Raw genomic sequence first — 288,358 nt, forward strand, 5'->3', positions numbered from 1 at the left:
CTCGGGAATAAGACCTAGAACATGAAAAGCATCCTCTTTTTGCACAAAGTATGAATCATGGTTGCAAATATCACTCATGATTTTGTTGAACAAATTTCGTTGCATTCTAAAACGCCGTCTAAAAATATGATCAGGGAATATGCTATTGGGAATAAAATAATCTTCCAATAGATTTTTACCTCGTTTTTCCCTTTTTCTATCGAGGTTTGCAACACGTCTTGGTTTGGCTATCTAACCCACGGCTTCCATGACATGGCGGGAATGTGAGGCCTTCTGCCTTCTATGGTGATCATCCTCATCCTCCTCCATGAAGAAAGCCTCATCTCCACCTCCACTTCCACCTTCCTCGAGATTGGCCAATTCTGCCTGTTGTGCCAACAACCTTTGTTGTTGCTCCTGCAACTGTTTATACACCCTTCTTGAAGAAGACATTGTAATAAAAACTCAAGATTTGAAAACGATGAACAAGGATTCTGAGCTAAAAAGAAGGATTGAGCTTGGTGTGAGGATGGATGTAGGGATGTAAGGTTTATATGGACAAAAAAAGAAGGGATAAGGTTCTGGACAATGCCACGTGGCACTACGTGATTGGTTGAAAATCTTATCGAAATCTTGGCTAAATTATTGTAAAACGGAAGTGACACGTGGCGTGTCGGGATTGGTCGAAAATATTATCGAAAATCTATCCACAAAATAATACGTTCAGATAATGACACGTGACATGACATGATTGGTTGAAAATCTTATCGAAATCTTGGCAAAATTATTGTAAAACGGAAGTGACACGTGGCGTGTCGGGATTGGTTGAAAATCTTAGCGGAAATCTATTCACAAAATAGTACGTTCAGATAATGACATGTGGCGTGACGAGATTGGTTAAAAATCCTATCCGAAATTAAAACTATTTTATTTTTTTATTCTTTTAGACAAAATTTAAAAATATTTTAAATGGGCTGGGTGCCAACACATTTTGTAGGGATGGAGATTGTTTGTGCCAGCGCATTTTTTCACTAGGTGCCAGCGCATTTTTTTAGGGGTGGAGATGTCTTGGCCTATTACTGTTCATTGGAGTATGTTACTGTTCATTTGAGTGGATAAATGCGCTGGGTGCTGGCGCAAAGTCCTTAGGGGTGGAATTGCTCTAAGGTATCCATAGACAATCACCGAAGTTCGGAGGGTCAGCACCCCAGGTATCCATGGATGTTCATCAAAGTTCGGGGGGTCAGTTGACCATATGCCCCTCAATGCATCTGCCACTGCTTCAGCCATATGTGTCCAATTAGTATAAGAAAGCCTTATTAGAAGAGGAAGACTAATTCTTATAGTTAAATGATTCAGTTGAGCGTGTGAACTAAGGTATGATAGATAACACAAGTTGTTTTCTATGAGGATTCTAATAGGGAATCCTTATTATGTTATGAGAAGGTGATATATAGATATGTGTGTATGTGTGTGTATCGTGGCCTCTGCTCTCACAGATTAATGCTCTCTTTGGAATTAAGTCATATTCTTGGTTTGAGCTCGAGACAATATGATAGAGAGCAGAAGAGTTGCAGTGCACTGGGCTTTGGTTTACAGCGTTCATGGCATCTTCAGGTGGAGGTTCTTCAGGTTAGTGTATTGCAACATTCTTATATGTCAAGGTTTTGTGTTTTGCTTGATTGTGATTCTAGCAGCTTAGTTAAGTTTGTGGATTTATGTTTAACACATTATTGCTAACCCATTGTGAGGCTTAACCCACTCACCACCTATTTAGTGTAGATAATATCTTTTGTTAAAAAAAAAAAATCACTATGCTTAATATATATAAACAACAATGTTATAAAATATAAATAAATTATTGTAAAAAATAAATATATAACAAAAAAAAGTACGTATTGCTTCCAAATAAGATTCACACTTTTCCTTCCCTTGATTTTCTTTTGTTCCACTTAAGGGTTAAGACTTGTCACATTTTCCACTTGGATCCAGCTGTCTGCAACACCCTTTGGTACCTTTTGAAATAAGCTTCTTCTTTTTACTTGATAGCCAAGAAATAGTCTTTAAATTTATGCAGATTGCATAAACTACTTTTTATTTCCTTTGGTTTTGTATTTACATATGCTTAGAGAGAGGTTGTAAATATTAGTTACCTGACATTAGCTGCAGCCACCATTCGGGTAACTTGGTGAGAAAATGGGAGTTTTCTTTACCCGCAAGCAATGTGGGCTGAATCTGGCAATCCACACAGAGAGTCAATAATATTGTTTTGAATGCAAAGATGATTTTATCTGGAAATAACAAGTGGTTTCCTTCATGCTCAAGTAATGATCATTTTGCTAAACGTACGTCTACATCAAAATTAAGGAATCAATATCTCCATACTCCACTCTAGTATCTAAAAATGTCGAGAGTGGAAATTTCTTTTATCACACTCTCTTATGGAAGCATTATTTTAAATATAATCAACTACTAGGTTATTTGTGTCGGAGATGATACCATGTTAATCTGAAGAAATATAGAAACCGTAGGAAGTGGAGTTATGAGAGAGAGAGAATCACAGAGAATGAGAGAGAGAAGTAAGAAGGTAAAAGAGATTTTTGTATTGTTTACTTAATGATGAATTAATTACAAAAGTATGTATTTATAGTGAACTAATCACTCAAATAGACTTCCTAACACACTAACTAATCTAACAAATCACCTAATCTAGTTAAAAATGGTAAGATCTCATCCATATACAACATTATACTTGAACAACTTGCTCCCTTTGTAATTTACTTTAAAAGTAAAACCATAGAACACAAATACAAGGGTCTATCATTACAAAAATTCAAAACCTTCATTTGTCTTGTCTAACAATCATTTTGGTTTAGTTTTCAGTTTTTATTTATTTATTGAAAACTATGAACTGAAATCTAATTTGATAACCAGTTTCAATTTTCAAATTAAAAACCAAAATCGAGGTTTTAAAATTTGACTTTCAGTAGTTTTCACCTAAAAATAGATACCAAATAAATTTTCTGTTTTTAATTTTTTAAATGAAAACTCAAAATTAAAATATGACCAAACGGGCCCTACACTACATACTCATTATCACCATAATTTTCAGTCAAACAAGGCACCACATGTTGTTCATTGATTATTGTAAGCAATTTATTATATTGAAGTTAAAGTAATTAAAAAGAAAAACAATTTGGTTCTCATGATCCCAAAGGAAAAGAAAAAAAAAATTTAGAGCACGGTTACACGAAGTGCTTTGAGACTCAATACTAATATTTTTACTTAAAAGATGAGTGATATTTTTACCCAAAATATGATTGTGAAATTTGATTTAAGTCTCACAACAAATCAATCACAATAATTAAGTATTGATTTCGTCATCTAAATGAGTCAAACTAAGACCTGTTAGTTACAAATAGAAAAAATTTGATTTAAGTCTCACAACAAATCAATCACAATAATTAAGTATTGATTTCGTCATCTAAGTGAGTCAAACTAAGACCTATTAGTTACAAATAGAAAAAAATCAAACTCTAAAAGTACAAATATCCTTGGAAGTAAGAGGTCTTATATTCGAATTTCGTGGATAGTAAATTCAATACCAAATTAGGTTGCACATGGTGTGGCTTAGCCGAACTTCCCCTTCCCTTAGTGTAAAAATATCGATGTACTAAAAAATGTACAAATATCCTTTGCATATTGGCTAGCTCTTCCGTCAAGTTAACCTTGACGTAGCATTCAATTGGCTTATTTTAACGTAAGTTTGATGACAAGTGAATTAACAGATTTAATAGGAACAACAAAACAAATAAGAACTTTTTGTCTTTTCTAAAATACGCCTTAATCTACTAGATTTACAGTGAGTTGAAATTTGACCTGTAAAAGGTTTAAGAGTTTTGGCAATTTGGCATACGGGGGGCCGAATTTTGTTTTTAAGACAAATCAAAACAACTGCTGACCTAATGTCAATTAATCGTAACAACAAGGCCATTCCATCACTTAGCAAAAATTAACTAGTTGGTATCGTGATGTTTAATTTCTAAAGAGTTCATTTTTCCAAATTCTAAAGTAAAGAACACATTGTACATGCCCTAAACTATATAGGCACATATATATAAAGGTCATTTAGCCGGAGGTCAATAAAATCATTACTAATTAGCCATATATTAATGGTTAGTTTTTTTTTTGTACATAATCAATGAAATATTTATAATAATTATACATAGGTCAACGAAGCATGTCACATGAGTTTAGGCTAGTTAGAAAATAACTATTACACCCTTCTCTCTTCACTTTATCTCTATCCTTATCTCCCGTCTCTCGTCCTTGTCTACTCTTTTCTCTCCCGATTTTCTATCATGTCACTCTCACTCTCTTTCCCCTTCTCTTCACTCTCTCATGTTTATCTTTCCTCACTACCTCTCTTTCTCTCCTTCGTCAAACCCAACTACTCGGTCAAAGACACCGAAGTTTATCTACATCTCATCTCTGCCTTCATTTTTTCTTCTTGAACTGTGAAGCATAGGAGCCGTGTGAGTGGTAGAAAAAAGAGAACATGAAACGGACACTACAACGTAAAGTCTGAATCCAAATGTAAAAAATAAAATTAGAAAATAGACATTGTATTGCAATGTTTGAATCCGTATAGACCTATTCCAAAATACAGAAATTATAAAAAAGGGGCTGTCAATTGAAGTGGCTATAGTTGTAGTGGTAGATTTTGTAACCATTGTTTATTTTAAACGCATTTAAATATTATAATACATAATTATTAATTAACTATTTATTATTAACATAAATATTATTGTTATATGGTTAATATTATAACTTTTCATTGATTTTATACAAATCACCCTATATATAAATCCATACCCCGATTATTAATGTTTGGCAAGTGATTCTTTATTATAGTGATGAAAAAATATTAAATTCTTACATGACGACGTGAATTCAAATCCCGTCTATAATTAATAACATCTAATATAACAAAAATTTGTCTTTTGATCCAAAAAACAAAGAAAAGAAAAAAAGACTATTAATGTTTGAACTGTACAAACACGAAGGCAGGAGCCGACAACACAGGAAAAACAGACCACTCTCAAATCTCAAGACTGTTCGGTTTCTTTCCTTCCCATGTCTCTCTCTCGTCTCTGCCATATTTATTGCTTGACCCCTCCAATAATACACAGGATAAATAAAACATTTTCATATGAAATTAACATCAAACAAAAAAAGGAGCAAACAAACTTTAATAATGTATGCTTCTTATTTATTGCTACCCTCAATGTGTCATTTTACATTTGCGTTCTTATCCACCAAACCCTTCCAAATTGTTTTCTCAAAAGAAACTAAATTTATTCGATTTTATATAATCGTGCGTCTATCTCTGATAATTCATTCTGCACATGATGTATAAATATTAAGGTTTTAGCTATCATTTTCATTTGTCAGTTAGGCTGTGTTCGCTTGAGAGATTTGTAAATCTTAGGAGGCTTAGGTCACGTAAGGAATAAATTATAAAGTGTTAGAAAGAGAATTAGAAATGTATCACATGAGCAAGATAGAAGTATTCTAGAGGGATTTGTAAATGGTTACAAAGGCAAATTTGAGAAGAATTTGTAAATGACTTATTCGAAATAATCATTTAAGAATCCCTTTTTACATACCATTACAATAATATTATGCAGTGCATTTTTATTCCCTCGTATCTAATGTTTTGTAGTCATGTATACGGTTTCTCACTTGTCCTAAAGTCCCCTCCTCATCCAAATATATGCTCATCGCATAATATATAATGAAAGAGACAAAAACATAATTGTATAAAACCGATAATTTTCTCCACAGTTTTGCCTATCTTGTAACTTAAATTCTGTACGCTTATACTATTCATTTGTCACCCATCTCAAGTATTTATGTAGAGGTATAAACGTTTGCCGCATACGACGAGTAGAAATAAATGTTTGTCGCAATGAACTACAGGAATTCCTACTTAAATGCATAAATGCTGGGAGGATCCAAGACTGCCATGTAGATTTTATCGCAGCACATTATATGAACATGTCACATGACTCTCATGTATTTTCTGTCCAAATTCAAAAACCTTATACCGTGCAAGTGACTTTTTATTACAGTGGTAGAAAAGTGTTGAGTTATTATATGAGGGTGTAAGTTCAAACCTTATTAGTGACTAATCTAACCTCTAATTTAACAAAATTTATCTTTTGACAAAAAATACTTATACCGAAGAATTATCAGATAGACCGGCCAAAGGCCCATCCAATAATATCGATATTGTCCCCAACTCCATCAGGTGTGGTCTTTGATCACATAATACCTCAATAATAGTTGGAGTAGAATTAGGATATTTAAATTCTTCGTTTTCTAAATATATGGTCGATTTGAAATATTTCAACATCTACTTCTTTTTATAAAAAAAAAAAGAAAAAAGAAAAAAAAGAGTCTAACTACCATGTTACATATTACTTAGTGGCACAAGTTTTATGCAAATTTTAACATTTACAAAAACTCATTAAATTTCATATGCAAAATTAAACCGTTAATTTGTAATTTTCTAGACCATCACTATTGAAGAGCAATTTGGGGAAAAAAATGAAGTAAAAAAATAAAAAATAAAAAATAAAAGAGAATGAAAAACACAGCGCAGGCCTGCATCATGAGCATGGTTCCAGTAAAAAAAAAAGAATGAGGATTTTATCCTGATACTCTTTATGAGGATTTGAAAAATTCTTCAATTACGTTTGTTTATTGTATATCGGGAAGTTAATTTTTGTCAAGTACTATTTATATTTAATTTAAAATTAAAAAATTATAATAATTTATGACCGTACGATATATAATAAACAAATATGATTAAAAAAATTTCGAAATTCTCACAAAGAAGATTAAGAGATGATTCTCGTTTCAAAAAAAAAAAAAAAAAAAAGAAGTATATAATAAACGAATATGATTAAAAAAAATTCGAAATTCTCACAAAATAGATCAAGAGATAATCCTCGTTTCAAAAAAAAAAAAAAATGAAGAAGTAGAAGACTAGTACTAAAGTAACATGGAGGGTTTGCAGAAACTTGACTTTGAATATTTTCAGTTGACCACATTTATTAGATTTAGACTGAATAGACTTTGCACAGTTTTTACCAATTTTGACTTCCTTCTGACTGTCCTCAACTTGCTCAAAACCGAAATCGAACAACACACACATATCAAATGATTCATTTGCATTTTACGGTGGGACTATATACAAAAAATATAAATCTATTATTGGTTATTTTGAAAATAGAAATCATAACTAGTGAAAATGACTTAAGATTAGATAAGTTATTCGGATTGATAAATTTCGACGTAAATTGTGATTTCTTGTGTGAATATGCAGTGAATGGTGTATTTTGGAGTTTGTTGAATTACATTTTTTATCTAGGATACCTTTATGAAAAAAAGGGCAAGTTTGTTAAGTCTCGTCCTTTTGTCATGATCTGAAATGGATTTCGGGTGTTTGAGATGTTTCGTGGATTAGAATAGATTTTTGTTATTTTGGGTATTTTGTACTTTCACATATTATCACATTTTATTGTTAAGAGTTTCGTGAAACTATGTTATCTTTTCATTATATATAAAAAAGAGTTTTTTCTCAATTTTTTTGAATTCTAAAAAGTTAATGAAGTGACGTTAGTGATCTCTTAACCTATATTTAGTAAAACATATCAAGAGAATTGTTATTAACATGGTAATATAGTATTATGAAGATTTTTAGAATGTTAATAACAAAAAGATAATATTGTGAAGATTATATAAAATATATCCAAGTGACCATTAGTGAACTCTTAACTTATATGTAGTAAAATATATCCAAGCGACGGTTTGTGATCTCTTAACCTATATTAGTGAAATAACAACTCATTTGTGCCTCTCGTTAGTTCAATTCATCAACTTCGTTCATTGACTTGTTAACTTTTAAGTGTGGCATACTAACCATCCATCATCCATATTATGAAGATTATGCAGATGTCAACAAATAGAATTGATCACAAAAAGTTCATGCGGTAAAATGAGCAAAACTAATATTATGATTTATGATCACATATTGATCTTTCAAATCCAGGCAATTATTCAAGAGAGAAAACTGAGCAAAACCCTCAGTTATTTTCTTCTTTCTTCTTCACCTAATTTCGTAAGTGTATATTTGAACGATGAATTTTCAAATTTCAAAGGATTTAGGTACGGTGATAAAGAAAGGGACATGATATCCACACATCCATTTAATTTTCGGCCATTGAATCGAATACAACAACAACAACAAAGCCTTTTCCCACTAAGTGGGGTCGGCTATATGAATCCTAGAACGCCATTGCGCTCGGTTTTGTGTCATGTCCTCCGTTAGATCCAAGTACTCTAAGTCTTTTCTTAGAGTCTCTTCCAAAGTTTTCCTAGGTCTTCCTCTACCCCTTCGGCCCTAAACCTCTGTCCCGTAGTCACATCTTCGAACCGGAGCGTCAGTCGGCCTTCTTTGCACATGTCCAAATCACCGGAGCCGATTTTCTCTCATCTTTCCTACAATTTCGGCTACTCCTACTTTACCTCGGATATCCTCATTCCCAATCTTATCCTTTCTCGTGTGCCCACACATCCCACGAAGCATCCTCATCTCCGCTACACCCATTTTGTGTACGTGTTGATGCTTCACCACCCAACATTCTGTGCCATACAACATCGTTGGCCTTATTGCCGTCCTATAAAATTTTCCCTTGAGCTTCAGTGGCCTACGACGGTCACACAACACGCCGGATGCACTCTTTCCATCCAGCTCGTATTCTATGGTTGAGATCTCCATCTAATTCTCCGTTCTCTTGCAAGATAGATCCTAGGTAGCGAAAACGGTCGCTTTTTGTGATCTTCGCTAGATTGCTCCGGTCATTAGTGTGGATAAGTATATAAATGGATAGAGATAGGAAAGCAAACACAAGATGTACGTGGTTCACCCAGATTGGCTATGTCCACGGAATAGAAGAGTTCTCATTAATTGTGAAGGGTTTACACAAGTACATAGGTTCAAGCTCTCCTTTAGTGAGTACAAGTGAATGATTTAGTACAAATGACATTAGGAAATATTGTGGGAGAATGATCTTGTAATCACGAAACTTCTAAGTATCGGAGTGTGGTGTCGTCTTGACTTGCCTTATCTGTCTTATAGGTAGATGTGGCATCTTCTCTGGAAGTACTCTTCCTCCATCAGGGGTGGTATCTTTAACTGGTGGAGATGCACAAGGTAATGTATCAATTTCACTTGAAGCTTACTTGTAGTTTCAGGCTTGGTCAAGCGCGATACAAACCATGTAGTAGGAGTCTCCCAAGTCGCCGAGCTAGGGGGTCTGCTGAAAGAGGTGACAGACAAGGTAAGCAATCAGAGCTCCGACTGATTGTTCACCTTCTCCCCATCTTGCAGCAGCATGAAGGATAAAGAGAAGAAAAATGAGAAGAGATGATATGAGATACTTTTGCTTTTGAAGAAGTAACTTTCCACAGGCTTATTCTTGAACTGAGCTGGAGGGTTTTCTGGTTTCCTCCAGAGTATAAGGCCGACTGAAGAATTTGAGGGTCAAAACAAGTCCATCAAATCTAGAGTACGTTCCACCCTGCTGATATGGGATACTTTTGCTTTTGACAGAGTAATGGATGTATCGGCACGTGTGCTGTTACGCTTGTCTCCACATGCTTCCTTGTATCCTTCGCACTTGCCCTATCTGTTCCTCAAGCAGATGCGGAATCTTCCCTGGAAACATAAGATGTTGAAGATGAGTACTCGAGAGCAATGCCAGGTAAGTAATCAGGTAAGGGGTTCCAGGCAGTCACTTCTTGGCTGGAAGCTTGATTCCAAGTGCTGACTGATTGCTCTCTTTCTCCTTGTCTTGCAGGTAAAAACAAGGCCAAAAGAAAAGACAGGGAAAAAGCATGATATGGGATACTCTTGCTTTTAACCCTGATGATATGAGATATTCTTGCTCTAGTATAGCTTGTTTGCAGAGGTATTATCGGGGGGAAAGAAAGCTGAATATTTCGAAAGGCTTCGTTGGGAGTGCCCTCTCAGATATGATGAAGGGTTGAGCATTTTTCCAGGTCTGCCTGTCCGTTGGGGATGGAGGTCGACATATATAGGAGTCTCCCTAACAACAAGTAGTAATGCTATTCCTTTACCCTGCTTGGTCATAGCACGGTAGTGGGAGCTGCCAATTTCACATGTTTTAACTCTGTCAGAGCACTTTGAAAAAGTGGTCTGTGGTATCTGGCTCTCGAGATTCGGAGAACGATGCCTCTTCGATTTTTGAGAAAGCAATCATGATGGGGGTCTGACTCTCGAGATTCGGAGAGCAGTGTCTCTTCGATTTTTGAGGAAGTAATCATGTTGGGAGTCTGGCTCTCAAGATTCGGAGGGCGGTGCCTCTTCGATTTTGGAGCAAGCAATCTTGTTGGGAGTGTTGTCTCGAATGTGAGTAAAGGTTGGACATGTTTGCTAGTCTACCTTGCCACGAAGCACAAAGGTTGACACACAGGGACTTTCCAATTATCCAGCAATGGTACTGTTCCTTTACCCTCTCTTCGATTTTGAGAAAGTAGTCATGTTGGGAGTCTGGCTCTCGAGATTCGGAGGACGGTGCCTCTTCGATTTTGGAGCAAGCAATCTTGTTAGGAGTGTTTTCTCGAATGTGAGTAAAGGTTGGGCATGTTTGCTAGTCTACCTTGCCACGAAGCATAGAGGTTGACACACAGGGACTTTCCAATTATCCGTACTGTTCCTTTACCCTTGTGGGTAATAATATGGTAGCTAGACCTTCAAAATTTATGTGTCTAAACTTTGTTAGTGCTGTTTCTTTGCTATTCTTTTACCTTTCTTGGTCAGAGCGATGTAGTGGGAGCTGCAAGCTTCACGTGCTCAACTTTGGCAGAGAACTTTGGCAAAGTTATCTATGGTACCCATGAGTTATTGTTGCGTGTGGGAAGTGGGTGATTGAACAGTAAGATTCATGTGCTTTCTACTTCACCAGAAGTCTTCGACAAAATGCCCATAATTTCTGCAAAGCTGAGTGTGCGTGTGACAGGTGCTGACAAGGCTAGAAAAGTAGGTGCCTCTTCGATTTCTGAGATCGGCCCTCGTGGTCTCTGAGCAGCCCAGCTTTTGAGAAAGCGAGCGCCTCTTCAATTGATTCGGAGAACGATGCCTCATCGATTTTTGAGAAAGCAATCATGCTGGGGGTCTGGCTCTCGAGATTCGGGGAGCAGTGTCTCTTCGATTTTTGAGAAAGTAATCATGTTGGGAGAGTGGCTCTCGAGATTCGGAGGGCGGTGCCTCTTCGATTTTGGAGCAAGCAATCTTGTTGGGAGTGTTTTCTCGAATGTGAGTAAAGGTTGGGCATGTTTGCTAGTCTACCTTGCTACGAAGCACAGAGGTTGACACACAGGGACTTTCCAATTATCCAACAGTGGTACTGTTCCTTTACCCTTGTGGGTAATAATATGGTAGCTAGACATTCAAAATTTATGGGTCTAAACTTTGTTAGTGCTGTTTCTTTGCTATTCTTTTACCCTTCTTGGTCAGAGCGGTGTAGTGGGAGCTGCAAGCTTCACGTGCTCAACTTTGGCAGAGAACTTTGGCAAAGTTATCTGTGGTACCCATGAGCTATTGTTGCGTGTGGGACTACTTCCCCAGAAGTCTTTGACAGAATGCCCATAATTTCCGCAAAGCTGAGTGTGCGTGTGACAGGTGCTGACAAGGCTGGAAAAGTAGGTGCCTCTTCGATTTCTGAGATCGGCCCTCGTGGTCTCTGGGGAGCCCAGCTTTTGAGAAAGCGAGCGCCTCTTCGATTTCTGAGATCGGCCTTCGTGGTCTTTGAGCAGCCCAACTTTTGAGAAAGCAAACGCCTCTTCGATTTCTGAGATCAACCCTCGTGATCTCTAAGCAGCCCAACTTTTGAGAAAGCAAACGCCTCTTCGATTTCTGAGCAGGCGCCTCTTCGATTTCTGAAGCTCCGTCGAGTGCAGATTTTTATAGGGGCTGGCATTAAGTTCCAAAGCACACTTGAATCTCCACCAGTAGAAGCTTCATTCTTGCACTTTTAAGATCTTGATTTGTCCGACCTCTTCTCTCTTCAACACCTTTGAAAATGTCTGGCCCCTCCGACCGTCGTTTTGACTTGAACCTTGTTGAAGAGGCAGCCCCGCCTTCTCCAGACAACATATGGCGCCCATCCTTCGTCTCCCCAACTGGTCCTCTTACCGTTGGGGATTCCGTGATGAAGAATGATATGACCGCTGCGGTGGTGGCCAGGAACCTTCTCACTCCCAAAGATAACAGACTACTTTCCAAACGGTCTGATGAGTTAGCTGTTAAGGATTCGCTGGCTCTCAGTGTTCAGTGTGCAGGTTCTGTGTCTAATATGGCCCAACGCCTATTTGCTCGAACTCGCCAAGTTGAATCATTGGCGGCTGAAGTGATGAGTCTCAAACAGGAGATTAGAGGGCTCAAGCATGAGAATAAACAGTTGCACCGGCTCGCACATGACTATGCTACAAACATGAAGAGGAAGCTTGACCAGATGAAGGAAACTGATGGTCAGGTTTTACTTGATCATCAGAGATTTGTGGGTTTGTTCCAAAGGCATTTATTGCCTTCGTCTTCTGGGGCTGTACCGCGTAATGAAGCTCCAAATGATCAACCTCTGATGCCTCCTCCTTCTAGGGTTCTGTCCAGTACTGAGGCTCCAAATGATCCCCCTCCGGTGCCTTCTCTTTCTGGGGCTCTACCGACTGCTGAGACTTCTCCTAAGCAACCTTTGTGAAGGCTCCCTCTTGTGTGTTTATTTTGACTCATGTATATGTACATATTTGTAGCTTATCGGGGATATCAATAAATAAGCTTTCCTTCATTTCAACGTATTGTGTTAAATACACCAAAGCCTTCTTCGCTAAGTTCTTTGAATTTTCTTTTGTTGAAGCTTGTATGTTGAAGCTTTCTGAGTGGAGCATGTAGGTTAGGGTAGTGTTCCCTTAATTTCCCGAGTGAGGAAAACTTCTCGGTTGGAGACTTGGAAAGTCCAAGTCACTGAGTGGGATCGGCTATATGAATCTTAGAACGCCATTGTGCTCGATCCTGTGTCATGTCCTTCGTTAGATCCAAGTACTCTAAGTCTTTTCTTAGAGTCTCTTCCAAAGTTTTCCTAGGTCTTCCTCTACCCCTTCGGCCCTGAACCTCTGTCCCATAGTCGCATCTTCTAATCGGAGCGTCAGTAGGCCTTCTTTGCACATGTCCAAACCACCGTAACCGATTTTCTCTCATCTTTCCTTCAATTTCAGCTACTCCTACTTTACCCCGGATATCCTCATTCCTAATCTTATCCTTTCTCGTGTGCCCACACATCCAACGAAGCATCCTCATCTCCGCTACACCCATTTTGTGTACGTGTTGATGTTTCACCGCCCAACATTCTGTGCCATACAGCATCGCCGGCCTTATTGTCGTCCTATAAAATTTTCCCTTGAGCTTCAGTGGCATACGGCGGTCACACAACACGCCGGATGCACTCTTCCACTTCATCCATCCAGCTTGTATTCTATGGTTGAGATCTCCATCTAATTCTCCGTTCTTTTGCAAGATAGATCCTAGGTAACGAAAACGGTCGCTCTTTGGTATTTCTTGATCTCCGATCCTCACCCCTAACTCGTTTTGGCCTCCATTTGCACTGAACTTGCACTCCATATATTCTGTCTTTGATCGGCTTAGGCGAAGACCTTTAGATTCCAACACTTCTCTCTAAAGGTTAAGCTTTGCATTTACCCCTTCCTGAGTTTCATCTATCAACACTATATCGTCTGCGAAAAGCATACACCAAGGAATATCATCTTGAATATGTCCTGTTAACTCATCCATTACCAACGCAAAAAGGTAAGGACTTAAGGATGAGCCTTGATGTAATCCTACAGTTATGGGAAAGCTTTCGGTTTGTCCTTCATGAGTTCTTACGGCAGTCTTTGCTCCTTCATACATATCCTTTATAGCTTGGATATATGCTACTCGTACTCCTTTCTTCTCTAAAATCCTCCAAAGAATGTCTCTTGGGACCCTATCATACGCTTTTTCCAAATCTATAAAGACCATGTGTAAATCCTTTTTCCCATCTCTATATCTTTCCATCAATCTTCGTAAGAGATAGATTGCCTCCATGGTTGAGCGCCCTGGCATGAACCCGAATTGGTTGTCCGAAACATGTGTCTCTTGCCTCAATCTATGCTCAATGACTCTCTCCCAGAGCTTCATTGTATGGCTCATTAGCTTAATACCCCTATAGTTCATGCAATTTTGTACGTCGCCCTTATTCTTGTAAATAGGCACCAAAGTGCTCGTTCGCCACTCATTTGGCATCTTCTTCGTTTTCAAAATCCTATTGAAAAGGTCAGTGAGCCATGTTATACCTGTCTCTCCCAAAAGTTTCCACACTTCGATTGGTATATCGTCTGGGCCTATTGCTTTTTTATGCTTCATCTTCTTCAAAGCTACAACCACTTCTTCCTTCCGGATTCGACGATAAAAAGAGTAGTTTCTACACTCTTCTGAGTTACTCAACTCCCCTAAAGAAGCACTCATTTCATGTCCTTCATTGAAAAGATTATGAAAATAACCTCTCCATCTGTCTTTAACCGCGTTCTCTGTAGCAAGAACCTTTCCATCCTCATCCTTGATGCACCTCACTTGGTTTAGGTCCCTTGTCTTCTTTTCCCTTGCTCTAGATAGTTTATAGATATCCAACTCTCCTTCTTTGGTATCTAGTCATTTATACATATCGTCGTAAGCCGCTAACTTAGCTTCTCTGACAGCTTTCTTCGCCTCTTGCTTCGCTTTTCTATACCTTTCACCATTTTCATCGGTCCTCTCCTTGTATAAGGCTTTACAACATTCCTTCTTAGCCTTCACCTTTGTTTGTACCTCCTCATTCCACCACCAAGATTCCTTTTGGTGTGGGGCAAAGCCCTTGGACTCTCCTAATACCTCTTTTGCTACTTTTCGGATACAACTAGCCATGGAATCCCACATTTGGCTAGCTTCCCCCTCTCTATCCCACACACATTGGGTGATTACCTTCTCTTTGAAAATGGCTTGTTTTTCTTCTCTTAGATTCCACCATCTAGTCCTTGGGCACTTCCAAGTCTTGTTCTTTTGTCTTACTCTTTTGATATGTACATCCATCACCAACAAGCGATGTTGATTAGCCACGCTCTCTCCTGGTATAACTTTGCAATCCTTACAAGTTATACGATCCCCTTTCCTCATTAGAAGAAAATCTATTTGTGTTTTTGACGACCCACTCTTGTAGGTGATCACATGTTCTTCTCTCTTCTTAAAGAAGGTGTTGGCTAAGAAGAGATCATATGCCATTGCAAAATCCAAGATAGCTTCCTCATCCTCGTTTCTCTCCCCAAAACCATGGCCACCATGAAAACCTCCATAGTTGCCTGTCTCCCTGCCCACGTGTCCATTTAAATCTCCTCCTATAAATAACTTCTCCGTCTGAGCAATTCCTTGCACCAAGTCTCCAAGATCTTCCCAAAATTTCTCCTTCGAACTCGTATCCAACCCTACTTGAGGTGCGTACGCACTAATCACATTGATAAGTTCTTGTCCTATTACAATCTTGATTGCCATGATTCTATCTCCTACCCTCTTGACATCTACAACATCTTGTACCAAGGTCTTGTCCACGATGATGCCAACACCGTTTCTCGTTCTATTTGTGCCCGAATACCAAAGTTTAAACCCTGAGTTTTCTAGATCCTTTGCCTTACTACCAACCCACTTAGTTTCTTGTAGGCACATAATATTTATCCTTCTCCTCACCATAACTTCCACTACTTCCATAGATTTTCCCGTTAAGGTTCCTATATTCCACGTTCCTAAACGCATTTTGCTCTCTTGAACTCTACCCTTCTGTCCTAGCTTCTTCACCCTCCCCCGTCTAATAGGATCAAAGTACTTCTTTTGTGTGTCCCGGGTAAAGTTGATAGGAGCATATGCTCCCAAACAACTTTGAGTGGAGTCGTTCGAAAAGAAGTTTCTATGGCCCCCTTGCTCATTTAACACTGCATCCGGGTGCCGATGGAGATACAGCGACCCTTGCTCACTTATCACTGTGCTCGGGCCACACAGCGCGCCACTTACGGGTGACGCCCTAGCTTTAGCGCGATTTTGTTCTGGATTCATTTTCATAAGGATTCGACGTGATCATGGAGTGCCGGCTGTCGACTACCTGACGCCCTCCCCCTCCTCCTTTATCCGGGCTTGGGACCGGCCATGTAAGACATAGGCGGAGTTGGCCATTGAATCGAATGAATTGAAAAAAATTAATGATAGAAATTAATAAAGGATGTGAGAGAAGTAAAAATGGATGTATGGATAGCACACTCCTAAAGAAACGGATATGGATCACAAAAAGTTTGATAAGGGTGGAACTCTGCATGCAAAGCAAGAAAACTGAGAACAAAAGCATTTGAAGTTCATTTATAATAGCTAATTTTCTTAGCAAGAATCAATGGTTTTATTTCTTCTTCTAAAAATTTCTTATAAATTAAGAAAATAATATAGAGGAAAATGCAAATCCAGTAGTCATATCATGGCAAGTCCGTACTCTGCAGACTGCATGTCATTGTCTTTGACATTAATGCCGTCCAAGTCCTCTCTGTCTAAAATAAATATATCACTCTGTCTTTCTGTGTGAGACTCCAACATAAATGCTTTCACAACCATCTTCCCTGCATTTGGCTTCTCTCTCTTTCCAGTTGAGGGTAAATTCAAACCTCAAAAGGAGAAATCCCACCATTAAATCTCATCCTGCTGCATAATTTCATTGTTTGGGGCCAAAGTCTCTCACTTTTAATGCGATGGACAGCTTGAAGCTAGCTGAGCTTGTACCTTTCCTTGCCTTACAGACAACCCACATCCATACTTCTGTATATTTATTATTATAACATCACTTTCCCCTTTCTCCAGATAGAGATCGACCTCCTCCAGCATTAACTCTCTCTCTCTCTCTCTCTCTCTCATCAAAGATCAAGTCTTTTGTGGGGGCTTTAAATTGGGATTTTCTCTTTCTTGGGATCTTTATTGTTGGGGTTTGGTGAGTGGAGCACTGGTGGCGGTGGTGGTTGGTGGTTGCTTCTCTCTCTCTGTGTTTGAGAATTAATAGGGTAGTGTGAGAGATATGGGGAGGACTCCATGTTGTGACAACAAGAAGGACCTGAAGAAGGGGCCATGGTCGCCGGAGGAAGATGAGCTTCTTCTGAACTACATCAGCAAGAACCATGGACATGGAAGCTGGCGTTCTCTCCCCAAGCTTGCAGGTTCATTTGGCTTTTTCTTCCTTTTCTTCTGTCTTGGATATTGGTGCACATATTGCCTTTTGAGCACAAAGTTTCTGGCTTTTTTCATTGAAACCCAAAAGCCAAAAGCTGGTTTTCTTTGATTTTGTTGTTTTTCTCAAGACAAGGAAAAGTGCTTTTGTTTCCGTGCGATACAAATGGTGTCAAGCTTTTCTTCCAATCTCTACCGAGCCAGATAGTTTTTTTGTTCAACTTTAAAGGGAATGTGAGTGACGGGTTTTAAGATTCTGCTCCCAACCAACCCTTTTCACCCTCTTGAGTTAATTAGTAGCATCCGTACATTTGCAAACAAATATTTTTTTTTTTATTACTATCCATCTTCTTCTCCACTTTTACTTGTGATATTTATTGTACTTTCTAACTTTATTTTCCTCTTCAACCTGTTTGTATTGTTCTTTCACTCAAATATAAACTTGCTTATAGTCTTAGAATCTGAACATTTTCTTCCCTTTTTTGATTTCCCAGACAATCCTTCTAAGAAGTGAGAGAAATGTCTATTAGTGGTTTTGGGTCATGCCATTGTTAACATTTTAATGGTTTTGCAGAAAATAGGTGTATTAGGGTGCTAATTTTTCTTGGATATTATGGTTTAAAACATCCTAGGAGGTGGGAAAATTCATGTTACCCAATCCAACATGGTCTTCTTTTCCCAATAGGTCTTCAACGCTGTGGGAAGAGCTGCCGGCTAAGGTGGACAAATTATCTCAAGCCGGACATTAAACGAGGCCCCTTCAGCAAGGACGAAGAGAAACTCATCATACAGCTTCATGGCATGCTCGGAAACAGGTAGTATATTGGAGCTTCTTAACCGTGAGACACCGTGTTGTGGGTTGAAACTGATTTACCTCACGGAAAATTGGTGCTTCTTACCGTGAGACACCGTATATTGGACCAACCCTGCTGTTGTGTTAACAGATGAATACGGTAGATTTATCATTTACCGATGATTGGCCCGGATTTGATAAATTGATGCACTGGTTTTATAATCTTATTTGATGAAAAACGCTGGAAAATTTGTAACGTAGCCTCTCGTAAACAAAACTATGTGCAATTTATCTGTTGTAGACACTTTTAACCTGTTTCTAACTCTCTTTTTATTGCGTCGAAAACATTTTTCAGGTGGGCTACCATAGCTTCTCAGTTGCCTGGAAGAACTGACAATGAGATCAAGAACTTATGGAACACGCACCTGAGGAAGGGCCTTGTCTCCATGGGGATCGACCCACAAACACACGAGCCTCTTTCCTCTAACTGCTTAAGTAACCATGCATCTGCTTCCGCGGCCACCCGTCACATGGCACAATGGGAGAGTGCTAGGCTTGAAGCTGAGGCTCGGCTTTCCAGGGATTCATCACTCTTCAGTCGTGTTCCAGAGAAATCTGAGTCTGACCATTTTCTGCGCTTGTGGAACTCCGAGGTTGGAAAATCATTCAGAAAGCTCAGTACCTCGGATAAATTTGCATGCCAAAGCCCCATTTCTCAGGCATCTTCATCGACCAAATGTGGATCGCTGTCAGCCGTGACAACAGAAGTTGGCAACTTAACTGGGTCATCAACCATGGCAGGCAATCAAAACGAAGATTTGATATACAGACCTTTCTTGATCAACACTGAAGATGTGGAATATAAACCCTTCCAGTTCAACACTGAAGAGGTGGGATACAAACCCTTCCAGTCCAACACCGAAGAGGTAGAATTCAAGATCTGCCAGTCCAACACTGAAGACGTGATGGCGGGGTCTGTCTCCTCGTGTTCAAATGATTTGGAGGACTCATCAGATACTGCATTACAGCTGCTGCTGGATTACCCAACTAATGATGACATGAGCTTCTTAGAAAACAATGCGAATGACTATGCAACAACTCCTGCGGAGCTGACACCCAATTCTTTCATTTGCCCCCTCTGAAGCAGGCGTCCGAGCTTCCTTTGTATTCGAATCTACTGCTCGAATTTTTGGTGGTGGTTTTCTATAAGCCGTCGATTTAGTTAGAGAGCTAAGATGAAGGGTTCTGCGCTTAATTTTTGGCTTACACTTAAAAGAGGCAGTGCTGTTACCACTTAGTAGGGTTTCAACAACAATCCTGGTTTGTTCAGGATTCCGTATATATAGTAGATAAAGATTCCACGATCGTTTCAGACATCGATTTACTAGTTAAATCTTGCTTAGTTTGTCTCTAATGACATATATTTAGATGCTAATATGTACTAAGTTACATGTTTTCGGTTATTCTTCTCCTTGGATGAAAATGTTATTCCATGGTATGTGATAGGATTTGATTCTGTAATCTGCAACATCAGACCATGGTCGCTCAATGAACTGAGCTTTCTTGGAAGGCAAGGTCCACATATGATGCTCTAAGAGCACACCTTCGGGCCCGGGAAAGAACGTACGCACACCCGGGTCTCGTGCGCGTAAGCTCGCACGTCACTTGCATGATATAGTATATGTGAGAGACAGTTCCATTTCTTGCAATTGATTCTCTCACTTATAAGCTCACATACCACTCACACGATACAAGAAATGTGAGATACTTGTTGCAAGAGACGGTGCAAGCAAGTTTTTCTCCTTAGACCGAGCTCTAACTTCTTATGATGCTTTTATTGCTTCTTGTCTATCAGTTTTTGTTTTGCATCTGGTACTGCTAGCATCTTAGCTAATGAAAGCTGCAGAATGCAGTGGTAGAAAAGAAGAGTTTCTAGACCATTTTTAGGAATCAAAGTAAATTTTTCGACACTACGCACGAAATTGTAAACCATCAGCATTGCCAAGAGCGAAATCAAAGATCTTATAAAACATGAACAAAAATACAAGGTAGGAATGAAAGATGACTAGTGTAGAATTATAGCATTACTAAACAAACTTCAATCCTCCAAAAGATATCTGAACCATATGAAGAAACAAATAACAAACTTGGATTCACAAGTCAAATAGACTTCCTATACACACATGGATGACAATGAACAGTTGCTGATTCTGTAGTCAGTTTTCACACAAATTAAAGAACACAATGAACAAACTGACCCGAACCCCCAAATACAAAAAGAGCAAACAAGAAAGATATACATATGAAAAAACCAGAAGTTACACAGATTGTTTTCAAACCAGGATTGAAAGCACTTCTTCAAAAACAACCGAGGAACTTCTTTGGAATGCTTCCAGTTGCACGGTACTTAGCCGCGGTCTCATCAGCCTTAAGAAGTTCTTCGCCTTTCTGGGCTAGAACCATTGCCCTCTTTTCATCTGCTTGTTTGTGAAGTAAGGCAACTTTGTTTTGCATTTTCTCTGCATATTGTGCCTTTTTCTTCTCCAATTGTTCCTGTTAGCCATAGGAGCCGTTAGTGTTGAACACAAACTAGAAACAGTGCTCCTTAAATCGGTTAACTTCATACTGTTTAATTTTAAGTTCAAGGTATGGATAGTTCCATAATTGCTGGTACTTCTCCATGAAATCAAAACAGAAGATCCACTAGAAAACTTTGTTTATGGATAGAGAGAATGTGCCTCTTGCTTACTAACTAGGTAGTGAAACAGAACTTATTTCTAATTGCATTACATTTTACAGGTTAAGAAAGTTTATCTTCAGCGAATTATTTACACACCCGATTTTCTCCCCTTGCACACCATGCACCCACTCTAATTTATGGCCTTTGGATTATATAAATCAAAGAGAATAAAGGGGCAAAAATAACACGGTGTGCAGAAGGTGAAAAGAGGTGCGTGGAAATCATTTCCAGTTAATCACAATAGTCAACCAGCCCATGTTCCAGCATTCTAATCAAGAAATTAAATTAAATTAAAACTAGGGCGTTGGATGGACCGTAACATCCAACATTCCATGGGTGTATCTAGAACAAAGCAAAAAAAACAAAAGAAGTTTTACCTCAATGCTTCTGAGTTTGGCTTCCACAGCTGCTTTCCTGCTGCTTTCCCATGCAGTAACATCAGAAAGTTTCTTTTGGGCCCTGTGTTTCACAGTTTTATAAGTCATTGGAAGAAGAGTATCACCCACAAAACAGCAACACCATCAAGCTTATCACAAAATGCAGCTCTTCTTTCAAAGAAATAGTCTCAATGTCTTGAAATATGTAAAATATCAACTTCAATTCATATTTTTTTTTTTTTACAAGGCGATCCTCTATTCTAAACTATCAAATATAGAGGCATAGGGATTTGAAGTTTCGCACTCTGGTGCAAAGGACAAACACCGTACCCTACCCTAACACCAATAATTTAATTCCTGTTAACCATGGATTTTTTTTTTCTCAAATTAAATTACTACAATTCAAACCATATTGTAAATCTAATCACCCCACTTGACTTCTAGGAATCCAAAATCATGGCACATATATTTTTGGTACAATAATTGAAAGGCAATTAGGTTGAGTGAGAAATTAAGGCTTACTTGTTCTCTGCCTTAGCCTTTTCACTTTCTTCCCATGCCCTGATAAAAGACATACTCTTTTCTTTCTCCAGTTGTGCAAGTGCTATATCTGAAATTCGAAAAAATATTGACATGCTACTTTTTCAGCTGTGAAAGTTACTAATTCAAGTGTTATAATATAAGTTGACGACATGATTGATAGTTCGGGGTAATACTATTAATAAATAGTACTTCAACACCACCACAAACAACCAAAAAGAATATAATTTCACAAAACCAAATTAAAATCAGCAACTCACCTCTGTCAATTGATCCTCCTGAAGCCTTTTTCTCCAGAGTTTCTGGAACCTCTGTTAAAAAAGTAAAAAAAAAAAACATTTCACCACAAACGCACTACAGGTTTTTAACTTTTTACTGTCCACTGAGACAAATAGAGAGAAACACAGAGACTTCACTTACTGTCAACTACGGTGAGAGCCTTGGTATCATCGCCACTCTTGACATCCACATCACTCGGCGGAACCACATCCGCCTTCTTCTCAACGGCAACATCGACAGGGGCCGAAGCCGGGGGCGGCTCCACCGGCAGAGACGGCTCGGCCTCCGCCTTCTTCAGCTGCTCTTCCATCGTTGCTCCCATTATTTCTTCAATAAAAATCTTTCACGGATAACAACTCGAGAGCTCACAATCGCAATCCCATCACGTCCTTCGGTATATATACGAGCGAGAGAGCTCAGCTGACGTGAGCGTTATCAGCCGTTGGTTTTATAGACACTTGGATCCGACGGTGATTGTGCGTTTGGTGTAAATGCAATGGTCCATGAAGAAATGTACATGAACTGATACGGAGATGCCACGTAGGTGCGGTTGAGATATGATTATGTCGGCAAAAGGAGTGGGAACGGAAGCGACACCGTTTCGGGTCGGGTTGTCCGTTTGAAAGATTTTTATGACCAAGTGCGGCTTTTCAGTGGTAGGAATGGTGTGGTGGGTCATCCCCACGCGCGTAGATAGCGCGGGAATCACCATTATTCTGTTTCTTTTTCCTTTTTCTCTTTACTTTTCTCTGCCCTTTTCCGATTATTTGAACCTATTATATTCATGGGTTTGATTCCCTTTAATTGATTTGATGGAATGGTGGGACTTTCTAATCCGACTCAATTTCCATAATTTCGTACACGTCCAAATTTGCTAAAATTCGTTTAGCTATGTATTGAGCCTGATTAGTAACTACAACGGTTCATCAAAACTCATCCTTTATTAGTTTTGAAAGGATTTTCCGACCCTAGCTAGAGTGATGCATCTTGAGCACTATTCTAACAATCTCCGTTTAACGCCACCTAGGTGTTAGACGGTTAGTCACCGTCTTGATTAATTTCTAGACGTTTGAAAATTAAGAAAGTGTGTTTAGACCTGCTAAAGTGTCCGCCCAGCCTGCCTAGACGCCCGCCTAAACCTGCATAGGTACCCGCCTAGGTCGAAACTCTTACTCAGATAAAAAATCGATATCTTTCACCAAACCATAAGTCTGGCCCTGCCTAGCCGCCTAGGCTCTAGGCTCCAGTCCGCCGCTTGACTAGCGCCTAGCATTTGTTTATTTATTTATATGAAAAAACGATATTGTTTACACTACGGGGAGGGGGTGGGCTTAGCCTCACAATAAGTTAGCAAATAATGTGGTTCAAATTCATATTTGGCGAGAATCGAACCTAAGACCTCTCATTTACAGGTGAAGATGAATACTACTATACTATAGTACGAAGTGGCACCTAGCGTACCTTGATCTTAAGTGTAATCAATAACCATCGACTTAACAATGTGTAATTGTCTTGGATCATACATCTCCTTATTAATAAGTTGTGTATCTTTAAGGAGACCAACACATGAACCCAAAAGCATTCAAAGTTCAAACCACTATAAGAGATGGCTTAGAATTTGGTGCGAGCACTCCTTTTATAGGCAATACGAGAAATACGAACTTACATCTCCAATCATCTTAGGAAGAAAAAAAAAACACTAGACCAAATACTTATCAGTATTGTATTAGCTGACCTATGTTTTTTTTTTAAGAAAAGTATGATATTCATTAAATCTAAGAATCGAATACACGTACATGTCAGAGGATAGAGTGGACAACAATGGGTCTTGATAAAAACTTTGTTGGGAATTTCAACCCGATTTAAGAGAAAAAAAAACGTTCTGCTCCTAACATTTTATAAGATTACTATCCTCGACAAGTAGATCATTGATTACATTCGAAGGTTCCTCAAACTACGAGACTTGTTGAATAAGATCACTGACCCATGTTAGATTTACTATAATCAAAGATTCATGCTAGATAATACTATTTTAACTGTACATCAAATAAGATCGAATTGTTAACCAACTGATTTATCTCTCCACACCTTTTTGAAAACTACACTATATGGAATAAAGTTCAGACGACTAATCAATTTTTTTGGGTACAACAAAATTGGTTTTAGGAGAACCTCTTTTGTGCGGAGGCTCACAAATGGCATCCGACATAAAGAGAGTAATCAAATACATAAATTACTACATGATCATTTAGTGGTTGGGAATGAATTCTAAACTCGTATTTCACACGGTACATCTTGAATTCAATTATTGACATTGGTGAATTGCACGATAATTGTTAGGAAAGATTGAAATGCTTTTGTGAGTCTTTTCAACCTCCGAAAAGATAGATTACTGTAATAAAACCACTAATTGGTCCTTTTTTTCAAAAAAAACAAAAAACAAAAAAAAAACATAGAGTTTGAACGATCTTATTCGTCAAGATAATCCATCTGAAGCTATACTTTTTTTATAAAAGAAAAAGAAAAATTAGTACAGTCGTCATTTCCACGCGCTCTGGAGGGAGGAGGTCGTAGAAAAACAAGCAATTGTGCAATTTCTCAGATGCAGAATGTTAATGTTTTGGCGTGGCTGGGTGGACACCATGTGGGGGTTAGGCCCGCTAATTTGGTTGGTCTCGCCTTCGCTTTCATGCCGTAAGCAGTAATGCAGTTGTGTGGAGTGTTCCGCTGTTCAACCGGCAGTCTGACAACCCAACTAAACAGCCAATTTGCCTTTATTTTCATGTTTTTTTTTATTTAGTTTGATAAATTTTGTGGGCTAAACAAAATTTTCCAGAATATATTAAGATTCAAAAAAAAAAAAAATTAAACCAACTGGTGACTTAACTATGACAGTTCGCTTTTTTAGGATCGGAAAGACTCATTGAGGCATTTCAGTCTCCCATTGGCCACCATCGTGCAATTCACTAGCGCTTGGAATTGAACCTAGGATGTGCCATATGGAATACAGGTCTGGAGTTCGTCAAATATATTAAGGAGTGAGGATCCGGAGATCCACACAACATGTCTCTTCACTGTAAATCGTACGGTCAGAAATCATTTTAATTTTTTTATTTAAAATTAAACATAAACAGTATCTGATCAAAACTAAACTCATGATATACAATGAACATACATAATGTAAGGATCCTTAAGATCCTCACAAAAAGGATCCAGATGATCCTCATTCTATATTAAGAACTTTTGATTGCTTTGTTTGTGTGGTATCTTTTGCTAATATCTCCACTAGTGTCTTATTCTCAATTTTTATATTATATTAATGGCAAAATCAACAATAGTATGATGGAGGACTTTAATAACATTGCCTTTATTTCAAGCTACGATAATGAAGGCTTTACACATCAATAATTCACCTTTTTATTTTTTTTAATTAAAATGATTAATCAGTCTTTACTAGTATTTACCAACTAATGTCCTAATCCAGCCTTCTTCCACTTTCCAACAATTATGTGTTTGGAATTACTTTTAAAATGACAAAAAAAAAATATTTTTGGTGAAAATATTTTTGAACCAATTCTTAGTAAAAATGTAAGTGAATCCTGAAAAAGCACTTGAAGTTCTTCCTTCAAGAAGAACATAATTGATAATTCTTGCACGAAGAATTTCAAGTGCTTTTGGGGTCTAAAAACATTTGATCTAAAATGTTTTCAGTCAAAAGTTGACTTCTGCCATGCACTTCCCCACTCAAATAATTTAGGATAAACAATAATAATAATAATAATAATAATAATAATAATAATAATAATAATAAATTTTCTTTTACTGAATCGAGAATGACTGATAATTGGATATTCGCAAAAGGCCCATAATTTAGTTGGGGCTTTTTAATCAAAATGATTATTGAAATTTGCATAACTCATTTATTTTGATCTTTGAGATTTGAAATTAATAGAATTGATCTCTGAGTTTGTCCATCATCAATCATTTTAATCATTACGTGAAAAATTATGTTAAATAAGAATCAAAATGACAAACATACCCTCAATTAATAAAAAATAGGTAGAATGATTTGATAAAATAACGGGCTCAATCAAGAAAAACCATACCAAATTTAAAGTGCAAGAATTTTTGTTTTGTTTTGTTATGTTTTTTTTTATAAACAAATACTACTCTTAACACATTTGTACAAAAAAACATAGTAAGTGTAGCTAATTTTTGAATCAATAGTACTAGAGGCCCCACCGTATTACAACAAAATTGAGGTGGCAACTGATGCAGTAATTTTTAATTATTTGGTAAATAAATAATATTTAAAGTGGGCCTACACCAAATATTAGTGTTTGTAATAAAGCGTTTTCTAATGTGTGGACCGAGCTTTGCTTAGTATGAGTGCGGACCGAATGTGCAAGAATAGGGACGATGCCTTCAAGTTAGGTTTAGTATACCTTCCCGATGTTGTATTGATGGGGGTAAAGAACAATGTTGCTGTGATATTAATGTATTTCTCTTATTTGGAAGTTTTGTCAAACTCAAGAGGAGTGTCTAGAAGTATACTCATTTGATCTTAATGTATTCTTTTTCCCACAATCAGGAGCATTTTTCCACTGAGTTTTTGCTACCTAACAAGGTTTTGATGAGACACCCATCTTGGATTGGTCATACTATTAGAGCATTTCCACCGGAGGTGGAATAACCCAGCACCTAGTAAAAAAACCAGGCTGGGGCTCTATCAATCCACTCCAGCCCACAAACTTGCCTGGCACACAGCCCGTGCCAGTCTCTAGACCAGCCCATTTTTTACTGACCTTGGGAACGGCCCATCTGACGCCAGCGTGACATCAGCCACCTTTTTTTTTTCACGCTAGGTTGCCAGATGCCAGATCTCACAAAATGTACGGAAAAGCCGCTTTTGCCCTCATCTTCGCCTTTCTCCTCCTCCTCACCTACTCAATCTTCATCGGCACCGTCGACATCCGATCCTACTTCCTCCCTTCATCGCCACCACTGGTTGTCCTGTCCCTCTGCGCCACCACTTCCCCGCCTCTCAAGGTCTACATGTACGATCTCCTGCACATCTTCAAAGTTAGAATTATGAATCGCCGGAGCACCGACTATACTTCTATCACCGCCCGAACTTGGCCTTCGTGGCCAAAGAACTTCGGGCTCAAGAGGCAGCATAGTATTGAGTACTGGATGATGGGTTTGCTTTTGTTCGACGGTAATGGCGGTGATGGGAAGGAGAAAATAAAAAAATTTATTTTATTTTTTATAAATTCATAAATTAAAAATAAATTTTTTATTTTTATTATTTTATAATAAAAATAATATTTTAATAAAATGGACTAGGCTATTTTTTTTAGGGGTGAAGATGTTTTAACCTATTACTGTTCACTGGGACTATTACTGTTCACTTGAGTGGATAAATGAGCTGGGTGCTGACGCAAAGTCTTTAGGGGGTAGAATTGCTCTTATGAGGTTGACTACTTTCATTCTGTATGACATTTGTTTTTGACTTTATACATACTTCTCAAGTTTCTCCTTAGTCTATAAGCTTTTCACCTACTTTAGGTTTTACTATAGCAAGATTTTGGGCGTTTTACGACTAGTGCATGCTTTTGTTAATTTGAGACTCGCACTAGCCCTTTGTGCCGACGACTTCATCAACTGATGTACTTCATTCGTTGAAAACCTGGTGTGAGATTATGTTTGAGTATTTACACACTCGAGGGGGCGTGTGTCCTATTAGATTAGAAATGTGATCGTCTAAATTCTAACATATCTTGGACATCCTTGTGGGATTTTACTATATCTCTTGGATTATATATTATTGAGTAATGCTAGGGAGACTAAATTTGGAAACTAAATGATGTGTCTTCAATAGGAATAAACACATTTATCAATGTTTAAGTAATAAACCAATTATCAACTTCCGTGTCCTTTAGTTTTCAAAACTTTCTTTCCAAATTTAGTCTTCATAGCATTATCCTATGTTATTCTATTAGAGTTGTAATCCTAATAGGGTAAGAAATTTACCTTCCCTACTACTATAAATATAAAATAATTATATTAAATTCATATAAATTATAAGAGGAATTTGAATGAAGGTACAAAAGAAGGAACATACTGTTCGAACCAACTTGACTAAATAAAGGTTAGCCATTAATTAGAATCTTGTTAGTTAGTTCCTAGGATTCTACAATATCTCTACTAATTAATAAAACACTAATTGTCAATCAAAACCCTATGAAATTATCAGCTTAACCTTCTAATTAAAACAGAACATGAATAAGAAATATGAGGCTAAAATATAATTTCACACAACCAAAATTTGTTTTTTTTTCTTCAAAGCATCACCTACATGTAATCTTAACATATCTCTAATTAAAAAAAAAAAAACCTTCCCACTCCCACATTCTCTTTCTCTCTCCTTCTATTTCAAAAAACAAAAATAAAAAAATTTCTCACACACTTTATGTGTACCCATATGCTAGTTATTCTTAAAAAAATAGGATTAATGTTTGAGTACAAAATGCAAAGATATAACTTTTAAGCTTTTATAGAAAATAGAAAAAAAAAACAGACTAGGCCCAATTACTTGAACCTAACCGGCCCAACAACAATTACGTAGGGGTCCGGGCGACCCCATCTCCGAGACCGGAGCTTCTGTCCACTACCCGCCACTTTCCAAACCATGGCATCGACGCCCTGCTCCGAAACGCCGTCGTCTCCTTCTCCTTCTTCCTCAGAGGTAGCATGTGGCACTAAGGTCTCAGACAAAGTGTTCGCACTCTACAACTCCCTCCCCAAGAAAGGCAAGCCTCAGGGCCGCGAAGTCACCGTCTTGGCCGCTTTCCTCCTCTCCTCCCCTTCTCAAGGTCCTCCCCTAACCCCCTCCATTTCTTTTCTCTTCGCGAATTCAATTTTCCTGCATTTTCCCGGAAACCAAACAATGCTTTAAGTAACGGTTTCCATTTGCTCAGAGCTTGAAGTCGTCGCATTGGGAACTGGGACCAAATGCATAGGGCGGTCACTGAGGAGTCCCCACGGCGACGTCGTCAACGATTCCCACGCCGAGATTATAGCTCGAAGATCTTTACTCAGGTTCTTATTTTCTTTTTTCCTCAAAATTTGTTTTTCCTTAATTTGATTTAATTTGTATATTTAATTAGTTTCTAGTTGCTAATTTGTAGAAATTGATTCATGTTACAAGCAATGCATCCAAATTATTTTGTAAGATGATAATAATACAGTGGGACATTGCGCTAATATGTTTTAGTTTGGATGCTTAGCTGAAAAGTTACCATTTTTCTGGGGGGAATTTGCATTTACCCTTGTTCTTAACTATATTTTGTTAACTATATATGTACCTCATATTTGTAATATATGGTGCTTATTCGGGTACGTGGGTTTCGTGGTGGTAGGTTCTTCTATGCACAGATTCAATGTCTTTCTCAAATTTGTAGTAAGAAGAGTGATGACGATGAAAGCACGCAGATTCAAAACTGTGATGCCAAAAACTTGATTTTTGAATTGGACCCGGGTGGTGATGGCGAAAGAAAATACACAATGAAGAAGGATTGGAATTTGCACTTGTACATATCGCAACTGCCATGTAATTTTCTGTTCATATTGTTCTTGATCTAATTAGATGTTAACTTATATCAGGAGAAACCTCAATTGTAGTTATACTGTTTATGGTTCTTGCAGGTGGGGTTGCTTCTCCGAGTTCACTGTTGTCTCCTCCAAAACATACTGCACCGAGAGAACGGGGTTCATCTTTGGACGAGCTTAATAATGTCATCGCAGGAGAGGCTCCACCAAAGACTAATGGTAGTGGAATTTTGAACCATTCTCTACTTTGTTTCCATTTTTTACCCCAATGTGGTGGGTTTAGTAAAGCGTATTTCTGTAGTGGTTTATGGTGGTTTCCTCTTGAGAAAAGAATCATTGCACTTGATACGAAACTTGAGTGATGTAGCATCTGTATGTTGCTTCCATTTTCAGGTGATGCTTCACAACTAATTGCCTTGGTACAAAGAAAGCCTGGTCGCGGTGATACAACATTATCAGTTAGTTGCTCTGACAAGGTAGCCCGCTGGAATGTTGTTGGAGTTCAAGGTTTGTCGTTTGATCTGTCGTGTACTCCAGATACGGTTTCATTCAGTCGATCCTGGATATTCATAGCTTGACTTCTTCATGATTACTGGAAGTACTTAAATGGTTTGGGCACTTCTAGTTATAATTAGTTGATGAGCACTTTCATATTCTTTTCCAGGATCTTTGCTTTCATTCTTTCTGCAACCTGTATACCTTTCTTCGGTCACTGTTGGGCAATCCCGAAACTATAAAATGGTTTCTGTGGTTGATCAATTGAAACAAGCGTTGCACGATCGTGTTCAACCATTATCAAATGAGCTGATGAGTCCTTTCCAAGTGAACCAGGTCAGTGAAATTTGTACTCTGTGATTTTGAAAGTGAGAAGGTTATCATAAACGTGTACACTAATGCTACTGGCAGCCATTAATATGGGCAGCTCCAACACCACAAAAGGAATTTCAGCATTCTGAGACAGCTTTGACCACTTTAACATGCGGGTAATTTAATCGGACATGTGCCAACAAAGTTATCATGTAATTATTTGGTTACTAATTTCTTAATGCTTTACGTTTTTGGTACATGATTCTTTAATGTTCTGATTCTCAGGTATTCGATATGCTGGAATAAATCTGGTCTGCATGAAGTCATTCTTGGAACCACCGGAAGAAAGCAAGGAACTGCTGCGAAAGGGGCACATTATCCATCAACTGAGTCATTATTATGCAAGTAGGGTGATAAGTGTGATGCAACCTATATATAGAGAAGGCAGTTATTACCATTTTCATATCACTCTTATTGTTTGACAGAAAGCGGCTGTTGGAAATTTTCTTGTCTCTAAGACATGAATGCCCTATCAAAATCCCAGTGAATGAGATGTCTTATCAAGAAATCAAGGTATGGTCAATACTCCAGATACTGATTTGCAGACTTCTTTATATAATATTTTGTTGATCTAGGTGATTATGTAGTTTTAGGAATATTCTTTACAAGTGATCAATAAATTCATGACATTAAACCATCAAAACCTGCTAAGTTGCAGAAGTTGTTTAAGAGGTCTTTGTGCTTTGGTTACTTAGAAGTTCAAACTACGTACTGAGACCATTGTTCGCGTGTAACTGAAAGATTAGTTGTTGCTTGTTGTGTAAAATGGAATGATCTACATAGTTTTAGATATCTGTAGAAGTCGTCTTCTGCTCAACATCTTTTAGTACAAAATTCATGAATTAGTTATATAACAACCGATGCTTATATATTGTGCAACAGCCAAACAATAGAGAGAAAAAGAAGTGGTTCATTTACTGGATATCATTTCTTTTTCCATCAGCTAATTTTACCCTGTTACTTTATGCAGGAAAGGGCACAGGAATACAATTTAACCTCAAAACTTCTAAAAACAAGACCTCCCTTTAGTAATTGGCCATTGAAACCCCCACATTTTGAGGCATTCGCTGCCATGATACAGTAAGGTCACTGCATATCAAGAAACAATAGTGGTCGGTGTTTGTGTATATTATGATCTTTGTGAGTATATATGGTAATCATGTGAAATTTGACACTAATTATTTAGGGGTTTCAGGAATCAGGACATCAGTGGTTAGAAAATGACAGTTTCTGCACTCCAACGGCATAATACCGATGGAGTGGTTTGTGTTTGGACCAACAAAGGAGTGAGGTCATTGTGTCACCCCTCGTTGCACCTTTCTGCGTATCTCTTCTTGAAATAGCAAACTCGCAGTTAATATTTTGGTTCTATTGCTTATTACTGTGAATTGTGTGAACGCTTCTGTCAGCAGCAGCTGTGCAGCCTTTTTCGCAAACAACTCTTTAGTGCCAAACTGGATGAGAGTTTGATCCTCTGATTTTTTATAACTGATCTTCTTGTTGACTAGAAAACTCCTGGAAGTGTTAGAATGGCTATTTGAACGGGCATGAATATTAGCAGAACTTAAGAGCTGGAAGTGTATGTTATGCCGAAGGCCCGAAGAGCTCTGATCTGTATTTTTTGCTGACATGTCAAAACTACACGCCCAAGGCCGGCAAAGCTGTGATTAAGGAACCGAAATATGAGTGCCTACTGCCTAAGGGGGGCCCAAAGAAGCTAGGAATTTTGTAGGCTACGTACTTGTTACTCTTTAGATTCACAAGTCATAAAACCCCTTTGACTTACTTTAAAGTTCCACACGGCAATTGTTGTGTTGGTGAGCCTAATTTGCATCCCCAGTCTGCACCTAGCGTGTACATTTTGCAGAAGCTAGAAAACAAATTTAGCAATTTTGATAACCATTTTGTTTTTAGCGTTATGTTTTTTATTATCCGTGATAAAGATAGAGGAAAGGAATATGAGGAAAAATATGAACAAGCGAAGGGTGAAGGGAGGGAGAAACGAAGGATGATGCATGAGACAAAAACTTGCATGTGAAATTAATTTAAATAGTTTTCAGTTTGTTGCTTTTGGTTTCAATTTTGTGTACCACTTCATATTCATTTATTTCTTGTCCATTCCGCCATCCTTCTTTTCTCAGTTCAGATCATCTTTGGATCTTTGTGTCTAGAGATGATGAACTAGAGAATCTGGATTGTTCAAGAGAGAGATCTCTGGATCTGTGTCTAGAGATGATGAACTAGAGAATCTGGATTATTCAAGAGAGAGATAAAGAGTCTCCAACCCTGGGCTAAAAGCCAAATTACCCCCCCCCAAACACTCTCCAACCTATGCTAAAATTTTAGGCTAAATGCCAAATGCTATTTCTGGGCCAAATACCGGAACTTTCCACCCGGGCTAAATGCGAAATGTTTATCGGAATTTAAATTTTTTTAGATTAAAATGTTCATAAAATTAATTTACAATAATCTACATATTTATTTATTTATTTTAAAAAAAAATTGATTTAAGAAAAAAATTTAGGCTAATTTCATTCTTTAATAATTCCGGGCTAAAATTTTAGGGTAGAAGGGTTGGAGCAGAAAAGATGTTTCTGGGCTAAAAGCTAAATTTTCCAGGCTAAAAAATTTGGCTTTTAGCCCAAGGGTTGGAGATGGTCTAACAATATAACTAAATTAGTAATAAAATCTAAATTACCTATTAATAAAATTTTCTTTGTCAACCAAGCATAGGTAAAAAGATAATTTGCCACTCAGTACTACGGTCTGGTGGTATTCTTCTTCACTTGGAAGTGAGAAGTCTTAGGTTTGAAACTCGTGGATGGCGAATTCGATACCAAGTTAAGCTGCCCATTGTGTGGCTTAACCGAACTCCTCCTTTCCTTAGTGTAAAAATATCGATGTGCTTAAAAAAAAAAAAAAAACAATTTGGGTTTCTATTACAAATAAAACCATGGGTAGTAATGTGATTTTACACAAACTAAAATTTGTTTTTTTTTTCCGAACTTCACCCACATGTTATCATAGCATATCTAATATAAAAAAACAAAAATGAAAAAACTCACATTCTCTCTCTCTTGCTTTCTCTCATTTCTCTCATTCCGTATTATATTTTTACTTCTTTTTAAAAAATTTATATGTACACAAAATATAGGATGAAGTGCCAATTTAGTCTCTAAACTATCATCTCAGTGAAAATTAGGTCTTTGAATTATTTTTTTTGGTAAAATAAGCCCCTAAATTCATTTAAAATTGCTAATTTCATCCCTACTAATTTATCCAATTTTTTGTCAACTTAAGTCATTTGACACACTTTAGTGTGTAATATCGTTATTTTCTTGCCTATAAGCCCTTAACATTTCATGTAGGTTACAGATCTAACGTCTAATTTACTCTCAAAAGTTAACTTCATACACTATTTTTTATGAAAAATTACCAATCTACTCTCCAATGTGTATCACATAGAAGTAACGTTACTTAAATTGACAAAAAATTGAATATAATAGCTTTGAATCTAATATTAGGGATGTAATTGGCAGATTTTTATAATTCAAGAACTAATTTTTCAAAAAATAATAATTTAGAGACCTAATTTTTACTTAGGTTATAATTCAGAGACTATATTAGCAATTTACATAATAATATATAAAATGGTATGAGTAACTCCACAATACATGTAATATGGCCAAAGGAGACAGGATTTTTCTGTGCGTTGGAGTGGGGGAGGGTTTGGGAGGGGGTGGGCTCAAAAATTAGGGTAAGGGTGGGCCTCAAATTAGGAGTGGTGGGCCATTAGTGTAGTGTGTGCCGTAGAAGATCCGGTGGTCTGTTATCATACACCAGAATTCCATCAACGCAAAGTAATATATCTTGAAGGTTGTAAGAGAGTGGATCCTTGTACTATTTTAGTGATATTTTTCTTCACTTGTACGTGAAATGTCTTATGTTCGAATCTCGTGGAGGGCAAATTCAATACCAAATTAGGTTGCTCATTGTGTGGCTTAGCCGAACTCTCCCCTCCCTTTAAGGTAAAATATATCGTTGTACTATAAAAAATATATATCATGAAGGTTACAAGTTTTAAGTTATTGCTGCCTCCCTCCTTCCCAGTGGCGGAGCTATAATTTTGGCTCAGGAGGGGCCAAAAGTCTCACTCTAAAAAGCTCTTCTGATCCAAGAAAAATAGGGATCTATTGTGTCCTAACTACTAACCATCATTATTCGAGTTTGGTATGATGTCATTCTTATTAACCTCTTCCTGAACTCAACCCCCATGCCCAGTAAGATCATGACTCAGATTCAAAATAAAAATCCCTTTAACCGAAAGAATGAAGAAAGGAGGAGGGAAATATAGAAAAAAAAGAAAAAAAAAAGAAAAAGTAATAGTATTAAAAGACTTTAAGGAATAAAAAAACAAAGAAAAAAAAAACAGCTCTCTTGCCAACTTCATGTCTCTCCCTCTTCTAATGATTACTTGAGTCCCTCAAAACTCACAATGAGGTTGGTTAACTGCATAAGAGTAACCAATCTCAAGTCAAACTTAATGAAGGGATAAGAAAAAGATTTGGAGCTCTAATACCCTTAAAAGTCTTGGAAAATTAGAGGGGTAGCTCTAGTTTTTTCTGTGGAAAAAAATTTGTTAGAGTAGACCCGAAACCATCATTGTTCCTTAATGGCTCCGCGCCTGCTCCCTTCCCACTAAATTAGTTTATATTGGTTATTTGGTTCGTGGTTTTCAATATCGTTCCATTTATTCTTTTCTAGGATTTAACAAAACGTCCTTTTACATCTTTAATCTCTTATTTTATGTACTTTGGCTTTACTATTTTCAGCCCTTCACACGTCAAATTTTCACTCTGTCCTGCCCATAACGGTGAACAACAAATGGGTATTGCCTCCCATTTTTTTATTTGTGAGTCTGTGAGTCTGTGAGTCTGTGAGTCTGTGACTGTGGAAAAGGCAGAAAGCAAGACACCGCACATTCCACGATAATGAATACATACATGGATATTGCCTCCCAGTTTTTATTTGTGAGTCTGTGACTGTGGGAAAGGCTGAGAGCAACCTCTTCCAGTCGTACTTTGGAATCTTAAAGTACAAACTACAAACCATGATGCACCAAATTAAGTGCCTAATTAAACGGATCACGTTTTTCCTTAATTAATCTTCATTTCACGCTGGAGAACTTGCGCAGTGATGGATAATTTGCATGGAAGCAACTGTTACTTGAATAAATAAATAATAGAGGAAGCAAAGCATGCATGCAAGCAATTCATCATATATACAGGAGAGTTAAAAACACATCCCTTCGGCCTTGATGCATGCATGCAACGTTGTTTCCCTACAATTTCCACTTTAACCGTCGCTATATTTCACCCCTTTTTCCAATTTTACTCATCATCCTTGTAAATGATCAAGGTTAACTTATGATGATATATAATCGATATCAATTACGTCAACAACTTTCTAAACTTTTTCTTCAGAGATTTTATTTTTTTATTTTTTTTTCATTTAAAAACCATATATATCCCCTTTTGAACTACAAGACAATTATTACTATAATATTTCTATTCTTTTCTGTCAAAGTAAACGATGCAATTAGTTAATTTTCTACTTAATTAATAAACTTAATTACTGTAACATGTTTGATTTAATTGAGTAGTTTGTCATCTGTAATTATTTGACCCCTTTTGTTTATTTAAGTATATACTTAATAAACTTTATTGCTGCAAATTGTCCCAGTAGGTCACTGTAGCAGCGTACCTTATCCATCCACTGGGTTAAATAAGGACTGTTGAAATTTAGAGAGACAGAGAGAGAGAGAGATATATATATATATATATAGGTAGGATAAAAATTCTTAGATGGTTTAGGTCAATAATGAAAATTTGGCCATAACGGCGGAGGGTGTTCCATTTTCCAAGATTGATAAAACACGCAACCCCTGACCAGCTTGGTCCATTGTTAGGCCGAAGACCTCATAAACTTTGGAGACTTTTCTTCAAAAATTGGGGAGTCTTTCATGCAATTACGGAGGTGGCGGCATAAAACATGAATTATGAAAGTTAGACACTGCACATTCCACGATAATGTAAACATACATGGTAAGTGCAAAATACATATATATAGTTTTCTTGCCAAACAAATGTTGTCAATTGTTAATATATAAATATATAGACACGAGTTTTCTTGCCAAACAATATATGAGTTGTTATGGTGGCAGAAAACCTATATGAGTTGTTATATGGGCTCTTGTTTGACAGGATGATCTAAATTGACAGTCTAACAACATAAATATTAAATATCTGATAAGATTGAGAAGAAGCTAGATAGCAAGGCCAAGGACTTGTAATTGAAGTTCTCATAGACTTGACTATATAGCATAGAAGTACAGGAGGCCTCCTCAAGGTGGCTTGGAGGATAGCTTGAAGCATAAACATGAAGAGGAACAATGGGAAGCATTTGTATGAGTTGTTGGATGGGACAGGATTGCATCGGCATTTTATAGGAACAAGTTGGAGGCCATTGCAGAAGAGAAGTGCAACAGCTTCTTTAATCTTCTTCCTGTTGTTGCTGCTTTTGTGTGTTGCTGCTTTGTTATCTGCTGGCTGGATTGATACTGTAAGTTCAATGAACTCATAATGCTAGATTATACATAAAGTTTGAATAAGGGAATTCTAGTTTGTCACATAGTGGGTATGTTTATTATCTTCTATATTTTGTTTCCTTAAATAAGACTATTTATAACAAAAATTTTAAACTAAAGAAAAACATATCGAAGGTATTTATCGACCACCTTACTTGAAGTGGATCCATATATTGCAGAGGTGGCCAGAAAATATAGTCTGGAAAATAATAACGCTACTATACATAAGGGCTCGGTCGTTAGACGACTATTGTAGTCTTATCTCTTCTCACTTAGCACGAGTGGAAAAAACTAAGATTTCCGAAGTTTGGTCATCGAAATACAATAATATTTTACTTCCTTATTGTTCAGAGCAATTACAAAGAATCAACTTCAAACTCCAGATGGAGTGTTTAATCTTTTTACTTTTCTAATATTTAATTTTATTTTTTGGTACCTTTGCATTTCACATAAAAGATTCTTTTGTATCAAAATTTTGCTTCATACTAACGTATAAAATATTTTCATCCTTTCTCTCTTTCTCAGAGAAAGTTTATATTTTCAGGTACTTATTCTAACGAATCAATCATACCCACAAAAGAAACCCCAAAAAGAACTGAATTCCCTCTGCAGTGTACCAAAGGAATTAATGTAACACAAACTTGTCCAAGAACCTACCCTACCACACACAACCCCACAAATCCTAACCGTCCATCAAACCTCACATGCCCGTCACACTTCCGATGGATCCATGAAGATCTAAGACCGTGGAAAGGGACGGGAATCACAAGGGACATGATAGAGCGGGCCCGAAAGACTGCACATTTTAGGCTTGTGATCGTGGACGGAAAGGCCTACATAGAGAAGTACAGACAATCCATACAAACTAGGGACATGTTCACGTTATGGGGCATTTTACAGCTTCTAAGGGTTTACCCTGGTAGATTGCCTGACTTGGAGCTCATGTTTGACTGCGATGATCGGCCTGTCGTCCGATCAAAGGACTTTCGGGGGCCTAATGTTGGCCCACCACCGGTGTTTCGATATTGTGCAGACGAGGAGAGCTTGGACATTGTGTTTCCAGATTGGTCCTTTTGGGGCTGGTAAAATTGCTTATGTCTTACTCTTACAAATATTTAGTGTTTTTGCATGTGAAATGCCCTTTGTTTTTTATTCTTTGTTTATTTGAAGGAACCATATGTTACACATGGAATCTTGCAAACTCTTCTTTTAATTTTGGCAGGGCTGAGATCAACATAAAACCATGGAGAAGTTTATTGCCAAGCATAAAAGAAGGCAATAAAAGAACAAAGTGGAAGGACAGGATCCCCTATGCTTACTGGAAAGGTAACCCTCATGTGGCTCCAACCAGAAAGGACCTTCTCAAATGCAATGTCTCAGAAAAAAATGACTGGAATACACGCCTATATATACAGGTAAATTTCTGTATATATACACAAATATAACTTCCTAATGTATTAGTTTGTGTACTTTCTTTTACCCAAATTAATCTCAGAAACTGTTTACTTTCGTACAGATTATAATAGATAACACTGCATATTTCTATTTGTTATTTTAATTTTCAGGATTGGGAGAAAGAATCTAAACAAGGGTACAAGCAATCCAACTTGGAAGACCAGTGCAAGCATAGGTAGTTTTCGATATCTTTTCATTTGAAATTCCATTTATTAACAACTTAAAACTTTCTTCCTTTTTGCTGTGTTGTACTGATATATAGAGCTTAATTTGGTTTGCACAGGTATAAAATTTATGTAGAAGGATGGGCGTGGTCTGTAAGTGAAAAATACATCATGGCATGCAATTCTATGACGCTGTATGTAAAGCCTCGGTACTACGATTTCTTTATGAGAAGCATGACGCCATTGCAGCATTATTGGCCTATTAGGGACAACAGCAAGTGCACTTCTCTTAAGTTCGCGGTGGAATGGGGCAATAATCACACAGACAAGGTTATATATCTATCTATGTCCTAGTAGAACTTCAAGCATACAATGAAATTATATGTATTTTTTGTGAAACAATAGGGCATGTTATGTTGCATACTGTGAATTTGAACTGTAGGTTCATGAAATTAACATTTTTGGTATCTTGTAAATATGGCAGGTGCAGGAAATTGGGGAGGCAGCTAGCAAATTCATACAAGAAGATCTAAAGATGGACTATGTGTACGATTACATGTTTCATGTGCTAAATGAATATGCAAAGCTCTTGCAATTCAAAGCGACTATACCTCCCAGTGCAGTGGAGCTATGCTCAGAAACAATGGCATGTGCTGCAAATGGTACATGGAAGAACTTCATGGTGGAGTCCATGGTGAAGTATCCTAGTGATGAACTGCCATGCACTCTGCCTCCTCCATACGATTCTCCGGCTCTTCGTAATTTTCTTGAGAGAAAGGCTAATTCAACTAGGCAAGTAGAAGTTTGGGAAGATGAATACTGGAAAAGTAGAAATAAAACGCAATAGAACCTTTTCCAATGTCTCCTGTTGTGCATTTTCTATGTGTTCCATAGGCTATGACTTGTAATTTTATGTCCTAGACTTAAATGAAGAGATTTGAACATAAGATTCCAAGTAACTTAGCTGATTAATATCCACTTAAAGTTTTATCCTTACACGATCATTTAGTTGACTGACAGTCTTCACTTTGTTGGAGAATGTTCTGAATTCAAATCTCATGGGCGACAGTTATATCAAACAAGGTTTTATCCTTGATTTTGGCTAAACAACACTCCCCTTAAAGTTGATAGGGAATTTTAAACACACCCTAACAATATTTTCTTCTAGTCTCAAATACGAAAAATCCCAAAGATAAGTTTACACCAAATACCTTGCCACTTAATACTACGATCTAGTGATATTCCTCTTCACTTGTAAGTGAGAGGTCTTAGGTTCGATTCTCTCTAAAGGCAAGGTTCTAAAAGACGCTAGACGCTAGTTGGGGAGTGGGTTGGGGCCTAGCGCCTAGGCAAGGCCTAGGCGAGCTCTTAGGTGGACTAAGTAAATTTAAGTAAATCTATTATATTTCGTTGAAATAAGTGTATGCTTATATTTAAAATATTTATAATTTCACCTTAGACTTCAAAATAGAATGACATATATTATGAAGTTTTGGAACTTAAAGAAAACATGGGTTGTGTGTTCATTTAAGTATGCAACAAGTCTCTTACAATTTATTGAAAAAAATAAAATGCAAAGTGAAAGTTATCTATTTTCTGTCTGAGTGATTCACGACCTAGGCGGGTTTGGACGGGCTAGGCGGGTGCCTAGATGATCTTGGCGGGCACCTCAGCAGGTCTAGGGGTTATTTCTTAATTTTCAAACACCTAGACATTAATCGAGGCGGTGGTAAGCCCATTGTGAGGTTTAACCCACTCCCCTCAACCCACTTAGTGTAGATAAAATCGCATGCTAAAAAAAAAATGTTTGCACCAAATATCTTAAGTGATATTATCCTTTGTTAAGAGAACATAATAAACTCTGACATACACCAATACAGCAAAGGAATGTATCAATCAAATTAAGTTTTAGATCTGAATAAACAGCTGATCTGAAAATAAAGTAATTAATTTAAAATAACTCACACGACTAGGAAAATTGAAAGACAGATCATATGACGAAGTGATGGACCAATGCTCTACAGGAATGTTTAGAGTGCCCGCCCTTTTATGATATCCAAGCTCATCTCACTAGGATCTGTTGCCTGCAACTCCACTTGAATGCCTTCCAACTCCCTCTTGAATCTGTCCTTGGAGCTTGCATAAAGCATCTTACTTCTCACCCTTGATGTATCGGGTGCCCTATATATGTACATCCACAAGAAGCCAATAAAATGGTCTATAGCTTTCATTAATCAATTCTAGAAGTTTTTCTTTACTTTTAAGGAATTTGATTATCAACAATGGGTGTTTGAAGACTACGGTTCTCTTATTAGATATCTATTGCATGTTATGCTTACGAAATGATATCAATTAGAGCCTTAATTCTACCAAGATTCTTCCTAACATCAGTTCAATTTTAACTTTTAGCCTAACAATCATAGTACACAAAATGTCTCGTATGATAAGAAAACATCTCTAATTACGTCATGTTACGCAAATATACACATAATGAACCATACATCACACAAGCAACTTAAGTAAAATCAATTTGTATACTTTTGTCTATTTTTTTTAAGAAAAAAAAATCAATTTTTATACTTACTAACCATGCAATGAAGAATATTTTGCTTTTCTGGCAGTTCTCATTGGTTGTAAAATCAAAATCATAGACGGCATAGCGGCACTCATCGGCAGGCATGGAGGCACTGAAATCATCGTAGCTTTCATCAGGACCTCCAAGCTTCTCTACAATCACCTGTTGTATCTTCTCCTCGATCTTGAACACAATAAATCGGAAATTTCTCTTCGCTTTTAGTTCTAAGAACTTGAGCTTACAATCATCATGCACAGCCATTCCAGAAGCAGCGTTTGCCTACCCATCAATGTCACCGAAAATTAAAATAGTCTAACACCATAATTGATTAGATTTTTGTAAGTCACAGTACAATTTGTTTGGAAATGTGCGGTCTTGGAACAATTTAGCAACATAACATGTCAGACTATATGATAATCATATAACAGTTTAACAACATAACATGTCTGACTATCTAGCTAGCGAGAAAGATGTGTATGTCCCAAACATTATGATCATTGGAAAACAAGATAGATCAAGAGATTTGGAAAATGTTGAATTATGCCTGAAATTTCCCACATTAATGGGTCCAAAGAAAATGAGAACAGTTCCATAGCATCACAATTCGGAGGTAGAAAAAGATTTGATATGTGATAATATTAAGAAAACAAATCATCACAGATCTTCTACTCTAGCCAATAACTTTTATGATTTAATCACGCATGCATTTCCATAATTATGTTACCTTCACAGAAAAAAAAAAAAAAAAAATTAGCTGGAGAGGAGCATGCTTACCATGTTGATCTTCTATAGGAGATGAACCTTGTGCAATGAGAAAAGAAAATGCAGATAAAAGAGAAAGGTGCGACAGATATGCAAAAATCTCTGATTTTGATTACTGCATGAGAAAGTGAGTTTGGAAGGAAAAGAAAGGCAGGGGAGAAGAGATTTTTGTGGGAGAAAATGGGGGTCGGTATTTTCTTGGGAGTTTATTTTTATCTTAATTAGTTAGGCTGATTACGTCAAATAAATTCATGTTGCCACGTTAAAGGGAGCATTTGGATGCCTTTTTGGCCAATAATTAAATGTGATTAAGATTTATAATCAAAGGGTTACATTGTTTGGGCGTTTTGACCATGTTTTCATCTCCCATATTAAGATTTCTGGAACCTTGGTCTTCCATGTACTTCGCAATTCAGTTATGTTTTTAGAGGTGGCCAATATGGGGATCCAACTAGGGTTTGAAGCTGCATGAGTCATGAGTTATTAACTTAAGGATAAACTACACAAAAATACCTTAACTATGAGTTGAATCACAATTTCATACATCATGTTTTAAAAGTTACAATGTCATACCTCATTTTACGAATTTATTGCAATGTCAAACCGTAGTCAGTTTTTCTCTCAATTTCTTTGTTAAATGCTGACGTGACTTGAGATGGAACCCACTCCCTAGCCCAATTGGATTAAAAATTTAATTAAATATAAAAAAAATTAAAAAAAAATCATTTAAATATTTTTATAAAATTGTGGAACATCATCAGCCTCACCCTTTTCCCCGACGACATCGGCCTCGCAGCCACTCCTTCGACTCCCCTTCCCTCGGTTGCTCTCCTACCTTCACCACCACCTACCTTCACCTCCTTCATACATATATTTCCCTTGTTCCCAGTGTTATTTCCGTCAAACAACATGTAACGACCCCTTCTCTCTTCATTTTCCCTAAATCCTCTCCACACTTGCAGCCCACAAAGTCTCAACGGAAAGTAGCTCCGTCCACCGTGGAAAACGGCTACTCGGCTGAAAAACTCGACCAGCTGCTCCTCTCCTCCGCCATCTGCAACAGCGAGGATGTGGGCCCCTTGTTCTGCAAGGCCTTCACTTCCTGGAAGCCCAAGTTGTGCTCCAGCATCTCTAACACTTCTCCCGATCCAAGTAGTCAGAAATCGAGGAGGTTTGCAAGGTCCATTACCAAGAATCCCCTCCCTCCGTTGCTCTTTAACTTCACTCCAATTAGTTGATCCAAAGCATTTATTATCACACATGTTTAATTTGACCTCCTAATTCCATCTTAATTAGACCTACTTAACTAATTTCTATGGGTTTAATTGTGTGGGTTCTAGTAATTTCTGTGGGTTAAAGTAATTGTCTTGGGTTATCAAAACAAAATTGAGGTTGAGATCGAAAACACACTAGCCGACTCTAATCATATTTATCCAGTCCCCATCATTATGTGTCCATTTTTTTTTGTTTAGGGTTAGTTTCCTCTGCAATTTTCCGTCGAAATGGGCCGGAGTGGAAAAGATTTTCTTGTCTACGACATGCTTTTCAAGATTGGGGGAGTATCGGATTTTTGGGGCTGGGTCTTGGCGTAGGCTTTGAGGGTTAAATCTCTGAAGAAGAGGGTCATCTCGTTGTTGACGACGACGTCGTAGAACCCGGATTAGGGTTTGGGTCCGGAACCGAACTGAGTTTTAGAGAGGTATCAGAAGAGGGAATGTTGGGGGAGAGCTTCTTGGAGTCGTTCTTCTTCCAAAAGAGAAAGGGCTTGATGCGGAGGTGGAAGGAAGGGGAGGAGAGCCACATAGGGAGGGGGAGTCGAAGGAGTGGCCGAGGTCGATGCCTTCGGGAGGATTGGGGAAGAAGGGTGAGGGTGATGGTGATGGGTTTGTAGGATGTGGGTCCTACATTTTTTATAAAAATAGTTAAATGATTTTATTTTAAATTTTGGGTAAATTACATTTTATCCGTTCAGGTTTGTGATCGATTTTAATTTCTTACAACATTTTTAAAACATTTCAATTTCATACATTTACTTATCATTGCCGAATCTGTACATGGCATGTAGGGTGTTTGTGATGGAGGCGAAATTGCCGGTTCTGGAGCACCAGGTGAGGGTGCGCACAATAAGGGGTGGAGTGGAGTGGAGGGGGGGTTGCAGGGGTTGTGGGGGTAGGGTGGGGGGGGGGTTGTGGGGGTAGGGTTGGGGGGGGGGGGTTGTGGGGGAGGTGGGGGAGGGGTGGGATGGGATGGGGTGGGTTTTTGGATGGGAAAGGAGGTGCACATATTTGGCAGCCATATCAATACTTAATGGTTTATTTAACAGATTTTCTAATGGATGTATGAAATTGAAATAAAATGATAAGTAAATATATGAAATTGAAATGTTTTAAAGATGTTGTAAGAAATTGAAATCGACCCTAAACTTGAGGGGGTAAAATGTAATTTACCCTTAAATTTTTTAATCTAATTGGACTAGGAAGTGGGCTCTAACATTGCAATAAATTCGTAAAATGATGTATGACATTGTAATTTTTAAAACATGAGGTATGAAATTGTGGTTCAACCCATAATAGTTTTGTGTAATTTACCTTAACTTTAATTTTAAGGCACTTGCATATGATAGCCATTTCACCTGGGGCTATGACTATGTGGATTGAGGTGAGACTTTTCATGTACCTAGAAAGAGTTGAGTATTTTAGTTTTTTTTTGTCAATTAGTTTTATGATGAGATCATATATTTTTGGAATCAGGCAGTTGCTTCATATGTAAAGTCTAATGGCAAGTGCGCGTCACCTAGCTAATACATGTTGTTTATATGTTTGGCTTGTGCATCATCACACGTGAGAAGGAGTGTAAAGATGTAGAATGTGATCTCACATTGAAAAGCATGCACTTAGGATAGAAATAAGAAGTTAGGCTAGGTATTTCCTTATTTATAATTGGCTTAAGGGCTTGTGTCAAAACCACTCAAGTTTCTTTAAGGGCTTGTCATAAAACCAAACAAGCTACTAATTGATCATAGAATTGAAGATGGAATGCAGGTATAACTTTTCATCCACTCATGTGTACATGTTATTAGATAGCCAATAAAAACCTCACATTCGAGCAATATATTTTGACAAAATCAACGATCTTGATTGACAATCTAATAATATAAAATATTTGGATGTAAAATTTACTGATGATATCATTTACAGACATGTATGATTACTTTTCTTAACATTATTGGGTTTTGAATATGATTATATGTCATGAACTCGAGATATAGATTCATTTGATTTTTAGCTACTGAAGTTAAAGAGGCACTATTTACATCTCGCGAATATACTAATAGGCCAACGATCAAGAACAATTCTCCCCAGTATGACATTACTACCTCATATAAAATTGTTCAGGTTCTTTGACGTTCTCCTTAAGCAAGGCAGCTACAAAGATAGGTGTTCAATAAAATACCTAAAAGAGATGGAGACGAGCAAGGGAAACAAGAAAAAGTGGTATGCATGCTTCATCTTGATTCTAGTAGGCAAAATTCTTGAATCCTGCACTACTATATATAGTATTTAGATTTATCTTATAGTTATATGATTCGTATGGAATTTATTTTGCTCTCTATGTAGATTGAAAGTTAATTACAACCTCACCCAAAGATCAAATAGAAGCCCACAAACTTAGCTTTAAAAATCTTCAGGTTTCAGCCCATCTTAAAATTATTCAAAGCTGTGCAATGTCTAGCAAAGCCCGTACGTATGAGTTTAAAGGAATCACATTAGAAAAATGATCAACTTTAGAACGTGAAGCTTTGTGGCATGCATGATTATCACTTTCATGAAATTAATATATATAATAAGAGATCCAACTTTTCTGAACACATTTAATTATTAAGATGCAGATGGCTAATTTTTTATTAGCAAATCCAGAAACCTCCCTATGGGTGTTAAGGCTAATCGAACTATTTTTGTGATAGTTAATGGTGTCATCTGAGTCATTCTTAGGAATATTTTTTTGTTCATTATTTTCAAGTGATGATGATGCTTCGTATTCTATTTATCACTGCTAGATCTGTGTAGTGAATAGACATAAATCTCAAAATTTAAACTTATCCAATAATGATAGATAGATTGGTGAGCACTATCACTACTTGAGGGTGAGATGCAAATTTATGCCGTCTCTTCCTTTGATAAAATGTACCTGCAAAACAATAACACGCAAGATTAATGCCAAAAACCTCACGTGCCCTCAATGAGTTAGAGGGGGTTTTGGCCGAAGAATCTACAATGCCAAAGTTAGAATTTTGAAAAAGAATGTATTTTGGAGTTTTTTTTTTTTTTTTTTTTTTTTTTGGAAGAGATGTATTTTGGAGTTTGTGGATAGCAAATAGCCTAGTATTTTAGTGTGATAAGATGTGTATTTATAGGAGGGTGACCATCCCTTTGGGTGGAGAGTGGCCGGCCATATATGGTGGTAATTGGAGAATAACTGCAAGATATTATGTGAAATATTATCTTGCAATTAACATGACAATTATTCTTAATTTAAGTAGAAACTTTTGAGAGTTACCTTTTGAATAAAATCAGTAAGGGATTGATGAGGAGTGATGAGAGGATTATAAAATAAATTTCATATTGATTACCCTTGATTCTTCCTTTATTGAACCGTTATTGTCCGTTGTATGCCCATGAGAATCCTGATATAACGCGAAGGTAATTTGATCTTTTTTACTCAAAAGCTTACGTGTCACCTTTATAATTTTTTGCTCCACATGGTGGTGACAAAAAGACATTCTAATACTTGCAAATACTGCTCTCGCATGATAATCAATATACAATTAGACATTGGTATTTGCAAATACTTGCAAATACTGCGCATAATATGTTCATTTGATTTTTTTTTTTTTTAACATTGGAATTTTCTAAACAAGTTATAAGGTTGCAGTGCTTTCCGATCACCATAAAAATGATTTTTGTGACCATTCTGCGGGCCCTCATTGATCGATTAATACCAAATATCTCTATGTACAAAAGGTTAAAAGTGTTGCCGCCTATTTTATTAAAGGAAGATGGACAGGCAAGAGGAATTATGTGTTATATTTTATGTTTTATGCATTTATTTATAGTAAATTAGATACGACTCTTTGCCATAGAAGTAATACAATTATAAGATATAGGATCTTCTAGTATCCTAAATACAATCTATTAGTAATTCACATAATCACATGTGCTATAATTAATTTAACAACACTTTCTCTTGAGTGTATAAATACTTAAGTAGATGGTGCATTAGATCTTCAGACAAATGTAAAAGCAGTTGAAGAAGTCGTCTTGTCTAGTCTGCACAAGTAGCAAACGTGAGTCTCTAATGAGTAATGCATGTAGGAGTAAGTCTCACCAAAAACTGGCTATGGTAAAACCTAATACGACAAACCCATAGTTTAAGGAAAAAAGATGAGTTCATGCAACATTTCGATACTTAACATCTTTAGGATGTAAGTAGTAGAACAAGCACATGAGGGTATGACCATTCTGAAGGGAAAATGAGTACATTAAAAGGTCAAGTGAGTATACTTTAGGATACTCCCCATGAGTTTGACAAAACTCCCCTTGAGAACTACAAGTATTGCAAATGAGATACTTACATATATCTATTCCTCGAACAAGCTTTTGGAAGGTTGACTTTGGTGATGACTTTGTGAAGATGTCGGCAAGGTTGTCTTGGGATCGAATTTGCCCGACTTCAATCTTCTAATACTTTGCTAATGTGAGAAGGGTGCAATATGATTGGTGTTGACTTGTTAAAGTATTATGTTTTGGTCTGGTCAATACATGTGCCGTTGTCTTAATTGTTATCTTTATAATTTAAATTTTTATTTTTTAATCAACCACTATAATATTAGACGCTCAAATTTCAGATCTCTATCAAACCTTATTTATAGTTTTCAGATCAGACGCTATCAACCACCAGTTCTTGTCTAATTCGCTTGTGTCAAAGATTTTTTAGCCCTATACTATGGAGACGAAGAGCTTCCTTTCTCGAGATGTGGAGGTGCGAGAAGGAAAGGAGAAAACCGGATTTCTCCTTTTTCCTCTGAAAAAGAACGCCGACTAGCTCGACACTATTGCCGATGCTACTGTGATAGGACTAGAGGATGAAACAGTGCAAAAAATATAGAGAAAAAGGGAAAAAGGAATAAACTAAAACATCTTGATTTCATTCATACCTTTCCCAAATGGTGAAATGGGGCTTATATACAACCATAGAGGGGGAAGTGCTCACAATTGGAACACATCTCCACTTACCCTACCGTTGGATAAAACCAACTCTTACAAGGAAAAGACAAAATACCATAAAGGAAGGGACCAACAGTTGTCCAATATCCTAATATTCTAACAATTCTGCCCCCTAAAAATGAGCTTGTCGTCAAGCTTTGAAGTTGGGAAATCGTTCGAGAATGGTGTCAGCATCCTCCCAAGTAGCATCATGTTTCGGTAAACCCATCCATTTGATCAGCCATCGCGTGACAGCATGGTTCCTCGCTTAAATATGCCTCACTGCAGAATTGTTTCTGGGGTCCAAGTCATAAGTCCCTTGTTGGACATAGGAGGAAGCACAGAGGAATCAACCACATTACAGCCCAACTTAGGCTTAAGGAGTGAAACATGGAAGGTGGGGTGTATGCGAGAGTCGAGAGGCAAGTCCAAGGTGTAGACAACCTTCCCAACACGAGCAAGAATCTTGTAAGGGCCGTAGAACCTGGGTGCCAATTTGGGGCAATTGTTATGATTGACTGAAGATTGGCGATAAGGTTGTAGGCAGAGGAAGACCCAATCTCCCACTGTGAACTCGCGCTCCAAGCGTTTTTTTGTTAGCATAGTGGCACATTCGATCTTGAGCGAGCTGCAGATTTTCCCGAAGGAGGCGGAGTAAGGCATCTCGGTCACGAAGGGTTGTATCCACTAGATGGACTAGGGAAGACCCGGGTAAGTACGAGGAGACTCGCAGAGGGGGATATCCATAGACTGGCTCAAAATGGGTCATTTGAGTGGCCGAATGAAAGGTGGTGTTGTACCACCATTCCGCCCACGGTAGCTAAACAACCCAAGAACTCGGTTTATCACCCACGAAGCTACGCAAGTAGTGTTCTAGGGTGCGGTTCAAAACCTCTGCTTGGCCATCCGACTGGGGGTGGTGAAAATGGGGTCATGGTCACTGATGATTGTTTTGGGCATGCCATGGAGGTGAAACACCTCACGGAGGAAAATATTAGCCATTTTTACTGCCGAATAAGTGTGTTTGATGGCGAGAAAGTGTGCATACTTGATAAGGTGATCGACGACCACTAAGATGGCATTGCGGGCCTGGGAATAGGGAAGTCCTTCAATAAAATCCATAGCGATGTTTGTCCAAATTTAAGAGGGAATAGGAAGTGGTTACAACAACCCCAATGGTTTAATGGACTCGTAATTGGTGCGCTGGCAGGTATCATAGCAAGAAACAAAGGATTTAACTGCCTTTTTTAAACTAGGCGAATTGAAATTACGACGAACTCGTTTGTAAGTACGGAGGAACATCGAGTGTCCTGCAGTGGGAGAAGAGTGGAATTCATGTAAGATGTGAGTACGCCAAGGAGAAGAAGCCACCACAAAAATGCCATCTCTGTAATAAAGAAGATCTCCTCGAAGAGAGAAATAGGATCTCGTCGGTCTGGAGTTCTGTAGTGCTTGGAGGATGGCAGAAGCCTTCGGGTTCTGTGTGTATTTGACTTGGATCTTTGAGATGCTATCGAAGATAGGTTGGGAAAGACCAATAAGGGCCAAGCACTCATGTTTCCAGGACAAGGCATCGGCAACTGAGTTCGTAGAACCCAAGTGATATTCAAGTGTATAGTTGTAGCCCAATAATTTAAAGAGCCATTTTTATTGAGTGGGCATTATGATCTACTGGTTGGGAAAGTACTTCAAGGTTTGGTGGTCTGTCATAATTTTGAATGGGTCCCCGAGCAAATAAGGGCCCCACTTTTGTACTACGAACACAATGGCCATCATCTCTCTATCATAGACTGATAAAGTTTTATGTTTCTCCGCTAAAGGCTTACTGAGGAAAACAATGAGGTGTTGGTTTTGGGAGAGGACAACCCTAATACCGGCGTCGGACACGTCACATTCGATGGTGAATGGCTGGGTGAAGTTAGGGAGGGCCAACACCGGGGTGGAGGACATGGCACGCTTGAGAGCTGAAAAAGCATGAGTTGTCGTATGAGACCACTGTAAATTATCTTTCTTCAATAGCTCGGTGAGTGGGTAGGCGAGTAAACCGAAGTGACGCACAAATTTGCGGTAGTAGCCTACAAGGCCTAAAAATCCCCTTAATCTCTTGAGGGTGCGAGGCTGAGGCCAATCCAAAATACACTACACCTTGTGAGAGTCGACTGCTACTCTCTCGGTCGAGGTGATGTGTCCCAGATAGGCTACTGTGGTTTGTCCAAAAGAGCATTTGGAAGCCTTAAGTTTCAAGTTGTGAGCATGCAGGACCTCAAACATCGAAACCAAATGTGTGAGGTGAGTTTGCAAGGTCGGACTAAAGATGAGAATATCGTCAATGTAAACCAGGACAAACTTCCAGAGAAAGGGCTTAAAGATAGAATTCATTAAGGCCTGAAAAGTGGAAGGGGCGTTGCAGAGCCCGAATGACATCACAAAAAATTCAAAGTGTCTGTCATGTGTTCGAAACGCTGTTTTAGGAATGTCGGGCTTATACATTCGGATTTGGTGAAAACCTGATCGGATGTCCAATTTGGAGAAGACTAACCTGATTGAGTCCGCGATAGTTCACACAAAGCCACCAAGATTTGTCAACCTTGTGGACCAATAAAGTAGGTGAAGAAATGGGGCTCGAGCTAGGGCGAATGATGTCGGCAGTGAGCATGTCTTCCACCTGACGTTCAATCTCTGTTTTCTGAGCATGGGCATAGCGATACAGACGAATATTCACTGAATGGGTGTCAGGCAATAAGGTGATGCGATGGTCAGTTGGCTGTGTGGGAGAGAGGCCCGTGGGAGGATCAAAAAGGTCTAAATACATATGCAGAATCGGTTCGATATGTAGTGGGGTAACAGGGGCGCCTTCAAGAGGGGAATGAGAGTGAATCAGGGAGGCTACCAAGGGACTTAAAATCACTTGTGAAGAAACGAAGAAGGGTGAAGTATTTGTGGCGCATAGGCCCACTTGTTTATAGATGGTGCCATTGATTTGGAATTCCATGATTTTGTTCTTGAAGTGCCAGCCAATATACCCTAAGGTTTCCAACCATTCAGCCCTCAGAACTAAGTCGCACCCCACAATGGGCAAGAGCCATATATCCAAAGAAAAAACATAATTCTGCAACTGTACCGAGACATTGTAGGCAAGCTCTTGTGTGTGACAAATATGGCCATTAGCAACTGCAATAGGTTCGATGTGGGAGGTGTCGATGCGAAGGCCGAGGTGGAGCGCTACGGAGGGGTTGAGAAAGTTGAAATCGGCCTCGGAGTCCATAAAAACCCGAATAGGCAATGTCCCAATGTGACCCACCAAGTGTATAGCCTGACCACGAGTGTGCTTGGGAGAAGCCAACTCGTTGAGAGTGATAGGGATGAGATCCTCCCACGGAACTTCATCAGGCGCCAGCAGAAGATAGTCAGGAGGTGTCTAAGTGGCGACCTCGAAGATTGCAGCGGCGTCTAAAAGCAACAGGTGAGGGTGGCACATGTATGGCCTGGGTAGTATTTATCTGGATAATAAAGGCATTAGCCGCGGGCACGGCGTTCCTGAACTTCCATATGGGAGATGCGCAGTGGTGGCCTGACCGTAGAAGGCGGAGCTGGTTTGGGAGATGAGGTGGATGAGACGACGATGAAGCAGGTTGTGTGGAGGAGGTTCGGGTGGGGAATGGGCAAAACAGACCCCTACAACATTGGTACTTATTGTCGTAAATACGAGCCAGTTCAATGGACGGGCCAAAGAGGAATGAGCCTGTGCTAAGACGTCATCCTGAAGTTCAAATTTCAGCCCATAAACCCCTAGGAGTTGAGAATCATACCAACCTTGGGCCCATTATGACAAACAGATGAAATAATTGATGTAGGCCTCTAGTGGGCCTTTCTGAGATACATGGGAAAATGACATGTTGAAGTCTAGTTGGTCGCCCAACCCAAACTGTTGGAGAAGAGATTTGGTAAAGGTGGTGCAAAGCCTAGACCCAATATGCAACTTGTACCATTTGAACCAAAAGGCAGAATCACCAGTAAAATGGAGGCCCGCGATGGTGACCTGGTTGACGGTGTCGACCATGTGGTAATCCATATACTTATTTGCGAGGGCAAGCCATCTGTACTGGCCATCGTCGAAGAATCGGAAGAGCTCAATCTTCATGTGTTTTGGGCTGTTGAAGGTAAGTGGTGGCCCTTGATGGAAGGGCGGCTATTAGGGAAGGTGAAATGAAGAGGATGGAAGGTGAGGACGGAGGGTGGTGGTAGAGGTTGAGTGGATAGAGGACGATTGTAGGTAACCAGTGATTAGGGTATAAGGGAGAGATGGTGAGCGGGAGTAATAGGTGCCCCATGTTGGAGGAGGAACAATGGAAATAGGTTGGAAAGGTGGGGGCAACAGAGTGGATGTGGAACCCAGGGGATGTGAAGGGAATTGATTGAGATTTGGGAATGAGTGGTGGATGGGGGTGGGTGTTGCTTGGAGGCACGGATCTCCTCCATTAAGTGGTTATAGACTAGGCTAATATTAGCTAAGGAAGCTTGAATGTCCGTCAGATTCGATTGGAATGATTCTTGGCCAGTGGCTAATAAAGACATCGAGTCGTGAAACCCATTAAGCTGCTTTTGCCCATAGACGTCGGCCACCACCATAGAGGCTTTGCTTTTGCCCATGGATGGTAGCAACCTGTTGCTGATACCAGATGATAGGACCAGAGGATGAAATAGTGCAGAAAATATAGAGAAAAGGGAAAAAGGAATAAACTAAAACATCTTAATTTCATTCATACCTTTCCCAAATGGTGAAAGGGGGCTTATATATAACCCTAGAGGGGGAAGTGCTCACAATTGGAACACATCTCCACTTACCCTACTGTTGGATAAAACCAACTCTTATAAGGAAAAGACAAAATACCATAAAGGAATGGACCAACAGCTATCCAATGTCCTAATATCCTAACATACTGCTCCTCTGTGTACGACGGCATTTGGGTTTCTTGTTTTTAGTTTAAAGTTTTGGTATTTGTTGATATTTTTGGGTTTTTGAGGTTGGTTTTGATGGTGGGTTGTGTTTGGTTTTTGCAGAATCTAACAACTGCGGAGGTGCGGCGGTTTCTAGGACTGTTGGAGCGGTGGCGTCGCAGCGGAAAATCTGGGTGGATGAGTTTTTGAATTCAGAGAATGAGAAATCTGATTATGGCTGAAGAGTAAATTATTGTCAAGTTTAAGTCTTTGATTTTATTCTTATTTTTTGTGGGATTAAATTTTCATAAGACTAATCAAAGTTTTAAGTCCTTGGTTATGGTAACTTGTTGAGTTGATGAAGAAAATTGTTGGGTTGCTAAATTGGGTGGGATTAATTTATCATTGTCTAATGAATTGTGAGGAAATTAATTCTTGGGCATTGATTTAAACAAATTGCATAATGGGAGTTTAGTGTTCCTGCATAACTATGTTTGAATTATAAAAGCAAAAGAACAAACTCGAGAGTCTGCTACACGTGGAGTAAGTTTCTTTATGTTTTGTTATACTGCCACATTGAACTCCAGATCAGGGTTCTTTATATTGCCACAGTGAATTCTAGGATCATGTTGTAGAGAAAGGTTCTGGTTGGAAGAGTTGTGACATATGGTATTGCTATCTTTCTTATTTGAAATGTGTAAATGATATTTCTATCATGGCGTACATGACTAGTTGACTACCTAAGTGTTATCTGGAGAAGGAGAATTAAAGATGGTTCCTTTGCTGGATGTTGAACAAGAGTTGGTATGTACTGTATCTGATGCTAAATGAAGTTTCAATGTTCCTTGACTCTTTGGTCCTTATAATTTCAGGTGCTGCTAGAGATTGCTTACCAGTTACTGTTAGAGCCAATCAAATGTCAAGTATATAATATATAACAATTTGCACAGTTTATTTCTATTGAAAAATTCAACAACAGATACAATATATCAAAATATAAACACATAATGAAATTGCATATAAAATCACAAATCACTGACTTGTTCTTTGAAGATAAAGGCTTGTAGAAGCAATCTCCTAAGATAGAAATTCGTCCCTACACCAATGCAACAGTTCAATAGACGTCTATCTTGCAGGATACAACTATCTAACCCAAGTTCTTGCACTCGAACTTGGATTCTTGGCGAATTGGTTGTGGTGTTTCTCTGTGAATTATGAAAAGGAAGCAATGGAATTGTTGTATTGGTTTCTGATTTGACAGCCATATATATAATGGCGTAATGGAGTAGTTAAAGCCGTTTATGTTTATCTTTAAGAACGGTTGTAACTGTTCACATGATCAGTTTTATCCTTTCGGAAAAAACTGAGTGCAAAAATAAAAAACGTAAAAATGATACTTGGGTTTTTCGTCCATCTGAGCCCCAAGGCCCAAGGTCCATCTTTGACATTTAATATATACACCCAAACCCTCCAAGTTTAGGCCCAAGGTCCATGGCTTTGGCCCAATTCTTTTTAAACTATAAGTGAGTGAACTCACTTATAAAGGTGACTTTCAAAAAGGTTTTGGGCGATGTGGGATTGGGAGTCCCCCACAAGTTCCAACAATAGCCCACATTTTCTATTCAAACTCTAGCAATACCCCATATTTGAATAGAAAATAAGATACTAACTAAATTAGTAACGTCTGTCTAGAGAACTTATATATGATACGCATCGGGATAGGTGTCTTTTGGACTTGAACCTTCTTTAGTGAGTACTTATTGGATTTACCTAATGAAATAGTGAATTTAATATCTTGAACTGATCATTCTTAGTAGTAAATCGAAACAATAAGTATCACATATATCACATCGTGACACACTTCAATTCATACGGTTGTATTCATTTTGGTCCTGAACATATCCTGATTTCATGAGACCTTTAGAGAATTGTAGCCATACCAATTCTCAAAGATGCGACCCTACATCAATCTTGCTGATACACAAAATCAGTGGGGACTTTGGTACAATAGAAAATGTTAAGTTTGTGACCTTCGCTAGATTGCTCCGGTCACTAGTATGGATAGGTATGTAAATGGACAGAAATAGGGAAGCAAACACAAGATGTACGTGGTTCACCCAGATTGGCTACGTCCATAGAGTAGAGGAGTTCTCATTAATTGTGAAGGGTTTACACAAGTATAAAGGTTCAAGCTCTCCTTTAGTGAGTTCTAGTGAATGATTTAGTACAAATGACATTAGGCAATATTGTGAGAGAATGATCTCCTTTTATAGAAGAGAGTCTTTAGCTTTGTTCTGACTTTGACACGTGTTGTGTTGTGATTGGCCTCTGATGTTGACACGTGTCGCGCTATGATTGGCCTATGATGTCGACATGTGTCGTGCTGTGATTGGCCTCCTGGTTGGAGGCAAACTCTTATGGATCCTTGATGGTATAACGTTGACCGGTGCTCAGTAATTTCGGGATTGGTCAAGTATGGTACAAATAATGTTCCCTTAAGTTCCTAAGTGAGGGAAGCTGCTCGGTTGGGGACTTATAAGATCCAAGCTGCTGAGTAATCGTGAAACTTTTAAGTACCGAACTGTGGTATCATTTTCACTTGCCTTATCTGTCTCATAGGTAGATGTGGCATCTTTTCTAGAAGTACTTTTCATCCATCCAGGGGTGGTATCTTTAACCGGTGGAGATGCACAAGGTAATGTATCAATTTCACTTGAAGCTTACTTGTAGTTTCGGGCTTGATCAAGCACGATACAAACCCTATAGTAGAAGTCCCCCAAGTCTCTGAGCGAGGAGATCTACTGAAAGAGGTGACATACAAGGTAAGCAATCAGAGTTCCAAGTAGTCAATCTTAGATTGAAAGTTTGATCTCATGTTCTGGCTGATATCTCATTCTCCTTATTCTGTAGACATCAATAAGGACAAAGAAAAGGACATGAAGAAGAGATAATATGAGATACTTTTGCTTTTGAAGAAGTAACTTTCCACAGGCTCATTCTTGAACTGGGCTGGAGGGTTTTCTGGTTTCCTCCAGAATATAAGGCCGACTCAAGAATTTGAGGGTCAAAACAAGTCCATCAAATCAAAAGTTTGTTCGACCTTGATGATATGGGATACTTTTGCTTTTGAAGAAGTAATAGGTGAATCAGCACGTGTTCTGTTGCGCTTGTCTCCACATGCTTCCTTGTATCCTTTTCACTTGCCCTATCTGTTCCTTAAGCAGATGTGGTATCTTCTCTGGAAGCATAAGATGTTGAAGATGAGTACTCGAGAGCAATGCTAGGTAAGTAATCAGGCAAGGGGTTCAAGGCAGTCAGTTCCTGACTGGACGCTTGTTTCCAAGTGTTGAATGATTGCTCTCTTTCTCATTATCTTGCAGGTAAGAGCAAGGGCAAAGGAAAAGACAGGGAAAAAGCATGATATAGGATACTCTTGCTTTTGACCTTGATGATATGAGATACTCTTGCTCTGGTGTGGCTAGTTTGCAGAGGTATTATTGGAAGGGGGAAGAAAGCTGAGTATTTCGAGAGGCTTTGTTGGGAGTGCCTTCTCAGATATGAGGAAGGGTTGAGCATTTTTGCAGGTCTGCATGTCCGTGGAGGATGAAGGTCGACATATATAGGAGTTTCCCCAACAACAAGTGGTAATGCTATTCCTTTACCTTTCTTGGTCATAGCAATGTAGTGGGAGCTGCAAGCTTCACTTGTTTTAACTTTGTTAGAGCACGTTGAAAAAGTGGTCTGTGGTATCCGGAGAGCTGATGTTGCGTGTGAAGATTGCAGACAAGCTTTATCCAAGGAAATCTAGCTCTCGAAGCTCGGAGAGTGGTGCCCTTTCGATTTTTGAACAAGCAATCCTATTTGGGATCTGGCTCTCGGGATTTGGAGAGCGGTGCCTCTTCGATTTTTTAGAAAGCAATCCTGTTGGGAGTTTGGCTTTCGAGATTCGGAGAGCGGTGCCTTTTCGATTTTTGAGTAAGCAATCATGTTGGGAGTGTTTTCTCGGATGTGAGTAAAGGTTGGGCATTTTTGCCAGTCTGCCTTGCCACGGAGCACGAAGGTTGACACACATAGGGACTTTCCAGTTATCAAGTAGTGATGCTGTTCCTTTACCCTTGTGGGCAATAATAGGGTAGCTGGACCTTCAAATTTTATGTGTCTAAACTTTATTAGAGATCTTTGGCAAAGTTATCTGTGGTATTCGATGAGCTGATGTTGCGTGTGGAGATTGTCGACATATTTTACTTAGGAAAATCCACTTCTTGAAATCCGGAGAGTGGTGCCTCTTCGATTTTTGAACAAACGGCCCTGTTGCCCTTTCTTTTATAGGGGCACCAATTGTGTGCAAGAAGTACGTTCAGAGTGTTATTGCTTGTAGGAATTTTCCCCTTATTTTTATACTTCAGAAATTTATTGGATTATAAGAGCAACTCCACCCTTGGAGCCCTCCCCCCAGGCAATCCACTATTCAATCCACCTTGTGAACAGTAACTGCCTTTTGCATCTCCACCCTTGCACTTGAATAGCCTTGGCAATAGGCAATAAAATATTATTATTATTTTTTTACAAAATAATACTAAATAAATTTATTTGTAATTTCGGATAAGATATTTTAAATCGTTCTCGTTGCGCCACGTGTCATTTACCCAAAATGACTATTATTGGTCATAGATTTCGATAAGATTTTTATCCAATGTCATCGTGCCACGTGTTGTTATCTTTTCAGAATCTTTGAGGATAGATTTCGATCAGATTTTAAATCGTTCTCGTTGCGCCACGTGTCCTTATCCGAAACTGGATTGAAACTTTGAGAGAAAGATAGGAATGTGATTGAAAGTAGTTGAGAAAATATGAAATTGTGGTATAAAGTAGATGATAATGAGAAGGTATTTATAGAAAAGTAGAAACATTTTTTTAAAAAAAATTTCAGATATTTTTTCGGATTTTTTACAATTTTAATTTTTTTATTCAAATAATTAATCTCTGTCGTTGGATTTAAAAAAAATTGAATTCCAACACTCCAAATTGTGCCACGTGTCACAACGATAACTTTTCTTAATTTTAAACTATTTTTTTATTTATAAAGCATATTAATATCGACCGTTGATCTCAGATCGAACGGTTGATATTAAATAAGATTTTTTATATTTTTTTACCGTTGATATCCAATGGTCCAAATTAAAGAGCCGTTGAGATCGAACGAACCGTGGGAAGCCACGTGGCTTCCCAACGGTAACTTTTTTGTCTGAAAAGTCGGTTGACTTTTCTGAAAAATGGTCGGGCGATGCGCCCCCACGAGCGAGTGGGGTGCACGCGCCTGACAAAAAAAAATAAAAAAAGGGTCAGACGCCAGGCTGACGCCAACGCTGGCGTCACACCCACTCGGGCTCTCGGACTGTCAACTCTTCACAGGCCCGGAGCTCGGGCCTCACCTCCGCTCGGGCTCCTTCAACGCTGGAGCAAGTTCACAGGGCCTGGGGTCCTTTCCTCTCCCCTGTCCCTCGAGCAATGTCCATGGGTGGACTTGCTCTAACAGTGAAATTCAGGCACAATCCTCGTCGTCCCATCACGACTTCAACACCAATCTTTGCACAATCACAAAGAATGCCACTATTAACAAGAATTCACCAATTTACTCATGATTCTGGCAACCAAACCAACCAAATTTGTAATTACAAACTTTCCCCATCATTCCATTTATAGTGAATAAAGTCATAACCTCAGCCTATGAGTTTATTCAAGCTCAAAATAAATAAATCAATGAAAATCATCATGATTCTCACCCATATACTTAGATTCCCAGCAATATTTATTGGCAGAATAATTATAAGAATTTCTAGCCATACACATTGGCAAAATAATTATCAAACATCAAGCTGCAATCCTCATTGGCTAAATAAATACCAAGTTATGAAACCACATCTACTATTGGCTAGATAATTACTAGCATAATAACTACAATCATTGGTAAAACCACTTACCATTATTAACTATACACAGCCGTTATCACGATTTTATTTTATGTTTTTCAAAATTTCTAGCCACACTCACTAGCGAAACCAACCTCAGAAAATTTTTGCCATATTCATCATTAGCAAAACAAATATCATAAATTCCAGCAGTAACCTTCATGGGCCAAATAAATATCAAAATTCCAAGCCAAACCATCAGAATTGGCAAATCAAATATCATAATTTCCGGCCAAAAGCATTGGAAATTCAAATCACAGTTACTCACCACTAGATATTAAACCAATCATAGCCTCGAGTTGTGCTTTCATTCTCGTTTGTAAAATCATCGTGACTTTCATAAATACTAAAATTTCCAACCATAATTATCATGGCCATAAGATTTTAAAATTTCTAGTCATAATCATCATTGGCAAAACAATGATTTGATCACCTTTTTATTTTATCCCCATAAGTAACTAGTAGACTAGAAAAGATTGTAATATACCAGGCCAATACACATCACACATATTTATCACTTTAATAATTCATTCTCACAGCTCACACATGGAGCTTCTCCCCGGAAACATTGGGTCCTTGTGCCCACTCATCCATTGCTCACATTCCACAGGTCATTTTACCCATTCCAACATTCCTCCACATTCCACGGCCTTTTCGCCCGAATCAACATCCACGGTATTTTCCACCTTATTCAACATTTCTCTATTGCACAAATATAATACAACTTTTCTATATACTTATCACAATTACACAATCATCTTAACATTCAAAATTTTCATATCGCATAACATAATATCAACCCAATTCAAGATTAATTCCAGATTTTAATCAAACACTCATCTTTGAAGCTATAACATGAAATATGATATTTTAAATTTTTTTTCTCCCATTCAATCATACGAACACAACCATTTCATAATCATCCATATCCATGATTTAAATGAAAGGCATTCTAACTACTATTTGAAGTAATAATGATGCATGTGAATTTCACACCACATTTTCTAAAGATTAAATGAAAAAAAAAAATTAACTGAACCACTTACTCAACGTACTATCAACATTCATCGACAGAAACTTTGCTTCGGAATAAATTAGCACAATACATGAGCTCAACACATCGATACCAACCAAGAGCAATGTCACATAAGCAACACAAGACTTTAAACCAACAAGATCAAACGCTTAAGTAGCGTCCCATCAAAGTTACACATTACGTTACCCAAAAACCGTTACTACACTAAGGTGAAGGTACGAGGACCTAATACCTAAGCTCTGATACCATAAAAGTTGTCACGCCCTAATCCCGACGTACATCCAGGATTGAGACATGACGTCATCAAATAACCATATATCTAACATACTCGTCTCCGAGATATGAACCAAGCACATGCCATGCCTCGAATTGCGTAGTAAATTTTGTACACTTTATGGCTGCATCTAACCTTCTCGTTAGACTGCCTACGTACCCTACACAGGGATCAAGCCATTCGTAGTTTATCTTTGCTACAACTCGACATATAACATAGTCCGTTCAAGCCAAAAGGCATAACATTCCTCAATCAAACATTTGGACTTGACAAGCATGAAATTATTCGATTCAAGCTACATAACAACCCACATGACAATCAAGGTTTCTATTTCATCCATCATATAAATCATTATCTTTCAACATAAAATCGCAATTCATATCATGTGATATATCAAAGAATCAGCAAAGCACAATAGTATCTTCTAGTCGTATTGATCACTGATCTAATTGTATTAATAACAATCATACTCAACATCACTCCACAATCACCTCAAGTAACCCATTCCATGAGTCAAGGAGACACGATATTAATATTTAATTACATTAATCAGTCAACCAGATCATATATCAGTGCACGAAGTTAAATGAAGGAATTCTACATAATTCCCTGCCTGTATTCTAAGTAATAACCTGATAATTCTAATTTATATTCACAAGGTCTATTATGGGTAATTCTCATTCATTCAAATCTAAGGTTCTAGACTAACCTTATGGCAATGAGCAAGAGCAAGGAATCCGGACTACTCAACATAATCCAACAGTCTTGGGTTCCGGACCACTCAACGAAACTAAAATACCATGTTGTTTCTCGTACTTTACACAAACCTGTCATATTCAGTGCCTGCATCAAGGGAATGGTGCACTAGCAATTCAGAACTCGGTTAAGCTACGAAGCTCGGGTGAGTGACAATAATACAAGTATGTGATATTCAATAAAAACAGACCATCGATCACAATTTATAAACATCAAGTATAGAGTCATGCTTTATGAAATCATAATCAAGTCGCTGAGAACTCCGAAGGAGTCACCCAGACATCCAACGACTTTTCCCATTCAAACCACCAAGATTCCCAAAAACCATCGTTCATATATACATTAAAACTAGGGCTAGAGGGAAGCAGTTCGGTCGAAGCCTACATAAGTAACCAAACAGGAAGTGCCCCCCACCCAAAGCGGATTAACCAAGCAGAGCCACCCTTGAGAAAGTAACCAAGTAGGTAGTGACCCCCCCCCCGGGCAACGCAGATTAACCAAGTAAGGTCACTTTCAAGAAATGGGGGAAAGAAAATGTCCACCCCCTATTGGTCCTTTCTCCCCCCCTAACCATTGGATTGGCCCCCCTTTTTTTACCCCTCATAGCCGGTTCCCTTAACCCAATTATATATTTGGGCCTTTTACCCTCAAGTGGAAATTAATTAATTTCCACAACCTAAAGTTTCACAACTCTGTAACTATACCTTTATAATTCGAACTCACAAACGGCTTTCGCATATGCGTTCGTGATTTTGAGATCTCTCCAAAAATATAAATTGTGACATCGAAAGGTCTACGAATTTTAGATAATTAATTTCCAAACTTCAACTTTGTAACTAGTTTATTTAAAATCTAAATTCAAATAAATCAATATAATTTCTCGTAAAAAAAATATAAAGTCTTAATAATACAAATATGTAGGTTATAACAGTGAAATTCAGGGACGAGATTTCACATATTTGCTTGAACCCGCCAAGTTGAATCATTGACGGCTTAAGTGATAAGTCTCAAACAGGAGATCAGAGGGCTCAAGCGCGAGAATAAATAGTTGCACAGGCTCACACATGACTATGCTACAAGCATGAAGAGGAAGCTTGACCGGCTGCAGGAATCTGATGGTCAGATTTTTCTTGATCATCAAAGGTTTGTGGGTTTGTTCGAAAGGCGTTTATTGCCTCCATCTTCTGGGGCTGTACCACGTACTGAAGCTCCAAATGATCAACCTCCGGTGCCTTCTCTTCCTGGGGTTCTGCCTAATACTGAGGCTCCAAATGATCACCCTTCGGTGCCTCCTTTTTCTGGGGCTCTGCCGAGTACTGAGACTTCTCATGAGCAACCTTTGTGAAGGCTCCCTCCTGTTTGTTTATTTTGATTCATGCATATGTACATATCTGTAACTTATTGGAGATATCAATAAATAAGCTTTGCTTCATTTCAACATATTGTGTTACATACACTAAGGCATACTTCACTAAGTTCTTTGAATTTTTTTGTTGAAGTTTGCATGTTGAAACTTCGTGGGTGGATCTTGTAGGTTGAAATAGTGCTCCCTTAATTTCCCGAGTGAGGAAAGCTTCTTGGTTGGGGACTTGAAAGATCTAAGTCACTGAGTAGTCGTGAAACTTCCGAGTACCGAGATGCAGTAACATATGGTAGGAGTTCCCCAAGTCTCCAGTCGAGGGAGTTGACGAAGGAGGTGTCTTGCTAGTAGCCAATTTTCCAAAGTAACAAAACTTCACCATTTTTCTTTCTAAGTGGTAGCCCACACTCCTTCTTCATATATATTTGGTATGAAAGTTGTTAGGCCAAAAGAAAGGGAGGCCTAGGCCCTTTTATTTATTTAATTTTTTTGAATTTTTGAAAATATATTTTTTTAATAGGTGAAGCTTTGATGTTGAAGCTTTTATAGTGAAGCTTTTGTAGGTGAAGCTTTATAGGTGAAGCTTTTGTGTTGAAGCTTTGGTGTTGAAGCTTTGGTGTTGAAGCTAGGTGAAGCTTTGGTGTTGAAACTTTGTAGGTGAAGCTTTTGTTGGCACCATAAATTGGTTTTGCTTCACATTGTCTTGATCAAGAGTGTGTGAAGCTTTTGAGAATTGTAGATGCCCTCCATTGATGAAGCTTTTGTTGGTACCATAAATTGGTTTTGCTTCACACTATCTTGATCAAGAGTGTGTGAAGCTTTTGGGAATTGTGGTTGAACTCCATTGATGAAGCTTTTGTTGGCACCATAAATTGGTTCTGCTTAACACTATCTTGATCAAGAGTGTGAAGCTTTTGAGAATTGTAGTTGCCCTCCATTGATGAAGCTTTTGTTGGCACCATAAATTGGTTTTGCTTCATACTATCTTGATCAAGAGTGTGTGAAGCTTTTGAGAATTGTGGTTGAACTCCATTGATGAAGCTTTTGTTGGCACCATAAATTGGTTTTGCTTCACACTATCTTGATCAAGAGTGTGTGAAGCTTTTGAAAATTATGGTTGAACTCCTTTGATGAAGCTAATGTGTTCACCTCCTCCCTTTTTTTTTCTTTTTTTTTTTGAGGGGGAGAAGGAGAGATGTGAGTTTGAAATTTGAATACTCCCTAGCTTGTGTGGAAGTTTGAAGACTTTCCATGTGGAGTTTTCTTATGATTTGAATTTTGAATTTTGAATTTCTTTGGCCATGTTGAACCATATAAGAATAATAAGTTTCCACTTTTTTTATTGTCTTCATTTGCTCATTTTGTAGTGATTTTTGGAGACAGAGTGCCCTCTAGTTGAGAGGGATTTTGGCATTGCTTTCCATCATCTTCAGGTTGGTGGTCTTCTCCACTAGATCACATGCTTTCATTCTTGTGGAATTGTTTGAGTGTTCATGTATTTGGTTGAGAACATAATGAACTGGTTGAGCTTTTCTTCATGCCCTAGGAACTTCCTTATGTTTCGATCTTTCATGTAGTGATAGAGTTTGTTTCTGTTTGTTGTAGATGTCAGAGTCTGGAAGTCCTAGTAATGAGGTTTCCCCTAGCTCTAGCTCTAGGTTTGAGCTTGGAATGTTGGAGTCTTCAGGGCCTTTGTTGAAGTCTTGTACAAAAGAAACGTTGGGTGATCTTCGCAATTGTCAAACCTTAGTCAATATTGGTTCTTCCTCCTTCATGTCAGTAGGTGAAGGGGTTGTTTGTGACGCCATACCCATATTTAGCTTTGAGTTCATAGCGGACCATTTAGAGAAAAACTTGTTAGATAGCAAAAAGCAGCTTGAGGCCCTAAAGCAGTCATGTAGTATCCCCCGTAGTGTAGGAATGCGCTTGGTGCATCATGTAGAATTGTCCTCTGAACCGCCCAAGGTTCATGTTATGTTCTATACCCAGATATTATTGACCTTAGGGGTGAAGTTGCCTTTGCACCCGTGGTTGCAACATATGCTATCTTTCATTGGATATGCGCCTGGGCATCTCTACCCTGGTTTTTGGGATTCCTTGATCGGGTTTTATATTATTTGGATGGAATGTGGGTTAGGTGAGCCTTCCTTTCATTAGTGGCGCTACTGCTATAAGATGCGCCCGGTGAAATCATGCATTGGGTATGCCGAGTGTGCATGTCGGAGTGAGAAAGAGCGTATTGTCTTTGGTAAGAAAAATGCGTACTGCACTTGGAAAAGTCGTTGGTGCTTTCTTTATAATGATTGGGAGTATGCTAAGGGTGTCACGCCTGAGCGACATGTTCCTACTCACTTCCAGACTGTAGGTTGTAATGTATCCATTGTTTGCATTATTTGTTATTTGTTGTGATTTTCTCTTGCTTCTAACATTTTTCTTCGTGCAGTGACGCGAAGGACCATCAAGCCGTCTTTCATTTCGCCCCCTCTTTCTTTTACAAAGTTGCATTCCTTACTTTGATTTTTCTTGTTCAGTGGAGAAAGTGGGCAAGAAAGGGGAGACTAGTGCCAAGAAAGGGAAAGTACCCATGTTAGTTCCCGTAGACGACATTTTGTTTCATAAGGGAGCTCGTAAGCACCGGGTGAGGCCAGCCCCTAGACCTAAGTCGCATGAGGAGGTCCTTAAGATTATTGCCTCAAAGAAGGCTGAAGCTGAGGCCATCGGGTGTGCTGCTGCTATAGTTGCAGGGGAGGAGAGACGACTGTTGCCTCCTCTTCCTACTATCCATCCCATCTTTCCTCCAACCATGGAGTCTACTGACCAATAAGGTGACCTTTGCTCTAGCCGTAAAAGGAATTAAAAGAAAGAGGTTGGCAGCATCCATTGGAAGGACTTAAAGGTTGCCATGCAACCAAGTAGTTTTAGGTATGTCAATAATTACTTGGCAGGACGTCGATCCACTGTTGATGAGCTTAGTGAGCCGTTAGATGAGAACGAATTAGATCGTGACCGAATGATGAGGCTATCTTCTTCTGTAAGTGTTACTTTGTCATTTCTTTACTTTCTCCCCTCTTTTTCCTGGCAGTGACGATCATCTTGTCATGTAGGTCATGACCGAGTACGACGACAGGCTACGAGAGGTCGAGAGGTCGAGCGGTACAAGGAAAAGTTTAAAGAGAATAAGCAGCTTGTGAATGACGCCGAAAAAACAAGCAAAGCTTTGGCTAAGGCCATCCGCCTCAAGGATCAAAACTTTGAGAGTTTGAAGAGGCGGAATGGTAAGAACATGAAGCTCAAGAAACAATTGGAAGCGATTGTGAAATCATTGGAGACAACTATACTCGAGGTTTCCAAGGTTAAATGGGAGTTGGATAGTGCCTTGGTTGAGGTTTCTAGGCTGAAGAGGAGTATCCCAACTGAGAGAGACGCTGCGGTGCAGGAGTTCTTAGGTTCCCAGGCCTTTCATGATGCCTTTAGACCTCACTGCATCTGGGTGGCTGACTTTGAGAAAAGGAAATAGATGGTCGTCCTTGATCGTTACGACAATGGAAGCATTATCCGAAAGTACCGTGATGAGATGGATGAGTATCGTAAAAAAGGTGAAACTTTCGTCCTCACAGTTAATCCTAGTAGCGAAGAAGAGTCTGATGATGAGGCTAGTGCTGATGAGCAAACTCAGCAGGGTAAGGATGATCTTGAAGATGCAGAAGATGGTGGTGGGACGCAGAGTGATATTGCTAGGGTTTCGACCTCAGATGAGGATGACTCATAGTGCCTTCATTTTCTGCATGTACTCTGGATGTACTAATTTGTTGTTTGTGTGGCATGTACCATGTACTCTAGATGTACTAGTTTGTTATCTGTATGGCATGTGCCATGTTGTAAGCCTGAGAGCTTTTTATTTATGGATGTTTATGACTTTGCGTCGTATAGTTTGATGTTAATTGCCAAGTGTTTGCACCATCATTGATGGATGTTTGGCTATGTTTGAATAGATCCCTTGTTTGGATATAAGCCATGACTTGGGTAAGATTGAACGAATATACTGTGGAGTTGTTCGTTTATTTGTATAGTCTTGTTGACATATACTTAGACTTTATTTCATGTTGGGAGCATTCATGTTGAAGCTTTGAACCCGAGTGTGTCATTGCTAGGAATGTAAGAGAATTAGAACCGAGTTGTCTGAATCACCTCTTTATCGAATTCATGCCAAATGATCTTCGTTACATAGGATGCCGAACGACTGAAGCTTAACACTTGTATAATGTGAGTCTACTTGTAATAGTACTTCAAGTAATCAGCGTTCCATGGATGACCAAAGGTCTTATCATCGGAGCTTTTGAGCTTGTAGGAGCCAGGGCGACTGATGCCAACAACTTCAAACGGTCCATCCCAGTTTGGACTGAGTGTTCCTTCACTCGGGACTATGTCGCAGAGTAATCTTTTATTCAATACCCAGTCCTTCACTTTGAAAGAACGAGGTTTGACCCTTGAGTCATAGTAGTTGGAGATGCGCTGCTTGTAGGTGACATTCCTTAAGTGAGCTTGGTTTCTGTGTTCCTCGACTAGATCTAAGTTGAGGGTAAATTGTTTGTCATTTTCACTTTGCACGTAGTTCTGAACTCGGAATGTTGCTTGCTCAAGCTCAACTAGGACAACTACCTCTGTACCAAAGGCAAGTGAGAATGTAGTTTCTCCTGTTGAAGTCTGATACGAAGTGCGGTATGACCAAAGAACTTGGGGTACAAATTCTGGCCAACAGCTTTTAGCCTTGTCCAAGCTAGTTTTTAAAGTGCACTTGATTATTTTGTTGATGGCTTCAACTTGTCCATTAGACTGGGGATGAGCTGGGGAGGTGAAACATAAGTTGATGTTGAACTTAGAGTAGAACATCCTGAACTTATTGTTGTCGAACTGTTGCCCGTTGTTAGTGACTATCGCATTGGGAATGCCGAATCTGCAAATGATGTTCTTCCATACAAAGTCTTCTATTTTTACCTCAGTAATGGTTGTCAAGGGTTCTACTTCGGCCCACATTGTGAAGTAGTCAACTGCAACGATTGCATAGTGGACCTTGCCCTTCCCTGCAGGCATTGGGCCGATTAAATCAAGTCCCCATTGGGCGAAGGGCTAAGGGTTAATCATAGGAATGAGCGGCTTGGGAGGGGATTGAGGAATAGTTGCGTAGCGTTGACACTTATCACATGAGCGGGATATTCTGATGGCATCTTGGTGAAGTGTTGGCCAGTAATATCCTTGGCGAAAAGCCTTGTGTGCGAGGGATCGAGATCCTGCATGATCTCCACAGACTCCTTCATGTATTTCCGAAGGACAATTTCTACCTCCGTAAACGTAAGGCATCTTAGGTATGGTTGGTTAAAACCTCGCTTGTAGAGTTGGTCATTAATGATCAAGTAACGGGTAGACTTGTATCGAATCTGCTTAGCTTGGACTTTATCATTTGGAAGGGTGCCATGAACAAGGAATTTATTAATCGGGGTAATCCAACTATCCCCCTGTTGTAAGTTGCACACTTCCGCGGCCATAGTGCTTGGTGCTGCCAACAATTTGACCTGAATTTTTCTCCCAATCTTGTCTTCCATTGCTGAGGTGAGGCGAGCCAAAGCGCCTACATGACTGTTTACCGCTCGAGGAACTTGGGTGATCTGGTAGTGGAAGTGCTTGAGCAACATTTGTGTTTGTGCAAGATATGCTGCCATGGAGCTATCTTTTGCGTCAAAGTTGTTGGTGACCTGGTTAACCACTAATTAGGAGTCACTGAAGATATCAATTCGTTTAACCCCGAAGTGTTTGTCTAAACGTAAGCTTGCTAGGAAGGCTTCATATTCGACCTCGTAGTTTGACGCCTTGAAGTTGAAACGAAAAACATACTCCATCGCCACTTTATCGGGGGTAGTAAGGACGAGTCCTGCTCCACAACCCTGTTGGTTGGATAAGCCATCAATAGATAGACTCCATGATGGGGCTGTTGGTTCTATTTTATAAGCTTCTGAGGGTAATGAAGCCACTGTTTTAGGCGTAGAAGCAATATCAACAGGATATGTGAAGTCGACGATGAAGTCTGCCACTGCTTGGCCCTTCTCAGTTGGCTTTGGTTAGTAGGAGATGTCAAACTCACCTAATGCTATCGCCCATTTGATCATTCGTCCCGAAGTGTCAAGACTTTGGAGTATCTGTCGAAGATGATGATTGGTAAGCAAGATGATGGAGTGTGCTTGGAAGTAAGGGCGAAGTTTTCGAGCAGACATGACCAATGCTAGAGCTAATTTCTCAATGTTGGAGTATCGTGTCTCAGCATCTTGTAAGGCCTTGCTAGCATAGTAGACAGGCCGTTCGACATTACCATCATTTCGAATGAGAACGGAACTTACTGCTGAAGTCGATACCAATAGATAGATAATGAGAGTGTCACCAACCTCAGGTTTGGATAGCAGAGGGGCTTTACTCATGTAGTCCTTAAGGTTCTTGAATGCCTCAGCACATTCATCAGTCTATGTAATGTACTTCTTACTTCCCTTAAATACTTTGAAGAAAGGAGCACATCTGTCCGTGGCCTTAGAGATGAACCTGGTTAAGGCTGCCACCTTGCCAGTAAGGCTCTCGATGTCTTTTGAAATTACCGGTTCCTTTATGTCGATGATTGCTTTGATCTTCTAGGGATTAGCTTTAATGCCTCGTTAGCTAAGAATTTGCCAGAGCTTATGCCGAAGGCACATTTGTTGGGGTTCAACCTCATTTGATACCTCTTCAAAATGGTGAAAGTTTTAGATAGGTTGGTGATGTGTTGGTCAACATGTTTGCTCTTGACTAGCATATCATCAATTTAAACTTTCATACTCTTCCCAATCTGTTCGGCGAACATTGAATTGACTAGTCTCTGATAAGTCACTCCTGCATTCTTTAGGCCGAATGGCATGACTTTATAGCAATATAGTCCCCTGTCAGTAATGAAGGCTGTGTGTTCTTGGTCCGGAGGGTTCATAAGGATTTGGTTGTATCCTCAGTAAGCATCCATGAAGCTAAGGAGTTCACACCCTGTCGTAGAGTCTATAAGTCTGTCAATGAGAGGAAGAGGAAAGCTATCCTTCGGGCATCCTTTGTTTAGGTCGGTGTAGTCGACACACATTATCCACAAGACCTTTTGGAGCAGGAGACTTTCTTTGGTCGGATTTTTCTTAACAAGGACCACATTTGCTACCCATGTTGGGTAATTGACTTCGCGGACGAAGCCTATGCCTTTGAGTTTTTCAACTTCTGCCTTTATTGCTTCGTATCGTTCAGCGTCATAAGATCTTCGCTTATGTCTCACCGGCTAGGTCTTGGGGTCAATACTCAAACGATAACAGATGATATTGGGAGAGATGTGTAGCATGTCCTCGTACGACCAGGCGAAGACCTCAGTGTTCTCTTGCAAAAAAAAAGATTAATGCTAACAGAATGGGTGGTGACAAGGTGGTGCCAATCTTCACCATGCGATCCTGATAATCTTTTAAGATAAAGACCTTCTCCAACTCTTCAGTGGGTTGTGCTGGGTGAAAGAGTCATCTTGAGGATCGTCGGGTTGATTGAGGTCACCGTGAAGATCCAAGTTGGCTTCGTCCGGGCTGGTCTTTATGACTTAGTCATGTATAGAAAAAGTTTCCTTGGGCACGGGCAGGTGCTGTTGCTTTACCGAAGTGTTGTAACATGACCGTGCACTAAGTTGATCTCCTTTGATGTAACCATTGCCATAAAGGGTTGGAAATTTTATCAACAACATATGTGTGGATACCATGGCCTTGAGATCTTTAATGCATGTGCGTCCAAGAATAACATTGTATGCCATTAAGCAATCAACCACCAGGAAGTTAGTGGTAATGGTAGCTGTGTAAAGGCTTGTGCCAATGGTGAAAGGTAAGTGTATGCTCCCTAAAGGTTGCACGATATCACCGGAGAGGCTTATAAGAGGAGAAACGAGTGATCGAGTAAGTGTTCAGCTACATTAAGTGCCCTGAAAGCTTCAGCAAACATGATATTGACCGAAGCCCCCGTGTTTACCAGGATTCGTCGTACTTCAAAGTTGGCTATGTGAGCTTCCACGATCAGTGGGTCGTATTAAGTAAGGCAGGGAGAGGCACCGCTGCCGTTTGGAAGGTTGAGGTCTTCTCATTTGGTTGGATCTGGCTTCCACTCCCTACTTGCTGATAAGGGGTGGCTGTAGGGGGTTTCCCTTGATATGTCATTGCTTCGGCGGAGGGATGGTTGTAAGCATGTGCCATCATCTCAAAGTAAGTCTTCCAAGTGTTGGCATTGATCATGTACTTGAAGAAATAGTCACGTAGGCCTGCCGTGAAGGCCTTGAGGGCGGTCTTGTCATCTGTCTCAGCACAGCGAGAATACTCATGGTTGAAGTGACTGGCATACTCTCCTAGTGACTCGTCGGGCTTCTGGCGAATAGTGTACAAGTCTTCTGCAGAATGCAAGCGATCAGTCTAGAAGATGTGTTGATTGACAAAAAGTTTCCTCAGTTCCTCAAATGAGTCTACTGTCTCAGGTGGAAGACAACAATACCAGTTTAGAGCTCTACCAGAGAGGGTGGAAAGGAAGAGAAGACATCACTCTTCGTCGGTGTGTATCTGATATGCCATAGTGGACTCAAAGAGGTTAAGGTGTTCGATTGGGTATTCCCTTCCAGTATAGAGTTGTAAACCAAGCTTTTGTTTTGTCTTCGCTTGAATGAGGGTGTCGAGGATCCTCCTTATGAGAGGGCCAGGCCTGGGTTGGTTCAAGTCAGGTATCTCGGCCTGACGTTCGACCTTCAACTTGTTTACTTCCTCAAGGAATTGCAGGACAAGGGGGTCCTGAGTGGAGTCATGTACCATTGGAATTTTCTTTCATAAGTCTCCATCGCCTTTTGGAAGTAGGAAAGTTTAAGCAAGAACGTGTGATTTTTCATTGGACTCGCCGTACTGACTTCTAGGGCGAGTTTGTCGGAATACCTCCTAGTCCCATGTACCTTCATGTTCCTCAGGGACCTTTCGTTCCTTCCCTAGATTGGCAGCTGGCCTGGATCATTGGAGGGGACCGAGCTTTTCAGAAACGCTTGGGTCATTGATCTTCGAGCTTATATGAAGGGGATTCTCTTGACGTTGCTTTAGGAAGTCTCGGCAGTCACGATAAACGGCTTTCGATTCTTCCAACCCTTCTGCAAGGAGATGTCCTCCTCCACTTCTCCTGTTTTGGGTCGAAGCAGCTGGGTTGAGAGAAGTCTTATGTTGATCAATGTTTTGATGATTAGCTCTCTCCTTATCAGCGATACCCATGTCGAAGAAAGGTGACCCTCCGTGTTGGAGGGCACCCAGATGATGGTTGATTTGCACAGGGGCAACAAGCTCCTGTGTTTGAGTACGCCTAGTTTTGTGGAGCATCTCGAAGAGATTCTCATATTGTTCCTAAAAGATCTCATTCTTTATTTCTATCTTGTATTTCTTAGCCTCTAGCTCATCGACTTTAGCTTGAAGAGCGAGCTTCTTTTGTTCATTCTTTCGTAGCCTCACACTAGGCGCGATGGGGTGTCATTCTATGTGTTGTGGCTTCCTTCACTCCCCATGTTGGAGAAGGATGCTTGGTCAAAAAAGAGTATACGAATGGTGGAAACCAGCTTGACAAAGCTTAAGAGAGTAGGAATAAGTGTTTTTCCTACAGACAGCGCCAAATGTTGATGCACAAAATCAGTGAGGACTTTGGTTCAACAGAAAATGTCAAGTTTGTGACCTTCGCTAGATTGCTCCGGTCACTAGTATGGATAGGTATGTAAATGAACAGAAATAGGGAAGCAAACATAAGATGTACGTGGTTCACCCAGATTGGCTACATCCACGGAGTAGAGGAGTTCTCATTAATTGTGAAAGGTTTACACAAGTACAAAGGTTCAAGCTCTCATTTAGTGAGTTCTAGTGAATGATTTAGTACAAATGACATTAGGCAATATTGTGAGAGAATGATCTCCTTTTATAGAAGAGAGTCCCTAGCTTTGTTCTGACTTTGACACGTGTCGTGATTGGCCTCTGATGTTGACACGTGTCGCGCTATAATTGGCCTTTGATGTCGACATGTGTTGCGCTGTGATTGGCCTCCTGGTTGGAGGGAAACTCTTATGGATCCTTGACGGTATAACGTAGACTGGTGCTCAGTAGTTTCGGGATTGGTCAAGTATGGTACAAACAAATCTCATATAGGTAATACTAATAAAGAATATCATGTTCTATTCATCTTAACCATAAGATATTAGCATTATTAAGAATAATGGTTAACCCTATTCGTCTTACAGGCAACACACTGTTTTTCATCATAGGAATGAGTAAGGATTGTGTGTTTCTTACTTTGAGTTTTCCTCAACTAGTTTGCCTATTGAACCTAGAACATGGGATATCCAATTAGTTAGGTTAGGTTTTTGTCAAGTTATAACTCATTGAGTTGGCTTTAAACCCATTCCCCTCGATGTAAATGCCACTTGATCCTTGGATAGGCCTTTTGTCAAATGATCATCAATTTCTCCTTAGATTTAATATAGTCAATGGATATAGTTCCATTCTTGAGTAACTATCTAATGGTTCTATGTCGTCATCTTATATGTCTCGACTTCCCATTATATTCAACATTTTTGGCTCGACCTTGTGCAGCCATGTTGTCACAATGTATACATATTGTAGTCACAGGCTTGGGCCATAATGGAATATCTTACAGAAAATGTTTAAGCCATTTAGCTTCATCATCAGTTGTATCTAAGGCTATAAACTCTGATTCCATTGTCAAACGTGCTATACACGTTTGCTTAGACGATTTCCATGACACAGCTGCTCCACCAAGTGTAAATACATATCCACTTGTGGATTTACTGTCTGTGCTCCCTGAAATCCGATTTGCATCACTATATCATTCTAATACTGGGGGATATTGAGTGTAATGTAAACCATTGTTCATTGTATGCTTTAAGTATCTTAATACCCTTATTAAAGCATTACAATGATCTCTTCCAGGATTACTTGAATACCTACTTAGTCGGCTTATTGAATAAGCAAGATCAGGTCTTGTACAATTCATAATGTACATCAAGCATCCTATAACTTGGGTATACTCTAATTGAGATACGCTATCTTCTTCGTTTTTAGTAAGTTTATGAATGGGATCAAATGGAGTTACTGCAAGTTTACAATCATAATGTCCAAACCTTTTTAGAACTTTTTCAACATAATGTGATTGAGTTAGGACATATCCATCTGAATTCCTTAGAATTCGAACTCCAAGAATCACATCAGCTATTCCCATATCTTTAATATCTAGAATTTAGCATTTTCTTTGTGGAGTTAATCACATCTTTGTTTGTTCCCATTATAAGCATGTCATCAACATATAGACATACAATAACATAAGCATTTTTTGTTTGCTTAACATAAATGCATTTATCACTTTCATTGATTACAAATCCATTCGTAATCATATTATGATCGAATTTTTCATGCCATTGCTTAGGAGCTTGTTTAAGTCCATATAATGACTTAATCAATTTGCAAACTTTCTTTTCTTGACCTTTGACAATGAAACTTTCAGGTTGTTCCATATATATTTCTTCATCTAATTCACCATTTAGAAATGCGGTCTTGACATCCATTTGATGTATATCGAGATTGTACGCAGAAGCTATAGCTATTAATAACCTTATAGATGTTATTCTAGCTACGGGTGAATAAGTGTCAAAATAGTCCAGGCCTTCTTTTTTATGATACCTTTTGGCAACTAGATGAGCTTTATACTTGTCTATGGTACCATCCGGTCTTAATTTCCTCTTAAAAATCCATTTGTGTCCTATTGGTTTATTTCCAGGAGGTAAATTAACCAATTCTCATGTATTATTTTGCATGATGGATTCCATTTCACTTTGAATAGCTTATTTCCAATAAGGTGCTTCAGATGATTCTAATGCAGCCTTATAAGTTTGAGGCTCTTCTTTGGTTACAAAAGTGAGGAAATTAAATCCATTGCAATTTTTGGTCTTTTACTCTTCCGTGGTTCCAAATCTTGGCTTTGAACTCTAGAAGTTGAAGCATGATTATTGTCATCATTTCTTGTAGTATCATCATATGCTCTTTTGTTCAAAACATATGACCTATCTTTATAAGGAAAAATTTCCTCAAAGAACTTAGCTTCGTCAGATTCAAATATAGTGTTTACATGAATGTCTGCAATTTCAGATTTGTGAACCAAAAATCTATATGCCGAACTATTATTGGCGTGACCAATAAATATACAATCCACAGTTTTTGGTCTAAGTTTTTGTCTCTTCGGAAGAGGCACTTGAACTTTTGTAAGACAACCCCACACTTTCAACGTTTTATATGTAGGTAACCTACCTTTCCAGATTTCATAAGGATATTGATTAGTCTTCTTATGTGGAATTTGGTTCAAAATCGTGTTGGCAGCAAGGAGTGCCTCACCCCATAAATTATGTGGTGCACCAGAACTGTTCATCATGGAATTAATCATATCCTTCAATGTACAATTTTTTCGTTCAGCCACTCCGTTTTGTTGAGGAGTATATGGTGATGTTGTTTGATGTATTATTCCATGTGTCAAACAAAATTCTGCAAAGTCATTAGATTCGTATTCACCACCTCTATCTGATCTTAAGACTTTTATTTTTTTGTCTAGTTGATTTTCGACTTCAGCTTTAAATGTCTTAAACATGTTTAAAGCTTCACCTTTACTATGAATCAAATATACATAATAGTACTTGCTGCAATCGTCAATGAAAGAAATATAGTAGTTCTTTCCTCCACAAGTTGGTGTGGATTTGAAATCACAAAGATCATTATGGATTAAACCCAGTATTTCGTTGGATTTTTCCACTGATTTATATAAGTGTCTTGCATATTTGGATTATGTGCATATCTCACATTTAGATACTTTGTTCAAGGAACATTTGGGCAATAGACCTAAGTTAACCATTCGTTGAAGAGAACGAAAATTAACATGTCCTAATCTTGCATGCCATAATGTAGAGGACTCAATCAAGTAAGTAGAAGAAACACTAGGCTTGTCATTATTATTAATAGCATCAGCAGAAAGTACATTCAGTTTGAAGAGCCCCTTAGCCAGGTAGCCCTTTCCCACATACACCCCACCCTTGGTGATTACAAACTTATCAGATTCAAAGACTATTTTGAAACCTTTGTTACTCAGAAGCGATCCAAAAATCAGATTATTGCGAATATCAGGAACATGCAGAACATTGGTGAGTGAAAGCTCTTTTCCAGAAGTGAGTTTGAGTGTCACTTTTCCCTTCCCTGCAATGGCAGATGCAATTGCGTTTCCCATGTACAGATTTTCTCCACCATCAACTGATTGGTAAGAAACAAATAAATTTCGATTAGCATAAACATGCCTTGTTGCTCCCGTATCAACCCACCAGTCACTGGAATTAGTCATTAAATTGACTTCAGATACAACGGCAACAAACCTGTCTTCTGCAATGTTTGCTTGATTAGAATTCTCAGTATTCTAATCATTCTTGTGGCAGCAATCCTTTGCCCTATGACTTGTCTTTCCACAAACCCAGCAAGCTCCTTTGATTTCTTAAAGGTTTTCCCTATCACAGCAGTCAATGCTTTCTTTGCAACGTCATTGCCTTTGTTTTTCTGATGGTGCCTTGCCTTGTGTGAGTCTCCTCCTTCCACAACATTGGCTTTTGCCTCCAGCGATAAGACATCATACTTCTCATTTTTGCGATTATTCTCTTCCATACGCAGTTTGAGAATCAATTGATCCATGCTCATGTCTTCGGTTAGATGCTTCAGATAAATCTTAAAGTCCTTCCAATTCGAAGGCAATTTCTCTATAAAAGAGCCAACCACAAAACCTTCTTTCAGACCAAGATTTTCCTCATCTAACTCATGAACAATCACTTGGAGTTCTTCAACTTGCTTGACAATAGACTTGGTGTCACTCATCTTGTAATTCAGAAATTTTCCAATCACAAACTTCTTGGAACTAGCCCCTTCAGACTTATACTTCTTGTCCAAAGACTCCCACAATTTTTTCGTTGTCTTATATGATGAATAAACATCATACATAGAGTCATCTAAAGCATTCAGAATGTAGTTCCTGCATAGAAATTCACTGTGAGTCCAGGCTTCTATAGCCTACCAAATTTCAGAAGGAATATCTCCATCTTCTGGTGCTTTAGGGGCCTCAGAAATAATGACATGACTCAAGTTCAAAGTTGTTAAATAGAACAACATCTTCTGTTGCCAACGTTTGAAATCAACTCCCTTGAATTTCTCAAGTTTCTTAATGTGTTGCTTGACGACACCAACATTTGATTGATCCTTGGAATCAAAATTTCTATCTTAGATTGTTAGAACCAATCAAATGTCAAGTATAAAATATATAACAATTTGCACAGTTTATTTCTAATGAAAAATTCAACAACAGATACAATATATCAAAATATAAATACTTAATGAAATTGCATATAAAATCACAAATCACTGACTTGTTCTTTGAAGATAGAGGCTTGCAGAAGCAATCTCCTAAGACAGAAATTCGTCCCTATACCAGTGCAACAGTTCAATGGACGTCTATCTTGCAGGATACAACTATCTAACCCAAATTCTTGCACTCGAACTTGGATTCTTGGCGAATTGGTTGCGGTGTTTCTCTGTGAAGTATGAAAAGGAAGCGATGGAATTGTTGTATTGGTTTCTAATCTGACGGCCATATATATAATGGCGTAATGGAGCTGTTAAAGCCGTTCATGTTTATCTTTAAGAACAGTTGTAACTGTTCACGTGATCAGTTTTATCCTTTCGGAAAAAACTGATTGCAAAAATCCTCCAAGGCGCATCTTTGACATTTAATATATACACCCAAACCCTCCAAGTCTAAGGCCCAAGGTCCATGGCTTTGGCCCAATTCTTTTCAAACTATAAGTGAGTGAACTCACTTATAAAGGTGACTTTCAAAAAGGTTTTGGGCGATGTGGGACTGGGAGTCCCCCACAAGTTCCAACAGTTACAACTATGCTAAATCAATTGAAGAGTGGGGTTCGCTCTGCAATACACACTAAAGGTTCACAGTCCTTCAATCGGTGCCGAGAACTGAAAATTTTGATTGCAAGTTTTGGTGAACCGTTGTCTTGACCTCTAAGAACATAGTGTGTTAAATGGCCACTACTTAATTACTTTAATGTTAGCCCCATGAAAAACTCTCCTCTCTCCTCTCTTGCTCTCTCTCACACACACATAGAGGAAGACATGCACATTGATCTTCATATGCTTTGATACTTATACACGAGGTCTCTTAGGTGCTTTTTGACAGGCACTGTGTACTCACTTGGGTTATGATTACTTGCCCTTTGTCTAATTGACATTGTGAATTTGAATTGTTTTGTATATGATGTCTTTAAGTGATGAGTTTTGATTTCTAAGCTTTATATTTCTCCTTGTTTGTCTCATAGGTGGTTGGTGGTTCTAATGCATGAGGTTTATAACTCAAATATCAACTACTACGTTTAGGCACCTGTAAATTTGAATTGTGATTGGCTTGCTGGAGATGTGTGTTTTCTTGAAGAAAGGATTGCAAAGAAGATGAGTATCAGTGGATGACCAAGGTTGGAACTAGGACTTGAGTTTGTTTTAGAGTGAAACAAAGTCTACATGTTTTGGTAACAACTGTAGCATATCAGTGATTTGGTATTCTTAATATAACTACTCATTTTGTTGTTAGCTTTTAGTGTAATATTTGAATATGTGAATTTTTATAAAGTAAATATGCAATGTTGTAAATAAATATCTTTATATATATTTATTTGTTTATTGATTAAATAAATTTTTTTTAATTTTTGGAATTTTTTTACGATGGCCAATAGTCGTGATCAATTTGTAATCCACAATGGCCATAACACGTGGTATAAGATCCCAATCTACCATGGGCACAATCCGTGGTTACTTTGTATTTGACAATGGGCATAGTCCATGGTAAAAACAAAGACTTTTTATTACATCTAGAATACTAACGGGCACGATGTCAGTGGTAGATTGTAATTTATCACGGGCATCCACTGCGGTAGATGAGCTTTATTTAGATGAGTAATTTCCAAATCCTAAGAAATTAAGAATTTAGGTCAAGTGAAGAATAAATACATTACAAAATTTTAGATATGAGAGATTAGAAATACATTACATGATCAGTACAAATATATGTACAAGAGATTTGCAAATGATACACTTTAAGTAAGAATTTGTACAATCCTCTCTCATGTTTTTGTAAGCATATATGATGCATTTCTAATCTGGCCCTCCTACAGTCCTACATTTTGTGATCTATTTCTTATTGACTAGGCGTCAATCCTTAAAAACTTAAAAATCCTTCGCCCAAACTTATACTGAAAGATTTAAGAATGGTGTTATTCATATTTGTCTTATATTGCACACGATATTGCAAAGTCTAATTATAAAAATTTTATTTCTTGCTTTTTTCCTTGCAAAAGATTTCAGAGGGTATGCGTTTTGTTCTTTCTTACAATGCTAAAAAAAATAAAAAATAAAAAAAGAAATAAACGAAATTCTTTTTTATGTAGGTGAACTAGCATTAGTTGTGACTCTGTGAGGTTACTTTCAAACATCAGAGCCACAAGCTCCAACATAAATACAAGATAAAAAATTTTGTATTTGTTATACAACAAAGTTTTGTTTTTTTTAATTCTTTGTTATACAACAAATATTTTATTTAACGGGTGAGTGATTTAGATAGCTATATATATATATATATATATATATATATATATATATATTTATATATATATATATTTTAACAAACGATGGCTACACTAAGACCATCTCCAACTCTTAAAATCTAAAATTTTTAACCCAAAAACAGTTTTTCTGCTCTAACCCTTCTGGGTTAAATTTATAGCCGAGATTATTAAAGAATGAATTTAGGATAATTTTTTTTTCTTAAGCAACTTTAAAAAAAAAATTATTTAGACTATACTAATTTAATTTTATGAACATTTTAACCCAAAAATATTTAAATTTCGATAAATATTGAAAAATCACTAAACTAACACTATGAAACTTGTGAACACTACGAAAGAATATGAAACACATAAAATATATATTTTTAATTACTTTAGCCGTTGTATTTAAATTTAGACCATTAGATATTTTTTTTACCGTTGGATTTGATCAAATTAGATCTTAATCATTGGATTCAATGAATTTATAATCATTGTTGGCATATGTTGGCATAAGCTTTTGGCATATGTTGGTGGGATTAGCACGTAGGTGCTCAGCAAAATGGCCCAATGAAGCTTTTGGACTTTTCATTTTATTCATCAAGGATTTACGCTTGTAATCCTTACTAGCTTCATGATGTGTCATAATATTGAACTCATTTTTCAAGTCAAACATGAGATCTCTAACTTACAAGTACTTACAAGTACAGAAGAATATCATTAGGTAATTTTTAAATAAATCACATCTTCAAATTTTCTCACATATGACCATGAGGTCTTGAAACCTTATCAATTTATGCCTTGTATTTTTTATTTTTTATTCATTTATTTATTTTTTAAAATTTACTATTATTAGGGGGAGGGAGAGAAGGAAAAGTTCGAAACTATTATAATAAATTAGGGAAGGGGTAGTTTCGGATCCAAAATGCCTGAGTAAAAACTCAATACTCTATCAACTAAGATATTAGAATGTAGAATTTATTATTAAATTGATGATGTGATGGTTGTAGCTAGGGGTGCGTTTGGTTTGGTTTTTGGCCGAAAATGAAACCAAACTGAAATTACGGTTCGGTTCGGTTCGATTTTCTTTTGATTTTTTTCAATTCGGTTTAACTTCGCTTTGGTTCAATTTTTTGAGTGGTTAAAGTGGAGCAAAATGGCTTGAGGCAGGCAAACAATACTGAGCATAAGAAATATGAGATGTTGTATGGCCAATAGTGTGGATATGCATCGTCAGCCCTAAAGTTAATCCAGGGGACATCCGAGTTCAGGTACATCACCTCCATGCCCTTGATCTTAAAGCCAAATATAATTAGAAACGCATGCAGATTTCCAAACACCATAGTAGCACTTTCTTACTAGCTCATCATGTACCGCACCTATTAAAGCTTTTACTTTATTAATTCCATGAGAAAAATATTCAGAAATAAAACCTGGTAAGAGTACTGAGAAAACATTGTAAACCAAAACAATAAAATAAATTAATGTTTGAAATATCCTAGATATGCTCTATATTTTCATGGATATCCACAATATTTCCGGAAAGCAGTTAATTTCCTTGATATTTTCAAGAAATATTCGGTGTTTGCAGACAATTTGCAAAAAGTTTGTAGGAAATATCTATAAGCCTATGCATTCTTTATTTTTTAATTTCTTTCTTTATGATATTAGTTTACTTCAATAAAACTTGTGCTGCTTTCATGATGAAAATTTCAATTAAGTTGTGTATAATTTATTCTTTCTAATGAAATGCTTTATTTTATTACTTGTCATTATAATTAGGGAATTTTTTCTTCTCACATATCACATACTTATTGCTTACACAATATCTAATCATAATTAATTCTTGATTCATATGTGTGTTGTGGCTTCATATGACATTCCCTAAAAAATAATTTTAAATTTCCTTGTTTTTGAGCAGATTTCGCTCATTTTCATCGAAGGTAATCGATATCAATATCGATACACGATATATCCATTGATATTTCCACAAATTTGCCTATCGATATATCCATAAATTTGTCTATCGATATTTCCACGGATACCGATATTTTAAACACTGATTAAGATTCACACACACGGGTGATATATTTTATTAGAAACAATATCAACAATGAACTATGTTGAGAAATTAAAACCATTGAAAAAATCTTTTAACATAAAATTGCATCGTTTTTGTAATTTCATCATCACCTAAAATGAATAGATCTGTGAGCATAGAAACCAAAATCAAAACTCAAAAAAGCATCTCTTTAGGGTAAGGGATTGTTGGGTTCAGTTTGTTTCGGTTTTCAAATCACCGAAATCGAATCGAACCAACCAATTTTTGGTTTGGTTCGGTTCGGTTTTTCAATTTCGGTTCAATTTTTTTTCTTTCGGTTCGGTGTTCAGTTCAATTTTTTTTTTTTTCGGTTTTTCGAACCCACCCTTAGTTGTAGCCCATGATTCTCAGTTATCTAGAAGCCACACTTACACTATTGCAACCAAATTATGTAAGTGATTGTAGTTTTGAAATATGAAGTGAGATCGCCGAAGCTCTGTAATGTTGTTTTCACATCAATTCTAAGAGTCATATGCTTGTTAAGTTACCAATTTAACAAAGAACCAGACAATCAAGAATATATAAGGATAAATTTATCAAATTCAAAATACAATGTCAGAGTTTATTTTGAAAATGGCCCGAAACCTAAGGTCTTAATTGTAATTAGGTGATAATATTTGTGCATTAGGCCATATGACCACTGTCATGGGTCCCCTGCGTCAGTAACCCAAGTGTATGTCATTGATTGATAATTACGCGAGTCCTTTCTGGTCTGAGGATATCCTTTTTGGTCTGAATCAATCTTTGCCTACCTTTAATTTATTTTCTTGAAAGATAGACAGATATTATATATTTTTAAATTCAACCGCTTATGATATTGAATTCAAGTATTCTTTCAAAACAAGTAAAAAATGTTTATTTTTAATTACGCCATCTAAAACTTAAATTTTATTTTATTTTATTTATTGTAATTTAAAAGATGTCATTTAGCTCTTTGAATGTCGAAGTTCGCTTCATTTTGCTTTTTGAAACTTGAAAGTCAACTCTATTAAACTCAAAATTCAATCCACATTGACTTAGATATGTTATTTTCTTATGTGGGTTTGATTAGGGTGCATGGGGCTAATCAATTTCTTTTTCTTTTTTTTTTTCGATTTCTTTTAAATTTAATATTATCTGATTGTTGAATGTTAACGCATAATGGAGGTTTAAATCAAATTTATTGCACATATGGCATAGTTTGATTGGGTCTTGAGTCTCACATGTTCTTCAGGAGGCAACCTATAAGTTTCAGGGAGATGAAAGAGTCCACAAGTCAAAGTGAAAAAAATTTTAAGTTTGAGAGAGTAAAATGATGACTTTTGAGTTACAATGAGTAAAGTGAAATAAAAATGAAATTCCAAGAACTGTAACTAAAAATAAGTCCAAAATTACTAAGAATACTCACACGAACGTCTGTTTTTAAGCGCAATGAGCGCCTAATTATTGTGAGTCATATTGAAGTCATTTAGAGTCAACAATCTATATTTGCAAACAACTTAGAAACACATGTTTTCTTTGCCTACACTTCATCGGACCAAGTCACGTTTTACCCTCTTTAAAATAATTGAAGATGAGATAAACAAATTCCTCTCTGGTTTTGAATTTCAATGCACTAAAATCATGCTAGTATGTGAAATAACCTGTAGCGGAGCTATGATTTTCAAATAATGAGGTCGTAATATTAACTAAAAAAATTTCATTGGACCATTTCATTGAGCACTTACCTGCTAATCCCCGCCAACATATGCCAAAAGCTTATACCAACATATACCAACAATTCCTATTATTTGCTAAGAAAAGAAAAACAAATATGATAGAAGAAAATAAAAAATTAGGAATATAAGATTGTAATTTAATTGATCTTAATTGTTTATGCGGTCAAATATATTACACAAACAAATATATATGGAATTTTTGCTAGAATCAAGGACTACCAATAACTCCATACTGGCTCTGTGACTGGAAATAACATAGGAAGGTGGTCAGCCAGTCAACCAACGTCAACCAACGTCAACCAACTCTCCTGCTTGGTAAATTTCTTGCAAATTAGACTTGACCGAGACTGATGTTATGTTCATGACCAAATTGACTAAAATTATGGCTCAAATGACGAAAAACTTAATTGTGATAATTTTGTGATATTTAAAATTTTTAATCAATTGGAATAGAGGATTCACTTAGTACTATGATCTAATGGTATTCGTCTTACTTGTAAGTAAAAGGTCTTAGGTTTGATTCTCGCCAAAGGTAAATTTAAAACATATTAATACTAACTTATTTTGAGGCTAAGTTTACTCTCTTCCCAGTATAGATAATATCATTTGTTAAAAAAAAATTCAATTAGAATAAAGGGAGGGTATCATCGAGTTGGCACTATAATTTTTAAACGCACCTCTATACTCAAGTTCAAATTCTCGTTATAATTTAGACTAAATTAAACATGTCCCTTTGAATTAAAAAAAAAATCATCCCCCTAAACAAACCTTTTGGCCTACTCAACCAACGAAACCGGATCCCCTCCTGAGCATGGGGTGGGGATCCTCCTGACCGGGTCATCTGGATCATTGAAATTTAATCTAACAACTACAAATAGGAGACCCTCTAAAAGTTATATTTTAATGGTCCAGATAATCAGGTCAGAAGAATCCCCATCCCATACTTAGGAGAGGATCCGGTTCCTCAACCAACGTGCTAGATAGCATCATTAAGAGAGAGAATTTTTTGTTAACTTCAAAATAAATAAACAACCAAAAAATGAGTTATAAACTTATAAGAGTTGAGTTGGTAACGTAAGTTACGCAACACCAAAATTCAATGAAAAATAAGGAGAAACTGTACCCAGTGAGTACACAGATTGTCCTTTAAACGCACAAGTGTGTTACGTAACTTACGTTACTCGTTGTCTAATATTTTTTTATTAATCCTCTAAAAGGGGATTAGTTAGTGATTTTGTTCCGGTAATTAATTGAGACTAGAAAGACTCATAGGTGCTTTTTAATATCTCCTGACCATCGTTCTGTAATTTATCAATGTCAGAATCAAACTCAGGACTTGCTATGTGAAAAAAAAACGGATCTGAATTCGTCCTCAATCACCAACTAAATCCGTGATGATTTGTTGTCTAATGTCTATTGGGTTTTCCAGTCTTTCGCACAAATGCGCCTCCGCTAAAATACAAACCAGGACACTCCTCCTCTCAGAGTCGTATAACAGAGTAGGACCCCCCACCCTCTCTCTCTCTCTAGCCAATCAAAGTCCATTTTAACTCGTATGCCACGACTCTCTTTCTCTTGGAACCGTCCCAGAAAACTCACTCACCCTTCATTTCCATTTCTCTCCAGTTTTGTGTCTTGTGTATAAGAGTTTCTTCTGGTCTATGTTCTTGGGTTCAATTCAATTAATCTCCCAAAAAGCTGAGAGCTTCTGAACTCAACCTGTCAAGCTCAAAAACTAAGGTGAGAACTTCTTTTTACTGTTGTTTTTATGTACTTTATTGGGTGCTTTTGTGTTGGATGATAGATTATGGTTGTTTCAGCTAATGGGGTTTTTGATCATTGAGGAAATATGTGAATTTTGGAGTTTGTAATTGAAGCTTGGTAAATATTTGAGATAATCCCTTCTGGGTTTTTATTATTTTTGGAATTTATAATCAGATAATTTTTGTGTGTGGATATATGACTATTTGTTCGTGATAAAGTTTTTATCTTTTTTTACCAATTACCATGATAATTGGTTCTTATCTCTTAGGTATCTGGGTCTCCAGTAATTTTTCATTTCCTCCAATTTTTTCCAAATCGGATGAAAAGTTTTGTATTTTCTCTGAGTATTTAGACTTTAGACAGAAGTTGACATGGTACTATTTCCTTCTGGATGGCAAATGATGGTTATTTGAGTTAATTGGTTTATGCTCATGGAAGAAACTAAAGAAATTTGGTGTCCGGAGGTGAAGTTTTGTCAAGAAGGGAGGTGGGTTTTGTACAATTTCCTAAAATTTTAAGAAAAATCAGATTAAAAGTTTGAATATTTTCCTGTTTGTTTCTTGAGAAAGTTTAGCTGAACAAAGGGACATGGTATTACCATTTTTCGTCCAACTTTAGCTGAAAAGAGGGACATGGTATATACCATTTATTTCTGGATACCTTACTTTTCAAATATTTACGTTTTAGTACTCTCAATGAGCAGAACACGAGATTACTGCTCCGGGGAAAGTTAAAGGGAGGGATTTTGGATGATTCTGTATGTTCTTGTCCTCCTTTTTTGTTAGTAAGAAACTGGGGAGTTTGGTTGTTTGATACTCTCTGGAATTTTGTAAAAGTGGAGGGCTTTTTGTTGTTTGTTTCTCCTTTTCTTTTGTTTTCAGAATGTCTTGGTGTTACAGATCACATACTTAATAGCTAAAGCACTGAATATTTTTTGCCAGAATCTGCCTTTTGTTGAATACAAAGATTTAAGATTCTCATCACCCTTTTGATTATTTTTTTTATTTCTTTTAAATTATCAATTTTAAGGGACATACAAGATAAATCGTATAACTCCATTTTCCCTTGAACAGATTTATGTTCTGTTTGGTTGCCGAAATATCTGCTGGGAAAAAGTGACTGTAAATTTGTAGAAGGATAGTATCAGATTCCAGAAGACAACATGTGATTAGTTGTAATTATACTATGCAAATTGGGATTATCATTCGTTATTTTTTGTGATGCTCATTCAAACACTTGGTTTTTTAATGATTTCACTGTTCTATATATACGGGTTTTTTGGGATTCTCTTCCTATTAGTTTCGGCATTTGATATATTATCTGCAAACTTTGAGTTACTTTTTTGGTTCATTCTCAGGTACTTCGTTCGGTGTTACCAATTCCTTTAAGCACCTAGTTATACATCTTTCAGCAGTATTGCTTCAATTGTCAAAGTCCGATGAACCTCAAGTTAGGGGTGGAGGTTGTGGCTGCCCATGACCTTATGCCCAAAGATGGGCAGGGCGCAGCCAGTGCATTTGTGGAGCTCCACTTTGATCATCAGAGATTCCAAACCACTACGAAAGAAAAAGATCTCAATCCTGTTTGGAATGAGAGCTTCTACTTCAACATTTCTGATCCAAACAACCTCTCTAACCTCAGTCTTGAAGCCTGTATTTACCACCATGGTAAAGGCAACTCCAAATCTTTCCTCGGAAAGGTTTGTCTTACTGGGACATCATTTGTTCCATATTCTGATGCTGTTGTTTTGCACTACCCTCTGGAGAAGCGAGGCCTTTTTTCACGCGTTAAAGGAGAGCTTGGTCTAAAAGTTTTTGTTACTGATGACCCGTCTATAAGATCCTCAAATCCACTTCCTGCACTGGATGCGTCTCTGGACAGAGATTCACACTCTGCACATGTTCAATCACAATCACAATCACAACAAGTTCCAAATGTTAACTCAAACATGTTGTCCAATGATAAAGCTGAGTCGAGACACACATTTCATCAACTTCCAAACCCCAACCTAGCACAGCAGCAGAATATTTCTTCAGCGTCAATGCAGCCATCAGTGAACTATGGGATGCAGGAAATGAGGTCTGAACCACAGTCTTCTAAAGTTGTTCGCAGTATGTACTCAGGTTCATCAGCTCAAGCGCCTGATTATTCCCTTAAAGAGACAAGCCCTTACCTTGGAGGGGGGCGAATTGTTGGAGGGCGAGTCATACCTGGAGACAGGCCATCTGGCACCTATGACCTTGTTGAAAAGATGCAATACCTGTTTGTACGAGTTGTGAAAGCCCGTGACCTTCCTCACAAGGATATAACAGGTAGCCTTGATCCATATGTTGAAGTAAGAGTTGGTAACTACAAAGGAACTACAAGGCATTTTGAGAAAAGACAGAACCCTGAATGGAACAAGGTATTTGCTTTTGCAAAGGACAATCAGCAATCATCTGTTTTGGACGTTGTAGTCAAAGACAAGAATCTTTTGAAAGATGATTTTGTTGGGTTAGTACGGTTTGATCTCCATGAAGTTCCTCATCGAGTTCCACCAGACAGCCCATTGGCTCCAGAATGGTATCGGCTCGCAGACAAGGATGGAAGGAAGGACAAAGGAGAACTGATGCTTGCAGTATGGTTTGGCACACAAGCTGATGAGGCATTTCCAGAGGCCTGGCATTCGGATGCAATTGGTCCTGACGATGGTTCTTCGGTTGCTTATGGACACATCCGTTCAAAAGTTTACCATTCACCTAGACTATGGTATGTTCGAGTAAATGTGATTGAGGCACAGGACTTGGTTCTACACGACAGGTCCCGCTTCCCAGATGCATATGCAAAAGTACAGATTGGTAATCAGGTTTTAAAGACAAAACCAGTTCAATCTCGAGCTATGAACCCAATGTGGAACGAGGACCTGATGTTTGTTGCTGCTGAACCCTTTGACGATCATCTGATCGTTTCAGTTGAAGATCGTGTAGGTCCAAGCAAAGATGAGACCTTAGGAAGGGTAGTTATACCATTGAACGCTGTTGAGAGGCGTGCAGATGATCGATTAATCCGTGGCCGGTGGTTTAACCTTGAAAAGCACATGTCAGATGCCATGGAGGGGGAGCAACGGAAGAAAGATAAAGATAAGTTTTCCAGTAGAATCCATCTCCGTGTTTGCCTTGATGGAGGGTACCATGTGCTTGATGAGTCAACTCACTACAGCAGCGACCTTCGACCCACAGCTAAGCAGCTATGGAAGTCACATATTGGTGTGTTGGAGCTCGGAATTCTAAATGCTGAAGGGTTGCACCCAATGAAAACAAGGGATGGGAAGGGTATGTCAGACACATATTGTGTAGCAAAGTATGGGCACAAATGGGTTCGTACTCGAACCATAAATAACAGCCTAAGCCCAAAATACAATGAGCAGTACACATGGGAGGTATATGATCCTGCCACAGTTCTTACTGTTGGGGTTTTTGATAACAGTCAGATTGGTAATATAAATGGCAGCAGTAGGGATTTGAAAATTGGCAAGGTCCGGATTCGAATCTCTACCCTTGAGACTGGCCGTGTCTACACACACAATTACCCATTACTAGTCCTTCATCCTTCAGGTGTCAAAAAGATGGGTGAATTGCATCTTGCAATTAGATTTACGTGCACTTCATTCGTTAACATGATGTTTAAATACTCTAAACCACTTTTGCCAAAGATGCATTATGCAAGGCCATTGACTATGATGCAGCAAGATATGTTACGTCACCAAGCTGTCAACATAGTTGCAGCTCGTCTTAGTCGGGCAGAACCACCTCTGAGGAAGGAAGTAGTTGAATACATGTCTGATGCAGACTCTCATCTTTGGAGCATGAGGCGAAGCAAGGCAAACTTTTTCAGACTGATGTCAGTTTTTTCAGGGTTGTTTGCTGTTGCAAAATGGTTCGGAGAAGTCTGCGCTTGGAAGAACCCCATCACTACCGTGCTAGTACATGTTCTTTTCGTGATGCTTGTGTGCTTCCCTGAATTGATTTTGCCAACTGTTTTCCTATACATGTTTCTGATAGGGATTTGGAACTGGAGGTACCGCCCAAGGTACCCTCCTCATATGAACACAAGGATCTCATATGCAGATGCTGTGCACCCTGACGAGCTTGATGAAGAATTTGACACATTCCCCACAACGCGGAGTTCAGATATAGTTCGAATGAGGTATGATCGCTTGAGGAGTGTTGCTGGAAGGATTCAAACTGTGGTGGGAGATGTTGCAACCCAAGGGGAGCGGCTTCAGGCACTTCTCAATTGGCGCGATCCTCGTGCCACTACTTTATATATTACCTTCTGTCTTGTGGCTTCTATTGTGTTGTACGTGACACCTTTCCAGGTTCTGGTTCTTCTTGGTGGCGTTTACCTCATGAGGCACCCGAGGTTCAGGGGTAAGATGCCATCAGCCCCGGTTAACTTCTTTAGAAGGCTGCCAGCAAGGACAGATAGTATGTTGTAAAAGGTCTACTCAGATGTGGTAAAGTTTGTCCTGCCAGTGTCTCTGATTTTTTATTTTCATGGCGGTACTTGTAAATTGTAACGCGTATCCGCTGGTGTTCTGTTTATTGTTTATTGCAATCATGGAAGTGCACAGATGTATGCAAACTGTTGTGATCCCGGTTAGTGCTCCTCCTATTGATGTACTGTTCTGCATTTTCAAGCATCTATAAATATGGTTGAATCATACCTCTTACTTTGTCAAAGCTATTCAAGTAGAAACTTGACTTGCAAAGATTGATGAACTGGTAAAGCAGCATCAGTGATTTCCAGTCATTTTTCTTTCCGACATAAGATTAATATGCAATCAATTTGAACTGTTGTTTTGCCGAGATATGTCATTATCTTGGTTGCATTGTTGTCCTGGAGCCGGAGGACGCTTTTTTCCCGTTATATTGCCACTGGGATTGCACATATGAGCTTCGATGCTCATTCAATCTTCCATCTTTTTCCCGTTATATTGCACCTGCATAAATCTGATCATGATCTTCTTCTTCAATCTTCCTTCTTTTGCTTTGGTAATATCGGTGTTTTAAAAACCTTGCCTACGCCTTCGCCTTTAAAAACATTGGGTAAAATATAGAGAAAATGAAATGCCTGAAACAACTGTTTTTTATATGTCAAATTGTGACATTGTTTGTAGTCTTCTCTGGAGAGAGGGTATACTGCTTCAAATACATGGTGTTTTGTAATACAAGAAGTGAGGTAAACGAATAAACGCGCAATCTGATTATCGACAAAGATCAAGTAATGAAAGTTGAAAAGTTTCCATTTGTTTTTTGGTGAATTGTCAATTTAGTCTTTGAATTATCACTTAAGTGAAAATTAGGTCCCTAAACTATAACGACCCATCCCTAATTTTACGAATTTCAGAACGTCGAGGGTAAATTAGTAATTTCACATCGGGAGATATTTTTATGTTTGTCTTTTTTTTGGGCTTGTTTGGTGTGCCAATGGGGCCCACCCTTGCTTTTTGGTCTCCCGACTCTCTCTCTTCCCTCTCCCCTTGACACTCTTCTCTTCCTTTCTCTCCCTCTCATCTCTTTGCATCTCTCTCTCCCAGCTCACACAACAACAACGACAACACCACCCCACCACAACTCACGCCGGCGAACCACCACCCTCACCACCATCTAAACCTCGTCGTTGTAAACCCAGGCCAAGGTCCTGAAAACTCGACAGTGGCAGAGGCCATTGCCCCCGACAAACCCACGACGAGTTCTTGTCATTCTCGATGAAGGTAAACCTCGAAAACTTAGTAGATCTCGTTTTGGTGAACGTTTAGGGTAGTTTGAGATGTGGTGGCTTTTGGATGCAGGAAAACCCTTAGGGAAAGTGTCCCCGATTTTTGGCAAGGGAACTCCTTTTGCAAGCATTTTTCGGCCAACTCCAACCATGATTTGGTCCTAAATTGGTACGAACCTCTTCCCCTCGTGTCAAGCTTCATTGTGGCTTTTGTTTCATCGAAAATGGTGGAGAAATGAGCTCGAATGGAGCTCTAGAAGTTGAGCCGAGAAACCGGCCAACCTCATGCCTCGTAAGGAAAGCGAGTACGCATGTATTCGCGGGTGCATGAGGTTGCGCATGGGGCTACTGTGCTCAGCGAGTGGCTTCCCGAGCCGCCGCCCCGTTACGGCGCATAGGGGAACCCGATGTTCCTTCTTAGGTTTTTCAAAGTGCCGAATCCGAATCCGCCATCCATTTTCCCAAATTCAATCATTTTAGTAGGGTTTTACTTATTATTCCCTTTTATGTGCTTAGGTGCATTTGTTAGTGGTGACCCCGTCCTCTCTAGTTTGCATGGCTCTTCGGCGATGAAGTATCTGTGAGTGGACCCTTTCTCAAATTGCATGTTTTTATATAAATGCTAGGCTTGCATTCATGAAAAGCATGATTTCATGATTTATTTATGATTTATCGAACTTATGTTTTATGAATATGGTTTACGAACTATTGCTTTTATGTCCTACAAAATATTACAGATTTGTGAATATAATTTATTATGGTTTATGAATTAATGCTTTGAGCTTTTGAGCTCCGGTGATTTGATACGAGAAATGTAATTTATGTTTTCCGTGCTTACTTAGTGGGTAATCATACAACACATACACACAACATGAGTTTGTATTTGTATATGGCTATAGGACACAGTTGAGGAGCAGTGAGATATTTATGACATACTCCCGGCTTCATTGGCGAAACTAGTGCCAAGCAACTTCACTAGCCACGGCTAGTGTCGGTGTGTTATGTATATATTTCTTCCTTGGCGTAACCCAGAGTTGTACAGCTTCACCTTTGGGTGATGGGATCTACCATATTTCTTCATTGGCGTAACCCAATGTCGAACAGCTTCACCCTTGGGTGATGGTTATGCCTTTGGGCTACTATGATACCCCTATTTAAGTATATTGTTTTATGATTTACGAGCTTTGTTATGGATTTGCCTTTGGGTGTTCACAATACCACTTTTAGATATGATTTTATTATCTACAAACATTTTCGTGGCATGTAGAGTTTCAAAAAAAACATATTACATAGTATTATATGTGTATTCAAAACAGGGGATTAGTATGTTCAAAAGAAAAAATGATTTTACTTAGTATTATTATTATAAACTTTGGTCCATATATGCTTTGTTTTGCATCCCTTTCAGGACTTAGAATCGAGACGTATGATCCAGCGTTGAGGCGTTCCCATATCGGTACCTTCAAGTCCTCTCGGTGTAGGACCCCCGCTTTCTTTGTAGTCTCATTGTTATGTATAGTTGTTTTGTAGTATTCTTGATTAGTGGTATGCTTTGTACATGTTCACACATCCGCATATTTCATTATATTTAAATTTACTTATTTTATTTACGTTCGTTCTTTCTTTATAACTTGCATGCATGTTAAAATGGCTTCATCACCTCGAGTGTCGGCCAACACATGCTCATCTTGGTGTTTGAGGGATATCGGGACCGAGGTGTGTCATAAAATATTTCTTCAAAAGAATCTGTCATTGAATCATAAAAATCTACCAATTACATCCCTAATATTATATTCGAAGCTACTATTATTTTTTGTCAATTTAAATCACGTTATTTGCATGTGATATACATTAGAGGATAGATTGGTATTTTTTCATATAAAAAAATAGTATATGGAGTTAACTTTAGAGGGTAAATTTGAAGTTAGATTCGCAACCTATATGAAATGTTTGGGCTTATAGGTGAGAAAAGAACAATATTACACTCTAAAGTGTGTCAAGTGATTTCAGTTGATGAAAATTAGATCAAATAGTTTTGAATATAATAGTAGGGATTTAAATTTTTAATGAATTTAGGGACTTATTTTACTCAAAAAATAATTCAGGAACTGAATTTTTACAAAGGTGATAGCACAGGGACTAAATCGGCACCATATGTGCGAGACAATGGTCTTGGTTGATTCAAAAATACCAAATCCATCAATTAAAGAAATTGCTAGAAAGAATATCCTTTCAGAGTTTGAAAGGGCCAATTGAACTTAGAACTACTATTGATGCAAAATGAGTCCATAAGATTTATGGAGAAGCTACTTGTAGGAGGAGATTTAAATGGACATGTGGGCAAGAAAACATGCAACGGTAAAAGTTTCTATGGTGGCTATGGTTCTGAGGAGAGAAACAAGAGGGAAGTCATTTTGGATTTGCAATGACATACGATCTCTTTCTAGCCAATACCTACTTTTAGAAGAAAGAGGAGCATGTGATAGCTCAAAAACCTTTTCGATACAATTTTGAAAACGAAGAAGATGTCAAATGAGTGTCAAAAAATAACTTGGGGCCTATATACAAGATTAAGGGAACATACAAAATTGCACAAACTATAGGGGTATCTAGTTAATAAGTCATACAATGAAGCCTTTGGAGAGAGCAATTAAGCATAGATTGAGACAAGAGACACGAGTCTCAAACAATCAATTGGGGTTCATACCAAGCCACTCATCTATGGAGGCAATCTATCTCTTATGAAGATAAATGAAAATATGTAGAGATGTGCAAAAGGATTTGCACATTCTCTTTATAGATTTGGAAAAAACATATGATAGGATCCTAAGAGAAATTCTTTGGAGGATTCTAGAGAACAAATGAGTAAGAGTAACATATATCCAAGCAATAAATGATAGTATGATGGAGCAAGGACTCCAGTAAAAACTCATAAAGGACAAACTGAAAGCTTTCCCATAAGCATATACCAAGGCTCAGCTTTAAGCCCTTACCTTGTTGCATTGGTAATTGATGAGTTAGCAGGACATATTCAAGAGGATATCCTTGGTGTATGCTTGTCGCATATGATATAGTGCTGATAGATGAAAAAGAGGAAGGAGTAAATGTGAAGCTTAACCTTTGCGGGAAGTGTTGAAAACTAAATGTCTTCATCTAAGTAGGTCAAAGGCAGAGTATATGGAGTGCAAATTCAGTGAGATGATGGGTCTAATGAGATAAGGGTGAGGATTGGAGATCATGAAGTACCAAAAAGTGAACGCTTTCATTTTCTTGGATTTATCTTACAAAAGATCTGAGAATTGAGAGGAGATATCAACCATAGAATACAAGTTGGACGGATGAAGTGGTAGAGTGCATAGGTTGTATTGTGCAATCGTCGTATGTCATTAAAACTTAAGGAAATTTTTTATAGGACAATAATAAGGTCATCAATGCTTTACGACAATAAGCTATAACCTATATCATTAACACATTGCCATGATGGATTCTAACTGCATCACAACCACATATCAATCAAAACCACAATCACCACGTGCTAACATAATCATTATCACCATATTTTAAAATGAGACTAAATTTGTAGACAAAATTTTGAAAACTAAACGACATGGAAGTTGATGATTGATTTATTACTTAAGCGTTGATAAATGTGTTCAGTCTTATTGGTGACACATCATTTAATTTACAAATTTTGTCTTCAAATTTAGTCTTCCAACGTTACTCTATCTTAAATGGATAATAGCAATTCAATATTCCAGTACCAACTTGATGGAAATGCTCGGAGGATTTGCTTACAAAGCGATTCCTTCCGGACTCTCAAGCCACGTATACCTCTCTCAAATGAATCAATACAGTAGATGGGTCCCATCATTAAAATTAATAAAAAGCTAAAAATAAAAAATTAGGCTTATTAGTCGAAATGCCTATTGAAACTACCATTGAGTCTCAGTTTATCCCATGAAACTAGTTGTGTCTCATTTTGCCCCTTGAAACAGATTTTTTCAATTATTTTGTCTCACTTTACCCACTTCCGTTAATGGACTGTTGAAAATGTCAATTTCAGAGAGGAAAGTGAGGCAAAATCAGTTTCAGAGGGTAAACTGAGACTTAATGGCAGTTTCAGGGGGCATTTCGACTAATAAGCGTAAGTTTGAATTTTTAGCCTCGATGAAACAAAAAGTTAAAAATGTCAGTTTTAAGGGGCAAAATGAGATAAAATCAGTTTCGAATGGTAAACTGAAACTCAATGGCAGTTTCATTAGGCATTTCGACTAATAAGCCTAAAACTTATATCCTTTCTCTCTCCGTCTTTTCATCAGTTTCAGAGGGTAAACTAAAACTCAATGACAGTTTCATTAGGCATTTCGACTAATAAGCCTAAAACTTATATCCTTTCTCTCTCCGTCTTTTCATCTGCAGATGGGTCCCACCGAACTCCATCCTCCGTCTTCCATCTTTACGGTTGCTCCCAAATCATCTCAGCTTTACTGCCAAACCCATCTAAAAACCCAGTTACCAAAAAAAAAAAAAAAAAAAAAACCATCTAAAAACCCCATTTAGTAGGGAAGAAATGTGGGTGCTTTGCCTATGGAGATTCAATATAGTCTTTGGGTATGATTTGATTTGCGTGCTTGATGGGAAATTAGAAAATGCAAGTTAAGGTAGAAATTGAAATTGAAGGATACAAATATTTCGAATTCAAATTGCTCAAATTCTTCTTCCTAAATTTTTGTCATCAATTTCCCATTTCCACTTGAAGTACACAAGTTTCAGATCTTGTTTTATTTTTTCTGTTTACATATTCAAAATGTGGATTTTCTCGAGTATTTTTCAATGGATATTTAGAACTTTGTAGCCATGCTAAGAGAGAGAGAACAACTGTAAATTCTGGAGAAAAAAGTACAGTGGCTTCTGGGTTTCATCGAAGAGGAGAGAGGTGGGGATGAGCCAGGCCGTTGGGGTTTGGACGACAGAAAGGAAATAGCAGAAGGTGAGGAAGAGAGTGTTTTAAAAGTGCGTTTGTTGCACCGAACTATTTCGAACTGGACTAATTTTAGGGATTAAACTGAACTGACTTAGAATAAACGTTTGGTGCATTGTTGGACTAAGAAACTGGATAATGAAAAAAAAAAAAACCCATGCTATATCAACCACCATCAAAATTTCAACCAAATTTGACCTTATCATGCCTGACTCCAACAATTTTCATCATAATATATTTATCCAACACTCCATATGGATGCCCATTTTGAGCTTTTCTACAATAGGAGCATTCCAGGTAATTTCTTAACAAATAAACACAACTATCAACATTCCAAATTCCAAATTCAAACAACATATGACACTTATATCTCAGTTTCAAATTTTGGACAAATAAAAATACACAAAACAATTATGCAAGCAACATCAATTGACTATACTTTCCTCGAAGCCTAAAAAACTTGACTCCACAAAAAATTATTCAAACTCAGTCATAATCACAATCACAATAATTTAACTCAAAATTCAGCCTCATTCGCACTTAGCAAGCCTCAGCCAAACTTAGCCCCAATTCTCTTGGACATTTCATCAAAAACCTCCTGGGCACTTTCCAAATCACCCTTTTGCACATACCCATTGATCAATTGAATTCACAATCAGCAAATGACTATATTTTCATTCATTTGGTAATGAATTTCTTTCTCATTGGTCATGAATTCCCAATCATACCATAACGAAATCAAATTCAAGTGGAGAAATTGAAAACTGTAAGCTAAAAAAGGAGAAGCTCTCACCATTTTTCGGCAACAGCGGTGATCTTGGCGAGCTCGTACTGGTTTAGAGACGATGGGGAATGAAAGTGAGGATTTAGCGGCGGTGGATTTGGAAGGGCTGAGATTGCTCCATGAATGCTCAAGAGTCGTGGGCTAAGATTGCGGTGGAGGATTGTGCAGCTAATATGCGGTGCTCGAAAGCCACAACCATGGCGATTTTGGTGAGAGAGAGAGAGAGAGAGCGTGTGTGTGTGTGAATTGAACAAAGAAGAAATGAAGGGAGTTGGTGGATTGTTTTTCAGTTTTTGTTTGAGGTCTGGATTTAGGCTTTTGGGTGGGATAGTGAAGGCCCAAGGGAGCAGGCAAAGGTGTGAAGGAGAAGGGAGAGGGCGAAAGGACGAAGAAGAAAGGAGACGACGAGGGATCAGCGACATGGGAGAGAACAGGACTAGCAATCCGCTCGAAATCAAGGGGCCTCGATAAGAACGTTTAGCAAAGCGTTCAGTCTGGGTGAGTCCCCATTAGTCTCATTAAAACTAGTCCAGTGTGGACAACAAACACCGGATTGGACAAACACTTAATCTAGTCTAGTCCAATAACTCCTAAGAAGGTCAAACAAACACGCCCTAAATGTCAAGATAATTCCCTTTTTTTTGGTAAAAAAAATAGAGTTTATTAGATGAGATGTTAGATTGGCCACCTATGATATTTGAATCCACGCCGTCATGTAAGAGCTCACCACATTTTTATCACTATGGTAAAGGGCCACTTGTGTCAAGATAATTCATTATTAAAACATAATTATTGTGATTAAAAACCATAATATTATCCCTTAATAATAAAAAATTTATCTTAATATTTTCCATCTAACTGTCTAGAACTCTGCTCACTCAACAGCCTTGATGGCTTGGGCCGATAGCCTTCAAATCGGGACTTGGGAAGACTTGCAAAAGAGACTTTAAGAAAAAATATGGAGTATTTGGAGCTAACAGAACATTTGGGGCAAAATCAAGCCCAGTGGCATTGTGGGATTCATACAGCTAATCTGACTCAGTGGAATAAGGCTTTGTTGTTGTTGTTAATGTCTTGTTGTAATGCAAACGTTTAATGTTAATGTCACGTTAATGATTATATTGTCATGCTGTCAAATTAAAAATTATTGGTTATTTGGACTACAGTCTAAATGCAAAGTGCACTGAATTGACAACTTTTTGAATACAACGATATGTTTTACACTAAGGGGAATGGGAGTTCGGAAGCTACACAATGAACAACCTAATTTGATATCTACTGAATTGACAGCTTAACAACATAACATATCATTCACACTATTGAAAAAACGACATAGCAAATATATGACAGAAAAAAACATTATTCATTTCACTAATTCAAGTAACTTTATCCACCAACAACTTGGAAATAGGAAAGAAGAAATAAGAGAGAATAACATAGTACAACATTTAGTACAGCTTCACACTCTTTAACACAGTAGCACTATGAGGCATGAGCTAGCCCAACAAAAGCATTGAACCTAGCTTTGACAGTAATTTTTATTGGAAAATGGAGGAAACCACTCACTTAGGCATCAGACCAGAATATATCCATAAAACCCCGCCTGGGGTCACTTTCTGACACCCCCAAGGCCTTCCAAACAGCTTTAGAGGCATCAACAATATTGTTAGGACACGGAGGCTGGTAATCGTGCTCGGCATCACATCCCATGGTGGAGTCACACTCGTCGACAACCATCGCTTTGACGCTCCTTCCATTACCATGGATGGTAATGTGGCCGAAACACCGTCTCCTTTTGTCGAACCACCCCGTTGACAATGCCACAATAGGGGTATTATCCGAGTGGTACTTATTGTCACATGCTGATGGACCGCCGCCATCACCACCCTTTTGAAAGCTGTTGATGGTCAAGGTTGCTTTCGTATGCTTAGACACCTGCGGCGAGCACTTGAAGATGGGGTAAAGCTGACCATTTTTGCAGCACTCGGAGTCATTCCCTTTGTTACATTGTCCTCGAGGAGGCTTTTTCCCCCTAAGCTTGCCACTAGGTTTGCATTTTTGAGCGTCTATGCTCAACCAGTTCGTAGCAAGAATAATCAAGATGAAGAGCAAAGCACCTGAATAAATCTTGTTTTTCATCTTCTTTCTTCTTCCTGCTTTGGTTTATGCTGTTTGAAGAACTCGGATCCTTTAGCTGGCTATATATATAGGACATGCATGCAGTACTGTTGTTTGTTTTTTCTTTCTTTTTTTTTCTTTGGATACCTTGAAGTGTTTGAAACAGCTGGGATTTTAATGTTAAATTATACATTGTTTGAACTCTTTGTAGAGTACAGTCTACTGTTTCTTAAACATACCGATCGGTATACAAATACAATTGATGAGATATATGAACTAAAAATAATCACAAACGTACAATATGAATATCTGCAGACAGTAGCTAGACTGTCAAAAGCTTTCTAAAGAATATCACCACATCTAAGTATTAAGTATCACTTTTGTATTTTGTGTTATTTCGTTCGGTATCCAAGCTGTGTGAGATGAGGGCTTGGCTGATTCCAGTACTTATTAGGATTCATCGATGTGAAATACTAAAAGATCCATCAATATAATAATAATAATAATAATAATAATAATAACAACAACAACAACTAGAAAGGAAAGGCTTGCGTATTGCAATATTAAACAGACAAATTGAAGATCGAGGCTTGCGTACTGCAATATCCTTAAACAGAAATTTCGTCCCTACTTAGTGCTTGTAGTTCTACAGACGTCTGCTTCATCAAAATTCAACGATCTAAGTCAGAATTCCAGCACCGGCAAACTTGACTTTTGGCAAATTTCTTTGTGGTTCTCTCAGTAAGAATGTTTGGGATTGTAGAAGAAGAATTTTTAATTTTTCTATGTTCTAAATGCCATACAGATGAATGTACATATAATATGTTTATTCCAATTCGCAACATATATGAGAATGTGATGCGTCTCTTTGGAGACATCTTCTCAGAGGGGTGCTTTGCTCTCTGGTATTCTTTCATCACTTCAGACTTCATTTGAAAATATGAGTCTGTTGATATAAAAAATACTTAATTAATTAAATCCGAAATTAATTAAAAATAATTAATTAAATAATTTAATTATTTGAGCCTGAGCCCTAAGGCCCATCTTTTTTTTTATCAATTAATTAGTACACTAAAAAACCCAACCCTAAGATTGAACCCAATTTTATTCTCCATGGTTCATCACTCCAACCACTTTCTATAAGGGATAAAGCCTTATAAAGTGAGTGAATCTTTTGGTAATGACCAATGTGGGACAATGAAATTTCTACTCAAAATTTACAATATCTCTTAGAGAGTGGATTTTGAGTTTTTTTTTTCTTGAACCAGCTCTGCGACAGTGCCAGAAATTTGTACACCTTAACAATTGGGCGTTTGTACAAGGAAGGGTGTGATATTCCAGGGAATGGTTACGTTCCCTCTGTTATGTTTAGGCTATGCTGCTCATCAATTAAACTTTGCATGCTTACTACGAAATGAAAGTGGTTAGGCTATTAAGACACCTATTGTCTTCTTCTTCTTCTTCTTCTTCTTCTTCTTCTTCAAAAAAAAAAAAAAAAAAAAAAAAAAAAAAAGACACCTATTGTCATTTCTTGCGCACACACATACTTAGATGGTTCATCAATAAGAAAATACTAAGAGATCAATCAATAAAAATTATTGGAAAGATTTTTAGCTTGAAATGCCTGTCCACATCCAAGGCAGCGGTAAAATTTGTTAGCTTATTATACGTTGAGGGCTCATTTCTCTCCACCTAGTTTATTTAAATGCAAGTGTGCACAATTCCTTTAGCCTATGCTGAAATCCTTATTTCAGTGGGTAAATGAGGCACCAAGATATCGATTCTGCTATATATGCTGATTATTTGAGGGCTTCTAAGCATATGATAACATCATAATTTAGACAAAAATACTTTAAATTTAAACTCATGACATAGTTGTGGGGTGATTTTTCTGATTGATCACTAATTTGAACTCTTGAAGTATTTTTCAATAAAACTCATAGTTGAGGGCGATTTTTCTAATTCACTAATTATTTTGTTTAGAGCAAGTCCACCCCTAAAGACTTTGCGCCAGCACCCAGCACATTTATCCACTCAAGTGAACAGTAATAGACCCCCAATGAACAATAATAAGCCAAGGCATTTCCACCCCTAAAACTAAATAGCCTAGTTAATTTTATTAAAATATTATTAATTTTTATTATAAAATAATAATTTGATTTATTAAAATATTATCAATTTTATTAAGGAACTCTTCTGGAACCTCCCTCAAAACCTCACCATTTCGCTCCGCACCCCTGGAACCTCCCTCTGCATCTCTCTCTCCCTCTCTTTCTCTCTTTACCCATTCGGATTTAAGGAACTCTTCTAGTCTTCCCCCACAGAAAAATGAAACACCGCAGCTTTCTATTGGAAGGTGGCCTTTTTCTATCCAAATTTTCAGAAAATTAATTTCTTGAGCTCAGTATTGGAAATTGTGATATGGGTTTTTCTTGGTTTGCCGTTGCTTTTTGGGTTTGTTTATATGTTGTTCTGTTTTGCTGTACCTCGGAATCAGAGGTTGACATTGGAAAAAACCCAACGAAATTGTTCTCCAGCTTGGCCCCAATCAGATCATCGAGGACGATTTCCGCGTGAAAGGCACGCGCTAGGCAAATATCCCGGCTCCTTGGTCAATCAATTTTGGACTGGCCTAGAGACCAGCTTGGGCTGAGTGCCAGGCAAGTTGCTGGGCCGGAGTGAATTGACAGGATGCCAGCCTGGTTTTTTGACTGGGTGCTGGGCTATTCCACCTCCGGTGGAACTGCTCTTATGATAAATCAGTATAAATTCATGACGGCCAATAGTTCCTTTCACATGTGCCATCTCCCCGTGAAAAGCCATATACGATTTTAAACTTCCATCTGAAGGTGACATTTTGCCATATATGTCTTCTTACTGTGCTTCGTTTTGTTTACAACTGAATCATATGGCAGTGGGAGTGCTGAACCTGCCGATGGCGAGAAGCCATGACAAACATATGAAAGTTGAAACAATAAAATCCATGTTTCCTTAGTTGGAATAAGCAAACAAGTAGTCAATTTTAGGGGACATGTACAATGCGATTCTGACATACGATTTTAACTTTTCAACAGCATAGTGGTTTTGATTGGTAGAATGTTAACCGCGACTAATTATATATATATATATATATATATAAGGGTGGACATAAAAACCGTCAAACCGTCAAACTGTATCGAACCGTATGAAAAAAAATTGAAAAGAACCGTGTTGATTGGAAAAGTCAACTTTGAGTCAAAAACCGATTCGGACCGTTTCAAACCGGTTCGATTCCGGTTTCAAATGAACGAAAACCGGCCGGAACCAAACTGAACCGTTTTATTAATAATAAATAAATAAATAAATAAATTATATATATACACATGTCATGATATAATAGGTTAAGTTGAAAAATTAGTTTCACCAAGTATCACCCTCCCTCATCCTCACTCACGGCCTCATCAGTCATCGCCCATTTCACACTTTTAGATTTCCATTCCTGTAGGCTTCTTCACTCTGCCGAGTCGCCGCCCACCTCACTCGCGGCTCTCTGCGACGACCCTCGTCATCCCTCCTCCGCGACAACTTCATCCTCCGTCCTCCCTCATTGTATTTTCTCTATCTTTTCTCATATTCTCTCTCTACACCCCTTCGTCAAGTCTCTGAAGCATGCTGCGGAGGACCTCTTGCTTCACTCACCTTCCCCACTTCAGTCCCCACCGCATCGCATCTGAATTATTAGGTTCGATCATTTTCTCACTTTCCCCAATCAATTGTGTGAATTTCTTGAAACTTTGTTTTCTGATTGGTGAATGGTGATTGATTGCGCTGTCAATTCAGGTGCTCCCATGGCTTCCACGCAGAGGGATATCTTAGCTTCTCGCGAAAGGATCTTCGAGAATGGTATGGCTCATTGAGCTTTTGTTTTTCAAGGTTTGGGTTTTTTATTGCTTCTTTTTTTTTTTTGAAGCTTTCATGACCCTGTGTAATATTGACATATGCTTCCTCAGAACTATAATTACTTTGATTTTGAAAAGAATTTATTTTATTTCCTTGGTTTGGGTTGTAAGAAGTGTTACCATCTGGGGAGTGGGAGGGCAGGAACATGATTTTCTTAAGAATGGTTTGGGACTTGGATTAGACATGGAACTAGAAAATAGAAAGGTTGCAGGGGTTGTGTATCAGCATTTTTGGTCAATCAACTAGAAGAAGGCCTTTAGGTTGCACTTTCAATTGGATGTGTGTAGATGTTTGATTATGATTTTTTATTGTTTCTTTTTTCTGTGCTTATCGAACGAACACTTGGGTTTCATAGGATTTATGTTTATGGTTTTGGACCTTGGTTTTTGTTTTTCTCTTGTGGTTGATATCTTGTATTTTATTTTTGGCCTAATCGGATAAATGGTCCCCGTAGTCATAAGGTATTCAGATGATAGTTTTTGTGGTAAAAAAATTCGGATTTAAACTCCTGTGGTCTAAATCTGTTAGGATTTATGCTCTTCTGTTAAATAATGCTGACGTGGCTGCCACATATATGTCATGTGGCAGACATCTGGCAGCCACGTGACATATATGTGGCAGCCACGTCAACATTATTTAACAGAAGGGCATAAATCCTAACAGACTTAGACCACAGGGGTTTAAATCCTAATAGACTTAGACCACAGTGGTTTAAATCCGAAATTTTTTACCACAGAGGCTATCATCCGAATACCTTATGACCACGGGGACCATTTATCCGATTAGGCCTTTATTTTTTACGAGTTCTATTTGGTAATAAGTTCTTGTTTCCTACCAAAAGAACAAAAGATTATGTATTTCTCATCTCCACATTGGAGATGGGCACCTCTCTCGACATTGTTCTTTCATAAGACATAGTCTTTGGTTTTGAGGATGTTTGGTATTTTCAGGCTTGCCCTTGAGATTATTATCTTTTGTTTGAATATAATGCTCTGTTCTTGGGGAGTAACAAGAAAGTTGTGGCTCTCTGGAGGTATATGATATTGGCTCTTACATGGAGTCATGGACTGTATGGTTGAACTGAAATAAGTAATGTTATTTTTTTCTATTATAATGCAAATTGAGGAAGCTGAGAACTAAAAGTACCCCCACAACAGAAATAATACAAAATGAAAAGTAGTATAACGTAATTGTCTAATTGGGGTCATTTTGATTGAATGGATGTCCTCCCTGTACAGTGGCATTGAGGCATATACATTACTTAGCCCATTCGCAAATAGACGATTGAGACCTAATTTATTGTTCTCATTTCATCATGGGAGGGCGTATCATGTATATCATGCTTAAACCTTCTGTCCTTTTAAATAAAGATTTTGTGTCCACTTTCAATTTGAAGCGTACAGATGTTTGATTAATTATCTTCTATTGTTTCCCATTTGAAGCTTTTTGTGAAATTTTGGAGCGGAGGGCATCTGCACACTCTTGTCTTCTACTGTTTGATTAATTATCTTCTACATTTCCAGGTTAGTTAAACTTAATTGTACTTGATTAATTATCTTGTCTCATATTTAGCATATTTAGTAGTGTGGAGATGTATTTGAATGCTTGATGATTTGGTGTTAAAAAAATTTAGTATTCGGAACCATAAACTGGCAAGAACCAAATTGGAACCGGTGTAGACCGAACTGTAAGGTTCTAGTAATCAATTTAAGCGGAACTGCAACGAACCAAACCGTTGATATTTTCAGATTCTGGTTCCGGTTAAGGGGTGGAACTGCACCGTGCCCACCCTATATATATATGCGCTATTGTTCGGGCAAAGATTTATCTGGAGAGCATCCTTGGCTCGTGCACACAGCTCTCCAAGGGATTGATACTTTGGATGTGTAGTCGAGCTCTTGCTTGTTGATGTGCTACAAGAAGAGAACAAAGTAAGTTCTGAAATGTGCCTTTGTGGGGCCTTAGGTGTAGGCCTTGAGGCTCGCAATCAAAACTAACTAAGTGCTAGGCGTGCCACTGCTATCTCAGTATAGCAGATGTAGAACAAGTGTGTTTTAAGTCGATTACTTGCGCCCTAAGTTATTTAAACTTCTTGTTATCAAAAGATTGTTGTGGATGAGTTAAGTCCACATTAAGTTCTTTTTCTTGCCTTGTAAATAAGGACTTTTAGTTCATAATCTTGTATGTTCAAATGAAGGGAGTCCAAAGCCCTTTATGCCATTCACTTGGTTCTTGATTGATTTTAATGAAAACATATCCATTAAACTAACTAGATCTAGATGCAAATGGAACTCTTAAAATAGGAAAACTGATGGAAATAACTTGAATACATGTTGGAGAATGCATTAAGCAATAGATCTACTAATTTAGAAAACAAACAAAGAGCTTCGGGCAAGATTTCATCTTGTCTGGCAAGGTTGGACCTCTTGCAGTCACTTCTTTTTGAATTAACAGGGGTTTATATGCTAAAAAGGGATGGATGGTAAACAAGCTTACACAAGGGAATCGATATTGCATTACTAAGGAAATATCAGAGCTTTTAAACTAGATAAGAGATAGCTTGTTGCTAAAAAAGGACTGAATTTGGGCTAATTTCAACTTTTGGATGCAATCTGGGTTGAGAGCAAAGTTTGTATGTTTGTTTGTTTAATTGGCTGAGTGTCATTGTTTTTGGGGCCTCTTCTTCCTTTTATAGGCAAAATAACCCGATTGTTGTAACTTTTGCTCTTGCCCGAAAGCACTTGGAGAGTAGTAAGTCATCAACATTTTACTTGGAATGCCACTAGAAAATATTCTTTGGTTAGTAGTAGGTTAGTTTCCATCACTTGTGACTTTACTGGTAAGCACATGGCATGCATCTTGGATGGGAAGGCTTCAATTTGTCTATGAGCTTGATGTTAGGCTTCGGGCAAGTACCCTTGTAATTTGGCACCCTTGGGCCTCTTTCTTCTAAGCCCAAAGTTAAAATATTAACCCAAATAGCTATAGTATTGATTAGGGTTAGAGAGTTCTATTTAATTGGAAACATAAATTGCTTTTGTTAGAGCAAGGAAGATGTGTGAACTGAGTTTCCTTGTATGAAGTATCGCAGATAAATTTGAAAAAGACCATTAGCAAACAAGGGTTGATATCTTGGTACAAATGCAAGATGGAAGAATTTTTAAAACTAGGTGTTGAAGTATAATTATTGGAAGATATTGGAGTGATGGGAAGATATGCATGGGACTCTATGGAGTGACTGATGGACCTAGTTATCATGAGTATGGTCCCCGTAATGGCTCCCTCAAATTAAGGAATAGTTAACTTGTTGATATGGTTTTTAGTTGATTGATGAAATCCCTTGATTTAAGGATGTTGATAGCTTTAGGATTTACCTAGTTGTTAGAGTTGTTTAGGGAAAGGTTGCTTGTAACCGATTCCTTTTCTCTTTTTCCTTATATATCATGTCGTGTACTTTCATTTATCCATCTATGAGATATACAATTCAAACAAACCTACAAAGTTAACATGGTATCAGAGCAGGTTTGTTACCTGCCTCCAGCCATTTTTCTTTCTGCTGCATCCTTCCTTCAACCTTAAGATATGGCTGAGGAAGATTCAATAAATATTGAGGGTGACAACTCATATACCTCTCCTTCAAATTTATTAGACATTGAGGTTAACACAAATCAGTGTTTGTGTTCAGCCTTGATGAATGAATACAACTACCTACCATGGTCTCGTGCAGTTTCACTTGCCCTAGGAGGAAAAGGAAAGCTTGGTTTTGTAAATGGAAGCATCGAAGCTCCTAAAATCACCTTATCAACTTATGAGGCTTGGCTATGCAAAGACTAGCTTGTCATGTCCTTACTTCTCAATACTATGGAGAAGTATGTTGCAGAAATATTCAGTTACTCGGAGTCCTCACGAGATTTGTGGAACTTAGTGAAGGACATGTATGGAAACCAAAACAACTATGCAAGAATGTTTCAACTAAAGAAAGACATTGCAAGTGTTCAACAAGAAGGGAAGTCCTTTGTGAAAAATCTTGGCAGCCTCCAAACTATGTGGAATGAACTAGATGTGTATCTTCCACACACCACATATGCAAGTATCCTACTAAAAAAGAGGTGAGGAAGACAAGATATACCAGCTTCTGGGAAGCTTAAGTTATGAGTATGAGGATCTCAGAAGCCACATACTTATGAGCCAAGAACTGCCAAGCTTCAAAAGTGTGTGTGCTACTGTCCAACGTGAAGAAGCTAGGAAGAAAGCTATGAATGGTGAGACAAGTTTAAGGCCAACTGAAGCTCGAGCTTATGCTACAAACCAAAAAATATACAAGGGTAAGAATACTTATCTCAAGTGTACCTACTGTGATGGTGTTGGTCATGTGAAAGAAAAATGTTGGATTTTTTATCTTAAGTTGAAGCCAAAATTCACCGAGGAAGGGAAGATGATTCCATCAAGCCACTTTAAGAGTCAATATGCATCAAACTTCACCTTTAGGGTCCCTCTTGGATCCATGGACTTCACTGCAAGTCCTGTGACTCTCATAAACGAGTATGTTGCGTATTTGGAAACCAAGAGGCATGGGAATGCTGCATCAACTTCTCAAACTGAGGATGGAGGACACACTACCATGCTAGGGCAGTTTACAGGATTCCTTGCAAATAACAAATCTGAAAGACATGAAGAGGCCTCAGGTATGCTCAAAGCTTTCTCCACTGCCTTACAAACAAGCACTGAATATGATTGTTGGATTGTTGACTCTGGTGCCACTGACCACATGACAAACAAACTTTCAAATTTACATGATTTTCAAGCATTCAAAAAATCCTCACTAGTGTGGGTTGCAAATGGAAAAAATGTGTCGGTTTTGGGTAAGGGAAAAGCTGGTATATTCACAAATAGTAATGAGTCATTAGCCTTTTATGTTCCCTCATTTTCTTTCCAATTACTTTTAGTAGGAAAGATTACAAGCTCCCTAAACTGTCATGCCATTTTCTCACCAAACAAGGTTATTTTTCAGGATATCATCACCAAGAAGATGATTGGTGAATGATTCCTCCTTAATACTACCTGTGCAAAATTTCTATCATGCCTAGAGCCTTTCAAGCCGGACCCATGTATTTTGAACATCAAGAACTATGGCACTAAAGACTTACTCACCGATATGAACTTGTGTTGTCAAAGTTGTTTCCCATGTTTTGTCAGTCACCACTTAAATGTGAAACATGTCATTTTTCAAAGTCAGTTAGACTACCTTTTGGCACTTCTGCTTTTAAGACATGTAAACCATTTGAGATTGTACACATTGATGTTTGGGGACCTACAATTGAATCAATGGATGGTTATAAATTTTTTGTCATATTTGTTGATGATTTCACTCGTACCACCTTTCTATACCTTATGAAATAAAAAAAGTGAGGTTTTATGCATATTCAAAGATTTCCATAACCTTGTACAAACTCAACACAACTCAACCATTAAGGTATTTAGGTTAGACAATGGGACTGAGTTTCTATCCAATAACATGGTTAAGTACTTGAGTTCACAAGGGATCATTCACCAAACCAATTGTGTAGGAACACCTCAACAAAATGGGGTATCAGAAAGAAAGAATAGACACCTACTTGAAAAAACTCGAGCATTAATGTTGCACATGAATGTTCCCAAGAGATATTGGTCACATGCTGTTCTCACTGTTGCCTATATAATCAATAGACTTCCAAGTAGAATATTGGGGTTCAAAACTCCACATGAAACCCTACACAATAAGGCAGTCAAATTGGCACATTTTAAAACCTTTGGTTGCAGCTGCTTTGTTCATGTGCAAGCACCCAATTGTGACAAGTTGGAAGCAAGAGCAGTGAAGTGTATCTTTGTTGGATACTCACTAACTCAGAAGAGATACAAATGTGTTGATCCTATCACGAAGAAGTTTATTGTGTCTAGGGATGTTTGTTTTGATGAAACAGTACCCTACTATAAAAGAAAAATGACTCATGATGATGAAAGTGAGACCTTGAGTGATTTGGTTGTCTTACCAAGAGTGAGTGACCACAATACACTAGAAGAGGATCACCTTTCTGATTGTTAAAACCTTGAAGAAGCTCAAGCTGACTTGCTTCCAAGTGTGGGCCAATTACACTCTTCATCCATTAGTGAGCATGCAAGTGAAGTGCAAGCAAGCTCAACCCCTTCATAATCAACCACACCTCAAGAGGCAAGGAGATATCATGTTCGAACAAGAAAGCCACAAGTCAAGTTGATGGACTATGTTACTTATGCCTCAAGACATCCCCTCACTAAGCTTTGAATTACAACTGTTTTTCAAATTCTCACACTGCGTTTCTCATTGAAGTTGCCAATAATGTTGAACCTAGCACTTTTCAGGAAGCTAATCAATTATCTCAGTGGAGGAAGGCAATGTTAGAGGAATTACAAGCCTTGAATGACAACAAAACCTGAAGTCTTGTTCATTTACCTTCTAGTAAGAAAGATGTTGGTAGTAGGTGGATATTCAAAGTGAAATTCAAGGCTGATGGCTCGATCGAAAGGCACAAAGGTAGTCTGGTTGCATGTGGATTCACTCAAACCTTTGGAGTGGATTACAAAGAAACCTTTGCTCCAGTAGCCAAAATGAACACTATTAGAGTTCTTTTATCTGTTGTAGTTAATCGTGGATGGTCATTATATCAAATGGATGTAAAAAATGCATTTCTCCATAGAGAATTGCAAGAGGAATTGTACATGCAACCACCACCAGGTTATGGTCAAGCTCAAAATGGTATCGTATGCAAGCTTCACAAGGCTATTTACGGTCTAAAGCAATTTCCAAGAGCTTGGTATGCCAAGCTTAGCTCAGTTTTGGAAAGGGCTGGTTTTCTTAGAAATAATGCAGATTCCTCTCTATTTCTTCGAATTGGCACAAGAGGAAGGTTGATGATTCTTATCTATGTGGATGATCTTATAATCATAGGTGACAATGCAAATGAGATTGTAGCCTTAAAGCAATCTTTACACAAGACCTTTGCCATGAAAGACCTTGGGAGGTTGAAGTATTTTCTTGGCATATAAATGGCACTTCTTCCAAAGATTGTTCCTAAATCAAAGAAAATATGTAGCTGATCTTCTCAAGGAGACAAATCTACTTGATTTTAAGCCTGCAGCCTTTCCAATGGACATCAAACTCAAGCTTACCATGGATGGGGAAGCTCTTCATAATGTGAGTTATTATCAAAGACTGGTTGGTAAGTTGATTTACCTCACTATCACTTGTCCTGATATCACCTACGTAGTGAAGATGGTTAGTCAGTTTATGCATTCTCCCACCGTTGATCATTCAAAGTTGTTAAACGGATTCTTCATTATCTTAAAGGGTCTATTGGGAGAGGAATTCTCATGCAAAACAACCAATCTACAAGCATAAGTGGTTACACTAATGTTGATTGGGCAGGCAATGTCATTGATAGAAGGTCCATTATAGGTTATTGCACGTTTGTGGGAGGCAATATTGTAACTTGGAAAAGCAAGAAGCAACAGGTCATTGCTCGATCAAGTGCAGAAGTTGAGTATAGTGCAATGGCAGCCACTGCATGTGAGCTTATTGAAGCAACAGGTCATTGCTCGATCAAGTGTAGAAGTTGAGTATAGTGCAATGGCAGCCACTGCATGTGAGCTTATTTGGCTCAACAGACTTCTATATGATTTAGGGTTTCATTGTTCTAACTCTATGCCTCTCATGTATGACAATCAGGCAGCCATGCACATTGCTGCTAATCCTGTCTTCCATGAAAGAACGAAGCATATAGAGGTGGATTGTCATTTTGTTCGATCTCAAGTTCAATCTCAGGTCATTCACATTGTGTTCACTTGCAGTTATGATCAATTGGTTGACCTATTCACTAAAGCTCTGCCCTCTGCTCAGTTGTATCATCTTTTGGGCAAGCTTGGCTCGATCAATTCCCTCGATCCAACTTGAAGAGGGGTGTTGAAGTATAATTATTGGAAGATATTGGAGTAATGGGAAGATATGCATGAGACTCTATGGAGTGACTGATGGACCTAGTTGTCCTGAGCATGGTCCTCGTAATGGCTCCCTCAAATTAAGGATTAGTTGACTTGTTGATATGGGTTTTAGTTGATTGATGAAATCCCTTGATTTAAGGATGTTGATAGCTTTAGGGTTTACCTAGTTGTTAGAGTTGTGTTAGGGAAAGGTTGCTTGTAACCGGTTCCCTTTCTCTCCTTCCCTATATATCCTGTCGTGTACTTTCATTGATCCATTTATGAGATAAACAATTCAAACAAACCTAAAAATTCAACACTAGGGTTTGCATATGCAATGTTTCCTGCAATGGAAACTATAGGAGTATATGCATAAAACTAACCATACATATATAAGGACCTAGACAAAAGGGTCATGCGTAGATCTTGCACATAATTTGATTGGTGGGATCTTGATGCAACACGAAACTAACAGGGATACCAACATAAGCCCTTGAAGAACAAGTTCTAAAGTTCACCAGATTCTAATTGAAAACTGAAAGGCTTGTTTTGATTATTGATTGAAAGATGATATTAAGAAGCCAACGACTTAAATAACTTAATCACAATCCCTTGGGGAAGCTCAAGGTCCTTAGGAAAATAAATGACAAACGAAAAGTGATGGACCCTTCCTTGGGTTTGAACCGTGGTGTCGTTCTTTTTCATAAAGGTATCATGGGCCTAAATCAGAGACTGACCACTCCTTTTGATTTTTGTCGGTCATTTCGTTTTCAACCCATTCAGCCATCTGTTTACATCAGATCTATATTGAAAATAAATCACTTACCTGTTTGATAACCATTATAATTTTTAAGTTTTAGTTTTTGAGTTTCATATTTTTTTTTAAATTGAACCAAAATTTGAAAACTTACAAGACTAGCACATTCAGTTACTTTAATCTTTGTTTATTTATTTTATTAAAATTTTATAATTAAAACAGTTACCAAACCAGAGATAGCAAAAGCAAGAGTTGGCAAAGATATACCAAGTATTAGCTTTCTATTGGAGAACAATTCTGAAATAAACAGAACTTGAAATTCTAATATTTTATTAACCAAAAATACTTGTTGTGCAGAATGAAATTACACAATAAATACAGAAATTAATATAAGAATATCAATGGTACTAACTTGATTACAGAAGGTGGAGGCTAACGTAAAAGCTATGTCATTCGAACAGTATTTCCGTCCCACTCTTCTGCTTGTGGTTCTACAATGTCTGCTTGACCAGGATTCAACTACCTAATTCTACAACCCGCACTGAGTTCTAGAATTCTAGCGAATTTGCTTTGTGTGCTTACTCTCTGGAAATTTCGTACGGAAGAAAAAGAGGAAGAAAGGATGATCTAACTTGGATACTGTGATTGCAAATATATAGGTTGTTTCACACCCTTTCAAATACCTGTTTAGTGTATTTGAAAGTACACAACTCTTTCTAAGAGCTGTGTCTTTTAATTAAAATGTTTTTAATTAATAAATTAATTAAAAACTTAATCTGAAAATTAAAATTAATGAATTAGATTAATTTTAAATTCCAAGGCCCCAAGTGCCCCAAGGCCCTTGTCTTGATTAATTAATATTAATTGCATTTAGGCTATATTTTACAAGCCTAATCCACACAACCATAAGGTCCAAGCCTTCAATCCATTTCCAAATGGTCCATGTTCTAATTACTAGACTAAAGTACTAAATCTATATAAAGCGCAATGAGCCTTTAGTGTTTTTCGATGTGGGACACCAAAAGTCTCAAAACCCTTACACTTTCTTCATGATGCCATTTTGTCATCTGCTAACATAAACAAGAGAACGTGGTTATCTTTTATGAGTAAATTGTTGATTTGCCCCCTGAACTATCACCCAACTTTCGATTTCCCTCCTGAATTTTTTAATTGGAAAATTAAGGACTTAAACTAATTTTTTTGGCTGATTTGCCCCATGCTGTTAATTTTTCATTCATTCCATCCAAAATTCTATTAAATGGAAGTATGTGCACAACATATCTGAGTAGTTTGGTCGTTTCATTCTTTAAAATAATCGAAAACCTTAGATTTCTAAAATATAAACCTATGCAAATATGTGTGATTCTATAGCTTTTGTGTCTGAAGGTTTAGTGAAGTGACGCTTTTATCCACAAATGAGAGTTACGTGGTTTGGTCATGATAAGAGTTAACGTTAATTTGGAAGAAATCTATGAAAAACTAATGGTAGGGGGCAAATTGGCAAAAAAAATTAGATTAAGTGCTTAATTTTTCAATTAAAAAGTTTAAGAGAAAATCGAAAATTGAGTAATAATTCAGGAAGCAAATTATCAGTTTACTCTATCTTTTATATATAAAGCTGGAGGCTATGTCACCCGCTTCGACAAAAGTAATTGGACCAAAATACTCCTAGGTTCAGTTTGGTGTCATCCGCTTCGACAAAAGTAATTGGATTACTCCTAGGCTCAGTTTGGGTACTTTTGTAAATTTATTTTTAAATAATGCCCAGCCTCTTTCCGTTTCGACTTTTCTCTCACAAACCTCTGCTTCTGTCGCTCTCTCCTCTACTGCTTCAACTCACAGCCCCAAACTCCACCACCACAAAACATCAAATCTTTCAGTTTCGGAGTTGTAGGCAATTTAGGGTTAGGGTTTTTGAAAGGGGTTTTCTGCTTCAGTATTTTCTGCTGTTTCTGAGGTCCAAGGGAGGAGGTTTTATCGGGTAAGGAGATAAAGCAATTAAATTTCAAAAATTTGGATTTACAGTTCGTATTTTGAGCCTGAATTCATGAAAAGAAACATAACCCATTATTTATCAGCGATTATTGATCTGATTAATTTAGTTTTTAATCATAATCAATGGCATGTAGCTTTAGCAGAAGTGGGGTTTGGGAGATTAGCCAGTACCCATGTTGCTTTTTGTTCGTATGCTTTCCATTTCTCCTCTCTCTTGCCATCTTCTCTGTATTTTGGCTGCTTCCCGCACTCTCTTTTTTACTCTTGGTTCTGTGGCTCTCCGGCCGCCGTTAAGGTTTGTTGGATTGTCCGCTTTAGCAGAAGTGGGGTTTGGGAGATTAGCCAGTACCCATGTTGCTTTTTGTTCGTATGCTTTCCATTTCTCCTCTCTCTTGCCATCTTCTCTGTATTTTGGCTGCTTCCCGCACTCTCTTTTTTACTCTTGGTTCTGTGGCTCTCCGGCCGCCGTTAAGGTTTGTTGGATTGTCCGCTTTGCTGGAAACTATGTCCGAAGGCCAGTGCAAGAGATCGCTATTGGTCAGCTTGGACCACCAACGATCTCTTCCTTGATATATCCTCAGCATTAGCAGACTGTTCTCCAAGGGTTGCTTTATCTGTCTTCCGTAGCATTTTACCCTAATATATGTATTATAAATTTATTACGAAGCTACAAGATATAATTCATTGTCTTTGCTTCATGATTTTCAGCATGGGGTAGAATTTGTTGCAGAGCATGTGCTCCCGCTGCTCATACCTCTTCTAATTGACCAGCAATTAAATGTTCAGCAGTTTGCCAAATATATGCTCTTTGTCAAGGATATTGTGAGGTGATAATTGAATGTTTTGAGTTTCACCCGAGTAATGTAGATTATTATCAAAATTGTAGAAAGAAGCAAACAACATATGCATGAAGATTTTATAAAGTACAAAGAACCAATCATGTTACCTTATGTCTTTCCTGAAATGCCTATTTAAATTTGTTTGTTTTGAAAATGAGTCAACCAAACTATTTTCTGGATCTGCCCAAGCAGGGACCATTGTCCTTGACAAAATGCAGTAGTATTGAAGCTAAATGATGATAGTTTGAACTAGATTCAGGAAAATGTGAGTTTAATAGAGAAAATTGTGTTGCCAGAATTTGGCTTTTATGTTAAATGCTGCTTTTGGTATTTTAGTTTGTTTTTTTGCGTGGTGTCGATTATTGTGGCTGCTTGCAGGGCCATGCTTGAAATCATCTACTTTACACTTTATTTCTTTTTACATATGGCTAATTTTTTTCAAGGATTTATGTATTTGTTTCCTGTGAATTCGAATTCAAATCGGAATTATAGATTAGTAGAAACAAATTTCATGAATTTTTTTATTTGCGTGTTTGTGTTGGTTCTGTTCTTTAGCTACAAGCAAATAATCTGCATATAATTAGTATATAGGATCTAATTTTTTTGGCCTTTCAAGAGCAGCGGCAGAAGCTACTTTTTTTCTTTCTATTTTTTGTAATTTCTAATTTTTATGCAAGATATGAAAATATTGTATGAATCTCGTGTACGATTATCACCAAATGTATATATCTTTCGTGGAATTCTTGATAAAATCCAAGCTGAATTCCATTCTGATTGAAAGAAATTTAATACCAGAAAGCTTGCCTCCCGTTCTGATTTGAAGAAATTTTTTTCGTGGATTAAACTACTAGATTAATTGTATTTTGTGGGTTCAATTAAGGATGTTTTTAGGGTCTTTTTTTTAAGAATATATTGAATCAGTTTATTTGTCATTTACGTTATTCCATTGCGAACTTTTGAAGGTGATCTCAATTCACCTGTTGTGATCACAGTTTGTGATTTTGCACAAGTCACTACTCGAAGCTAGAGAGACTTCTTCAGCCCTTGGTTAGTTAAAGCCTACATTAGAGTCAATATCATGGATTCTCTATTCCTTATTTAGTAATAACTTCATTTATGCAACCCTCAAGTTTACATTGCCGGTCCCAAGCCCGGATAAAGGAAGAGGGGGAGGGCGTCAGGTAGTCGACAGCCGGCACTCCATGATCACGTCGAATCCTTATGAAAATGAATCCAGAACGAAATCGCGCTAAAACTAGGGCGTCACCCGTAAGTGGCGCGTTGTGTGGCCCGAGCACAGTGATAAGTGAGTAAGGGTCGCTGTATCTCCATCGGCACCCGGATGCAGTGTTAAATGAGCAAGGGGGCCATAGAAACTTCTTTTCGAACGACTCCACTCAAAGTTGTTTGGGAGCATATCCTCCTATCAACTTTACACGGGACACACAAAAGAAGTACTTTGATCCTATTAGACGGGGGAGGGTGAAGAAGCTAGGACAGAAGGGTAGAGTTCAAGAGAGCAAAATGCGTTTAGGAACGTGGAATATAGGAACCTTAACGGGAAAAACTATGGAAGTAGTGGAAGTTATGGTGAGAAGGATAAATATTATGTGCCTACAAGAAACTAAGTGGGTTGGTCGTAAGGCAAAGGATCTAGAAAAATCAGGGTTTAAACTTTGGTATTCGGGCACAAATAGAACGAGAAACGGTGTTGACATCATCGTGGACCTTGACACAAGATGTTGTAGATGTCAAGAGGGTAGAAGATAGAATCATGGCAATCAAGATTGTAATAGGACAAGAACTTATCAATGTGATTAGTGCGTACGCACCTCAAGTAGGGTTGGATACGAGTTCGAAGGAGAAATTTTGGGAAGACCTTGGAGACTTGGTGCAAGGAATTGCTCAGACGGAGAAGTTATTCATAGGAGGAGATTTAAATGGACACGTGGGCAGGGAGACATGCAACTGTGGAGGTTTTCATGGTGGCCATTGGTTTTGGGGAGCTCTAAGAAAAGACTTAGAGTATTTGGATCTAACGAAGGACATGACACAAGACCGAGCACAATGGCGTTCTAAGATTCATATAGTCGATCCCACTCAGTGACTTGGATTTTCCAAGTCTCCAACCGAGAAGTTTTCCTCACTCGGGAAATTAAGGGAACACTACCTCAACCTACATGCTCCACTCACAAAGTTCCAACATACAAGCTTCAACAAAAGAAAATTCAAAGAACTTAGCGAAGAAGGTTTTGGTGTATTTAACACAATACGTTGAAATGAAGGAAAACTTATTTATTGATATCCCCGATAAGTTACAAATATGTACATATACATGAGTCAAAATAAACAAATAAGAGGGAGCCTTCACAAAGGTTGCTTAGGAGAAGTCTCAGCAGTCGGTAGAGCCCCAGAAATAAAAGGCACCGGAGGGGGATCATTCGGAGCCTCAGTACTGGACAGAACCCTAGAAGGATGAGGCATCAGAGGTTGATAATTTGGAGCTTCATTACGCGGTACAGCCCCAGAAGACGAAGGCAATAAATGCCTTTGGAACAAACCCACAAATCTCTAATGATCAAGTAAAACCTGACCATCAGATTCTTTCATCTGGTCAAGCTTCCTATTCATGTTTGTAGCATAGTCATGTGCGAGCCAGTGCAACTGTTTATTCTCATGCTTGAGCCCTCTAATTTCCTGTTTGAGACTCATCACTTCAGCCGCCAATGACAAAGTTGAGACACGTGAAGCTTGCAGCTCCCACTACATCGCTCTGACCAAGAAGGATAAAAGAATAGCAAAGAAACAACACTAACAAAGTTTAGACACATAAATTTTGAAAGTCTAGCTACCATATTATTACCCATAAGGGTAAAGGAACAGTACCACTGCTGAATAATTGGAAAGTCCCTGTGTGTCAATCTCTGTGCTTCGTGGCAAGATAGACTAGCAAACATGCCCAACCTTTACTCACATTCGAGAAAACTCCCAACATGATTGCTTGCTCCAAAATCGAAGAGGCACCGCCCTCCGAACCTCGAGAGCCAGACTCCCAACGTGATTACTTTCTCAAAAATCGAAGAGACACCGCTCTCCGAATCTCGAGAACCAGACCCCCAGCAGGATTGCCTTCTCAAAAATCGAAGAGACATTGTTCTCCGAATCTCGAGAGCCAGATCCTCGACAGGATTGCTTGTTCGAAAACCGAAGTGGCACCACTTTCCCAACTTCAAAAGCCGGATCTCCTTGGATAAAGCTTGTCTGTAATCTTCACACGCAACATCAGCTTTCCAGATACCACAGACCACTTTTTCAAAGTGCTCTGACAAAGTTAAAACATGTGAAGCTGGCAGCTCCCACTACCGTGCTATGACCAAGCAGGGTAAAGGAATATCATTACTACTAGTTGTTAGGGAGACTCCTATATATGTTGACTTCCATCCTCAACGAACAGGCAGACCTGCAAAAATGCTCAACCCATCCTCATATCTGAGAGGGCACTCCCAACGAAGCCTTTCGAAATATTCAGCTTTCTTTCCCCCCGATAATACATCTGCAAACAAGCTATACTAGAGCAAGAATATCTCATATCATCAGGGTTAAAAGCAAGAGTATCCCATATCATGTTTTTTCCCTGTATTTTCCTTTGGCCTTGTTCTTACCTGCAAGACAAGGAAAAAGAGAGCAATCAGTCAGCACTTGGAATCAAGCTTCCAGTCAGGAACTGACTGCCTGGAACCCCTTACCTGATTACTTACCTGGCATTGCTCTCGAGTACTTATCTTAAACATCTTATGCTTCTAGGGAAGATACCGCATCTGCCTGAGGAACAGATAAGGCAAGTGAGAAGGATACAAGGAAGCATGTGGAGACAAGCGTAACAGCACACGTGTCGATACATCTACTACTCTGTCAAAAGCAAAAGTATCCCATATCAGTAGGGTTGAACGTACTCTAGATTTGATGGACTTGTTTTGACCCTCAAATTCTTCAGTCGACCTTATACTCTGGAGGAAACCAGAAAACTCTCCAGCCCAGTTCAAGAATAAGCCTGTGGAAAGTTACTTCTTCAAAAGCAAAAGTATCCCATATCATCTCTTCTCATTTTTCTTCTTTTTATCCTTCATGCTGCCTGCAAGATAGGGAGAATGTGAACAATCAGCCGGAACTCGAAATCAAAGTTCTGATCTGGGACTGATTGCTTACCTTGTCTGTCACCTCTTTCAGCAGATCCCCTAGCTCGGCGACTTGGGGGACTCCTACTACATGGTTTGTATCGCGCTTGACCAAGCCTGAAACTACAAGTAAGCTTCAAGTGAAATTGATACATTACCTTGTGCATCTCCACCAGTTAAAGATACCACCCCTTGATGGAGGAATAGTACTTACAGAGGAGATGCCACATCTACCTATGAGACAGATAAGACAAGTCAAGACGATACCACACTTTGGTACTTAGAAGTTTCGTGACTACGAGATCATTCTCCCACAATATTTCCTAATGTCATTTGTACTAAATCATTCACTTGTACTCACTAAAGGAGAGTTTGAACCTATGTACTTGTGTAAACCATTCACAATTAATGAGAACTCCTCTATTCCGTGGACGTAGCCAATCTGGGTGAACCACGTACATCTTGTGTTTGCTTTTCTATCTCTATCTATTTATATATTTATCCACACTAATGACCGGAGCAATCTAGCGAAATCACAAAAAGTGATCGTTTTCGCTACCTAGGATCTATCTTGCAAGAGAACGAAGAATTAGATGGAGATCTCAACCATAGAATACAAGCTGGATGGATGAAGTGTAAGAGTGCATCCGGCGTGTTGTGTGACCGTCGTAGGCCACCGAAGCTCAAGGGAAAATTTTATAGGACGGCAATAAGGCCAGCGATGTTGTATGGCACAGAATGTTGGGCGGTGAAGCATCAACACGTACACAAAATGGGTGTAGCGGAGATGAGGATGCTTCGTAGGATGTGTGGGCACACGAGAAATGATAAGATTGGGAATGAGGATATCCGAGGTAAAGTAGGAGTAGCCCAAATTGAAGGAAAGATGAGAGAAAATCCGTTACGGTGGTTTGGACATGTGCAAAGAAGGCCTAGGGGTAGAGGTTCAGGGCCGAAGGGGTAGAGGAAGACCTAGGAAAATTTTGGAAGAGACCCTAAGAAAAGACTTAGAGTACTTGGATCTAACGGAGGACATGACACAAAACCAAGCGCAATGGCGTTCTAGGATTCATATAGCCGACCCCACTTAGTGGGAAAAGGCTTTGTTGTTGTTGTTGTTGTTACTCATATTAGTAGCTTTTTAGGGTTTAGGGTTTAACTATTTGATTTCACAGGTTCATTACAGACACATTAAATAGTTACATTTTAAATTCGTATTTTATAAATTGGTTGCTTGATTCTAATGTCGATTCGTTACAACAGAAGTGAACTTTTTCTACTTTAAGCATGGAATTTTTGCTTTTGTTTTTGTTGTTGTTGCCTTGATTGTGGTTATCTGACTGATTAATACTCCATGATGTATTGAGCAATATTGTGCGTCTCAAAGAATTTCGTATGTGTAGCATCTGCTTGGAAAAGATTTCAACTTTATTTTTTATTTGTTAGATGAACAATTGATGTATTTTATGAAAGTTGATCTGCAAGATGTAAAGATGATTTCTTTGTTTATGTATACTGTTTAATTATATCAATGGAAATTGGTGCTGCCATTGTGGCAATAGATGAATTTCTGGCTTTTGAGATGAAGTACTAAAAAATTTTGATTTCTTTTTTCTTTACATGCTTTCCTTTTAATTTTGCAGGAATTCTCACGTTGCTTTGATTAAGTTATACATGGCCATGATAAGGTATTGCTCATCCCCACCAACATTTTGTACATGTGTGGCATTAATATATTTTGTTTTCTGATTGAATTTGTTTTCATTCAATGGGTTTGGTGAGCTAAACAGCAATTGGCTTTTTAATCGTGTTTAAATTGAAGTCCTAATTTCGGTGGTTTGTTCATAATTAGTTTGTTATGTTGTTTTCCTGTGTGTTTTATGTGTTTGTTAATTTATGGGAGTCTTCACAACAAATGTTGTGTACAAAGATATTTTGCTTCCATCAAATGTATGATAAGGTTACATTCATTCTTTTAATGTTTAATTCACTTTTGAAATCCACGTAGATAAATACATTTAAATTGTATAAGTCGCTCGTCAAACGCCGTAATTATAAAAGAGCCTTTGCGTGAGCGCGTGCAGGCTAGTATGTATATACACATATACACACCCCACCCACAAATGCTTTCTCAAGTATACCCCACATAAGAGCCCAAGTAGTAAAGGGAGGCAGAGATAATATGACAAGCTCAGTATTTTTCTCAAAAGGGTCCACTGTCCTCTTTGTTGGAGTTTTTGAATAGAAATCTCTTTCTATCTTATTGTATCACATTGCTCACACCAAAAGTTTCTCGTACTTTATTACACGTTGTTGCTTATCAAGTGATTGGAAAGATAAACTATAGAGAGCAAATTTGGGCTTGAACTTTGGGTTTGGGCTTTCCGGTATGATAATTATTGGAAAGATGGACTATGGAGAGCAAATTTCGGATTTAAGTAATCTTTTTCGGACGTAGTTTGAGAACGTTTAAGAACATATAAAAAAGGTTGAAGTACTGATTTAGTTTATGAACTATCGTCTCAGTGAAAATTAGGTTCCTGAATTATTTTTCGGTAAAATATGTTCCTAAATTCATTAAAAATTGCTAATTTCATTCTAACTATTATATTTAAACTATTTTATTCAATTTTTCGTCAACTAAAATCACTTCACACATTTCAGAGTGTAATACTGTCTTTTTCTCCTATAAGTCCTTAATATTTCGTATAGGTTGCGAATCTAACGTCTAGTTTACCTTTCAAAGTTAATTCCATGCACTATTTCTTTATGATATAATTATCAATCCATCCTCCAATGTGTATCACATGCAAGTAACGTGACTTAAATTAACGAAAAATTGAATATTGTAACTTCGAATCTAATATTAGGGATGTAATTGGTAGTTTATTTTTTATAATTTAATTGACTGATTTTTCTTTAAAAAAAATAGTTTAGGAAGCTAATTTTCATTAGGTGATAATTTAAGGACTAAATTGATAATTCACCCTATAAAAAAAAATATGAGGAAAGGATGAAGCCACACACCCTTTAAGTTGCATAGTCGCCTCTCAAATCTTTTATGATGAAGTCTGAAAACGTTTGAAAACGTCTGAAAAAGTATGAGGAAAACAAGAGTTGGGAAACAACATTGTTCGAAAGATCGTGCTATGTTAAAACTCACCGATATTGCTGTCACGGCCTGCAGTCTGTGAGTACAAATATTTGATTCGCAAGTTAAAATTATACAGAGTATGACTAAGTTGCGGTTCTAGGCTTAATCTTAAAATTGGCGTATTTTATGTATACTAAAATTGGCTGCTTCCTGTTTGAAGTTTAAACAAATCGCTGTTGGAATGTCCAAGGCAGTGACTTTTAAGGCCAATATAAGGATCAACTCTTCGCATATAAACCACAAAATTCCGCTGGAAGTTTATGATTTTGATCCTTAGCATAAATTTTATGTTTCGAATATATCATGGCATAGTTGAGTAGTAGGACAGTAGGACTTACCCTTACTGAAAAAATGATTCAGGCCGTTGGCTTAACGCAGATGGAATGTAATATAAAGTTGATTCTCCTTTCAGCAATTTGCTTAGTCACTGAGGCTCAACAATGTCGTCCAAGCGGCAAAATTAGAGGAAGGAAGGCCCCTCCAGGACAATGCAACAAGGAAAATGACTCTGATTGTTGTAAGGCTGGCAAAATGTACCCAACCTACACATGTTCACCGCCGTTGTCTGGTGGGAGCAGGCCTGGCAATTCCTGACACAACCTGATAACCCGACAAGACACGACACGAAATTAACAGGTGTTCGGATCGACACAATAACGAATCGGGTCGTTATCGGGTAACCCGATAAGCACCTGTTAAGATAACGGGTTGATTCGGGTATACACGTGGATAACACGATACACGATAAGCAGAATATTAATTTTATAACCCTAAAAAAATATTTTAATAATTATATATATTAATTTAACAATTTTATACCCCTAAAAACTATAATAAATAAATAAATATATATATATATATATATATATTAAATTAACTATAATAATCATACCCCAAAATATTAACTATCTATAATAATTATAAATGTATATATATAGATTAAATTTTGAATTATAAAAACTATAATACTTATTAATTAATATTTATGCATCCATTGATTTGAATTTTGATTCCATAATTGATCCATTTCATTCCTTGCTGCAGTGCTGCCCTTTTTGAAGAAAAAGGGAGGGAAAATGAAAATGATAAGAAAAGTTGAAAAAGAAACAAAAAAGAGAGGGAATTAGGGAAAGATGGATGGATAGGGTGAAGGGAAAAGTGAAAATTATATGAAAAGTTGAAAAGGAAACAAAAAAGAGAGGGAAAAATGAAAATTAATAGAAGTGCAGTGGTGAGAATATATTTTTTTAAGTTATTAACTTTTTATCGCACATATGATATATCCCACTATTTTTATAATGACACGTAATGTACTACTCTGTGTACTGGTCAATTATACATACAAAATAAATAGATTTAAATCTACTTAATATACATACACCATTGAACTTGATGGGATATGAATTCTCCGAAACAAATTTCAACGATCCCAACCGTCAAACTTATTTGTATATGCTTCAAGATCACATCAGCAAAAAATCACAAAAAACAAACTTTCAGAAATCAAGTAACGGGACAAATCTTTTCAACGGTTATACACGAAAAATCACGATTTAACGGTTATTTTAACTCCGATTTTGATGATTTTTTTACAGCTACAGTCCTTGACCCTATATGAATACAATGAATGAATTCGATATTTAATTTAAAATATTTACACAAGTGGATACCACAAAATCTTATGTTATACTTAATGAAAGTATAAATAAACTCTAAGTGTTAGTCAATCTATTGTTTTGATGGGATACGAATTCTCCGAAACTAATTTCAATGATCCCAACCGTCAAACTTGTTTGTATATGCTTCGAGATCACATCAGCAAAAAAGCACAAAAAACAAACATTCAGAGATCAAGTAACGGGACAAAACTTTTCGACGGTTATAAATGAAAAATCATGATTTAACGGTTATTTTAACTCCGATTTTGATGATTTTTTACAGCTACAGTCCTTGACCATATATGAATACATAGAATGAATTCGATCTTCAATTTAAAATATTTACACTAGTGGATGTGGATATCACAAATTTTTATGTTATATACTTCATAAAAGTATGAATCAACTATAATAATTATATATATTAATTTAATAATTTTATACCCCTAAAAACTATAGTAATTATATAATATAATTATATATATTAAATTAAATTTAAAAAATTGATGACCATTTGGATCGGCTGAGATTTAATCTTTTGAGAAAGACTTACAACCTTGAAAACAAAAACTTTTCATTTTGCATATCCTTGCACATTTAATATTTGTAATAGATTAGTAGTATATGTATTATTTTTTTATTAGGCTCTTATTTTCGAGTGTAGTTATAGTACTTAAATGACAAATGTTTTAATGTTTTGAAGTAATATTTATGTGGCAATATGTCGTATGTGCAAATTTAAAAAAAAAATATATTTTTCTTAACGGGTCATAACGGGCGTGACACGACACGACCCGTTAAGATAATAGGTGTTACACGAAAATGACACGAACACGACAAACACGACCCATTTGCTAGGCCTAGGTGGGAGCACCAAGGTCTACCTCACTCTTAACAGTTTCGAGAAAGGTGGAGATGGCAGCGGTCCATCAGAATGTGATAATCAATACCACAATGACAACACACCAGTTGAGGCATTGTTGACTGGATGGTACAGCAACGGAGATAGGTGCCATAACCACATCAGAATTAATGGCAACGGGCGCAGTGTGGTGGCCATGGTGGTGGATGAGTGTGACTCTACTGAGGGATGTGATGCTGACCATGACTATCAACCTCCTTGTCCTAACAACATTGTTGATGCCTCAAAGGCTGTTCGGAAAGCCTTGGGCGTACCGGAGGACAGCTGGGGCGGCCTAGATATTACATGGTCTGACGCTTGGTTACATTGGGTTTAATCTATCATGTTGCTTGTTGCTTCTTGTTTATGTTTATGTTTGTTTATGGAATGTATTCTCTAATTATATATATATATATATATATATAGAAGTCAATATAGAGCATTGACTTTGGTTTATGTGAGCACATGTACTGAATCTTCTATCTTCTTATTTTGTTTATGTGAAGTTAGAAAACAATATTAAACATGGACTTCTCTGTTTTAAATGTTTTCTTACCATATAGAGATGCGCTGCTTGAAGTGTTAACCTACATGTTCAAAGTAAACCAAGATCTTATAATGAACTTCAATGATATATTAGTAAGGTTACTTTATTGGCCAAAAAATTCAGTTACGTACGCTAATAATCTTCCTACAGGTTTATGTATATGAAGTTTACTCATTTAGGACTATCGAGATTAAGGAACTTGCATGCATCCATAAAGACTTATAATCGCACAAATAAGCTCTTCTTTCACATAAAACATAAAACACAGATTTAGCAGTGAAGTGAATCAAAAACAGGAATTGAAAAATGTATACTCTTCAAGGGCTTCTCTGGCCAGTAACATGTCATAGACATAGAGGAATAATATAATGAAATTGCCCCAAAAAACTTTTAGATAAATGCACTCTCATCACTTGGATTTTAAATGAAATCATGAGTCACGACAACTTTATTAAACTTCAATAGCTCTAATATATTATATCACATTTCACATAAAGGGATCATAAAATCAACAAGCTAGCCAGAAGGATCACGTTAGTGTATATGTAACTAAGCATCGGACTATGTAATATCTTGGTCACCCCAATTGTTTTGAGGCACACCCAAGGCCTCCCAGACAGCCTTTGATGCATCAACAATGTTGTTAGGGCAATGCGGTTGATAATCAATTAATCATGGTCTGCATCACTTCCCTCTGTAGAGTCGCATTCATCAACGACCGTAGCAACCACACTCCTCCATTAGCACTTATAGTAATGTTGTTGAGGCACCTTCCTCCATTGTTAAACCATCCAGTGGATAATGCCACAACTGGGATATTGTCATTGTGGTATTGGTTGTCACATTCTGATGGACCACCCCTACCTCATTCTTAACAGTTCTGAGAAAGAAAAAAAAAGGAGGAGATGGTGGCGGTCCATCAAAATGTGACAACCAATACCACAATGGCAACACTCCAGTTGTGGCATTATCGACTGGATGGCCTAGCAATGGAGGTAGGTGCCATGAACACATCAGAATTAATGGTAACGGACGTAGCGTGGTGGCGATGGTGGTGGATGAATGTGACTCGACTGAGGGATGTGATGTAGATCATGATTACCAGCCTCCTTGTCCTAACAACATTCTTGGGTGTGCCTCAAAACCAAAGGGGTGGCCTAGATATCACTTGGTCCAACGCTTAGTTACATTAGTTTCCATCTTGCTTGTTGCTTTACGAGTATTGTCGTTGTGGATTGCGCTCTATAATATGTTACCAGTACTATATTATTTAAGAAGTCAATATATTTAAACTTCTTTTTCTTATACTTAGTCTACTGTAAATCATAAAGTAATATTACATAATCATATACATACCACTCTACGTCTGTTTTGTTTTAATTTGTTATCTAGGTCTTGTCTCATACCTTCAAGCAGCTGTCTGTTTGGTTTTTCTTTTTTTCATGTCAAGGCATACTTACCTTCTTATTACAATAAGTTTAAAAAGAGATGAATGTAAAATATAAATTAAGCATGTAGTCCAATATCTTAGTAGATAAGGTGTTCGGTTCCATCCATGCATCCTGAGTTCAAGGTCTCTCTCTCCTAAATTATTGTAATAGTTTTGAATCTTCCCCATAATAGTTTAAAAAAATCTAAATTAAGGTTTTACTAATTTTAATAAAAAATCTCCAAAAGTGGCTTATTATAGCAACGCATACAAGCATCATTTTTGTTTTACCATTATGCTGCCAATTTGAAATTATCCAGATGAACTTGGTTGATTCCTATACTATAAGAAAACCATTTCTCTTAAAATGATTTCTTAAGATGTTAAAAAAGAAAGTAGAAAGAAAAGATGAACAATATTTGTTGAATGTTGATTGTTATTTTGTCTAGGTATATAGCTACATATATATATGCCACCCTCAATTGCTTTTAGGCATCAATCACATCCCAATTCATAGAAACATTCAGAAAATGAAGAACTTAGCAATTTTCTCAAATGGTTCACTTGTCCTTCAAATCATTCTCCTTTCAACAATTTGCTTGGTCACTGAAGCTAAGCAATGTCGTCCAAGCAGCAGAATTAGAGGAAGGAAGCCCCCTCCTGGACAATGCAACCAGGAGAATGACTCTGACTGTTTTATAGGAGGCAAAATGTACCCAACATATACATGTTCACCACCATTGTCCGGGAGCACCAAGGCCTACCTCACTCTTAACAGTTTTGAGAAAGGTGGAGATGGCGGCGGTCCATCAGAATGTGACAACAAATACCACAATGACAGCATCCCTGTTGTGGCATTGTCCACTGAATGGTATAACAATGGAGGAAGATGCCTCAACAACATCCATAAGTGCTAATGGGAGGAGTGTGGTGGCAAGGGTCGTTGATGAGTGTGACTCTACTGAAGGATGTGATGCCTATTAGACGGCAATATCATTTAGGATATTTAGTTCCTTGATTGTAGGGGTGTAAATCATGTATTGATGTCTTAGAGTTGACTTCCTAGAATAGATGACTTTGCTTTGTATAAATCTTGTATCTCTGTACAGATTATGTTAATAAGAAAATATATCAAGTATTCCCCAGTATCAACAATATAGCCCTAGCATTCTACAAACCCTAGCCATTCCATATTTTAACATGGTATCAGAGCACCGTTTCTGGTGACTCTGAATACCCAGCCGCTTCCACAACATCAACTAAACACAACAATCCCCACCATGGGAGAACCAACAGCAAACCAAAAACCAACAGAGATGTCCATTGATATCTCAAACCCCTTTTCTTTACACTCCTCCGATCAACCTGGGAACATCTTAGTTTCGAAAACACTTCAAGGAGACAACTACAATACCTGGAGTCGTGCAATGCGAATCAGCTTGAGCACCAAAAACAAACTTGGATTGGTTGATGACACCATCGATCCTCCACTAGAAACTGATAAACAGTTTGCATCATGGCAAAGATGCAATGACATGGTCCTTGCTTAGATCTTAAACTCTGTACACGACGATATCAGCGAGTAGCGTTTCGTATTACACCTCAGCAGCAGATGTATGGGCGGACTTGCAAGATCGCTTCTCACAAGGAAACGATACACGCATCTATCAGATCAAAAGAGACATTGTTAAACACATGCAAGAACAACAATCTATCTCGACCTACTATACCAAGTTGAAGGCACTATGGGATGAATTGTCGTCCTATCATGAACCCCCGACCTGCACCTGCGAAGGATTGAAGAAGATCAGCGACCGAGATTAGAAAGAAAGAGTGATGCAATTCCTTATGGGATTAAACGAGTCATATGCCGCAGTATGTGGGAAAATACTACTGATGCAGCCACTTCCCGACACTCGAAATACATACTCTCTTGTCCTTCAACAAGAGAAACAAGTGGAGGTTTCTCTCAATCGTAATAATGTTAATCTACATGCCATGAACGTAACCAATAACAGGGAACCTGCGGTGTAAGCTTTTCAGACATCCAAGGGAAACACACCCTTTCAGTGTACGTATTGTGATCAGAAATATCACACTATGGACAAGTGTTTTTACTTGAATGGTTTTCCACCTGGCCACAAATACCATGGGAAATCCATGAAACTTCCCAACAAGAGGAAGCCTACTGCCAACCAAGTTAAGGGGGAAGCCGAAGCCATCAAAGGTGTTGAACCACGACACAAGGCAACAACTAGTGATGGTCCAAAATTTACCACGGAGGAATACAATCAACTAATGGTGATGTTTAAGAAGACCAATCTCGATGGTAATACACAACACTATGCAAATGCTACAGGTATAATCACACCTTCCTCAAATATGTCAGCAGTTTCTTCACAGAAAATATTATATTGGATTATTGATAGCGGGGCAACAAATCACATATCTCCCTTATCACACTTGCTTAACAAGAAATCCTTGTCCATGTTCGAGTCCATTCAGATGCCCAATGGAGGGCAGTGACCATTGAAACCATTGGTTCCATACGAGTTAACCCTCATATTAAACTTGATGATGTGCTACATGTACCCAATTTTCGGGTTTATTTGTTATCTATGAGCAAGCTTACTGAGGCACTAAGATGCATAGTGATTTTCTTTCCGGATTTTTGTATGATACAGGACATGGATACGAGGAGGACCATTGGCCTGGGCAAGCGATATAATGGACTCTATTACTTGGTGCCAGAACAAAACCCTAGCCTCATCCACAATGTTAGCCGTCATTCCAACCTTTGGGACCAACGTTTAGGTCATCCCTCCATTCTTCCTTTTCAAGTTTTAAACAAGCAAGTTCCAACGATCATGGTTGATTCCAGTCATTCATGTGATGTTTGTCCCCTTGCAAAACAAACCCGTTTATCTTTTCCGTCAAGTTTTATTTCTTTTACCGCACCTTTTGATTTGACACATTGTGACATTTGGGAACCTCATCGAGTCAATTCCCATTCGGGGGCTCGATATTTTTTAACCATTGTTGATGATTATTCTCGTTACACTTGGATCATCTTATGTATTTTAAATATGAAACACAAGGGTTGTTACGTTCGTTCATTGCTTGGGTGCACACACAATTTAATTATATGATCAAAACGATACGGGCTGACAATAGAGGTGAATTCACTTCATTGTGTTCTTTTCTTTCTAGCAAAGGCATTATTTTTCAGACTTCTTGTTCGTCAACACCCCAACAAAATGGGTTTGTTGAGCGGAAACACTGTCATCTCTTGAATGTCGGTCGAGCACTCAGTTTCCAAGCAAATTTGCCATTGATGTTTTAGGGGGAAAGCATACAAACTGCCTGTTACTTAATTAATCGTTTACCTACACCACTCATTTCTCACAAAACACCATATGAACTTTTACATCACCATCTTCCAGATTTTTCCCACATATGAGTCTTTGGTTGTTTATGTTATGCCACAAATCTCCACCCCACTCACAAATTTGATCAACGTGCCAAACGGTGCATCTTTGTTGGTTATCCTTTAGGTCAAAAAGGTTACCGTGTTTATGATCTCGCCACTCATAAATTCTTTTCATCCCGTGATGTTGTTTTTCATGAAACCACTTTTCCCTATATTACTCACCAACCTGATCATCAACTTGATACTTTAGTATTACCCCTACCCCACCAACCTGACCCCTCTATTACTCAAGACACCCTTACACCTCATGACCATCCCTCAACCCAACACCCTGTACCTTTATCCCATAATACTACCTCCACTCTTCACGCCTATTCCATCACCACCCGTGAGTCCTATCTTCCTACCAACACCCATGCCACAATCTACAAATAACTCTACCCCTTCCTCACCTCAATCTCCCTCCCACGACATCTCTTCCCACACCCATCCTTCCCCCACCGATACACCCTTAACTGACCCAAACACAACTCATCCACCACCTCCCCCTCGCCATTCTGGACGCGTCTCCAAGCCTTCTGTACGGCTTCAAGGGTACCATTTATATCATGTCCAATACCCTAGCGCCTCATCCTCTTCCATGTCAGGTACTCGTTATCCTTTATCTCACTATGTTTCTTATGCTCACATCTCTCCTTCGCATCGCTCCTTTGCTTGTGCTATTACCATTACTGTCGAGCCTATATCCTTTGAGCAGACTCATAGTGATCCCAACTGGAGGGCTGCAATGGACGCTGAACTTCTTGCTCTTGACCAACAAAACACATGGACACTCACTCGCCTTCCTCCCGGTCATCGCGCCATGGGTTACAAATGGGTCTAGAAGATCAAGTACAACTCTGATGGTACTGTTGAGCGCTACAAAGCTCGCCTCGTTGCCAAAGGTTTTACACAGCGGGAAGGTATCAATTACAAAGAAACCTTCGTTCCCGTTGCAAAATTAATCACAATGCATTGCTTCCTCGTTATTGCCTTCGTACGCAATTGGTCCATTCATCAACTAGACGTCCAAAATGCCTTTCTTCATTGTGACCTCTGTGAAGAAGTCTATATGCACTTGCCTCCTGGTCTTCGTCGACAGGGGGAGAACAATGTTTGTCGACTCAACAAATCCCTATACGGACTCAAGCAAGCTTCACGCACTTGGTTCCACAAATTTTCCACTGCCACCCACCAAGCCTGCTACCAACAGTCCAAGGTGGATTACTCTCTATTTACTAAGGTGCGTGGACACTCATTTACCGCTGTACTCATTAATGTCGATGACATGATCATCACAGGTAACGATGAGGTGGCCATCCACGATCTTAAGCATTTTCTTCACACCCATTTTCGAATCAATGACCTAAGGACCTTGGACACTTAAAAATATTTCCTTGGCGTAGAGGTAGCTCGGTCCCTCTCAAGGGATTTCAATCTCCCAACGAAAATATACACTTGACATTCTTGATGAGGCCGGCTTACTGGGTGCAAAACCTACAAAATTTCCCATGGAAGAAAACTTGAAACTATCTCCAACGGAAGGACCGCTTCTTCACAATGCTTCGCAATATAGAAGACTTGTTAGGAAACTTATTTATCTCACAATCACCAGACCAGAGATTTCGTATTCAGTTCATATCCTCAGTCAGTTTATGCAACAACCGAGAAAGCCTTATCTCGATGCGGTTCACCGTCTTTTGCGTTATTTGAAGGGGGCGCCTAGACAAGGCCTTCTTTTTCCCTCAAAGGGAAGTTTAATATTGAGAGGTTATTATGATGCTAACTGGGCTCGATGCCCAATCACACGAAGATCCGTTACGGGTTATTGCATATTCCTCGGAGGTGTACTAATGTCGTGGAAAACCAAGAAATAGTCTACTTTCTCAAGATCCTCGATCGAAGCTGAGGATCGTGCCATGGCCTCAGCCACATGTGAACTTACATGGATGAAGGTTTTATTAGCTGACTTACGTGTGGATCATCATGGACCGGCCAAATTATACTGTGATAATCAAGATGCCCTTCATATAGCAGCTAACCCGGTTTTTCATGAGCGTAATAAGCATATAGAAATCGATTGTCATGTTGTTCGTGAACAGATTCAATCTGGGGTTATTATGACTACCTATATCCCTACTAGACAGCAACTAGCCAACATTTTTACCAAACCATTAGGGCAAGCTGAGTTTCAATCTCTTCTTGGCAAGATGGGTGTTCTTGACATTCACACTCCACCTTAAGGGGGAGTATTAGACGACAATATCATTTAGGATATTTAGTTCCTTGATTGTAGGGATGTAAATCATGTATTGATGTCTTAGAGTTGACTTCCTAGAATAAATGACTTTGCTTTGTATAAATCTTGTATCTCTGTACATATTATGTTAATAAGAAAATATATCGGGTATTCCCCAATATCAACAACACAACCCTAGCATTCTACAAACCCTAGCCGTTCCATATTTTAACAATGCCGACCATGATTATCAACCTCCTTGCCCTAACAACATTGTTGATGCCTCAAAGGCTATCTAGGAAGCTTTGGGCGTGCCTGAGGACAACTGGGGTGGCCTAGATATCACATGGTCCGATACTTAGTTTTATAACTTATATTAGTGTGACCAGTCTAGCTTGTTGCTTTGATTGTTTTATATCTTTCTATGTATGTGTAATGTGTTTTACAATATGTTATGTATTTTATAGAAGTACGTCAACATAAAGCACTTATGTCTGTATCAACATACTCAATCGTCATCCTTATATTATTGTCTTGCTTCAATTAGCTTCTATGCTTATATCAACCTCGCCCATCAGGTTCGAGCTATTATCCCTTAGGGTTATATAACTAAAATGTTGTATGCATGTGAATAATAATAAGAAGACTAACCTGAAAAAGCTCCTGTAGAAGCCATGGAATCAGCTTGCACCGAGAAGAAGAACACCAAGTCTTATATGAACTCCTAGCCTCAACACAATGCTCTATGGGAAGCCTTTTGTCGTGTGTTCTAGGGTTCACATGGACCATTATTTCTAGGGTTCACAGGGACCAGTATTTATAGGCCAAAGACTTAAAGTCCCTTCCATAAAGGAGACACTAAATCTACTATCGTGACCTCCAAGTAACATATCATAGTCATAATCGTACAAGGATTTCATCAATCCTATATCCTATATAAGACTCACAATATAGGATTGATATCCTTAGGTAATCAAATCACAATATATATTATTCTCTAAGGATACATTCCTATTACATACAGTAGACTATATTAGGGTTGATTTATGTCGGACAAGTCCAACATTCTCCCACTTGGTCTATGAAATGTAATGCTCATGTTTTTTGCCTTAAGATTAGAGACCAATATAACTTTAGTGGCCATGTACAGTGATTACATCCCATTGTTATTCAAGTTTCTGTCAAATAAAATATACTACATGGAACTAACAAGGTTGTAAAGTTATCATAACTTAAAACCGTCATAATCACACATGTCGAATGCCTTATTCACATGAAAACACCATCAAACTATGATCGAGAGATGAAATCCTAACTGTAATTTTGTCTTTCCTTATATCATCTCAGATCATTTGTATCGTAATCATGCATCTACACTTTATGCTTTGAATAAGCCTGCATACTTGATACAAGTGAGTGTCACTCCGTGAGTGTCACTCCATGAGTGATCACAGCCTTTCTACAATTTAAAACATGTATGGTAAAATCACAAATAATGCAGACAAGATTTACCTAAATGCACACGTGTACCTAGCCTTATGTGAACACTTAATCAGAAAACAAGTTTATACATTCAAAACCTTTTCAACAAAACTATCAATCTTCATAAACCTTTGTGGGGGCAGTTCACTTATTGACTGCAAAAGATGACAAATAACATTTACTCCCACTAATTCAGCACATTAAAATCTAAGATCAAACCCATATTCTTCTCATGCTGCATAAAAGCTGCAACTGGTAATGCTTTATTCAAGTGATCTGCAAGCATTCAGTGTCAATATAGCTAACCTTGATGAATCCTTGTTTGATCTTCTCTCTGAAAAGTCTGCACTTGATATGCATGTGCTTGGTCCCTGAAGATCTCTTGTTATTCTTGGAGTAGAACACAACTGCAATGTTGTAACAAAAGATTTGTAGTGGTCTAGCCAGGGCGCGGGTTTCGGACAACGGGTTTCGGACAACCAATTCGGGTTCATGCCAGGGCGCTCAACCATGGAGGCAATCTATCTCTTACGAAGATTGATGGAAAGATATAGAGATGGGAAAAAGGATTTACACATGGTCTTTATAGATTTGAAAAAAGCGTATGATCCCAAGAGACATTCTTTGGAGGATTTTAGAGAAGAAAGGAGTACGAGTAGCATATATCCAAGCTATAAAGGATATGTATGAAGGAGCAAAGACTGCCGTAAGAACTCATGAAGGAAAAACCGAAAGCTTTCCCATAACTGTAGGATTACATCAAGGCTCATCCTTAAGTCCTTACCTTTTTGCGTTGGTAATGGATGAGTTAACAGGACATATTCAAGATGATATTCCTTGGTGTATGCTTTTCGCAGACGATATAGTGTTGATAGATGAAACTCAGGAGGGGGTAAATGCAAAGCTTAACCTTTGGAGAGAAGTGTTGGAATCTAAAGGTCTTTGCCTAAGCCGATCAAAGACAGAATATATGGAGTGCAAGTTCAGTGCAAATGGAGGCCAAAACGAGTTAGGGGTGAGGATCGTAGATCAAGAAATACCAAAGAGCGACCGTTTTCGTTACCTAGGATCTATCTTGCAAAAGAACGGAGAATTAGATGGAGATCTCAACCATAGAATACAAGCTGGATGGATGAAGTGGAAGAGTGCATCTAACGTGTTGTGTGACCGCCGTATGCCACTGAAGCTCAAGGGAAAATTTTATAGGACGACAATAAGGCCGACGATGCTGTATGGCACAGAATGTTGGGCGGTGAAGCATCAACACGTACACAAAATGGGTGTAACGGAGATGAGGATGCTTCGTTGGATGTGTGGGCACACGAGAAAGGATAAGATTAGGAATGAGGATATCCGGGGTAAAGTAGGAGTAGCCGAAATTGAAGGAAAGATGAGAGAAAATCGGTTACGGTGGTTTGGACATGTGCAAAGAAGGCCTACTGACACTCCGATTAGAAGATGCGACTATGGGACAGAGGTTTAGGGCCGAAGGGGTAGAGGAAGACCTAGGAAAACTTTGGAAGAGACTCTAAGAAAAGACTTAGAGTACTTGGATCTAACGAAGGACATGACACATGACCGAGCACAATGGCGTTCTAAGATTCATATAGCCGATCCCACTCAGTGACTTGGATTTTCCAAGTCTCCAACCGAGAAGTTTTCCTCACTCGGAAAATTAAGGGAACACTACCCCAACCTATATGCTCCACTCAGAAAGCTTCAACATACAAGCTTCAACAAAAGAAAATTCAAAGAACTTAGCGAAGAAGGCTTTGGTGTATTTAACACAATACGTTGAAATGAAGGAAAGCTTATTTATTGATATCCCCGATAAGCTACAAATATGTACATATACATGAGTCAAAATAAACAAACAAGATGGAGCCTTCACAAACGTTGCTTAGGAGAAGTCTCAGCAGTCGGTAGAGACCCAGAAAGAGAAGGCATCGGAGGGGGATCATTCGGAGCCTCAGTACTAGACAGAACCCTAGAAAGAGGAGGCATCAGAGGTTGATCATTTGGAGCTTCATTACGCGGTACAGCCCTAGAAGACGAAGGCAATAAATGCCTCTGGAACAAACCCACAAATCTCTGATGATCAAGTAAAACCTGACCATCAGTTTCCTTCATCTGGTCAAGCTTCCTCTTCATGTTTGTAGCATAGTCATGTGCGAGCCGGTGCAACTGTTTATTCTCATGCTTGAGCCCTCTAATCTCCTGTTTGAGACTCATCACTTCGGCCGCCAATGATTCAACTTGGCGGGTTCGAGCAAATAGGCGTTGGGCCATAATAGACACAGAACCTGCACACTGAACACTGAGAGCCAGCGAATCCTTAACAGCTAACTCATCAGACCGTTTGGAAAGTAGTCTGTTATCTTTGGGAGTGAGAAGGTTCCTGGCCACCACCGCAGCGGTCATATCATTCTTCATCACGGAATCCCCAACGGTAAGAGGACCAGTAGGGGAAACGAAGGATGGGCGCCATATGTTGTCTGGAGAAGGCGGGGCTGCCTCTTCAACAAGGTTCAAGTCAAAACGACGGTCGGAGGGGCCAGACATTTTCAAAGGTGTTGAAGAGAGAAGAGGTCGGACAAATCAAGATCTTAGAAGTGCAAAAATGGAGCTTCTACTGGTAGAGATTCAAGTGTGCTTTGGAACTTAATGCCAGCCCCTATAAAAAGCTGCACTCGACGGAGCTTCAGACATCGAAGAGGCGCCTGCTCAGAAATCGAAGAGGCGTTTGCTTTCTCAAAAGCTGGGCTGCTTAGAGACCACGAGGGTTGATCTCATAAATCAAAGAGGTGTTTGCTTTCTCAAAAGTTGGGCTGCTCAAAGACCACGAAAGCCGATCTCAGAAATCGAAGAGGCGCTCGCTTTCTCAAAAGCTGGGCTGCTTAGAGACCACGAGGGCCGATCTCAGAAATCGAAGAGGCACCTACTTTTCCAGCCTTGTCAGCACCTGTCACACGCACACTCAGCTTTGCGGAAATTATGGGTATTCTGTCGAAGATTTCTGGGGAAGTAGAAAACACATGAATCTTACTATCCAATCACCCACTTCCCACACACAACAATAGCTCATGGGTACCACAGATAACTTTGCCAAAGTTCTCTGCCAAAGTTGAGCATGTGAAGCTTGCAGCTCCCACTACATCGCTCTGACCAAGAAGGGTAAAAGAATAGCAAAGAAACAGCACTAACAAAGTTTAGACCCATAAATTTTGAAGGTCTAGCTACCATATTATTACCCACAAGGGTAAAGGAACAGTACCACTGCTGGATAATTGGAAAGTCCCTGTGTGTCAACCTCTGTGCCTCGTGGCAAGGTAGACTAGCAAACATGCCCAACCTTTACCCACATTCGAGAAAACACTCCCAATAAGATTGCTTGCTCCAAAATCGAAGAGGCACCGTCCTCCGAATCTCGAGAGCCAGACTCCCAACATGACTACTTTCTAAAAAATCAAAGAGAGGGTAAAGGAACAGTACCATTGCTGGATAATTGGAAAGTCCCTGTGTGTCAACCTCTGTGCTTCGTGGCAAGGTAGACTAGCAAACATGCCCAACCTTTACTCACATTCGAGAAAACACTCCCACCAAGATTGCTTGCTCCAAAATCGAAGAGGCACCGCCCTCCGAACCTCGAGAGCCAGACTCCCAACATAATTACTTTCTCAAAAATCGAAAAGACACTGCTCCCCGAATCTCGAGAGCCAGACCCCCAGCATGATTGCTTTCTCAAAAATCGAAGAGGCATCGTTCTCCGAATTAATCGAAGAGGCACTCGCTTTCTCAAAAGCTGGGCTGCTCAGAGACCACGAGGGCCGATCTCAGAAATCGAAGAGGCACCTACTTTTCTAGCCTTGTCAGCACCTGTCACACGCACACTCAGCTTTGCGGAAATTATGGGCATTTTGTCGAAGACTTCTGGTGAAGTAGAAAGCACATGAATCTTACTGTTCAATCACCCACTTCCCACACGCAACAATAGCTCATGGGTACCACATATAACTTTGCCAAAGTCTCTGCCAAAGTTGAGCACGTGAAGCTTGCAGCTCCACTACATCGCTCTGACCAAGAAAGGTAAAAGAATAGCAAAGAAACAGCACTAACAAAGTTTAGACACATAAATTTTGAAGGTCTAGCTACCATATTATTACCCACAAGGGTAAAGGAACAGTACCACTGTTGGATAATTGGAAAGTCCCTGTGTGTCAACCTTCGTGCTTTATGGCAAGGTAGATTAGCAAACATGCCCAACCTTTACTCACATCCGAGAAAACACTCCCAACACGATTGCTTACTCCAAAATCGAAGAGGCACCGCCCTCCGAATCTCGAGAGCCAGACTCCCAACATGATTACTTTCTCAAAAATCGAAGAGACACTGCTCCCCGAATCTCGAGAGCCAGACCCCCAGCATGATTGCTTTCTCAAAAATCGAAGAAGCATCGTTCTCCGAATCTCGAGAGCCAGATACCACATACCACTTTTTCAAAGTGCTCTGACAGAGTTAAAACATGTGAAGCTGGCAGCTCCCACTACCGTGCTATGACCAATCAGGGTAAAGGAATAGCATTACTACTTGTTGTTAGGGAGACTCCTATATATGTCGACCTCCATCCCCAACGGACAGGCAGACCTGCAAAAATGCTCAACCCTTCCTCATATCTGAGAGGGCACTCCCAACGAAACCTTTCGAAATATTCAGCTTTCTTTCCCCCCGATAATACCTCTGCAAACAAGATATACTAGAGCAAGAATATCTCATATCATCAGGGTTAAAAGCAAGAGTATCTCATATCATGCTTTTTCCCTGTCTTTTCCTTTGGCCTTGTTTTTACCTGCAAGACAAGGAGAAAGAGAGCAATCAGTCAGCACTTGAAATCAAGCTCCCAGCCAGGAACTGACTGCCTGGAACCCCTTACCTGATTACTTACCTGGCATTGCTCTCGAGTACTCATCTTCAACATCTTATGTTTCCAGGGAAGTTACCGCATCTGCTTGAGGAACAGATAGGGCAAGTGCGAATGATACAAGGAAGCATGTGGAGACAAGCGTAACAGCACACGTGCCGATACATCCATTACTCTGTCAAAAGCAAAAGTATCCCATATCAGCAGGGTCAAACGTACTATAGATTTGATGGACTTGTTTTGACCCTCAAATTCTTCAGTCGGCCTTATACTTTGGAGGAAACCAGAAAACCCTCCAGCTCAGTTCAAGAATAAGTCTGTGGAAAGTTACTTCTTCAAAAGCAAAAGTATCCCATATCATCTCTTCTCATTTTTCTTCTCTTTATCCTTCATGCTGCTGCAAGATGGGGAGAAGGTGAACAATCAGCCGGAGCTCTGATTGCTTACCTTGTCTGTCACCTCTTTCAGCAGATCCCCTAGCTCGGCGACTTGGGGGACTCCTACTACATGGTTTGTATCGCGCTGGACCTAGCCTGAAACTACAAGTAAGCTTCAAGCGAAATTGATACATTAGCTTGTGCATCTCCACCAGTTAAAGATACCACCCCTGGATGGAGGAAGAGTACTTCCGGAGAAGCTGCCACATCTACCTATGAGACAGATAAGGCAAGTCAAGATGATACCACATTCCGATACTTAGAAGTTTCGTGATTACGAGATCATTCTCCCACAATATTTCCTAATGTCATTTGTACTCTAATGTCATTTGTACTAAATCATTCACTGGTACTCACTAAAGGAGAGCTTGAACCTATGTACTTGTGTAAACCCTTCACAATTAATGAGAACTCTTCTATTCCGTGGACGTAGCCAATCTGGGTGAACCACGTATATCTTGTGTTTGCTTTCCTATCTCTATCCATTTATATACTTATCCACACTAATGACAGGAGCAATCTAGCGAAGATCACAAAAGCGACCGTTTTCGCTACCTAGGATCTATCTTGCAAGAGAACGGAGAATTAGATGGAGATCTCAACCATAGAATACGAGCTGGATGGATGAAGTGTAAGAGTGCATCCGGCGTGTTGTGTGACCGTCGTAGGCCACTGAAGCTCAAGGGAAAATTTTATAGGACGGCAATAAGGCTAGCGATGTTGTATGGCACAGAATGTTGGGCGGTGAAACATCAACACGTACACAAAATGGGTGTAGCGGAGATGAGGATGCTTCGTGGGATGTGTGGGCACACGAGAAAGGATAAGATTGAGAATGAGGATATCCGAGGTAAAGTAGGAGTAGCCGAAATTGAAGGAAAGATGAGAGAAAATCGGTTCCGGTGATTTGGACATGTGCAAAGAAGGCTGACTGACGCTCCGGTTCGGAGATGTGACTACGGGACAGAGGTTCAGGGCCGAAGGGGTAGAGGAAGACCTAGGAAAACTTTGGAAGAGACTCTAAGAAAAGGCTTAGAGTACTTGGATCTAACGGAGGACATGACACAAAACCGAGCGCAATGGCGTTCTAGGATTCATATAGCCGACCCCACTTAGTGGGAAAAGGCTTTGTTGTTGTTGTTGTTGTTGTTGTAGCAATGATTTTCAGCACTTTCATCCCTTCAATAAATTTACCAATCCACATGGCCTGTGAAGTGGCTTCAAAACATACCGTGTATTCAGCCATTATTATGGAGGTTGCATTGTTCTTTTGTTTCATGCTCTTCCAAGAGATAGCACCTCATGCCATCATGAATATATAACTAGAAGTCAATTTCAATGAATCATGACATCCTGCAAAATCTGAATCATAGTATCCAACAATTTCCAAGTCCTTGCCCTTTCTGTAAATCAGCTTATAGTCTTTGGTTTTCTGCAAGTATCTTATCACTTTCTTGGCTGCAATACAATGTGCTTATCCTGGATTAGACTGATATCTTCCTAACAAACTCAATGCAAAGGCTATATTAGGTCTAGTGCACACTTGTGCATACATTAAGCTACCAACCACTAAAGCATATGGCTTGTCATCCATTTCCTTCTTCTCCATATCGGTTTTGGGAGATTGATCTTTACTTAATTTGTCTCCCTTGGTGACTGGAACTTCATTGCCATTGCAGTTTAACATATTGAATCTTTTCAGGATCTTCTTAATGTATCCCTTTTGCGATAGGCTAAGCAATCCCCTCTTCCTATCATGTGTAATCTCAATCCTAAGAACATAAGAAGCTTCTCCCATGTCTTTCATCTCGAAATTGTCACTTAACAAGGTTTTCGTTTCCTGTAGTAGACTCAAATTAGACTCTGCAATCAAGGTATCATCTACATAAAGTACTAGGATGATAAAGTGTCTCTTACTAGACTTGACATAAGTACATTTATCTTCAGAATTTTCAATGAAACCATGTGACTGCATAACTTCATCAAATCTTAGGTACCATTGCTTGGATGCTTGCTTCAATCCATGTATGGATTTCTTAAGTTTGCAGACCAATTCTCTTTCTCCTTTCTTAATGAACCTTTCAGGTTGTCTCATATATATTTCTTCCTCAAGCTTGCCATTCAAAAAGGCTGATTTAACATCCATTTGGTGGAGAAACAAATCATAGTGAGCAACTAAAGGCATTACAAACCTGATTTTTTTTTTTGTAGAGATTGGTGAGAATGTTTCACTGTAATCCACTCCCTCTTGCTGAGTGTATCCTTTAGCGACAAGCCTAGCTTTCAATCTTTCTACATTTTCCTTTGAATCTTTCTTCGTTTTGTACACCAATTTGCATCCAATTGGCTTGGATCCTTCTAGTAAAATTGCAAGTTCCTAGACTTCATTTTTCTACATTGAATCAAGTTCAGATTCCATAGCTTTTAACCATTCTTCTTGTTGCAGACTGTTCATTGCTTCTTTGTAAGTTGATGGTTATCCAACGTTAAAGTCATCTTTATTAAGATACATAACAAAATCATCTGAGATTGTAGGTTTTCTCAATCTTGTTGACTTTATGAGTGCAGGTGCAATATGATCCAAAATTTCTTCTTCAACTTAGTTTTGTGTCTGCATTACATTATTCGAACCATTATGTATTGCTTGGTCCTTCACTGCATCATGATTGTCATTTATTTGAACTTCGTGTACACCATCAGTTGCAAATGGAACAACATGTTCGAAGGTTAAATGGTTGTCTTCACTTGGAATAACATGATGCAATGAATCAGTTGTACTTTCTTCATTGTGCTCTTCAAAATTAATTTCATTGCTTGTTACTTCCATTGATCATACCTCTATAAAGTTCACCTTCCTAGCCTCAACAAATATCATGCAGTAGTTAGGACAATAGAACTTGTACCCCTTTGTTCCCTCAGGGTATCCCACAAAGTAATAGCTCAATATTTTAGGGTATAGTTTCTTTTCTTAAGGGTTATATACCCTTGCCTTAGCTGTACAACCCCAAATTTGTAAATGATGCAGCCTTGGCTTCCTTTTGTACCACAATTCGAAAGGAGTTATAGTCACAGATTTGTTGGGGACCCTATTAGATATATAGTTTGCAATCTTAATAGCATCACCCCACAAGAACACAGGTAAGCTTGTTGCACCCATCATGTTTCTTACCATGTCTTTTAAAGTGCAATTCTTCCTCTCTGACACTCCATTTTGTTGTGGAGTACCAGGATTTAAGTATTGAGCTACGATTCTTTTGTTTTTGCAAGTAAAGTGCAAAGGGTCCAGGATTTCTGCCATGCTCAGTGTATCTTCCATAGTATTCACCCTTATGTTGGACCTTATCACTTTGATTTTTCTATCTAATTGTTTCTCAACCTCAGCCTTATAGATTTTGAAAGCCATAAGTGCATTTGATTTGTCAGAGAGTAAATACAAATAGCAATACCTTGAGAAGTCCTTGATGAAGGTTATAAAATACTTTAACCATCATATGTTGGAGTGGGAAAAGGTCCACATATTTCAGTGTGCACAAGTTTAAGTAAGTCAGTGCTTCTGGTTGCATCCTTTTAATTGAAGGTACATAACAGACATCTTGCAAATCCAAAATAAAACCAGACTTTAACTTAATCTTATCTATTCCAATGAACTTGACAGTAGCTTTGTCACCATTTCCCATGATCACTAAGATTTCATCCTCTCTTAGCACCCTCTTGTTTATGAAACCTTGCAAAGAATTTGTCATGTATATTGAAGCACCATTGTCAATCCACCATGAGTCTCTAGCAAATTCAATGTTATTTGTTTCAAAACACACTAATATTTCACCTATATAAATCGCAATATTACCTTTTCCCTTGCCACTTTCATTCCACTTCTTATATTTCTGACAGTTTCTCTTCATGTGTCCAGGCTTCTTGCAGAAAAAGCATTGCCTTTGATGCATTTGGAACTTTTATTTACACCAGGCCTTGGCTGACTCAGTGCACCTTTTTCACTTTCTGGATTTTGAACATTGTTCTTGAATTCAGTCACCATGTTGACCTTTTTCTCAATGTTCTCAGACCCAATATGTTGTTCTTCATGCATACATATGTCAATTAATTCATTTAGACTCCACTTTTCTTTATGTGCATTATATATGCTCTTCAATTGTGAGTATTCATTAGGTAATGAATTGAGTGCCACATGAACCAGAAATGCATCACTCATGGGAACATCCAGTGCATTCAGTGTTGCACCAATGTCTAGCAGCTCCAAAATGTGTTGTCTCACACATCCTATACCGTTATATTTCTTTGACATAAGTTCATTCATGAGATTACCTGTTTCAGCTTTGCTTGATTCCTTAAATTTCTCATGGATTAGATACTCTTTTGCATTCTCAGAATCTGGTATTTCTCCTCTCATTGTATCAGACATGGACTTTTTGATCACCAGAAGAGCAATACAATTCGCCTTCAACCACCTTTCAAACTTGGCATTGGCATTGGCAGCTACATCGGTAGCAAGTTCTGGAGGAGAGTCCTCCCTAATAGCTATGTCAAGATCCATCAATCCGAGACATATATATATGTCTTGCTTCCACTTTTTGTAGTTTGTACCACTTAAGGTTTAAACTGTGCTCACAACATTCATAACTGAATGAATAACATTCACACTTTAAAATTAAACATCCCAATAAACTTCATAAGACAAGATTAACTCAACACCTATGGGCTGATGAATTAAAAAGCTTCTAACACTAATATATGCATTATATCAGTTACTTTCATGGTAGTTTCTAACACTTATGAGAAGATGGGAATACCACAGCTGGTATAATACACGTATCATGCTATGCCATTTAAAGTCTAACCATAAAAACACAATCAACACCTATAGGCAGATGAACTGCATCCATGTTATGATTTCAAATGCAATTATGAGCAGCAACCTAATTATATTACTCAGATATTTCATGATAAATAGATAGGGCTTGAATATATGATCTAACCGGGCAACATAGATACTGATCATGCAAAACTTTATAAGTATCAACATACCATTCATTCATGCAGATTGTATAAGCATTGATCATGACTACAATCATAGGTTTTAACTATATAGCCTAGGGCTCGGATACCAATTTTTATCCCTTAGGGTTATATAACTAAAACACTGTATGCATGTTAATAATATACATAACCAATAACAAGAAGACTAACCTAAAGAACCTCCTGCAGCAGCCATGGAATAAGCTTGCACCGAGAAGAAAAACACACCCAATGTTCTACGGGAAGCCTTTTGTCGTGTGTTCTAGGGTTCACATGGACCATTATTTATAGGCCAAAGACTTAAAGTCCCTTCCATAAAGGAGACACTAAATCTACTTTCTTGACCTCCAAGTAACATATCATAGTCATAATCGTACAAGGATTTCATCAATCCTATTTCCTATATAAGACTCACAATATAAGATTGATATCTTTGGGTAATCAAATCACAATATATATTATTCTCTAATGATACATTCCTATTACATATAGTAGACCATATTAAAGTTGATTTATATCGACAAGTCCAACATGAGCTTTAAAGCTTATTAAATAAAATGATAATAGTAGGAAAATCAAAATTTTAAACCAAATTTGCAAACTTAGAGAGAAATTTTTCTAGATTCTGGTCACATATGACACTTGGTGTTCCACGAATGAAAATTGGACACGTGGCTATTCATTTCTTCAATTAAGTTGCATTCTTGAATTACCAAAACGGTGACCCCGAAAACAAAGAGAAAAGAATATCTGTAAAACTTCCGCTGCCGTCAATACGTACCCCCACTTTGGTTCTTGCCTTAGATCTGATTGCTTTTCCTGCCTTTATATGGAGACACCAATCTATACTGCAGTTTATGGACAATTGCTTGCTTTAGATTTATTTTCAGACAGTTTCTTTGTATTGTACTGTCGTTTTTCTTGATTGTGTTATTTTGGCCCTTTTATGAAATTAGATAACCCATTTTCCTGACAAATCAGTGCAAATTGGCGACCATGCAAGCCTTGTCAAGCCAAATCATCCAAAGCTCTTTGTGTTGACTTCATGAAAATCAGAATATGAAAAGTAGAGGAAGAAAAATAAAAACCCATAAACACCTATAAAAGACTAAGAAATTACTTAAAGAAATTGAGAAATTAACGATGGAGGAGGAGGTCATCGCACATCGCAGCAATCTGGATGATTCGAATCCCCTTTTCCTCTTTTTTAGATGGCAGAGATGAAGATGGAGTATAACAAAGTTTCTCTTTTCTAGTTTGTGGGCCCACTATCTCAGAATTTTCATAATGCAATTTAATTGGAACATGAAGAGTCACGTGTCTAATTTTCATTGGTTGGAACACTAGGATGTGACCGGAACTTGGAAAAATTTCTCTCAAACCAAATAATGTGTCATCAATAGAAAATAAGGACGTTAATTATGCTTAAGTAATAATCCAATCATCAACAACCACATCATTTAGTTTTAAAAATTCGGTCTCTCTAGCATTGCCCTAAATAAAAAAGCATGACCAGTTTGTCAAAAGAAGAATGAAGGTTTGTGGATAAAAAAATATAACTCTTCCTCTTCTTCCTTTAATCAAATGAACTGATTGAGGCATTTTTTTCTGTAAAATTATAACATGTTTGTCATTTCCTAGTTGCATATGTGTTAGATGATCTATGTTGATTCCAATACTAGAAATATACATCAGAATTTGAAGACGGTGGCTAAACTTAGACAGTTGGAGATGTTGTGGATGCGAACGGTGGCTAAACTTGGACAATTGGAGATGATGTGGATGCGAATTCCCATCTTCTTCTTCTTGGATGAAATTGCATTTGCAAAACAATTAGCACCTTAGGTTAAGGCCAAGAGCCTCACGAGCCCACGATGAATTCCGGGGGGGGGGGGGCTTTGGCCAAAGAACCTCCAATGCCATAGTTAGAATTTGAGGAAAAAGTGTTTAGAGAAATTTGGAGAATGTTAGAAGACAATTCGACTTAGGTTTTTGGAGAAATGAGGTGGTATTTGTAGGGGTGTGGTTGACCCTTTTTGGAGAAAAGGGATCCGGCTACTTATGTTGGTTTTTGGCTCTAATTGCAAGATATTATGCCAAAATAATATCTTGCAATCAATTAGGAAATTAATTTTGGTAATCAATCCTAATTTGAAAGGATTGTGGGAAGGATTTGATGAGGATTGATGAAATATGTTTTGAATAAATACCTATTTTGATCACATTTGACCTTGATTGAGCTGTTATTGCCTGCTACTTGCACGTAGGAATTCCGGTGTGCCTTAAGGGTAATTTTGTCTTTTTCACCCAAAGATCCACGTGTCGCCGCCAAATTTTTCTTGATTATTTTTTGCTCCACAAAAGCCCCCACACTTGTTGGGCTGCTCGTAGGAAAAGGCAACATGTGTAGAGATCTTTTTGCTTTAGGAAACATAAGATTGCTTCGTATTTTGATGTAGATTTCCTCTTTAATTGGAAATTAGGTCATTCTAGGAAAGGGAAATAAATTTCTCCCAAAGTCTATTTAAGTCTCCCTTAAGTAAATTATTAAATCAACTTTAGAGAGCAATTTATTCTACCTTATAAGAGAGAGAAAGCTAGAGGATATTTGATCCCCCCAAGCAATCTTCTACACTTGCCCGTGCAAATGACCGTCTTTCGTTGTTTTCTTCGTCTTCTCCACACCTTATAGAGGTAAGAAAAAATTAATTTTCCTTGTCTTCTTCTTGGATAGTGCTGCCGTGGGACAGCCATCGGGATGGTGCGACATGTCAGCTAGCAGGGGCCAGGAGTTGGCTCGACATGGGCCGATGCGGTGTTGTGGTAAAGACCACTGCTTGGGCTGCTCAGTTTGCTAAAGCCAAAGGCAATTGTGCAGCTAGGCGAGCCACATGGCTCTTATCCTTTGGGCTCTTGGACCTGATATGGGCCAGGTTAACAATTGAGAGAAATGAGAAGGTTGCGGACCTCATGTGCTGCAGGAATACTGGGCATGCAGGTAGGGATGGACAAAATATCCATGGGTATGGGTAACCACGGTTACCCGCCCATTTAAAGTTGATGGTTATGGTTATGGATAACCGTTTAAACAAATAAATGGTTATGGGTATAACCGTTTATCCATGAAATTTAAATGGGCGGTTATGGGTATTATCCGCGGTTATAACGGGTTTCCATCGGTTATGGATAATATTCATGGTTATAACGGGTATCCATTTACCCATTTAATTTAATATATGTAAAATTAAAAAAAAAGTAAAAACCCTCAGAGTTACAAATCTGTCACTCTCTTTCTCCGCCTCTCGACTTCGTCACTCTCTCTCTCTCCGTCGCTCTCTCTTTCTATCACTCTCTCCGTCGCTCTCTCTCTCCGTCGTTCTCTCTCTCCGTCACTCTCTCTCTTCGTCGCTCTCTCTTTGCGCCTCTCTCTCCGTCGCTTGCTCTCTCTTTCCATCACTCTCTCTCTGCGCCTCTTGACTTCGACTCGACCACACCTCGGCAACCTCGCTCAATCGCAGTGAGAATTCTGCCATGGCCAAAAGCTCGTTCAAGCTTGAACATACTCTGGGTATGCTTTTAATTTTTAATTTTGTTGGGTTATTTGTATGGTTTCTGGAATGCCCATATGCCTGTTTTGGTTTCTTTTAATTGGCTGATTGTAGTTTTTGATGTCTTGTTCTTGAACACCTGAATTATGGATTGTGGCCCTTTTGGATTGAAGGATGATTTGCAGATAAAAGTTTATGTCTTTTCAATTTTATATAACAAAAGTTTGGGTTTTTATCGATTGCTTCTGCTTGGTATTGTTTAAATTTTAGTATGAGTTTTTTTATCGAACTTGTTCTGATATCAAACTTGTTTGTTCAATGGAATTAAGTCGTGGGATTATAAATCATCGGCCTTTGTTTGACATGAGTTTTTCTATTGAACTTGTTTTTTATAGAATTAATTTGTGGGGTTGTAGTTATCAACCTTTGTGTACAATCTTATCAATAGCATCTGTTTGGTATTTTAAATCAATCTCAGTTTTCTATCCCACGTTTACCAAGTTAGAACTTCCAACTTCCTCAGTCCCGATTGTATGTAATGGGTAGCTAAAATATATTTATAACGGTGTTTAATTGTCAGAAAATAAAAATTCTGACAAATTTTTCTTTTGTAATTTTCAAATTGTTAAAAAAATAATGTAGACGGGCGAAAAAAAAGAGGGTAAATGGGTTAAAAAAGGATAAACGGGCGAAAAAATGGGTAAATGTGTAAATGGTTATGGTTATGGTTATGGTTAAATGGGTAAATGGTTATAGGTAAATGGGTACACGGTTATGGGTATGGATAATCGTTCATAAACGGTTATGGTTATGGGTATAACCATTTATGTAATTACCCAACGGGTAAACGGTTATGCGGGTATGAACATAAATGGTTATGGGTAAATAATCGCGGTTACCCGCCCGCCATAACCATTGCCCATCTCTACATACAGGCCTTCTGCCTGCTGCACTGAGAGAAAAAATAAAGGAAAAGCCAATATGCGTTGACCTCCCTTGCTGAGTACCGTGAATGAGGTTGGCTGCTTAGTTGGGAGAAATGTGGGTTGCTCCCGAGATAGGAGATAAAGAGGATCATGGCAGATGCAGGTGGAAATAATTGTCACGGAGCCTACTATGAATGAAGGTGGAAATAAAAGATCTTCCCTGCCTGAGATGCCGGTTGAGAAAAAACTGAAGACTTTATTCGCTGCTCGTGAAGGTCTGCCTCCTGCTGAGAGGCCTATGATTGACTTGACTTCTTCCAATAGGAAGAAAAATAAGGCTGCTAGATCTGTGCCAGTGACGCCTACCGTTCCGAAGATGGCTAGCTCGATTGCTGACAAGATTGCTCAGTGTAGAGGTTTTGGCATACCCCACGACGTTCGTTAAGAGCTAAGTCCAGTTCACCTTTGGAGAGGCTTGCTACTATAAAGGGCGATAAGGTGGACTTTGCTGCTAAAGTGGCGCTAAGGCGCACTCCTATTACTACTGGGACTGATTCGACTTGAAAGAAAGAGGGGACTGCTCGTATGGGTAGTTGTGAGAAAACTTGTTTCTGGAGAGTCTGCTGAGATTTATGCGCTTTTGAAGCCAGATCTGCTTGAAGATATGAATGCATGTGCCAAATTTGTTAATGGCGTCAAAGAGGTTGGTGGCCCAAGTTCCTTTGCAAAGCATACGACCGAGTATACCAAGACTGCTAAGGGTGTGGTAACGACTATAGCAGCTGAGGCTTATTCTTCCACCAAAAGGATAAAAATTGGAATCTGAGCTCGTTGCTTTGAAGGGGTCTAATATCTCTACCCATACTTCTCTGCAGCTTGAGACCGCTCGCCAAGAGATCATTAACTTGAAGACTAGGCTTGATGTGATCCAAGTTATGTATGAAAGTGCAGATAAGAAGATTGGATGTTACATACCTCAGATTCAAGATCTTGAGTTTGCCGTTTTTGAGCTTCATTTCGCTACTTATGTAAAGGATGAAGAGTTGATTGCTGCTTATAATCAAGTGATCCACTTCAAGAAGATCGTCGATGGACTTGAACCCCAAGTGTTGGAACTTCAAGGTGCACTGAAGATCAACGAAAGTCTGAAAAATGAATAGATGAGTTGCAGCGCGTCCATGTCGATCTACTCGAGGAGAACGAGCGACTGAAGGGTAAGAAGACTAGGCTCGAGGCTTCGAGACCTTCTCTATTTCTCCAAAAGACTTGCTTGCCTTTACTTTTGAGGCTTCCATTGGTGAAGTAGTCGGAGAAGTTGGTGCCCAGGCTAGGTCAAACGTTGGATGATGTCGCTGCTAAGAACGTCGTGGCTGCTGAAGGTGCGGCGATTGAGTAGTTGTTGGATGTCGAAGCTGCTGAAATGTAGTCTTCTAGGTAGCCTTTAGGATTTTCTTTGTTTTCCTTGTTGCTTTTTGCTTTGCTTGAACTTTTTCGGCCTTTCCTACTTGTTTATCAATTTTGTTAGAAAATTTCATAAACTTGCTTCCTTCGCTTTTCTCCATCTTCGCTTCTTTTGTTCGTACCCTAACCTTTAGGCTTCATAGACCAGTGGCAAGCATGCTACTTTTTTATAAGTAGACAGGCCCACATAGCCTATGTAGCCGTGGATGTTGGTGTAGAACTTTGCAAAGTTGTTAGTCATAGGGTCGGCAGCCGGACACTTTACTTACAGAAGCAAACAAGTCTGCGTAACCACTAGGCTGTTAACCTTGGCTTTCTTCAATCCTTTGAGCTATGTGGCCTGCATCACAACGTACTAAAGATTTTTGGATTATGAAATTCGCTAACCTTTCGTACAGAAGTACGCGATTGTAAGGAATTTCGTAAGTAAGGGTTTGAAGGAACTCCTTAATTTTATGTAACCAATTTCATAGGCTACGTAGCAAGTATCACAATACTTTAGGAAATAGTGTAGACCCAAATGATCATTCTGTTCTTGGCAGAGGTGAAGCTTATCGACTGCGTAGCATGTCAGCAGTTGTATAAGTCTAGCGTAGCTTTACTGGTCAAAGGGCAAGCCGTAGGCAGTCTTCTAGATATTGTAGACTACCTTATTGCACTCGATAGTGGCTTTAGGGTTCCAGGGCAACTGTCCATAGGGTGTACTGCATAATGTGCCTCCTCCGTCTCTGAGGCTCGGTTCCTTATGGATTAGGCCAAGATACCTAAAATCCTTGAAAAAGACCATTGTGGCTACTTCTAGGAATCCTGGTGCAAGGCATTATGCATCTAGTTATACCAGGGCAGCCCGACTCATCCACATCTGGATATTCGAAGTGTAAAGTTTATCTTCCGACATTGGAGAGCAAACCCATGTGGATGTTAAGGAATTGGTTTACTCTCTCACAATGGAGAGTAATTATTTTATCCTTTCGCACTGGAGAGTGGACCCAGATGGATGTCTGAGAATTGGTTTACCCTCGTGCACTGGAGAGCATCGTTAGTCCCTCGGGGGACGCAATTCCTACGATGAGTCCTTAAGAAAGGCGCTGTCTTCTTTGAAGTGCATGAGTGAGCAGTTATTGTAAGCATGCAGTCGACCCAAGTTGTAGATTACTTCTGAATTCCTCATTGAAAAATGAGTGAAACGAAAGAGAACTTCGTTGTAAGGTAGGAACTGCATGACAACTGGATAGTCATCGACTTGCAAGGTGGTGCCAGTCGAGCTGCCTGAGTCTTAGGGCTTTGATGTAGCAGGAGGTTACTCATGGTAGTTCCTCATATTGTAGGCGTTCTGCTGCTTTTTTATCTCTTTGTGGTTTATGATGGCGAATCTGTAACTACCCTTGCTGCCTACTCTGTATCTTGTACGGACCTTCCCATATGGGATCCATCTTTTTAGAACATTCTCTGCGTATAGTGATATTTTTTTTCTTATGACCATATTTCCGGGCTGGAATTGCCGGATCTTGGCCTTTTTGTTGTAGCTAGAGAGGAATTGCTGTTGGTAGGTTACGATGCAGGTGATGGTAGGCTCGTGTTTCTCTTCTGCCAAATCTAAGCTTGTGGCCATCTCTTTATTGTTCTGCTCGATGCTTGATAGTAAAGTGTTGATACTTGGCACGATGATATTGGGAGACATGATTACTTCTGAACCAAATGCCAATGAGAAAAGAGTCTCACCTGGACCCGGCATAAGGAATCAGGGTTCCTTATGGATTAGGCCAAGATACCTAAAATCCTTGAAAAAGACCATTGTGGCTACTTCTAGGAATCCTGGTGTAAGGCATTATGCATCTAGTTATACCAGGGCAGCCCGACTCATCCACATCTGGAAATTCGAAGTGTAAAGTTTATCTTCCGACATTGGAGAGCAAACCCATGTGGATGTTAAGGAATTGGTTTACTCTCCCACAATGGAGAGCAATTATTTTATCCTTTCGCACTGGAGAGTGGACCCAGATGGATGTTTGAGAATTGGTTTACCCTCGTGCATTGGAGAGCATCGTTAGTCCCTCGGGGGACGCAATTCCTACGATGAGTCCTTAAGAAAGGCGCTGTCTTCTTTGAAGTGCATGAGTGAGCAGTTATTGTAAGCATGCAGTCGACCCAAGTTGTAGATTACTTCTGAATTCCTCATTGAAAAATGAGTGAAACGAAAGAGAACTTAGTTGTAAGGTAGGAACTGCATGACAACTGGATAGTCATCGACTTGCAAGGTGGTGCCAGTCGAGCTGCCTGAGTCTTAGGGCTTTGATGTAGCAGGAGGTTACTCATGGTAGTTCCTCATATTGTAGGCATTCTGCTGCTTTTTTATCTCTTTGTGGTTTATGATGGCGAATGTGTAACTACCCTTGCTGCCTACTCTGTATCTTGTACGGACCTTCCCAGATGGGATCCATCTTTTTAGAACCTTCTCTGCGTATAGTGATAAAGGTTTTTCTTAGGACCATATTTCCGGGCTGGAATTGCCGGATCTTGGCCTTTTTGTTGTAGCTAAAGAGGAATTGTTGCTGGTAGGTTACGATGCAGGTGATGGTAGGCTCGTGTTTCTCTTCTGCCAAATCTAAGCTTGTGGCCATCTCTTTACTGTTCTGCTCGATGCTTGATAGTAAAGTGTTGATACTTGGCACGATGATATTGGGAGACATGATTACTTCTGAACCAAATGCCAATGAGAAAAGAGTCTCACCTGGACCCGGCATAAGGAATCAGGGTTCCTTATGGATTAGGCCAAGATACCTAAATTCCTTGAAAAAGACCATTGTGGCTACTTCTAGGAATCCTGGTGCAAGGCATTATGCATCTAGTTATACCAGGGCAGCCCGACTCATCTACATCTGGATATTCGAAGTGTAAAGTTTATCTTCCGACATTGGAGAGCAAACCCATGTGGATGTTAAGGAATTGGTTTACTCTCTCACAATGGAGAGTAATTATTTTATCCTTTCGCACTGGAGAGTGGACCCAGATGGATGTCTGAGAATTGGTTTACCCTCGTGCACTGGAGAGCATCGTTGGTCCCTCGGGGGACGCAATTCCTACGATGAGTCCTTAAGAAAGGCGATGTCTTCTTTGAAGTGCATGAGTGAGCAGTTATTGTAAGCATGCAGTCGACCCAAGTTGTAGATTACTTATGAATTCCTCATTGAAAAATGAGTGAAACGAAAGAGAACTTCGTTGTAAGGTAGGAACTGCATGACAACTGGATAGTCATCGACTTGCAAGGTGGTGCCAGTCGAGCTGCCTGAGTCTTAGGGCTTTGATGTAGCAGAAGGTTACTGATGGTAGTTCCTCATATTGTAGGCCTTCTGCTGCTTTTTTATCTCTTTGTGGTTTATGATGGCGAAGGTGTAACTACCCTTGCTGCCTACTCTGTATCTTGTACGGACCTTCCCAGATGGGATCCATCTTTTTAGAACCTTCTCTGCGTATAGTGATAAAGGTTTTTCTTAGGACCATATTTCCGGGTTGGAATTGCCGGATCTTGGCCTTTTTGTTGTAGCTAGAGAGGAATTGCTGCTGGTAGGTTACGATGCAGGTGATGGTAGGCTCGTGTTTCTCTTCTGCCAAATCTAAGCTTGTGGCCATCTCTTTACTGTTCTGCTCGATGCTTGATAGTAAAGTGTTGATACTTGGCACGATGATATTGGGAGAAATGATTACTTCTGAACCAAATGCCAATGAGAAAAGAGTCTCACCTGGACCCGGCATTCGTGTCGTGTTTCTCATGTTCGTGTCGTTTTCGTGTCATACCCGATAATATACTATATTTTTATTTTTAATGTGTTTGATGATTTTTAATCTCAATCTTTACCGATAATATACTATAAAAATAAATAAATAAATAAAACTTACATTTTAAAATTTATATAGAATAATAATTAATAAACAATATATACATATTCATTATATCTATTGTATTTTATAGTAAGTTTTTTTAGCAGTTTAAAAAATTAAAATCATCAAAATCACTTTTTGCTTATCGTGTCGAAATAGGTTACATGCGTGTTACTCTCGTGTAAACCTGTTAAGGACCCATTATTAACGGGTTATTATCGTGTGACCTGATAATGACCTGATTAGTTATCATGTTGATCCAAAACCTGTTATTTTCGTGTGGTTTACGTGTTGTGTAAGAAATTGCCAGGTCTAGTCTCACCGGTGGCTCGTCGTTTGGTGGTGCGATACGCCATAGACATCCAAGGAGTTCATCTGGCCATTTTCCTTTCTTGTCAGAAAATGACTTCTTGAGGCAGTTAAGGATCGTCTTATTTGATGCTTCGACCTGCCCATTATTTTGAGGATATCTCAGAGTGGACATGTGCTGCTTGATGCCATACTTTTGGAAGAACTTTGCCAAATTTTTGCCTACGAATTGTAGTCCGTTGTTTGTGACGATAGATTGAAGGATGCCAAATCGACAAATGATGTTCCTTCATATGAAGCATTCATTGTCCGTCTGAGTCGTGGTTGCCATGGGCTCTGCTTCTACCCATTTGGTGAAGTAATCGGTTGCCATGATCATCATGCCTCTACCCCTAGTAACGGGCGGCATTGGCCCTATCAAGTCGATTGCCCACTGCATGAACGGCCAAGGACTCATCTGCAGGTGTAGTTTGCTGGCAAGTAGTGCTGGTACCAGCTTGTAGCGTTGGCAGCTATCACACTTTTGTACTAGCTCCTTAGCGTCTTGATGCATACCAAGCTAGTAGTAGCATGCGTTAAAAGCCTTATGTACTAAGGATCGGCCTCCGGAATGACTTCCACAAACACCTTCGTGGATTGAACTTAGAACCTGTAGGTCATCTGGAAGTGCTAGGCAGTAGGGATGTCATCCAGTGTAGGATCTTCGGACGAGAATGTCATTCCATATGTAGAAGCGTGCTGCCTTTGTTTTGAGCTTTCTAAACTCCAATTTTCCCAAGGGGAGTGTTATTGACTAGGTAGCCTATAATGGAATCTTGCCAGTTTTAAGTTGTACTAACATGTGACTCCCCAGCTACTGGCTCTGCCTCTATGCTTGGCTTGTCTAGATACTCCATTGGAATAGAGCGTTTGAGTTGGTGGTCGAGGGTAGAGCCTAAGCTTGCTAGCGCGTTTGTGTGGGCATTGTCTGCCCACATAACTTAAGTGAGGGTGTAAGTCTGAAAATCCTCAAGTTGCTTTCGTACCTTCTCTAAGTACTATGTCATCTTCAAATGTTTTCCCTTGTACTCCCTAGTAATCTAGCTGGTGATTAGCTGGGAATCAGAATGAATTGCAAGCTTTTTCACTGCTAAGTCTTTTTCCATTTGGAGGCCTGCTAGTAGGTCTTCGTACTCTACTTCGATGTTGGATGCTTTGAAGCCTATAGTGATTGCATGCTCGAGCATCGAACTGTTTGGGGTGACAAAGACCACACCTGCTCCCAAGCCCTTTGTAGTTGGATGCATTGTTGAAGTGCAAATGCTAGAAGTCTTCATCGGGTGAAGCAAGCGTGGCTAGGGCGTGCTCGGTTGCTTCTGAAGAGTCATTAAGTCGTTCTGTTGCGTTGCCTAGGCTAGGCGTGAATGCAGGGTAGGGAACCGTGGAACTGGGGCCATGTTACACGCAACAAGAAATGCTCAACTGCCGGTAATGGGCCACTCTAAAATTGAATTATGGAGCAATGATCGGTTGGGGCCGTGTGATGCGCAGTAGGAGGTGGTGCTCAACTATCGGTACATGTTACTCCTATGTAAAATCTTTTGGGGCGACGAGGACGAAACTTGCTTCTGAGTGTGTCCTTCTAGTGTTCGTTTGCCCTTGACGCGCTTTTTAGGTTGAGTTGTTGAGTTCGTAAAAAAACTTTGCATTCACCAATGTTTACGCCTTTATCGTCACGTGTATGGATTGAGTGGAATAGTGTGTCATAAGGATGACTGTGTGCGTCTAAAGGTATAACTTGAGCCTTCAGGTTGCAACAACTATCGCCAAAGTTAGGTTTTGAATTTCTAATAGCTAGTTTCTGCATCAAGGAAAGCTTTTGAACTGTGGAATGCAGGTAGTCGAGTCCTTAACTCTTCTCGTATGAGGGTAGAGCTTATTAGTACTTCAGATACTGTCAAGCATCTAAATAAATCCTCCACTACTTCTAGTTTGGATAGTAAGGAGGTGATGTCGGGTAATTCTTCAAGTCCTTGAATGTGCATCGACGAGCTTCGTCCTAAAGTGCTTCTCTGCCAAAACGAAAGAGTCTGCCAGAGTTAGATCTTCTTTCATGATCAATTTTCTGAATAGCGGGTGGTCTGCTAGAAGCCCTTTTTGGAAGGTTGCTCTAGCTATCGAGTCATTGCATCGGACTATCTTTGCCTTCTCTGCTTTGAACCTCTTCACATAGTCGTAAAACGACTCCTTTGGGTTCTTCTTGATGTTGAGCAAATAGTCGGATTTCTTCTTGATCAAGCAATATGATGAATATCCTTTGGTGAAAATCAAAGAAAGTTCGTCAAAACTTCGAATGGATTGTGGCGGCGGGGTGTGGAACCAATATTGCACATCGTCTTGTAGAATGGTGGTGAATATCTTGTACATGAGAGTGTTATTGTCTCGATAGAGGATAATTGCGCTTTGGTAGTTCTTTAGGTGTCTCTCCAGGTCTCTATCCCTTTTGAATGATATGAAATGTGGTATGTTGAACTTGTGTGGAGGCTTTGCCTGCTTGATCTTGTCCGTGAAGGGTGACCTACTTATGTTGGTCATAGCCCGTCATAGTGCTTCATCGGTGACCTCGTTGCGTTAGAAGTCACGCAATCACTAGATCATGAGTCTATCTACTTCTTCCTGAATTTGCCTTTGTTAGGGTAGCAGAGCTCTCGGCTGCCCCTGGTCTTAACCTACTGGTTTGGGCTACTCTTCTATGTTTTCAACTCGTCTATGCCGCGATTATGGTACATATGGTATATCCGTAGCAGACGAGTGAATTCCACGTAGGCTGCTGGTTGAACTTGAGCTGGATTGAGTAACTATTTCTCTTCATTTGTTGTGCTGCCTACTCTGATGTGAGGTGAATGATGCTCCTTGCGAGCCTAGTCGCAAATGAACACTTTGTCTGGAAAGTTGTTTATGTTGATTATTAGAGTGTGGTCCAAACCATGAGTGTATGCTCGTCTGTGGGCTTAACTAAGAGTGCACGCTCATTCGCATGTTAAGACGACAGTATACACTATCTTTGGGGCCTAATCGGGAGTGTATATTGTCGAAACACTCAGTTTGTGGCTCATTACTTCAGGACACCTTATCAGGGGAACGTTGTATCTCGATACACTGCAAAAGCTGACTTACCAAGGTCGTCTGATGTGCAAGGGCGCTTCTCAAATCTATGACTTGTCGAGACAAGTGTTGTTCTCCATTTAGGTTGGAAAAGCTTGGACGGAATGCGTCTCCTTGAGTAGTGGAAGTGTAGTGGACTCCAGGCACGAGATTTAAGTTGGAAAATGTCAAATCCACAGAGAAATGGGGTGAAAATGCCCCCGGTTCAATCATCGGCCTATAAATTTGGAGTCGGGATGGTTGAATCGACCTTGGATTGGTTTGGGCAGCTTGGAAGGCCACAAGAGTGGGCTGGGCCAAAAATGGGCTACACGCTCGCTCGTTGAGCTTAAGCTAGGCTCGAACTCGCACTGGGCTCGCACCAGGTCGGCTCACCTTGGGCTTGGGCCTATGTGGTCTTAAACGGCACAACTTAGGCCTTCCAATCTTGGACTCGGACTTGGAGTGGACTGGGCTCGCGAGGTCTGGGCCGCTACTCTTGCTACGGCTACATGATTCTGGGTTCGCTGAATTTGGGTCGTGGGTTGAGCTTGGGCTCGCGGTGCTAATGCAGCTGCTTGGGCTGCTTTTTGCGCCTAGGGTTGCTGCTCACTGGGTTAAGGACTTGCCAAAGGTTGCCACAGTGGTTGCCGTGGTGGTGCCACTCCACTTGTTGTCGCGTTGAGCCTTGTGGATCACCGCAATCCTAACTTTTGAACGTTGTCCGAATTTCTTGCCATCGTACTTTTCTTTTACGTTCATTCAAAGGATTTTTGTAAAAATAAATTCTAGGAATAAGAATGTACGAAAAATTTACAAATGAACAAAAAATTAGAAACCTTAAATGCGAAAGTCTTTTTCGAGCGTTTGATCAAGACTCTCAATGAAAGCACCAATTTGTGGATGCAAATTCATGCCTTCTTCTTCTTAGATGAAAATGCACCTGCAAAACAATTAATATCTTAGGTCAAGGCCAAGAGCTTCACGTGCCCACGATGAATAGGGGGGCTTTGGCTGAAGAACCTCCGATGCCAAAGTTAGAATTTGAAGGAAAAGTATTTAGAGAAATTTGGAGAATTTTAGAAGAGAATTCGGCTTAGGTTTTTTGAGAAATGAGGTGGTATTTATAGGGGTGTGGCCGGCCTCCTTTTGCAGAAAAGGGATACGACCACTTATGGTGGTTTTTGGCTCTAATTGCAAGATATTATGCCAAAATAATATCTTGCAATCAATTAGAAAATTAATCAATTAATTTTGATAATCAATCCTAATTTGAAATTGCGGGTTACCTTGTGGGGAGGATTTGATGAGGATTGATGAAATAGGTTTTGAATAAATGCCTATTTTGATCACATTTGCCATTGATTGAGTTGTTATTGCCTGCTACTTGCACGTGGGAGTTCCTGTATATCTCGAGGGTAATTTTTTCTTTTTCACCCAAAGATGCACTTGTCACCCCCATATTTTTCTTGATTATTTTTTGCTCCACAAATGCAAATTAATCCTAATCATGCTTGAGAGGCTAATGTTGGACCAAGTTCAAACAAATTATTTGGTATTCTCTGTATAGCTTTCGCAGCTATATGCAAATTTTGGGTAGGGCTTAATTCATTCATAAATAAAAATCTGAAGATCGCAGTACATGATGGTCTTGCTCCGAACTTTAGCACACCTTCGTTGTGCTTAATTCATTCATAAATAAAAAAATTCAACCCTTTTGATATCAACAAAAGAGTAGAAGCTCGATTTTTATATAAGAGTAAGTCCACCTCTAAAAAATGCGCTAGTATTCAACTCATTTAATCCACTCAGTGAGCAATGATAGACCCCATAAACAATAAATTAGTCAAATACTTCTCTACCCCTACAAAATGCATTGGCACCTATCCCATTTAAAATATTATTAATTTTTTTATAAAATAATAAATTTTAAATTTAGTATTAATTTCGGATATGATTTCTAACCAATCTTGTCACGCCACGTGTTATTATCCAAAAGTATTATTATCCGAAAATATTGAAATGTGGTGTAAAGTGGAAGATGATGGTTGGTATTTATATGAAAAATTAAAAAAAATTTAATTTTTCCTGTATTTTTAACAATTTTTATTAGTTTTTTATTAATTTTTATTAAGTAAATTAATGTGGACCATTGGATTTGGAAAAGATTCAAATCTAACAGCCTAGAACGCGTCACGTCATCTAGCCGTTGGGTTCGAATTTCAAAGTTTTTTTACCGTTGAAAATCCAACAGTCCAGAAAACTAGCCATTGGAAATCCAACGGCCCATAACGAGCCACATGGCCATTCACGGATCCAAATTGATGCGCTGAAACGAAGGGCCCCACCGCCTATTTTCTGTCGGGAACGCGCGCCTACACGCACATGTTTCCCATGTGCCTGACGTAAAACATATAAGTGCGCTGTGACGTCACGCTGGCGTTGGCATGACGTCACATAGGCCAGCTGATTGCTCAGCACATTTTGGGCCGGCATATGGCCTAGCTTGGGCTGAAAGCCAGCCTATTAGGTTGGGGTGGAGTGTTTTGGGGGAGTGCCGGTCCATTTTTCACACTTTGAGCCAGCCTACCCCTTGGGGTGGACTTGCTCTAATAGCTAGAGAGTGCTTGCTTAGCATCAGTCCAAGTAATATCTAACTCCCAACTTCCAAGGCTGCCCAAAAAGCTTTTGAGGGAACCACCATCACTACTACACTCCTCCCGTTAGCATTACAGTAATGTTGTTGGGGCACCTGAATTATTCTCTTAAACCAGACGGTTGATAGTGCCACAATTTTTCATCAGAGGAATACTTTGGTCACTTGAACAAAATTTACTAGTGTCTCCTACACTATTTATTCTATAACTGTCCTTAAGTGTTCACTGTTAGGATTGACGGTACTACAAGTTAGAGAAAACACGAAGTAGAAAGATAGACACCAAGAATTTACGTGGTTCGACAATTTGTGCTTATGTCCATTGGGTAGAAACCAATCGTCCACTATATCAAAATATTGGGTACAACAATAACAATCTTAGCAAGCCGAAGACAAAGCTTGATAAATACAAGAATGTATAACACTAACTGACACAATTTATGGTGAAACACTCACACTCTCAACCTTGGAGAAGAACAACTCTTAGAAACTCTCACTCTCTCACTTGGAGTGGTATGCTTGCTTTTTGCGATGATTCACAATGGTGAAATGCCACCCCTATTTATATGCATGGATGGAACATCATAGTGAGTCCAAGAATTAACTCCACACTATCATTGGAAGTCAAAGCAATACCATTCAATGCACTAGCATTGGAACTTCATTTATTCATGCACCACATCGAATTCCTATGTTTGGTTAGGGTAATACTAGGAATGCCAAATTTTTAAACTAAATTTTGTAAACCAAATAATGTGGATGTTGATTATTAGATTATTACTCAAGTGTTAATTAACGTGCTTATTTCTTATTTGTGACACATCATTTAGTTTGAAATTTAGTTTAAAAATTTGGTATCCTAGCATTATCTATTTGGTTAATGCCATTTGCAATTCCAATGTATAAGGTAAATGAACCAACCATTACATCCTTTGAATGTAGTATTCTCCAATGCATCATTAATTCGCTAAATACTTGTAGAGATTCCATGCCATCCTTCATCAAGGGTTGGACCCGTGGTATGCTAACATTTTGGCGTGAGTTAACATTCTCGGTGTAATTAGTTGGATTTGCTTCCTAATTGTTTTCTTGTAATTAGGGTAGAATTAAGGCTAATTTGGTATTGTTGTACTTTAAAAAAAATTGCATCTATTGAACGGTGAGAATAAACAGCTATAAAAAAATATAGATATAAAAAATTAAAAAAAACAGTAATGTTTGGTAAACTTGTATATAAATTGTTGTGAATATGTTAAATGACTAAAAATGATATGATATTTAATATGATATAGTAATTGACAAAGACAATAAGATCGGTGATGTAAGAAGGCCCTATACCAAGAGAATGTCCCTATACCAATCCTTATCCTGACCAAGAAGATCGGTGATGTAAGAAGGCCATCGAAGCGTAGATCGAGACTGAAAAAAGTAACGAGTATTAGCGCTTCTCCGGAATGTGTTGGAACGTGAAATTCGGATAAGCCCAGTTCGACGTGATACCATTCGTTCAGGCGTTCGAAGCAGAATATAATACAGACGGAAGTATGAGTGAAATTGCAGAGACCAATTTGGAAATGCATGATGATCTCCTTCCACACCGGCAACAAGGGGAATCTCAACACCAATCGAGGTAACAAGGATGGATCTTAGTGCAAGGACGAAGGGGATCAATAGGTTGGTGATCACATCATCACTATCTTTCCACCAGACACGACACCCGTTGAGAAGGTGGCTGTGACTGCAAGAAAGCTTCTTCCTTACCCTTGTTACAAACCCTGACCATAGGGCTTCAGGGTTATCCAGAACAGCAAGTTGGGTAAAAGAACTGGCGGCTGTGATTTCTTTTGAATACAAGAAGGCTAACAACGACGAATGTAAAATTGAAGTGCTCTTTGGATGAGAATGGAGATTTGGGAATTCAGGAAGAGAGTGAAGGCAGTGGTACGACAGATATTTAAAAAAGATATTTCGAATCATCTTACCGTTAAATACGGACCAGTTCGCCTCGAGATTAACGAACTCGACTGTTGTGTCTTTAGAGGTAGGATGCTAAATGAGAATTCTTATTTTTTGTGCGCACGCAACAGACAGGACACATCATCATTACAAGGTCTTAGGTGCGGAGTCTAAGATAGCCCACTCAAGATTGAAAGAGCAGCCGCTTCAAAGCCAAAAGTCTGATAGGAATACAGTTGCCTTAGAAGTCCAGTCATGAACTCACCAGCTCTAAGCGGAGCTCTATCAGCAGACGGAGTAGCGATGCCACCATCACTTAACTTCGGGGCACTAGGCGGAGTCCTAGTGACTTCGCTGGATAACTATGCTTGTTCCGGAAGACACACGATTTGACTCGGATATGGACACAATCAAATCTTATAAATTTTGGAGTTCCTACAACCTAGGGATTGACATGCACTGCAATTAATCGCAACTTCTAAGAGGGTGCAATATCTACTTCTAGATATCCTCTAGGATTTTCCCAGCCCAGAACGAGGATTCTATCCTAAAATAGGTCTCTCTTCCCCTGGTGTAAATACACTCATCTAGGGTTCATCTATGATAACGCAATCTAATAAACACTTTAATTCTCTTGCCCACTGCTTTGAGTCTAAATTCATTCACTAACTTGACCGTCAGAGAGCCTTTGGCCTTGACACACTCCCCCTCCCCCAGTCTTAGGCTTGCTCACGACTGTTTACTATTTTGCAGGTTACCCAAGTTTATTTGAAGGTTTGTTTCAGATTTGTGTCCAAGTAGGCTAGTTTGCTATTTTGTTCTCTAAACATTCTCCTCCAAGAAGAATTAAAGAATTCCAAGTGCATTTGAGATTAATCAAGAATTCTGAAATTTAACCCTAAAACTTTTATTTTTAGAAAATGCACATAATTAAACAGGATTTGGAAAATTTGAATACTTAAGTAGTGTGTTCCTTCAAAATTATTTTTACGATGCCGTTCCGTTAATGGAGTGTGTATAATATTACTATGTTGAATTGCGTTCTGGCAAAATCAAGTTGTAAAGAAACTAATTAGCTTTCTTCAGTGTCAGAATTTAATTTTGTCAATATTCAGCAAACATCCAAGGATAATATGGTTCGAAAGTTCCTATATATACCCCCACCCACAATGTCTTTTATGCATCAAACCAAGCATATTCATCACAAGAGCACAACTAGAGAGATAGAGAGAAACAGAGAAAATGAAGAGTTTCATTTCCAAAGAGTCCATTGTCCTACTAGTAATTCTTCTTTCGGCAATATGCTTGGTCGCTGAAGCTCAACAATGTCGTCCAAGCGGCAAAATCAGAGGAAGGAAGGCTCCGCCTGGACAATGCAACCAGGAAAATGATTCTGATTGTTGTAAGCCGGGCAAAATGTACCCAACCTACACATGTTCACCGCCATTGTCTGGGAGCACCAAGGCCACCCTCACCATTAACAGTTTCGAAAAAGGTGGAGATGGTGGCGGTCCATCAGAATGTGACAACCAATACCACAATGACAACACACCAGTTGTGGCTCTGTCCACTGGATGGTATAGCAACGGAGATAGGTGCCATAAACAAATCAGAATTAATGGTAACGGACGTAGCGTGTTGGCCATGGTGGTGGATGAATGTGACTCTACTGAGGGATGTGATGCAGATCATGATTACCAACCTCCTTGTCCTAACAACATTGTTGATGCCTCAAAAGCTGTTTGGAAAGCCTTGGGTGTGCCTGAAGACCAATGGGGTGGCCTAGATATCACTTGGTCCGAAGCTTAGTTACATTAATTAATTTCTGTCTTGCTTTGCGTATATGATCATTGTGGATTGTATTCTATAATATGTTACAAGTACTATACTATTTAAGAAGTCAATATATTTAAACTTGTTTTTCTTATACTTTGTTTATTGTAAATTATAAAGTAATATTACATAATCATATACATATCACTCGACTTCTGTTTTGTTTTAGTTCGTTTTCTAGGTCTTATCTCATACCTTCAAGCAGCTGTCTTTTTGGCTCTTCTTTCTTTGGTGTCAGGGCATACTTGCCTTCTTATTACAACAAGTTTTTAAAAAAAAAAGTGAGAATGTGTAAGTAAAAGAGTCTCACAGTGATGAAAGGAGAAACCTTATAAGAACTTATGAGAGGTTGGGGTATTCCCCATATTGATAATTGGTTTTATGGTAGAACCCCAATTTCTTCCTGGTTTCAGAGTATTATATCCCACGTGTGAAACCAAACGGCCACACGCGTTCCACGATACCCCATTGTGTTGTTCACATGTTAGGCTTGAAAATTCGTCACAAGTGAAGGGGCGTATTGAGAATGAATTCCACATTGATGGATGGAGGAACCTTGCATGGGCTTATAAGTAAGTTGGACTACTCCATATATTGTCAATTAGTTTTACGATGGAATCCTAACTTTTTTTATGGTCTTAGAGTAGCTTTGTCCACGTGTGAAGCCCAACAACCAAACGTGTTACACATCAATTCGTATTGTCCACGTGTTTAGCATGAAAGTTCGCCACACGTGAGGGGGTGTGTGAGAATGTAATGTTAAAAGAGTTCCACGTTGGTGAAAGGAGAAACCTTGAAAGAGCTTATAAAAGGTTTGGCCACTTCCCATATTACCAATTGGTTTTATAAAGGAATCTCAACAATCTTCACAAAAGACAAGAAGGTAAAATCTAAATTAAGCATGTGGTTCAATATCCTAATGGCTAACATGTTAGTTTTCTACCCATGCGTCCGGGTTGAAAACTTTCCCATTTCCTAAGTTATTATAATAGTTTCAAACCTTCTCCCTTCCCTTAATAATAGTAATTTAAAAAAAATCTAAATCAAGGTGTACTAATTAATCAAAAATCTCCAAAATGGGCTTGTTGTCGTAACACATACAAGCATCATTTTTATTTTTACTGTTATGCTCCTAATTTGAATTTATCCAGATGAACTTGGTTGATTCCTGTACTAGAAAAACCCTTTATCATAAAAATATTTCTTAAGATGTTCAAAAAACAGTTATAAAAAAAAAAAGAGACGAAAAATGAGCCTAATCAAGCTAAATAAGAGACCTATTAATGCTTGGAACTTTATAATACAAAAACCATTTTCATTGGTATTAAAATTCACAGGAGCTGGCATTCAACTGTTCAGAAGATGGTACCATATTTGCAATCATGAATAAAGATGATCCTTCTAGTACCGGCTTAGGTGTCACGGTCTGCTGCGTTCCAAACTTTGATTATTCACCATCATAGTGTTATATAATTAACTTGCTTATAATTGCTTATGAGTTATTAGCTCCTTGGAGTAAGACGATGTCACGCTAGCGGCCCAATTTGGATTAAGTCATATTATGAGTCCTAACCTTGCTATCCTTGAATGGAAAATCAACTATAGATTCCCTATGCCGTTGGATTGATTATTACAGAGAAAACTATGAAAAATTATTGAGTAAGTAGACTGGACATCTTTGTATTCCGAGAAACAGTTCATGGTAACATATTTTACGAATTGGTAATGTCACTCTCAGTATGTCCCATTGGAGGGATATAATAATATGGATTATCTTTAATTAATTAAGATTTTGGTGCTTCGCATAATTGGGAAGGATTTAATTTCAAGATGATTCGGGCAGTGGACTTTGATGGAGTGTACAACAGCTTGCATAGCAAAATATTTATTGAATGTTGATTGTTATTTTTTTTCAGGAAAACTAATGAAAATAGTTTGAAAACTTTGAGTTTTAATAATAAGGACAAAATAAAGGGTAAAGTGAATAGTACCAGGATTGACTTTTTAGTGTAAAAATGTGGTTTTTCGTTAAAGTGAACAGTATCAGGTGCTTTTCGTTAAAGTTCCCTTTTTTCCAAGTATATAGCTATATTATATATATATATATGCCACCCTCAATTGCTTTTAGTAGGCCTGGCAAACGGGTCGTGTCTGTCGTGTTCGTGTCGTTTTCGTGTAACACGAGTTATTTTATCGGGTCGTGTCGTGTCACACCCGTTAAGAAAAAAAAAATTCTTAAATTTGCACATACCACACATTGCCACATAAATATTACTTCAAAACATTAAAACACATTTGTCTAGAGGTATTTTTCTCTAGAGGTATTTTTCTCTAGAGGCCAAAAAGATGGGTAATCACAAGAAATTGTTGTGAATGGGTACTTGTATCCTCTCATTATTATTGTTGCTAGCCGACATCGTATCATCGTGAGGTGGGCTTGGTAATAGTGAGCCTCCCATAACCCGCTAGGAGCTTTCTTTGAAATCTCCCGGATTCCATTTTGGGGGATATGGAATTTGCCAAAAATGGTGGGTGGTGTCATTCGGTTTAAAGACCCGAATCGTTTGACTTAATCAACAATCAATCTAATTATTTTATTGTTTATGTATATAGATATGGTTGGAAGCACACTCGCGAAAATACTCGACAAACATTGCCTAGAGGGGCACAATTTCCCATCATGGTATCGTAATGTCAAGATTCTCCTAACCTTGGAGAAGATTGTTTACGTGCTAGACAAGGCTCCACCTCACATACCTCTTGGCCCAAACGCCACTGAGGATGAACGTGCTAAGTATGACAAGCACGTGGAGGATGATACACAAGCCAAGTGCTATCTATTGGCTTCCATGAATGAGGAGCTACAGAGACAGCACGAGGGCGTGGACAGTGCATCTTCCATAATACTCCATCTTACGGAGTTATATGGTGAAGGGACGCGCAATCGTCGCTTTAGCATTGTTTGTGAACTTGTGAAGACCAAGATGGTCAAGGGGGCTCCAGTGCATCAACATGTACTGAAGATGATAGGATTCATTGAACAATTGGAGAACCTTGGTACTCCACTTGACGGGGAATTGGCCCAGGACTTCATATTGGCTTCTCTTTCTGATTCATTTGCGCAGTTCGTAATGAACTACAATATGAATAAGATGGATAATACTCTCTCTGAGTTACTAAATATGTTAGTAACTGCCGAGAAGACTATGAAGAAAGAGAACGTTGTAGGGACTGCTGCAGTAGCCTACAACAAGCCATCCTCTTCCAAGGCCAAGCCGCAAGGCAAAGGCAAAGGGAAGGAGAAGAAGTCCCCCACTCCTAAGCCGAAAGGAGGAGTGAGGAAAAAGAAGGCAAAGGAGCCCAAGGGGACTTGCCACCACTGTGGAAAGGAAGGGCATTGGAGGAGGAATTGCAGGTTATATCTTGCAAGTCTTAAGGACAAGCCACAAGGTATGGTTTATGTTCTTATCTTCAATTATAAATGTTAGATCTTCTAAATATTTATATTTGATATAAAGAGTTAATCACTTGTATAATTATATATAGGTGGAGAAGCCAAGTAGAAGAATGACAAGCAAGATAGAAGTGGAGAAGTGTTCGGCCACTATATTTTTTGCTTATTACTTATGAAGTTTGTTAGGCATTAAAGATTGTCTTTAAACTTTCTTATTTTGTTAAGAACTTATTATGTGGCTTCATATGATGGAAGACCACTATTAGTGCCTAAATGTATAAAGGTATTTATATTAGTCTCTAAATGTATAGAGCTAATACTTTTTGTATTAAACATTATGAATGTTTGAATTATCATATTAATGTAATATGAAGAATGCCTTTTAATTTACTATTTCCTTAAAGTAGTGTTATGAATTGAAAATTGTCTTGTTGTATCCTAGATGAGATACAAGAGTTATATCACTTATTATAATGTGATAACCAAACTTTAGATTTATCAATTATGGATAGATCTCACATGTAGGACATAAATGGATACAATGAATCTTTAGATTTGGTTCCAATTGTCTACCTATGAGTCCTATATGAATTGACAAAAGTCTAGAGATTCCTTTCTTGAAGAAAAGGAAGATCACATTATAATGATATAAGGAAATAGAAAAACGTTTCTTATATGGTTATCACTTGAAACACAATGATCAAGATCACTCTTGATTCAATTAGTAATTTTGAACAACTAATTGGGCATTCTTTAAAAGGTTTTAAAATGTCAATTATGTTAGTGATTAAACCAAGAAAGAAGTATCTAAATCTATAAAAGGTTTAAAGATTTTAGCTACTTAAATAACAAGACATTAAACTTAGTGAAGATTGAAACAAAAAGGCTTGAAATGTTTTAAAGCTACTACACAATGTCTTCTACCAATATAATCCACTTTTATACATTTTGTATGTATGAAATGATTTCTCAGTAAAGTCATGAGAAATAGTGGGAGGTGTGAAAATGGATATAAACTTGAATATGATTGGTTTATAGTTGTCTAAAGAGTAATAGTATTTGACTATTATTAAGAGTTTGCAATTTTAATTGTTAAAAGACTCAAGCTCTTCAAAACGTTAAAATTCTATGTTGTGTGACATTCTAAAGAATAGTCTTTGAATGTTGGTTTCGTCAACCTAGCATAAAATGGTTATATGTTGGGAGTTGTCCATAATTCTCTTTTATGAGAACAAGCTAAATTACCAAGCATATGGACAAGTTGATGAAACAAAAGGGAATAAGTTTCAAAATGAGTCACAACATATGGTTTAACAACAAGACAAGCCAAATTCAAACATCTCATGTAACAATATTGCTCTATGTAGTTTTGATAAAGAATTATATCAACCACCTAGAAGGAATGGTTGAGTTTCTATACCCTTAGTAGGAGCCATGCTTCCACTAAAGACTTGGATAATTCTTATATGATTACATTAAAGGTCTTGGTATGACTAAAACTTGGAGTATGGTGTATGACACCATATAATTTAAATGAATAAGACTTGATAAATCAAGTCACACATTTCAAGGAATTACTTGAGAAGGAATTCTTTTGTGTGTGATTCATTTAAGTTAGTGGGAGCAATATGCATTCAAATCAAGAAAATATAATTGTTATTTTTGAATGAATTCTAAGTTACAACAAGGCCAGTGGGAGTGATGTCACAATTTGAGCAAACAAGATGTGAATAAAGTCTATTCGATAGACTTGATAAAACATAGATGTTACTCGAGAAATGACAAAACATGACACGGTTAATTTTGAAGTAAAGACTTGAAATTGGACTTATTGATATAGCAAGGCTATCTCAATAATGTTATATGGGAATTAAATCTCAAATGTTGTAGATTTAAGAAAGCATTTTCCTATGTGATAGTAAATCACTTTCATAACCCTTATAATGAATGTGCCATAAAATCACAAAAGGGACACATGTATTGACTTGTGAAGTAGATATCCAAAGGTGAAGAAACCACTGAGTTTATCACTTTAAGATGTTACTATATCCCAGGATCAGAACCAAAGCAACTGATAGAGTATTATTGCCTTTAAGAAAGAAACATCAGAGTGGGACTCTGGAAGCGTGCATTCACTTAGGTTGTTAACCAAAGTGAAAATAAGCCATTTTAACAAATGGAACTTCATAATGGATGAAGTACTAATCATATGAATGAATTGTTAGTATTGTACTACAATGGTCTCAAGGTTGGAGCAAAGTTTGTATAAAGTATACAAACGAAATATATGTCGATATATAGTTTTAGAAACTGCTTCAAAAGGTGTTTTGAATGGAAGGGGTTCTTTTAGAACCAATGATTGAATCCAAACCATAAGGTCGTTAGTAGGGTACTACGACGTAATGGGGCGATAGCTCAAGCCATGGAATCAATGTCTCATCAAAGTATTCGAACACAATAAAGAGACATCATCAAATGTTTTGGAAACATTTGATAAGTAAATCCCTTTTAAATAATGAAAGGGATTAATACATAACCAAGTTAACCTACGAGCATAAGCTCTCTCAACTAGATCTATAAGATATACTAGTGATTGACTTTAGTGCAAGTGGGAGATTGTTGGAAATATGCCCTGAAAGTCAATCTTTGGAAGAAACCTTTCAGGACAAATGAATGAATGTATAGATGATTCTTATACATCAAATGGCAAAGACACGAGTTAGGACTATCTCAATAAATGATATATGTCTTAAATCGTGTATCCATGGACAATGGATCGATTGAAGAAGTAATCTAATGATGTTAGACTACAGAGACCTTCTTCACATAACCAAATGTCCAAAAAGGTTCCTGGTCATTAGATTGTCGGAGGGATACTGACAATGCTTAGACCGGTACATACTGTGTCTGCTTCAAATAGAAGGATGGAAAGTCTCATCCCATTCGTGTTGTGACACTAAGACAAGTATGTAGGTGCTCATTAAGGGAATGAGTTCACTGAACACAATCGAACGAGAGTACTTGCATGGAGGTCTACTCACATGTCAAGCAAGTAACTCAAATGGTTGGAATAATGTAAGTAGTCCTTTGACCTGAGACATCGTCGTTGTCTTGTGGTTAAGTACTTAATCTTTGATTATGTCAAACGTCACTCTATTAGAATGTCAACGGCATAGTCGGGGTTAAGCCACTTAGTCATGAAGGCAAGTGTATGTGCAACAAGGAATCTCTAATCCTCGATAAGAGAGGAAGAATACTCTAAGATATGATTCGGGAATCTTCGGCCGAAGTATCGAGTGTATTAAAAGGAAAGTGTTCCTATACGACTCAAAAGAATCATATAAGAAGGAATAATCACATTAGGGGTTTGACATAACATATCCATACCCTAGTAATGTGATTGAGAGTATTGTATTAGAGAATGATCGAATTACATTGCAATTCCAACTGAATAGGTTCTCCGAATAAACTTCTACATTAGCTTGGGTAGCTATGACTTATGGTTAGATGTCACTCATAGCTTGTGAGATCTTCTAGATGATTAAATGTAGTCATCAAAGAAGAAGGTGAGTTGAAATGAAGTTTCAATTCACTAAGTGATTGAACTAAATTTAATCAAGTAGATTGGTGCCAATCACCTCACTGCCTTGCTAATTAGAACCTAAAAGGTTGTTCACCATTACACTATTGTAGTGAGTAATTAATGGATGATGGAAACAATTAATTGGATTAATTAAGTGTTGTGATTAATTTGAGTCTAAATAAATCATAAAAGCGATAAAGATCGTTTTGGGCTTAAAGAAACGTTCGGGTTTAATTGGGCCCATTGGGCCTAAACCCATTGGGCTTTTATTCAAGCATTGGATGACTTGAAATAAATGAAAGCCCAAAGCCCAAACAACACAAAGAGGGCCGGCCACTTTAGATGGAAAGGGTGAGATATTTAGCCAAGTTGTTGACTAGGTTTCTTTTGTCTATATAAGGAACTTTATAGAGATATTGTTCATTAGGGTTTTTGTGTGTTAAAACAAAAAAAAGAGGCAAAAGAAAAATAGCTCTCTAAACACATCAAAGGCCGGCCACCTTGGGGTGATTTTACTAACACATCTTTCACCCTTTGGTTAATCCTTCATCCTTCTCACTACACTAGTGGGTGAGGATCTTTAGAGGTTTCCTACTTTGGAAACTTGAAGAGAACCTAGGAGCACTCATTCTAACAAAGTGGAGGAGGCAAGGAGGGAAGCTAGGCGCAAGGAGTTCAAGGAACAAAAATCTTGAAGGTGGTTCATCCTTGGTCTCAAGTCTAGATCAAGAGGTAAAAGACTAAACCTTCACTTTGTTCTTCTCTATTAAATGTTTTGATGCATTATATATAAACCTATGAACCTTGAAGGGGATTTGCATGACTATAGCTTTGATTATTTGGTATATTGCTTCCGTTGCTCATGTATATATAAATTTTGAATTGTATATGCATGCTAGTCATTAAGAAATCCCATTCATGAAACTCATAAATTTCCCTTCAAGGCAGTGGGCAATGGGCTTCCGTGGTGATTTTGGGTAAAACGTTCAATAAAACGGAGAGGGTTTAGGCGGCACTAGACGGTGCTAGGCGGTATGGTAGGCGGTTCCTCGTCTCTCTGCTCTGTGACTGTGCAAACTGCAAATCCAGAATCACTAGATGTCTCTCGTCGTACTGCAAACCCATGACTTTTGTGCATGAAAACGGAGAAGTGCGGTGGTGGATAGAGGGAGATGTGCGGTGGAGAGATGAAGGGATTGAGGGAGTTGTTTTAATTTGGAAGGATAGAGGGAGATATTTTCGATGTTTGATTTGTAGTTTTTTAGGAGAGAAGAAGATGGAGAGATAGAATCGGAGAAGTCTTCGATGTTTGATTTGTGGTTTTTCAGGAGAGAAGAAGAAGAGGGATAGAAACGGTAAAGACCACAAATCAGAGATGCTTAGTTTGGAGTGAAAGAGCGAGTATGGGCAGAGCAGGGAAACTTGGAACGTATGGAAAAGATGCCTAGTTTGGTGTGAAATCCACCAGCCTTATCATAAAATAAAGGGATAAACAATAATTACCCACTATCCCTTAATAAATAAATTACATAAATTATTTAGATAATATTTTATTACTTGTTCTTTTTAAAACAACATAATATTATACTATTGCATTATATTACTTTATTATTTTTCTTTTTAAAATCAGAATAAGATCAGCCTATATTATACTCTTATGTTAGATATGTATTTTTTTTTTTAAATAACAAATTCCTCAATGTTTAATCATCTACTATAAAATAAATTTAACTAATTTATATGGATTTCATACAAGTATATTTTTTTGTAAGTATCAGTATGCACTTATTTACAAGATATACAAGAAATTTACCTAAATCCGCCTAGACCCTGCCTAGCCGCCTAGGTGCTAGATGCTAACCCACCGTCCGACTAGCGCCTAGCATTTTTTAGAACCTTGGAATATATTGACAGTTTCTTACTCAAAAGTGTAACTGGTTCTATAGTTTTTGAGTGACAAAGAATCTTTAGTTTCTTTCCTTTGTCAAAACTCATGAATCTTCGAATCAAATCATGTCGCACAGGTTTTAACATGCTTAATCTCATGAACATTGAGAAGTTGAATAGGAATAATTTTAAGACATGGAAACAACAAAATGAGATGCATCTAGGTGTGCTGGAATTCAACATTGCATCTTCGTATGGATTAACTCTAAAAGATCAATACTTCTAGTTGAACTGGTTTTTAACGAGTAATTGTTTTCCCCTAAAACAATCAACATAGTTTTCAAAATCATTGAAATTTAGACTTGGTAACACCCTTTTCACCAATCCCGCCATTCTTTCCATTGAGATGTGCCACAATCGTCTATGCCCTAATTTCCACACTAGGTTGGCCGAGAGAAACACTACTACAAAATTATCTATAATTGGCGGTTCAAAAACTGACAAAAAACGTATATTACTGTCGGATTTTAAGCAAAATCCGACAGAAAATGGATGCAGTGACGGATATAATAAGGGACAGAATTGCCACTGGCCCGATCTTTCTCAACCTAGTAGCTATTAGCGCCGGTTCCAACTGCCCCATCACTGTTAGCTTTTGGTCTCTCGCATCCCAACTGGTCGAATGAACCCCTGCTCATCCAAATCACCCGAAAAATGAAGTGTTGTAAACAAAACTAGGCAAGAAAGATTAGAATACCCTTTATGGCGTGGACAGCTTTCATGACTTCAAACCAACACAAACCAACAAGTTCAAAATTTCAACTTCAAACTACAAGTTTCACCATGCTCAATGTACAAAAAAGCAATCAAAAGATGCAAATTTCGAGTAAAAACTAAGTGATGAAAACATAAGCAAAGCGTACCTCAGGAGCAGGGTTCTCAAAAGTAATGTTCTCTGCAATAAAATCCTCTCCTTCCACTATGCAAAGTTCATTAAAGATTCCAGATCTCTATACTCCCATTCAAGAAATAGTTGTGTTTTTTAACAAATGGAAGAGATGGATCATGCTTCTACCGATCATACAGTAGTTTTGTCCATCCCAACAACCATTGCATCAAACAGTTCATTTACACAGCCATAAAGAGGTCCTTGGACAACAAGATACCACACAAGACATTGAACCAGTTCTCGTTTCTCAGGAACCTTTAGTTCAGCAACTAATACCAGTTCAAAATGAGTCTAAAGTACCATTAAATCCTACAGTAGTTGTCCCACCAGTTGCATCACTCAGAAAGTCACAAAGAACCAGAAGGCCTACACTGTCAAGTGATTATGTGGCTTATCTTACTGAAGTGGATATGACTTTGGTGATGATGATGATCCAACTAGCTACAAATAAGCCATGGAAAGTTCACAAGCACCACTATGGTATGTTGCCATGCAAGAAGAATTAAACTCAATGGAAAAGAATGGTGTTTGGAGTACATTAGTTGAAGGATCCAATAACATGAAGCCTATAAGGAACAAATGGGTTTACAAAACCAAACGAGACTCAAGTGGAAAATATTGAGAGACATAAAGCCAGATTATTGGCCAAAGGTTTCACATAGAATTACGGTTTAGCTTACACAAAAACTTTTTCTCCAGTATCAACCAAGGACTTTTTCAGAATCATCATTGCATTTACAGCTCATTTTAATCTTGAATTGCATCTAATGGATTGCAAAACTGCCTTTTTAAATGGCAGTCTTGATGAAATCGTTTACATGAAACAGCCACAACGATTCACTGAAAGGGGTAAGGAAAGTTTTGTATGTAAACTCAACAAGTCTATATATGGACTTAAGTAGGCTTCTAGACAGTGGTACAAGACATTTGATCAAATAATGACTTCATTTGGCTTCATTGAGAATAAAATTAATAACTGCATCTATTTGAAGATGGTAAAATCAGGTCTCATTTTCAAGTTACTATACGTTGATGACATACTTTTTGCAAGTTCAAATGTCCAATTATTGAATGAAACCAAAGCATCTTGCCCAACAGTTTTGACATGAAGGATTTGGGTGAAGCACATTTTTTCTTAGGCATTGAAATTGTAAGGAATAGTTCAAGAGGAACCATTGGTTTGCCCTAGATTAGACATGGCTTTTGCATTGAGTGTCTTTAAGAGATTTCAATCGAATCCTGGTGGGGCATATTGGAATGTAGGAAAGAAAGTTCTAAGGTACCTAAACAAGATCAGAAGCATTGAGGCTAATGGACATCAAATATCTGAAAGTTCAAGACAAAGTTAAAGAGAATGTGTTCGGGCTAGATTGACCCTCGCATAACTCCCCTTGTCTTGCATATCAGGCAAAGTTGCTTGGTTTTCTGCATTATACGTTTGTCATTAGTTTGAATGGTGCCTTTGTGAGGCCTTTTTTAGGCCTTGAGGCTTACAATCAAAACTAATATAAGTCTGAACGTGCCACTGTTCTCTTTATTGAACATATTGTCTTCTTGGTTATTAAATTAATTGTTTACTTGGGCCACAAATCATTTAAACTCTTTAGTTCATAAGGATTGTTCACAGATAGGTTAAGTCTATACTAAATTCTTTTCTTGCCTTTTGATCAAGGACTTTTATTTATAATACCATATGTTCATTTATAAAGGAATTCAAGGTCATTCAAGTTAGTTCCTTAGTTATTAGTTTGAGCTAACAATAAGGAAACAAGAGTGGTTAGTTTGGCAAGATTAATGATGGACAAAACTTGAATGAAAGTAGTTGAAAAAGATATAGATCTAATTAACGATGCATAAACGACAAATCTACTTTATATAAAGACAAATAAAGGAGACTCAGGCAAGATTACAACCTTGCCAGGCAAGGTTTGTCTTCTTGCAGCCACTTCTTCTTATATTTTACAATGACAATAGTCTTGGAAAATGAAATATAAACAAGGTTTACTAGAGGGATTCAATACTACAACAAAGGGAAAGGTAGCAGAGTTGTTGTACTTTTATGTGCAAACGAAAGCGAATTCTAACAAAGTACCAATATCAACGTCGTAGGCGTTAATACAAACAATCTCAAACTAACACGAGATTTATGTGGTTTGGCGTAAAGCCTACATCTACGGGCAAAGCACGGTGATGAATTTTCACTAAACAAACGGAGATTACAAAAGAGTGTTTAAACTCTCACAACCCAAATTCCACAAATTACAACCCTTAAACCGAACGATAGAGAACCCAAAACTAAAACAAACCCTAAACCAAACGAGTAGAGAACTCAAAACTAATGGAGAAGATTTTCTCAAATTGCTCTCTAACTCACAAACTCACAAATTGACTCTCACCAAATTGCCACACGAATGAGCCACACAAAATACACTAACCCTAAACTCCTATTTATAGTGCATAGGACATAGGTTACAATAAGAATCCTAATAGGAAGTAAATCCAAATCCTAATCAAATAGCTAATTAACAAAATCTCTCCACCAAGGAAACAAACTAAGAAGTCAAAATCCAAACCCAAATAGGACACCAAAACCAAATAGGTAACACAAACCTAAGTTTTTGCATCATCCTAATTTTGAGCCATAAAACCCAACAAAATCCACCTAGGCGAGATATTAACAAACTTCCAAATCAAATACAAACTTCAAATTTGGGATACCAAAATACAAACGCAAACGTGCACCAAATTCTTTCGAAACTGATCTCCACCTAGACTCAAAAAATCCAAAAGTCTTCAAACTTGAAATTTCCTCCAACGCCTTCTCCAACAAATTATATCACGGAAACTAACAAATACGAAACAAAATCCAAGCAAAAGCTTGAACATATGAACAAAAAGTGCGAATTACACTCCACCCAAGGAGCTTAAGTACTAACACTAGCAAAAGACTTATCAAACGGCTTCTTTTTGCCCTTGAGTTTAGGGCAATCTACTTTCCAACAACCCTCCTTATAATAGTAGCTACAAGTGTTCTTTCCAAGTTTTCCCTTTCCTTACTCCATCCTTGAACTACCAAAGCTTCATATTGTGAATCAGACACTTTATTCTTTAGCTTTTTAGAAGCGGCTTTAACATCTTCCAAACTAAGACTTTCTCTACCAAATAGCATGGTATCAACAAAGTGTTCATACGAATGAGATAAAGAACACAACAAAGTTATTGCATAATCCTCATCACTAAATTGGTCGTCCACACTTTTCAAATCCATCATAAGTTTATTGAATTCATCAACATGCTTATGAATTGACGTACCTTCATCCAAACGAAGAGTATGCAAACTTTTCTTCAAATACTACCGTTTAGCAAGAGATTCGGCCATATACAAGCTCTCCAATTTGAGCCACAACTCCAGTGCAGATTTGACATTACCAACTTCAAGCAAGACTTCATTAGATAAAGTCAGAAGGATTGCTCCAAATGCCCACTCCATAACGTCTTCTTTTTCCTCATCAGTCCACGAGTTTGGCAAGGCCTTCACACCCTTTAGCGTTTTCAAAATCCCTTGTTGAACTAACAAAGCATGCATCTTCAATTGCCAAATAACAAAGTCATTGCCATCAAACTTTTCAATATCAACTTTCACCGACGACACAAAAGGCTTCATAAGTGATTGCCAAGCAAAACCCAAGCAGAAACCTGGCTCTGATACCACTTATTGTACTTTTATGCGCAAACGGAAACGAATTCTAACAAAGTGCCAATATCAACGTCGTAAGTGAAAGTTAAAACAAAAAAATCTCAAACTAACACAAGAGATTTATGTGGTTTGGTGTAAAGCCTACATCCACGGGTGAAGCACGGCGAGTGAATTTCACTAAACAAACGGAGATTATAAAAGAGTGTATAAACTCTCATAACCCAAATCCCACAAATTATAAACCCTAAACCAAATGAGTAGAGATCCCAAAACTAACGAAGCAGATTCTCCCAAATTGCTCTCTAACTCCCAAATTGACTCGCACCAAATTGCCACAAGAATAACTCATACAACATTCACTAACCTAAGGTCATATTTATAGTGCATAGGACTTAGGTTACAATAAGAATCCTAATAGGAAGTAAATCCAAATCCTAATCAAGTAGCTAATTAACAAAATCTCTCCACCACTAAGAAGTCAAAATCCAAACCCAAATAGGACACCAAAACCAAATAGGTAACACAAACCTAATTTTTTGCATCATCCTAATTTTGAGTCGTAAAACCCAACAAGAGCTTCTAAAAACTGACAAAAAAAAGAGCTTTCTATGGTGGTTCTGCAACTGAAAAAGGTAAGGGGTGAACAAACTAGGTTTTGCTTTTGAGTTCTGATTTGAGTGTGTTGAGAGAGTTCTCTACTTGCATCCCTTGCTGCTTGTATAGCCTTCATTAGCCCGAGTGTCCAAGCTTTCCCTTTTGGTGGTGGCTTATAGAGCTAGGTGGGTCATCACTTGCTTTTGTTATTTACCTACTTATGTCATAGAAAAGTACTTTTGCTGAGGGTGAGCTGCCATCTATACCTTGTCACTTTCATTATAGGCTTGCTGCCTATTTAGTTGCCAAGAATGATATTTAAATCCTTCATGGGCTACCGCCTCTTCCAGCCCAATCACAAAAAGACCTTTGCACTCCTGGACTCTATTACATTGAGCCCAATATTAAATATCCACCCAAACAAAAGGTCATTAAGATAGAACATCTTGGTACTTTCAGTATGATAGCAAACCCTTTGACAAAGGCCCAACATGTTACAGCCTTCCAAAGACATGTCACAAGCATGGGTTTGCTACCATGCCTTGATCACGTTTGAATGTGGGAGTGAGGTATGATATCCTTACTCATATTAATGATTCATATTTATGCTTTGATGTAGTTTCAAACATCGTTACAGATATGTACAGTATGCATTTTTTGTTACTTCATGATTTTCATGAAAGGTTTGGTAATGCAGAAGCAATAAAGGATATAGAAATGTATTAAAGGAGACCAAATGTGGGAGCAATGCTGGTAGCCTAGTACCATTGAAGCTCTCTAATGAAGTTCCCTAGTTTACAATGCCAGCAATTGTCTTGGTCAGTTTGTAATTTTGCAGTACTTATACACCATTTCTTATATAATGTTTTCTTGAGTTTAACTAATAAGTTTGTGGTTAATTGTAAGAGTCATTATGATTAACATAAGTCAGTGGTCACCTTGTTTATCTTGACATATGTTTCATATATGGTTTGATTATACTCATGAGTTGTTGAGTTCTATTATTTCCTTTATTTTTGTAATTTACCATGACTAAATTACTACAAGTTCAACATCAATCTTCATTTGTTTTCTACAATATACCCAAAACTATGGTTTATTATAAATATCACTGTGAAAAAAGAAAAAAAAAGGTATAGCCCAACGGCTGCACGTGCTCCATGTTATCCAAATTTGTGTTGCCCACTTATTTGGCTTGAAAAATCATCACATGCACATGACGGGGCATTTGGGAGTATGAATCTCACATCAAGAGAAAGAAGGGACGGTACATGTGCGTATAAAGTAACGGACTTAGTCCCCATTGCCAAGTGATTTTATTGTCGAACTCCAACCTCCTTCAGAAACAAGCTTGACAGGTTAAAAATGCTACGTGCCGGTTTCAGATTTCCAATTTGCCAGTTGAAAACTTCTTGATTTTTCTATTCCAGTTAAAAAATTTGTGTTAGTTTCTAAGTTAGTTTTCTGTCTTGTGGACTAAAGGTTTGTTTCGGATTTGTTTCCTACATTCTCCTCCAAGAAGAATTAAAGTATTCCTAGTGCATGTGAGTCTTGTGAGATTAACAAAGAATTCTGAAATTTAGCCCTAAAACTTTTATTTTTAGAAAATGCACATAATTAAACAGGATTTGGAAACTTTGAATACTTTAGTATGTTCCTCCAAAATTATTTTTACGTTGCCGTTATGTTGATGGAGTGTGTATATATATATTATACTATATTGAATTTGAAAAGTGTTGCGTCCTGGCAAAACCAAGTTGTAAAGAAACTAATTAGCTTTCTTTAGTGTCAGAATGTAATTTTGTCAATATTCAGCAAACATCCAAGGATAATATGGTTCGAAAGTTCCTATATATACCCACCCACAATTTCTTTTATGCATCAAACCAAGCATATTCATCACAAGAGCACAACTAGAGAGATAGAGAGAAACAGAGAAAATGAAGAGTTTCATTTCCAAATCGTCCATTGTCCTACTAGTAATTCTTCTTTCGGCAATATGCTTGGTCGCTGAAGCTCAACAATGTCGTCCAAGCGGCAAAATCAGAGGAAGGAAGGCTCCGCCTGGACAATGCAACAAGGAAAATGATTCTGATTGTTGTAAGCCGGGCAAAATGTACCCAACCTACACATGTTCACCGCCATTGTCTGGAAGCACCAAGGCCACCCTCACCATTAACAGTTTCGAGAAAGGTGGAGATGGTGGCGGTCCATCAGAATGTGACAATCAATACCACAATGACAACACACCAGTTGTGGCACTGTCCACTGGATGGTATAGCAACGGAGATAGGTGCCATAAACAAATCAGAATTAATGGTAACGGACGTAGCGTGTTGGCCATGGTGGTGGATGAATGTGACTCCACTGAAGGATGTGATGCAGATCATGATTACCAACCTCCTTGTCCTAACAACATTGTTGATGCCTCAAAAGCTGTTTGGAAGGCCTTGGGTGTGCCTGAAGACCAATGGGGCGGCCTGGATATCACTTGGTCCGAAGCTTAGTTACATTAATTAATTTCCGTCTTGCTTGTTGCATTGCGTGTATGGCTGTTGTGGATTGTGTTCTATAATATGTTACAAGTACTATACTATTCAAGAAGTCAATATATTTAAACTGTTTTTCTTATACTTTGTCTATTGTAAATTATAAAGTAATATTACATAATCATATACATATCACTCGACTTCTGTTTTGTTTTAGTTCGTTATCTAGGTCTTATATCATACCTTCAAGCAGCTGTTCTTTTTGGTTTTTCTTTCTTTCATGTCAAGGCATACTTGGCTTCTTATTACAAGAGGTTGAAAAATGTGAGAATGTGATGGTAAAAGAGTTTCACATTAGTGAAGAGAGATACCTTAAAGAACTTATAAGAGGTTGGGGTACTCCCCATATTGCCAATTGGTTTTTATGGTGGAAACTCATTTTTTCATGATATCAAAGTAGATTGCCTCACGTGTCAAGCCAAATGGCCACACATGCTCCACGACACCCCATTGTGTTGTTCACATGGAAGGCTTGAAATTCACCACACGTGAGATGACGTGTTGAGAATGAATCCCACATTGATGGGGAAGGGACCTTGCATGGCCTTATAAGAAAAAATATATATGTTATTGGACCCGTGGACCCGATCCGAATCGGCCCGTTTCAAACGGGCTAAGTTAGGTCCGGTTCCAAATTTAAAATTTTCATTATCCAACCCGGCCCGCCCCGTTGCAATTTAAAATGGATCCGGTCCCGTTCCTCCAAATTTGGGCCCAACCCGACCCATGCCCACCCCTAGATGATTGTACACGAATAACTTGGCTTTATGTCCTAAAATAAAAGTGAGGTTTCACGCCATGAAAAGTGAGGTTTTCAGCAAATTATGTTTGACAGTTCATGAAGCCTTGCAAAAAACTGGAGCTTCATCCTCTGAACAATGGCAAACCTGAACAAACAACTAAGATTGTAATTTTCATTTCTCTTCGTAAATACGTGAAGTGATCTTGCGTTCCCCTTTTCTCAGTGTACTCCTCCCTTTTTTTTTTTTTTTGTTCCTTCTAATCTTTGGATTGAATAAATCAAAGAGAGTCAAGTGACTAAAACAAGGATTGCAGAAAAGAAAATGGGAGTGTGACAATCACTACCAGACAATATCAACTCTTATTACAATATTGTTCGGAACCATATTAACAGTCATCATTATGTGAAGAATAGTCCAAACAATTAAACACTATTATAGTCATAGCAGTAAATGGGTTCAAAGATTTGTTTTAGCTCTAATTAATTAAGATTTTGATGCTTAAAATGATTCCGTTACGTTTTTGGAGTCTAATACATAACAGCGTAGCAAATCATATGTTGAAGTTTGATTGTTATTTTGGTAATAGGGAATTGCTATATATGCTACCCTCAAACGCTGTTATGCATCAACCATATCCCACACAACAACTCTAGAGAGAGAGAGAAACAGAAAGAAAATGAAGTTAGCGATTCTCTCAAAAGGGTCCATTGTTCTACTAGTCGTTCTCCTTTCAGCAATTTGCTTGCTCACTGAAGCTCAACAATGTCGTCCAAGCGGCAGAATTAGAGGAAGGAAGGCCCCTCCTGGACATTAATGCAACCAGGAGAATGACTCTGATTGCTGTAAGGCCGGAAAAATGTACACAACCTACACATGTTCACCACCACTGTCCGGCAGAACCAAGGCCTACCTCACTCTTAACAGTTTCGAGAAAAATGGTGATGGAGGCGGTTCATCAGAATGTGACAACAAGTACCACAATGATAACACACCAGTTGTTGCATTGTCGACTGGATGGTACAACCATGGAGGAAGGTGCCGTAACATCACCATTAGTGGTAACGGGCGCAGTGTGGTGGCTATGGTGGTGGATGAGTGTGACTCTACTGAGGAATGTGATGCAGATCATGACTACCAACCTCCTTGTCCAAACAACATCGTTGACGCCTCAAAAGCTGTCTGGAAAGCCTTGGGTGTACCCAAGGACAACTGGGGAGGATTAGATATTACATGGTCCGATGCTTAGTTAAATTAGTTTGATGTGTCTAGCTAGCTAGCTTGTTGCATTATGTCTATCTGTGTGTAATGTGTTGTGTAAAATGTTATGTATATTATAGACGTCAATATATAGCAATGACTTCTGGTTTTGTGAACATACCAAATCGTGTACTACCTTATCTTGTTTACGGGAAAGTACGAAACATGGACTTGTATATATAGATATACAACCCCTCAAATGCTTTGATAAATCAAACGCTTCCCACACGAGCACAAGTAAACGACAACAAACGGTTGCGGCATTGCCAACTGGATGGTCGAACAATGGAGGAAGGTGCCTTCACAACATCACCATTAGCGGTAACCAGCGCAGTGTGGTGGCCATGGTTGTGGATGAGTGTGACCCGACTGAGGGATATCTGACGTCGATCATGACTACCAACCACCGTGTGCTAACAACATTGTTGACGCCTCAAAGGTTGTTTGGAAAGCATTGGGCGTTGCTCAGAAACAATAGGGTGGCTTAGATATCACATGGTCCGAGACTCCGATGCTTAGTTACTTTTTGTATCTGTCTACCTTGGTTCATTTGTTCTAATCTATTTCTTATGTTTGTGGTGCACATGTTTCTGTTTTTCGACCTGTTCCTGTCTGTTTTCTTAGATCGGCAAAAAGCATAACCAATGTTGGGAAAAAGTGGTTTCATCTTTTCTCCGTCGGTGGCCAAAATTTTAGAAAACACATGAAAGGTCGAAAGGTGAATAGAGGGAATGAAAAACAACACAGACGAGAAGGTCTATCAACGTAACATGTCAAACACGAGAAATTTAATCATTGTTCATCCTGATTGAATCAGAAAAGTAAACTTTAGTTACAGAAATGAGAAGATCAACGTAGATCGATGTAAACGTTCCTTCACTACATGAAGCATAAACACTCTGTTGATCAAGAATGTGTGATCCTAATTTACAAGCACGTATGCCAATGAAGGAAAGAAACTTCAATCTGAATCTTGTTTTTATATCGTCAAAGAATAAAAGTTACTATACCTACAGATGAAAGTGAATTGAAATAATCGAAACTATGAATGGGTAAATTGAAATCATGAATGCTCAATTTCAAACTAAATTTTGATTAAACTAAATAAATATAGTACATTCCCAATGTCTATCATGGATAAATGAAGTTAGAATCATCGAAGCCCACAATCATCTGGCTTCTGTTTTCCGTCATCGATGCTTCAAAGAAAAATAAATGTAACTAGCAATGAAACTGAAATTTACACACAATGAACATGTAAACGAAATAGTTACCCTCGCATCAAATCAATGTCAACATGACTGTTATGCATATCCAGTGGCTGTGATGCCTGCCACGCGGCCAATGAAGCACTTTGGCTAAGACTTTGATCTGGTTGAATGCTGTTTAGTGCAACTGAATTGTCAACTGTCTCATGTTCCAAGTCTGTGACACCTTCTACGGCTTCCTTTTTCTTGTTCTTTGTCTTCAAACCACCCCATGCGAAGCTACCTAATATCACCTGGAATCATCCACCATGTGTTTCAGCCTCAAATTTAACAAAGGAGGCGAAGGAAGAAAAATGGTAACTCTTATAAGACATTTTCTCGTCTATTTATGTCTACTCCTATTGTTCAGACGACCACCGTGATGTTTTCTGTGGCAGTAGTACAACAACAACAACAAAGCCTTTTCCCACTAAGTGGGGTCGGCTATATGAATCCTAGAACGCCATTGCGCTCGGTTTTGTGTCATATCCTCCGTTAGATCCAAGTACTCTAAGTCTTTTCTTAGAGTCTCTTCCAAAGTTTTCCTAGGTCTTCCTCTACCCCTTCGGCCCTGAACCTCTGTCCCGTAGTCACATCTTCGAACCGGAGCATCAGTCGGCCTTCTTTGCACATGTCCAAATCACCGGAGCCGATTTTCTCTCATCTTTCCTACAATTTCGGCTACTCCTACTTTACCTCGGATATCCTCATTCCCAATCTTATCCTTTCTCGTGTGCCCACACATCCCACGAAGCATCCTCATCTCCGCTACACCCATTTTGTGTACGTGTTGATGCTTCACCGCCCAACATTCTGTGCCATACAACATCGCTGGCCTTATTGCCGTCCTATAAAATTTTCCCTTGAGCTTCAGTGGCCTACGACGGTCACACAACACGCCGGATGCACTCTTACACTTCATCCATCCAGCTCGTATTCTATGGTTGAGATCTCCATCTAATTCTCCGTTCTCTTGCAAGATAGATCCTAGGTAGCGAAAACGGTCACTTTTTGTGATCTTCGCTAGATTGCTCCGGTCATTAGTGTGGATAAGTATATAAATGGATATAGATAAGAAAGCAAACACAAGATGTACGTGATTCACCCAGATTGGCTACGTCCACGGAATAGAAGAGTTCTTATTAATTGTGAAGGGTTTACACAAGTACATAGGTTCAAGCTCTCCTTTAGTGAGTACAAGTGAATGATTTAGTACAAATGACATTAGGAAATATTGTGGGAGAATGATCTCGTAATCACGAAACTTCTAAGTATCGGAGTGTGGTGTCGTCTTGACTTGCCTTATCTGTCTCATAGGTAGATGTGGCATCTTCTCTGGAAGTACTTTTCCTCCATCCAGGGGTGGTATCTTTAACTGGTGGAGATGCACAAGGTAATGTATCAATTTCACTTGAAGCTTACTTGTAGTTTCAGGCTTGGTCAAGCGCGATACAAACCATGTAGTAGGAGTCCCCCAAGTCGCCGAGCTAGGGGGTCTGCTGAAAGAGGTGACAGACAAGGTAAGCAATCAGAGCTCCGACTGATTGTTCACCTTCTCCCCATCTTGCAACAGCATGAAGGATAAAGAGAAGAAAAATGAGAAGAGATGATATGAGATACTTTTGCTTTTGAAGAAGTAACTTTCCACATGCTTATTCTTGAACTGAGCTGGAGGGTTTTCTAGTTTCCTCCTGAGTATAAGGCCGACTGAAGAATTTGAGGGTCAAAACAAGTCCAACAAATCTAGAGTACGTTCCACCCTGCTGATATGGGATACTTTTGCTTTTGACAGAGTAATGGATGTATTGGCACGTGTGCTGTTACGCTTGTCTCCACATGCTTCCTTGTATCCTTCGCACTTGCCCTATCTGTTCCTCAAGCAGATGCAGAATCTTCCCTGGAAACATAAGATGTTGAAGATGAGTACTCGAGAGCAATGCCAGGTAAGTAATCAGGTAAGGGGTTCCAGGCAGTCAGTTCCTGGCTGGAAGCTTGATTCCAAGTGCTGACTGATTGCTCTCTTTCTCCTTGTCTTGCAGGTAAAAACAAGGCCAAAGGAAAAGACAGGGAAAAAGCATGATATGGGATACTCTTGCTTTTAACCCTAATGATATGAGATATTCTTGCTCTAGTATAGCTTATTTGCAGAGGTATTATCGGGGGGAAAGAAAGCTGAATATTTCGAAAGGCTTCGTTGGGAGTGCCCTCTCAAATATGATGAAGGGTTGAGCATTTTTGCAGGTCTGCCTGTCCGTTAGGGATGGAGGTCGACATATATAGGAGTCTCCCTAACAACAAGTAGTAATGTTATTCCTTTACCCTGCTTGGTCATAGCACGGTAGTGGGAGCTGTCAGTTTCACATGTTTTAACTCTGTCAGATCACTTTGAAAAAGTGGTCTGTGGTATCTGGCTCTCGAGATTCGGAGAACGATGCCTCTTCGATTTTTGAGAAAGCAATCATGCTGGGGGTCTGGCTCTCGAGATTCGGAGAGCAGTGTCTCTTCGATTTTTGAGGAAGTAATCATGTTGGGAGTCTGGCTCTCGAGATTCAGAGGGCGGTGCCTCTTTGATTTTGGAGCAAGCAATCTTGTTGGGAGTGTTGTCTCGAATGTGAGTAAAGGTTGGGCATGTTTGCTAGTCTACCTTGCCACGAAGCACAAAGGTTGACACACAGAGACTTTCCAATTATCCAGCAATGGTACTGTTCCTTTACCCGCTCTTCGATTTTGAGAAAGTAGTCATGTTGGGAGTCTGGCTCTCGAGATTCGGAGGACGGTGCCTCTTCGATTTTGGAGCAAGCAATCTTGTTGGGAGTGTTTTCTCGAATGTGAGTAAAGGTTGGGCATGTTTGCTAGTCTACCTTGCCACGAAGCACAGAGGTTGACACACAGGGACTTTCCAATTATCCAGCAGTGGTACTGTTCCTTTACCCTTGTGGGTAATAATATGGTAGCTAGACCTTCAAAATTTATGTGTCTAAACTTTGTTAGTGCTGTTTCTTTGCTATTCTTTTACCTTTCTTGGTCAGAGCGATGTAGTGGGAGCTGCAAGCTTCACGTGCTCACTTTGGCAGAGAACTTTGGCAAAGTTATCTGTGGTACCCATGAGCTATTGTTGCGTGTGGGTAATTGAACAGTAAGATTCATGTGCTTTCTACTTCACCAGAAGTCTTCGACAGAATGCCCATAATTTCTGCAAAGCTGAGTGTGCGTGTGACAGGTGCTGACAAGGCTAGAAAAGTAGGTGCCTCTTCGATTTCTGAGATCGGCCCTCGTGGTCTCTAAGCAGCCCAGCTTTTGAGAAAGCGAGCGCCTCTTCGATTGATTCGGACAACGATGCCTCATCGATTTTTGAGAAAGCAATCATGCTGGGGGTCTGGCTCTCGAAGACTCGGGGAGCAGTGTCTCTTCGATTTTTGATAAAGTAATCATGTTGGGAGTCTGGCTCTCGAGATTCGGAGGGCGGTGCCTCTTCGATTTTGGAGCAAGCAATCTTGTTGGGAGTGTTTTCTCGAATGTGAGTAAAGGTTGGGCATGTTTGCTAGTCTACCTTGCCACGAAGCACAGAGGTTGACACACAGGGACTTTCCAATTATCCAGCAATGGTACTGTTCCTTTACCCGCTCTTCGATTTTGAGAAAGTAGTCATGTTGGGAGTCTGGCTCTCGAGATTCGGAGGACGGTGCCTCTTCGATTTTGGAGCAAGCAATCTTGTTGGGAGTGTTTTCTCGAATGTGAGTAAAGGTTGGGCATGTTTGCTAGTCTACCTTGCCACGAAGCACAGAGGTTGACACACAGGGACTTTCCAATTATCCAGCAATGGTACTGTTCCTTTACCCTTGTGGGTAATAATATGGTAGCTAGACCTTCAAAATTTATGTGTCTAAACTTTGGTAGTGCTGTTTCTTTGCTATTCTTTTACCCTTCTTGGCTTTAGTAATAGCTAAAAATTATGCTGGCATGTTTCTGTTCTGGTGAAGTCACTACTCTATCTGAAGACCATTTACGGTCATGTCATAGTAACAATACTTGCAAAGAAAACAGCACTAACCCCATAAAATTCTTTTCCCGTTGACAATATTAACTACCAATTGATAGGGATGAAAAAGATTTACCGAGGAAACACAAGAACCGAAAGCAAAAGCAATGAACAAGTTACTACCTGAACAGGGGTTGCTGCAATAAGCATCCCTCCTACTCCACCACCAATGACACAACCATCAGGACTAGCAAGGGAGACGCTCAGACCGCCACTTCGGTTTCGGGAGCTACCAATTTCATTGAGCAAGTAAGAACCTGAGAGACATATAATCTCAAACCGTCCCTAAAGAAGTCGCAATCCACAAGAAAAGAAACTGTTTATTATTATCAGTAAAATAGAAAAAAGAAGTTTCAAAGAAGAAAGAACAGTCAAACATTTTAACTAAAAAGAAAAAAGAAGGATAATATGTAGAGCAACATACAAAATGTGTGCCACGCTGTGTATGGTATGCATACAAGCACACAAAAGTCTGTGTGTAGAATTTCTGGACAAAAATTACCACAAACACAACACATGTTGATTTTTTCTGCAACCTATATTTTCTAAGCTGAATTTTACGATGGCTAACATATATACGAATGGCCTTCGCATTTGCCTCGGATAAACGGCAAGCATCAACCAACCATTCTTGAGATGGCTCCGAAGTTGATGATACTAACTGGGCTCAGTTTTCAGGCATATCCTCATTCCTCATAGCTACAAACATTACTCACTCCAAATATACAAGAACATTTAAACCTTAGTGACTCTAGAACCTTCAGAAAGATCAAAAGTCTTATTACTCATCTACTAGACAGCTCATAACTTTGCAAGAATTGGCATATCACAAAGTGTTCATACCTCATATGTGACTGTACCCCCAGAAGTTGAGGGCTGACGAAGTGTCACAGTAGAGACGGCACCATTAGCTGACAAGACGCACACAGCTCTTGGCCCTTGCTGTGAAAACGCCATTATTTTTGTTGCAACGTCCTGCAAGAAAAGATAAAAAGGATTCAAGGCCTAAAGGAACTTCTCTCATTTGAGTAATGCAAGAATTCAATTGATAGTAGTAATAAAAAAATAACAATCACACCAGCGAAAATGATGAACCTTAATTTTTATCCCTTTTTCCCATCAGATTTAGCATTAATTTCGTACAAGTAATGATCGTCATAGTACTTTGGTAGTTCAGAACTCTTTTGAAACTTTGCTTGTCATAGGCTATATTGAAGCCAACCACATAAAAATGGCTACTCTGAACCTACCAAACTCAGGCAGACTCACAAGTATGGCTAATTTGGGTAAATACTATCCATCTACACAATTACTTATACGTAATAATCTAGAGGTATTATGTCTACATAATTAAGCCAACACATGACTCATGAATCAGGCCTCATCAAGCTCGGGATTCAGGACCACTCAATTCGGTTGCAGACCTAATCAGAATCCATGACACCATATCTTGCTAACCGTACTCTTAATGGAAAAAGAATTGAAGATTCATGCATATGTGAATAAATATATATATGTTTGGTGAGATATTAGGGCATACTTCTCCCACTGCAATGCTGATAATATGTGGAGTAAAACCTATCCCAGCCGAACCAGACAGCAATCCGCCTAGCAAAACAATCAACCATTTGCAACATCATTCTCATAACAAAAAGTTTCAATGCAGGGCAAGAAGCATATATTTAAACCATCTATGTAATACGAATCAACTTATTAAAAATGTGGCTGCTTTGCTACATTTATGTTTAAAATCAGCCGGTATAATTCCACATTTTAATGCCCTTGCGTATGTACCAAATGCATCAAAAATTACCAAAATTCTGTTTCGCCGTTAGAATCATCATGTCTGCCATATGTTGCAATAGTTTTGAGACAGTTTACATGAAAGTGGTGGGAATGTCAGTATATTTACTTCTGATACAATCATACAAGCATTTGAGTTATAGGCAAGGATTTCAGAACGCAACTAATCCCAGATAGTCATAGATTGTGAACTTTTAAAAGCAGATTATGTGACAATGTAAAAAGATGCATTACAATATTTAGGCTACTCTAACTCAGCAAACTTTTCTGAGGTTTCTTTTCACTTAAACGAATCAACAACATAAAATAAATAATTTCTTCAACAAGATATGGCAATACAGAAAATAAATTTTACCAAGAGATGCTAATTGTTGCTTCTTCCCAGACCCTGGTGGCCGCCCTCTACCTCGTTTTGGGCTTGATGATACCGTACCAGGATTAGCAGATGCTGCAGGAGACAATGCCAATGAAACAGTCCCATCAGGTCCATATTTTCGAGGCCTTCCTCTTTTCCTTTTCAAAGATTCGCCTGGTGGTGCCACAGTTGGTGCACCCACATTGACACCATGGTATGAAATAGCTGAAGAAGGCTCTACCGGCAATGTTGACCCAATGTTAGTTCCTCCAATATTAGATTGAAATGCCATATTTGGATTAGATAAGGGATGAATGCCTGGCGATCCATGTAATCCAGACAGTGTTCCGGACCCAGTTATTCCTCTAGATGTAAAGTAAGAGGCTGACCCCGACAATGCCATAGGGTCCCTACGATCCATGCATTTATTTCGGTTATCTTTCAAAGGCAATTTTGAAGCCCCAACTTTGCAACTCAATGCAAAATGCCCCCTCCTGCTCTAATACTCACTATTCAGTTCTAGGACAAGCTCTACAGAAACACAAAATTCAGCAGAATGTGAACCCAATTTGCACATACTAGACAATGTTTCTTCAAGGTATCGAAAATTTGAATGCCGAATATTAACACTGAATTACTACAAGATATACATTGGTTACAAAAAATGCAACATTTAACATCTTTTCAGGATTTGAGCATAACAAAACCAATAAATTGGTATCGAATTTCACAGATGAAGCATCTAAACTAGATTTGGAATTTAAAAACCATAACAAAAGAAGAAGAAAACCAACTTCCTAGAATTTCGTAAACAAAACAAAAGCTATGATATTTATATAAAATTGTAACTAGAATTAGAGCAAAAGCCACAAAACTTATAGCAACCAAGAAAGCAAGAGAGAAAAGAAAGTTCAGAATTCAAAGGCAAATAATAATTAAGTTTGAGAAAAGACAAAGATGGAAGCTACTTTTACAGCTTACCAAACCAAGGGAAACAACAAAAAGGCTTCATGCTTAAGGGAAAGAGCAAGAGAGACTGGAAGGAAACAGGTCCACTGTCACCAACTCATTATAAAGCCTTAGACACCAAGCATCTTCAAAGGCAACCCCATAACCATATGCATCCAATCCTAAGCTCTAATCTTTCAAACTCCAATAATTCCAAAAACCACTCTTCAGAAACTTATATTTTAAAAAGGCCACAACTTTGAGTCAATGCCAGTGTTTAAGCACAAACCCAGTTTTTGTTTTGGCACCTCAAAGTGGAGAATGCAAATGAAAAGATAACCCAAGTCAAAAAGACACGGAGAGAGAGAGAGAGTCAAAGTGGCATTTTTTTCAAAAGAGGTTGAGAGGTCAGATTTTGTTGAAGAAGTTTGAATTGTGTAGGGGAGAAAGAGATAGAGAGAGAGAGAGAGATTTTTGAAGGGGCATTAAAGATCGAACTGTTTTTTGGGAAATGCAGGAAGGAGGTCATTTGGTGAGTGAGATAGAGAGAGGGGTATTTACTACTGGGTCTAGCACAAGTCCTTATCTGAATGCATTTCTCTAGGATGTAGTTCACTCTCTCTCTCCTCCTCTCCCTCTTCCTCTGAGAAAAGCCGTTTATCTTTCTCTGTTCAAAAGCACTACTCTGTGTGTGGCACAAGTGGAAGTGGGTCCTTTGCTTTGCTTTTGCTTCCTTTCCCTTGTTGGACCATTCATGGGATAGAGTTTGAGAAGCAAACAAAAACTTACAGAAAAAGCACTTCTTCTTTGGATAATACCGATTTTTTATTTATTATTTTCCTGGGATTTTCTTTAATTTTGGATATGTATGAACTCTTTGAGGTTGGGTTTGTGAGGAAGTCTATCCAACGCGCAAGTTAGTGATAAATGACGGTGGCACATAAAATTTTCTATACATGAAAATGTTACACGCAACTTAGTTTTTGAGTAAATTGTGTTTATTTTGGTTTTGTTTTAACCAAAAAAAAAAGTTATGGTTTAAAATTATGTAGAATTGTAATGAATTCATTTGTGAAAAGTAAAAACTAATCTAAATCGAATCAGACCGACCACTAACAATAGTATAAAAATGATTTTATACATCTTGGTTTAATCATTCTCATTGTTTTAGTTTAATAACCATAAATAAAGATAGGCGTGACGAAAAATGGTGTTTGAAAATCAATTCCTTATTATTATTTATATGTATTACTTTACACAAGTAATTTCTTATTGGCTAATAACTAGGTAAGGATGTTGAATCTGATGATTGATGAAATATTGAAGTTGTTGATTTTTGAGTTGTAACTATATTTATTACTAAGAGGCGTTTTGATAACCTTTGTTTTCAGTATTTATATTTTAGTTATCAAACAAGTTTTCAATTATCAATTAAAAAAATTAAAAACTAAAAATGAAAACAAAATTGTTATCAAATTGCCCATAAATTTTGAATTTTAATGACATGTACCATGAATTTGGTGTACTAAAAATGAAAATATAGGCAACAAATAATGATATTTTAAGAGAAAATTGTAGCAATGGTTCATCAATTTTAACCTAATTTGAGCAATGGTTCCTCAACTAAAAATTCATAATCATCGGTCCTTTAACTCATCAAAACGTGCATCTATAGTCCTTTTCATCAACTCCGTCAGAATTCCATCAAAATAACTCATGTTGGAAGGATTATTGCTACAATTGGGTTAAAGTAGAGGGACAATTGCTCCAACTGGGTTAAAGTTGAGGGACCATTGCTACAATTTTTTCATTTGGTTTTCCATGTTTGCCCCTTGATACAACCTCATGTGTGTGGCACGTGATATTTTGACGAAAATTCTAACAAAGTTGACAAAAATGATCATAACTACACGTTTTAATGAGTTAAGGGAATACTAGATATGAATTTTTAGTTGAGGCACTATTACTCTAATTGGATTAAAGTTGAGGGACCATTGCTACAATTTCGTCATATTTTAATTGTTGTAATTCCTCTAAAATGCTGAAAAAATGAAACTGAAGAAATAATTGAGTTTAGACCTAATCCACTAGAACAAAACCGTTCAACATTAATTTAGTTTGGTTCGGTTTGGTTTTCTTAAAAACCTTAGTCAAAATCAAACCGAATCAAAAATTTAACACTGTATAATCGATTTAGTTATGATTTTGACGTGAAACTCATCCAATCTGAAAAGTCTCAACTGGTACATTATATCATATGCATCACCAATCTTTGGGGCCAGCGCGTGAGATGTATTAAAAGACCAAGTACAAAGGTGACCTCACAGGAAATGGGTTTGGTCCCCGGCCGCGTAGAGGGCGACTGTGCATGTGTGATGCTCATCTCTCTCACCTCACCACTATCCATGCCCGACGGTGGCCCATGCAACAAGGAGAAAATATCTACACAGGACTACTGATGGCACAAACCAATACATGTAGGACAATGCAGGCTGGAGACCTTTCCTGTAAAGTTAACGTACGTTGAAGCCTTGAAGATTTCTGCATAATGTGTGCACACGCGCGTTTAAGGCTTCATAAGTTCATATACGTTGTCGGTTTATTCACTAATGTTTTAACTCTTGGGTTAGCCGATTAAACTTTCATATTATGTTTCTTTGTTTCTTTGTAAATGAGAGGTCTTAGATTCGATTCTCGCCAAAGTTGAATTTGAACAACATTATTGATAGCTTATTGTGAGGCTTAGCCTACTTCCGCACTCTCTTAACATAGATAAATATCGTTTGTTCAAAAAAAAAATTGTTGAGCAAGAATGCACCTATATATTTCTCTATGTACCCATCTCTATATATATGTATTATGAAAAAATGTAAACTTGATATGCGTTATTGCTTATTTTCTGACAACTTAAATTTCAAGATTAGCGATTGTCTAACTTTAACGTGGATATATCCACACTAATTCTCTATGTAGACCATGCGATATAATAAACCATATCAATAACATTAAGCAACATAAACTAATATCGAACAAAAATTAAATGATTAACAAATTGAGTTAAATATGGGAAATGCACTTTAAGGCCCCGTTTGGTGGGCAAGACAGGATGAGTTACTTACAATTAAATTGGACTTGCAGCCCAACCAATGTTTTGTGAGAAAAAATTGTAACACGAACGGGATTGGCTACAAATCCGAAATCGAGGCATGTTGGCCGTCACGTGAGGGTGACGTAGCTATGTGCACAGTGTGGAAATGATAAGGATGTAAAGAAAGGTGAATGAATAAAAACCAAGCTAACTAATTTACACTAAGGAAACCTAAGTGCAAATATGGTGTTTAGGTATAATTACACATAATCAGAGCATAAGTAGCCTACGTGCAGTCCAGCAGGACGAATACTAATTATACAATACCAAGGGTGGTCCTACATTTGTGATAATCTGTCAGAGCTGCCTTGAATTCCTCGTAAGCCACCAACAAGCACTCCTAACTAGAACCTGGAGGGGCAAAAAACAGAAGGTGTGAGTGGGCAAAAACAAAGTTTTTCAAAACCGTTCATTATCAAAAGTAAATAACCCCTCGCCGTAAAACCTATATAATTCCCAGAAGAATATCATGCATATAAATATATCTCAAAACCATGTTTAAGATAGCAAATCCATAATCATGCCATGTCAAATATCTCAGCAAGGAATTAAGTAAGTCAGGTGAAAAAAATCAATATGAGATGGTACGTCAGTCAGAGTCACCTAATATGACATGTACGGCTGGATCTAGAACTTATCAACTAGTTCTCTGCACACAAGTTGGAACCACCTAAAGTGGTATGTATGACAGGCTGGGTGTAAATAAATACGCTCAAATGCTACGGTCACATGAAGGCTGTGCGAAGTATCGCAAGTCATCTACGAGTCGGAACCACCTAAAGTGGTCTATACGATAGGCTGGCACCTGCCTTGGATCCAAGGTGAGCATGTGGTGCAGGAGGTGAACGATCACGTGAAGGCTATGCCCTATCCTCGGGCGGAGTACTAACACCGAGGTGCAGGATAATAAGATCGAAATATATCTCAGCACTATTATACTTACTACCATCACTATCATCAATATACTCACCTGAAGCTTACCTGAGTGTCCGCAGCATCAAGCAACAATATATATAACCATACTAATGCACAATTAAACATAGAGAGCACTTGACATGGCATTTCAAAATATCAAACCATTTAATTAAGTTTTCTGGGAAAAATACCAAGTGTGTGTGTGTGTATTGAAAACTAAAAGTCCTCTCACAAATATGTGGAAAGGTCGTAACCCCCGAGCCTTGCTTGACTACGCTCGTCCTCAGGATAGGTCTCAGCTATATGTGAAACAACTATTTAAACATTATTTTTTAGCGCATAAACAAAACTAGGTAATAACTTCTCATACATTGCTCAATTGGAGTGTTTGAATATACCACCGAGGCCTACTCAACCTCAGGAATATCCCCATATTTTTAGAAAAATTTTCTGATCACTCACGTGCCATCACGTGCCGGCCAAGGCACGGCCATACGCGCCGCCACGCGCAGGTACATGCCTGGCACACCAAACGTAATCCCTAACGGCGTTAGGAAATATTTTGTTAATTAATGGAATATACCATTAAATATACCTAACGCCGTTAATCGCCGTTAGGAATATTCCAAAAAAGTTGACGGAGTATTCTCCTTCTTCTTTCTTGGTTCGCCGGCGCCATGGCGATCGCCGATTTCTGGAAAAACTTTAAAGCTTCATATCTCACTCATTTTTCAACCAAAATCCTTAAAATTTTCACCAAAATGAAGGTTTCAACGAGTAGAACAAGATCTTACCACTTTGGAGTCCTAACTTCGACGAGAAGTAGTCGGAAAATCCCTCGAAATTCCTGTTAAACCTGTAATCCCACTAATGAGCTTATCCTGATGACCAAATTTAACCAAAACTACTCCAAATCACTAAAGAAATAGAGTAAATACCTTTTTGAGTCTTAGAACCAAAGAAAACCTCGACGATCACATCGGGAAAACAGGACACCTTACCGGAGTTTGATAGTTCTCACAATCCCGATGTCTTTTTCCCGTACAAAGGGTATGGCTCTACTCCTGAGCTTGCATGGAGTATGAAAACAACTACCAAAACCCCAATCTGTGATTAGTGAGTTAGGTTCAAAGTTGTCCGTACGGTTGTACGGAAACGACAAAAAATCTGAGAGGGAAGGAGAGAAAGTCAATGGGAGAGTGTGAAAGTGTGAGTGTGTGGTCCAGGTTTTGTCACCAAACAAAACTAACAAATGTCTTAAGTTCCAAATGCTTAGGAAAATAAAAGGATTGGTCCAAATCCAAAGCTTAAACCACACAACACAACTCAACGATTAAAGGGCATAAAAGTAATCTCCACGCTCTCGAAGATAAAATAATATATACATTCAGGAAGGGCTGTCACAACCTACCCCTTTAAGAAAATTTCGTCCTCGAAATTTCACACATTAACATACAAACCACTAATAACCATAAAATAAGCGTGGATACATTTTCTTCATGCGATCCTCGGTCTCCCAGGTAGCTTCCTCCATTGAGTGATTTCTCCACAAAACGTTCACTAAGCGCACAGTCTTATTCCTCATAACCTTATCTTTCCAGTCCAAAATCGTCACTGACTTTTCATCATAAGTTAAATCTGGATTAATTTCCAATGGTTGAGGAGGTATCACATGTGATGGATCAGAAATATAATGACGAAACATAGAGACATGAAAAACATCATGCACTTTAGATAACTCTGGAGGCAACTCAAGCCTGTAAGCAACTTCACCGACTCGCTCGGTGATTTGATATGGTCCCTTGTACCTAGGACTTAACTTACCATTTTTTCCAAACCGCACTACACCTCTTCACGGTGATAGCTTCAAAAACACCAAATCACCAACTTCATACACTCGGTCAATGGCATGCTTGTCTGCTAGATTCTTTTGACGATTCTGGGTAGCTTTCAAGTTAAACTTAATTACCTGAATATTCTGAGTAGTCTCCTCTATAATCTCAGGGCCCACTAAAACTCTTTCACCAACCTCTGACCAACACAAAGGTGTACGACAAGACTTGCCATAAAGAGCCTCAAAATGTGCCATACCAACACTCGAATGATAGCTATTATTATATGCAAACTCCATTAAATCTAATCACTGCTGCCAGGCGTCGCCAAACTGTAAGACAGAAGATCTTAGCATATCTTCCAGTGTCTGAATAGTCCTATCTGATTGCCCATCTGTCTGAGGATGATATGCCGCACTATAAAGTAATCTTGAACCAAGAGCCTCTTGAAATGCCACACAGAATTTAGAAGTGATCCCGATCCGAGATAATACTAACTGGAACCCTATGATACTTAACAATCTCCGATATGAATAATTCAGCTAATCGGCTTAGAGAATATTTCTCCCTTACTGGAACAAAATGCACTGACTTAGTAAGCCGATCAACTATCACCCAAATTCCACCATAACCAATTCGTGTACAAGGAAGCTTGTACACAAAGTCCATAGTAATATCTTCCCACTTCCATTGTGGAACGAGAAGTGGCTGCATCAATCCAAATGGCTTTTTCCTCTCAGCTTTAACCTGCTTACAAATGGCACACCTACTCACGTACTATGCAATTTCTCTTTTCATACCCGGCCAATAATAAAATGGTCGAATGGTATGATACATTTCAATACCCCCAGGATGCATTGCATAAGTCGATACATGTGCTTCATCAAGAATTTCTTTCTTTAACTCTGCATTATTCGACACATACATTCTTCCTTCCTGCATAAGCATGCCATCCGATTATCTAATCCTTAGATCTTTCTTTTTCTCATCATTTCTTTCCTGAATTAATTCCTAGGTTTCCTCATCATCCATCTAAGCCTCGAGCACTCGATCAATTAATATTAGCCTGACCTGAAAAGTAGCAAGTAAAGCTTCATCTCGTTCTTCCACCCCTAACTTCACTCCAGTAGACCTCAAATCTGCAAGAAGACGAACATGACAAGCGTACAAAGCATTAATTCTCGCTTGAGGCTTCCTACTAAGTGCATATGTCACCACATTTGCACGACCAGGGTGATACTCAATCGTGCAATCATAATCATTGAGCAATTCAATCCACCTTCGTTGTCAAAAATTAAGATCCCTCTAAGTGAAAAGATATTGAAGACTTTTATGATATCTAAAAATCTTACATTTTTCACCATAAAGATTATGTCTCCAAATCTTCAGGGCAAAAATGATGGCTGCTAATTCAAGATCATGAGTAGGATAGTTCATCTCATAAAGGTTTCAACTGTCTCGAAGCATAAGCAATCACCCTACCATGCTGCATCAACACACAACCTAGACCATTCAAGGAAGCATCACTGTAGATCTCAAAATTACCACTATCATCTGGAAGCGCCAAAACAGGTGCATGAGTGAGACAATACTTCAACTGCTGGAAACTTTGCTTACAGTTATCATCCCACTCAAATTTAACATCCTTCCTAGTTAACCTCGTTAATGGTAAAACAATAACTGAAAAATCTTTAACAAACCGTCTATAATAACCAGCTAGGCCAAGAAAACTCCGTACCTCAGTGACGGTTGGTGGCTACTCCCAATTTTCCACAGCTTCCACTTTCTAAGGGTCCACGAGAATACCTTGAGCTGATATAACATGTCCCAAAAATGCCACTTGATCTAGCCAAAATTGGCATTTGCTAAACTTAACATACAACTGGTGTTCCCTCAATTCCTTCAACACCAAAGTAAGATGTCGAACATGCTCTAATTTAAATTTAGAGTACACCAAAATATCGTCAATAAAGACAATGACAAACCTATCTAAATATTGCTAGAATACTCGATTCATCAAATCCATAAAAGCTGCAGGTGCATTAGGTAACCCAAATGGCATCACAAGAAACTCATAATGACCATAACGAGTCCTAAAAGCTGTCTTAGGGACATCCTCACTTTTAATCTTCAATTGATAATAACCAGACCTCAAATCAATCTTAAAAAACACATAGGCGCCTCGAAGCTGATTAAATAAATCATCTATACGCGGCAATGGATAATGGTTTTTAATTGTTACCCGATTCAATTGCCTATAATCAATACATAGCCTCAAAGTCCCGTCTTTCTTCCTCACAAATAAGACTATAGCTCATCATGGTGAAGTATTAGGCTGAATAAAACCTTTATCAACTAATTCCTGCAATTGGATTTTCAATTCCCTTAATTCAGCAGAAGCTATTCGATAATGAGTTAAAGATATATGATCTGTACCTGGAAGTAAATCAATGGTGAACTCCACGTCTCGGTCTGGCGGCAATCCGGTAAATCATCAGGAAATACGTCAGGAAAATGCCTGACCACTCGAACGTTCTCCACACTAGTAGGAGTATTATCATTCAACACCACATGAGTCAAATATCCCTAACAACCTTTCTCTAACAACCTTTTAGCCCTTATGGTAGAAATAACATCATGTCTCACACCACTACGCTCACCCACAAATGTAACCTCAAGTAATCCAAGACGATGTAAAGTAACTGACTTCTCGTAGCAATCTATATTGGCACGATTATAATGTAACCAATCTGTGCCCAAAATCACATCAAAATCTACAATATCTAACGAGATGAGATTAGCTTGCATAACTACATCCTCCACTAACACGGGACATCCTGGATGTACACAACTAACATAATATATCTCCCCTCTAGGCATAGCAAACTCTAAATCATACCCTAGAGGTGTAGGATGAGGTTGTGTCAACTGAGCAAACGTATGAGAAATAACAGAATGCGTAGCACCATAATCAATTAATACTCTAGCAAAATGACCAAGAATATTCAACGTACCTATGATCAAATCAGGATTATTCTGAGCATCTTGTAGTGTCATGTGGTGAATACGTCATTGGGCTTGCTGTCTTTCTCCACGACCTCTGTTAGCTTGATTACTTCAACCTTGCACATTACGCCCATGGCCTGGCTGATTAGACTACCTCAATGATCCCGCACTACTGAAAGCAACCTCTATGTGCTGGGACTGTCCTCCAGTATACCATTGAGACCCACTAACTGAATAGAGAGGATACGACGTATAGTCTTAGGGATACTGAGGATAATCACTCTGATAATATGGATCATGTGGATACTGATATTGCCTTGCAAAATAAGGAGCTACATCGCCCTGGTAATGATAAGCACATCCACGACCCGTCTAAACATAACCACAAGGTCATGAAACTTGCTGGATCGACACTGGTGTTGGCAAAAAAGGCTGCTGAGGCCTCTACTGATTTTGAGGACAATGCATAGCCCGATGCCCTAATTGACCACAAGTAAAACATCATCTACTACCCTGCTGGCAATCCCCAAAATGTCGATTATTACATCTACGACAAAACGGATTACCAGAACCACCAGAATCTCTCTGCCTTTGAAAACGAGGACCTACAGAAAATCTACCACCTTTCCTTAGACCAATGGAACCCCAACTCCCACTGGAAGAACTGGAACTAGCTCCACCTCTCTTAAAGCTCTGAGTCTTGTGAGGTCCCAAATATGATTGACCTTTACCTTTATCACCTTTCTTTTGATTTCCATCATTTTCTTCCTCCTCACTCTCGCTAGGCATATTCTCTGAATCTTCAATCCGCAGTAAAATCTCATAAAACTCCTAGTAAGTAGCACAGGGAGTTGTGGTTGCCATAGTACGCCATTTCTTCCGAGTTCCCAACCTGAAACAACGAAGCTTCTCAACCGGATTAGCAGCAACCTCCGGGTGATAACGAGATAAATCAGTAAACCTTCTGCAATACTCATTAGCTGTCATATTTCCCTGTTTTAGGTGTGTGAATTCTTGCTTCTTGCTATCTATATACTTTAGAGGAATGAATCTCTTATGAAATAACTGCTTAAAAACTTCCCAATCAGCAGCTTCCTCTGGTGATAACTGATAAGACTCATGTCTCCACCAAGATGCAGGCTGCTTACCTAAAAACCAGGTAGTCGTCTCAACCCACCTATCCTCCCTAAGATTCCCTTGTCTATGCATCAAACGAAAAGTCTTCTCAAGATGATCAATCCATTTCTCTGCTCCTTCAGAGCCTTCATTACCCATGAAATGATTCAACTTCAAATTATACACAGTCTCCAAATGAGTCCTTTGGGGAGGAAGAAACGAAGACTGAATAACATTAGCTATAGCTTCCCCTAACTGAGCAATATCAGGGAAACTAGGCTCAGCTAAAGGACGTGACTCTCTACGAGGCGGCATAGTTCTAACAGAAGACACCAAAATAATTAAAATATTCATAAAATATGCAGGACGACCAAACCTAGGCTCTGATACCAAACCAACACACCCCGACCTAAATTGAGGCATGTTGGTTGTCACGTGAGGGTGACGTAGCCATGTGCGCAGTGCGGAAATGATAAAGATGTAAAGGAAGGTGAATGAATAAAAACCAAGCTAACTAATTTACACTAAGGAAACCTAAGTGCAAATATGGTGTTTAGGTATAATTACACATAATTAGAGCATAAGTAGCCTAAGTGCAGTCCAGCAGAACGAATACTAATTATACAATACCAAAGGTGATCCTACATTTGTGATAATCTGTCAGAGCTGCCGTGAATTCCTCGTAAGCCACCAATAAGCACTCCTAACTAGAACCTGGAGGGGCACAAAACAGAAGGTGTGAGTGGGCCAAAACAAAGCTTTTCAAAACTGTTCATTATCAAAAGTAAATAACCATTCGCCGTAAAACCTATATAATTCCCAGAAGAATATCATGTATATAAATATATCTCAAAACCATGTTTAAGATACCAAATCCATAATCATGCCATGTCAAATATCTCAGCAAGGAATTAAGTAAGTCAGGTGAAATAAATCAATATGAGATGGTACGTCAGCCGAAGTCACCTAACGTGACCTGTACGGCTGGATCTAGAACTCATCAACTAGTTCTCTGCACACAAGTCCGAACCACCTAAAGTGGTATGTACGACAGGCTGGGTGTAAATAAATACGCTTAAGTGCTACAGTCACGTGAAGGCTGTGCGAAGTATCGCAAGTCACCTACGATTCGGAACCACTTAAAGTGGTCTGTACGACAGAATGACATTTGTCTTGGATCCAAGGTGAGCGTATGGTGCGGGAGGTGAACGATCACGTGAAGGCTAGGCCCTGTCCTCGGGCGAAGCACTAACACCGGGGTGCAGGATAATAAGCTCAAAATATATCTCAACACTATTATACTCACTACCATCAATATACTCACCTGAAGCTTACCTGAGCGTCCCCAACATCGAGCAACAATATATATATATATAATCATACTAATGCATAATTAAACATAGAGAGCACTTGACATGGCATTTCAAAATATCAAACCATTTAATTAAGTTTTCTGGGAAAAATACCAAGTGTGTGTGTATGTGTGTGTGTGTGTGGGGGGGGGGGGGGGAATACCAAGTATATATATACTAAAAACCAAAAGCCCACTCACTGATATGTGGAATGGTCGTAACCCTCGAGCCTTGCTTGACTGCGTTCGTCCTCGTGATAGGTCTCACCTATATGCGAAACAACTATTTAAACGTTATTTTTAAGCACATAAACAAAACTAGGTAATAACTTCTCATACATTGCTCAATTGGGGTGTTTGAATATACCACCAAGGCCTACTCAACCTCAGGAACATCCTTATATTTTTAGAAAAAAAAATTAATCACTCACGCACCGCCCAAGGCACGGCCTGACGCATCGCCATGCACAGGCACGTGCCTGGCACACCAAACTGAAACCCTAACGGCGTTAGGAAATATTTCGTTAATTAATGGAATATACCATTAAATATACATGACGCCGTTAATCGCCGTTAATCGCCGTTAGGAATATTCCGTCAAAGTTGACGAAATATTCTCCTTCTCCTTTCTTGGTTCGCCGGCGTCACTGCGATCGCTGGTTTCTGGAAAAACTTTAAACGAGTAGAACAAGATCATACCACTTTGGAGTCCTAACTTCGATGAGAAGTCGTCGAAAAATCCCTCTAAATTCAGGCTAAACCTGTAATCCCACTAATGAGCTTATCCCGACGACCAAATTTAACCAAAACTACTCCAAATCACTAAATAAGTAGTGTAAATACCTTTTTGAGTCTTAGAACCAAAGAAAACCTCGACAATCACGTCGGGAAAATAGGACACCTCACCGGAGTTCGATAGTTCTCACGATCCCGACATCCTTTCCCCGCACAAAAGGTATGGCTCTACTCCTGAGCTTGCAAGGAGTATGAAAACAACTACCAAAACCCCAATCTGTGATTAGTGAGCTAGGTTCGAAGTTGTCCGTACGGTTGTACGGAAACGACAGAAAATCCTAGAGGGAAGGAGAGAGAGAGTCAACAGGAGAGTGTGAGAGTGTGAGTGTGTGGTCCAGGTTTTGTCACAAAAAAAACTAACAAATGTCTTAAGTTCCAAATGCTTAGGAAAATAAAAGGATTGGTCCAAATCCAAAGCTTAAACCACACAACACAACTCAACGATTAAAGGGCATAAAAGTAATTTCCACGCTCTCGAAGTTAAAATAATATATACATTCGGGACGGGCTGTCACATGTTATGTAACTCATCCCTGCCAATCCAATTATATCCCTATGACTCAATCTCATCCAGTCCACCAAACAAAAAGTTCAAATCAAGGATTTGATTTTCCATCTATAAATTAGAATAATGTTGGAAGAGAGATTTGCAATGCTTCATGCATCCAATAAAATATAGTGAGTGAGATTTTGGAAAGTTGCATATAGAATTTTGGAGGTCTCTTTATTTGGTCCAGCATGGGATCATGTCCAAAAATGGAAGTAGATTGAACTTCATTTTTAAGAAAAATTCCAATATTTTATCACAATTTTTTTTTTTTGGTGCCTCTCCAATTAAGATTTTGGCCAATTATGGACGGCCAAAGGTTATGGGCGTCGTTGTCAATAATAATCATCAATTTCGAAATTTATAATTTCTATGTCATTTGATACAGTCTAGCTTTTCCCTTTTATCACCAAACACAACACTCTTAAAATCTAACAATGTTAATTTATGTTACTTAGTACTACAGTGGTATTTCTCTTCACTTGTAAGTGGGAGGTCTTAGATTCGATTCTCGTCAAAGGTGAATTTGAACCACATTATTTCTATCCCATTGTGAGGCCAAGCCCACCCCCTCCCTCTTAGTGTAGATAATATTGTCTCTTAAAAAGAAATCAATAATGTTAATTTGTATCTTAGTACTATTTGCAAACATGGGTTAAACCAATTAGTTAGATTAATGTGCATGCTTGCTCTTTGGCACTTATATCCGCTTCTTCATATTGTAGATTGGAATAGTTTAAAATATCGTCTAGCTAATTAAGAAAGTAACATTTTTTATTGTATTGTAAGAAATGATAGATTTCATTGAATAGGAAAGAACTTTACATCAAAATACTAACTATCACAACCCTCAAATAACAAATTAGAAATACAGTCGGGAAGTTCCTCAAATCAAGAGCAAAAACTATCAACATGAAGAGAATAGCAAGTAAAGGGATGAACAACACCAATAACTTGGCGGTGGACATGGGTAGAAAAATGTCCCTCTCAAACATGAAAGTAGCACTTAAATATCCAACCAAAGAAATTTTCAAAAGAGTAAAGATTTGGATTGCGAATTGTGAAAAGAAAAATCCCTTTTGAAAGGGATTAGCAAGATTGATCGTTTTCCAAAGTAGATTGGTCTCCCGACATGCTACAATTCTTGTAGCTTCTACTAAGCTAGGGATTCGAATGCTCGATAGTTCTTCATTTCAAACTATACCAATTTTTAAGACTTAAGATATCAACCACTCGATCATCTCTCATATTTCATACCATAAGGGATATTGAATTAGTTTTATTAATAGGATGGTCCAATTTCAAAAAATTATAAGCCGCTTTCCTTGAACATCATTCATTATTCCAATTGAAAAGAGAGGAGGAATATTTGAGAAGGACAATGACCTTAAGAGGTAAAAAGCGAAGATTATGTTGGTTGGTGGAGATACCCTCAACCTATAGTTGTTGAACAATAACTTGTACATATTTTCTGAATTTAAAAGAAACAAATACAACAAAAGGAATTATTTGTGCAAGTATTTTAAAGAAGTAAAATACTAATATCGACCACACTAATTCCGTGGCCACACTAATTCTCTATGTTGACCGTGCGATATAATAAACGATATCAATAACAATAAGAAACATAAACTAATATCGACCAACAATTAAAGTGTTAACAAATTGAGTTAAATTTGGGAGATACCCCATTTTCCTTGTTGTAGATAATATTCTTTGTTCAAATAAAAAAAAGAAGGGGAAAGGCACTCGAAGGACCCATTTGGTGGGCAAGAGATGGGATGAGTTATTTCCAATTAAATTGGACTTGTAGCCCAACCAATGTTTGGTGAGAAAAAAATTGTAACACAGATGAGATTGGTTACAACTCCGAAATAAGGGGAAAATGATGGGTTTTGCATCCCAACTACACACATAAGTTATGTAACTCATTCCTGCTAATCCAATCATATTCCAAGATTCAATCTCATCAAGTCTACCAAACAGGAAGTTCAAATCAAGAATTTGATTTTCCATCTGAAAATTAGAATAATGTGGGAAGAGAGATTTGCTTCATGCATCCAATAAAATATAGTGAGCGAGAGATTTTGGAAAGTTGCACATAGAATTTTGGGGGTCTCTTTATTTTGGTCCAGCTTGGGATCATGTCCAAAAGTGGAAGTACCTTGAACTCCAATTTTAGAAAAATGCCAATATTTTACCACAATTTTTTATTTGTTTTGGTGCCTCTCCAATTAAGATTTTGGCCAATTATGGAGGGCCAAAGGTTGTGGGTGTCGTTTTCAATAATAATCATCAATTTCGAAATTTATAGTTTGCTAGGTCATTTGATACAATCTAGCTTTCCCTTCCAAAACAACTCTTAAAATCTAATAATGTTAATTTGTATCTTAGTACCATTTGCAAACATGGGTTTAACCAATTAGTTAGATTAATGTGCATGCTTGCTCTTTGGCACTATTATCCGCTTATTCTTATGGTAGATTGTAGTAGTTTAAAATATTATCTAGCAAATTAAGAAAGTAGAATTTTTTATTGTATTGTAAGAAACGATAGATTTTATTGAAGAGGAAAGAACATTACATCAAAATACTAGCTATCACAACCCTCAAATAACAAATTAGAAATACAGTTAGGAAGTTCCTCAAACCAAGAGCAAAAACTAACAACATGAAGAGAATAGCGAGTAAGGCGATGAACAACACCAATAACTTGGCGGTGGACATGGATAGAAAAATGTCCCTCTCAAACATGAAAGTAGCATTTAAATATCCAACCAAAGAAATGTTCAAGAGTAAAGATTTAGATGGCGAATTGTGCAAAAAAAAAAAAATCCCTTTTGAAAGGGATTAGCAAGATTGATCGTTTTCCAAAGTAGATTGGTTTTCCGACATGCTACAATTCTTGTAGCTTCTACTAAGCTAGGTATTCGAATGCTCGATAGTTCTTCGTTTCAAACTATACCGCCTTTTAAGACTAAAGATATCAACCACTCGATTATCTTTCACATTTCACACCATAGGGGATATAGAATTAGTTTTATTAATAGGATGGTCCAATTTAAAAAATTATAAGTCACTTTCCTTGAACATCATCCATTCTTCCGATTGAAAAGAGATGAGGAATATTTGAGAAGGACAATGATCTTAAGAGGTAAAAAGCAAAGATTATGTTGGTTGGTGGAGATACCCTCAACCTATAGTTGTTGAAAAATAACTTGTACATATTTTCCGAATTTAAAAGAAACAAACAAAAGGAATTATTTGTGTAAGTATTTTAAAGAATTAAACAAATGTTGCTTTTGAGCCTTTGACTAGGAAGTTGTACTTGCTATTTATTGGTGACCATATCCTTTTATTTCTTAGCTAGTTTCTATATTTACACAACAAGAAGAGAATTACTATCCAAAATTGTGAGGAAAATTACCTAATCTTAAAAATATAAAACACAGAATAAACAAATGATTTCGAGTTAGCCATAAGCAGTGTTCTAAAAAATGCCCTAGGCGCCTAGCAACCGAGACGTTTTTGGGCAAATCAGGCGGAAAAATCGGGTTGGGCCTAGGCGGGCTAGGCGGGCTAGGTGGCTAGACGGGCTAGGCAATCCTAGGAGGTTTTTTATATTTATTTTTTATTAATTGCGTGTTTTTTTCTTTTTTGGTTTCATGGTGGTATACTTATGGAAATGGTGTATCTAATTTGCAAATGAGGAATTTACTACAAGTTCATCCAATACTTATGGAAATAGTGTACCTAATTTGTATTTTATCATTATTTTATTATCCATACAAGTATAGTTTTTTTTAGGTGTCAATATACACTTATTTACAAAATATACAAGAAATTTACTTAAATCTGCCTAGCCGCCTAAGCACTAACCCGCCGCCCGACTAGCGCATAGCGTTTTTTAGAACCTTGGCCATAAGTAAGTATCAAACTTAACACAAATCTTTTATATTTTTAAAACTGTATTGAATTTAAAATCTCTTTTCTTAAATATAAATATTAAAAGTGAAGATAAATATTGAGTATTAATCGATCACAATCAATAGTTTGAAAGTCATCAAGAGGACAATAATTCTCTCCAGATCCTCTTTGTGGGGATCCAAAAATTAATTAATCGTGTTTGTTCATCGTAAATTGTGCAATCAATTTTCGTTAAGTACTATAAAAATTTAAAATAATTTATAATCTCACGATATACGATGAACGAATACAAATAATTGATCTTCCGGATATCTACAAAAAGAATCCGGAAAGGATCCTATTCCGCATCAAGAGGTCATGATTATCATGGAGAAAATGTCCATCTTCATCTGTACCTTGAAGTGACCTGAGCAGCTAGTCCGTCGGTGCACGATTTACGTTTCCCAAAATGCCCTTACTAGTAGTTTTTATTTCATGAGAATAAAACACTTGGATATAAGTACGAGATTCCCATCTCAATTTCTTTTTCTTTTTTAAACAAGCGACACTTAGAAAAGGAGAAAATGAACGAGAGACCTCATAAAATATCCTAAACCAGTTGAACTACAAATTAGTAGTCATTTCCCATATCCGAAATTCTACTGATCTAGTTCGGTGTATGACATGCACTAGATGAATGAAGAATTGGATGCGCGGCCAAGGATTCCAGCGGATATCATACACCAATGCATACTAGAAAATCCCTTCAACTATTCATATTGATAAGAAATTCTTTTAGAAGTAGAAGCAAAGGTCAGACCCCAGAACTCTACAAGATGAGGCTGCTCGGTTTCCCACTGCCCTAAAATTGTTGGTGTCCTAAACGCATACCCTCCATGCTCCTCAATACTCAGACCTACCCAAATCCATGCCCTCCACTACACTCTTGATAATTGAAAACTTATAGCCAACACCCAAAACGGAAGATGTGCCAATCTTCCAATAAGGGCACAGAACCTGTATCTTGCTATATAATCTTTGTTGAGGCAATTGTCAAAGTATTAGCATACAGAAGGAATGATCTTATCATAAATCGACCTAAACCATTAGAGAATTACCAAGAACTAAATACTTTAGAGCACTTAAATTCTAGGAGTCGGGATTGAAAGTGACACCCGTCCAGCCAAAAGATAATTTTAAGAAAAATACCTTCAAATAAGTTACACAGAAGCTTCTGCAAGAAGAGTAAATTGGTTGATGGCTGAACCATTCAAAGAAGCTGTTCAAAATCAGGCTGTAAACTACAGGTTAATCAACAGTTACAATGAGCAAATTAATGTGAATCAGTACCTGACTCAAATGTTTGCTACTATTTCTAACAAACATCACATATTGCCTATAACAGGTGGTTGAATTGTCCATCAATATGCCTTTCAGATGAGATCAACATTATAAAACAACAGTTTGTTGTAAGTCTCCACTATCGCAGAATCGAAATCACAACCAACTTGGGTTTATTGTTCTTGTGATCACTCGAATTTCCACTCCTAGCTGATCTGACCTTTTGTAGTTCATAAATATACATTTGACACCAGATTCTTGACTGCTAAAACATTGTTGAATATATAGTTTCATCACAATCTAAAGCTTTTGCTAAACTGTGTCAAGAGTCGACCCAAATCAGCCTACACCATGCATCTCACTGAACCTCCTTTATTCCTTTCACACACTTCTACCCAACAAGTCCTGATATAACCTCCCTTTCTTCTTTTCATGCTTGTCTCGCAACAATTCCTTATATGCCTGGTAACTATCTATAAAACATTCCAGTCCAATTATCCTTCTTGGGGATATGCATGGGAAGCCTGTGCAAAAAGTATTCTAATTTAAAACATTGATTTTGAACTGGGTTCTTAGCAAGATCAAAAAGAATTAAGATACTAAATCACAATCTTCACTTTTACGACATACAAGCCATATGTCCTAAGACATTTAATGTCTTTGCTCTATCATCGTCAACATTCTAACTATTAATTAAGCCACAAACACACTGGAAACAGGGTAAGAACAATGTTGTGGCATTGTCTAACAATACGAATTTTCCAACTAAAATTAGAAATTGTACTCGTAATCAAAGGAGCAAAATTGTGACAATGACCAACAACATTAGAGAAACCTAAAGTAAATATCAAAAAGGCAAATTCATAACCATTTCTTTCAATACTTCTTAACATACACATATAACCATTGCGACTGAACCTCATTTGTCAACCTCCATTGCTTGGGCGGCTTTAGCCTTATTCAGCGCCGTCATTTTGGTCTTGAACTTTTTCTTGCCTACTTTAAAACCTCCACCCTTCTTTTTCTTCTCATTACCATCAACCTGTTGTACATAATTTAGTTAAAAACAAACTCTCCGCGAAGGTTTACTTAAAGGTCGTACCCAGTGCACAAGGCTCCCGCTTTACGCAGGGTCTGGGAGAGGGGAATGTCGGCTAGCCTTACCCCCATTTATGGAGAGGCTGCTCCCAAGTCTCGAACCCGAGACCTACCGCTTATGGGCGAAGGCACTTGCCATCGCACACCAAGTGCGACCTATCCGCGAAGGTTTACTTAAAGGTCGTACCCAGTGCACAAGGCTCCCACTTTACGCAGGGTCTAGGAGAGGGGAATGTCGGCTAGCCTTACCCCATTTATGGAGAGGCTGCTCCCAAGTCTCGAACCCGAGACCTACCGCTTATGGGCGAAGGCACTTACCATCGCACACCAAGTGAGACCTATCCGCGAAGGTTTACTTATAAAAAAAAAAAAAAGAGGATAAATCTTTATTCCAAAAATGACCGCAAGTCTATATAATACAACAGAGGGAAAGTTGATTTCACAAACATTCGTTAAAAATTAAAGCAATCACCCAACTCTTATATTGTTCTACTGGGGAACTCTAATTAGTCTCCTACCTACAAATTAATGAAAACCCGCGTAAAATTGAACAATTTCCGATTTCAAAGTTAGTACTTTTCATAAACCCAATCAACCAAAAGTAGCTAATAGTTCAACAAAAAAAAAAACCCAACAGATTATACAGAGAGGGAAAAACTCACTTTCATCTTGCTCTTCTTTGCCTGAAGCTTCTTTGCCTTCTTTTCTCTTTCTTCTTTCTCTCCTAATTAAATTACAGATAAAATTTGAATATACATATACACGACAAATATATATAGGAATCTAGAGAGAGATTAGAGAGAGACAGAGTGAGAAAGAGAGAGAGAGAGAGAGAGAGAGGGGGGGATTACTTTTGAGTTCGAATTCATGCTGCCTTTTTCTACGAGCTAGATCGTTCTTCTTCGACATTTTTCTCTCACACACCTCTCCCACTCTGAATCGCTGAAAAAACAAAGAACCACTAAACCCTAATCCAGGCGGAGGAGAGATGTTTTAAAGAGGGACTATTGAATATTTCAATTACAAATGTACCCGCTCAATTTTGTGCTTCTTCACTTTGGTCCTCCATCTTTTTTTTTTGACCCAAATCTTCCACCCTTTAAGGGTATTTTTGGACGGATTGAATTGCAAACAAGACTTCCAATTTTCATTCTAAAAAATTCAGAATTGAAGTAATCTCGAAATCGTAACATAATTCGAAAATTCTTATATTTTATAAGTTTTTAAATATTCTTAAACATTTTTATATAAGCAATTTATTGCTTTTTTTTTCATATTCCGTATGTGCCTATGTATAATCTAATTAATTTTGTATATACTGATATATTATATTTATCTTTTTAGCATAGTGTATGGTTAACATAAAATAACGAATAAAATACAAAAAATTAATCACACAATAAATAAATTTAGTAAATAAATATAAAAATTCTGATCGAAAATAAGGAATTCTCAAAATTTATAAATAGGTACAAATGCCCATTCCAACTTTTATGAAATATATATTTAGATTCAAAATCTTTTGGGCTCGGATCGAAAATTTTAATGACAGAATCGAAAACTCTATTCCAACTTGTACTCTAGACGAATCAATTTGCGGTGATTGGCTGCGGGCTTTCTTCTGTGGCCCAAATAAATGTGCAGTTTCTTGGCCCTTAAAATTTTAATTCTCTTTTTGGGCCGTAAGTGGTTTCATGAGTCGTAATATTTTACGAAAATCCCAGGACCTTCAAGATTATAGTTCTTTCCTCACTAGAGTTCTGAAGCTATTTCAAAAGCTTCCATCTTCCATCGCTCAGCGTGAGGGAGGGAATGTTGGATTGGATCAAGACGCAGAGAGCGGAAGAACCCAGTAAAAGGTTATTAATTTGGTTCAATCGACAAGTTTTAATTTCAGGGTTTTGGGCTTTTGGAATCTGGATCGTGGATTCGTGGGTCGTGCTGTTTCTGTCGATTTCAGCTTCGCCAAGCTGCCTCAGGTGCAAGTATTTGATCTTCGAAGTCCCGGCATTGCAGATGATTGTCATCCAAAGAGAGACTATAATTTTGGATACAGAAATCGGCCCATTAATCAGGTAGTTATAAGGAGGCGAAATAGAATTCCAAATTTCTGGAAATAGTACGTTTTGATTCTGGTTATTGATGAGATGTTTTTTATTTTTCTGTTTAGGGTTCTTTTGATTGCATTGAAATGTGGCTGTAATGATCGTTGAATTCCCTCAACCGGCTAGTATCGAATCGTATCGAATTCTGCGTGTATGGACTCTGTTTGAATGCTCGCAAAGTTATGTGGGTATTGGAAATTCAGTTTGGAACTGAGAATTTGGAGTTGTTTTATATGTCGGTTATGAGTTTGACAAAATATTTGGCCCTTTTCTGTACTGAAATCCGATGACCTGAAAGTATGGAATGAGTTGGTGCGCAAACTCCGAATACCTGAACGCACGAAACAATTTGTTTACGCAGCTCGTTAGCCTGAAACTCAGTCTGTAATTTACGTACTTTCTGCTCAAAGTTTATCAGAGTGGTCAGCAACGGATGCTGATTGTCTAATTAGGGAGATTAGACCTGATGCTGTCATTGCCCAGGTGGGTCATTCAACTCTGACTGAAATTCAATCCGAAGAAAGTGTATTATGTGATGGTTTTGATAAATCATTTTCCACTTCAACGTTACGAGTTCTCAAACGATGTTTTTTAGAGGAGGTTAACAAGGAGAGGTATGAAGATATTGAAGGAAACTTGGTTTTACAAAAGATTTTTGGGGTTGGTGTTGGAACCCCCAGTCCCACATCGGACAGAGGGAGAAGAGAAAAGTGTTTTAAATAGAAATACCCATTTCTAACTAACATCGAGGTTTTTTGTGATAAAACCCCACACCTGAGGATTGTGCAGGTGGTTAAGTGGGGATAGTATCGATGTTGTTAGAGTGGGCTCTCGGCCCGTCGATCTGAAAATTTCCACATGGTATCAGAGCCAGGAGGCGGGCCCGTACTGCCACGTGATTGGGGGTGGGTCCCCGTTGGCCCCGCGTGATTGTCCACGTAGGCCAAAGATGCCATGTGTTTGGGTGGGTCCCCATTGGCCCCGCGTGATTGGGTGAGTCCAGACTTGGCTCCACGTGATTGGGGGTGGGTCCCGTTGGCCCCGCGTGATTGTCCACGTAGGCCAAAGATGCCATGTGTTTGGGTGGGTCCCCATTGGCCCCGCGTGATTGGGTGAGTCCAGACTTGGCTCCACGTGGTTACCGATGTGTGGAAATTCACGTGTGACCCATAAGTGGGGTCTCACGTGCGGGGAGTGTTGGAACCCCCAGTCTCACCCTTGGACAGAGGGAGAAGAGAAAAGTGCTTTAAATAGAAATACCCCTCTCTAACTAACATCGAGGCCTTTTGTGATAAAACCTCACACCTGAGGATTGTGCAGGTGGTTAAATGGAGACAGTATCAATGTTTTTAGAGTGGGCTCTCGGCCCGTCGACTTGAAAATTTCCACAGTTGGTTTTCATGGACATTTTTTGGCAGCCAAGAGGGTGGCTCAGGGGTTGGATCATCATTCTTGGTGCTTGAATTGCCATTTGTAAAAAGTTCTGGTGCGGTGAATACCCCAGGTGAACTTGAAGCAGTGAGCAAGTTCCAGGGTTTACTTAGTGGCTTGGTTCCACAGAAAGTGGGTTTAGTTGCTGCGTCAAGTTCGATGAGGTTATACATACAATCACAGATGATCCAATTATGAGGCCCCACAGTTTGCTCAGTCGATTTATCCATTTCTTTTGGATCTACATAATATTTTTTCTGATCTCCCAGCAATGGGAAAGGCTCTAGCTAATGCTAAAAGATGCTCTACGATGTGAACAGAGGTGAAGCTGTAGATACCAATGTTATATCTGAAGTCTATGCCTTTCGGATTGCAGTCGAGGGGCTCAGAATTTCTCTGAACAATGCTGGTCGCCTTCCCGTTAATAAAATAAGGGAGCCGTCTTAAATCAGGTTGAGCTTTCGGATCTTCCAGTTGAGGACAAGTCACATGCTCTGCTGGTAGAGGCCCTTCGTGGCCAGACTAAGAAGTTCAAGACCATAGTGGCAGTAGTGGATGCTAGTGTCTTAGCAAGTCTTAGAAAACACTGGAAAACTGTTGTGCTTTGGCCTGTTATCTCACCAACTTATAAACCCACAGTTGAACAATTTAAAATATAAGAAATAAAGACACCAAGAGAATTACGAGGTTCGGCAAAAACCTGCCTACGTCCCCGGAGAGATATTGCTCTTCACTATGAGAATAACTAGTACAAAATATACATGAGTTAAATTGACATAACCCAAACCCCAATCTCTTGTACACTCACAGAATTTTTCCAAGAGCCTCACTCTCCCCAAGAGTTTCTCACTCTCACTCTATTTTCTTTTCCGTCTGTGTTTTCCGGATGCACTCCTTCTTTCTTCACACTCGGAAAGCATTCCTTTTATATCCAATGCAAGCAATTCCTTGCATTTAAATAAAGGCCATCATTTTCATCCCCCAGCTTCCATGATGATTATGTCTCCAAAGTAAAAAGCAAACCTTGCTTTTCCTTTATCATTCCACACGCCACCTTCACGTGAAGAATGCAAATGGAAAACATAAAGTAGACTTTTTTCATGCATAGAAAGCATACATATTTACGTGCAAATAAACACAAAAACAACACTTTGCTACAACCATTTCCCTGTAGCACATAAAGCTAAACTATCAAAATTGTTGCCAACTCAAACTATGAGCCAATCACAACAAAAACTCATGTCCCTTTAGAGGTCAAGGAAATGGTTGGAAAGCTTGTTACTGATTGTGAGGGTGAGGGGGGAATGTCAAATGATACTGACAGGAAAAACTGCTAACTGATAAACTTTGGTGGCCGTAGGGGCAGGGGCAACAGCAGTTTTAGGAGCATCTTCACTCTCCAAAGCTGCGACACTCAAATTTCCTGCTTCAACCTTGATGAAAGTTAAACTCTTTCAAAGCCAAACCCATAAGACGATGGGATTTGCTCTTAGTAAGACGCTTGGCCCCTCAAAAATGGTAGCTCCAGGTGTCAAATCAACAACTTTACTGAAAGCAACTGCTTCTGCTGAGAAGATCCGGGTGGCTGCCCATAGTGTTAAAGCTGCTGCAGAGAAGACTAGCTTTTCAGCCATGAGAACAGCATTCTATCAAATAATGAGGAAACGGCATATCCGGAAAATTGGTGTCCAACCGTGGGCTACCTTTGGGTGTAGTATTGCAACTTGTGCCAGATTGGTTGAGTACGGAGATGGGATTGAATGTGCTGCTGAATCTCTACCTGCAGCTCCATCAACTGCCAGTTTGGGTCGCGGGATTCAAAGTTTACACCTGGCATCTCAGGAAATAGCACGGAGAGATAGCATGAAATTACTAAAATCTATTGAGTCCCTCATGTACAGATTGAAGAAAGTCAGAACTCAGTAGTAAGAATGCAATTCTTATCTTATTTGTATACTAGTCGTTGCTCTTTTCAAAGTGGTTGATGGATAAAAGTAAGAGCTCATGGAACTTACTGTAAATGTAGAGTTTATAACAATCTTCGTAGAAAACTGAAAGAAAAAGTGTCTAGAGCAGGGGTTCTGTGTATCGTCATTTGTGTGTTTTCCCTGTTCTGTATTGGGAATCTGTTTCTAGAAATAGAAGCCTATACGCAAATTTTGCAGGACCCTTTTCGAGTTTATTGTAAGCATTGTGAGTTCTTTTGGCCAGAGTTAGCTTAAAAAAAATGGCGGTGAATACATTTATATGTGAACAAAGAGTTGTCTCTATATATATATATATATATTTGAGCAATACACATGCAATCTCACAAACCTAGTACTCCTCTCTCACACGCTTTGGTACTGATCTTTGATTGCAAATTATATGTATTGTACTCTGTAACATATATTAACAATTGTAAAGAAATTCTGAACCTTTAGTTTGAGAAAAACAATAGTGAGAGCTGCTATCTGGGTCCCAAACTGAAAGTGGGATAACCTTGGAGGAAGTTTGAAAAAGCGTCCAATTCGTCGAAGAAATAGGGGCTTTCAGTCTGATGTTGATTGGGATCTCAGAGAGACTGAAATGGATTCTAATGACATTGACCGAAACATCGAAATCAAGGTGAGTTTCACACTGTCGTAGGCTGTATCATTCATTGTTTTGTGCCTGTTTCTCTTTGCTTTACTGTTTTTTGCTCTGTTTTGGGAGATTCATGTGGTGCCTATTAAGGTTATCGTTTCTGTAGAAATATATTTCTCATTTCTTATTTAGTGTCTGGTGGTTGTTTGGCAAGCAGGTGCAGTTCACGTACAAGCAAAGGTGGAGTCTTGAGTAGAACAAATCCATGTAAACACAGTAATTTCCTGCTTATGGTTTAATTTGTGTTAATATGGTGCTTAACAAACACTGTGTTGATATAGTTAAAAGTAAAATCACATTCGTTGGAGTTCATTTATCTTTGTGAACAACTTTTTCGTACAAGTGATATTGGAATTGAACTCAGGAATTTGGGTGCTAGAATCTCGTTTCAGCTTTTGTTTTTTACATGCAGCGCATCGTCGAAGACGGACATCATTCTGGTGGGTTCATGGATTTGTATCTCAACATTTTGTGTCCAAAAGATTCATATATTGACCAACTTCTCAAAGATGCTCAACTCAAATTATTTGTATCTACCTGTATTTTCTTTTATTTTTATAGTAATTTTAAGGACAAATCAAGTTTTTTTATTTTTTTTTTAACAAATGATATTATCTGCACTATGAAAGTGAATTGAATATGAAATCTTTTACTTATAAGTGAAAATAAATACCGTTAGATCGTAGTACTAAGTGACATAATAAATCGAGATTAAATTAAATCGTACGGGGCGCACTTTTTTAGTTTTTGGTATAGAAACGGCGCCGTAACGATAGCAAATGATGAAAAAGTCTCAACTTCAGTCGGCCGTTGGCCACTTGGCCCCACTCCCATTCATTCCAAACAACAAGATTCAATTCAAATATCTCACCAATAAACTCCACACCATTGGCCCAGCTAATGTAAAACAAAGGAAATTTAGCAAGCTGGTCAAAATCTTCACAATTAAATAAATACAAGAATGATTTAATTGGAACTTAGTTTAATATCCTTGACTCTTGTGATGTTTTTGATAGATTGATGCTAGATTTGTTTCTATATAAATAATAAATAAAAACAAACAGTGTTAGCAACTCGGATTTTTGAGCCATTTTTTCAACTATCACGTTCTTTTTTCTCTGATTTTTTTTCGATTTGGGTTTTGTTTAGAATTCAAATTCTGGGGTTTGTGAGGCAAAAAGGTTGGATCTTGTGAGGATTTTGATCCGATCAAGAAAGGGAGGATAAAGACGTAGAGTGAAAGTAACCCAGAAAAAGGGTTTTGAGCATTGGAGAAGCAGCTGAAAGGTTTAACAACTTTTGTTTTTGGGTCATCTGAAAAAGTGCTTATTGAGTTTCGGTGCTTATAGCTTTTCTGGTGAGCTGTGAAGGTTCTGCTTTACTGGGTTTTGGGTTTTGGTGTTTTCAGCTTCCCCAAGTTGGTTGAGGTACTGAAAGAACTTTTAAAGCTGTTTCTGGTTCATTTCATTATTTTCTAGTACTAGTTTAGTGGATAGAGAGAAAATGCTAATGCCCAAATATATATTTATAGTCGAGTTTATTTTTCGGTCTTATGATTCTAAGGAAATGAGATTCAACAGATGACTTCTATTTCGATAAATTTTCAGGAGGTTTTGAAGTTTAGTGGGCGAGAAGTCAGAGGAATCTGGATTTAGTTGAGGTTGGTTTTCTTTAGAGGCAGAGATTGAAAAAGGGACTTGTGGTTTAAATTGACACCGTGGCATTGAGATGGGGGGTCAATGCTTCAAATTCATACCATGTTGCTGGAATTCACAAATGAAGGCAGCGGTTCTCGAAACTCCTGACATTGGTGGGTTAAAATATGACTTTTCTTGGCTGTTTTGATGTAGAAGCAGATCGTATCTGATGCTTGTGGATTGTTCTCCTTTAACAGATAATGAGGAGAAGAGCGAGGTTGATAACTTACCTGCATTTCGTGAATTCACATTTGAGCAACTTAAAAAGGCAACATCTGGTTTTGCCGTGGAGTATATTGTGTCTGAGCAAGGAGAGAAGGCTCCAAATATTGTTTATAAAGGGAAACTTGAAAATCAGAAGAGAATTGCTGTTAAGCGCTTCAATAGGATGGCCTGGCCCGATGCTCAGCAATTTTTGGTAGGCATACTTTTATGTATCATAAAACTCTAAACCAGATGCTTTGGTGACGAAAACTAGTCTACATTTTCTGCAGAACTATTGTTTCTATCTTTATGTTTTACACTAATGTAATTTTCTGTTGGGATCTTATGTGGTTTTGCAATTCTGGTCATAGGGTGCTTTTGGCATGTAGAATTCACGAATGCATAGCTGTATTTCTCTATGACTGAAATTTACAGTTATTTTTGGACCAAATGATTCCTCATTAACGTTTTATCTGCTCCACTAAAGGAAGCACATCATTTTCTGTCTTCTCTATTTACAACCACTATTCTGAGATGATTTTCATTTGCCCCAACTGCAGGAGGAAGCAAGATTGGTTGGTCACCTCCGCAACCATAGATTGGTCAATTTGCTTGGTTGTTGTTGCGAAGGTGATGAAAGGTTGCTTGTGGCGGAATATATGCCCAATGAAACACTTGCAAAGCATCTTTTTCATTGTAAGGCTTGCTCCTTATACTAGGTTTTTGGTTAATGAACTATGTTGTACTCATTTTTATGGTTGGATATCGGATCCATTTGGTCTTGCAATTGCCCTGCTTAATAGTTTCATTTTGGGTTTTCATTCGAAAAGGATATTAAGCGTCACATTTATTTTAGAAATGAGGGTCACATATTATATTAGAACTTCAAACTATAAATGTCTCTTTTCTGGTACAATTTATCACTTCTTCACCCTGAATTCCATCGCCAAATTTTACTTAAGAGATGTTGGTGTGGGTATCTACATTGAGACAACGGTTGAGGGTTATTACTCCCTCCCCCTTTTGGGTGTTAGAAACTTTTGTTAATACTGACTTTCGTTTATAGCACAGGTTCATGTTTGACAACTGAGTGGTCTTGTTTCAGTTTTGCCATCTTCTCGAATTTCGCTAATGTTTCCGCTGATGAGTACTGTGCTATTGTTTAGTGGAAAATAACTTTACTACCTTGTTGAATCATCAGGGGATGCACAGCCTATGAAATGGGTAATGCGATTAAGGGTTGTGTTACATCTTGCACAGGCTCTAGAATACTGCACAAGTAAAGGGCGTGCGATTTATCACGACCTTAATGCTTACAGAATTTTATTCGATGAGGTAACTATATTTTGACTCCATCTGTTTGGTATCCTTTCCTAAGTATATTCTAATTGTATTCGTTTAATTTATTCATTATAATTTTTCAGGATGGCAATCCTAGAGTATCCACCTTCGGACTGATGAAAAATAGTAGGGATGGGAAGAGTTATAGTACAAATCTGGCATTTACTCCACCTGAATATATTAGGAATGGTAGGTAGATCATGGAAAAAAAAAAAGCGGCGTTTTTGCTCCAAAGGACTCATTCAAGTTTATGATTTACTTGACAAGCATCCCTTAAGTATGTAGTTCAGCAATTATTATACACTGCACATCCCTTGTCTTGCAGGGAGAGTAACACCAGAAAGTGCAATATATAGCTTTGGGACTCTCTTGATTGATCTTCTCAGCGGAAAGCATATCCCCCCTAGCCATGTAAGTGATTGTTCCAGTGGTGAACGGAACAAAAATGAAGAAAAAACCATATAAATTAGGGAAACTCTTGTAAAGATCTAATGATTACTCTTTTACCTAAGATAAAATATAGTTTACTTTCAATTGTTTAAGTGATTGTTCGAGTGGTGAACAGGTGAAAAATAAAGAAAAAACCATTTGTAGGAAAAGTTAAATTAGGGAAACTCTTGTAAAGATCTAATGGTTACTCTTTTACCTACAATAAAATATTGTTTACTTTCAATTGTTATGAAATCTGCGTGAGAATTTATCCTTCTTAGGATATGTAAACACAAAGTAAGCAAATGTATTCATCTGGTGGTTGATCATTATGTGCCAGGCCCTAGACCTGATTCGGGACAGAAATCTTCAGATGCTGACAGATTCTTGCTTGGAAGTACAGCTTTCTAATGATGATGGTACTGAGTTGGCACGCTTGGCTTCACGATGTTTACAATCTGAACCCCGAGAGCGACCAAATCCAAAGTCATTAGTTGCTTCTTTGACTCCTCTTCAGAAAGAAGATGAGGTTAGTTCTTTCTCCTCTGTTTCTCTAATTAAGCATTCTATTCCCAACTTTACCAGGGGAGCATAGTTTGACTGTTTAAAATCATCACACAATTGTTTTTAGATCTATATCTTGGGCCAGTCTTGTAAGCAATATATTCATATGTTGTCTTCTTTTCACCGAACTCAATCTGAGCTAATTGTGTAAGCTCGTATCTACTGATTCCTTATTTGTTAATACTGAACCTTGTACCAATCGGAAATATTTGAAAAATTGGGAAAGGGATATGACTCTAATTTGTTATTAGTGAGGACTTGAGAGAGTTACACTTTTGTTTAGTGCCTTTCATGGTGAATGATACTCTATAAAATATCAATCTCTTATGCCCCGAAATTGAGGGTAGTTAATTACAAGGGTTTTCAGTGATACCGTACTTGTTGGGTGCCAATTAGAAGCACTCAGATCTGCACCATCGTAGTAGTTTAATCATTTATAGATGCTTAACATGATGCTGGTAGCTGTATCCTGAACTTCCTTTATTCTTTTTGCTCACCTCTGCAGGTTCCTTCTTCTGTTTTGATGGGTATCCCACACGGTACCTCCGGGTCTTCTCTTTCACCGCTTGGCGAAGCCTGCACAAGAAGGGATTTGACTGCTATACATGAGATCCTAGAGAGTATCGGCTATAAAGATGATGGAATGACAAATGAGGTTCTATATTCGCTTAATTAATGGAGAAAAATCTAAGTTGTGTTGTGTACTTATTTAGCCTTCTCAATAGTTTGGTTGTGTTACTGAAACATTTTCTCTCTTACGTTCCACTACAGCTCTCGTTCCAAATGTGGACTGACCAAATGCAGGAATCATTAGATTCAAAGAAAAAGGGGGATTCTGCTTTTAAGCACAAGGACTTCAGAACCACGATTGAGTGTTATTCACAGGTTAGGTTATTATTATGATAATTGTGGGAAATTCTGAGTAGGTTTGATAAGAGTTGCTCTCATGTTCATACCGATATCCGAATTTGACCTTCAATAGGATGTTCTTTATCTGACCTGTTAAAATAAATTACTAGCACAGCTTCGTACGAAGTTTGTTTGGCATTACATCTTATCTTCTAATTCTTGATAGAAGAAACGAAATTGGTAGTTTAAGGTACCTTAAGAGTATCTGAACCTAGTAGCTCTACTTGCATGACCAATAAAAAGGTACAAAACTGAAAGAAAAAAAAAATTATTAAATCCTGAATTGCTGCTTTCTCTGCATTTGTTATCGTCGCCAACTGTTTTATTTTGCTTCCAGTTCATTGATGTTGGAACGATGGTTTCTCCAACAATTTTTGCCCGGCGTAGTTTGTCTTATCTCATGAGTGACAAGCCTCAGAATGCTATAAACGATGCAATGCAAGCACAAGTAGTTTCCCCAGTTTGGCACATTGCATGTTATCTTCAGGCTGTTGCCCTTTCGGCCCTTGGAATGGACAGTGAAGCTCAAGCAGCACTTAAGGAGGGTACTACGCTTGAATCCAAAAGGAGTAAAGCAGTTGGACAAAAGTGAAAATCTAGGCCGGTCGACCAGGTGCCCAGTTTTCCACTTCTTTCGGTTTAAGACCTTATGAATTCCTTTGACAAAATGGAAAGGAAAAATAGAAAGTTGTTAAAAACAGTGGTAGGGAGGAAATCGTTCAGAAGCTTTATAATTTGCGTACAGAAAGCATATAGGATTCCTACTTGGATAAATAAATAATAATTATTAGTTTTTCAAACGTCGTCTTATGGTTGTCAGACATTGATATAAATTACTACTTGGATAAAAATTAAAAATAAAAAGTTAAAACACTTTGTTCAAAAATTTACGACGAACAAAACAATCATATACAGTCCAGAATTAACTGAATTTCTTTAGTAAATATCATGATACTAAACATATACTGCAAAAAGGTATTGATAAAGTAAAAGTAGCAGTAAACTTCTTACAAACAAGTGACACTAACAAATCATCTGCCAAGGAGATGTAGTAGTAAAGTTCTTTATTATGACAGCTCAATACTTGAAAACTTAAAACAGATAAGACCCGTGAAGCTCTTTCAATGAAGTGAACCCTTATGTGCTGTCTCAGAAGACGCTGAAAGTAAAAATAGACAAGCACACGTAATTAAGTTCTGAAAAATACAGCCAAATTAACCAGAAAAAACTTTACAAAGAGATGCATGCATATAGCTTAATTTAAGAAAGAAAAGTAAAATCACATTTATGTACTATTGCTTAATTGAAGTGCCGCTTAATCGAAATCACCCTCACATAAAGCCAATCATTCAAGACATTCAAGAACCTGAAGTACTATTATCTCCATGGCTTGATGAAAATCAGGCTGCCACAAACTCCTCAAAATCCAATAATAAAACCAAGCGCCATGCTGATGTAAAATCCCCATGTTATAGGCTCATCCTTTTCTTCTGCATTGCTTGAGATCACGGTTTCATGTTGATCACATCACACACATCACACACGCACATCTTTTGAATTGGAGGTCCGCACAGTTGAGGATTTTCAGCATAATTAGAGGGATCAGATAGACCCAGACGTGTGAGAAATATGCGTTGCACGACAAAGTTAAATCTCACCGTTCGTTACGATCCAAAGGCTGATACGAGAAGAAAATAATCATCAACAGGAAATGTGGTCATGTGTCTTTAACAAAACACCCAGAAATTTGTTTTTGTTATGAATAATGTTAGAGAAAACAAAATTTTAAACCAAATGACATGGTAGAAGATAAACACGGTAATCAAAACTTAACTAATAATCCAATCATTAACAATTATGTCATTTTGTTAGTAAATTTGGTTTAAAATTTTGGTCTCTCTAGTATTATCCGTTTGTTATTGTGGGGTGGTTTGTGGTTTGGATTAACCTAAAATGAGATCTGTTTGTACCATACTTGACCAATCCCGAAACTACCGAGCACCGGCCAACGCTATACTGTCAAGGACCCAGAAGAGTTCCCCTCCGACCAGGAGGCCAATCACTACTCGACACGTGTCAAGATTAGAAGCCAATCAGAGCGCAGCACGTGTCGACATCAAGAACCAATCACAACATGACACATGTCAATGTGACAAAGCTACAAGTTTTTCTATAAATAGGGGTCATTCCCCCACAATATTGCCTAATGCCATTTTTGTGTTAAATCATTCACAAGAACTCACTAAATTGAGAGCTTGATCCTTTGTACTTGTGTAAGCCCTTCACTACTAATAAGAACTCCTCTACTCCGTGGACGTAGCCAATCTGGGTGAACCACGTACATCCTGTGTTTGCTTCTCTGTCTCTATTCATTTACGTACTTATCCTCACTAGTGACTGAAGCAACCAAGCAACCAAGCGAAGGTCACAAAACCTGACACTTTCTGTTGTACCAAAGTCCTCGCTGATTTTGTGCATCAACAAGATCTATTTTTACTTTGTAATTAAATATCAAATCCAATAGTGAATCATAATATATTTCTTGGTCACCAAGTAACCAAGAGAACATTTTTGGATTTTGGGCATCCAAATTTTGTTCAATAAATCCTAAGAGACTTGTTGAAAACTTAGATGAACATATATTATACGTTTGTTCCCCATGTTTTCATTATGTTCTAATACTTTATATATAATCTATAAGCATGCACTCGTTCATACGCTAATAATAAATTTACTTAAAATGGACTAGGCGCTAGGCCCAATCCGTCACTCGACTAGCGCCTAACGTCTTTTTAAAACCTTGGCAAAAGCACAATAATTCCCCCATCTTAAAAACAAGAGGTTTTTTTATATGAGTCCAAAGTAACTAAAAATTGGACCTATTTCAAAAGTCAAAAGTCACTAAAAATTGAATCTATTTCAAAAGTATGTCTATAAAATTGGACCTATTTCAAATTTTCCCTAAAACCAATTACAATCAACATCAAGACGTAGAAACACAATTAATCAAGAATTCATCACCTTTGCCCCTGTTAAGTCTAGTTTTGAAAAGTTAAAATATGTCGAATTTATTTTTTTCAATCGTGCAAGTTAGTCGAAATTTCGAATGGTAGTGATGTCGCGAAGTCTTTTCATATGTAACAAGTCTATTAACCTAACCTGTGTGATCGGGCAAACTTTTGTAAGACCTGTGTGGAAAATATCAGCCATTAGAACCAGATCGTGCGGCCAAAATAAATTTAAACTTTTTTCATTTATTTTCTATGCGCAATGAAACGTCTTTCTTTTGCCCTTTACTTTTGTTCCTTCATATTCTTTCTTTACTCGTAAGTTCGGTTTACTACGGTTTGATTTTTGTTAAAACCAAAGTTAGTATTATTGAAATATTTCACATCGATCATATGCATGATAAAAGAAGAATTTAAATATCATAATACACTCCAACTAATACCAAGACCTTTTGTGATAAAACTTCATACCTGACAAATTGTGTAGGTGATATTTAATTGCCAAGTTGGGAACAATATCGGTGTTGCTAAAGTGAGCCTTTTGTCCATCTCTTTGATAAATTCTACATGATATCAGAGCCAAAGAGCGGGCCCGTATTACCATGTGATGATGGTGGGTCCCTTGACCCCACGTGATGATGGTGGGTCCCTTGATCCCGAGTGTAAGGTAAGTCCCCTTAGCTCCATGTGGTACGTGTGATCCACGAATTTGGTTCCACGTGAGGGACGTGTTGAAATATCTCACATCAATCGTATTTCTGACAAAATGAAAGTTTAAATATTCTAACCTCACATATGAGGGATTGTGCAGGTGGTAATTACCAAGTTGAGGATAATATTGATGTTGTTGGAATGGGCATTTGGTCCATCTCTTTGATAATTCTATATGATATCAGAGCCAGGAACAGACTTGTACTGCTATGTGATGGTTGGGTCCTCTTGGCCTTGATCAATGATGGTGGGTCCATTGACCCTGCATGTAAGGTGAGACATCTTGGCTCCGTGTGGTTGTCGATGTGTGGATCTCTCACGTATGACTCACAAATTGGGTCCCACGTGAGGGACATGTTGAAATATCTCACATTGATCGTATTTCTGACAAAAGGAAAGTTTAAATATCCTAACTCTATACCTGACGGATTGTGCATGTGGTAATATCAAATTTGGAACAATATCAATGTTGTTGGAGTGGGTCTTTGGCCCATCTCACTAATAATTCTACAACTATTTGGTTCAGTTCAGTTTGATTATTATTATTTTTTAATTCATAAAGAATAAATAAAAGTAATTCAATTTGGCCAATTTCAGTGTGGTTTTGATGATGTGGCTGTGGCGTTAAGAGCATCTCCAAAGGAGATGTCAAAAGTTAAATGTCAAATGTTAATTTGATGGCTGACGTGGCAATGTCAGATTTTCTCTACTTCCAACCGATATGTTTTTTTGTTATAAATGATATTTGTAGGACCCATTTTAAAAAGAAATCAATTAAAATAAATTTTAAAGATTTATAATTTGTGCATTAATAGGACCCACACAATAAAAAAATTAAAAATGATTTGACATCACCTTTTTTCATATGTCAAATTTGATATATGAAAACTTATATGTCAATTCACATAGGATTGACATATTAATTGGAGTTTGCTCTTACTTTCAAATTTAATTACATGACATTTCATTTAGGATTTAACATCTCATTTGGAGATGGTCTAAGATCTAGATTAATATCCCGCACGCACAGTACCTCCTGTTCTTGTCTTCACTGCACGGCAAACCACTTTCTATAGCATTCAATAATTGCCATAAATAGCATTTTCTACAAAGATATAGTAGGCATATCTCCATGACCTAAAAAGATGCATCAACTTCACTTTCTTCTATAGCATTCAATAAATATATGCATAAGTTAAAAGGAAAACTAATAAAAAAAACTTGAAAACTTTGAGTTTTATTGATAAGGACAAAATAAAGGGTAAAATAAATAATACCAGGTTTGACTTTTTAGTGTAAAAATATGGTTTTTTCTTAAAACGAACAGTACCGTGAACTTTTCGTTAAAACTCTATAAGCTAAAAGGATGCATCTAAGCATTCTCCGTCGTTTGATCAACTCCACCCTTACTTAAACCCAATCGATCGTTTACAACATTTAAGAACTTGAAATATGCACATCTCCATGACCTATTGAATATCAATTTGCCACAAACGCCCTCAAAATCCAACAACAAACCCGATCCCCATACTGATGTAAAAATCCTCTATATGCATCCAATGCAGGAATTGCAGTACGACCATGTTCTTTAGAGTCAAATTAAGACCAAGAACCACAATTACTTAGGAAAGCAAAATAATTCCACTTGATAAACTACATCAAGTACCAAGAGCATCTCCCATACCATCTTCATATTTGAGGATTTCTTTAAGATATTTGGCGATTTCTTATATATTAAGATACTTTGAGACCTCTATTCCAGTTAATTAGAAGACATTTGTCCCTATATTTAAGTGATGGGTAATCCTAAGGAGACCAATTTTTTTAAATCAAATTTGCAAACCAAATGATGTGGTTGTTGATGATTGGATTATTATTTAAGCGTTGATTAACTTGCTTATTTCCTATTAGTGACACATCATTTGAGTTGCAAATTTAATTTAAAATTTTTGTCTTCCTAACATTACCCTTAGGTGATATAGGGATGTGAGGACTCCATTTATAGTTCCCATTCATTGAAGATGCTCGCTTTACAATAATTCCACTAAACAACATGATTGATAAAGTGAGACTTTTTTATGCCCTATTGAAGAAGCTCGCATTACAATAATTCGACAAAATTACTTTCTTTTTATTCACCAAGGTATTGAAAATCCTAGTGTAAAGCCCCCTTTTTTTTTTTCCAAGTAAAGCCCCTTTAACCTATAAAAATAATTTTAGCATGACCAGAATTTTTAAAAGTGATTATCTTTTTAAGTGAACCATTGAATCTGTGATGAAAGTTAATTCCCTTAAAACTGAGGCACTCAACACACGCTTCAGTAGATGAGATGTTATGGTTAAAAAATAAATATTATTTGAACAAGTGCTTACACAAGAATCATTGGCCTTGAATTTGGGGCTACATCTCACTTTTCTAATTCGAGCAATATTCTAATCTAAACTAAACTATAGGGACGGAAATTCGAACTTTGGGTGCAAGTTCAAGGGGGAGCATATTGCTCTAACCAACTTGGCTACACCCAAGTATGGTGGGATGACAAATGGCTTAAGTTAGGGGAAAATGATCCTCTCCGGATCCATTTTGTGGGGATCCTATCCCCACATTCTAACCGTTCATCGTACATCATGCAGACAATTTTCATCAGATACTATTTGTGTTTAATTTTAAATAATAAAAGTCAAATGATTTCTGACCGCACGATACACGATGAATGGCTAAGATGTGGGGATCCAATCCGGATGGGATCCAATTCCTAAGGGACATTTGTTAGATTGTGAATGAATCTGACAGTGTCTAGTTGTTTTCCTTACGAAAAGAGTGATTCAGTGGACACTCGAGAATTGTCTCTAGGCACCCAAGAATGGTTTATGAACAACTAAGAATTTGTCTTTATAGTTGGGTGTCCGCAGAATCACCCTTGTGCAGAAGAATATATTTACAGAGAGGAATATCCAACTTTTGGGGGTCACTGTAGATTGTTAAAAGCCTCTTCTGCAACTGGATCTGCAAGGGAAAGAAACATGGCTGCAGATGGTTTACCTTGGTCTGGGTTTGCATTTGAGACTTGACACACTGCCAACTGTTTTAAGTTGATGTCCTAGCAGATGTCTGGTCCGACGTCCAGATAATAGTACCATGTCTCCAGCGAAAGATACTACTCAAACAGCCTGTCTTTCTGTAATAAAATTGCTGACATAAATTTCGGTTAATCAAATCATTACAACCATTCTAATATTACAAATTTATAACATCCACTCATCCCGCTTGAAGAATCAAGGTGAATAACCATTCTAATGAAATCATCAATGAAATCCCCCTTTTCTTTTATATAATGGGGTAGGATTAATAATTTCTGCTAGCAATCACAGTCTATGGTTACGGTAGGATTACAGAACTGTTTCTTTGCTGCCATTAGCTCAAAATGACTCCTTTGTTATTCCATAGTAGACTGGTTCTTCGCCCACAAATATAATGAAATTCCAGCCAAAAGCAGACCTACCAACAATATATGTCCCTTGAGTCTGACCATCTTCAGCCCGCTGCTTCTCACTGGCTACACCTGATGGAAACTTACTTTCTGATGGCTTCCCAAAAGCCCTTGTATCTTGGGGCTTTTCAGCTGGTGCATTCTTACTTCTTGTTGCCGAAACTGTTTCTGCCGTCATCTGTTGTTTGCAAAGTTCCATCAGAAGCTTCACATCTGCAATTTGCAACATACATGATCATAAGCACATCCCATGATCAATCCATAAAAAGTCACTTTCTACTTGTCTGTCAAATGGCAAGTAACAAACAACATCTCATGCAATTGGCTCCGTCAAAAAGCCTTGAACTCAAAAGTGTCCAAAGGGATACAAAAACTGGAGCAAAGGCATACATGGAGCTCAAGAAACTCAGGACAGAACCATGCGTCAACATAAGAAGATGAGTGAGACAGATATCTCCTCGTAAAGGAAGCAAAAGGCCATCAGAATGCTACTAACAATATCTAGTATTGGGTGGCCAACAATAAAATTATCACAAACTGAGTTTCAAGGGTGAAACTCAATATGATCATTCACATGATAGATTAATAAACCAAGTTAGCATGTCAAGGAATGTCGGAAGTTATAACCATAGCATTAATAAACCATTTGCGTTAAGATTAACAAATCAGGTCAGATTTAATAATCCATCTGAATGCTACTAACAACATTCTAGGATTGGGTGGCCAACAATAAAACTATCACAAACTGAGTTTCAAGCGTGAAACTCAATATAATTATTCACCCGACAGATTAATAAACCAAGTTAGCATGTGAATGAAAGTCGGATGTCATCATAAGCACCGCATTAATAAACCACTTATTTTAATATTAACAAATCAGCTCAGGTTTATCATACTACTCAAGGGATAACTATATGTCATTGTGTGAAAAGATGAAAACAAAATCTTGATGAGCTTACATTCTTGAATTTCTTCGGATGGCTTGCATGTTCCAAAGTGGAGAACCTTCAAGATAACAAAAAGACAACAAGTTACTTCATCCATACTTCAAATAATGTGGTAAACAGACGAAGCAGTTCAAAACAGCAGAATTTAGAGTGATTACATTGACAACCTTGACAGACGAACAATCTACAAACCAAGTTAACACCCAAAGGCCTCCCCAACAGTCTCAATGGGACCTAATCAACTTCTAAATTCTACCCATGGCATACAGATTACATAATGATAAAACATACATTTAACATATTACACTTGGTCTGCAGCCTAAAATAATCGAACACTATCCGAAATGTAGCAAATAAAAACTAATTTTGACAGCTTCACGTAATACAAAATAGAAACACCTCAATTCACTAGAGAACATAAATCATATATGCCTTCATTCTTCACTTAATAGTTCAAATATTAGAATTTTGCAACCGAAAACATTAATTTCAATCATTACTAACAGACATTTCCATCAAATTCATTACTTAGACAATTTTTTCAATGCAGAGCTACTAAGGGCGCCTAAAATGTAAGTACAAGGCAGCGGAATTACAAAGATTATACATTTATTTAATCTTATTAAAGAAAAATGAAATATTTAGAAAGGTTAAAGGCATGCAAATTGTGAATCCAAACAAACCCAAATCCACAATTCAATAAAAAGAAAACCCAGATCACAAAAATCTTCAAAATTTACAAGAAATTCACATAAAGATGCAAAACTTGGGACATGGGTTTTTAGCTGTACCTCCAAATGAGGACGGACCTCTTTGAGGAAACTGCGAACCCTGTAGAGGTTGGATGAGTTGCAGAAAAGAGCATCATTTTCAAGAGGTCTCTTCTTGGTCTTGGGAGGAAGAGAAGACGGAGGAGGCTATACAGGGAGAACTTCGGCGGAGCTCAGAGGGGTTGGGAGGACTTGGGTAGCTGTGGACTCGGCTGGCTTTGCTTCTTCTTCCATTGGTGCTGTTTGTCTGGGGAGTTAAAGGACTGATGGGTTTTAAATCGCACAGGAGGAATAAAGTATAATGTTAAGGAGACAAAATTGATAAATATAATCACGAACAACGAACTTAAGAAAGCGGACTCTCCTTCTTTATACTAGGGCTGGGCAAACGGGTCCTGGACCCGCGGGTAGGGGCGGGTAATACGGGTACGGGGCGGGTACGGAGCGGGTACGGGCCGGTTCTTAGTTTTGTAAAAATAGATCGAGGCGGGGCGGGGCGGGGCGGGTAATTGAAGTTTTAGGGACGGGCCGGTTCCAAAATTATAGGATCCGCGGGTATCCGGACCGGCCCGTTTGTGTTAGATTGGACGGACGAGATTTAATATCATCTCTCCATCCAATCTCAACCGTCAGTTCAAGTTTTAACTTTCAATTCAACCCTACCCAACCTTCCCCGAGTCCCGACTCCTGAGTTCCAGAAGCATCCATCCTCAGCCTCAGCAGCCTCAGACCAGTCTCTCGGATTCTCAGACTCCATCTCCCTGAGTCCCTCTCCCTATCCCTGATCCCTCTCCCTCGAATCCCTCTCCCTATCCCTTCCCTCGACTCCGACTCCGACTCACAGTGACCACTCTCACAGTGCTCACCTCACCACGCTGTCAATTTTAGGTAAATCCGGTTTGTTCTCTTTTTTCTTCCCCGAAAAGAAATAAAACATGTTCAACACGCTGTCATTTTCAGTAGGACTCTGATGGATGCCTTTAATGTTAGTAGTAGAATAGTAAACAATCCAGATCCTAGTCAGGTGCTTAGATGAGTTCAGATATTTACTTTGTGTTTGGCAAACATTTAGTTACCTTGGTTTGAAATTTGAATTAAATGTCTCGATTAGGACAGTTGTTTGTTAAGGTTCAGGTTTGTATGCTGTCTTTGATACTGGGTTTCTTTTTCTCCCTAACTATTGATTGCAACATGCAACATAGAATCTATAACCTGCTATGTTGCCATTTTCTAACCTTGGATCCGTGTTGATAATTATGGTGAATGGCGTTTCTTAATGATTTTCTTGGATAAAATGTGATTTGAAGGCTGATTCTTTTTTGTTGAAAGATGTAATTTGGTTTTGTACGTAAAGATTGCAAATTTGATTCAGGTTTGAATACTTACACTTGTTCGTCTTTGTGTTTTCTCCTTCTTTTAAGAAATTACATTTCCTTTCACATCTTCAACCAAAACCATTCAGCAAACAAACATATTCATGGAGGAGGTTGTTGGTTCAAGTACCAATTTCAAGCATCGATACTCCGACTTTGTATCAACATTTTTGGGATTGCATAGGTTATTTTTAGGAGTTGACATAAATGAAAAAAAATTGTTTAGTTTTCATAAGTGCTTATCTATCATTGTTACTGGGCAATAATTTCTTTACTGCCTTACATATTTTGCCTTATTAGGCTGGCCTTCATTTGGTATTGCAGTTTTAGTTATCAATTCAATTCCTCCATTGCTAATATGGATTCCCCATCATGGTGTTTAATTTTGTTTTATTATTGGCTTTAGGAAATCATGGTTCTTTGGAATTTGGACCTTTTGTTTGCAGCCTTTAGATCCTTATCTATTTAAGGTGAGTGATTTCAAGATTTTAGAGTTTTGTTTGGTTTCTGGTTTTATATTAGACTTATATTTGCTTTTTTGTTGTCTGATTATATTCAAATCAGAGTTTGGGTTTAGATTTTTATTTTGGTTTCTTTATAATTTTCTGGACTACTTAGATTTGATAAGTTGAGAATTGGTTATTAGTTTGCTTTAACAGTGAGGGAGATAGGAGGGATGGAGAGAAATTATGGTTTGTCATTTTAACTTAGTGGTTAGCTTGCTGTATCTACCATTTCTTGAATCCCACTTCATTGTGTTTTGAACAAATGGTCAGACTCCCCAAAATCTTCCACTGATCAAGCTAGACTGGGTAATATAATATTATTACAAATAATAATGTGAGCTTATTCATACTTTAAAAGGATGATATTATAATGGTATTCGACATTCTAAACTTAGTCATCTTCTGGGATAAAATGTGAATATGAAATGTTAAGAGTAACTGCTCTTGGATGCCTATTGTCATTCTTGTATGTACTAGCATTTGAAAATTTGAGTATTTTCGGTGGAAATTTCAAATGCTATTGGCAATTTAAAATTGCTTAAGTGAATGAGATTTGAAAATCCTTTGTAGGTTACACATTTGCCTGAAGGGATGGAGACACTTCGAAACTTTTTGTTTGATATTTGTCAAGTCAGTGCAGGATGGAGTATGGAAAATGTTAAGAGAAACTTTTTGTTTGATATTTGTCAATTCAGTTTCTTCTCTTGTACAAACAAACCCCTTCAAATTTGTTTCATTGATTTAGATCCTTTTTATTATGTTTAAAATGTGCAAAGTTATGAATGATTCAAATTTTTAGTAATGAGTTGACGTAGTCCCATAAATATTGAGGTAGTGTTGTATAACAAGATTATAGCACATCCATTAAGCTTGAATTCTGGTATTAGATAGTGATGTTTCAGTGCATTTTGGTTTTCAATTGAACGATTTTCGCTTGGAGTGAGAAATCCAACGGCTTTTCTAGCGGGGACCTTGGTTAGTTCATAATTTCATTGTACTTTTTGTTGGTATTTGCTTGGATTGACTTGGGAATGACACGTTTTTACCTGAGTGCAGGGCATTTCTTAAGTGTTCCTTTGCTGGAGTTTGCACATATGAGGACTCAAGTCCTTTTTGTTAGTAAAAACAGATTGCAATCTGCACAATTTGCAGAAAAAAAAATGGACCCGTGTACCCGGACCGAATCGGCCCGTTTGAAACGTGCCGGGTAAGGTTCGGTTCCTATTTTCAGAATTTTAATACCCGTCCCGCCCCGCCCCGTCTCCTTTAATTCCGGGTACGGTCCGGTTCCTTCAAAAATGGGCCCGGCCCGGCCCGTGCCCAGCCCTACTTTATACCAATCTCTTGTAGAATCAAGTAGATGGATTAGGCTCTTCCATTCTCTTTCCTCTATTTTCTAGTGCCCTGTCTTTTTGTCTCCTTAAATTCTAACTTGCAGGCGAAAAAATGAGCTTAATAACGTTTCATGATTTTGCATTCCATTTACTTCAGAAGAGCTAAACACCAATTTATACAATTTGGTTGCTAAAATTTGCAATTGACAAGTTGATGCAATGTGGAGTTTTCTCAAAATCCAAGTTAATCAATATCACACTTGACCACTTTGTACATCACTTTTTAAGCGCATCTTATACTTTCATCATGCTTGTGCTCTCATCATTGTTGTCCTTGTTAAATCTATTTTTTAAATTTTCATTATTAGCACTTCAAATTTTCTATATTTAGAAAGAAAATTAAACTTGTAAGTAAGGTGCAACTTGGGCAAATTGGGCGAGTTAGATAGTTGACCAAATCCTAACCCAACATTTCTAATTTGGGTATGGGTTGGGTTTGGGTTCCTAGGGGTTTACTCGAGTACGGGTTTAAATTGGGTTCGGCTTACTCAAATTAAATTCGGGTTTGACCAATTTTATCAAATTCAATCTTCTTAACACATTATTTATAAGATATATCTTAAATTTTGAACCAAATAATGCAAAATTGTTTAAAATTCAATTTTGCACATCACCATCCGTGATAAAAATAAACCAAATAGCATGGAACGCATATCAAAAGTTCCAACCATGCAAAGTTGAAATTAAATGACAAGACAATATCAATGCTTTAACCAACAATAAAACGTAAAAGCAACTAGGGCCGGGCCAGACCGAGTAGAGGGTTTTTAAGTTTTGGAACTTGCCCTAACCCAGCTCGTTTCAAATGGGCCGGTTAGAGGCGGGTCCACAGGTCCAATTAACTTCTTTTTTTTCTTTTCTGGTTTTGATACAGAGCTCCAGAACGTTCCACGGTTCCATATTGCTTCCACCAACGAAATTGACTGGTTGGAAGCTACCCACACTAGCAGTTGAACCACCGGTGGTGAATCAGTGAAGGTGGTGGTCCCCGTCTTTCTTGCTTATCTCTCCCAATCTCAAATTAAGGTCTCTGTCTCTCGACTCCGATCGACGACGATGGCGCAAGGCTCCAATCTGACTCAGATCGACGATGGCAGTCTTCTGTACGTACTCCGTGAACTGAACCCTGTTGGCGGAAAACGTCGCTAGCTGCGATGAGGTTTTGGGTGTCGAGCACCATGATTCTGTATGCTTTGCACGACGGCGAAGCCATCGCCTACCAAACAAAAGATGAATTCCATATCCTTCTTATAAAAGGCAAAAAGTCCTAATTTTTAATTATGTTTTCCACTAAGATGAAACCTTTTGTCAAAAATGTACACGTGGGGCAATGCCTTTGTGTTCTTTGCATGGGTATTTCAGAATCTGATTGATCTCCTAGGTTTTTTTAATTTTGATGCTCTATCCAGATCGGTTCTGTAGAACTCTCGAAGCAATCAACACAATCAATTCGAGGGTGGGAGGGAGAAGAGAATGAGGAATAGGTGGTGCCGTCAAGGGAGATTGATAGGATCAGACATGGTATAAAAGGGAAATTGCAAGGAAAGTAATGCAGGAAATAGAAAAGGAAATCAAAGGAAATTCATATCTTCATTCATAGTCTCATTACATCATAAAAGAGGTTTAAATACACCCTAGGATAGCTAGGGTTTAAGGTATGGATGGGCCTAATAGTATTACCTAGGTAATGGGCCTAATGGATAGTAATGACAATAGGTGGTCTAACTAGTCATAACCAAAGCCCATTAGCTTAGAGTTGCATCAGAGCTGAGCTGTCGTGGTGGTGGAGGAGATGACTCGAGTGGGAGTCTAGTTTAAGTCCAAGAAGGAAAGGGACGATGGGATGGAATGGATAATGGATTAGGTTTAGAGAATTAGTAAATGGGTTATAGTTAGAAACGGGCCGTCCGGTGTCCCGTTATTCCAAATCCTAGGACTCGGCCTGCCCTTTAAATACTATGGACCCGCCCCGCCCCATTTCTATTCTCAAAAAATTGGAACTGGTTCGTACCTGACACACCCTGATCCTAGAATCAAGGCGTGCTGGCCGTCACGTGAGCATGACGTAACCAAAAGTGCGATGCGGAAGCAAAAAATAAAAGAAATACGAAGGAATAAAAACCAACTACTAGCAATAATATCCAACTAACATGCTAGAGTGAGTTTAAGTGTGAAACACACATATTCAGAGCATAAGTACTAAGTGCAGTCAAGTAAGACCATAACTAAGTTACAACACCCGAATGTGAGTCCTACATTTAAGTAGTCTGTCAGAATGTCGTGGGAATCCTCGTGAGCCTCCAACATTGCTAACTAGAACCTAGAGGGGCGCAAAACAAGATTGAGTGGGTCAGTAAAACAAAGTTTTTCGAAAATATTTCATTTAACAATATTTCTAACCCCTCTCTGTAAAACCTGTATACTTTCCCAGAAAAATAGTATATACATACTCATATATCACAGCAAAACTCAAACCACAAGTCTTTAACACTTTTCAAGAATATGCCATGCTATGATTCAAAACATGATAAGGATGCATCAATATAACCGCTGAAATAATGAATCAACCGGAGACTCTGCAGCTGTCCTGTACGGTTAATTCTATAGCTCAATATCCAACCCAACCGAAGTCACCACTGTGACCTGTACGGCATTACTCTGCACATAAATCGGAACTACCTGAAGTAGTTTGTACGACAAGAATGGTGTAAGAATACGCTCTAGTGCTTCTCTCATCAACAACTGTATAATAATCTAAAGTCACCTACAAGTCGGAACCACCTCTAATGGTTTGTACGACATGTCGGAACCACCTCTAGTGATCTGTACAACATGCACCTACTTGGATCCAAGGTGAGCGTGTGGTGCGGGGTGAATAATATAAGCACTAACACCAGGGGTGCAGGTTATGAGCTCTCAACACAATTCACATCATCAATAAACCATATGAACAACATAAAACTCACTTGATACTCACCTGTGCGTCCACAACACCATTTCACATATATGCATCAAATACTAATTCATATATTTCATATAATATGCATGCATGGCATTTTAAAACATACTTTCATTTATATTCAATTTCTAGGAAAAATCAGTAGTATATAGGTATAAACAAAAAATAACTGCCCACTCACTGGTATGTCGAGGGGTCGTAACCCCTGTGATGCCCTTGAATGCGCTCGTCCTCGTGATAGGTCTCATCTATATGCGAAACAACTATAAAAACGTTATTTTAAAGCACATAACCAACAATACGTAATAACTTCTCATACAATACTCAATTTAGGTATATGAATATACCACAGTGACCTACTCGACGTTACGGACGTCGAGATATTTTTAGAAAATTTTTTGGATCATTCACGCGCCCTCACACGCCAGGAATGGCACAGACCTACGCGCGTTATCCCTTTCCTTCAGTCGCCGAACTGGTTTCGCCGGCAACGGAAAAGTCGCCGGTTTCTGGGAAATTTTCAAAATCCTTGTTCTCCGTCAATTCTTAACCATTTTTTACGAACTTTATACCAAAATGAAGCCCTAAGCATGTAGAATCACGATGTACTAATTTAAGGCTAAAAAACACACGAAATCTCACCAGAGAAAATCCAAGAAAACCAGCCAACTTCAAACCCTACAATCCTAACGTCCAAAACCTTCAAACTAAGTACTCCGAGCTTCTTTGGGACCTCACTAAGCTCCCTGTAGGCTTAGAATTCCCTGAAAACCAACATTTCACGTGTGCATGAACAGTGACATTAAACTGGGTTACGGTTTCAACGTGATTTCGAGGGTTTCCAGTTCTAAAACTAGTACCAATCGATTCAAGAGGTCGTAAGGATGAAGGAACTCACCTTTTTGACGTCGATCTGTGAAGTTTTGAGGGTTTTGGTTCTTGTCCGTACGAGTTCAAAAGGGAGGGAGAGAGAGTGAACTGAGAGGGAGGAGAAAGAGGGCACGGGGTGAGTGTGTTTGTCCCTTGTGTGTGTGTGGTCCACCCAAAACAATCACAATCCAAATTTCTTAAGTCCCTAATCACACAATTTGTATAAAATTTTAATCCACTTAAAATTTCCCAAGAATTTAGGAGAGTATGCAATATTCAAATAACATGTCACACGTACCTTAGCAACCGTTAAGGGCAATTCCATCATTTCACATTCGCGATAAATGAGATTTTGGGACGGGCTGTGACAGTACCCGCCCCGACCCGCGGTTCCTGTACCTGTTTGCCCATCCCTAAGCAACATTTGTTCATTGCTCAAATGCAAAGCAAACAACAAACTCAATTATAGTCCTCCCAAACTTTTATCTAGTTATAATAATATGAAGTGGGACGGGTAATATGTGCATGAGCAATTTAGGTTAGAAATCAGATTGGATTTGGCTTGACATGGACAAGCAAACATCAACCCAACCCAAAAGGGGTGGGTTCGAAAAATCGAAAACTGAAAACAAACTGAACTGAACAACAAATTGAAACCGAAATAAACTGAACCAAAGAAAAACTGAATCGGATTAGAAAAACCAAATCGAACTGGATTATATTGATTCGGTTTCGGTGTCAAGAGTTCGGAAACCTAACTAAACCAAACCGAACCGAATTCTAAACCGATTTAAACGATTTTTATGATACATAAGTAACCCTTACTAACTAATACATTACTGTGTACATATGCAATGGATCAGGATCCTCTCCTGAGCAAATGGAGAGGATCCTCCTGATCCGGTTCATCGAGCAGTTCATTTTTTATCCAACGACTATAATTATTATAACTTTTAAAGGGGCATTCTGTTTGTAACGGTTGGATAAAAAATGAACGGCCCGATGGGCCTGTTCAAGAGGATCCTCTCCATCTGCTCAGGAGAGGATCCTGGTCCATATGCAATTAGTTGAAGGATTCGTTATTGTTTTTTATTGTACGATTAGTTTAAGGATTTGTTATTGTTTTTTATTGCCAGAGATGAAATGGATTTTGGCAGAGCCAATTACTTAACTAAGACCCGGTATGAAGTGGATTCTATGTTAATTTCCCATTGCATATAATTATTAGAATTCAGTTTTTGCATTATAATTATTTGAGGTCAGGGCCTTACGATTGAATAAGGCTTTTGCCCAGTTGTTTTATTTGGTACTGGAATATATGCATCTTCCCTTATTTTTGGTAATGGAATAAATATGCATCTGCCCTCCCTTTGAAGTTTCAACAATACATACATTAGTGATATAATGTACCATGCAACACTGTTAGTACTTATTGAAAAAATATATATATAAAAAACCGAACCAAATCAAACCGAATTAAAAAAATTAAAAAAAAATTGAATCGAATAGTAACTACAGTTTTGGCAAAAACCCAAACAAAAAGGAACCGAACCCACCCCTACAATCCAATAATAATCGGGTTGAGGTTGGGTTGGGTTTGAACGAGTTCTTCCTTTATTCTAACCCTCTCAATTGGGTTTGAAATCAGGTTGGCTATGATCTAACTCATGTTGCAGCCCTACTTTTCCAAAGTACAAATGAAAATTTTAAAATAATAATAACAGTTCTTAAATTATTTTTATAACCTCCTCATCATTGCATTTTAATTTAAAAAAAATAAAAAAAATAATTTCTCCCACTTCTCTCCTTTTCATATATTATATATATTTTTTTTAACTTTTATATTTGAAGAGAATCAATCTAGAAAAATCAACGAAAAGTTTAAAAAAGATTTTTTTTTGACGAAAAGTAATTTTTAAAAATATAATGAATAACACTAATTAAAAGTAAAAATATAATTTTTCGTTAAACGTGTACGGAGAAATATTTTTGTAAAAATTTCATTTTCTTCCCCTCCCAACAAAGAAAAGCCCTCACTTAAAACTTCATCACTTTCTCTAAAACCAACCCTCAAAAGTCTCCATCTTTAAACCCTTTTTCTTTCCAGAGAATCCAAGCGAAAGCAAAAGCATCGCGATTAACTCAAAAAGCGAAAGGCTGGTGAGGAGGACGACCGTGGTGGCCACTGCACTGCTGCCTATTTCCTCTTGACTGCTGATTACGGCTCCGAGCCCAACGCTCTTAACCCTGTAAGTTCCTTTTTCTTCCCGCAATTTCATCTTCAGAATTCAAACTTTGATCCTGTTACGAAAAGGGTAGCGAGAAATTGAAATATTAATATTTGGGTTCACAATTTAATTTCTCATGTGTGCAATTTGAGCTCACAAATTTGGGGGTCTTTCCATTTCGGGTTTGATTTACAATTGTTAGTTGTAGAATGAAGGTGGGTTGTGTAACTGGACTAGTTGGGTATGTTTTGTTTTCGCTTTTTGTCGATTTTGTTCTTGTCTTTTTAGCAAAATGATAATGTGTGCGAGATTTTGGGTAGTTTACTCTTCTTGTGTAGTTACCACTCTGTAATTACAAATGTTTTGGTATTTGATTGCTCAAGACACCCAAAGCGATCTTTCTATCACTTAGATTGGATTGTTTACGACGAAGCCAAAGTTGCGATTGTAGAAAGCTGGAGAAAATGTGATATAGGAATGCTTTTGGACTGCTATGCTTTGTAGATAATTGAGCACTTTCTCTTTTCTTCCCTGAATGTAGAGAGAAGCATTTTTAATCAGTTAGGAACGACGTGCTTTGCGAAAATTGGTAGTTTAAGGTACCTTAGAGTTCCTGAACCTAGGAACTCTACTTGCATGACCAACAAAAAGAACAAAACCGGAAAAAAAACTTAGTAAATCCTTGATTGCTGTTTTATCTGCATTTGTTATCGTTGCTTACAGTTTTATTTCGCTTGCAGTTTGTTGATGTCAAAACGATTGTTTCTCCAACAACTTTTGCCCGGCGTAGTTTGTCTTATCTCATGAGTGACAAGCCTCAGGAAGCTATAAACGATGCAATGCAAGCACAAGTAGTTTCCCCAGTTTGGCACTTGCATGTTATCTTCAGGCTGTTGCCCTTTCGGCCCTTGGAATGGATGGTGAAGCTCAAGCAGCACTTAAGGAGGGTACTATGCTTGAATCCTAAAGGAGCAAAGCAGCTGGACAGAAGTGAATATCTAGGCCGGTCAACAAGGTGCCTAGTTTGCCACTTCTCTCGGTTTGGCTCTCAGCTTATATAGCCGTCGATCATAAGGTCTAAAACCACTGGGGCCAAAGCTTCATCATTTCCACGGTATTAGATTTTGTCATCTTCCAGCAGTATATATTGTATTTGAATTGTTTTATTTGATTTGATTTCCCGTGCATCAAATGGTTCGAGTATATGAATTACTTTGACAAAATAGAAGGAAAAATAGAAAGTTGTAAAAAACACTGGTAGGGATGATGTCATTCAGAAGCTTGTAATTTGTGTACATAAAACATATAGGATTCCTGGTGTATTATTTCTGAATAATAATAATAATAATAATTACTTTGTTAAACGTCGTCTGATCAATGATAGACATACACACAAGACTGCAACCAATCCATTGAACTAAAATTTACGACGAACAAAACAATCATATGCAATCCAGAATTAATTGAATTTCTTTAGTTTATATCATGAATCAAATGGGGGTAAGGCTAGCCGACATTCACCTCTTCCAGACCCTGCGTAAAGCAGGAGCCTTGTGCACTGGGTACGACCTTTTATATCATGAATCAAAACATATACTGCAAAAAGGTCTTGATAAAGTAAATGTAGCAGTAAACTTCTTACAAACAATTAACACTAACAAATCATCTGCCAAGGAGATTTAGAAGTAAAGTTCTTTATCATGATAACTCAATACTTTGAAAACTTGTACAGATAATGGTCCGTGAAAGCTCTTTCAGTGAAGTGAAGTCGTCTACACTGTCTCAGAAGACGCTGTAGATAAAAATAAACAAGTACATGCAATTAAGTTTTGAAGAAGACAGTGAAATTAATCCGAAAGACTTTACAAATAGATGCATGCATATCGCTTACATTTAAGAAAGACAAATAAAATCACATTTACATACCATTGCTTAATTGAAGTGCTGTTTGAAGGAAATCACCCTCACATAAAACCAATCTTTCAAGACATTCAAGAACCTGAAGTACGAGTATCTCCATGGCGTAGCAAAAATCAGACTGCCACAAACTCCCCAAAATCCAACAATAAAGCCAAGTGCCATGCTGATATAAAATCCCCATGTTATAGGCTCATCCTTTATTCTTCGTTGCACAAGATCGGAGTTTCCTGTTGATCACCACACATCTTTGGAAGTGGAGGTCCGCACAGCTGAGGATTTCCAGCATAATCAGAGGGATCAAAACTTTGGAGCTGAGTGCCAGTTGGAATTTTGCCAATAAAGTTGTTGTATGACAAGTCCAAGACACTAAGACCATATATCTGAGCAAGGCTTGTTGGAATTCTGCCATCTATCTGGTTTCTTGACAAATCAAGGGCATCCAATGATTGCAACTTTCCAATCTTTGCAGGTAACTCACCTGTCAATCCGTTTCTCGACAGGTTTAAAGAAACTAACCCAACAAGATCCGTGACTTCACTTGGAATCTCCCCCGTTAATCTATTGCTTGAGAAATCAATTCTCTTCACAAGTCCCAACAATTTTGGCCCAGCGTAGTCTGTCTTATCTCATGAGTGACAAGCCTCAGGAAGCTCTAAACGATGCAATGCAAGCACAAGTAGTTTCCCCAGTTTGGCACTTTGAATCTTATCTTCAGGCTGCTGATCTTTCGGCCCTTGGAATGGACAGTGAAGCTCAAGCAGCAGTTAAGGAGGGTACCGTGCTTGAATCCAAAAGGAGCAAAGCAGCTGGACAGAAGTGAAAAATCTAGGCCGATCGACCAAGTGCCAAGTTTGCCACCTCTTGGTTTGGCTTTCAGCATATACAGGCATCGATCATTAGGCCATAGCTTCATAATTTCCATGGTATTAGATTTTGGTCATTTTCCAGCAGTATATATTGTATTTGAATTCTTTACTTGATTTGATTTCTTGTGTGTCAAATGAATTGAGTATATTAATTTCTTTGACAAACTGGAAAGAAAAAAATTGAAAGTTGTAAAAAACATTGGTAGGGAGGATGTCATTCAGAAGCTTGTAATTGTGTACAGAAAGCATGTAGGATTCCTGGTGTAATTATTTCTGATGAAAAAAATAGTAATTAGTTTGTCAAACGCCATTTGATCATTGTTAGATAGATAAATTACCACTTGGATAGAAATAAAAAATGAAAAGTTAACCCTACTGCAACCAATCCATTCAACTAAAATTTACGATGAACAAAACGATCATATGCAGTCCAAAATTAACTGAATTTCTTTTGTAAGTATAATGCTTCAAAACATATACTGCAGAAAGGTCTTGATAAAGTAAATTCAAAAGTAAACTTTTTACAAACAAGTAACACTAACAAATCATCTGCAAAAGATAATGGCCCGTGGAAGCGCTTCCAGTGAAGTGAAGCTGCCTAAGCTGTCTCAGAAGACGCTGAAGATAAAAATAAACAAGCATGCGTAATTAAGTTTTGAAGAAGACAACCAAATTAATCGGGAAGACTTTACGAAGAGTTGTATGCATATCGCTTAATTTAATCAGGAAGACTTTACCAAAAGTTGCATGCATATCACTTAATTTAAGGAAGAAAAATAAAATAAAATTTACGTACCATTGCTTAATTGAAGCTCCGCTTGATTGAAATCACCCTCACATATGTAAATCAGGCTGCCACAAACTCCCCCAAAATCCAACAATAAAACCAAGCCCCATGCTGACATAAAATCCCCATGTTATCGGCTCATCCTTTACTTCTTCATTACTTGAGATCCCAGTGTCTTGTTGATCACCACATATCTTTTGAATGGAGGTCCGAATAGTTGAGGATTTTCAGCATAAACAGAGGGATCGAAACTTTGGAGCTTAGTACCTGCTGGAATTTTGCCAATAAAGTTGTCGTAGGACAAGTCCAAGACACTAAGATCATCTACCCGATCAAGGCTTGTTGGAATTCTGCCATCTATCTGGTTTCTGGACAAATCAAGAGCATCCAATGATTGCAACTTTCCAATCTTTGTAGGTAACTCACCTATCAATCTGTTTCCCAACAGGTTTAAAGAAACTAACTCAACAAGATCCGTGATTTCACTTGGAATCTACCCCGTTAATCTATTGCTTGAGAAATCAATTCTCTTCACAAGTCCGAAAGTGTTTCTGTGGAGTACACTGTGTCTGAGCAAGGAGAGAAGTCTCCAAATGTTGATTATAAAGGGAAACTCGAATATCAGAAGAGAATTGCTGTTAAGCGCTTCAATAGGATGGCCTGGCCTGATGCTCGGCAATTTTTGGTAGGCATCCTTTAACTTGGTACCTTTCTATCTCAGAACAATATAATTCAGATACTTTGGTTACGAAAACTGGTCTGCATTTTCTGCAAAACTATTGTTTTTATCTTTGTTTTACACTAGCATAATTTTCTGTTGAGATCTTATGTGGTTTAAAATTCGGGTCGTAGGTAACTTTTGGCATATAGAATTCACGAAATGCAGAGCTGTCTCTCTCTTTGAATGAAATTTACATTTATTTTTGGACCATACAATTCCTCATCAAATGTTTTATCAGCTCCATCAAAGGAAGCACATCATTTTCTGTCTTCTCTATTTACAACCACTATTGTGAAAATGATTTTCTTTTGCCCCAACAGCAGGAGGAAGCAAGATTAGTTGGTCAGCTCTGCAACCATAGATTGGTCAACTTGCTGGGTTGTTGTTGTGAAGGTGATGAGAGGTTGCTTGTGGTGGAATATATGCCCAATGAAGCACTTGCATCACATCTTTTCCATTGTAAGGCTTACCCATACTAATACGAGATTTTTGGTTACTGATCTATGTTGTACTCATTTTTTAATGGTCGGATACTGGATCCATTTAGTGTTGCAATTGCCTCTGCTTAATAGTTTCACTTTGTCTCACTGATGATTTAACTTTGGGTTTTTCATTCGGAAGGGATATATTGGCATGTTAAACATCACTCCAGATGTTACTTAAGAGATGTTGGTGTGAGGTGAGACAACGGTTGAGGGGTTGTTACTGCCTCCCCCCCCTCTCTCTTTAGAAACTTTTGTTAATATTCACTTTTGTTTATAGCACCAGTTCACGTTTGACAATGAGTGGTCTTGTTTCAGTTATACATATTCTCGAATTTTGCTAATTATCTTGTTAGTTGCATGGATGTTTCCGCTAATGAGTACTGTGCTAATGTTCTATGGAATATAACTTTACTACCTTCTTGAATTGTCAGGGGATGTGCAGCTATGAAATGTGTAATGCAATTAAGGGTTGTGTTACATCTTGCACTGGCTCTAGAATACTGCACAAGTAAAGGCCGTGCGCTTTATCACGACCTTAATGCTTACAGAATTTTATTCGATGAGGTAACTATATTTTGACTCCATCTGTTTGATATCTTTTCCAAAGTATATTCTGATTGTATTCGATGAATTTTCAGGATGGCAATCCGAGAATATCCACCTTTGGCCTGATGAAAAATAGTTGGGATGGGAAGAGTTATAGTACAAATCTGGTATTTACTCCTGAACATATTAGGACTGGTAGGTAGATTGTGGAAAAAAGCGGCGTTTTTGCTCCAAATAACTCATTCAAATTTATGATTTACTTGACAGACATCCTTCAAGTATGCAGTTAAGCAATTATTATACCCCGCACATCCCTTGTCTTGCAGGGAGAGTGAAACCAGAAAGTGCAGTATATAGCTTTGGACTCTCTTGATTGATCTTCTCAGCGGAAAGCATATTCCCTCTAACCATGTAAGTGATTGTCCAAGTGGTGAACTGAACAAAAATACAGAAAAAACCATTTGTAGGAAAAGATAAATTAGGGAAACTCTTGTAAAGATCCAATTATTACTCTTTTACCTATGATAAAATATAGTTTACTTTCAATTGTTATGAACTCTGTGTGAGGATTTATCCTTCTTAGGATATGTAAACACAAGTACGTAAATTTATTCATCTGTTGGTTGATCATTTTATGCCAGGCCCTAGACCTGATTCGAGACAGGAATCTTCACACGCTGACAGATTCTTGCTTGGAAGGACAGCTTTCTAATGATGATGGTACTGAGTTGGCACGCTTGGCTTCACGATGTTTACAATCCGAACCTCGAGAGCTACCAAATCCAAAGTCATTAGTTGCTTCTTTGACTCCTCTTCAGGAAGAAACTGAGGTTGGTTCTCTCTCCTCTGTTTCTCTAATTAAGCTGCATTCTATTCCCAACTTTACTCAGTGAGCATAGTTTGACTGCTTAAAATCTTCACACAATTGTTTGTAGATCTATATTTTAGGGCAGTCTTGTAAGCAATGTAGTCATATGTTATCTTATTTTCACTGGACACAATCTGAACTATTTGTGTAAGCTCATATCTACCGATTTATTAGTTGTAGCAATACTGAACCTTGTACCAAGCGGAAATATTTGAAAATTTGGGAAAGGGACGTGACACTAATTTGTTATTAGTGAGGACTTAGAGAGCTACACTTTTGTTTAGTGCCTTTCATGGTGAATGATACTCTATAAAATATGAATCTCTTATGCTCCGAAACTGTGGGTAGTTAACTACAAGGGTTTTCATTGATACCATACTTGTTGGGTGCCAATTAGAAACAATCAGATCTGAACCATCGTAATAGTTTAATCAAATATAGATGCTTAACATGATGCTGGTAGCTATATCCGGTTCCTTCTTTTGTTTTGATGGGTATCCCACATGGTACCTCCTGGTCTTCTCTTTGACCACTCGGTGAAGCCTGCTCAAGAAGGGATTTGACTGCTATACATGAGATCCTAGAAAATATTGGCTATAAAGACGATGGAATGACAAATGAGGTTCTATATTTGTTTAACTAATGGAGAAATGTCTAATAAGTTGTGTTGTATACATATTTAGCCTTCCCAATAGTTATGTTCCACTGCAGCTCTCGTTCCAAATGTGGACTGACCAAATGCAGGAATCATTAGAATCAAAGAAAAAGGGGGATCCTGCTTTTAAGCACAAGGACTTCAGAACCGCAATTGATTGTTATTCACAGGTTAGGTTCTTATTATGATACTTGTGGGAAATTCTAAGTAGAGCTTTGATAATAGTTACTTTCATGTCCAGACCAATATCCGAATTTGGCCTTCAATGGGATGTTCGTTATCTGACCTGTTAAATTAAATTACTAAACACAGCTTTGTACGAAATTTTGTTTGGCATTTAGATTTCTGGTCAGAATATGATTGTTACATCTTATCTTCTAATGCTTGACAGGAAGAAACGAGATTGGTAGTTTAAGGTACCTGAACCTAGTAACTCCACTTGCATGACCAATAAGAAAAAACAAAACTGAAAGAAGAAAAAAAAAGTAAATTTTTAATTGCTGCTTTCTCTGCATTTGTTATCATTGTCGACAGTCTTATTTCGCTTGCACTATGTATTGTATTTGAATTGTTTTATTTGATTGGATTTCTTGTGTGTCATATGATTCGAGTATATGAATTACTTTGACAAAATGGAAAGAAAATATAGAAAGTTGTAAAAAACAGTGGTAGGGAGGATGTCGTTCAGAAGCTTGTAATTTGTGTACGGAAAGCATATAGGATTCCTGGTGTTTTATTTCTGATGAAGAAAATAATAATTAGTTCGTCAAACATCATCTGACCGTTGTTAGAATCAACGGTGGAATTAAATCTCATATATAATATTAGTTTTATCTTTTGATTCACAGGTTCAATGAACACTTTTGTCAATGTAAATGAATCAATATTTCCTAATATTTTTAGCATGTAAATACTCCAAAATTTTGTAATCTTTTGTATAAGTATTGTTATTGATAAAAAAAACGACAGAAACTTCCCTAGTGGAATGTATCGATCTAATCTTTTTTGCATGTACATGATCTTTTGTATGTAAAAGTGTACCAAACGTTTTCAATGCAAATAGTAATATCTTCTGTAACACAATCTTTTATATCTTACAAACATTTTCTTACAATCAATTTACAATAATATCTTTCTTACAAACAAGGCACGGTATCAAATCATTTACCAAGGAAAACATATTCCTAGTACATTTCTGCAATCTCGTTATAACTGGAATTAAGCAGCATCTAACACTTGACAGCTTATGCAGATATGGAAGCCACGCAGTTGAACTGAAGTGAAGAGGATGCCTGGAGCTACTGATAAAAATAAACAAGCACCGGTAAGTTCGAAGAAGACAATTGATCATAAATACCAAATTAATCGTGATGAATCGATGAGAGAGAGATTACATACCGCACATTACAGCTTATCTATTAAGCATCCGTTAATTTCCGCTTGATCAACACTACCCTCACATAAAGCCAATCATTCAGCGAATTCAAGAACTTGAAGTATGTGTACCTCCATTCCCTGATGAATATCAGACTTCCACAAACTCCCCAAAATCCAACAAAAAACCCGAGCCCCATGCTGATGTAAAATCCGTAGCGTATAAGCTGACCATCCTTGTCTTCTTCGTTACTAAATTGATCTGGACCCATTTCTTCGATATCACACGGATTTTCAAGTGGAAGTCCACAGAGCTGTGGATTTCCAGCATAAACAGAGGGATCAAAACTTTGGAGCTGGGTGCCAGTTGGAATCTTTCCAATCAAGTTGTTGTGTGACAAGTCCAAGACACCAAGACGACTTATCCGAGCGAGGCTTGTTGGAATTCTTCCGTCTATATGATTTCTTGACAAATCAAGTGAATCCAAGGACTCCAATTTTCCAATGTCCGAAGTAATTTGACCTGTAAGTTGGTTTCTAGAAAGGTTTAAAGAAACCAACCCAACAAGATGACTGATTTCGCTCGGAATCTCCCCGGTCAATCTATTGCTTGAGAAATCAATACTTCTCACGAGCCCCAAAGTATTCCTGTAAACCTGCATGCTTCCCTTCCACGTGAAGATTTCATCATCCTCATAATCATCCGTGGTTGAATATTGAAGATTATATCTCCCGTAAGAATGCTTGATGGTTAGACTTGAATTTCCTTTCTGAGACAGAGTAGTCAACTTTTTAAGGCAATTCGGTATACCTCCAGAGATGTTGTTCACAGAGACATCCAAAATTTGAATGTATATTAGATCGCATAGTTGCGAGGGCAAGCTTCCGTTGAAATGGTTAGAGGAAAGCATTAGGATAACCAATTTCTGAAAGCTAGCCCCCAACCATTCAGGTATTGATCCCGACAACTGGTTATCTGCAAGATCAAGGACCCTTAAACTTGTGCAATTCTTCAAGGATAAAGGCAACTCTCCCACAAACTCATTGCTTCTTAATTTCAGTGTCTCGATCCCAAACAAGGAGCCTATCGTCGAAGGAATTTTTCCCGAAAGAGCATTGGAACTCAAATCAAGCATGACGAGATTGCCCAAACGTGTCAGGCATTTTGGAAGTTCTCCAAAGAGATTGTTGTATGAGAGATTAAGAAAACGTAAATGCATAGCTTCACTTGCACACAAGAAAGAAATCGACCCTGAAATGTTATTATTAGAGAGATCCAAATATGACGCATGCGATAGAGTTGCGGGAATTTGACCTTCAATTTGGTTCGAACGCAAATGCACTTCAGGGTAATTTACAAAATCCATTGTCAAATTTGTAAACATTTCTCCAATTTGGTTATGGGAAAGATCGATAGATGTCACGTAACGAGTCGTACCCCAAAACCAACTTGGAAGGATATCCACAATTCCAGCATTAGAAATATTGAGGGATGAATACTTATTTTGAGATTGAAGCCATTTCGGAAAATACGGACCCATCTTGCAAGACCCCAAACTTATATGGTCCAGTTGAAAAGGAGGAGTCCAATTAGACTGGAAGTTTAAAACTAGTGAGTTGGAGGACAAATCTAGATATGATAATCTCGAGAGTTTAGAGAAATGGGATTCTGAAATCAGCCCTTCCAAAGCATTCATACCAAGGTCAAGATTCTCGAGCTTTGACATTTGTCCGATACTTTCAGGTATTCTTCCACTTAATTGATTTCCATAGAGCCACAAACTCTCCAAGGAGTTTTGAGCACATGTAGGCAATATTTGAACAAATCTGGAAAACTGTCCGCTCAAATTGTTGTAGAGTAGATCCAATGATTGCAAACTACATAACCTTGAGAAAGAATGGGGTTCTGCTCCTTCAAGTTGGTTGTCATAGAGATCAACTTGTGCAAGAGAGCTCATGTTTCCGAAAACATCAGGAATCGAACCGGTCAAATGGTTGGAAGAGAGATAAAGATCAACAAGGCTGGTACTGTAGTTGGACATCCACAGAAATATTGAAGAAGTTGAGAGACGGTTCAAGGAAAGATCAATGCTAGAAAGAGATTTAGAAGAATTTATGTTTGAAAGAGTGGAACGAACTGGAGGAGAAGGAAGACTACAGTTCTGTAATGTCAAGGTTGTTAGTTTGGGGAGTTTATTAACTGCTTCCGGCCAATAAAAAACATTACTGAGATTGTTATCACTCAAGTCCAAATATGTCAACGAAGAAAGACGAGGGAGCCAATTGAGATTTTCCACATTACCGCCGAAGTCATTGCCGCCGAAGTTGGTAAGGTTTCCAACCTGAATTGGAAATTTTCCACCCAAAGAACACCAAAAAAGATCGAGATATCTCAAATTGGTTAGAGAACCAATGAAATATGGAACTTGGCTCCCACTAAAGTTAACCCACGAAAGGTCCAAATATTTCAAATGCTTCAACTCAATCAGTTTAGGACTAATCATCGTACCTTGTAAATAATCATGGTCTCCGAGATCAAGCCGCACAACATGGCCAGTTTGGTTGTCACATGAGACTCCTTCCCATCGGCAACAATCTTGTTTTGCGGCTTCTGTTCCCCACGAAGAGAATATTACTTGGCTGTGCTCGTCCATGATGAGGCCTTGCTTGAATGCAAGGAGAGCTTCCCTTTCCTTGTCTGTGCACCTCATCGTCATGTTAGCATCGCCGTGGCCAAGGTTCACATGTAGGGTGATGATTAATAGCAAAAGCACCATAATTCCCCCCATCTTCAAAACAATAACAATCAAGATCAAGAGGCAGAAACACACAACTAATCACACAAGTGTTGTAATAAAGATATGAAGCTAGCACCACAAAACATGCATAAATGCAGCACACAGCACCCCTCTGATATAAATACAAGTCCAGTTTTGAAAAGTCAAAATATGGCGAAATTTTTTGTTCAACCATGCAAGTAGGTCGAAATTTCGAATGGTGGTGGAGATATTTTTCGATGTGATCGAAACACAAGATTATACAACTATACAAACGGTAGGATAAGTGTATTAAAAAATTAATAACATAAAAAATAAAATTTTTCACTACTTATATAAAAATACATGATTTATCACCCGTGTGTCGATCACAATGAAAAATTTCTCATGATGATGCTGTTGCAAAGTCTTTTCATATGTAATAAGTTTACTGACTTGACTTGTGTGTGGAAAATATCAGTTGTTAGAAACAGATCGTGTGGCCAAAATAAATTTGAACTTTTTCAATTGTTTTCTATGCGCAATGAAACGTCTTTAGCCCCTTTCTCTTGTTCCTTCGTATTCTTTCTTTACTTTAACAATGTTTTGATTTTGCGAAAACCGAGGTTACTCTTTGGTGCGGCTTTTAATTCTTAGAAAGTAAACAAAAGTAATTCGGGTTTGCGTATTTCAAATTCAGATTGGTTTTGATTTTTTATTTAACTTAAAAATTGGACAGAAATGAAGAATTTTTTTTACAGATTTGGGAAAGATAATCCGATTTCAAGTTTCACAAATAACAATCAATCCTAAATTACATATTAAGAGTTAAAGTATCCAATGAATGGTTTTTATCTTAAATGATCCTTGAAATTGACCCACCTTATTAAGATGGTCCTTGAAATTCAAAATCGATCAATGTAGTCCCTGAAAATGAGTGTCGCAAATCAATATGGTCATTTCGTTAAGATTTCGTCAAAAATTATGTTATGTACTGATGTGACACATAATTAGGCCCCACAAGTTTAATTAAATATTACATAAGCGAACTTAAACTATATTATTGTTAGTCATGGCTTAGCCCACTCCCCACTCTCTTAGTGTAGATAATATTATTTGTTAAAAAAATAACATATAAAATTTTAATAGAACCACCAACTGACAATCAAAATGATAATCATATTAAATATGTGTAACTATGTAAGTATTATAGCAAGGGCTTTTATCACAAACAATCTCTAAAATTGACCATCTATGAAGATGGTCCCTAGAATTGAAAAATCGATTAATGGAGTCCATGGAGAGTGTCACAAATCAATATGGTCATTACATCACAATTTTGTCAAAAACTCAATATTCATATATGAATTAAAATATTAAAATAATAAAAATAAATTTTATTTTATATAATTAAAAACTTTAGAAAAAAAATAAATAAAAGCGAGTTACTACATAGAGGTAGATGGGGAGCCACCGCCGACTCGCTAGGCGTAGCGGCCGATCTTCAGGAATCAAGTGACGCAGCCAACGAGGAATTGGAGGCCACCCTTTTGGGATCAGGAGACCAATTTGATGGTGGCTTGCTGATAGGATCAAACATGATAAAAAGGGAAATTGCAAGAAAGTAAATGAAAAAATGGAAAAGAAATTAAAGTAAATTCATATCTTTATTTATTGTTTCTCCAGATAATAAAAATGGTTTAAATACATTAAAAAATAAGTATGGTTTTAGATCTAAATTGGCTTAATAGTATTACTTATGTAATGGACCTAATAAATAATAAAAACAATATATAGTCCAATTGGCCTGATAGAAGTCCAACAGCTTAGAGTCCCATCACTTGCTCGAGTGGCTTTAGTGGTGGTTGCAGCAGTGGATCTCATGGTGTCGATTTCGGAATTTTAGTTTTCCAGTGTTTGAATTTTGGAATGGTTCTGGACTGGGTAAGGTGCAACGGAGTGATTTGATTGGTCGAAGTTGAAGGGATTTCAAGGGCCTGTTCTTTTTTTTCTTCTTTTTTCTTTTTTATAATTATATAAAAATACATTTTGTTTCTTTATTTAAATATTTTTAATCATATGTCAATATTTAATTAGATTTTTGGAACCTAATTATGTGACAGGTCAGAACATAACTGAATTTTTGAATTTTTTTTTACAGAAGGAACCATTATTTTGCAACATCTATTTTCAAGAATTATATTGATTGATTTTCAATTTCATGAACTATTTTGTTGGGCTATGTCAATTTCAAAAACCCTTTGTGACAAACCTTAATAGCAAATACTGAGTTCGCAAAACTATTCCATTCACCTTGAGAAGGGTTGCTTCTCTACTATTAAATGCTTCTCCTCCTATTGACATGTTTGAGACGTCCACAAATAGAGTTGACCAAGTCAGAGCCACATATTCAATATTCCTACCATGCAATACAATGAGTGACCAAAACATTAATACAATGAGTGACCAAAACATTATCACATCTTATACAGAATTAAAGTTTTAATTTTCCACAATTCCAAGTGGAAATGTATTGTCACTTATTATTATGATTTAGTAGTATTTATCATTACTTGTAAGTGAGAGGTTTTATGTTCGATTATTACCAAAGATCAATTTGAACCACATTAATGTTAGCCCATTGTGGGGCTAAGCCCACCCCTTACCCTTAATGTTAATAATATCGTTTGTTTAAAAAAAATCATTAAATGCTTAACTCCGCTTTTTATAAAAACAAGTTTTAAAAGTAACCTACAAGTTGCTTTTAAAAGCTGCCATCTAGAGGCTAAAAATAGGTAGGATATTTTTCTTTTACCAAACACATTATTATTGTTTAACTTTAAATTGAAACAGTTTTTGTGAGAAAAAACTCAATACCAAATGAGGCCTTAGTGTTACAAGTTTACACTAGGAGTGGGGACTAGAAGAATAAATTTGTTATATTTACACATTTTTCTTAATACTTTTTCTTTAATACCTTTTAAATTCATGTCACTCAGTACAACAGACTAGTGGTATTCTTCTTCACTTGTAAGTGAGACATCTTTGGTTCGATTCTCGCCAAAAACGAATTTGAACGACATTATTGGTAGCCTATTGTGAGGCTAAGCACCTCCTTTAGTGTAGATAATATCGTTTGTTAAAAAAAAAACATTTGAGTTCATCGCTATATTTACACTAAGGGGTGAGGACACTGAGGAGATTAAATTAGTTACAAACTTGTTATTCACGATATTTGAACATAATTTTTTTTTATTTATATGTAAAGAAAAAATATTATCAAATAATAAATTATATTAAATATATGTAACCATGTAAGTATTATAGCAAATACATAATCACAATACTTTTTTTTTTTTTTTTTTTTGAGGAAATGAGCTCAATAAACCCAAGGCTAAGAAGCCAAACAGAAACAAGAGAGCCTACGACGAGGCAAACACAGCAAGGCAAACACCAAGCAAAGCAGTGAGCGGGGATACAGAAACCGACACAATCACAAAGAGACAGTGTCACCCCAAACCCACCCTAACCCACTAATGAGGACAGGGAAGCCCATCATTACATAAAACATGAACTAACGAAGATGGGGGTCTGTCAACCCAAACAAAATCGCACATCTCCGTAAAACCAGCTGAAGCAAGAGCATCCGCTGCCATATTGGCTGATCTTGGAACCCAAGACTAGCGACAGTGCTGGAAAACCGAACCCAACCTGACAGCTCTAGCCAAAATGGGGAAAGCCTCCCAACTGCCATTTTCCAGAGAATCGTTGAGACAGGAAATAGCCTGAAGAGAGTCCGATTCAATAATAATAGAGTTAAACCCCATCGAGGCACCCAATTCACAGCCACGTAGAATCGCAAACGATTCAGCCACCAGAGAAGAAGGGGCCGAAATAGCAGAACGAACCGCAGCCAGAAAACCCCCGTCGTCCTGCCTAGCGATCACCCCCGCAAAACCCATCCGAGAAGAATTAGACCAGCTGGCATCCACATTTATCTTAACAAAAGAAGGAGAAGGAGGACACCACCTGATAACACCCTCCACCCGAGGGACCAAGGCAGGCCGAGCAGAACCCACAGAAGCCGAAGCAAGTAGAAAGTTCCCAAGAGCAGTAGACAGCGAAAAAATTACCTTAGACGGGTTGATAGAAACTTGGTTAAACACATAATCACAACGAGCTTTCCAAATGAACCAGCAGGTGAACGCAACATAAGCCTGGAACCACCTCCTGTCGACCGAGGAGCCCCAGTTAGATAATAGCACAGAATGCAGCCACATAGTCCAAGAACCAATACTAGTAACATCAACTCTATAATTCAGAGCTCCACCAAACCAAACCGCCGCCACCCACGGACAGCCAAGGAAAACATGCTCGACAGTTTCGTCAGCACACCTACACAGCGGACAAGAAGGGGAGGACGATGACCTCCTAATAAAAAGAGCCTTGCCAGTAGGCAGGCCACGATGCAACGAAGCCCATAAGAAATGCCGAATTTTGGGAGGCACATCCAGCTGCCAAATGCAAGTCCAAAGAGTTTTAGAGATCGATCGAACAGCCGGCAGCCGATGATCCCTCACATTCATAGAGCGAACTTGAAGCCACATGTACCCCGATTTCACAGAGTATTTGCCATTCCGGGTGGCAGCCCAAACAAGCCGGTCCTTCCAACTCGAGTCACTAAATATAGTTTCCTGAATGGCCCGTTGATCTTCCAGAGAAAGAAAAGGTCTTAGGAACTCAATATCCCATTGCCTGGAAGAAGAGTCAATGAGGGAGCTAACCCGAAGGTTCGACGACACAGAAACTTCACCAATCGGCAGGGGGTGCCCCGAGGGGAGAGAGGGCAGCCACCTATCCACCCAAACCCTCACATCACCCCCACCCATAATTTGCCAATGAGATCCACTAGCAAGGAGCTCCCTGCCCGAAAGAAGACTGGACCAAGCCCACGACGCCCGAGCCCCTTTTTTAGCCTCCCAAAAAGAGCAGTGCGGGAAGTACCGGGCCTTAAAAACCCGCGCCCACAACGAGTTCGGCTCCGAAAGTAACCGCCAGCACTGCTTAGCAAGGAGCGCATCATTAAACTCCTGAAAATTTCTGAAACCCAAACCACCCATATCCTTCGGAAGGCCCAGAACCTCCTTAGACACCCAATGAATCTTTCGGTCCTCCCCATGGCTTCCCCACCAAAACTTTGCAACCAAGGCATCCAGCTCCTGACATACCACAGCAGGAAATTTAAAAATGCACATAGGATAAGCGGGAATCGCCTGGACCACCGCCTTAATCAAGACTTCTCGTCCCGCCCAAGACAAAGCACATTGCTTCCATCCTTGGAGCTTTCCCAATATTCTGCCCTTCACATAGGCCAAGCCACGCTTCTTGGAACGGCCCCAGATGGCAGGGACCCCCAAATAAGTGCCCGGATTATCAACCACAGGCACACCAAGAATGCTACCCAAACTGGCCGCCACCCCATTGGGAACATTCGCACCAAAGTAAATACTAGACTTCAGGAGATTCACTTTCTGCCCCGAAGCCACACAAAACCGGTCAAGAATAGAGAGCAAGTTCCTACAATATTTTTCCTCCGCACGCAAGAACAGCAGTGTGTCGTCCGCGAAAAATAAGTGAGATATGACGGGCCCAGAAACACCAATCCGAACTCCCTCCAGCCTTTTATCCTCAACCGCAGCCTGAATCATGCTCGAAAGAACCTCTCCTAGAATAATAAACAGATAGGGAGATAAGGGATCCCCCTGCCTAAGACCCCTGGATGGAGCAAACTTATTACCCGGCTGACCATTAAGAAGGATAGCAAAGTTAACAGTCGAAACACATCCCATAACGAGCCTTCTCCACACACAGCAGAATCCCATTCTCTCCATAACCGCGTCAAGGAAATCCCACTCTACCCTATCTTAGGCTTTCTGCATATCCAGTTTGATTCCCATTTCAAATTTCCGTTTCGTTGTTCTTCCTTTCAGAAAATGGAACATTTCGTGAGCAATCCCTATATTGTCTTGAATTTGTCGACCCGCCACAAAAGCATTTTGGGAGGGAGAAATAAGCCTAGGAAGAATCACCTTTAACCGATTCGCCAAAACCTTTGACAACACCTTGTAAGAATAATTATAGAGGCTAATAGGCCGGAACTGCGCCACCGACTCAGGGTGCGGAACCTTGGGGATCAGAACAATGTACGTCGCATTGAGAGCAGCAGGACTACTCGATCCCTGCATCAACTCCCTCACCAAAGCACACACCTCCACAAAGACATGATCCCAAAATTATTGATAAAATATACCTTGAAAGCCATCCGGTCCCGGCGCTTTGAGACCACCCATTTTAAAGATCGCAGTCTTGATTTCATCCTCGGTAACCGGCATAAAAAGCGCCTGATTCATATCCTCCGTCACTCGCGGGCTAAGACATTCCAACAAAGAACCCCAATTCCGGGCTCCACCAGAAGTAAATGTTTGCATAAAGTGATCCTCCACCAACTTCCGAACCCGACCCGGATGCTCCACCCATTGCCCTACCTCATCCTTCAATTTAATGATCTGATTACGTCGTCTTCGATGCAAAGTGGAAGAATGAAAGAAACTGGTATTCGCATCCCCCTCCCGAAGCCAGCGAACACGAGAGCGCTGCATCCAGTAACTTTCCTCCTGAGCCCTCAATTCATCTACAAGCTGCATTTTCTGCTTAATGACATCACAATTAGATCACCAGTCCATTTGAAGCTCCTGCAACTGAAGAAGCACATCCTGGATCAATTGACTTCTCTTCTTGAATTTATTTCTGCTCCACCTTATAAGACTGGACTTGCAATCATTAATTTTCTTATTCCACCTCCCCAGCGCCACCCCCGGCTCCTGCCTCTTCCAGCAAGAGCGCACCACCTGATCACACTCATCCTCCTTCGCCCAGAAAGCCTCAAACTTAAACACTTTACGTCCCCGCATGCGCTTCGAATCAGTTTGAAGAATGATAGGACAATGATCAGACCCTATGACCGTCCCATGCGTAACCAGAGACGCAGGCCACAACTCCTGCCAAAGCCCATTGATTAAAGCCCGATCAATCCTTTCTTCCACCAACTGACCATGACGCATACCATGCCAAGTGAAAGCAGGACCATTAAAGTCCAGATCCCACAAATTAGTCGCCATCATGAAATTCTCCAGATACCTAGGTCGGTTATAAAGGACCTCCGCACCCCCGGACTTCTCATGATCCCAAAGAAATTCATTAAAATCCCCGGCACAAAGCCAAGGAATATCCGATGGAGAAAAATATTGCGACATCCATTCCCAAAAGTTCGCTTTATCCTCCCTGTAAGGCGTTCCATAAACTCCAGTGACCCGGGCCCAATTACCCTCTCCACTATTACGCATAATAACATCAATTATATGTTTCGATGAGAACAGCGTTTTCACCTCCACTGAGTCATCCCACCACAAACTGAGCCCACCTGCCTTGCCAACAGGAGAAACATTGACACCATTATGAAAACCCAGTCGTCTCCTAACACCATCTAATCTATGATCTTTCATTTTAGTTTCAGATAAAAAGATCATAGAGGGTCGTTTGTTTCTAATAAGACCATGGAGGGCCCTAACTGCCGTGTCCGACCCTAGACCACGGCAGTTCCAAAATACCAGAATCATGGCGATCTTGCGGCTGTTGAGGGCCAGCCGCCACCACCCCGAGCCAGGTTGCCCGCACCAACAGTCAGGACACAGCCCTCCGTCTCCCCCGAAACTGCCTCCACATGCCCCCACAACTCCCAAACATCCAAGGATCCATCATAACGCATTTGACGATCAGCTTCCGGGTTGGTCCCCCGGATTTTCTTTTGTGGGGATGGAACTAAATCCATACTCGAAGTCTCCCCTCCTCTCTTAATTCCACCAACCTCATATCTCACCAGGCCTGAACACTGTTGAGACAAGCTGACCCTTGGTTCCCAGGACTCCCCAACCGCACCCTCTGGAACTGTCTCCGCATAATCCTCATTGTCATCCCGAATCTGAACCGAAGACCCTCCATCTCCCTGCTAGAGAACCACACGGTTAAGAACAGACGAGAACCTCCCATCACCGCACTCCCATCTGAGTTGACGGCTAAGCTGAGGCACCACCACCTGAAACTGACTAGCAGGACAAGACGGTCGCAGAACTCTACGCCATTTCTTTTTGTCACGAATATGCGAACCATGTCCCCCACCTGTAACCCCAGATGTGGTCTCCCGACTCGTAGTCACCCTTTGGATCGGGCTCGGCAACCTCAACTCAGACCGGTCACTGCCCCTAACCATTCCAGCCGTCCTCCTATCCCCTCCACCCAATCGCGACGGGCGAACTGACTCCACAACATCACGCACCGGGGGAGCTTTAATCCAATCGCCATAGCCCTCTGCTCCACCCGAGTTCGCCCCGTAGGAGCACTCCGTGTTAATATGATCAATCCGCCCACATTGATAGCAAAAGTCTTGGAGCCGCTCGTATCGAAACTCAACCCAAGTCTCGCGGTGTTCCTCCCTTTTCAACCAACATCCACGGGCAAGCGGTTTCTCCGAATGAACTAACACTCTAGCTCTTAAGAAGCCCCGAGCCTTTATAGGATCCTCCATCTCCAGAAAAGCACCCACCGGCCTGATGAGCCGAGTAACATTCTCTTTGGACACCATACTGAGAGGGACGCCTCGGATTTGAACCCAGAAAGGAATAGTCGTCATGTCTACTTCCTCCAAAGCAAGGTCCGGAGGCCAATCTTTCACAACAAAATTTTTCTTCATAACCGCCCACGGCACCTGCGCCAGGATCTTCTGAGCCATACTCTGATCCGGAACAGAGATAATGAACAAATTTTCTCGGACCCATTTAATCTCCATTTCACCTAGATCCTTCCATGCCGTTTTAAGAATATTTCTAATACCCCACTTATTCAATGATTTTTGCGTCAAAGCCTTGCCAACCAATTTCACACCAATCTCCATCTTCGATAAATCCAACGAACGATCCAGATGAATAACAAGCTCTTCCACACTAGGATTTTCCATTTGCAGCAGGCACCACACCGTCAACAGCCTCAGAGAAATCGCAGAAGACTTTGATTTCGCAGAAAAAGCCTGAGTAGTACCCACCAGTACCAGTAGAAGATCTTGAGTTTGCCTCGTACTTTCGAACAGAAACAGAGGGAAATCATAAATGTAGGCATTAATAGCATAAGCCTGCAAATACCTAGCGGTATGGGACAAGAGAGGCTGAACTCCTTTAACTCGGCCAACCACCTCCTCAGAAGACCCATAACAGCAAATCCAGCATTCAAAGCTATGAGAGCGGTGGGAACCCATCTTAACACCAACCTCACTGAGACCACCTTCAAACCCTCCGAACATTCTCACATCAATACCAGCCGTACATAGGAATAAATTCCCAACCCCCAACTTGAATAACCAGAGTAACCCTAACCCCCACATAAGAGAAAGGAGGGAAAACAGCCCTTCCCACTCTCCCCCAAGCAGGCCCCACCCCAACCCGACGAAGCGCTAACCCCAATCGCACAGCACAGAGACGGAATAAAGGCTCCACCAACCACAATCTATCAAACCCCCACCAGAAAAGCCGGACCACAGCAAAAAAGCACAGAGAGAGAGCCCCACCAAACACAGAATAAACACACACCCCAAACTAAGACTACCAAGGAAAAACAAGCTCCACCTACCCCTCACAAATCGCCCCAGAGGAGATCCACCATCCCCACTTAGATAACCCTAAATCGAAGTCCATCAACACCGAAAGCGAACCCAGATACATCAAGGAAAGCGACCCACACCCACAATAGGGCACGCACACCGGCGGAAGCTCACGACGGAGAAAACGCTCTCACGGAGGAGAGAAAAGAGTTCCTTTGACGTTGATATCTTCTTTAGACAGAAGTAAAGTTGTTGAATTGGCCAGAATCACAATACTTTCACGCATCCACTAATTCCATTCAATTTCAGAAGCGCTGCTTCTCTACTATTAAATGCTTCTACTCAAGGTAACGTGTTTGAGACGTGTTAAATGCTTCTATTAAATGTTTCAAAAAAAAAGGTAACGTGTTTGAGACGTCCCGAAATAGAGGTGGCCAAGTCAGACCCACATATTCAATATTCCCAGTCCTACAATGCAAAACAGGAAAAAGGATGACGAAATCGAGTCCTCGTCTTTTGTTGGGCCCAATACGTGTGAGAAATATGCGTTGCGCCACCAAGTCAAATTCCACCATTCATTGTGATTGAAAGGCTTATACGAGAAGAAAATAATCAAATTGGAAATGGGACACGTGTCTTTAACAAAATACGAAAAAATCCAGAAATTTGCTTTTGTTATAAATAATGCTATGAAGAATGAGTTTTTAAATCAAATGACATGTTATCAATAAAAAATAAACACGTTAATCAATATTTAGCTGATAATCTAATTATTAACAATCATGTCATTTGGTTAACAAATTTAATTTAAAATTTCGGTCTCTCTAGTACTATTGAGGATTGATGGACTTGTATTTGCACCATTAGCATCAAAATCACATCAATTTTATACGATGGTGAATTTCTTTTGGTACTTAGTTATCTCAACAAAATATGGGCGTCATTTCGTCTCAAACATGGTACAACAGAGAAGTAGACTTGCAAGCTACGTAGAGAAACTAGCAATAGGTGACCAAAAGAAGAGAGAACGGGTCCCCAAGTATCTACTACTATTTGCGATATAACTGGATTGTACCACTAGTACGCTATCGTATGATTTCGTATCGGTTTTATTTGATCGCGGATTTCTTTTGCTACTTAATTATTTCAGTCGAATCTGGGTTCTACTTCTCCAGTTGGCTTGCAATTTCGTCCTCTGTGCACCAAGTGCATGCAATTATTTATTATTTATTTTTGAAGTATAAGCATGCACTTGGTGCGATGGTAAGTGTCTTCGCCCATGAGCGGTAGGTCTCGGGTTCGAGACTTGGGAGCAGCCTCTCCATAAATGGGGGTAAGGCTAGCCGACATTCACCTCTCCCAGACCCTCCGTAAAGCGGGAGCCTTGTGCACTGGGTACGACATTTTTTTATAAGCATGCACTTGTTCATACGCTAATAATAAATTTACTTAAAATCACCGAGGAGCTAGGTCCCAACCCGCTGCCAAGGTTCACATGTAGGGTGATGATTAATAGCAAAAGCACCATAATTATCCCATCTTAAAAACAATAACAATCAAGATCAAGAGGCAGAACACACAAATGTTGAAATAAAGATCTGAAGGTAGCAGCACCACAATACATGCATAAATGCATCACACATCACCCCTCAGATATAAATACAAGTCTAGTTTTGACAAGTCCAAATTTTTTTTTCAACCGTGCAAGTGGGTAAAAATTTCGAATGGTGGTGGAGAAATTTTTTGGTGTGACCGAAACAAATGATGGTACTCTACGTGTCACTATACAAATGGTGAAATATGTGTGTTAAAAAGTTAATAACTTAAAAAAATAGAAAAAAATTGTATAAAAATAAGTGGTATGTTACCGTGTTCCAGTCATCAATGAAAAATTTCTCATGTGGTGCTATTGCAGAGTCTTCGCATATGTAATAAGTCTATTGACTTGACCTGTTTGTTGACAATATCAGCCACTAGAAATAGATCATGCAGCCAAAATAAATTTGAATTTTTTTCATTTGTTTTCTATGCGCAACGAAACATCTTTAGCCCCTTTCTCATGTTCCTTTGTATTCTTTCTTTACTAGAGGTTCGGTTTAACAAGGTTTGGGTTTTGTCAAAATCTAAGTTACTATTTTGTTCGTTTTTTTAATTCTTAGAAAGTAAACAAAAGTAATTCGGCTTGGCGTATTTCGGTTTGGTTTTGATATTTTTTTAAACTTAAAAATTGGAGATAAATGAAGAAAAAAGTCTAGAGATTTGGGAAAGATAATCCGATTTCAAGTTTCATAAATAACAATCAATCCTAAATTACATATTAAGAGTTGAAGTATTCAATGTAGAGTTGTTATCACAAATGGTTTTGAAATTGACCTACCTCATCAATATAGTCCCTAAAACTGTAGATCAATCAATGTAGTCCCTAAAAATGGGTATTGCAAATCAATATGGCCATTTCGTTAAATTTTTTTCAAAAATTCTGTTTTATACCGATGTGGCACATAACTAGGTCTTACAAGTTTAATTAAATATTACATAAGCGAATTTAAACCATATTATTGTTTAAAAGGAAAAAATATTTTGCAAATAACAGTACAAGGTCCTAACCCGGCATTGAAAGGATAGTAAAAAGAGTTTCAAACTTTGAATTTTTTTTTCTAAACAAACGATAGTATCTACACTAAGAGGAGAGAGACATGCTTAAACTCACAATGGGCTAGCATTGCTAGCCTAGCAATAATGTTGTTTAAATTTGCCTTTGGCAAGAATTAAACATAAGACCTCTTATTTACAAGTAAAGAATAATATTACTAGATCATAAGACTAAATTGCCAAAACTTTAACTTTTTAACTAAAAAGCATCTAATAATTTTATTTAATAATTAAGACAAAAAATATAATAAAATATGAATAATAACACAAATTACTTTTCTTCTCACTTTTTCCCTCCTCTCCTCTCTCCTTTTTTACTCTTTACCCATGCCCCGTAGGCTCCTTTCCTCCATCCCTCTGTCATCCTCCACTTACACAAAAAGCCAATGTTCTCACATCTTATCTTCTTATTTTATCTAAATTACATATTAATTGAACTTTTTTTGTCAACAAAAAAAAGACTGAAAATACTATTTAGTCTCCTATCATAACAAAAAAAATTAAGGGCACAAATGTAATTAAAAATTAAACCTCTCTCATTCTCTCTCTCTCTCTCTCTCTCTCTCTCCCCATTCATCTCTCCAATTTTAAAAACAAAAATAAAAAACTTCACACCACACACACTGTGTGTGGGCATATACTAATTTTTCTATTAAATCCTCTCCTCACCCCCCCCACCCCCCCGCTTTCACCCTTCACAACCTCTATATATCTTAAATTATTTTTTATGTCATTTTCTATAATCTGTGTACAAAAAGCATATGGGATTGTCGATATATTATTTCTACTGAAATAAATAAAAATTAGTTTGTTAAACGTCATGGCATCGTTGTTACATGTAAATATAAATTACTACTTGGATAAAAATGAAAAATAAAAAGTTAACCCTTTAGTAAATTTTACAAGATTTTGCACAAGAGCGCAACCAATCATTTGAACTAAAATTTACGACGAACAAACAATCATATGCAGGTCAGAATTAACTGAATTTCTTTAGTAAATATCAAGATTCATAACATATACTGCAAAAAAGGTCTTGATAAAGTAAACATAGTGGTCAACTTCTTAACCAAGGAGATTTAGTAGTAAAGTTCTTTATATGACAACCCAATACTTGAAAACTTGTACAGATAATGGCCCGTGTAAGCTCTTCTAGTAAAGTCGTCACTGTCTCAGAAGACGCTGAAGATAAAAATAAACAAGCACGCATAATTAAATTTTGAAGAAGACAACCAAATTAATAAGGAAGACTTTACAAAGAGATACATGCATATCGTTGATTTTTAGAAAGAAAAAAGAAAATCACATTTAGGTACCATTGCTTCTTAATTGGTGGAATTCTTGAATAACAAATTAGTGGATAGTGATAGATGCAATTCTTGAAGGATGAAAGCAACTGTCCTACAAATCTGTTACTTCTTAATTTCAAAGTTTCCATGTGATATAGTGAGCCTACTGTGGATGAAGGCAAGTCTCCTTGACATCTATTTACAATACTTGTTGACTTGTAGGGCATGCATAAAGTTGGATAAAATTTATATGGTTTTTTAATCAATCAGCTGTAGCAAATAAATGGCGGAGGCTTTGAGGGTTATTTATTTACGGTTTGGATAGCAGAGGAATCACATGACGTTTGAAATTTTGTGTTTTCGTGTGAAAATTTTGGAGGAGGAGGTGACGGGAGAGTATGAGCCATTGATAACTGTGAGAATCGATGATTGTGATTGCTTGAGTTTTTTCTATCAACTGTGCGGGTGGGTAGGGGTGGGTTCGATGTCATTCAATTCATGTTTTTTCGAAATTTCGAATGGTGGTTATGTCGCAGAGTCTTTTCACATGTAACAAGTCAATTACCTTTACCTGTGTATGCTCAGGCAAACTTTCATAACACATGTGCGGACAATATCAACCATTAGAAATAGATCTTGCAGCCACATAAATTTGAACTTTTTTCATTTATTTTCTTCGCGCAACGAAATGTCTTTCGTTTGCCCCTTTCTCATGTTCCTCCGTATTCTCTCTTTGGTAACACCGATAAATGTCACAGACAATCTAGGACACAATATATTTAGGTGGAGGATTTTCAAGCCATGGGACTAAAAAGCAAATTATAAAACAAAATAGCACAAAATGAGAAAATTCTTCAATAGTACGAAATAATGAATGATGCGGAATGAATGAACAAGATTGAAAATAGACTATTCAATACTTGTGGAAATCTTTGTACAATAAAATAACCAATAGTTATGCTTCTCCAATGCATTTTCCATTTCATCTCAAACATACCACAAACAAAGGTGGGCGAGTAACTATCAGAGACAATTCAACAGGTGACCAAAACGTAGCCACATCATTAATTATACAGGAATTAAAGTTTCCAATTGACTTCATTACTTAGCAATTTAAAGTCTTGGTCCTTGGAATTATTAGTTCATAAAATACAATATTTGTCAACTTGTACTGCATGCATAAAGTTGGATAAAATTTATATGGTCTTTTAATCAATCAGCTGTAGCAAATCAATAAACAGTTCATAATACCTAATCTCAGTTTACTACCCTCAAGTTTTTTGGTTTTCAACATTTGGTACATCAATTTTTTTCATGGTACCTGCAGTCATAATTCAGAAACACTTTCATACATCTGTTAAGGTTAATGTTAAATCAGTTGTTGACTAGTGACGTGGTGCCCATTATGGGCAATGACTGGGCGCCACATGTCAATAGTCATTCAGCTGTGGCACATAAATAGGCATTTCATAATGTTTTTATTCATTTGTTTTTATACAGTTGAATGACTAAATGATGTCATATTTTATTAATTTTGTTAGATAGGATCTTTACAAAGTTTGAATAGTTTCGATATTAATATGAAAGTTCATGAATTAAAAACTAAGTATCTTGAGGAAGAACTCCCCTCATCCACTAAGTCATGAACAAAGTTAATTCATACTATTAAAATTTCACTTACAAGTGAAAAATAATACCACTAGACTTTTAAAAGCTGTAATTTGGAGGCCATTGCGCTATTCTTTCTTTGGTAAAACCGATAAACGTCACTGACAAACTATGACACGGTATATTTGGGTGGGGGATTTTCAAGCAATGGGATTGAAAACCAAGTTACAAAAAGAGAATACCACAAAATGAGAGAATTCAATAGTACGTAGTAATGAATGGACAAGATTGAAAATAGACTATTCAATACTAGTGAAAATCTTTGTACATTAAAATAACTACTACTTCTCCTTGTCCAATGCATTTTCTGTTTCATCTCAAACACGTTACAAACAAAGGTGGGCTTATAAGTAACTATCAAAGGCAATTCAACAGGTGACCAAAACATACCCACATCTTTATATAGGCATGAAAGTTTCCACTATCAAGTGGGAATGTATTGATTTCATGACTTTAGTAATTTAAAATTTTTGGTCCTTGGAATTATTCGTTTAGAACATACAATATTTGTTGATTGGTACTGCATGCATAAAGTTGGATAAAATCAAATACTCCAAATTTATTATTCGTTTTAAATGGTGTTTGCCTTAGCCCTTTGGTATGTGTGCGATTTACTTGTAGTACATGCATAAAGTTGGACAGAATTTGTAAAGTCATGTAGTCAATCCGTTGTAGCAAATAAATAGACAGTTTATAATACTTTTAGTCGTTTGTTTATGTATAGTTGAATGACTACTTGATTTCTTATTTTATTAATTTTTTTGGATATGATCTTTACAAAGTATTTGAACGGTTTCGATCATTCATATGAAATTTCGTGAATTGAAAACTAAGTACCTTGAGGAAGAACTCCCTCATCCACGGAGTCGTGAACGAAGCTAATTCATAATGTTAAATTTTTACTTACAAGTGAAGAGAAATATCACTAAACTTTTAAAAACTATTGTCTGAAGGCCACTGCACTAAAAAATAGGTAGAATATTTTGTTCTACCAAACACATTTTTATTGCTTAACTTTAAATAGAAACAATTTTTTTGTGAAAAAATCAATACCAAATGAGGCCTTAGTGTTACAAGTTTACACCAAGGGTGGAGAGAATAAATTTGTTATGCTTACACCTTTTTCTTAATACTTTTTGAATTCCTTGCTATATTTACATCAAGAAGTGAGGAGAATAAATTGATTACAAAAACTTGTAATACACGATTCGAACCTTTTTTTTTTTTATATATTTCAAGTAAATAAAAATGTTATCAAATTATAATTTATCATAAAATTTTAATAAAATCACAGAATGACAATTAGATATGTAAGTATTATACCAAATACAGAGTTCGAAATACCTTCACACAACCATTGATTCCCTTCAACTTGAGAAGGGCTGCTTCTCTCCTATTAAGTTTGGGATTGAGGTGATTAAAAAAAAAGCTGGGAGCTTTTTTGTGTTTGGTAAACATTTAGTTTTAGTTTTTTTTCACAGTTTTGGGTGAAAAAGCCAAAAACAAGAAGCTGCAAAACCTAGCTTTGAAAAACCGGTTTTTTTTTCACTTCAGTTTTACATAAAACTTTACCAAACACTATAATACTGCATTTTTTTTTCAAAAGCATTTTTACAAAAAAGTTTACCAAACACTCTACAGCTTTTATTTCACAGTCGCTTATTCTTACAACACAGCAGAAGCAGTTTTTTTTTAAAGTATAGCAATACCAAACCAGCCCTAAATGCTTCTGCTCATGGTAACGTGTTTGAGATGTCCAGAAATAGAGGTGGCCAAGTCAGAGCCACGTATTCAATATCCCTACAATGCAATTTGCAAAGCAGGAAAAAGGACGCCAATATAGAGTCCTCGTCATTTGCTAGACCGAGTCAGAGCCACTATTAAATCCCACCGTTCATTATGATTCAAAGGCAGATATGAGAAGAAAAATCACCAACTGGAAATGGGGACATGTGTCTTTAACAAAACACCCAAAAAAAAAACCAGAAATTTGTTTTTGTTATGAATAATCTAGAGAGAACAAAATTTTAAGCCAAATAACGTGTCACTAATAAAAATTAAACATGTCAATTAACACTTACTTAATAATTCAATCATTAACAATCATGATTTTTATTAGCAAATTTGATTTAAAAATTTGATTTTCATAGCATTATCCATTTGTTATTGTGGGGTGATTCATAGTTTGTATTAACCTACAATGAGATCCATTTTTTTTTCGTAATTAATATCAAATTCAATAGTGAATGACCATATATTTGGTCACCAAGTAACTAACTAAGAGAACATTTTTGGGTTTTGGTCATCCAAATTTTATGACGCTAGTTTCACAGATTACTCCATGCCCAAGCTGGAGCACAACCAAAAGCATGCACAAGCACATGGAAGTAGTTTACATCTAAAAATACAAGATTGCATCAAATTTATATGGACAAGAAAATACCATGGCAAATTTAAAGAGAAAAAGGAGGAGGAGCAAATATATCTGCCACAATGTATATCAATCCGTTTTCAGTCAACACCAGGGGTTTTGTGGACTTGTATTTGCGCCATTAGCGTCAAAATCATATCAATTTTATACGATGGCGAATTTTTTTAGGTACTTAGTTATCTCAACTAAATTTCGATGTCATTTCGTCTCAAACACGGTACAAAAAAGAAGTAGACTTACAAGTTACGTAGAGATAGGTGACCAAAAGAAGAGAGAACGGGACCCCAAGTATCTGTTACTATCTGCAATATAACTGGCTTGCACCAAAAGAAGAGAGAAGTAGACTTAAAAATTTCCGTCTAGCCGCGTCTAGGCTTTGCCTAGGCACTAGGCAGCTCACCACCACTCCAATTAACTCATAGGCATTTGAAAATTAAGAAAGGGTGCCTAGACGGCGCCAGCCCACCCGCCTAGATTGCAACTCTCATTAAACAGAAAATAGATAACTTTCATTTTTCATTTTATTTGTTTAATAAATTATAAGAGACTTGACTAAATGTGCATGTGATAATTATTAAGTTAGAAACAATATCAGTGTTATTAGAGTGGACATTTGCAAACCATTAACATTATACCAACTTAAGAGATAACAATTACACATTCCACTGTTAGTCCCGACGTGCATGAATAAAATGTAACAACATAGTAACAAAATCACCGTAAATAAATATACCTCAAAAGCCAAAGGGCCAAGTGCTCCCTCCAACGATCCAAATTTCTGAAAATCACAAACACAGCAAATCCATTAGCACTAACTTACAGAACGGTAACGAAAATAATAGCTTAGAAACAACATTGAAAAGCACCTTGAGTGAAGGAAACAAAGTGAAATCTGTTTTTCATGAAAATTGTTGATGATAGCACGTTTTAATGAATCATATTCAAACGGCAGCAGCCTTAGAATAAAAACATGGTATATAAAATAGGCTTGCGAGAAAATCCAAATAAGGATGTCTCCTTGAACAAATAACACACACTGATCATTCATGTCTCCTTTTCAAATAACACACACACTGATCCAAAACAGGGTATATAAAATGGACCACCTTATACATTTCTAACTCTCTTTTTCAAAATCCAAAACAGGGTATTTTAACTCTCTTTTTCATTCATTTCACACAAACCAATCGTACATTTAAAATAGGCTTGAATAAAAATAAGGGTACATAATTATGTACCTGAAAATACCAAGGAACCAACTTCTCTCTCCAACAATCGAAATTCCTGAAATTCCAAAACATAGCAAATCCATTAGCAATATCATGATGTTTCTTTGCTTTATTTAGTCTACAGATTATAAGGATGTGCATATATATGGAGTAAATAAGTGGTGCAACCTTTCAACCTCATTTCTAGAAAACTACACAAGAAACAATGACATAAAGAGAACCAAGTTTTTTTTTTTTAATTTCTAATGATATTTTAGATTAATTTAAGCTACGTGAAAAAATATTTTGGACTTGGTTCAGTGGCTGAAAAGAATTTGTGCCTCCAAATACTAAGAGCAACTCCAGTGAAAAAATATAATGAAAGTAGCTAACAAATAATTATAATGAAAGTAGCTAACAAATAATTATAATGAAAGTAGGTAACAAATAAATAATACAAACAAATAAATATAATGAAAGTAGCTAACAAATAATACAAACAAATAAATAATATATTGTTACCTGATCCGCTATTTTTTCCCCACTTCGAAGATTACCACTAGCTTGTGTCAAGGCGTCTCTCCACGTACTAAACGATTGACTAAGTAATTTCCAACAACTGGACATCGTTTCTTTAGTTCTTTGCCCACCCATTTTCTCAAGATAATTGGTATGAATAATACTCCACATTTCTCGCAACTGCATCTCATTACCCGTAATCGAATCATGAGTAACTTGAACCCAACTAGTACACAACGCAACATCTTCAAGAAGCGTCCAATTCGTACCTGCTTGAGTAGTCATTTTGTTGGAAAAAAATTGGATTGAAACTTTGGGAGAAAGATAGGAATGTGGTTGAAAGTAGTTGAGAAAATATGAAATTGTGGTGTAGGGTAGAAGATAATGAGAAGGTATTTATAGAAAAGTAAAATCAAAATTTTTTATAATTTTTCATAATTTTTTTTCGGATTTTTAAGAATTTTTTTACATTTAAAAAAAAAATTTTATTCACCTAATTAATCTCTGCCGTTGGATTTAAAAAAATTTAAATTCCAACACTCCAGATTGTGCCACGTGTCACAACGGTAACATTTTAGATTTTTAAACTGTTTTTTTTTTAATTTACAAAGCCTAATAACGTGGACCGTTGATCTTAGATCAAACGGATGAAATTAAATAAGATTTTTAAATGTTTTTTACCGTTGGAAATCCAACGGTCCATAAAATAGGACCGTTTCAATCGAACGGACATGGGGAAGCCACGTGGCTTCCCCAACGGTAACTTTTCAAAACTGAATTCGCGGGCCCCATCCCTGTTTTTTTGTCGGACGAATCACGCCCACGCGCGCGTGAAACGCACGTGCCTGACGCAGCCCTCGGGCTCTCGGGCTGGCAATCCTCGACGGGCCTGCTCCTCGGGCCTCGCCTGTCGCTCGGGCTTCCCTACGCTGGAGGTCATCCCCCCAGCAATTTGCTACTGTTTGATCCATTGGCCCCCGAGCAACCTCCCCCGCTGGAGGTGCTCTAATGCTTACCCATAACCAAGAATTTAAAATTACCATTTTGTGCCATTAGGATGTGAAAACTCAAGTGGCAGGTGGCAGTTGGCAGCAGTGGTACCAAATTACAATTCTAAATCTAGGAGCAGAAACTGGTTGATAATTAACCCAGAATATAAAATCCAAAGAAGTTAGAGCAAAAATTACCTCAAATCTTCGCTTCTCTTGTACTTTGGTATTGTGGGGTTGACTTGTAAACAGTAAATGAAGTCCTGAAAACCGAAGAATGAAAAGCGTTCTTTCAATTAACTAAAAAGCACTTGTAAACGGAGTAAGACATCTAGTATTCAAAAAATAAATCTTGGAAAGCAGACATAAACAAACTTCAATCACAATTACTTTAATACATTTGGATACAAAGGAAAATTAAATTTTGTTCAATTTTGATATAAAGAAAATTAACTGATGAAGGAAGAACATTTGTGCCTCAATGGTGTGTGAAGTACCCAAAACAAACTTTGTGATGTGCAAACAGAAAATGATCATGCTCTCCAACCCATATTTGGTGATAGAAAACTTATACAGAAAATGACCGTGCTCTCCAACCTACCCGTTGGCATTCTCCTTTCCACTTTATATGTGATGTGTAAACCACATTGGTTGTTCTACTAAGACATATAGGACAAAAATTTGGTACTTAATTAAATAATTTGTGCATGAGTTGTTAATTATAGTAGGTCTAAAACTAATTTTTAAAATCTCTACCCCACTTATAAATAACAGCAGTGGAGAATTAGGTACATGGGGAATCATGTAGTTAAACAGATTATTAATGCCTATAAGTTAGAGAACATTTGAAATAATGGTAGAAAGGAATGCGTGCCTCCAAATACTAATGCTTCCCCATAACCTAGAATTTGCACTTACACTCCTCATTCATCACTCAAATAGAAAATCAGATTAGAGTTTATTAGATTTTCAGACTTTATGCGAGTGACTCCGTGTGAGGTTTGTTATTCGAGCATGCATCGACTCCACTAACATTTTATGTATATATACTCGAAAATTAGAAAAAAAATAAACATGATCTTATTTGTCAACAAACAGGAAAAAGAGTACAAAGAAGCACTGGAAAGCTTCAACGAAAAAAAAACAAAGAAAAGGCTCAAATTGTAACCACACTTGTGGAGGTAATTACACACAATATATGAATTATGATTAGTTAATTGTCCAGTCCCCAAATTTAACTATTGTTACATGCATGCGATCGAATTAGACCTGGGAAGTGGGAAACATACATAATCCTTAAACACTGAGTTGAATGCAGGGCAAGCAAGCATCAAATTAGTATCACTATATAACATGGTTAATTTAACCCGATTTTAAATGACTAAAACCTTTCCTCGATACATCTTAATAAATTAAGTTTTTATTTTTTATTTCTGGTGAATTTTGATTTTCCCTCTCTTTGTTTGATTTGAGCTCTAGTAGAACATGCTTTGTTATATATTAGATAAGTCTGCTAAAAAAGAGGAGGCTAGAGCCTGGAAACGCTTATAAAGAAGATATTCCATAATGTTTCCATGTTGAGCTATGACCAAGGCAGAGTTAAGACTCATATCAGGATCACTACAGGTTCTAGGAAATGATTGCCAAAAGAATGCATGCATAACTTCTTCTACAATTACCTAAGCATCCTATTAATATATGTGACATGGTATAGAGACTTTACAATCAAGAAAACGAAGAACACAACAGTTGTAAGGTCTTGTTTCTTATCAAAATAGATCTCTCTTAAGAAAGGGACTTATATGCACTAAATTTGAATACTAATTAAGAGATTAATACACAATTCCTAATCAATCAAGTTACGAAGGTCCTAAATCCTAATCCCATGACCCCATTTTCTTTCCCAAATTTTCTAGGCAACCAAACAGACCCCAACTAACCCTAATCCACAAATCTCTCAATCCAACACCACTCAATCACCAATAAAAAACCAAAGAAATTCAAGAAAACGAAGAATGCAATAGTTGTAAGGTCTTGTTGCTAATCAAAATCCCTCTTCAGAAAGGGACTTATATGAATTAAATTTGAAAACTGATCAGGAGGTAAACACACAAATTCCTAATCAACCAAGTTATCAAGGTCCTAAATCCTAATCATAAAAAGTGACACTGATCAAATTAAAACCCCGAATTAAAACACACCCAATTATAAAACTATCATTAAAAATGAATATTTCATCATTTTGGTATAGCAGCATAAAGCCTCATTAAAAAGAGAAAAAGAGAAAATGCAGAGATAGACAATACAACATCATCAAGTTAATGCATATTTCAATCAAATTGATGCATATTTCAATCGAGCCTCATTAACAACAGAAAATACAGCAGCACAAAGCATAACAGATGCTTGGAAATGGAAAAGGAACCTGCAATCAGGTTTCTTCAGAAGCAAAAATGGTAGAACAGAACCCAGAATCACAGAGACAGACAGAGTGGAGTGAGTCGGTCTGTGAGCTAAAATAAAGAAAATGAGCTTTAGAAAGTAGGAAAGGATGTTGTTCAACAAACTAAACAGTCAAGAAATCATTTTTAAATTTGAGTCAAAGTGTACACCAAGACTGGACTTTTCCACCAGGCAAAACAATAAATTGATGATGAATTAAACAATCTAAAAAATCTATGACAACTTTAATGAAGGAAAAAAAATATCTATGGCAATTTAGAGAAAGCAGATGGCAAATCACAATAAAAAATGAATTAAAAACAATAAACTAAAAAATAAAGTTGAATTGGCAATAAACAATGAATTAAAAACAGTGCATTACCTTATGAATCAAGGGAGGAAATCGAAAAATCAAACTCTCCCATACCTCCCTCAGTCACCCCTTCCTGGTCGGCTAACCCCACAAACTGCACACAACCATGCCTTCCCCACGAACTCTCTCTATCTCTCTCTAAAATCGGAGGAAATCCCATAGGTCCTAGCAGAGGACCTAGCTAAATTTCTCTATCACTAAGTCGAATCTTCTTAAAATCCTCCAAATTCCATTTTCACCTCAAACTAAGAAATCTAAAAAGGGTAAAAATTAGAAAGAATGTTTTTAATATAACATTTGCGAAATGCAATCATGCGCGTTGAGATCCTACCTTTCCCACAGAGTTACTTTCCTAGGAGTGGTTATTGATTTGTTTTTCTGTTTCTGTTTTTTCAAATAAAAAATAAAAAGAGCCAATTGCCACATGTGTAGGCGTGTGCAAGAACCTAGTACAAATATAAAAAGAAAGGACAAAATTGATGAAACATTCACAATTTCAAAATTACCCTCTCCCATTAAATTTTTAAATAAAATAAGAAATTCACACACACACAAAAAAAAAACAACCCATGGAGTGGTTATCATTTTGGTTTTTTGTTAAGTACTTACCGTATTCTACAATATCTCAAGATTCAATACGGCACAATATTTTGTAAGTAAATGCATGATGTCTGTAATCAACATTAATCTCGTGTAAGCAAACATCTCATATCGAGTGTTTATCGACACATGTTAACACACGAGTTCATGCAGAGGTATTCTGACATGAACATGATTGGGTATAACAATGATATACGCTCTAGTACTACAATCATGTGAAGACTGGCGCTATGCGCATCACATACAAGTCCTAATTGCCTATAGCAAACTAGGACATGACTAGCACCTACAATGGATCCAAATTGAGCGTATGGTGCAATGTGCACATACAAGTGAAAGATTGGCCCTGGGCCGGACGAATACCAACACCGACAAAGCAAACGATGAGAAGATAACATAAACATAGTCATGCAGTGATTCGATAACTCTAGTCAACATCACATATTCATAGCCGTAAATTTAGCTAAAACATCTCATACGGTTTATAACGACTTACTAATTCTCATCGTTATGTCATTTACCATAAACGTTAATTTAACTACGGCAGTCATAAAGAAAGTTCATTATTAGATGTATATATGGAAACTAAACATATATATATATATGTATGTATATATCAAAGAAAAGACCCACTCACAAATCATGTCATCGAGTCGAGCCTGCCTTGTGGTATTAGAAGATCCTTGCAATGCATTTCACCTAGAAACGAAATCATTTACGTAAATGTATAAAAGTATTAATGTATAAATGTGTTTTTCGTACAAAGTACAGCTAATAAATGAACTATTTTAAAACAATCGAATTTCGAAAAATGGACGGCAGATTCGGGTTCGGCACGTCGAGAAACCTAAGAAGGGACCTTGGGTTCCTACATGCGCCATTAGCGGTGGCTTCCTCCACGCGCCTGCAAGTATAAACGTACTCGCCTTCTTCACAAGGACCTATATTTTGCAGGTTGAACCGCCGACTTCTAGAGCTCCAAACGAGCTTAAATCTCAGCCAAAATTGATGATTCAAAAAACCTAAATGAAGTAGGAAATGCAGGGAATAGATCTATATCGGAGTTGGGCCGAGATACGGTCGAAGTTGGCTGGAAAAATTCTCTAAAAGTGGCCTAACGGCCACGGTTCCAAGCTTCCAAAATTTTTAGGGAAAATTTCCCGGAGGTGTAACTGCACCGAAACACTACCAAGACACAGTGTCCAGGTTTTGAGCAAAACAAAACATCACTAAGGTCTAATGGAAGGAAAAACATAACTTACCCAAGTTGGAAAACCGAGAAATCTTGTTGGAGTTCCATGAAATAGATGATGAACAGTGGCAAAGTTCTTGTGCAGTGTTGAGCTCTGAGTCTGGGTTGATGCTCACGATCTGAGCTTACAGAGATAGGAAAGGACAAGGCACATTGGTGGTCCGATGGTTTAACTCGCCGGAATAGTCAAGTGATGTTGGTTCGGTGATGGGAGACAAGTTGTGGCCATCGGCGGTGGTTGCTCCATGACAAAGGATCTCGCCAGAATGGTCGTGTTTTACCGGTCTCTGTAGCATGAAGGAATGAGGGAGAAATGATGAGTGAAATGAGGGAGAAATGACGAGTGAAATGAGAGAGAGAGAGAGAGAGAGAAAGGGAGAAAGTCTTAATGTGTGAGAGAGAGAGTTTGAAATTAATAAAAATAATGGGAGAGAGAGACCGAGATCTCTGGAGGGTGAGGATACGGGATATGGCAGGAGTAGGGTGTGGGCCCCACGTGTTTAACAAATCAATACAAAATCTCTCTAAACATGAAATTACCAATTTGTCCTAGGTATTCGATGTTTTGTAAAATTTTAACCGTAGCTTCGATTTCGATTCCGCTTGCGCTTACACGTTCTTAATGATGAGTAGTATGAAGATACACTAAAGAATGTTTCATACGCCTCACAATATGTTGGTCAACGAAAGTCAATGTCTTTGCCTTTAGGGGCATTTTTGTCAAATCCCTCATTTAAAATTAATAAAATTGTCAAATTAGGAACGTGTTGTCACGCAAGAGGCTAGTATAAACAATACCAAAACAATTTGTACCTATGACAACAAAATATTAAGAAATTTTACTGTAGAAATCATAACAATCTACTAATGTATAAACAAAATATTGTTTTCAAATCCCACTAGAGAAATTAGAACATGGAATAATCCCACTGAATTCCTATTTGGCAATGTCCTCCTATTTTTTATGCGTCAATTGCAAGGAGCGAAGGATCCTCCTCTGCTTTTGCTTTCACACATGAGTAGCATGCCCCTTTAACTTGGGCTCTTTATTCCTTGCCCATTTGTCTTTTGCCCAGAGTCCAACTATTTTGTTTCTCATCTTTTGACAATGCTACTTAATACTACGGCCTGGTAGTATTCTTCATTTGTAAATAAGAAGTCTTATATTTGATTTCACCAAAGGTTAGTTTGAACTATATTGTTGCTAACCCATAGTGAGGATAAATCCACCATTCTCTCCTTTAGTGTAGATAATACGATTGTTCAAAAGATTAAAAAAAAAAGTTCAAATATTATAATTTTGCAACCGAAAACATTAAATATCTCAATCATTGCTAACAGACATTTTGTCACATCTTCGCCCAGGCCCCCACCACATCCGGGCTCGACTCCACCGTAGCACGATATTGTTCGCTTTGGGCCCCGACCATGCCCTCACGGTTTTATTTTTGGGAACTCACACGAGAACTTCCCAGTGGGTCACCCATCAATTGTAAGATCCCACATCGCCCAGGGGTAAGGATCTTATAAGCCTTATATGTATATTCGTATCTCTACCTAGCACGAGGCCCTTTGAGAGATCACTGGTTTTGGGTTACGTAGGAACTCCGAAGTTAAGCGAGTTCGCACGAGAGCAATCCCAGGATGGGTGACCTACCGGGAAGTTCTCGTGTAAGTTCCCAAAAACAAAACCGTGAAGGCGTGGTCGGGGCCCAAAACGGACAATATCGTGCTACGGTGAAGTCGCACCAGGGATGTGGTGGGGCCTTAGACTGGGATGTGACACTATCCTTTCTGTTTCCTTAAATTCATAATTTTAAGGACAATAAAAGAGCTCAATTACAATTCATGATTTTACAATCCATTTACTTCAGAAGAGCTTAGCACCAATTTATACAAATTGGTTGATAAAATGAGCAGTTGATAGGTTGATGCAATGTAGAGTTTCCTCAAAGTCAACCAGCACCATTTTTAAGCCAAAGCACTTGGCTACCTTGTACATCACTTTCAAACACATTTTACAACTTTTATTGTGGATGTGCTCTCGTCATTGGTCCGTGTTAAATACATTTTTAAATTTTTTTTATGACTAACTTTAAAAATACATTAAAGATCAAAGTGAAGCAACGCAAAAAGGGAGATTTTCTTTAAATGCTTGACTAATATCTTTTAGCACAAAATATAACGTGTTTGAAGAGCCATTTGATATAATTGTTATCTTCCAGTAAAACTATGTAACATTTTGATGTGGCAACCCAACATGATATTTATCAAGGCCTCATCTCATCAGTATATTACTTTGGCTATATATATGAATTAAAAAAAATACTACCCTTACCCACCTATTTGGTGACCTGTGGCATATTTTTCCTAACAAGTTTTGGGTAAATGTACTCTTGCAGTCAAAAGCACGGCTGTGTGAAAAGTGGAGGGGAAGTAAATTCATGTTGATGATTAAAAAAGCATAATTAAGGTTTTAATTGTTTTCCTTTTCCATGACTTCAAAAGAATTTGATCTCACGGATATTGGTATTGTATTTTCTAATTGTAATGCATTATGCTGCTGCAGAAGAAGTACATAGAATGCAAATTGTGAATTTGGCAGGCCGAAGGGTTTGGAAATCAAGAAAAAGCTTCAGCAACCATTTGAGTTCATGATTGGGTTGAACTTTTTCAATTATATTTTGTTGTTCGCTTTCCATATAGTGTTAGATGAAAATATGACCAAGAGGCGTTGGCATTCAATTTAACGCTTGCGGTAGGTAATTCCCATTCCTTATAATATTGTCGTGTTTCTGGCTGAAAGCTTGCAAGTATCTCTAAAATTGATTCGGTTGGTTTTTTCGGGATTACAATGCAAGACTTCTCATGACCTTTTTCTTATGCAGAGGTTCGTTTCTCATCAAATCAACTTTTTGATTTGATAGCAGGTGAGATCTAAGATAGAATAAATGTCAAGCGATGCGGGAAGAGATGTGAGATTAATGCAATAGTTGTTTGTACTTTAATTTAATAAGAGGTTTGCCCTCATTATGTAAATGTGCAATTGATGTTGAATCAAATCATAATACAGTCAGTTTAATAAATTTCGTATTTTATATTTAAAAAATATATATATATCAAATCATAATATATTTCACATTGATGGACAGAGTATATATTTAAAAAAAATATATTCAGGCGTGCAAAAATGTTAGTTATCAATTAAAAGAGAGTAAATAGACAATTCAATTAAAAGAACAGAATGTAATTTCGAACAAACCTCACTCACACAAGTAACCATAACATCTCTATTTTTTTTAAACATTTTTCTCTGACTTCTCCTCTTTTTTTTTTTTTTTTTTTTTTAATTTTGTATTTTCATCTAGTTGAAAAAAAAAACCCCATTTTTCTTAACTGAGAATCCAAGCGAAAGCAAAAGCATCGCACGATTAACTCAAAAACCGAAAGGCTGGTGAGGAGGACGACCATGGCGGCCTGTCGCTGCTGCCTATTTCCTCTTGACGGCTGATTACGGCTCGAGCCCAACGCTTTCGACCCCGTAAGTTCCTTTTTCTTGCCGCATTTTCATCTTCAGAAATCGAACTTTGATCTTGTTACCAAAAGGGTAGCGAGAAAATGAAAAATTAATCTTTGGGTTCACAATTTAATTTCTCAGGTGTGCAATTTAAGCTCACAAATTTTGGGGTCTTTCCATTTCGGCTTGGATTTACAATTGTTAGTCGTAGAATGAATGTGGGTTGTGTAACTGGACTAGTTTGGTATATTTTGTTTTCGCTTTTCATCGATTTTGTTCATGTCTTTTTAGCAAAATGATAATGTGGGTTAGATTTTGAGTAGTTTTCTCTGCTTGTGTAGTTACCACTCAGTAATTACAAATGTTTTGGTATTTGATTGCTCAAGACACCCAAAGCGATCTATCTATCATTTAGATTTGATTGTTTATGACGAAGTCAAAGTTGCTATTGTAAAAAGCTGGAGAAAATGTGATTTAGGAATGCTCTTGGACTGCTATGCTGTGTAGATTATTGAGCACTTTCTTTTTTCTTCCCTGAATGTAGAGAGGAGCATTTTTAATCAGTTAGGAATGACGTTTTTTTTGCAAAAATTGGTAGTTTGAGGTACCTTAGAGTACGTGAACCTAGTAACTCTACTTGCATGACCAATAAAAAAAACAAAACCAAAAAAAACATAGTGAATCCTTAATTGCTGTTTTATTTGCATTTGTTTTCGTTGCTGACAGTTTTATTTCGCTTGCAGTTCATTTGTGTTGGGTCATTTGTTTCTCCAACAATTTTTCCCCTGCGTAGTCTGTCTTATCTCATGACTGACAAGCCTCAGGAAGCTCTAAACGATGCAATGCAAGCACAAGTAGTTTCCCCAGTTTGGCACTTTGCATCTTATCTTCAAGCTGCTGCCCTTTTGGCCCGTGGAATGGACAGTGAATCTCAAGCTGCAGTTAAGGAGGGTACTATGCTTGAATCCAAAAGGAGCAAAGCAGCTGGACAGAAGTGAAAAATCCAGGCCGATCGACCAGGTGCCAAGTTTGCCACCTCTCGGTTTGGCTCTAAGCATATACTGGCAACGATCATTAGGCCAAAGCTTCATAATTTCCATGGTATTAGATTTTGGTCATTTTCCAGCAGTATATATAGTATTTGAATTCTTTTACTTGATTTGATTTCTTGTGCGTCAAATGAATTGAGTATATTAATTTCTTTGACAAACTGGAAAGAAAAAATTGAAAGTTGTAAAAAACATTGGTAGGGAGGATGTTGTTCAGAAGCTTGTAATTGTGTACAGAAAGCGTGTAGGATTCCTGGTGTAGTTATTTCTGATGAAAAAATAGTAATTAGTTTGTCAAATGCTATTTAATCGTTATTTAATAAATGAGGGCCACATTATGTTAGAACTTCAAAATATAAATGTCCTTCTTCTGGTATAACTTATCACTTCTTCACCATGAATTCCGTCATCTCCAGATATTACTTAAGAGATGTTGGTGTGAGGATCTACATTGAGACAACGGTTGAGGGGTGTTACTGCCTCTTCCCCTTTTAGAAACTTTTGTTAATATTCTCTTTTGTTTATAGCATCTGTTCATGTTGACAACTGAGTTGTCTTGTTTCAGTTATACATCTTCTTGAATTTTGCTAATTATCTGGTTAGTTGCATGGATGTTTCCGCTAATGAGTACCGTGCTAATGTTCTGTGGAATATAACTTTATTACCTTCTTGAATTGTCAGGGGATGTGCAACCTATGAAATGGGTAATGCGATTAAGGGTTGTGTTACATCTTGCACTGGCTCTAGAATACTGCACAAGTAAAGGGCATGCGCTTTATCACGACCTTAATGCTTACAGAATTTTATTCGATGAGATAGCTATATTTTGACTCCATCTGTTTCATATCCTTTCCAAAGTATATTCTGATTGTATTCTATAATTTTATTTATTATAAATTTTCAGGATGGCAATCCCTGAATATCCACCTTTGGCCTGATGAAAAATAGTTGGGATGGGAAGAGTTATAGTACAAATCTGGTATTTACTCCTGAACATATTAGGACTGGTAGGTAGATTGTGGAAAAAGCGGCGTTTTTGCTCCAAATAACTCATTCAAATTTATGATTTTCTTGACATACATCCTTTAAGTATGCAGTTCAGCAATTATACACCTCACATCCCTTGTCTTGCAGGGAGAGTAAAACCAGAAAGTGCAGTATATAGCTTTGGACTCTCTTGATTGATCTTCTCAGCGGAAAGCATATCCCCTCTAGCCATGTAAGTGATGTCCAAGTGGAGAACTGAACAAAAATAAAGAAAAAACCATTTGTAGGAAAAGATTAATTATGGAAACTCTTCTAAAGATCTAATGGTTACTCTTTTACCTACGATAAAATGTAGTTTACTTTCAATTGTTGTGAACTCTGTGTGAGGATTTATCCTTCTTAGGATATGTAAACACAAGTACGTAAATTTATTCATCTGTTGGTTGATCGTTTTGTGCCAGGCCCTAGACCTGATATGAGACAGGAATCTTCAGATGCTGACAGATTCTTGGAAGGACAGCTTTCTAATGATGATGGTACTGAGTTGGCACGCTTGGCTTCATGATGTTTACAATCTGAACCCCAGAGCTACCAAATCCAAAGTCATTAGTTGCTTCTTTGACTCCTCTTCAGGAAGAAACTGAGGTTGGTTCTCTCTCCTATGTTTCTCTTATTAAGCAGCATTCTATTCCCAACTTTACTCAGAGAGCATAGTTTGACTGCTTAAAATCTTCACACAATTGTTTGTAGATCTATATTTTAGGTTCTTATTACGATACTTGTGTGGGAAATTCTGAGTAGAGCTTTGATAATAGTTACTTTCATGTCCATACCGATATCCAAATTTGCCCTTCAATAGGATGTTCTTTTTCTGACCTGTTAAATTAAATTACTAAACACAGCTTCGTATGAAATTTTATTTGGCATATAGATTTCTGGTCAGAATATGATTGTTACATCATATCTTCTAATTCTTGATGGGAAGAAACGAGATTGGTAGTTTAAGGTACCTTAAGAGTATCTGAACCTAGTAACTCCACTTGCATGACCAATAAAAAAAACAGAACAAAACTGAAATAAATAAAAAAAGTAAATCCTTAATTGCTGCTTTCTCTGCATTTGTTATCGCAAATCCTTAAACAAGGTACCTAGTTTAAGGTACCTTGTCGACAGTCTTATTTCCCTTGTGCTTCTTTAATTCATGTTGGTTTCTCTCAACCAAAAACCATAACCTTGCTTCTCCAATTCTCTCTCGCAGTGGAATTAAATCTCATATCATGGATCTCATATATAATATTAATGAGGCCAATTAACATGCACCCACAGTGGAATTAAATCTCATATCATGGATCTCATATATAAACTCTTTTGTCAATGTAAATGAATCAATATTTCCTAATCTTTTTTGCATGTAAATACTCCAAAATTTTGTAGTCTTTTGTGGAATGTATCGATCTAATCTTTTTTTTGCAAGTGTACCAAACGTTTTCAATGCAAATAGTAATATCTTATGTAACACAATCTTTTATATCTTACAAACATATTCTTTCATACGATTCTAATCCCGCCGCAGCAATGCGCGGGCAAAATTTCCAAGTTACAAACTAAATAGAAAAGCAAATAACTAAAAATCAATTTACAATATTATCTTTCTTAACAATATTCATAGAAAAAAACAGTTGCAATGAATAAAAGTTCTTACAAACAAGGCACGGTATCAAATCATTTACCAAGGAAAACATATTCCTAGTACATTTCTGCAATCTCGTTATAACTGGATTAAGCAGCATCTAACACTTGACAGCTTATGCAGATATGGAAGCCACGCAGTTGAACTGAAGTGAAGAAGATGCCTGGAGCTACTGATAAAAATAAACAAGCACCGGTAAGTTCGAAGAAGACAATTGATCATAAATACCAAATTAATCGTGATGCATCGATGAGAGAGAGATTACATACCTCACATTACAGCTTATCTATTAAGCATCCGTTAATTTCCGCTTGATCAACACTACCCTCACATAAAGCCAATCATTCAGCGAATTCAAGAACTTGAAGTATGTGTACCTCCATTCCCTGATGAATATCAGACTTCCACAAACTCCCCAAAATCCAACAAAAAACCCGAGCCCCATGCTGATGTAAAATCCGTAGCGTATAAGCTGACCATCCTTGTCTTCTTCGTTCCTAACTTGATCTGGACCCGTTTCTTCGATATCACACGGCTTTTTAAGTGGAGGTCCACAGAGCTGTGGATTTCCATCATAAAAAGAGGGATCAAAACTTTGGAGCTGGGTGCCGGTTGGAATCTTTCCAATCAAGTTGTTGTGTGACAAGTCCAAGACACCAAGACGACTTATCCGAGCGAGGCTTGTTGGAATTCTTCCGTCTATATGATTTCTTGACAAATCAAGTGAATCCAAGGACTCCAATTTTCCAATGTCTGGAGTGATTTGACCTGTAAGTTGGTTTCTAGAAAGGTTTAAAGAAACCAACCCAACAAGATGACTGATTTCCCTCGGAATCTCCCCGGTCAATCTATTGCTTGAGAAATCAATACTTCTTACAAGCCCCAAAGTATTCCTGTAAACCTGCATGCTTCCCTTCCATATGAAGATTTCATCATCCTCATAAATCAATTCCTGGCCTAAATGTTGATCAGTATATATCGCGTAAGAATGTCCGACGGTTAGACTTGAATTTCCTTTCTGAGCCAGAGTAGTCAACTTTTTTAGGCAATTCGGTATACCTCCAGAGATGTTGTTCACAGAGACATCCAAAATTTGAATGTATATTAGATCGCATAGTTGCAAGGGCAAGCTTCCATTGAAGTGGTTAGAGGAAAGCATTAGGATAACCAAATTTTGAAAGCTAGCCCCCAACCATTTAGGTATTGATCCCGACAACTGGTTATCTGCAAGATCAAGAACCACTAAACTTGTGCAATTCTTCAAGGATAAAGGCAACTCTCCCACAAACTCATTGCTTCTTAATTTCAATGTTTCGATCCCAAACAAGGAGCCTATCGTTGAAGGAATTTTTCCCGAAAGAGCATTGGAACTCAAATCAAGCATGACGAGATTGCCCAAATGTGTCAAGCATTTTGGAAGTTCTCCAGAGAGATAGTTGTATGAGAGATTAAGAAAACTTAAATGCGTAGCTGCACTGGCACACAAGAAAGAAATCGACCCTGAAATGTTATTATTAGAGAGATCCAAATATGACACATGCGATAGAGTTGCGGGAATTTGACCTTCAATTTGGTTCGAACTCAAATGCACTTCAGGGTAATTTGCAAAATCCATTGTCAAATTTGTAAACATTTCTCCAATTTGATTATGGGAAAGACTGATAGATCTCGCATTACGAGTCGTACCCCAAAACCAGCTTGGAAGGATATCCACAATTCCAGCATTAGAAATATTGAGGGATGAATACTCGTTCTGAGTTTGAAGCCATTTCGGAAAATACGGACCCATCTTGCAAGACCCCAAACTTATATAGTCCAGTTGAAAAGGAGGAGTCCAATTAGACTGGAAGTTTAAAACTAGTGAGTTGGAGGACAAATCTAAATATGATAATTTGGAGAGTTCAGAGAAATGGGATTCTGAAATCAGCCCTTCCAAAGCATTCATACCAAGGTCAATCAACTCGAGCTTTGACATTTGTCCGATACTTTCAGGTATTCTTCCACTTAATTGATTGTAAGGAATATATAGTTCTTTCAACGATAAAAAGTTGGTAAAATCAGGTAATGGCCCTGCAAGTTGATTTCCATAGAGCCGCAAACTCTCCAAGGAGTTTTGAGCACATGTAGGCAATATTTGAACAAATCTGGAAAACTGTCCACTCAAATTGTTGCCGGAAAGATCCAATGATTGCAAACTACATAACGTAGAGAAAGAATGGGGTTCTGCTCCTTCAAGTTGGTTGTCATAGAGATCAACATGTGCAAGAGAGCTCATGTTTCCGAAAACATTAGGAATCGAACCGGTCAAATGGTTGAAAGAGAGATAAAGATCAACAAGGCAGGTACTGTAGTTGGACATCCACAGAAATATTGAAGAAGTTGAGAGACGGTTAAAGGAAAGATGAATGCTAGAAAGAGATTTAGAAGAATTTATGTTTGAAAGAGTGGAACGAACTGGAGGAGAAGGAAGACTACAGTTCTGTAATCTCAAGGTTGTTAGTTTGGGGAGTTTATTAACTGCTTCCGGCCAATAAAAAACATTACTGAGATTGTTATCACTCAAGTCCAAATATGTCAACGAAGAAAGACGAGGGAGCCAATTGAGATTTTCTACATTACTGAAGTCATTGCCGGCAAGATCAAGGTACTGCAAGTTGGCAAGATCAAGGTACTGCAAGTTGGTAAGGTTTCCAACATGTAGGGTGATGATTAATAGCAAAAGCACCATAATTCCCCCCATCTTAAAAACAATAACAATCAAGATCAAGAGGCAGAACACACAACTAATCACCCAAGTGTTGTAATAAAGATATGAAGCTAGCACCACAAAACATGCATAAATGCAGCACACAGCACCCCTCTGATATAAATACAAGTCCAGTTTTGAAAAGTCAAAATATGGCGAAATTTTTTGTTCAACCATGCAAGTAGGGCGAAATTTCGAATGGTGGTGAAGATATTTTTTGATGTGATCGAAACACGGGATGATATAACTATACAAACTGTAGGACATGTGTATTAAAAAATTAATAACATAAAAAATAAAATTTTTCACCACTTAAAACACATGATGTACCATCCGTGTGCCGATCATAATGAAAAATTTCTCATGATGATGCTATTGCAAAGTCTTTTCATATGTAATAAGTTTACTGACTTGACTTGTGTATGGAAAATATTAGTTGTTAGAAACAGATCGTGCGGCCAAAATAAATTTGAACTTTTTTCAATTGTTTTCTATGCGCAACGAAACGTCTTTAGCCCCTTTCTCTTGTTCCTTCGTATTCTTTCTTTTACTTTAACAATGTTTTGATTCTGCGAAAACCGAGGTTACTCTTTGGTGCGGCTTTTAATTCTTAGAAAGTAAACAAAAGTAATTCGAGTTTGCGTATTTCAAATTCAGATTGGTTTGATTTTTTATTTAACTTAAAAATTGGACAGAAATGAAGAATTTTTTTTACAGATTTGGGAAAGATAATCCGATTTCAAGTTTCACAAATAACAATCAATCCTAAATTACATATTAAGAGTTTAAGTATTCAATGAATGGTTTTTATCGTAAATGGTCCTTGAAATTGACTCACATCATCAAGATGATTCTTGAAATTCAAAATCAATCAATGTAATCCCTAAAAATGGGTGTCACAAATCAATGTGGTTATTCCGTTAAGATTTCGTCAAAAATTATGTTATGTACTGATGTGGCACATAATTAGGTCCCACAAGTTTAATTAAATATTACATAGGCGAACTTCAACTATATTATTGCTAGTCATGGCTTAGCCCACTCCTCACTCTCTTAATATAGATAATATTGTTTGTTAAAAATATAACATATAAAATTTTAATAGAACCACCAAGTGACAATCAAAATGATAATCATATTAAATATGTGTAACTATGTAAGTATTATAGCAAGGGCTTTTATCACAAACAATCTCTAAAATTGACCATATATGAAGATGGTCCCTAGAATTGAAAAATCGATTAATATAGTCCCTAGAGAGTGTCAAAAATTAATGTGGTCATTACATCATAATTTTGTCAAAAACTCCATATTCATATATGAATTAAAATATTAAAATAATAAAAATAAAATTTATTTTATATAATTATAAACTTTAGAAAAAGAAAAAAAAAGCGAGTTACTACGTAGAGGTAGATGGGGAGCCACCGCCGACTCGCTAGGCGTAGCGGCCGATCTTCAGGAATCAAGTGACGCAACCAACGAGGAATTGGAGGCCACCCTTTTGGGATCAGGAGACCAATTTGATGGTGGCTCGCTGATAGGATCAAACATGATAAAAAGGGAAATTGCAAGAAAGTAAATGCAGAAATGGAAAAGAAATTAAAGTAAATCCATATCTTTATTTATTGTTTCTCCAGATAATAAAAATGGTTTAAATACATTCAAAAATAAGTATGGTTTGAGATCTAAATTGGCTTAATAGTATTACTTATGTAATGGACCTAATAAATAATAAAAATAATATATAGTCCAATTGGCCTGATAGAAGTCCAACAGCTTAGAGTCCCATCACTTGCTCAAGTGGCTTTAGTGGTGGTTGCAGCAGTGGATCTCATGGTGTCGATTTCGGAATTTTAGTTTTCCAGTGTTCGAATTTTGGAATGGTTCTGGACTGGGTAATGTGCAACAGAGTGATTTGATTGGTCGAAGTTGAAGGGCTTTCAAGGGCCTGTTCTTCTTTTTTTTTCTTTTTTATAATTATATAAAAATACATTTTGTTTCTTTATTTAAATATTTTTAATCATATGTCAATATTTAATTAGATTTGTGGAACCTAATTATGTGACAGGTCAGAACATAACCGAATTTTTGAAATTATTTTTACAGAAGGACCCATTATTTTGCAACATCTATTTTCAAGAATTATATTGATTGATTTTCAATTTCATGAACTATTTTATTGGGCTATGTCAATTTCAAAAACCCTTTGTGACAAACCTTAATAGCAAATACCGAGTTCGCAATACTATTCCATTCACCTTGAGAAGGGTTGATTCTCTAATATTAAATGCTTCTCCTCCTATTGACATGTTTGAGACGTCCACAAATAGAGTTGACCAAGTTAGAGCCACATATTCAATATTCCTACAATGCAATACGATGGGTGACCAAAACATTGTCACATCTTATACATAATTAAAGTTTTAATTTTCCACAATTCCAAGTGGAAATGTATTGTCACTTATTATTATGATTTAGTAGTATTTATTGTAAGTGAGAGGTCTTAGGTTCGATTATTACCAAAGGCTAATTTAAACCACATTAATGTTAGTCCATTGTGGGGCTAAGCCTACCCCTTGCCCTTAATGTTAATAATATCATTTGTTTAAAAAAAATCATTAAATGCTTAACTCCGCTTTTTATAAAAGCAAGTTTTAAAAGTAACTTACAAGTTGCTTTTAAAAGCTGCTATCTAGAGGCTAAAAATAGGTAGGATATTTTGCTTTTACCAAACACATTATTATTGTTTAACTTTAAATTGAAACAGTTTTTGTGAGAAAAAACTCAATACCAAATGAGGCCTTAGTGTTACAAGTTTACACTAGGAGTGGGGACTGGAGAATAAATTTGTTATATTTACACCTTTTTCTTAATACCTTATCTTTAATACCTTTTAAATTCATGCCACTCAGTATAACAGACTAGTGGTATTCTTCTTCATTTGTAAGTGAGATGTCTTTGGTTCGATTCTCGCCAAAAACGAATTTGAACGACATTATTGGTAGCCTATTGTAAGGCTAAGCACCTCCTTTAGTGTAGATAATATCGTTTGTTAAAAAAAAAAACATTTGAGTTCATCGCTATATTTACACTAAGG

At 38.1% G+C, this 288,358-nt stretch overlaps 15 protein-coding genes, 4 long non-coding RNA genes and 4 pseudogenes across 32 annotated transcripts; 12 read left to right on the top strand and 11 right to left on the bottom strand.

Annotated features, from left to right (window-relative positions):
* Positions 1–12,890: 12,890 nt before the first annotated feature.
* LOC126626320 (uncharacterized) lies at positions 12,891–13,934 on the bottom strand. The gene has a single exon (XM_050295962.1). It carries the CDS (start codon positions 13,742–13,744, stop codon positions 13,088–13,090), a length of 657 nt encoding a protein of 218 aa, XP_050151919.1. The 5' UTR covers positions 13,745–13,934; the 3' UTR covers positions 12,891–13,087.
* Positions 13,935–16,766: 2,832 nt separating this feature from the next.
* On the top strand, positions 16,767–19,642 carry LOC126622168 (transcription factor MYB17-like). The gene is made up of 3 exons (XM_050290840.1): positions 16,767–17,376; positions 18,072–18,201; positions 18,535–19,642. The coding sequence occupies exons 1-3, from the start codon at positions 17,238–17,240 to the stop codon at positions 19,319–19,321; spliced, it is 1,056 nt and encodes a 351-aa protein (XP_050146797.1). The 5' UTR covers positions 16,767–17,237; the 3' UTR covers positions 19,322–19,642.
* A 664-nt stretch (positions 19,643–20,306) lies between these two features.
* LOC126622173 (remorin) lies at positions 20,307–22,499 on the bottom strand. The gene is made up of 5 exons (XM_050290853.1): positions 22,257–22,499; positions 22,097–22,147; positions 21,819–21,906; positions 21,297–21,378; positions 20,307–20,732 (listed from the first exon to the last, which is right to left on the bottom strand). The coding sequence occupies exons 1-5, from the start codon at positions 22,435–22,437 to the stop codon at positions 20,538–20,540; spliced, it is 597 nt and encodes a 198-aa protein (XP_050146810.1). The 5' UTR covers positions 22,438–22,499; the 3' UTR covers positions 20,307–20,537.
* A 5,556-nt stretch (positions 22,500–28,055) lies between these two features.
* On the top strand, positions 28,056–120,452 carry LOC126631659 (tRNA-specific adenosine deaminase TAD1-like). Of its 4 annotated transcripts, XR_007626433.1 has the most exons (12): positions 28,058–28,990; positions 29,096–29,216; positions 29,537–29,727; positions 29,823–29,945; positions 30,120–30,233; positions 30,391–30,557; positions 30,633–30,709; positions 30,819–30,938; positions 31,019–31,106; positions 31,564–31,678; positions 31,789–31,884; positions 32,006–32,506. XR_007626433.1 is itself a non-coding variant. In XM_050301789.1 (11 exons), exons 1-10 carry the CDS (start codon positions 28,807–28,809, stop codon positions 31,675–31,677), a joined length of 1,299 nt encoding a protein of 432 aa, XP_050157746.1. In that variant the 5' UTR covers positions 28,057–28,806; the 3' UTR covers position 31,678; positions 31,780–32,506. The 4 variants fall into 4 exon arrangements, 2 of the variants coding, with proteins under 2 accessions (XP_050157746.1, XP_050157740.1); XR_007626431.1 differs by lacking the exons at positions 31,789–31,884; positions 32,006–32,506 and adding an exon at positions 119,560–120,452 and having other exon boundaries at positions 28,056–28,990; positions 31,564–31,754; XM_050301789.1 differs by having other exon boundaries at positions 28,057–28,990; positions 31,780–32,506.
* On the top strand, positions 36,743–39,805 carry LOC126631582 (uncharacterized). The gene is made up of 6 exons (XM_050301705.1): positions 36,743–37,214; positions 37,765–38,321; positions 38,462–38,654; positions 38,805–38,869; positions 38,978–39,188; positions 39,343–39,805. The coding sequence occupies exons 1-6, from the start codon at positions 37,032–37,034 to the stop codon at positions 39,703–39,705; spliced, it is 1,572 nt and encodes a 523-aa protein (XP_050157662.1). The 5' UTR covers positions 36,743–37,031; the 3' UTR covers positions 39,706–39,805.
* On the bottom strand, positions 40,665–42,466 carry LOC126631862 (actin-depolymerizing factor 1-like). The gene is made up of 3 exons (XM_050302056.1): positions 42,208–42,466; positions 41,447–41,712; positions 40,665–41,039 (listed from the first exon to the last, which is right to left on the bottom strand). The coding sequence occupies exons 1-3, from the start codon at positions 42,208–42,210 to the stop codon at positions 40,889–40,891; spliced, it is 420 nt and encodes a 139-aa protein (XP_050158013.1). The 5' UTR covers positions 42,211–42,466; the 3' UTR covers positions 40,665–40,888.
* Positions 84,829–89,846, top strand: LOC126631413 (FT-interacting protein 7-like). The gene is made up of 2 exons (XM_050301549.1): positions 84,829–85,118; positions 86,500–89,846. Exon 2 carries the CDS (start codon positions 86,581–86,583, stop codon positions 89,617–89,619), a length of 3,039 nt encoding a protein of 1,012 aa, XP_050157506.1. The 5' UTR covers positions 84,829–85,118; positions 86,500–86,580; the 3' UTR covers positions 89,620–89,846.
* Positions 98,022–99,284, bottom strand: LOC126631827 (kiwellin-1-like). Its single transcript, XM_050301988.1, has one exon. It carries the CDS (start codon positions 98,804–98,806, stop codon positions 98,234–98,236), a length of 573 nt encoding a protein of 190 aa, XP_050157945.1. The 5' UTR covers positions 98,807–99,284; the 3' UTR covers positions 98,022–98,233.
* LOC126631834 (putative ripening-related protein 5) lies at positions 102,196–143,387 on the top strand. 4 transcript variants are annotated; one of them, XM_050302013.1, is made up of 9 exons: positions 102,196–102,506; positions 102,605–102,697; positions 104,167–104,247; positions 114,177–114,295; positions 120,126–120,170; positions 140,419–140,476; positions 140,566–140,590; positions 141,163–141,247; positions 143,103–143,387. In XM_050302013.1, the coding sequence occupies exons 2-8, from the start codon at positions 102,665–102,667 to the stop codon at positions 141,204–141,206; spliced, it is 405 nt and encodes a 134-aa protein (XP_050157970.1). In that variant the 5' UTR covers positions 102,196–102,506; positions 102,605–102,664; the 3' UTR covers positions 141,207–141,247; positions 143,103–143,387. The 4 variants fall into 4 exon arrangements, with proteins under 4 accessions (XP_050157970.1, XP_050157950.1, XP_050157960.1 ...); XM_050301993.1 differs by lacking the exons at positions 140,419–140,476; positions 140,566–140,590; positions 141,163–141,247; positions 143,103–143,387 and adding an exon at positions 126,806–128,849; XM_050302003.1 differs by lacking the exons at positions 140,419–140,476; positions 140,566–140,590; positions 141,163–141,247; positions 143,103–143,387 and adding an exon at positions 126,806–128,849 and having other exon boundaries at positions 102,605–102,667.
* On the top strand, positions 132,678–139,874 carry LOC126631748 (uncharacterized). The gene is made up of 2 exons (XM_050301889.1): positions 132,678–134,838; positions 139,686–139,874. Exons 1-2 carry the CDS (start codon positions 133,966–133,968, stop codon positions 139,830–139,832), a joined length of 1,020 nt encoding a protein of 339 aa, XP_050157846.1. The 5' UTR covers positions 132,678–133,965; the 3' UTR covers positions 139,833–139,874.
* Positions 143,388–162,927: 19,540 nt separating the features above from the next.
* Positions 162,928–179,849, bottom strand: LOC126632031 (uncharacterized). Its single transcript, XR_007626549.1, has 2 exons — positions 179,731–179,849; positions 162,928–163,035 (listed from the first exon to the last, which is right to left on the bottom strand). It is a non-coding gene; the product is annotated as an uncharacterized LOC126632031 (long non-coding RNA).
* On the top strand, positions 179,499–182,143 carry LOC126631738 (uncharacterized; annotated as a pseudogene).
* A 1,081-nt stretch (positions 182,144–183,224) lies between these two features.
* LOC126631758 (AT-hook motif nuclear-localized protein 9-like) lies at positions 183,225–191,200 on the bottom strand. 2 transcript variants are annotated; one of them, XM_050301904.1, is made up of 6 exons: positions 190,580–191,200; positions 189,599–190,092; positions 188,981–189,048; positions 188,284–188,415; positions 187,564–187,725; positions 183,225–183,655 (listed from the first exon to the last, which is right to left on the bottom strand). In XM_050301904.1, exons 2-6 carry the CDS (start codon positions 190,017–190,019, stop codon positions 183,425–183,427), a joined length of 1,014 nt encoding a protein of 337 aa, XP_050157861.1. In that variant the 5' UTR covers positions 190,020–190,092; positions 190,580–191,200; the 3' UTR covers positions 183,225–183,424. The 2 variants fall into 2 exon arrangements, with proteins under 2 accessions (XP_050157861.1, XP_050157856.1); XM_050301899.1 differs by having other exon boundaries at positions 189,599–190,129; positions 190,580–191,199.
* A 17,193-nt stretch (positions 191,201–208,393) lies between these two features.
* LOC126631884 (uncharacterized) lies at positions 208,394–210,618 on the bottom strand. 2 transcript variants are annotated; one of them, XM_050302091.1, is made up of 4 exons: positions 210,452–210,618; positions 210,263–210,324; positions 209,398–209,544; positions 208,394–209,026 (listed from the first exon to the last, which is right to left on the bottom strand). In XM_050302091.1, exons 1-3 carry the CDS (start codon positions 210,507–210,509, stop codon positions 209,422–209,424), a joined length of 243 nt encoding a protein of 80 aa, XP_050158048.1. In that variant the 5' UTR covers positions 210,510–210,618; the 3' UTR covers positions 208,394–209,026; positions 209,398–209,421. The 2 variants fall into 2 exon arrangements, with proteins under 2 accessions (XP_050158048.1, XP_050158040.1); XM_050302083.1 differs by lacking the exon at positions 208,394–209,026 and having other exon boundaries at positions 209,243–209,544.
* A 733-nt stretch (positions 210,619–211,351) lies between these two features.
* LOC126631984 (uncharacterized) lies at positions 211,352–212,026 on the top strand. The gene is made up of 2 exons (XR_007626532.1): positions 211,352–211,675; positions 211,771–212,026. It is a non-coding gene; the product is annotated as an uncharacterized LOC126631984 (long non-coding RNA).
* Positions 212,027–212,659: 633 nt separating this feature from the next.
* On the top strand, positions 212,660–215,303 carry LOC126612333 (uncharacterized; annotated as a pseudogene).
* Positions 215,304–216,681: 1,378 nt separating this feature from the next.
* Positions 216,682–240,526, top strand: LOC126631600 (serine/threonine-protein kinase BSK3-like). 2 transcript variants are annotated; one of them, XM_050301729.1, is made up of 12 exons: positions 216,682–217,188; positions 217,369–217,571; positions 217,656–217,876; positions 218,223–218,358; positions 218,864–218,997; positions 219,087–219,192; positions 219,329–219,414; positions 219,773–219,961; positions 220,502–220,651; positions 220,768–220,881; positions 221,243–221,518; positions 240,178–240,526. In XM_050301729.1, exons 2-11 carry the CDS (start codon positions 217,490–217,492, stop codon positions 221,495–221,497), a joined length of 1,473 nt encoding a protein of 490 aa, XP_050157686.1. In that variant the 5' UTR covers positions 216,682–217,188; positions 217,369–217,489; the 3' UTR covers positions 221,498–221,518; positions 240,178–240,526. The 2 variants fall into 2 exon arrangements, with proteins under 2 accessions (XP_050157686.1, XP_050157680.1); XM_050301723.1 differs by lacking the exon at positions 240,178–240,526 and having other exon boundaries at positions 216,683–217,188; positions 221,243–221,705.
* LOC126632005 (uncharacterized) lies at positions 221,888–222,587 on the bottom strand. The gene is made up of 2 exons (XR_007626536.1): positions 222,199–222,587; positions 221,888–222,064 (listed from the first exon to the last, which is right to left on the bottom strand). It is a non-coding gene; the product is annotated as an uncharacterized LOC126632005 (long non-coding RNA).
* On the bottom strand, positions 227,801–230,193 carry LOC126631819 (uncharacterized; annotated as a pseudogene).
* A 2,661-nt stretch (positions 240,527–243,187) lies between the features above and the next one.
* On the top strand, positions 243,188–247,447 carry LOC126631797 (serine/threonine-protein kinase BSK3-like; annotated as a pseudogene).
* LOC126631959 (uncharacterized) lies at positions 244,074–281,640 on the top strand. Of its 2 annotated transcripts, none has more exons than XR_007626520.1 (6): positions 244,074–244,135; positions 280,279–280,305; positions 280,517–280,594; positions 280,740–280,814; positions 280,970–281,054; positions 281,284–281,640. It is a non-coding gene; the product is annotated as an uncharacterized LOC126631959 (long non-coding RNA). The 2 variants fall into 2 exon arrangements; XR_007626519.1 differs by lacking the exons at positions 244,074–244,135; positions 280,279–280,305 and adding exons at positions 278,785–278,810; positions 279,530–279,887.
* On the bottom strand, positions 247,058–285,168 carry LOC126631419 (receptor-like protein EIX2). Of its 3 annotated transcripts, none has more exons than XM_050301561.1 (2): positions 285,061–285,168; positions 247,058–249,825 (listed from the first exon to the last, which is right to left on the bottom strand). In XM_050301561.1, the coding sequence occupies exon 2, from the start codon at positions 249,424–249,426 to the stop codon at positions 247,429–247,431; it is 1,998 nt and encodes a 665-aa protein (XP_050157518.1). In that variant the 5' UTR covers positions 249,427–249,825; positions 285,061–285,168; the 3' UTR covers positions 247,058–247,428. The 3 variants fall into 3 exon arrangements, with proteins under 3 accessions (XP_050157518.1, XP_050157511.1, XP_050157510.1); XM_050301554.1 differs by lacking the exon at positions 285,061–285,168 and having other exon boundaries at positions 247,058–247,308; positions 247,409–250,337; XM_050301553.1 differs by lacking the exon at positions 285,061–285,168 and having other exon boundaries at positions 247,058–247,311; positions 247,409–250,337.
* LOC126631527 (receptor-like protein EIX2) lies at positions 282,308–285,013 on the bottom strand. Of its 2 annotated transcripts, none has more exons than XM_050301646.1 (3): positions 284,076–285,013; positions 282,782–284,012; positions 282,308–282,681 (listed from the first exon to the last, which is right to left on the bottom strand). In XM_050301646.1, exons 1-2 carry the CDS (start codon positions 284,869–284,871, stop codon positions 282,802–282,804), a joined length of 2,007 nt encoding a protein of 668 aa, XP_050157603.1. In that variant the 5' UTR covers positions 284,872–285,013; the 3' UTR covers positions 282,308–282,681; positions 282,782–282,801. The 2 variants fall into 2 exon arrangements, with proteins under 2 accessions (XP_050157603.1, XP_050157608.1); XM_050301651.1 differs by having other exon boundaries at positions 282,308–282,684.
* Positions 285,169–288,358: the final 3,190 nt, after the last annotated feature.

The sequence above is a fragment of the Malus sylvestris genome, chromosome 1 (genome assembly GCF_916048215.2).
Source record: "Malus sylvestris chromosome 1, drMalSylv7.2, whole genome shotgun sequence".
Taxonomy (NCBI): Eukaryota; Viridiplantae; Streptophyta; class Magnoliopsida; order Rosales; family Rosaceae; genus Malus; species Malus sylvestris.

Coding starts and splice junctions, on each gene's coding strand:
- LOC126626320 (XM_050295962.1), bottom strand. CDS start 13,744: ATGGAGTGCAAGTTCAGTGCAAATGGAGGCCAAAACGAGTTAGGGGTG.
- LOC126622168 (XM_050290840.1), top strand. CDS start 17,238: ATGGGGAGGACTCCATGTTGTGACAACAAGAAGGACCTGAAGAAGGGG. Junction 17,377..18,071: donor TTCTCTCCCCAAGCTTGCAG/GTTCATTTGGCT, acceptor TTTTCCCAATAG/GTCTTCAACGCTGTGGGAAG. Junction 18,202..18,534: donor CATGGCATGCTCGGAAACAG/GTAGTATATTGG, acceptor AACATTTTTCAG/GTGGGCTACCATAGCTTCTC.
- LOC126622173 (XM_050290853.1), bottom strand. CDS start 22,437: ATGGGAGCAACGATGGAAGAGCAGCTGAAGAAGGCGGAGGCCGAGCCG. Junction 21,907..22,096: donor AGGAGGATCAATTGACAGAG/GTGAGTTGCTGA, acceptor TTCGAATTTCAG/ATATAGCACTTGCACAACTG. Junction 20,733..21,296: donor CCAAACTCAGAAGCATTGAG/GTAAAACTTCTT, acceptor TATGGCTAACAG/GAACAATTGGAGAAGAAAAA.
- LOC126631659 (XM_050301789.1), top strand. CDS start 28,807: ATGGCATCGACGCCCTGCTCCGAAACGCCGTCGTCTCCTTCTCCTTCT. Junction 28,991..29,095: donor CCTCTCCTCCCCTTCTCAAG/GTCCTCCCCTAA, acceptor CCATTTGCTCAG/AGCTTGAAGTCGTCGCATTG. Junction 31,107..31,563: donor TGTCTTATCAAGAAATCAAG/GTATGGTCAATA, acceptor TACTTTATGCAG/GAAAGGGCACAGGAATACAA.
- LOC126631582 (XM_050301705.1), top strand. CDS start 37,032: ATGAAGAGGAACAATGGGAAGCATTTGTATGAGTTGTTGGATGGGACA. Junction 38,655..38,804: donor ATACACGCCTATATATACAG/GTAAATTTCTGT, acceptor TTTAATTTTCAG/GATTGGGAGAAAGAATCTAA. Junction 39,189..39,342: donor GCAATAATCACACAGACAAG/GTTATATATCTA, acceptor TAAATATGGCAG/GTGCAGGAAATTGGGGAGGC.
- LOC126631862 (XM_050302056.1), bottom strand. Junction 41,040..41,446: donor AAAATATTCTTCATTGCATG/GTTAGTAAGTAT, acceptor GTACATATATAG/GGCACCCGATACATCAAGGG.
- LOC126631413 (XM_050301549.1), top strand. CDS start 86,581: ATGAACCTCAAGTTAGGGGTGGAGGTTGTGGCTGCCCATGACCTTATG.
- LOC126631827 (XM_050301988.1), bottom strand. CDS start 98,806: ATGAAAAACAAGATTTATTCAGGTGCTTTGCTCTTCATCTTGATTATT.
- LOC126631834 (XM_050301993.1), top strand. CDS start 102,665: ATGGTATGGCTCATTGAGCTTTTGTTTTTCAAG. Junction 114,296..120,125: donor TTTGTCAAGGATATTGTGAG/GTGATAATTGAA, acceptor TTAATTTTGCAG/GAATTCTCACGTTGCTTTGA. Junction 120,171..126,805: donor TTATACATGGCCATGATAAG/GTATTGCTCATC, acceptor TCGTCCAAGCAG/CAGAATTAGAGGAAGGAAGC.
- LOC126631748 (XM_050301889.1), top strand. CDS start 133,966: ATGATCCCAAGAGACATTCTTTGGAGGATTTTAGAGAAGAAAGGAGTA. Junction 134,839..139,685: donor GATGCGACTATGGGACAGAG/GTTTAGGGCCGA, acceptor TACGGGACAGAG/GTTCAGGGCCGAAGGGGTAG.
- LOC126631758 (XM_050301904.1), bottom strand. CDS start 190,019: ATGGATCGTAGGGACCCTATGGCATTGTCGGGGTCAGCCTCTTACTTT. Junction 189,049..189,598: donor GCAACAATTAGCATCTCTTG/GTAAAATTTATT, acceptor TTGTTTTGCTAG/GCGGATTGCTGTCTGGTTCG. Junction 187,726..188,283: donor GGGGTACAGTCACATATGAG/GTATGAACACTT, acceptor CGACTTCTTTAG/GGACGGTTTGAGATTATATG.
- LOC126631884 (XM_050302091.1), bottom strand. CDS start 210,509: ATGTCGAAGAAGAACGATCTAGCTCGTAGAAAAAGGCAGCATGAATTC. Junction 210,325..210,451: donor GCATGAATTCGAACTCAAAA/GTAATCCCCCCC, acceptor TAATTTAATTAG/GAGAGAAAGAAGAAAGAGAA. Junction 209,545..210,262: donor CAAAGAAGAGCAAGATGAAA/GTGAGTTTTTCC, acceptor TATGTACAACAG/GTTGATGGTAATGAGAAGAA.
- LOC126631600 (XM_050301729.1), top strand. CDS start 217,490: ATGGGGGGTCAATGCTTCAAATTCATACCATGTTGCTGGAATTCACAA. Junction 218,359..218,863: donor TGCAAAGCATCTTTTTCATT/GTAAGGCTTGCT, acceptor TTGAATCATCAG/GGGATGCACAGCCTATGAAA. Junction 218,998..219,086: donor ACAGAATTTTATTCGATGAG/GTAACTATATTT, acceptor ATAATTTTTCAG/GATGGCAATCCTAGAGTATC.
- LOC126631419 (XM_050301554.1), bottom strand. CDS start 250,173: ATGGGGGGAATTATGGTGCTTTTGCTATTAATCATCACCCTACATGTG.
- LOC126631527 (XM_050301646.1), bottom strand. CDS start 284,871: ATGTCCAACTACAGTACCTGCCTTGTTGATCTTTATCTCTCTTTCAAC. Junction 284,013..284,075: donor GAGTTCGAACCAAATTGAAG/GTCAAATTCCCG, acceptor ATAACATTTCAG/GGTCGATTTCTTTCTTGTGT.